Below are 288358 nucleotides of genomic sequence, written 5' to 3'. Positions count from 1 at the left end.
AGCCATGCATTTGTATTTACCTCCCATATTTTTCAAGTTAGCTTGCACCTTCTGCCATACCGATGAAAGAGATGACGAAAACCGTTCCTCTTCGGGAACCCCAGAAGACCCCCCCTCTTTGAAAGTACAGAATTGGGGATAAAAACCATATGCACCAAGAAATGGTGACTTGCCAGTGGATTCCTGACAACGATTATTTATGGCAAACTCAGCCAACGGTAAATATGATGACCACAACTCTTGGTTTTCAGACACAAAACATCTTAGATATGTCTCAAGGTTTTGGTTGGTACGCTCAGTCTGTCCATTCGACTGAGGATGGAAAGCTGAGGAAAACGACAAGTGTACCCCCAAACGGGAACAAAAAGCTTTCCAAAATTTAGAAATAAACTGGGTACCCCGATCCGAAACATCGGAAGGGACCCCGTGAAGCTTCACGATTTCACTGATGAATACCTGAGCAAGAGAGTCTTAGCATTAGGTAGTGCGGGTAACGCAATGAAGTGTACCATTTTGCTAAACCTGTCCACTACTACCAAAATAACTGTTTTACCCGCAGACAAAAGGTAAGTCAGTGATAAAATCCATTGACAGATGTGTCCATGGCCTATTGGGAATGACAAGTGGCAATAAAGACCCTGCAGGACGTGTATGAGAGACTTTCGCGCACGCACAAGTAGAACAAGAAGACACAAAATCCATTACATCCTGACGCATCCTTGGCCACCAAAAACAACGAGACAATAGCTCCAAGGTTGCTTTACTACCCGGGTGCCCAGCAAGTGCCGAATTATGATGTTCCTTTAATAATTCGAAACGCAGGTTCAACGGTACAAACAATTTCTCTGAGGGGCAAGAGACCGGGGCGTCCCCCTGGGCCTCTAACACCTTCCCCTCCAGAGCAGAGTGTACCGCAGAGACAACCACTCCTCTTGGTAGAATAGGTACCGGATCACTAACATTACCCCCTCCAGGGAAACAACGAGATAATGCATCAGCCTTGGTGTTTTTTGCCCCAGGACGATAGGTAATAACAAAGTTAAACCTGGTAAAAAATAGCGACCACCTAGCTTGTCTAGGGGTGAGATGCTTAGCTGATTCGAGGTACAGAAGGTTTTTGTGATCCGTAATCACAGTGACGGGGTGGATTGCCCCCTCTAAAAAGTGATGCCATTCTTCAAACGCTAGTTTAATAGCTAATAGTTCCCTAGTGCCAATATCATAGTTCTTTTCTGCTGCAGATAGTTTTTTAGAAAAGAAAGCACAAGGACGCCATTTGCCAGGAGACGGACCCTGAGACAGCACAGCCCCCACTCCCACCTCTGACGCATCGACTTCAACAATAAAAGGCTGGGAGACATCAGGTTGGACTAGTACAGGTGCCGAGGTAAACCTCTCTTTTAGAGAGGAAAAAGCTATTTTAGCGGCGTCAGACCATTTAGAAAAATCAGTCCCCTTCCTAGTCATGTCAGTAAGGGGTTTTACAATAACTGAATAATTTTTAATGAATTTTCTATAGAAATTTGCGAAGCCCAAGAACCGTTGCAGTGCTTTGAGGTTCTCAGGAAGATCCCAATCTAAAATTGCCTGGACCTTCCTAGGATCCATACGGAAACCTGAAGCAGATAATAAATAACCTAGGAATTGTATTTCCTGAACGGCGAAGACACACTTTTCAATTTTAGCATATAATTTATTCGTCCGTAGGACCTGCAGTACTTGTCTGACATGCACCTCATGTGTTTTCAGATCCGACGAATAAATTAAAATATCATCTAGGTATATTACCACAAACCTGCCGATAAGAGGACTAAAAATGTAATTAATGAAATGTTGGAAGACAGCATTGGTCAGACCGAAAGGCATGACTAGATTTTCATAATGCCCCTCAGGGGTGTTAAAAGCTGTCTTCCACTCATCCCCCTCCTTGATACGAATCAGATTGTAGGCCCCCCTAAGATCAAGTTTGGAGAACCACCTAGCACCCGCAATCTGATTAAACAGGTCAGGAAGGAGAGGAAGAGGGTATGGGTCTCGGATGGTTATCCGGTTTAATTCGCAAAAATCTAGGCAAGGACGCAGACCCCCATCTTTCTTTTTAACGAAGAAAAACCCTGCAGCCACGGGTGAAGAAGAGGGTCTGATGTGTCCCTTAGCCAAGCTCTCGGAGATATAATCTTTCATGGCTTGTCTCTCCGGACCCGAAAGATTATATAACCTGGTCTTGGGTAATTTTGCGCCAGGAATAAGGTTAACCGGGCAATCATAAGGACGGTGAGGTGGCAACTTCTGACAACCCTTTTCAGAAAAAACGTCCTCAAAGTCCGACACAAATGTAGGTAGGGTAGCTATGGAGGAGACTAAGCAATTGCTATTTAAGCAATTTTCTCTACAATGCTCACTCCACTCCAATATCTCCCTGGCCTGCCAATCCACCACTGGATTGTGCGCTACCAACCAGGGAAGGCCCAGCACCACTGGAGTGGGAAGCCTCTCCAGAACATAACATGACAGCATCTCGTTATGGTGGTCCCCTACCCGAAGGTGTAAGTTATGGACAATGTGAGTGAGGTTTCTCTGAGACAGAGGAGCAGAGTCAATAGCGAAAATGGGAATAGGTCTCTGTAGCGTACAGAGAGACAAACCCATAGTGTGGGCAAAATGGGCATCAATCAAATTTACTCCTGCTCCACTGTCTAGAAAAAAAGAAATAGTCTCCGTCTTAACGCCAAAAACAACAACAGCTGGCAACACAAATTGCGATGTTCGTATGGAGGAAACATATACCCCCCGGCTGACATCCTCCACACAGCCTGGGGTTAGTAGTTTTCCGCCAGTCTTTTGTTTTTTGAGGAAAGAAGGACAGACATTAATGAAATGACCCCTCTCCCCACAGAAAAAAAAAAAAACACGCCTACGGCGAACCTCAGGAGGGTGGACCTGACGAGTAATTCCTCCTAGCTGCATAGGCTCGTCTAAGTCCGTACAGACTAACTGCTGCTTGGGAGGGGTTACCAATTGCTTCGGGTTTTTCAATCTGTCCCTAAGACGTCTATCTATTCGGATAGAAAGTGACATAACCGCATCAAGGGAAAAGGGGGTCTCATACAGCGCAAGCGCATCCTTAACCCTTTCGGATAACCCAGAGCAGAACTGACTCCTGAGAGCCGGGTCGTTCCACTGGGTATCCGTAGCCCACCTACGGAACTCAGAGCAATACTCCTCTACGGACCGCTCTCCCTGTAGGAGTCTCCGTAATTTTGATTCAGCCAGTGCGACTCGGTTAGGGTCGTCATATATGAGACCCAAGGCCCCAAAAAATTCATCCACTCACTGGAGAGCCTGGGAATCAGAGGGTAAAGAGAACGCCCAGGATTGCGGGTCCCCCTGCAGCAGGGAAATAACAACCCCCACCCGCTGTTCTTCCTTACCAGAGTAAGGGCGCAGCTTAAAATATAATTTACAGGCCTCACGGAATGTCACAAACTTGTCCCTTCCCCCAGAAAATCTGTCAGGAAGAGCAACCTTGGGTTCCGCAACAACCTGGTTACCTGTAGCAACCGCTGGGCTTGCAGTCTGTTGCAATTGCTGCTGGAGGACCGACGCCTTCAATCCTGCAACCTCCAAAGACAGGCCATGAAATTGGTTTGACAAAGCAGCAATTGGATCCATACTGGATTCTAAATAGGTAAAAAAAAAATATATATTTTTTTTTTTACCTACACAAAATAAGGGCCAGATATAATGTAATGACCGGCGTCACGCAAAGGGAGGGAAAAGGGAAGGCCCTGCCCAAGGGAGAGGGAAAGGTGGTGACCCCTGACTCACCTTGAGGCTGGCACCTGACTGCCCTGACGTCCCTAGACGGGTTCCTCACCCGTACGCCGATCACGTGCCTAAACCCTGGCTTTCCCTAAGATGAGCCCTAGGTAGTGAACGGGGCGGTGGGATCACTAGTCCGCACCACTGACACTAAAAGGAAAACACCAAGGAGAGGACAGATAATACAAACATATAATCCCAGGTGGGCGACAACAGCAGACCACAAAGGCCCAACAGGGATCCGGAGGGTAACGTTCTGGAACAACAACCAGGGAGCGCAGCAACACAGCTCCAGTGGGTCAGTATAGCAGTCCAGGCAGGAAGCTCTATATCTGGCAACCAGAGAAGTGGGAGAGGGGAATATAAGGAGGTTGGGAGTGCTGGACAAGGAACAGCTGAGGAGAAGGAGCTACGAATCCCTGAGTGAGCCAAAAGGGTTGCAAAGCAAACCCAGAAAGCTACCATAAAGAAACAGCCCTATCTTACTACATAGAGCGAGCAGCCAACCGCTGCGACTTCCTGACCCCAGGTATAACGGAGTCAGGCGTGGTTCTTGACACCCTCGTGACACATATGTTGGCACTATATGAATAAAGATTATTATTATAGTGCTTGCCCGATAGATATTGTAGATATTAGATATGTGATTTAGGCTACTTTCACACTAGCCTTCTCCGGCAGTGGGTAAACAGCCTGCCAGATCCATGCTGCCGCTAGTGCACATGTGCCGCCGGAAGTCCGCTCCGGCCCTATTCACTATAACGGGGGCGGGACGGAGGTCCGGCCGCAGCACGGCAAACCTGCTGCTAGTTTGAGAGTAGCCTTAGTTTTGATAACAGCACTGTTATTTTCTAATTATTCATCCTTTTTATTAAAGGACAGTATATTAAACTGTAAAATAAAATGGCATGGGTACAAAAAGATGTAAAGTGGAGAGTTTCAGTTAGTATGTATCATCGGTTACATGAGATATTGTTTGCAAGAGAGTGAAATAAGGAGAGACTTCGACAAGGTGTATTTTTGTGGACTGAAATAAATGACATTACAAAAATTTTATTTCTTTTGGATGTATTTTGCTACAAATGCAGCCAGTAGGTCTTTATAAGGGTTGTCAGAATCCGACTTTGTGCGTGGAATCCGGAAGAGGCGGCGTACCGCTGGAGAACGGAGGAACAGATTATGGACTAGACCCACAAAACTGGACGAAACCCAATAGAGTGCCATGCTCTGCAAAAAAATAAAAATACAATAAAAGCCTTTGTCTAAGAGAAATTTGCTGCTAAAATCCTTGATAAATCTTATATCCACATTAATTGCTTATTTACAAATGTTAGAGTAGCTTCCTCTGATAAAAATTAAGTTGTCGAGGATCAACTGATTCAGCAGCCGGGGGATGTAAGACCACACTGACTGGGTGTACAGTATAGTCCAGGTTTCCCCTTTCTCATTGTTTTTTTTATGCATAAAGAAGAAAACACACAGCAAATCAGATGATTATGGTATAAGACACTGATCCAATCAGATTACAGTTCACGTCAGGATAGTGCAAGCTATAATAAAATGTGTGGACAGGGTCTGTCTGGCCTTAGGCCCTGGCAATCTAAACAAGTCTTGTAGCCCACCACCCCCTTCCCACACCCTGTACTGGAATGTCCTTAAGACGTTTGGAAAAGTTTGTTCAAATACAAGATGGAGTCTGTAACATTAAAGGGGATTTCTGTAATTTTAATACTGATGACCTATCTTCTGAATACGTCATCCGTATCTGATCAGTGGGGCTCCCGGGACCCCTGCAAGTCAGCTGTTTGATGAAAGAGCAGCGCTCGTATGATGAGCACTGCCTTCTCTTCGCCGCTGCAATGTTGACAGCGAGCAGGTATAATTACAGCTCCTCCGTCCCTATTCACTTCAATGGGAAGGAGCTGTTTCATTCCATCTGCTATGTCCCATTGAAGTGAGTGGGGACGGAGGAGCTGTAATTACACCTGCTCGCAGGTAAACAGTGAAGAGAAGGCAGCACCCACACTAGTGCTGCATTCTCTTAAAACAGCTGATGGGCGGGGGTGCCAGGCGTCAGACACCCTGATCTGAGGATAGGTCATCAATATAGGAAACAACTGTATGTATTGTCTGCAAGACACGGATCCCCCCAAAATGCAGATGACGTCTGTGTGCAGCCAGTATTTGGCAGAACGGAACAGCTGGCCCCTAACAGAACAGTACAATCTTTGCCCGTAATGCGGACAATGATAGAACATATTCTATTTTTTTGCAGAACAGACATATGGTAACGGAATGCACACGGAGTAACTTCCGTTTTTTTGCGGACCCATTGAAATAAATGGTTCCGTATACAGTCAGCAAAAAAACAGGACGGACACGGAAAGAAAATACGTTCGTGTGCATGAGCCCTAATACTGTACATTGTTTATATTACACCCTGGCATCTCTATATAGGTTCATACTAAGGGAAGAGGCTGTTTGCCTATGATGCTCTCCTGAGGTGGCAGATTTCAAGCATAATACTGGTCGGAGGTAATATCAACGTTAAACACTAAGGCCCCTTTCACACAAGCGAGTTTTCCATGCGGGCGCAATGCCTGACGTGAATGCATAGCACCCACACTGAATTCTGACCCATTCATTTCAATGTGTCTGTGTACGTGAGCATTTTTTCTTTTTTCATGCATCAGTTATACGTTGTGTGAAAAACGCGCCATGTTCTTTATTCTCACAGCCCTGACCCCATAGAAACGAATGGGGCTTCAGTGAAAAACGGACTGCATCCGCAAGCAAGTGCGAATGCAATGCGTATTTCACTGATGGTTGCTAAGAGATGTTATTTGTAAACCTTCAGTTTTTTTATCATGCGCGTGAAAAACGCATCAAAACACATTGCACCCGCGTGGAAAAAAACTGAATGCAACCGCAGACAAATCTGACTGAACTTGCTTGCAAAATTGTGCGACTTTCACCAAACGCACCCTGAACGCATCCGGAGTCAAACCGTCACGCTCGTGTGAAAGAGGCCTAAGACAGAAAGTACAGTGGATATAAAAAGTCTACACACCCCTGTTAAAATGTCAGGTTTCCGTGATAAATCATTTCAGAACTTTCTCCATCTTTAATGTGACCTATAAACTGTACAACTCAATTGAAAAACCAAACTGAAATCTTTTAGGTAGAGGGAAGAAAAAATATAAAAATAAAATAATATGGTTGCATAAGTGTGCACACCCTTAAACTAATACTTTGTTGAAGCACCTCTTGATTTTATTACAGCACTCAGTCTTTTTGGGTATGGATCTATCAGCATGGCACATTTTCACTTGGCAAGATTTGCCCACTCTTCTTTGCAAAAACACTCCAAATCTGTCAGATTGCGAGGGCATCTCCTGTGCACAGCCCTCTTCAGATCACCCCAGAGATTTTCAATCGGATGCAGGTCTGGGCTCTGGCTGGGCCATTTCAAAACTTTAACCTTCTTCTGGTGAAGCCATTCCTTTGTTGATTTGGATGTATGCTTTGGGTCGTTGTCATGCTGAAAGATGAAGTTCCTCTTCATGTTCAGCTTTCTAGCAGAAGCCTGAAGGTTTTGTGCCAATATTGACTGGTATTTGGAATTGTTCATAATTCCCTCTAGCTTAACTAAGGCCCCAGTTCCAGCTGAAGAAAAACAGCCCCAAAGCATGATGCTGCCACCACCATGCTTCACTCTGGGTATGGTGTTCTTTTGGCGATGTGCAGTGTTGTTTTAGAATTATGGCCAAAAGGTTCAACCTTGGTTTCATCAGACCATAACACCTTTTCCCACATGCTTTTGGGAGACTTCAGATGTGTTTTTGCTAAATGTAGCCTGGCTTGGATGTTTTTCTTCGTAAGAAAATGCTTTCGTCTTGCCACTCTACCCCATAGCCCAGACATATGAAGAATACGGGAGATTGTTGTCACATGTACCACACAGCCAGTACTTGCCAGATATTCCTGGTGCTCCTTTAATGTTGCTGTAGGCCTCTTGGCAGCCTCCCAGACCAGTTTTCTTCTCGTCTTTTCATAAATTTTGGAGGGAAGTCCAGTTCTTGGTAATGTCGCTGTTGTGCCATATTTTCTCCACTTGATGATGACTGTCTTTACTGTGTTCCATGGTATATCTAATGCCTTGGAAATTCTTTTGTACCCTTCTCCTCACTGATCCCTCTGATGCTTTGGAAGCTCTCTGTGGACCATGGCTTTTGCTGTGGGATGAGACTAAGAAAATTTCAGGAAAGACCAACTAGAGCAGCTGAACTTTATTTGGGGTTAATCAGAGGCACTTTAAATGATGGCCGACTCCTATTTAACATGATTTTGAATGTGATTGCTTAATTCTGAACACAGCTACATCCCCAGTTATTAGAGGGTGTGCACACTTATGCATCCACATTATTTTAGCTTTTTTTTTTCTTCCCTCCACCTTAAAGATTTCAGTTTGTTTTTCAATTGAGTGGTACAGTTTATAGGTCACATTAAAAGGTGGAAAAAGTTCTGAAATAATTTATCTTTGTCTCATTTTTGTTACAGCACAGAAACCTGACATTTTAACAGGTGTAGACTTTTTATATCCACTGCAATTCTCCACTCTCTTTTGAGATGGTAATTCTGAGTGAATTGAGCGATTTAGCAGTCACAGGTGAAAAGAGAGCACTCATCCTTATGGCAAAGATTGTAATTATTAGGATTTTGGGCTCCAAGAAAATCCCTTATATAAGTGATTTGGAAGAACTAGTCGAAAGAATAAAAAATTAGAATTTTTATTTTAATATTTTTTTTTTTTTTTTTTTTTTTTTAAAGAGAACTTGTCACTGCCCCTGACATGTCTGTTTTAGTAGCTACTTGCATTCGACATGCAATAATACTGGAGCATCTATTCTTAGGACTATATTGTGCTATACTTCTACTATTCTTGCTAGATGTTTATGGATAAAGGTACAGATGGGTGTTACTAGTTGGGGGGGGGGGGTCATTGCACTATCCAATCAGTGCTGCCAGTAACCAACTTGGCAGGAACACACCCCCAGCTGGTAACTCCCACATGTACCTTTATCTATAAACTTCTAGCAGGAATAAGAATGGCACTGAATAGAGTCATAAGAAACAAATCTCCAGATTTGTTATTTCATGGGAAATGCAAGTAGTTACCAATACAGACATATCAGGAGAAGTAACAGGTCCTTTTTAACTAAGAACCAACTTAAAGTTGTGGCCCAGAATTTGGACGCCATTGGGATTGAAAGGGTTCACTTTCTTTTTTCCTTCTCTCTCCCTCACAGAGTGGGTTGTTGTGGCTTTTGGGGCAATAAAAAATTATTATTTTTTACTGATCAGCAGGACTCCCACTAATCTATTGGCCTATTCTTAAGATGGCCAACAATTTTACATTTGCTGATCAGCAGGAGCCCTACTAATCTATTGACCTATTCTTAGGATAGGCCATCAATTTTAGATTAGTGGGGAACCTGCTGGTCAGGTCATTTGGAACCCACACCTATCGCACATTGAGTGAATCTGCCACCATTCGCTGCAGCCCAAAAAAAAAGGGCCCCATTCTCGAGATTGTTGGACCAACACCTATCGGACATTAATTGAATGGTGCAGCCACCACTATGCTCACTGCCAAAAGACAGGGCCCCATTCTTGAGACCCACAACTATCGGACAGTTTTAGCATATATAATCTGTCATAAATGCCCTTTAAGTGCAACAATTCTGTTAAACAGCTGATTTAGCGAGGGTGCCGGAAGTTGGCCATCAATTTCAAATTCCTAGATAATCCCTTGGGATATGACTCCTCTGAGACTGCTACATGTTCTGAACACATTGCTCTCTTCAGAGACTAAAACAATGTATCGGGAACCTCTGTCCAACGATTCCCGTGCATTCTTGCAAGAGAGAAACTTGCTGTATAGGAGAAATTAAATAGCGAACAGCTTTGAACAGATCCACTTTAAGAGAAATAAAAAAGAGCGAGGGAAAAACACATAGGCCAATCATAATGGATGCTTTCTATAAAGACACTCATTTTAATCAAGATGCACAAATCTGCAGGAAAGTCAGTTACTTACTGAGGGAACACTGGCAGCAACAGGAATCATTATAATAGAAATTCCTCGAATAATGTTGGTTAGGTATTTCTGAAATCTAGACAGCTCCATCGTCCGCAAGGCAAACATCTGTTTGGAGGTGAAGCAAATGGGACTGTTTAGAAATGGCACACTGATTCATTATGCAATATAAATTGGCATAATCTGCATGGCTTTTAGGGCTCATGAGCCTGCAGATACGGAGATGAAAAGTACCACAGAAAAGCAGTACAGAACTACACAGATTGGATCAAAAATGCCCATCAAATGCAGCTTCACTTAGTTCATGCCATTTGGTCCAGACAGCCTAACCATCTCTCTCCCCAAGTTATCTGTCTACCCAAACCAAACAAGTTTCCATTGTTTTAACCTTTATCATTTAAGCCAGGTTTCACACCTTCCCCAGCTCTCATATGTTCTTTATATTGAAGTGCTGCATTACAGTTTTGAATTTATTCATGCGATTTATAGGGTGTGTGTCAGCAGTTTTTACCTTGCTGAACTGCTGAGAACACTGGGTAGGGGGTGAGGATATAGCAGGACAAATATGCCTTTTGTGAAGCTTTTATTATCAGGAGAAGTGTGAATATGAACTTTTATTCTGACAGGTACAGCTAGCGGTGCCCTGGATTGAGGCTACAGCTGCCACTCAGAAGAGAGAGGAGGGGCTGTGGTGCTGCTCAAAATAGAGAGCACTTCACAGTGAAGCTTCACCTCCAGAGGTTGTGCCACGAAACACATTCTACATTTTTTAAACCAGTACCTGGACCTGTATAGTTTTTTTTTTTACTAATTGCATGTCATTAAAAATTCGTATACCCAATGAGCTATTCAATAAAATGTATCTGTACTGCGCCACCTACTGTTCTTTTCCTTATATCTTGTCCCCCTCACTGAGGAGGTCGCACACACACAGTTTATATCTTGAACTGGTACCAGCCATATGTTCAGCTTGAAGCTGTAACAGTTACAGGGAGAGAGCTGCAGTAGTAACGACACTCCCCCTGAGCGGCCAGCTTGATATAAATCTAGCAGAGCAATGAATGGGGAGATCTCTGGATCCATGTGAGGTACAGGGCTGGTTCTAGCTTTCCTAGAAGACTATTGTCATGTACTATATGATGTCCGATTTTCATTTTTTACATCATTCATGGCATATTGGCATAACCCCTTTAAAATAAACCAATCACATGCTCTTTGCCGTCCAAACAGCCCCAGTATATACAATAAAATTACTTCCAGTCCGTTACTAGATGGAACGTGCAGAGAGTCTCCAGAGTGATGTGGGTCCAGTTCACATGTAGCGCAAATAAACAGATGAGACCACACGTTTTTCTCCTCTCAGAATCCAGGTGTATTCACTCTTACCACCATACAGGAAGACCGGGGTCCTCAGACGTATTTTTCAAATTACAACCTGTGCAACACCAAAATGCACTAATAGTGTGAATACCGCTAGATCGATTTAACACTCATGCGATAATTATAATCACAAGCTCCAGCAGGTTTAAGGCACATCAATTAAAGTCAGGCTTTCTCTCCCTCTGTATCCAGTCTGTGTCCCGTCATGCAAACAATGCTCAAGAATTTCGATAAAACTAGCGAATAATCACTGATAAAAGTCCAATATCCTCAAGCCGCCCGACGCGGGTTTCGCTCCTATGGCTTCATCAGGGGTGTACTCCTCTTCCTTACTCATGACCTTTTAACCCTAGTTACCACTCCCCCTTCAGACATCGAAATTCCATAAAACTATTTATAAAATAATTATAATCCATAAAATACTTCATAAAACAATTATACTAAAACACACAGTTTCATTTTTCCACCTTATATCAGCATTTATCTTCTATCCCACCTTTTATACGCCTACCTCTCACAGTGCAAATCTAATATATGGAGGATGTCCGAAGGGGGAGGGGTAACTAGGGTTAAAAGGTCATGAGTAAGGAAGAGGATTACGCCCCTGATGAAGCCATAGGAGCAAAAGCCGCGTCGGGCGGCTTGAGGATATTGGACTTTTATCAGTGATTATTCGCTAGTTTTATCGAAATTCTTGAGCACTGTTTGCATGACGGGACACAGACTGGATACAGAGGGAGAGAAAGCCTGACTTTAATTGATGTGCCTTAAACCTGCTTGCGAGTATAATTATCGCATGAGTGCTAAATCGATCTAGCGGTATTCACACTATTAACTCATTTTGGTGTTGCACAGGGCATAATTTGGAAAATACGTCGGTGGACCCCGGCCAAACAGCCCCAGTACCTGATGAAGTTCTTGATGCTGTCTTCATTGGTCCCTTTCTTATGCATATTTCATAGATAGCAATAAGCCTGGAATATTTAAAATGTAATCAAGGAGACCAACGTGCATATTGGAACATCTCTGGAGGCAAAATCCTGGTGAGACAATCTCTTTAACTTGTGTGGTAAGCTGCCCATATCCTTGACTTGAATCGGCTCATTTACATATACATTAAAAAAGTTTTTTTGTTTTTTTACATGAATGACATAATGATGGGACATAAAAAGAGGACCACTGGAGACAGGACCAAGACCTCCATCAGATACTGGAGGCCGTTTGGGGGTGGTTGCATGCAACATGTTCCCTTTAAGGAATAGAACCTAGCAGAAAAGAAGTCCATATTCACACTACTCCTGATAATGAAAGCTCCAAAAAAATGTTCTATATTTCCAGCCCCTGCCTAGAGCCCTCAGCAGCTTAGCATAGGCACAACTACTATAACCAGTAAGTAGTTTGCACCAACAAGGTATGAAAACTTGTGAGTTAAAACCATCCCTCATAAAGAGGCCTTTTTGCCCACAGCAACCAGGGATCAGCTGCTCATTTATTATACAACAGTGTAAAAATAAAACAAAGGGGCTCTCTACTTTGGACACTCTGGGGGAGATTTATCAAACTGGTGTAAAGTAGAACTGGCTTAGTTGCCCATAGCAGCCAAACAGATGACACCTTTTATTTTGGACAGCTCCTCTGGAAAATGAAAGGTGGAATCTGATTGGTACTATCGACAACTAAGGCTACTTTCACACTACCATTTAAGTTTTCCGGTATTAAGTTCCGTCATAGGGGCTCAATACCGGAGAAAAAGGCTTTCATTTTGTCCCCATTCATTGTCAATGGGGACAAAACTGAAGTGAACGGGATGCTCCAAAATGCATTCCGTTCTGTTTAGTTGTGTTCCCAGACCGGAGAGCAAACCGCAACATGTTGTATTTTGCTTTCCGTCCTGGGAAACTGTTTAAGAGGATTTGTTTTATCTGCCACAATAGAAAACTGATCCGTCCCCCATTGACTTTCAATGGAGTTCATGACAGATCCGTCTTCATAATGTTAGAGAGAATACAACCGGATCCGTTCAGAACGGATGCAGATGGTTGTATTATCAGTAACGGAAGAGTTTTTGCTGGACCCTGCAGGATCCAGTAAAAACACTGGTGTGAAAGTAGCCTTAGTTAGTTCTACTTTACACCAGTTTGATAAATCTGCCCCTCAGTACTTGTTAGAAGCAACCCTTGATAAAAAGCAGCTCATTAAGTATGACTCTGCTGGGGCACCCAGGAGTGTGCCGTTATCTGTTGGGAAACTGATACGTTGGTCGCTTTGGACAATCCCTAGTCATTATGAATTGTCCCTTGACTATATGAAGATCATAAAGTGACCCCTTACTGGGACCCCCAATGATCAGCTGTTGTATGTGGAGAAACTTGCAGAAAGTGCTTACCGGTAATTTTTCTGCAGTGCCACCACAGGAGAAAGTGAGCATTACATAATGCTCATTAAAATCAATGAGTTACCGGGTTCTCCAGAGCGAGGGACTCTCTTCGTAACCACTCTGGCCAAGAGATGAAGATCCTAAACATGTGACCTTCCCCCTCTATGAACATCCGAATTCTAGTTTATATGCGTTTTCTAAACTAGATAACCCTTAGTAATGCCTTATTCACACGTCAGTGATTCACGGAGGTGTGCTGTACGCGTTCTCCACGGAGAGCTCATGTACCCATTCATTTTAATGTGTATTCACACATCAGTGTTTTAGCACGGTCTGTAGCTCTGTGGTTTTAGCACAGAAGCAAGCCCTATTTTGTCTGTGTTCACGGATCCATCACACACATTATAGTCTATGGTTCCGTGAAAAACCCGGACGCAACACGGATGTCATCCGTGCTTCGCAGACCATTAGGAGGAGATGCTGTGAAAATCAATTTTCAGCTCTGCTGTGTCCATGAAACATGGTTATCACATGGAGAGCAAAAAACGGATCTTACACGGACATCTTTACGAATGCATCGCTGACCATCTTATCGCGGATTTCATCACGTGAATGAGGAATAAAAAGGCCACTTCTGTGAAACAGGTCAAGAATATTTATTGTGATGCGCATGAATCTGTAACACAGTTATAAAAATACACTATACGATCATACATGTGTTCATGAGTACAGCTTCACATGTGCAATACTTTTGGCGAAGAAAGGTAAAACTTGTCACAATACTTTTTTGACACACATATTGGGGGAGATTTATCAAAACTGGTGTGGAAAATCTGGTTTAGTTGTCCATAGCAAAATGAAAGGTGGAATCTGATTGGTTGCTATGGGCAACTAAGCCAGTTCTACTTTACACCAGTTTTGAAAAATCACCTTAGGTTTGTATATGAGCCTCTTCATTGGGCTCCATTCAGATGTCCGTAACGTGTTTTGCGGATCTGCAAAACACGGACAACAGCAGTGTGCGTTCCGCATTTTGTGGACCGCACATTGCCGGCACTAATAGAATAGGACATGTTCTATTTTTTTCGGGAACGGAATTGCGGACCCGGAAGTGTGGGTCGCAAGTCCGTATCCAGGCAGCACATTGTGCTGCCCCATAGAAATTAACGGGTCCGCAATTCCGTTCTGCAAAATGCGGAACGAAATTGCGGACGTGTGAATGGGGCCTTACTTGTACAGAGGATGATTACTACAAATACTGAGGAGTGGATTGACAACTCCAATAATATGCTATAGGGGTGCACAACCTTTTTTGGGGTCCGCACTGTCACATTGCTCTGTTTCAAGCTGGGCGCAAAAAAAAAAAAGTTGATCGGTGCTCGTTTGCATCGGCCTATTACACAGGAATGATCACTACTAGAGTCATTCCAACCTCATTCAGTTCTACTGATTATGGGCAGCACAGTCCTGATTACAAGGAGAGACGTTCTGTCGATAACTATCTTTCATCCTGATAAAATATGCAGATCAGCTGACAAACAAGTGATTGCTCGATTATCGGCTGATCAGCGGCACAATTTCACGGACCAGAATGAGCACTTGTTCCCAGTAATTGCCCGAATATTGTGCAGCGTAAGGGCTTATGCACAGGACCGTATGTATTTTGCAGTCCGCAAAAAATACGGATGACGTTCCTGTGACATCCGTATTGTATCCCTTTTTTTTGCAGAACCATTGTAACAATGCCTGTCCGCAAAATGGACAAGAATAGGAAATGTTCTATCTTTTTTGCGCAACAGTCATGTGGACATACAGAAACAGAATGCCCACAGTCATGTCGTTTTTTTTTTGGAGACCCATTGAAGTGAATGGTTCCGCATACAGGCCGCAAAAAACAAACAGAATGGACACAAAAAAAAATAATACGTTTGTGTACATGAGCCCTAATAGAGGCTTACAGGGATTTCCCAGTAAAAAATTTTTTAACACTCATGGTCCTTGAAACAGTACATTTATACTTACCTGCTTCCCACTGTTCTGGTCCTCTGCGCTACCCCCGCTCTCTCCATCTTCTAGTCCTAGCACCGTTTACATCTGGCGTGCTGTCACATACACCTCTCCAGCCAATAACTGTCTTCAGCGCTGATATGTCTTCTGTTTTAGGGGGTCATGCTGAAGGAACTGGTTAAAAAGATAGCTTAGGTCTGAGTGCATATTATTAGGTGAATGGCACTCAGACTACACGAATACAGTACAATCGCCATGGAGCCAAAGTCTTTCACATAGGCTTTTGTTATCTGAATGGGCTCCATGGCATACTGTAGCTATCTGGGGTATCACTGCTCACATAGGGCAAGTACCAAACGACCAGGCTTTCATGTCTCTGCAGGGGAAAATCAAGCGTTTCAACATGGGGCCATAGTCTAAGGCTGGGTTCACACTTGAGCGTTGCGCAAACGCGCGTTTTACGCGCGTTTTTGACGCGCATTTTTATGCGCGTTTTTGTAATAGTAAACGCGCGTTTGACGCGCGTTTGTGTGATTCACTACAGTGTCCTATGGCCACAAACGCCCCAAAAGTCGCTCATGTACTTTTTGGAGCGTCGGGCGTTTTACAGCGCGATCGTACGCGCTGTAAAACGCCCAAGTGCGAACCATTCCCATAGGGAATCATTGGTTTCTCCTTGTTGAGCGTTTTACAGCGCGTAGGAACGCGCTGTAAAACGCTCAGGTGTGAACCCAGCCTAAAGGAAGAAGGCGGGCAACCAGGCTTCTCCAATGCAATGTGGCAAGATTGGTCTCGCCACATCTCTCCCCTTTTCCAAACAGACTAACAGGGTATCTGACTTCCTGCCAGTCAGTGCCTTTGTTAGTCCAGCAGCCCACCCACAAAACAGAAACAGCAGTACATCCCACCCACAATAAATGGGTACTACACCTGAGCAAGGGAGAAACCTGTTCATATCCAGGTGCCTCACCACAGCTGTGTGGGGGACTGGTAGACTGCCTTGGTGGGTTGCTGAGTGGGCAGAGACCAGCAGTACTTTGCCCTGGTGCCAGCGCTACCACGGAAGAAGCCTGGTTGTTGGAGGGGGAGACCGACTGTCTCCCCTTTAGATAAACCACCACGCTGCTTTGGGGGGAGACCGACTGTCTCCCCTTTGGCTAAACAGCCCTGTTGCTGGGGGACAGGACCGACTCTCCCTACCCCCCTGTGCTGTGAGTGCAGAGACCACAGTCCCATCTGCACGGTTGTGGGGCTTACTGTCTCCCCCTGGTATGTGAAGGTGCCGCTGGGGAATGGAGACTGGGCTCCCAATTCCCAACAAATCCTTCTGTTGCTGTGTGATGGAGACTGGGCTCCCAATTCCAAACAACTCAATCTTCTGCTGGGGGGACAGGACCGACTGTCTCTGCCCCCTGTAACTCAGCCTGCCGCTGGGAGATGGAGACTGTGCTCCCAATTCCCTGCAAATCACACTGCCAATGGGGAGAGGGGGGTAACAAGCTCCTCTCCCATACATACTTCCAGCCTCTGGGGAAGAAGACCGACTGTCTCCGCTCCCAATACAGTGTCCTATTGCTGGGGCAAGGAGACTGTGCTCTCTATTCCCTGTAGGACACTCTGCCGCTGGGGGACAGGACCGACTGTCTCTGCCCCCTGTAACTCAGCCTGCTGCTGGGGAATGGAGATTGGGCTCCCAATTCCCTGCAGGACCAGTGGAGAGACCTCTGTCCCACTTCCACCGGCCACCTGGGGTTCTTCCCAGTAAACCTCCACAATATCCTCCCAGCTGAAGGGCTCTGGACCTGGGTCTGACACTCTGCTCTCTCGCTGAGCCCTCTCACTAGAGTGGAACAGCTGCTGGTAGTCCTGTTCCAGCTCCCGGGTCACCAAGTCTTGCTCACTTTTGTGAGTGTCGTCCCAGTCATACCTGCTCTCCCGCCACTCAAAGAGGTCCCTGAACCGGGCTTGTGTAGGGCTCCCAAACTCCAGCTCTGAGAAAGTCTCCCATAACAAGCCAGGGCCATCCAACTCCTCTCCCTCTGGCTTGTCATGCTCGGCTGTCCAGGGCAGGTACTGTGCCCCATACCACCAGAGCTCCTGGTAGGCATCTTCCAGCCACATCCCCTGCCATTCTAAGTGTTCCAGTTCCATCACCCATTCCTCCAGGGGCTGCTCTCCCAGGAAGTGCATCCACAGGGCTACTCGCTTCCGCAACTGCTGGTACTCCTCCATACCCAGTGCCTGGTACCAGATGACTTTCCTTATTGCATCTCGGTCATCCATGACACCCTCATTGTACTCCACTGCTGGTTCCATTCTGGTGCCTTCAGGGTCGCTGTACTAGGACTTGCGTTGCCCTCAAATTGTAAAATCCATGGAATGGTGTCTCCTGTAGCTGTCCTTCTGGCTGTGGGAACGATCCCGCCGCTTGCCACCAATTGTTACGGCACCCCGGGCATAAAAGGGGTTAAAATCGTTTAGGTGATCTTCCCCTTCCAGAGCTACAGGCACAGCTACTTACAGAACACCAAACTCCTGAACGGCAGAGAAGGGAATGCTCCAAACTCCCGAACGGAATACAGCATAGCACTCCAAACTCCCGAACGGAACCTCACAAATAGCTGCTAGCAGACGAAAAGGAAACGCACCCAAGCGGCTTACACTACTAGCGATCAGTCTCTAAGAGCATACAGTGAATCCCCCCAAGAACGAGATGAGGCTCTGTGTTGAGGGTCAAGCAGTGGACAGCCAGAGCTGTGTGTTTATTGTTCTTGTATAACAATTCTTACACATTAGTACCACCCACAGGGCTTTGTAAAGCAACCAGTAACCACATACAATACACTCAGACACTCCCACACAAAATCCTCCCCTCTGCCTGTGATACAATTACCTTACACAATGGGTTAATGTAATTATCACAGGCAGGAGAATACACAGTTTTACACAATGACTTCTGTCCTGGAGACAATTGGGAAGTAATCCAATTTATCTCCAAGGGCAGAGGCAAAACTCCATTAAGGACACGGTAGCAAAAGGCAATAAGAGACATAAAAATATTTAACTGTGCAGCTATTGCATAAAACATAGACATTTGACATATCCCCAGATAGCTCAGGTCTGAGTGCATATTATTAGGTGAATGGCACTCAGACTACACGAATACAGGAGAATCGCCATGGAGCCAAAGTCTTTCACATAGTCTTGTTATCCGAATGGGCTCCATGGCATAGCTATCTGGGGTATCACTGTTCACATAGGGCAAGTACCAAACTACCAGGCTTTCATGTCTTTGCAGGGGAAAATCAAGCGTTTCAACATGGGGCCATAGTCTAAAGGAAGCAGGCGGGCAACCAGGCTTATCCAATGCAATGTGGCGAGATTGGTCTCGTCAGTCACAGAAACCCCACATAAATGAGCCCATTGTAGAAACTACTACCCTCTAGTTACTCAAAACTGATTTTACTAATTTTGTTAACCCTTTAGGTGTTCCTCAAGAATTAAAGGAAAATGGAGATGACATGACATTTCTAAATTTAACTTTTTGGGTAGATTTTCCATTTTAATTCATTTTTTTTCACACATCGAGGGTTAACAGCAAAACAAAGCTCAATATTTATTACCCCGATTCTGCGGTTTACAGAAACACCCCACATGTGTTTGTAAACTTATGTAAGGGCACACGGCAGGGAGCAGAAGAAAAGGAGCACCATATGGTTTTTGGAAGGCATATTTTGCTGAACTGGTTTTTAGATGCCATGTCCCATTTGAAGCCCCCCTGATGCACCCTTACAGTAGCAACTCCAAAAAAGTGACACCATTTTGGAAACTAAGAGATAAGGTGACCAGTTTTTATTGGTCCTATTTTGGAGCATATATGATTTTTAATTGCTCTATATTGCATTTTTTGTGAGGCAAGGTAACCCAAAAAATTGCTGTTTTGGCACGGTTTTTATTTTTTTCAACATTCATCTGACAGTAGATCCTGTGCTATTTTTATAGAGCAGGTTAGTATGGACGCAATGATATCAAATATGTTTACTTTCTTTTTTTCAGTTTTACATAATAAAGCATTTAAAAAAAAAAAATTATGTTTGTGATTCTATTTTCTGAACGCTCGTTTTTTGCAGGAAGAGTTGACGTTTTTATTGGTACCATTTTTGGGTATATATGATTTTTTGATCATTCATTATAACACTTTATGGGGCAAGGTGACCAAAAAATTGGTTGCTTTAGCAAAGTTTTTATTTATTTATTTTTACAGCGTTCACCTGAGGGGTTAGGTGAAGTGGCAATACCTAATATGTATACTTATTATTTATTTAAGTTTTACACAATAATAGCATTTTTAAAACAAAAAAAAAATGATTTCTTAGTGTCTCCATAGTCTGAGAGCCATAGCTTTTTTATTTTTTGATTTGATTTGAGGTGACGGTTTGATTGGCACTCTTTTGGGGGGCATACGCCTTTTTGATCGCTTGGTGTTGCATTTTATGTGATGTTAGGTGACAAAAAAATGGCTTTTTTGGCACATTAATTTTATTTTTAACGGTATTCACCTGGGGGGTTAGGTCATGTGATATTTTTATATAGCTGGTTGTTACGGACGCGGCAATACCTAATATGTATACTTTTTTAATTTATTTCACTTTAACACAATAATAGCATTTTTGAAACCATGTCTCCATGTTCTGAGAGCTATAGTTTTTTTGTTTGTTTGTTTTTTTGAGCGATTTTCTTATGTAGGGGCTCATTTTTTGCGGGATGAGGCGACAGTTTTATTGGTATCATTTTGTGGGACATACGCCTTTTTGATCACTTACAGTTGCACTTTTTGTGATGTAAGGTGACAAAAATGTTTTTTTTGACACCGTTTTTTTTTGTTATGGTGTTTATCGGACGAGGTGGATCATGTGATATTTTTATATAGCCAGTCGTTACAGACGCTGCAATACCAAATATGTCTATTTTATTTATTTATTTTCTATTTTTAACATTTTTTTTTTATTACTTAATTGGGGATTTTTTTTTTTACATGTAAAACCTTTATCTATTTATTTTTTAAACACTTCATTTATTTATTTTTATTTTACACTTTGCGTCCCCTATACAAGTTCATACAAGACCTCTGGGGGACATATAACTTCACATTTTATTTTTTAACTATTGATTTCTCGTGTAACTGGGGCTGACATAGTAGCCCCAGTTACAGGGGAAATACAGCCCCCAGAGAGGCTGTACAGCAGCATACAGCGCTGTACAGCCTCAGTGCAGGGCTGATCGAGGTCTGTGGAAGACACGACAGCTCCTGCACTCCGGCGGTCACATGACCACCGGGCCAGGACATGAAGCGCATAGCGCTTCCTGATCAATATACAGAGCGCTCACTGAGCGCTGTGTATGCAGCGATTTAGAAGGCACGTACACCTGGGAACTCTCTGGGTTGCCCTGCTGTCACTGAAAGCGGGCCCCCCCGCTTGGCAGCTGCTCAATTAGCGTGCAGTTGCCATCTCTGAATGGACATTCTAGAACATCCATTCAAAGATAAACATCCACACATAGGACGTTTATATCCTATGGGCAGATGTGAATTGGTTAATGACCGGGCCGGAAAAAAAGGCCTTAATAAACAGTCGCTTTATTTGTGATTTAATGTATGCGGTGATTCATACGGTTGTAAAAAAAAATTTGTTGGACTAGCAAAATAATGTTTGCATTATTTTTTTATGTGGCACATAGGCCTTTTTAATATATTTTCAGAATTTTTTTTCTTTTTAATATATTTTTTTTATATATTTCTGCCACATATGTTTCCCAATAGGTCACAAAAAGACTGTTGGGGGACACCGACACTTTTTTTTATTTTTTTTTATTTTCACGTTTTCGGAAAAAAAATTGCTGCATAATTTGGGGGACACAGGCATATATATTTTTTTTGTATTTTGCACTATTTCCACTTGAATGGGGCATCAACAGGAGCCCCAGGTACAAGGGAAACCAGCCCCCTGTGAGGCTTTGTACAAGGCAGAGCTGATCAAGGTCTACTGACCCTGAAGCTCTGCACTGCCTCAGAGACACGGTAATAAACTGCTTCTGTCTTCTTCTCCAGTCCCCCACTGTCACTAGGCGCTGGGGACCTGACCTGCTCCTGCTAGATTACAGTAGCGGAAACTGTAATCCAGTGCCGTGCGGAGCTCAAGGAAAAAAATACCGCTGATTGCACAATCGGCTGTGTTTCTGTCCAGCGAGACGGGGGCCGCAACAGGAGGTTGTGCACCCCTGCTATAGATGGAGACGGACATACCTAATTATGAACAACTTTCCCTCTGTTCACCACTTTGAAAGGAGTTCTGTACTTTAAATGGACTGTCCCGTTTCAAGAGGAAACTGTATAACTCAGGGTATTCACCTGTAATAAAGAAAAGATGGTCACTTACCTGACAGATCCAATGTCACTGCTCCAGTTCTCCCAGCTGCAGCGCTGACATCACATCTACAACACTTGGCAGCTGCAATCAATCACCAAAGGCCAGTGATTGGCTGCAGCAGACAGAGGCGCAGTATCTGTCAGATAAGCAATTATCTATTGTTTATTACATGTCAATCCCGAGTTTTTCCAGTTTCCTGTTCCATCCATATAACCCATTTAACATGTTAAGCAATCGTATGATTTATACTACATGCAGTCCTCCGGCTGAAATCTTATGAGATGTGAACAAACAGAGATGTGTATTGTTTGTATGATCGAAATCCAGGGGTGACCAAGAATGGTCTTGACTCCAGGCCACAACTCAACAGCCAGGATACACCTGACAAATTGCTTCTGAGAAACACATTGTTCACATTTTCTTGCCTGCTGTAATGAGGTATAAAAAGAATAGTTGGTCTACCCAAGCTGAAGTGCATGAACAAGCTGTGCATTTCCAAGTCTACGTACCAAGAACAATACACAGCATCCACAGCAGCAGTCGGCTCAGGGAGACCAGATGTGTAGTGTGAAATGTAACATTTCACACTGAAAATGTCATCACAACCCTAAAGGGGGTGTCTCACTTCAGAAAATGGCATTTATCATATAGAGAAAGTTAAAGGGAACCCGTCATCACCTTTATGCTGTCCAAACTAACGGCAGTATAAAGTAGAGACAGGCGAGTTGATATCAGCGGTCTGTCATTTATAAGGTAAAAGTAAGTGGTTGCCGAGAACCAACATCACAATCATTGCAGACTGGGCCTGGAAAAGAGTCCCGGCCACCTGAGAGTCCTGGTTATTCATGAATTCTTGCTCTCCCTGCCCACCTGCTGATGATTGACAGTCTTCTACCTAGTTTTCTCTCTATATCTCTAGGAAAGAGCTGCCAATCATCCGCAGATGGGCGGGGAGAGCAGGAGATTAGGAATAACCATGACTCTTCTCAGGTAGATGTGACTCTTATCCAGGCCCAGTCTGCAATGATTATGATGATGGTTCTCAGCAACCACTTACTTTTAGCTCATGACTGACACACTGCCGAAATCAGCATTTCTGTCACCATTTTATGCTGCCCTCAGTGAGTTCAGCATAAAGTTGATGACAGGTTCCCTTTAATACAAGGCTCTTACTAATGTATTGTGATTGTCCATATCGCCTTCTTTGCTGGCCTGATGAATTTTTTTTTTATCACATTATACTCTGCTTGTATCCAGGGGTTATGACCACCCTGCCCATAGACAAGAGTGGTGCTAGTTGTGGGAAAACACAGACTTTTTAAATCCTGGACAAATGTTTTAAAAGTACAGAAGCCATTTATTATTAAAGGGGCTGTGCACTAATAACACTTATTCCCTAACCAAATGATAAATGTTTGATTGCTGGGGATCTAACCGCTGGAACCTCCAGTGATCATGAGAATGGTTGTCTGCAAATGCCGCTAAACTGCCCCACGACACTGAAGGGGTGTCCATCGCTCCATCCACTTCTATGGGACTGCCAAGTACAGTGCTAGAAGCAATTCCAAAAAAGTGAATGGAGCGGTGGACGTACAGGTGCACCACCGCTCAATTCTCATGGGGCAGCTCAACAGCACTTGCAAACCTCCTTTCTCGTGATCACCGGGTGTTACAGTAGTCGGACCCCCCCAGTGATTAAACACTTATTCACCATCCCGTGGACTACAAATAGTAGAATAGTGTAAAAATGAAAGAACAATTCCTCTAACTCCGGTATGCTCAACCTGCGGCCCTCCAGCTGTTGTAAAACTACAACTCCCACGATGCCCTTCTGTAGGATGATAGCTGTCGGCTGTTAGGGAATGATGGGAGTTGTAGTTTTGCAACAGCTGGAGGGGCGCAGGTTGAGCATGCCTGCTCTAACTGAAAAAACCCACCTCAAACACTGAATGGGTTGTTATTCATACCTCTACTAGCAGCAAGTTGATAGAGCCCAAAAGTACAGGAAGAATCCAAGTGGAATCGGGCATGGTGAGGTCCGGGAACCACAGTGCTCCCCCATTCTGTAGTTGCTTGTGAACTAGCTCATCTGAAATGAACACGTGATAATTGAATGAATGTAACAATGAACAAAACTGAACTTGGAGAAAAAAAAGAGGAAAGGTTTCAGAATATCAACATAAGGGCTCATTCAGACGACAGTAGAGTTTTGTGGTGAGCAAATTGCAGATCTGCAAAACCCGGATACCAGCCTGTGTGCGTTCCGCAATTTACAGACCGCAAATGGCCGGCACTATGATAGAAAATGCCTATTCTTGTCCCCAATTGCAGTAGCGGAAACTTTAATCCAGTGCTGTGTGGAGCTCCAGGAAAACACATAGCTGATTGCACGGATGCGGACACCACACGGTGTGCTGTCTGCATCTTTTGCAGTCCCATTAAAATGAATGGGTCCACACCCATTCCGCAAAATTGCAGAATGGATGCAGACTCATTCATACGGTCATCTGAACAAGCCCTTAGTATGGCAGTCAGCATCCCTATTATTGAAAGTGGAACCTAATTCTCCACCTGGAAGCAGGGGAACAGGGATTGCCGGACCCTTATTCTCGACATGGATGTGGGTCCTAGAGGTGTGACCTGCATTTATCAGACATTTATGGCATATCCTGCCAATGAGTCACAAGTGTCTGAGATGTGAATACCCCTTTAAGAAATGCATTATTTTTTATTTTTTTTACTGTGGTCTTGATGCTGGAGATGAATGCATAGAATTCAAAGCAGTTTCATGATGACGTGTCACTGATCAATTATTAATTTCCTTTTAATTAGGATTTTCGGTGGACGGATATGTGTGTTGACATGCAGTGTAGCATGATGGCTCAGTGGGGAGCATATCACTTGGGTCCTTGGTTTCAATCCAAGCATGCACCTGCATGGGAGTTTCTATGTTCTCCCTGTGTTTGTGTGGGTTTCCAACAAGTACTCCAGTTTCCATTTTAATTGGAGTTATATAAAATTGGCTCAGTGTATATGAAATAGGAAAACTGAGGAAATAAACTGATGTGAATGGTTACTATGTCTGTACAGAGCTAAGGAATACGCTGGCACATATATATAAATGTCTACATACAGTAGTGTATAGATATATGGGTGTATTCAAAAGGTCACACAACGATGTCTGAGACAAACTGGCTACTGAATGTAATGTCAGCTCTACAAGTGCGAAAAAAAATCATTTCTGCTTTTTACCAATACAAAAATAATAAACACAATGAGATATAACCACAAGAGGCAGAAGGTACCTGCACTGAGATAAGAAGAGTATGGGCCTTACAGAAACGCTGGGAAACCAGAGCAGAAAGTAAAAACTCCACCTAGTGGCTGAAACCTTACATTGCAATAAACCACATATATTTTCTAACATTACTTGTGGCCCCTGTACAAACAGGTGTAGTGCATGAGATATACAGGCATCTACGGGTTCCAAAGAGAACATTTATGCATAGTTTTGTAGCACTAAAAAGTTACCTACAAGTCATGAGTACTGTTCATAATCCCATAATTTACAAGGCGATTCAAAAAGCATGGTGCAAAATTATGGCCTCGAGACAACATACTGTACATTTATTAACATGAAAAGACACACTATCTTATCCAACATTTTTTTATATATACTATAAGTGTTCGTTGGTGACACGGCAGTTGTCTACACAGAAGTCCAGTTCTGTCCAGATGTGTGCCAGCATATCCTCAGATGTGGACTCCACTTTTTCAGGGATACGTCGTCTCAGGTCATCTAGATCCTGTGGCTGGAGGGCAAATACACTGAGTTCTTGATGTAGCCCCATAGAAAGAAGTCACAGGGTATGAGATCTGGCGACCATGGAGGCCAGTGCAACAATGGTGAATCATTTATTCTGGCACTGCCGATCCATCTTTCTGGCAGGGTTTAGTTCAGGTATTGGCAAACATCCAACTGGAAATGAGGAGCGCCATCCTGCTGACAGACTACGTTTAGCAGATCTTTATCTGTCGCATAAGCCATTCCCTTAACATTTCCAAGTAGGTGCGGCCAGTGACCGTATCCTCTGCAAAAAAGAAGGGACTGTAGACTTTGCCCAAATTTACTTTGGCCGAGTTCCTCATGTGCTCCATAAGGGCACATGGGTTTTCTGAGCCCCAGATTCTAACATTGTGGGGATTGACCTTACCACTGAGGTGAAAGGTAGCTTCATCTCTGAACACCAGCCTGTCAGAGAATTCATCCTCCTCCAATCGACCCTGCAAGTCAATGCATAAGTCACAGCGTTTCAGTTTGTCTTCCAGTTTCAGCTCCCGAAGAATTTGTAATCTTACACCATACAGTGGTTTGTGCCACTTGTAGTTCCATCCTAGTCAGCCTGGATGACTTTCTAGAACAATGCTTGTCCAAGGCTTGACTCCTGTTCACTCTCTCTTCCAAAGTCTCAAAGTTTCTGGTGGCCCAGACTTTTCCCATGACATAAAAAGGCAGTGTTTCAAATTGCTTCACCTGAAATGCAGTTTCTATGTGGAGCACACTTACCAAATTTATTCAGAAAATGTCTCACAGCAGACAATGTTCCTGTAAATTCCAACACCAAAAAGCTTTTTCCTGCAATGTCATCATCTTAAACCTGCCCCTTTGTGTACAGGTTTAAAGGGGTTGTCCGGGTTCCTATATTTTCACCCAGGCTGCCCCGCTGATGCTAGAATCGGAGATCTCATGCTCTGATGCGCTCCCTTGTGCTGCGCTAGATCACGCAGGGCAAGGACTCTTGTTTACAATAACACACTACCGGGCGGAAGCTTCCGCCCGGCAGTGTGTTCAGTGACATCACCGGCTCTGATGGGCATGCTTTACCGCTGCCCTAGCTATTTTACTGGCTAGGGAAGCACTAAAGCCCGCCCATCAGTGCCAGTGACATCACTGGGCTTCCTGGCAGCCCCATGGAGCAGCCGGTTCATCACCGGAACTCCTGAAAATGCCTTTGCCCTGCGCGATTTAGTATGAATTGCTCCGATGCTCAAGTCAGGGGTGCTGCCTGGGTGAAAATGGAGGTATGTCCGGGTTCAGCTCTTTAAACTAACCTAAGGAGCAGATTAATGAAAACTGTCTAAAAGAAAACCATAGCAACCAATCACAGCACACTTTTCATTTCTTAAGAGCAGAATTGGTTTACTTTAAAAAGAGTTTAATACTGATGACCTATCCTCAGGATAGGCCATCAGTAGTGATGAGCGAAGTGAGCTTTGCATCCAAGATTCTTATTACATCTTCCACAGTTAACCCTTTCGCTACCAGCACCGTACATGTACAGTGCCTTGCAAAAGTAGTCACCCCCCTTGGCTTTTTTCGGTTTTGTTACATTACAGCCTAAGGCCTCATGCACACGGCCGTTGTTTTGGTCTGCATCAGAGCCACAGTTTTGGCATTTTGCGGACAAGAATAGACAGTTATATTAATGGCTGTCCGTGCCGTTCCGTGATTGTGTGCATGAGGCCTTAAGTTCAATGTTTTGTTCATCTGAATTTTATGTGATGGATCAGAACACAATAGTCTAAGTTGGTGAAGTGAAATGAGAAAAATATATAAATGAAAATATTGTTTGGAAATAGAAAACAGAAAATTGGCATGTGTGTATTGTGGGATTTTGCTCTGGTAGATAGGGCAAGCGGGCGCAGTACAGAGGCAAAATACAAGTTCTTAACTCAAAACGTCAGTGTTTATTTATACTTGAGGCAATTGCACAAAACGGCACGTAACTTTGCAGTCTAGGTGTTAATTCACACACAATGGAAATTTCATATAACACAAGTCACCTCGCTGGCAGTTCTGCCTCCAGTACTCCACAGCAGGCTTTAGAGGGCCTGTTTCCCCAGCATGTGGCACTCAGCCCTTCAGCAAGGCACAAAGCCTCAGATCCCAAAAACAGAGACATCTCTGCTGAGCCCAGCTGCCTATTTAAGGACAGCCAGGTACTGCCAAAACCCGGACCGGCACTTAAACTCCGGTCCGGTACTTGACCTCACCTGGCTGGAAACTAGCCCAGCCGCACATTCTGGGAAGAAAATACCTGCCTTGGCAGACACAACCCCTCACCGTGTCACAGTATGTATTCACCCCCTTTTTTAGGAAGCCCATAAAAAGCTCTGGTGCAACCAATTACCTTCAGAAGTCACATAATTACTGAAATGATGTCCATCTGTGTGCAATCTAAGTGTCATGTGATTTGTCATTACATATACACACCTTTTTTGAAAGGCCCCAGAGGCTGCAACACCTAAGCAAGAGACATCACTAACCAAACACTGCCATGAAGACCAAGGAACTCTTCAAACAAGTAAGGGACAATGTTGTTGAGAGGTGCAAGTCAGGGTTAGGTTATAAAATAATATCCAAATCTTTGATGATCCCCAGGAGCACCATCAAATCTATCATAACCAAACTTTTCGACCATCAAAGATAACGCTATGTTTGGCTGAAACCCAACACATTACATCACCCAAAGAACACCATCTCCACAGTGAAACACGGTGGTGGCAGCATCATGCTGTGAGGATCTTTTTCAGCAGCCGAGAGTGGGAAACGGGTCAGAGTTGAGCGAAAGATGAATGGTGCTAAATACAGGGATATTCTTGAGCAAAACCTGTGCGCGATTTGAGGCTAGGACGGAGGTTCACCTTCCAACAGGACAATGACCCCAAACACACTGCTAAAGCAACACTTGACTGGTTTAAGAGGAAACATGTAAATGTGTTGGAATGGCCTAGTCAAAGCCCAGATCTCAATCCAATAGAAAATCTGTGGTCAGACTTAGAGTTTGCTGTTCACAAGCGCAAACCATCCAACTTGAAGGAGCTGGATCAGTTTTGCAAGGAGAAATGGGCAAAAATCCCAGTGGTAATATGTGGCAAGCTCATAAAGACTTATCCAAATCGACTTGGAGCTGTGATTGCCGCAAAAGGTGGCTCTACAAGTTATTGACTTTAGGGGGGTAAATAGTTATGCACATTGACTTTTTCTGCTATTTTGTCCTATTTGATGTTTGCTTCACGTTCATGGTTAACGTCCATGTTAATTCTAGGTTCTGAGGTAGCAAAACACGAAAAAAGTCAAGGGGGGGTGAATACTTTTGCAAGGTACTGTACGTACATTAGCTGTGCAAGGACATAATAAGAAAAAAGAAATACATTAAAAACACTCCACACCTCCTACCCCAACCCTGTTGAACATAAACTATATATACTGTGAGAGGTAGCTTTCTTTCAGGGGATCATCCTCACAAATACCTTTGCAGGCAACAGGTTTTAATGTCCCAACTCGTGCTTTATTGCGACACAAGCACAAACAAACGATACAAAACTAAATGAAAGCCTGCCCGGCTGGGCTCCACCTGAACAGAGTATATCCCTGACTCGCCTAAGTCACCGTTTAAACACACATGAACCCATGCAGTTTTCCCAGCCTAACGTTCATCAGCCTTGCAGCTGTTACCACACCGGTGTCTTTTGTGGGATTTGTTGTCTAGTCGCCCGCCCGATGCTGACCATGCGACCCTTATCCCTATGAGTCGCGGGACCCCCCCAAACCTCAGGCTTATCCCAGCCTCGTGGTCTCTAAAAAATGGAAAATGTGCTTGGTCTAGGAGGGGGTTTAATGGACCACTCTTGAACTTGTTAGAGGAAATGTGTCACTAAAACTTTTATCTGCCAGTTATCTTACCAGATAGTAGCACATATTTTTTCTGATGTTTTTATTTTCTGATTGGATTTTTTTATCTATTTCCTGAACATGATTATGGGGGGAGGCCACCTTGCCTGAGCTTTTCTGAACAGCATTTAGAAAATTTCTTTATGGCAGCCCCATGGTCAAGACACAATGGTCAGGAGGGGACCTATTGGGATAGTTTTCTAGGCATGCTCTGTGCAGAAGTCATTGTACAAGGAAAGAATAGGCAAACTTTGACAATCCTCTATTGTGAATGGCGGATCCTGTCTTATCTATACACAGCGCTGGTATTACAGATAGGATTAGAATGACAGATAAGCAGATAACTGCAGTGAAGTGATCTGTACAGACAAAAAAGTGGCATCTATTATTAGTCTTAGTGGCAAGTGGGAAAACAATAAGATTTTAATGTTTTTGTTTAAATATAGATATTGACATGGAAAATTAAAAATAAAATCTTTAAAATAATTTTTGAACATAAAAATATTATTTAAACAATAGATCATTTTCTGACGACACATTCCCTTTAAATTATCATGAAAACGGCCTCAAGTTCTAATAAAGATGAGTTAGTGACAGGTCGTCCAAGGTAAAGTTCCCAGGTATAAAACTGAAATAGCTACGGTAACCATGCAGTGCAGCTGTCTCAGGCTGCAGGCATTACATGGGCATTGAATAATCCTGTCATCAGGCATTTCTTTAACAGGACTATCAAACATAAAGGACACTGATGGGACATCATGCTATATGCAAGCAAACAGCAGATCAAAATTACCTGCATTGGATCCACTTGTATTAAAGCTGAAATTCCTTAGAGCCAGAGAAACAAAGATCCACAAGGGTATTTGGATCCACATGATCAGGCTGGCTTTAAAGGGATGACAATTATCTCGTACATAGAGCTCTGTTATTAACCTTTTCAAGTTTTTACGGAAATGAAACCTGTATTGCAAATAGGGAAAACATACATATTATCAGGCTGCAAGGATTATTTAAAGGGATTCAATATGAGAGAGAATCTAAATCGCACATCCTCATTACTATGCTTTTGATATAACAAACGTTTTAAATATCAGCATGATAAGACATGGCTATACAGCACTATTATCAATCTATTGCTGTGCACTATTAGGAGGCATTAGTATACAGTTTGATCAAAGAGCATAGGCCCACTTACCATGACAAGGTTGCCTCTTCAAGCGGGGACCCACTCTAACTTTGGCGCGGCACTGTGCAGCGACTATCTCGCCCCCACACCACTCCAGCAGGCAATGGGACCCAGAAGCCACACAGCGCCTTCACTGTGCAGCAAAGCCACCTAGGCCCTGGGCCCCATCACTCCACCAGCACAGCACAAAAGCAGCGACAGCCACCGTCCAGCACTGCATAATGTGAACAGGTGCAAAGAGCTAATGCCTCCTAATAGTGCACAGCAATAGATTGATAATAGTGCTGTATAGCCATGTCTTATCATGCTGATATTTAAAACGTTTGTTATATCAAAAGCATAGTAATGAGGATGTGCGATTAAGATTCTCTCTCATATTGAATATATTATTTAAAGGGATATTCCCAGCACAGACAATGGGACCTGCACCTACACTGAAAATGGAGCGGGGAAAGTGGTGGAGGGCGCACTGCGCATGCAGAGCCATCCTCCATTTATTTATATGGGGCCACTGAAAATAGCAAAGTGCTGACTTGGCTATTTCCATCAGCCCCATATATGCCCCCGATTGTCTGTGATGGGAATACCCCTTTAATGACCTTGTTATTCAATGACTCAAAAATGCTTAACATATACACAAGCATATAATCCATAACTAAGGTGCAAAACAGTTGCAATTTATGTCCAAGAGACCGCTATACAGCAAGTTAATTGGAGAAGCATGTCATTTGTTTGTCCAATTTTCAATGGAAGTGTGAGATCTGCAGCAAAATCATATCTGCACCAAAAGCTGCAAGTAACACATGCAGATCTTTATGCAGATTTGGTGCAGAAATGCACAGAAAACCATATAGCAATTCATGCAGAATTTCTGCAAGTCTACCTGTACCACTTTGCATGTAGTCTAAAAGAAAATGTAGCCCTAATAAAGCCACCTAAAATTCAGCCACTTCAGCCCTGTACCTCACATGGATCCAGAGATCTCCCCATTCATTGCTCTGCTAGATTTATATCAAGCTGACAGCTCAAGGGGAGTGTATTTTCTGCTGCAGCTCAGGGGGCGTGTCCATGCTCTCCCTATCACAGCTCAGGAGACAGTCTACGGATGAAACTGAGCATGTGCGACCATCTCAGTGAGCAGGACAAAGACATAAGAAAAAGAACAAACACCAGGCGGTGCTATAGAGATACATTCTATTGAATGACTCAGTGGCTATGCAAACTTTTTAATTCCATGGAATAACAAAAGTGTTCGGATCAAGGTGCTGGCTTGAAAACTGTAGAATATTTTTTAATTAAAGACATATGTTGGCTGTTGTGTGCGGTCTGCAAAAACTGGGCCATTAGTTCCCGGACTGACTATGGCTTGTCTGACCCAAACTCACAGCATCATAGTGATTTATGATGTTATGAGTTCCTTCTCAGAGGCAGATCAATCGTACTGTACTCACACGACACTGTGTGTACTGTACGGTAAACTTTGAGGTCAACCAGGTACTGAAAGCATCATCCCCAAGATGCTGTGAGGTCAGGTCTGATGCGCCACAGTTGACCTGGGAAATGTAGCCAAGACACAGACTATTTTTCCCGGACCACACATAGCCATCTGAAAAAAAGCCATAGCCAGTAATCTGTATTGCATTGAGATTTTGATGCAGATTTCAACCTTTGCATTATAATTGGCAAAATCCAAAGCAAATATGTGCTAAATAACACATTCTACTGCATGCTCGCAAAACCTCAGATTGTGAATGAGGTTTTGTAGAACACCATATACATGAAGTGTATTGAGTAACGTTGCAGATTTGTGGTGTTGAATCTGCATTAGGCCTCATGCACACGGCCGTTGTTTTGGTCCGCATCCGAGCAGCAGTTTTTGCGGCTTAGATGCGGACCCATTTACTTCAATGGGGCTGCAAAAGAAGCGGACAGCACTCCGTGTGCTGTCCGCATCTGTTGCTCCGTTCTGTGGTCCGCAAAAAAATATAACCTGTCCTATTCTTGTCCGTTTTGCGGACAAGGATAGGCAGTTATATCAATGGCTGTCTGTGCCGTTCGGCAAATTGCAGAACGCACACGGACGCCATCCGTGTTTTGCGGATCTGCAATTTGCCGCAAAACACACGATGGTCATGTGCATGTAGCCTTATATATACACACATCACAAATTAGTATAGTCCAATATATACAGTGCATTTGAAAAGTCTTCAGACCCTTTTACTTTTTTCACATTTTGTTATGTTGCCGCCTTGTGCTAAAATAAAAAAAATAAAAAAATAAAAATCTAGTTATCCACCATCATTCTGCACTCAATCCCCCATAATGACAAACTGAAAACAGAATATTAGAAATGTTGATAATGTATTAAAAGGGAAGACATTTCATATAGGCATAAGTATTCAGACATTCAAACCCTTTGCTATGACAATTGAAATTTAGTTCTGGGGGCCTCCTATTTATCTTGATCATTTATTGACTGGAGTCCACCTGTGGTAAATTCAGTAGACAAGATTTGGAAAGACACAGCCCTATCTATAAGGTCTCACAGCTGACAGCGTATCAGAGTAAAACCAGGCCATGAGGAGGAAAGAACTGCCTTTAACGTCCAGAGACAGGATTGTGTGGAGAAGGATACAAAAAAATTCAGCTGCACTGAAAGTTCCCAAGAACTCCATAATTCTTAAATAAAATAAGTTTGGAGCAACCAGGACTCTTCCTACAGCTGGCCACCCAACCAACTTAAATAAGCAGGTGAGAGATAACCAAGGACCGAATGGTCATTCTGGAGGAGCTCCAAACATCCTGTGTGAAGATAGGATAAACTTCCAGAAGGTCAAACATCACTGCAGCACTCCATCAATCTGGGCTTTAATGGCAGAGTGACAAGAAAGAAGCCTCTCTTCAACAAAAGATACATGAATGCCCCCATCTGGAGTTTGCAAAAAATAAAAAAATAAAAAAGCACCTAAATGACTCCCAGGCTGTGAGAAACAAGATTCTCTGGACTGATGAAACAAAGATTGAACTTTTTAGCCTCAATTCTAAGCGTCAAGTCTGGAGAAAACCAGGTACTGCTCATCACCAGTCCAATACCATCCCTACAGTGGAGCATGGTGGTGGTAGCATCATGCAGTGGATGTCTTTTTCAGAAGGTGGGACAAGGAGACTGGGTAGGAAAGCTGAATGGAGCAAAGTACAGATATTCTTTTTTTTTTCTTTTAAACTTTTTTATTAAAGACATTTTAAACAATAGTAAGAACTAAATAATTCTTACAGGCATCAAATGACCAATTTAGCTTGCATCAATTATGTTTCTAGCTATACAAGTTAGGTTTTGCAACCATTTTAAAAGTATTCTTAATAAAAACCTTATCCAGAGTGCTCAAGACAATAATCCTGAGCACACAGCCAAGAAAACACAGGAGTGGCTTAGGGACAAGTCTGTCAATGTCCTTGAGTGGCCCAGCTAAAGCCTTGACTTAAACCCATTGGCGTGAGGGGGGGGGTGGGGGGGGGCAGTTGCCACGGGCACCAAATTGCAGGGGTGCACCAGGCAGCAGGCATTTTAATGAGGGCCACGGGAGCCTATGGCTCCCATCTCCTCTGTTATGCGACGAAGGAGGTCACGATTACCTCAATGTGACCTCCTGCGTCAGGTCTCGTGAGACGACGTGGAGCCGGAAGGCACAGTGAGGCGTTTGTGACAGTCTGTGCCTGGATGCCACAAGCTGTGATGAAGAGAGGTAAGTATTTTTTTTTTTTTTTTTTATGTATGTACTCTACCCTAATTGCGAAGGTACTGGGGCACTATGGGGTGGGGGAGGAGCAGAGAGAGGAGGACGGAGGACATTATACTAATAAGAGTGGCCGTTATAATAATAATAATAATGTCCATCCAAATATCTGTTTCATGGTAGGGTTGGGGGGAGGAGATTGAGAATTTTGCCCACACTGCCAAAGACCGGCCCCAGACTTCAGGTCACACTGTATGCTTTCTGAATTCTGGGTCCTCACACCCATCTACCACATTATAACCAGTTATCACTGTGTTATCTGTTGAGTTACATAGGACTGCAAGTCATCTACTACATTATCTGCCCACAGGCTCAGGGAGGGGGGGGGGAATTTTTGGATTGCGCAAGGTGCTGGCAACCCACGCTACGCCACTGCTTAAACCCAATTGAACATCTCTGGAAATACATGAAAATGACTGTCTACTGATGGTCCCCATCCAGCCTGACAAGGCGTGAAGTGAACTGCAGAGAAGAATAGCAAAAAAATCCCCAAATGTAGGTGTGCAAACCTTGTGGCATCATATCCAAGAAGACTGGATGCTACAACTAAAGCCTGAGTAAAGGGTCTGAATACTTATGTCCTTTACAATAAATCAGCATTCCTTATCACTTTCTCCTCATGAATGATGTTGAGATTGTTGGGTAAAACTAGATTTTTTTTTATTTTGGTACAAGGCCGCAACATAACAAAATGTGAAAAAGTGAAAGGGTTTTTAGACTTTCCTAAAGCATTAATGTTCGATATGTGAATATCATTTTCTACATAGTGTTCTGATGTGAACAGCAACTAGTTTTATAAATCTTTTGGCAGGTATATGATTATAGTAATAGGTCGATGTAAGATAGTGACTTGTCAGCAACTGGAAAGTGAAATGATGTGTACTGCGTCTTCAGGATCCTGCAAATAGCAGCAAAGATCTTAGGGTATGTTCATCATCACTGATCTGATAAGGATTTAGGTACAGAATCGGCACTTAAAGGGGTTATCCGAGGCGGAAAATGCCCCTCCATACGTCCGGGCCCCTCGCACTGATTCTACTTACCAAGCTCCCTGCGCCGCCGCCACTGCTTTTCCCTGTGCGCGGATGAAAACATCTGGTGTCAGGCAGTCAATGGCAGGTGGTCGCGGGGGATGAGCCTCCCTAGCGTCACCCGCCATGATAGGGAGGCTCCTCCCCGACACCGGCTGTTTTCATCCGCATACGGGGAGAAGCAGCGACGGCAGTGCGGGAACCAGGAGCGTCTCAGGAAGCGGGAAGCCAGGTAAGTAGAATCAGTGCAAGGGGTCCGGGCGTATAGGGGAGCATTTCCAACCTCAGATAACCCCTTTAAATCTGCCATGCAAACAAATACTCTGCAGAAAATAATGACCATGTTCACTATTTCAGTAGATTCTGCATAGAAAAGCTGCAGACTAGCCCCACTGAATGACCCATAGGCACATCCTCACAGGGAACCTGAATGTGAAGATCACATCTCCGCTATATAATATACACGTCACATTTTCATAAACTTCCTTGACCAGTGTGAGAATGGAATGAGGGCTAGTGGGTTAATTGGTTGGAGCACAGTCATGTACAGATAAGTCCCTCATATACAGAGTAATCTTGCACGTCACTACCTTCTGCTCTATTTAAAAGTCACAGTAAGGCGCTGTGTGTCTGGGGACAAGATACATGCAAGCAGATGATCAGATTAAGCTACTTTTCTTCTCATTCCAAAGCTCTAACAGCTTAGATTAAAATGCTCCACAATCCAAAAATGGCTGCCGAATGTAAAGGAGAAGTAACGTGTGGCAAATTAGGGCTGCCATAAAATGTGCTCACCAAATACGGCTACACCCTCACACCACCCAATATACAAAAATATAACCATTAGAAGCTACAAACAACTTACTTTGCAACTTTGTCGCTCCAGCCATGCTGCTTCCCATAAACAGCCACCTCATACCGAAGTTCCTTTGCTAAATTTTGAATTTCTGACTGTAATTTTTCCACCTAGCTGAAGAGAAAGCAAAGGTTTTTAAAACAACTCATGGGCTGGCGATATGGGTGACAGTAGAGAATTCTATCCAAAGGTTTTTGGGAAAGGCTATCCTCATTACAGAGGAGTAATGGATGAGCGCACTTGTAAGGCCTGGTTTGGATCCGCTTTTTTTTTCCATTCACTTCAACGCAAAAAAAAACAAAAAACAGAACATGCCCCACTCTTGTCTGTATCACAGACAACAATAGAACTGCTCTATTGAGCTCAGGAAGTTCAGTTCAGATGCGGAATGCACACTGCCGGCATCTGTGTTTTGCGGATCCACAGTTTGGGGACCACAAAACGAACATTGTCGTGTGAATGAGGCCTAACAAGTAGGGATCGACCGATATTGATTTTTTTAGGGCCGATACCGATAATCTGTGAACTTTAAGGCCGATAGCCGATAATTTATACAGATATTCTGTGAATTTTTTTTTTTTTTTTAAATAAATAAAAATTCCTACACAAATCTGCTGAAAATGAATGTTTATTGTTAATAACGTGTATTTTTTTTTTTGGGGGGGGGGGGGGTAAATCTTTATTTTTCATTTATAATTAATATTTTGGTGTGTCTGTGAAGGTTCTCATTTATCCAGGTCAGGGTATATATCTGTAAAGAATAAATCAAGGCAACTGGACGTACTGTAGATTTCTTGAAAACGTTTCACTCGTTCTTCCAACGAGCTTTCTCAATTCTGAGTGATCGTACAAAAAATTCTGGGAATAAATATGTAACTGAATCCACATCTGGTAATTATACCCAGCATTGGGTCAAAGGTGTTGATCCCATTATCCTAATTGGAGTCAGTAGGTGATAAAGACTTCCCAGAAAAAGGTGTCAAGACAGCATTATACGTGGCAGACAATAGATGTCTAACCCCTCCAACCAGTGGCTACAAGAGGAAGGTTATAGAACTACTACAACAACTAGAAAAGGACAAAATCATTGATCGGGCCATGTATCATCGCCTCTACCCTGGGGAAGGCCCTCCATGTACCGTATTTTTCGCCCTATAGGACGCACCGGCCCATAAGACGCACCTAGGTTTTTGGGGAGGAAAATAAGAAAAAAATTATTTTTGACCAAAAGGTGTGCTTTTGGTGGGTTTGGAACTAATGGTGGTCTGTGGGTGGCACTATTACTGGGGATCTGTAAAGGACACTGTTATGGGGGGGGATCTGTGGATGCCGTGTACTTACATCTAAAAGGAACAGGTCACACCTTTGAAGACAGTCAAGTACGTGTTTTGGATAAGGAGGCCGATTGGTACAAACGAGGCGTGAAGGAGGCCATCTACGTAAAAATGGAGAAGCCAAGCTTGAATAGAGGTGGGGGGGGGGGGGGGGGTTAGACATATATTGTCTGCCACGTATAATGCTGTCTTGACACCTTTTTCTGGGAAGTATTTATCACCTACTGACTCCAAATAGGATAATGAAATCAACACCTTTGACCCAATGCTGGGTATAATTACCAGATGTGGATTCAGTTACATATTTATTCCCAGAATTTTTGTACAATCACTCAGAATTGAGAAAGCTCATTGGAAGAACGAGTGAAACGTTTTCAAGAAATCTACAGTACGTCCAGTTGCCTTGATTTATTCTTTACAGAAATATTTTGGTGTGTTTTTTTTTTTTAACTATTAGCCCCCTTAGGGACTAGAACCCTTGTCCTATTCACCGTGATAGGACCTCACACTGTCCCTGCTACTCTGTGCACACAGCAGCAGAGAGCCGACTATGGCAGCCAGGGCTTCAGCAGCGTCCTCGCTGCCATTGTAACAGATCGGAGCCCCAGCATTACACTGCTGGGGCTCCGATCAGAACTGCCAGTGAGGAGGAGGGGACCCTGTGGCCACTGCCACCAATGATTAATACTGGGGGGGCGCACTGCACCACCAATGAAGATAACTCATTAATTCATATACAGGAGGCGGGAGCTGGCTGCAGAATCACATAGCCGGCTCCCGACCTCTATACTTTGCTCCTGATGAAGGGGACTATTTGTTCTCCCCAAAACGCATTGAGCCATTTTATATTTGAATAAAAAAAGATTGATGAAGAGCCGCTGTTCCACGTGCCGTGTAATTCCATCTTGGTACAATCGGAGCGCTGACGTCATATCTTCTATATACTACAGGCGATCTTGGCTGGGGAATTCTGCTCCAGGTGTCTTGAGCTTTATCCTGGTGGCACACCCCCCGTGAAGTGAGTGCATCAGGGTGTCTCCCTGCCTTGATTTTAATTTAACACTTATTTAGTGTATATTTTAATTCAACACGTTATTCAGGGTATATTTGCCTTTCTCATGCTATCTCTTCTCCTAAAATACCGTTAATACATAGCACAAAGAGTACGCTAGTTTTATTGGTATTCACTTGGGTGTTAATTATTTACCCTGAGGCTCGTTCAGGGGCCACTAATATTACCTATTTATTGCTGAGAGTGGCGTTGTTATTTGTTTGTTTGTCTATTGTTTGTTTTTAGATGATGGCAGGGCCACCTTGAGATGTCCTCTTTGACGTTTCAGGTGTTCACAGCCCATCCTTTATCTATCTTTTCACTTGACCTCTATGAGCGTTAGCTGCGATCCGCGGCACCTGAGGGGTTAACTACCGCAGATCGCAGCTACCGCTCATAGAGTTTGGGAGCCGGCTATGTGATTCTGCAGCCAGCTCCCGCCTCCTGTATATGAATTAATGAGAGAGTTATCTCCATTGGTGGCGCAGTGGACACAGACCCTCCCCTCCTCTAGTCCTCCCTCCTCTCATTGGTGGCAGCGGCAGCGGCAGCAGCAGCAAAGGGGGAGGGAGACACTGCTTCCTTCTCCCCTGTGCTGCTGAGGGAACACGGAGAGCGCTGTCAGCAGCGCAATCCTTGACCCCATATGTTATCAGAATATCGGAAAAATAGATGCCGATAACGATAACGTTCAAAATCCTGAATATCGGCCGATAATATCGGTAAAACCGATAATCGGTCGATCCCTACTAACAAGCACCAACTTATTGCCTCCCAAAGGCAAGATCTAGGGCTAAAAGAAGGTTGAGCTGTTTGCAAACCAGTGCAGGATGGGATGTGTTATATACGGCACGTACTTCAATTTAACCCCATTGTCAGCGGTTTATGGTATATTCACATCCGGAAGATTTGTTCCACAAATTTCTGCGGCTGAAAATGAGTGACATTCATCTGAATGGATTTCTTCCATTTTGATTAGTGCAATAATCCAGCCAGTCTGATTATACCCTGATATGATGGGAGGGGGGAGTTAAGTGGGTGCTACTGTAAGCAGGTAGGTTAGTATTAATAGGACTTGTAGCCAGAGGGGGAATTCTGGCCGGCTAAGAGCTGCTCACCCTTCTTATGGCATATCCTAGAAGTAACTTCCTCAACAGCATAGAGAATACATCAAGTAGAAGGCAGCAGAATACGCACCTTGCCAAGAATGTGCATCTGATATATTGACAGAGGGAGGGTGACCACTGTTCTCAGCGCTACTGTTGTGCACATTATATTCGCCCACCATGGTAGCCCTGTAACTTCCTGAATAGATGTTAGCACGTTCTCCGCCAAATGAACAGGTGCAGAGTCGGCCATTTTTGCAAAGATGCCATAATCGCTGTTCGCTTGCCCTGTAGAAGCAGCAGCCAGGGGGGCGGCCGAGGCAATAGTCCTGGGCCGGGGTGAGAGAGACACGTATGATGCAAACAAAGGACTCCTGCCATTAACATCTAAACGTCTGTGACTATGAGCTAAGAGTCGTACTGGATTTATTAGTCCTTCCTGGTGTTTTTTTATACCGCTGGTTCCAAAGGACTGCGCGTGAGGACATCTTATCGATAATAAGATTTGGAAAGAATGACGTTTAGCAGTTCTGGTCCAAATTGTCTTTACATTTGTAAAAAACATTGCTCCACATCTAAAAAAAGAAAAAAAAATTGATACAGTACAGAATTAAAGTCAATCACACAGGAATCTGATTAAACAAGAGATGAGCGAATCGATTCTAAACAATTCTGTCATGAATTTCACAAAAATTCTTCTTCCAAACGTGGTTTTGGCGATTCGTTTTTCAAAACAGAACTCACTGTTTTACTTTTAAAAATCAGTACACTAGAGAGGAAACAGGACAGGAAAGATGAAGGTGGAGGATCATATGACCTCGAGTAAGGCCCTGGCCAGGGCGCTTGCCCAGAATGCTTTGCAGTCAGCCAATCAGGAGGGAGGATACTGGCTGCTCTGTCAGGCTCTATCATAGCTCTGAAGCACAGACGTCAGTGAGAGCTCAGCCTATCTGCAATGGATACACAAGAAGACAGCCACTTTAGGATCTTGCAGGGACAGTGTTGGGGTTATGAAGAAGATATATTGAGTAAGGTAGAAAGTCAGGTTTTATCAATAGGGACAACACAGGGGCAGATGAACAGAGATCCTTAAAGAGACAGTACCCTATTTGTTTTCTGTGCAGGAGCCAGCCTATTTTTTCAAAGACCTGTTGCAAAGCTTCTACAGTTCATAAATATTTTGTAGGCATATTTCCCATCATCACCAGCAGCATATAATTATTTCGGAACATGCATTCTGCGGACAATAACACAACCTCTGCTACATCTGTTGTGTTACATTTGCGCATCCTAAATATCTGTGACATTAAGCGCAATTGTTTGGCCGCTGCTGACAGCGACATTACCTGCGGTACATCTCCTGTATAACGTTTGCCCATCCTAAATATCAGCGACATTCAGCTTAATTTATTTGCGCATACACTTACAAAACCTGCACTAGTGTACGTGTGACATACTTGCAAGCATATATACCATTTAACATGCTCAAGGCGAGCAGTAAGGGACGGGTAAGTGGCCATGCTGCTGATGGTGCACGCAGAGGCCTTGGCCCTGAATGCGGTGAAACTGTGCCTGCTGCCAGAGCACAAGAAACACATTCATCCACGATACCTAGCTTCATGTCCCAGTTTGCAGGACACCACTCTCGAAGTCACACCAGTGCGACCAGGTGGTCAGTTGGATTGCAGAAGATAATGCTTCCAGTCGGTTAAGCACCACCCTGTCTTCCACAAAGTCCAGTCTCAGTAGCCAAGAGTCTGGTCAACAGAATCCTCACCCTGTTCCTCCTTCCTCCCACCATGGAGAGTCTTGGGAAACAAGTGATCCCACACTCTGATATTCCGAGGAGCTCTTTTCATCGTCATTCCTTGATTTGGACATGAGATCTTGTGCACCGATTCCCAAAACGCGAGCATCCACAGTCAGAAAAAGAGGACGGTGAGGAACGGCAATTAGTGTTTCACGAGGTGGATGATGATGATGATGATGATGAGACACAGTTGCCAATAAGTCAACCGATATTTGTGTCTCACAGAGGCTTTCCGCAGCCTGATGGCTTTGGGCGTCCCTCGTTACTTAGTCCCTAGCCGCCACTATTTTTCCCGGTGTGCCATCCCCGCTTTACACCAGCATGTGTCCCATAACATCACCCGTGCCCTGAACGACGCAGTTATTGGAAAGGTCCACTTAACGACACATGGAAAGTGCTTTTGGCCAGGGATGCTACATTTCCCTGACGATACACTGGGTGAAAGTTGTGAAGGCCGGGAGCAAGTCGCACCCTGGGATGGCACAGGTGCTACCAACACCAAGGATTGCAGGCCCTACTTCCATCAGGATTTCTGCCACCACCTACATAAGTGGCTACAACCCCCCTTCTCCTCCTCCACTTCCACCTCTTAATTCTCATCTTGCAGCACCAGTCAGACATCAGTCAGAAGCTGGAAGCAGTGTAGTACTGCAGTGGGGAAGCGGCAACAGGCCGAGCTGAAGCTGATCTGTCTAGGGGACAAACAGCACACTGCTGCTGAGACTAGTAACGGCAAGATGAGACAACCCCTTTAGGGCCGTTTCACACGAGCAGATGCCGTGCGTGACATCCGCTCCGTGAAAGAGTGCCAAGACCCGATGCAGACTGCAGAGGCACGGAGCAGTAACATGATTGATAATGCTCCGTGCCTCTCTGTGATCTCTTTACTACGAAATCACGGTGACAACTTTATCTCGCTGTGATTTCGTAGTAAAGAGATCACAGAGAGGCACGGAGCATTATCAGTCATGTTACTGCTCCGTGCCTCTGCAGTCTGCATCGGGTCTTGGCACTCTTTCACGGAGCGGATGTCACGCACGGCATCCGCTCGTGTGAAACAGCCCTTAAGGTTTTATTCATTGTTGCATTCTGAAAGCAATACCTGTTTAGTTTCCCCCCCCCCCATCACTGAAGCTAAATGTGAGCTGATTTTTGGGGGGATGATTTGCATTTTTCAATGGCATCATTTTGGGGCACGTGTAACTTATTAACTAAACTTTATTAAAGGGGTATTCCCATCACAGACAAAGGTGGCATATCGTTAGGATATGCCCCCATTATCTGATAGGTGTGGGTCCCATTTCTGGAACCTGCACCTACGCCGAGAACAGGGCCGGGAGAGTGGTGGCTGGAGGACCCTGGGTTTCCGGGGTCCAGCCACCGCCAAATGCTCTCCCCATACAAGTAAATGGTAGCGCACTGCGCTAGTGCGGCTACTGCTCCCATTCATTTCTATGGAGCCGACGCAAATAGCTGAGCCAGCGCTTGGCTATTTTCGCCGGCCCCGTAGAAATGAATAGAGAGAGGCTGCGCATGAGCAGTGCACCCTCCGCCACCTTCCCCGCTCTGTTCTCGGTGTAGGTGCGGTTCCCAGAGGTGGGACCCGCATCTATCAGACAATGGGGGTATATCATAGCGATATTTCCCCCATTGTCTGTGATGGGAATACCTCAAATTTTTTCTACAGCAGGAGTAGGCAACCTCCGACACTCCAGCTGTTGTGAAACTACAACTCCCAGCATACATACGTGCTCTGCTATTCTCTGAACTCTCATAGAAATGAACGGAGCATGCTGGGAAGTGCTGAAGGTTGCTGACCCCTGTTCTAGCGCTTTCAAAAAACACCAATATGAGGGTTTTTTTCCTCCCCATTTTTTCAATATTACACCATTCACCCGGCGGCTGGTTAAGGGACTGTGGGTGAGGATACCATTACCTTTACTGAAAAGTGGCTCATAGGGGAAGTGGTGGGATCAGCAAAACCAATGGAGCAGGTCCCTATTAGGACTGGCCCAGGCAGTCATGAAGGATGACCTCGGTGATCAATGGCTACCTTTTGTCTTGGAGCAGATGAGAACAACTGATCCATAGCTGTGGGCAGCTGGATATAGTAGTGGCAGCGCCAGGCTTGCCAGTGTGGTGTTGTGAACATTTGGGCTCCCCAACTTTATAACGTTGAGGGCTCATTCACACAAACAGATTTTCTTTCTGTTTTTTTTTTTGTGGACCGCATGCGGAACCTTTCATTTCAATATGTACGGAAAAAGACTGCGCTGCAAGAGGAAAATCTTCTCTGTGTATAAAGTTCACTTTTTAAATCTTCAACTAGTAGAATCACAAGCCACCTCACAATCCAACATTAGTGTGCAAACCTGTGGATGATGAAAACGCACTATGGTGTAGCAGGTTCCAAACAACTAACGCTCCATGTGAACAAATTTATACTCACAAGATCCCTTGTAAGTGAAGGCGTGTATAGATATCGATGGTATCAAGATAGAGCTCTGTAGAAAAGAGGACTATAGCGTAGTATATCACAACACTTAAAATGCCTGCAAACAGATTATACTTACAGGGCTTCACTTGTCAGGTGCGCATATACGATTTTCTGTAGGTCGCTCAGATCCTGGATTACAACCATACTCGATGTCCAAAAACTCTCAAGGGAATAGGTCACAAGAGAAGTATGTGCGTACCAGAGGTCAGATTGAAAACAATTTAATATTGGTAAAAAATTACAGCTAAAACATATAAAAATCAGGAATATAGCCCGACCCGGGTTTCGCGTTGATGCTTCGTCTGGACATTTTTGGACATCGAGTATGGTTGTAATCCAGGATCTGAGCGACCTACAGAAAATCGTATATGCGCACCTGACAAGTGAAGCCCTGTAAGTATAATCTGTTTGCAGGCATTTTAAGTGTTGTGATATACTACGCTATAGTCCTCTTTTCTACAGAGCTCTATCTTGATACCATCGATATCTTTACACGCCTTCACTTACAAGGGATCTTGTGAGTATAAATTTGTTCACATGGAGCGTTAGTTGTTTGGAACCTGCTACACCATAGTGCGTTTTCATCATCCACAGGTTTGCACACTAATGTTGGATTGTGAGGTGGCTTGTGATTCTACTAGTTGAAGATTTAAAAAGTGAACTTTATACACAGAGAAGATTTTCCTCTTGCAGCGCAGTCTTTTTCCGTACATTTTCGCCAAGTAATAGACTTTTCCCACATTGTCTTCAGACTTGCAGCGCTCGAGGATATTGGTGTATTTAACAGAGACTCTATCTTTTTTTGCTTTCATTTCAATATGTCCGCAAAAGAAAAAAAAGGGAAGTTACTCCGTGCTTATTCCGTTTCCGTATTTCAGCTCCACAAAAATATAGAACAATAGAACAGTCCTTTTATTGTCCACATTACGCACAAGGATAGTAATGTTCTATTAGAGGTCAGCAGTTCTGTTCCGCAAAATATGGAACACACACGGACGTCATTCATATTTTTTGCAGACCGCAAAATACATACGGTCGCGTGCATGAGCCCTTGTAACCATATGCAGAGTGTTTTGTGCATTTATTGGAGGTTTGATGTCCGGGAGGAGGGGGCTTGTGCCCATCTTCTACACTGTGGTATGCCTAGTGCAGGACTTCAGGGGGCAGAACGTGAGAACTATGTGCCCTAGATCACATTGCCTTATAGCTAACAAATGGGGGCCCTATAGGCTGCTCTTGCCCAGGGCCCCCCTGCTGTTCACCAAGGAGGTAATGAGGCCACTTCTACATTTTAATACCTAGAGCTCAGTGTGTATGGAGATGTATGACAATTCATGGTTCTGCCTCCACTCACAATACACTCCTGTCAGTTACCTCACGCTATCCCAGCAATGTCAGCCGGCTGGACCCCTCCACAGTGCTGCAGTCTTGTGTAATCCCAACCTTCTGTTTCTATTCTAAAAAGCGAGCAAATGTATGGAAAAAAAAATGTCACTTACAGGAAGCACGTCCATTCAGACTCCTGCGCTACCACTGCACAGCCAGCAGATGGCGCCGGAGTTAAGCATAAAGACCCATAGAGTTGACCTTGCCTGGCGTACAAGAAGAGCGTCGCCTTTGCTTTCCAACTCTATGACCACTGGAGGTTGCTGCTTGCAGAAGACGTCATGGGCGCTCTTTAGTGACGACGCCATAATCTGAGCGTGAAGTGACTGAACGAATCAGAATCTCCCGTGTATCTCCATGGAGACGGGTTTCCTTCTAGTGCTGAAAGTTCTTGCAGATATCCAATATACTAGGTCGAGGAAGCTTTATTAAAGGAAGTCTTTTGCCCCCCTTGCCATGCACATTGCTCTGTCATAGCTGTATTTGGGGTTGTTCCTTTTGCAGGACGAGTTTTCCTTCCCCTACATTTTTGCATTTTCATTTTTTCCTTTCTGCCTTTTTGAAGCCATAATATTTTTATTTTTACATAGCCATATGAGGATTTGTTTTTTGTGGGACAAATTGTACTTTTTAATGCTACCATTTACTATTCCATACAACACTGTGGGAAGTGGGGAAAAATACCCAAATGGGGTGGAATTGGACCCCCAAAAATGCAGTTCTGCCACAGTTTTTTTTTTTAAGTTTTTCATCTCTAAGGCAATCCCTTTGCAGTAAAACTGGCCTGTTCCCTTCATTCTCTGGGTCAGTGCGATTACAACAATACTACATTTATATAGTTTTTGTTGTTTTTTTATACTGGAAAAAATAACTTTTTTTATAGTTATGTCTACAGTGCTGCGTGGGGGCTCATTTTTGCAGGGCAATCTGTCGTTTTTATTGATACCAGTTTGGAGTGTGTGTATTACTTTTGCATCACAATTTATTCATGATATATATATATATTTATTTCCGTGTAAGTGAAAAAATTGCTAATTGTTTTTCTTCCGTTAAGCCATTCGCTGTATTGGATAAACATTTTTATATTGTAATGGTTGAGGCATTTTGGGACATGGCAATGCCCATAATCTTTTTTTATTTTTTTATTGTTTATTTTAACTCTGCGGAAAGACGAAGTGCATCACAGCAAAGGAACCACTTAGGCTACTTTCACACTAGCGTTCGATCGGATCCGTTCTGAACGGATCCGATCATAATAATGCAGACGGAGGCTCCGTTCAGAACGGATCTGTCTGCATTATTTTGGCATATAAAAGCTAAGTGTGAAAATAGCCTCGGACGGATCCGTCCAGACTTTCAATGTAAAGTCAATGGGGGACGGATCCGCTTGAAGATTGAGCCATATTGTGGCATCTTCAAACGGATCCGTCCCCATTGACTTACATTGTAAGTCTGGACGGATCCGCACGGCCAGGCGGACACCCGAACGCTGCAAGCAGCGTTCAGCTGTCCGCGCGGAGGCGAGCGGAGCGGAGGCTGAACGCCGCCAGACTGATGCAGTCTGAGCGGATCCGCATCCATTCAGACTGCATCAGGGCTGGACGGAAGCGTTCGGGTCCGCTCGTGAGCCCCTTCAAACGGAGCTCACGAGCGGACAGCCGAACGCTAGTGTGAAAGTAGCCTTAGATATGGAGGTCATCATTGACAACCGCATCTAAGAGGCTAAACTGCTTGCATCTGAATTGTGAGCCAAAACCAGGATTTGAGCCTCCACAGACATAGGGTATAAGGCAAAGGTCTGCACCTGTTCTGTGTTTAGAGCCGCACCTGGTTTTGGCTCAAAATCAGTGATAGAAATCACTGACTGTGTGAATGAGGCTTAAAGGGAGTCTGTCATCACAGTTTCACCTTTTTAACCCTTCCCATAGCTTTCTAGCAGCATTACAGTTGATAAAAACGTTACCTTTATAAGCAATCGTGGACTTATAAAACTGGCAAAAATCATCTTAGTAGGATATGCAAATGAGGGCTCGCAAGTGCCCAGGGGCCGCGTCAACCTCATAGGTGCCCAGGCAGCTCTGCCTTATCATCCCTTCCCCCAGCGCAGTAGAAACTAAGATTTAGTCTTACTGGTAAATGGTTTTTCAGGAGTCCGACATGACAGCACAACTGGAGGATGTCCTATTGATCTCTGTAGGGACAGGAAGCGAGAGAGATTAAAAGGCCCCTCCCCGCCCCCATTCTCCAATGTTTTCTAAATTACTACACCGGATAGAGTCATAGTAACATAGTATATAAGGCCGAAAAAAGACATTTGTCCATCCAGTTCGGCCTGTTAACCTGCAAGTTGATCCAGAGGAAGGCAAAAAAAACACCTGTGAGGTAGAAGCCAATTTTCCTCACTTTAGGGGAATAAAAAATTCCTTCCCGACTCCAATCAGGCAATCAGAATAAATCCCTGGATCAACGACCCCTCTCTAGTAGCTATAGCCTGTAATATTATTACACTCCAGAAATACATCCAGGCCCCTCTTGAATTCCTTTATTGTACTCACCATCACTACCTCCTCAGGCAGAGAGTTCCATAGTCTCACTGCTCTTACCGTAAAGAATCCTCTTCTATGTTTGTGTACAAACCTTCTTTCCTCCAGGCGCAGAGGATGTCCCCTCGTCACAGTCCTGGGGATAAATTAGATGATGGGATAGATCTCTGTACTGACCCCTGATATATTTATACATAGTTATTAGATCCCCCCTCAGTCGTCTTCTAAAGTGAATAACCCTAATTTTGATAATCTTTCAGGGTACTGTAGTTGCCCCATTCCAGTTATTACTTTAGTTGCCCTCCTCTGGACCCTCTCCAGCTCTGCTATGTCTGCTTTGTTCACTGGAGCCCAGAACTGTACACAGTACTCCATGTGTGGTCTTGACTAATGATTTGTAAAGTGGTAGGACTATGTTCTCATCACGGGCATCTATGCCCTTTTTGATGCAACCCATTATCTATTGGCCTTGGCAGCAGCTACCTAACCTTTTTGCAGCTTAGTTTGCTGTTTATTAAAATTCCTAGATCCTTTTCCATGTCAGTGTTACCCAGCGTTTTACCATTTAGTATGTATGAGTGATTTGCATTATTCCTTCCCATGTGCATAACTTTACATTTGTCAGTGTTAAACCTCATCTGCCACTTATCTGCCCAAGCCTCCAATCTATCCAGATCCATCTGTAGTAGTATACTGTCCTCTTCAGTGTTAATTATTTTACACAGTTTAGTGTAATCTGCAAAAAGTTATATTTTACTGTGCAAGCCTTCTACAAGATCATTAATAAATATATTGAAGAGAATAGGGCCCAATACTGACCCCTGAGGTACCCACTAGTGACAGTGACCCAATCTGAGTATGTACCACTAATAACCACCCTCTGTTTTCTATCACTGAGCCAGTTAGTTACCCACATACAGACGTTTTCTCCCAGTCCGAGCATTCTTATTTTATATACTAACCTTTTATGTGGTACAGTGTCAAATTCTTTGGAGAAGTCCAGATATACGACATCCATTGATTCACCACTGTCAAGTATAGAACTTAACTCCTCATAGAAACGGATTAAATTAGTTTGACATGACTGATCCCTCATGAAGCCATGCTGATATCCAACTTATTTATTTGAACTCACAATGTTTAACATCACATTGATTCATAAAGTCAGAACAAAAGAAACAAAGGGGGGTAATACCGGGTGCTGTCATGTCGGACTCCTGGAAAACCATTTACCTATAAGACTAAATCTTAGTTTCTAGGACGTAATTAGACAGAAACAGGGGGGGACCACTGCCTGGAGGACTTTCCGTCAAAATGCCAGGTCTTGGTTGGCTAGTATGTCTAGCCTATAATGTTTAGTGAATGCAAAAAAAACTAGACCAAGTAGCTGCCTTGCAAATTTGGTCAACAGAGGCCTCAGCTTTCTCTGCCCACGAGGCGGCCATGGCCCTGACTGAATGGGCTCTCACAGTCAAAGTGCAGGATACACCCTGAAGTCTGTAGGATTCCATGATTATCCATCTAGCCAAGGTCTGTTTTGAGGCCTTGCTGCCTCTGTTCCTTCCACCAAACTGAATAAAAAGATTAGCCGATTTTCTCCAGGATTCTGTTCTCTGAAGATATGCCAGGATTATTCTTCTGATGTCTAGACAATAGAAATGCTCCACCTGCACCTTTTTGGGGGAGGCACAAAAGGAAGGAAGAATTATTTCCTATTCTCTATGAAAAGGAGAGACCACCTTTAGTAAGAAAGACGGATCCAGCCTTAGTATTATACAGTTGTCCAAGATCTTTAAGTATGGTTTGCAATCGACAAGGCCTGAATCTCTCCTATTCTACGGGCCGTAGTTATAGCTACCAAGAACGAGGCTTTGAGGCACAAAAGCTTATCAGATATATGTTTACTGGTTTAACTGGTGTATTACAAAGGGCATTTAGGACTACATTTAAATCCCACACTGAAACCGTCTGTCTGAATGTAGGTCTCATCCTAGACACTGCCTTTACAAATCATTTTATTCATCTATGTTCCGCCAACGGAGTGTCCAGAAAACAGGCTAATGCCGAAATCTGAACATATAGCGTACTAGGTTATAGCCCCATATCAAATACCATCTGAATAAAATCCAGAATGTTACCTATTGAGCGGAAAGCATTACCTGGATGATTAAGAGACAACCATGATTTAAACTTCTTCCATATCTTGTATATGGCCAAAGTTACTGGTTTATGACTGTTCTGTAAAGTCAATATTACCTTGTCTGAGAGACTCTGCCTTTTTAAGGCCTGCCTCTCAGGATCCAGGCTTTCAGATTCAGATTCTCGAGGTCCGGGTGTTTTAAAGGACCTTGTAAAAGGAGATCCTGTCTCTTTGGAAGGGATATTGGATCTGCAATAGACATGTCCTTCAGAATTGGACTGGAGCTATCAAAATGAGAGTTGTTGAACTCGCTCTAAATTTCCTCAATACTGCAGGGATTAGTGTTAATGGTGGGAACGCATATCCCAGATCTATATTCCAATCCTGAGAAAGTGCATCCACTCCCACCGGAATGGCCCTTGGGTTTAGAGTAGGAATAATCCACTTGAGAATTCTCCCTTGATGCAAACCGGTCTATTTGGGCACTACCCCACTTGAGACAAATCAGTTGGAATACTTCCTTGTTGAGCATCCACTCTCCTGGGTTGAATTTGTGCCGACTCAGGAAATCTGCTATTGTGTTGTATACTCCGTTTAGGTGAATAGCTGAAATGGATAGAACGTTTTTTTATGCCCATGTTAATATCTGGTCTGCTAGACCCTGAAGAAGAGGGCTTCTTGTTCCTCCCTGACGTTTGAGAAAGGTCCTGAAATAAATTCCCTGCCGACTTCAAAGTTTCCAGAACTGCTTTCAGTTCTCTGAAATTTGATGATCTTTGACTGCCCCTGAAAGAAGCAGTCTTTCTAATGGGCACTCCAACCTTTCTGACTTGCGTCCGTGGTGATTACCTCTGCTGGAGACATATTCCAGGGAACCCCCCTCTGTAGATTTTTCAGATCCAACCACCAGGATAACGAGTTCCTTACTTTCTCTGGAAGGATCATTTGGAATTGAGGGAGCAGTGGTCTCTGTCCCATCTTGATAGCACTGTCTCCTGTAAAATCCTTGAATGGAATTGTGCCCAAGGGACCATTGGGATGCAAGATGTCATTAGTCCCAGTATTGGGATGCAAATGAGCTCTTAACAAGCTCTGCCTGTAATGCCACTAGATGTAAGGCAGGTATCCTATAAGTCAATGTTCAGCTCTTAAAATAAGTCTTGAGACATGACTTGGATATTAAATAAGCCAGCACCTCACCTGCAGACAGCTGTTTCGGGGTGATTGCCCCTCATCAGTGTAGAAAGTACTGGTTTAATCGGGTGAGAGTCCTGTGTCCAGGTCAGGAGGGAACTAACTATGCTTAGGGAGAGAGCACCTTAATCAGTGTGAGGAGACTTATAGGCCATACATGCTCCTCTGGAACTCTGTGAGGGAAGGGATGCAAATGAGCTCTTAACAAGCTCTGCCTCTAATGCCACCATATGTAAGGCAGCTATCCTATAAGTCAATGTCCAGCTCTTAAAATAACCCTTGAGACATGATTAAGGTTTCAACATAACTTTATTAACGAAAAAAACAAATACAAAAAAGTGAAACCAATTTTTATAAAATAATAAATAAAGAGAACACAATATATAATTTGAAAAAACACATAATATAACTTTCCAAACAAAAAAGTTATCATCCACAGAATATTATTATCATCAATACAATATTAATCATCCTTAGGAATCATAACAAACTTATTTATCTTTAACAAACATATCACCCTTGAGACATGATTTGGATATTAAATAAGCCAGCAACTCATCTGCAGACAGCTGTTTTGAGTGTGATTGCCCCTCATCAGTGCAGAGAAGAGAGTACTGGTTTAACTGGGTGAGAGGCCTGTGTCCAGATAGCTGCCTTACATCTGGTGGCATTAGAGGCAGAGCTTGTTAAGCGCTCATTTGCATCCCATCCCTCCCAGAATTCCCGAGGAGCATGTATGGCCTATAAGTATAGCTGGCCTTGCGGTTCGCCCGGCGGTCATTTCTCTGCGAACTTTGCGCGTTTGTAATTTGCCGAACATGGGAACATATGGCGATATTCGTACCCGCCATATTCTTTTACATTGTGAAGAACTTTGAGCCATGACACATCCATCAGGTGGTACAGGGCAGTCAATTGAGACGTTTCAGCACAACCCCCTACCTTGTAAATAAACCTGATCTGGGTGCCATTTTACATTCAGTCTTTTACCATTGTAGGGAGAGGTTGCTGTGTGGAGCAGGGACAGACTGTTAGGGACACAAATCGCTAGCTAATAGGGCCACTAAGGGGTATGATATACTTATAATATACTTTCTAACATAGAAAGTATATTATAGTGCAATTGTATTGTGCAGCAGTTGTGTGCGGGTCTGCTGTGATACTGTACCACACAGAGTGCCAAACGCTATTGGAACAAATAATTTGGTGTGATTTAACAGTTGCCCCCCAAATACCTGATTGAGGCAGGGGTGTTATTTACCAATAATATACTTTCTCTATAGTGCAAAAAAGATGATGACGCCGGATAACCCTCTTGCCCAACGGGTGACGGCTGGCTTGTCAGAACTCCTAGCCCGCCAACTACTGCCATATAAATATAAACTGGTGGACTCGGAGGCCTTTAGAAAATTTGTGGCCATTGGAACACTGCAATGGAAGGTCCCCAAAAGGAAATATTTCTCCCAGAAGGGCATCCCAGAGCTATATGGCCACCTTCAGCGGCAAGTGAATGTATCTCTGGCACACAGTGTTGGTGCCAAGATACATCTGACCACAGATACGTGGTCTAGCAAACACGGGCAGGGAAGGTACATAACTTTTACTGCCCACTAGGTGAACCTTCTGACGGCTGTCAAGCATGCAACCTGTGGCACCCGTGTAGATTTGGTGTTACCGCCACGGATTGCATGCAGGCATGCCTCTTCTTCTCCTACTCCATCCTCCCTCTCTTCCTCGGCTGACTCCTCCTTTTCCTCTGCTGGTATAAATCATCCTCTGATGATTTATACCAGTGTATTACTGTACTGCGGCGGCAGCAGGAAGCGCACGGCGTCAGAGCAACCAATGACGCCGTGCGCTCCTGCACTCAGAAGAAATCCAGGCCGGTATCACACGGTCCGTGTTTCACGGACGTGTCCGTGAGGCTTAATTCTTTGCTGGTGAATGCCTATTGGCTAATTTTTGGGGTCTGTACTAGCCTACAGTTACATATTTATCCTGTGAACGCCTAATGAACCTCCATCCACAGACTTCAAAGTTCTTTGCTGTCAGGTAATGCCTATTGGCTAATTTTTGGGACTTGTACTGGCCGACAGTTAAATTTTTATCCTGTGACCGCCTAATGTCCTTCCAGCCAGAGAATCCTACAAAGTTGTGTGCTGTCAGGTGAATGCCTATTGGCTAATTTTTGGGGCCTGTACTGGAGTGGCAAGTTCTCACAACAATACTTAGTGCACCAATACCTAATATCTCATGAGACCTTATAAAATGTGAAGTTGTGTGTACCACGAAAAAATTTATCGCATCATTAGGGATTTTCACAATGGCGCTTTTTTTAAACACTCGATCTGCATATACAGCGATTGTTATAACATGCATGTGAAATGTAATTAAATACACTGCTTTAATGTCAAATTACTTACTTAATATCCAAGTCATGTCTCAAGGCTTATTTTAAGAGCTAAACATGGACTTGTGGGATAGCTGCCATACATCTGGTGGTATTAGAGGCAGAGCTTGTTAAGAGCTCATTTGCATCCCTTCCCAGAATTCCAGAGGAGCATGTATGACCTATAAGTCTCCTCACACTGATTAAGGTGCTCTCTCCCTGAGGAGAGTTAGTTCCCCCCTGACCTAATCGCAGTATTTGCATGGATTCCCTTAAGGTACAACTTCTCTTTCTTCTGAAGGAGTCGATCTTTCTCTTATCTTTTCTTGTTCCAAACGAGGGCGATAAGAACGCTGCTCCTCTAGAAGAGTTCCCAGAAATATTTTCCTGGTATCTGGGTGCAGGTCTGGTTTCTTGTAATTTACTATCCATCCCAATTCTTTTAATAGGGATAAGGTCTGTTGAAGATGATCCTCCAGAAGCTGTTCTGATTTTGCTATGAGTAGAAAATCATCGAGGTATGGCACTATCATCATGTGACTTTGGCTCACATAGGCCATTATCTCTGCCATCAATTTTGTTAATATACGTGGGGCTGATGATATTCCAAACGGAACACATTGGAACTGGTAGTGGTAGATTCTTCCTTTGATTCTGCAAATCTCAGGTATTGTTGGTGCTGTTAATGAATGGGGATGTGATAGTATGCATCTTTTAGGTCTATGGTGCACAAGAATGCTCCCAGAGTTATAAGTGAAGTTGTAGATCTTATTGAGTCCATCTTAAATTTGTGGTATATAATCCATTTGTTCAGGATTATATATATATATATATATATATATATATATACACACACAATGCTGCCCATAATTATTCATACCCCTGCTAAATTGTGACTTAAAGTTACTTTTATTCAAACAGCAAGTATTTTTTTTTTACGGGGAATCACATAGGTGTCTCCCAATAGATTTTTGCATGTCTCCACAGGTATTTTTGCCCATTCATCTTTAGCAATAAGCTCCAAATCTTTCAGGTTGGAAGGTCTTCTTGCCATCACCCTGATCTTTAGCTCCCTCCACAGATTCTCAATTGGATTCAAGTCTGGACTCTGGCTGGGCCACTCCAAAACGTTAATGTTGTTGTCTGCTAACCATTTCTTCACCACTTTTGCTGTGTGTTTTTTTGTCATGCTGAAATGTCCACTCGTGCCCAAGGCCAAGTTTCTCTGCAGACTGCCTGATGTTGTGGTTGAGGATCCTCATGTACTGCTCTTTTTTATGGTGCCGTTTACTGTAATTAGGTTCCCTGGTCCATTGGCTTAAAAACACCTCCAAAGCATTAGGTTCCCACCACCATGTTTGACAGTAGGGATGCTGTTCTTTGGGTTGAAGGCTTCTTCTTTTTTTACGCCAAATGAAGGAAACATCATTGTGACCAAACAATTACATTTTTGTTTCATCTGACCATAACACAGAAGTCTTCTTCTTTGTCCAGATGAGCTTTTGCAAAGGCCAAGCGAGCTTTTTTGTGCCTTATCTGAAGAAGTGGAACCCAGCAGTGTGCAGTGTCCGTTGGATTGTCTGCCTTGAGATATTGCCACCAGCAGAGCCCAGATTCACCAGAATGGCCTTGGTGGTGATCCTTGGATTCTCTTTCAGCCCTCTATCCTCCTGGCCAGCTCAGGTGTCACTTTTGGCTTCCGACCACGTCCTCTGAGATTTTCCACAGTGCGGAACATCTTGTATTTTTTACTCAAATGTAAATAAAAGCTGAGACATTTTTTTCAGCAATAATGCCTCTTGTTCATCGTCTTATTATCTTTTGGGAAACACCTATGTCATTTCCCGTCAAAAAATTACTTGCTGGTTAAATAAAAGTAACTTTAAGTAAAAATTTGCCAGGGGTATGAATAATTATGGGCAGCACTGTGTGTGTATATATATATATATATATATATATATATATATATATATATATAGTACAGACCAAAAGTTTGGACACACCTTCTCATTCAAAGAGTTTTCTTTATTTTCATGACTATGAAAATTGTAGATTCACACTGAAGGCATCAAAACTACAAAACTATGAATTAACACATGTGGAATTATATACATAACAAAAAAGTGTGAAACAACTGAAAATATGTCATATTCTAGGTTCTTCAAAGTAGCCACCTTTTGCTTTGATTACTGCTTTGCACACTCCTGGCATTCTCTTGATGAGCTTCAAGAGGTAGTCACCTGAAATGGTCTTCCAACAGTCTTGAAGGAGTTCCCAGAGATGCTTAGAACTTGTTGGCACTTTACCTTCACTCTGCGGTCCAGCTCACCCCAAACCATGTCAATTAGGTTCAGGTCCGGTGACTGTGGAGGCCAGGTCATCTGGCGCAGCACCCCATCACTCTCCTTCATAGTCAAATAGCCCTTACACAGCCTAGAGGTGTGTTTGGGGTAATTGTCCTGTTGAAAAATAAATGATGGTCCAACTAAACGCAAACCGGATGGAATAGCATGCCGCTGCAAGATGCTGTGGTAGCCATGCTGGTTCAGTATGCCTTCAATTTTGAATAAATCCCCAACAGTGTCACCAGAAAAGCACCCCCACACCATCACACCTCCTCCTCCATGCTTCACGGTGGAAACCAGGCATGTAGAGTCCATCCGTTCCCCTTTTCTGCTTCGCACAAAGACATGGTGGTTGGAACCAAAGATCTCAAATTTGGACTCATCAGACCAAAGCACAGATTTCCACTGGTCTAATGTCCATTCCTTGTGTTCTTTAGCCCAAACAAGTCTCTTCTGCTTGTTGCCTGTCCTTAGCAGTGGTTTCCTAGCAGATATTCTACCATGAAGGCCTGATTCACACAGTCTCCTCTTAACAGTTGTTCTAGAGATGTGTCTGCTGCTAGAACTCTGTGTGGCATTGACCTGGTCTCTAATCTGAGCTGCTGTTAACCTGCGATTTCTGAGGCTGGTGACTCGGATAAACTTATCCTTCGCAGCAGAGGTGACTCTTGATCTTCCTTTCCTGGGGCGGTCCGCATGTGAGCTAGTTTCTTTGTAGTGCTTGATGGTTTTTGTGACTGCACTTGGGGACACTTTCAAAGTTTTCCCAATTTTTCGGACTGACTGACCTTCATTTCTTAAAGTAATGATGGCCACTCGTTTTTCTTTACTTAGCTGCTTTTTTCTTGCCATAATACAAATTTGAACAGTCTATTCAGTAGGACTATCAGCTGTGTATCCACCTGACTTCTCCACAACGCAACTGATGGTCCCAACCCCATTTATAAGGCAAGAAATCCCACTTACTAAACCTGAAAGGGCACACCTATGAAGTGAAAACCATTTCAGGTGACCACCTCTTGAAGCTCAACAAGAGAATGCCAAGAGTGTGCAAAGCAGTAATCAAAGCAAAAGGTGGCTACTTTGAAGAACCTAGAATATGACATATTTTCAGTTGTTTCACATGTTTTTGTTATGTATATAATTCCACATGTGTTAATTCATAGTTTTGATGCCTTCAGTGTGAATCTACAATTTTCATAGTCATGAAAATAAAGAAAACTCTTTGAATGAGAAGGTGTGTCCAAACTTTTGGTCTGTACTGTCAGATTCGGTGACACTTCCTTCCTGACAATCACTTGTTAAATTGTGCTTTTTAATACAGCCTTAAATGTTGCATAGCATCTATTGGTGTATTTAGGAACATAAGCTCTTGTTGATGTATATACTTGTGGTATATATGAGCTTTACACACCTCCATATATTATTACGCGTAATCCTTTGCTTGGATGTATGTTTTAGATGCAAGTGTTTTGATTAGAGTTGAGCGAACACCTGGATGTTCGGGTTCGAGAAGTTCGGCCGAACTTCCCGAAAATGTTCGGGTTCGGGATCCGAACCCGATCCGAACTTCGTCCCGAACCCGAACCCCATTGAAGTCAATGGGGACCCGAACTTTTCGGCACTAAAAAGGCTGTAAAACAGCCCAGGAAAGGGCTAGAGGGCTGCAAAGGGCAGCAACATGTAGGCAAATCCCCTGCAAACAAAGGTGGATAGGGAAATGAATTAAAATAAAAATTAAATAAATAAAAATTAACCAAAATCAATTGGAGAGAGGTCCCATAGCAGAGAATCTGGCTTCCCGTCACCCACCACTGGAACAGTCCATTCTCAGATATTTAGGCCCCGGAACCCAGGCAGAGGAGAGAGGTCCCGTAACAGAGAATCTGGCTTCATGTCAGCAGAGAATTAGTCTGCATGTCATAGCAGAGAATCAGGCTTCACGTCACCCAACATTGGAACAGTCCATTGGCATATATTTAGGCCCAGCACCCAGGCAGAGGAGAGAGGTCCCGTAACAGACAATCTGGCTTCATGTCAGCAGAGAATCAGTCTTCATGTCATAGCAGAGAATCAGGCTTCACGTCACCCACCACTGTAAGAGTCCATTTTCATAAATTTAGGCCCAGCACCCAGGCAGAGGAGAGAGGTCCCGTAACAGAGGATCTGGCTTCATGTCAGCAGAGAATTAGTCTGCATGTCATAGCAGAGAATGAGGCTTCACGTCAGCCACCACTGCAACAGTCCATTGGCATATATTTAGGCCCAGCACACAGGCAGAGGAGAGAGGTCCCGTAACAGACAATCTGGCTTCATGTCAGCAGAGAATCAGTCTGCATGTCATAGCAGAGAATCAGGCTTCACGTCACCCACCACTGCAACAGTCCATTGTCATAAATTTAGGCCCAGCACCCAGGCAGAGGAGAGAGGTCCCGTAACAGACAATCTGGCTTCATGTCAGCAGAGAATTAGTCTGCATGTCATAGCAGAGAATGAGGCTTCATGTCACCCACCACAGTAAGAGTCCATTTTCATAAGTTTAGGCCCAGCACCCAGGCAGAGGAGAGAGATCCCGTAACAGAGGATCTGGCTTCATGTCAGCAGAGAATCAGTCTTCATGTCATAGCAGAGAATCAGGCTTCACGTCAGCCACCACTGTAAGAGTCCATTTTCATAAGTTTAGGCCCAGCACCCAGGCAGAGGAGAGAGGTCCCGTAACAGACAATCTGGCTTCATGTCAGCAGAGAATTAGTCTGCATGTCATAGCAGAGAATGAGGCTTCACGTCACCCACCACTGCAACAGTCCATTGGCATATATTTAGGCCCAGCACCCAGGCAGAGGAGAGAGGTCCCGTAACAGACAATCTGGCTTCATGTCAGCAGAGAATCAGTCTGCATGTCATAGCAGAGAATGAGGCTTTACGTCAGCCACCACTGCAACAGTCCATTGGCATATATTTAGGCCCAGCACACAGGCAGAGGAGAGAGGTCCCGTAACAGACAATTTGGCTTCATGTCAGCAGAGAATCAGTCTTCATGTCATAGCAGAGAATCAGGCTTCACGTCACCCACCACTGTAAGAGTCCATTTTCATAAATTTAGGCCCAGCACCCAGGCAGAGGAGAGAGGTCCCGTAACAGAGGATCTGGCTTCATGTCAGCAGAGAATTAGTCTGCATGTCATAGCAGAGAATGAGGCTTCACGTCAGCCACCACTGCAACAGTCCATTGGCATATATTTAGGCCCAGCACACAGGCAGAGGAGAGAGGTCCCGTAACAGACAATCTGGCTTCATGTCAGCAGAGAATCAGTCTGCATGTCATAGCAGAGAATCAGGCTTCACGTCACCCACCACTGCAACAGTCCATTGTCATAAATTTAGGGCCAGCACCCAGGCAGAGGAGAGAGGTCCCGTAACAGACAATCTGGCTTCATGTCAGCAGAGAATTAGTCTGCATGTCATAGCAGAGAATGAGGCTTCACGTTACCCACCACTGTAAGAGTCCATTTTCATAAGTTTAGGCCCAGCACCCAGGCAGAGGAGAGAGGTCCCGTAACAGAGGATCTGGCTTCATGTCAGCAGAGAATCAGTCTTCATGTCATAGCAGAGAATCAGGCTTCACGTCAGCCACCACTGTAAGAGTCCATTTTCATAAGTTTAGGCCCAGCACCCAGGCAGAGGAGAGAGGTCCCGTAACAGACAATCTGGCTTCATGTCAGCAGAGAATTAGTCTGCATGTCATAGCAGAGAATGAGGCTTCACTTCACCCACCACTGCAACAGTCCATTGGCATATATTTAGGCCCAGCACCCAGGCAGAGGAGAGAGGTACCGTAACAGACAATCTGGCTTCATGTCAGCAGAGAATCAGTCTGCATGTCATAGCAGAGAATGAGGCTTCACGTCAGCCACAACTGCAACAGTCCATTGGCATATATTTAGGCCCAGCACCCAGGCAGAGGAGAGAGGTCCCGTAACAGACAATCTGGCTTCATGTCAGCAGAGAATCAGTCTTCATATCATAGCAGAGAATCAGGCTTCACGTCACCCACCACTGTAAGAGTCCATTTTCATAAATTTAGGCCCAGCACCCAGGCAGAGGAGAGAGGTCCCGTAACAGAGGATCTGGCTTCATGTCAGCAGAGAATCATTCTGCATGTCATAGCAGAGAATCAGGCTTCACGTCACCCAACATTGGAACAGTCCATTGGCATATATTTAGGCCCCGGCACCCAGACAGAGGAGAGGTTCATTCAACTTTGGGTAGCCTCGCAATATAATGGTAAAATGAAAATAAAAATAGGATTGAATGAGGAAGTGCCCTGGAGTCCAATAATATATGGTTAAGGGGAGGTAGTTAATGTCTAATCTGGACAAGGGACGGACAGATCCTGTGGGATCCATGCCTGGTTCATTTTTATGAACGTCAGCTTGTCCACATTGGCTGTAGACAGGCGGCTGCGTTTGTCTGTAATGACGCCCCCTGCCGTGCTGAATACACGTTCAGACAAAACGCTGGCCGCCGGGCAGGCCAGCACCTCCAAGGCATAAAAGGCTAGCTCTGGCCACGTGGACAATTTAGAGACCCAGAAGTTGAATGGGGCCGAACCATCAGTCAGTACGTGGAGGGGTGTGCACATGTACTGTTCCACCATGTTAGTGAAATGTTGCCTCCTGCTAACACGTTGCGTATCAGGTGGTGGTGCAGTTAGCTGTGGCGTGTTGACAAAAGTTTTCCACATCTCTGCCATGCTAACCCTGCCCTCAAAGGAGCTGGCATTGACACAGCTGCCTTGGGGACCTCTTGCTCCTCCTCTGCCTTGGCCTTGGGCTTCCACTTGTTCCCCTGTGACATTTGGGAATGCTCTCAGTAGCGCGTCTACCAACGTGCGCTTGTACTCGCGCATCTTCCTATCACGCTCCAGTGCAGGAAGTAAGGTGGGCACATTGTCTTTGTAGCGTGGATCCAGCAGGGTGGCAACCCAGTAGTCCGCACAGGTTAAAATGTGGGCAACTCTGCTGTCGTTGCGCAGGCACTGCAGCATGTAGTCGCTCATGTGTGCCAGGCTGCCCAGGGGTAAGGACAAGCTGTCCTCTGTGGGAGGCGTATCGTCATCGTCCTGCCTTTCCCCCCAGCCACGCACCAGTGATGGACCCGAGCTGCGTTGGGTGCCACCCCGCTGTGACCATGCTTCATCCTCATCCTCCTCCACCTCCTCATCCTCGTCCTCCTCGTCCTCCAGTAGTGGGCCCTGGCTGGCCACATTTGTACCTGGCCTCTGCTGTTGCCAAAAACCTCCCTCTGAGTCACTTCGAAGAGACTGGCCTGAAAGTGCTAAAAATGACCCCTCTTCCTCCTCCTCCTCCTCCTCCTCCTGGGCCACCTCCTCTTCCATCATCGCCCTAAGTGTTTTCTCAAGGAGACATAGAAGTGGTATTGTAACGCTGATAACGGCGTCATCGCCACTGGCCATGTTGGTGGAGTACTCGAAACAGAGCAACAGGGCACACAGGTCTCGCATGGAGGCCCAGTCATTGGTGGTGAAGTGGTGCTGTTCTGTAGTGCGACTGACCCGTGCGTGCTGCAGCTGAAACTCCACTATGGCCTGCTGCTGCTCGCACAGTCTGTCCAGCATGTGCAAGGTGGAGTTCCACCTGGTGGGCACGTCGCATATGAGGCGGTGAGCGGGAAGGCCGAAGTTACGCTGTAGCGCAGACAGGCGAGCAGCAGCAGGATGTGAACGCCGGAAGCGCGAACAGACGGACCGCACTTTATGCAGCAGCTCTGACATGTCGGGGTAGTTGTGTATGAACTTCTGCACCACCAAATTCAGCACATGCGCCAAGCAAGGGATGTGCGTCAAATTGGCTAGTCCCAGAGCTGCAACGAGATTTCGCCCATTATCACACACCACCAGGCCGGGCTTGAGGCTCATCGGCAGCAACCACTCGTCGGTCTGTTGTTCTATACCCCGCCACAACTCCTGTGCGGTGTGGGGCCTGTCCCCCAAACATATGAGTTTCAGAATGGCCTGCTGACGTTTACCCCGGGCTGTGCTGAAGTTGGTGGTGAAGGTGTGTGGCTGACTGGATGAGCAGGTGGAAGAAGAGGAGGAGGAAGCCGAGAAGGAGGAGGTGGCAACAGGAGGCAAAGAATGTTGCCCTGCGATCCTTGGCGGCGGAAGGACGTGCGCCAAACAGCTCTCCGCCTGGGGCCCAGCTGCCACTACATTTACCCAGTGTGCAGTTAGGGAGATATAGCGTCCCTGGCCGTGCTTACTGGTCCACGTATCTGTGGTTAGGTGGACCTTGCTACAGATGGCGTTGCGCAGTGCACACTTGATTTTATCGGATACTTGGTTGTGCAGGGAAGGCACGGCTCTCTTGGAGAAGTAGTGGCGGCTGGGAACAACATACTGTGGGACAGCAAGCGACATGAGCTGTTTGAAGCTGTCTGTGTCCACCAGCCTAAATGACAGCATTTCATAGGCCAGTAGTTTAGAAATGCTGGCATTCAGGGCCAGGGATCGAGGGTGGCTAGGTGGGAATTTACGCTTTCTCTCAAATGTTTGTGAGATGGAGAGCTGAACGCTGCCGTGTGACATGGTTGAGACGCTTGGTGACGGAGGTGGTGGTGTTGGTGGTACATCCCCTGTTTGCTGGGCGGCAGGTGCCAACGTTCCTCCAGAGGCGGAGGAAGAGGCCGAGGCGGCAGCAGCAGAAGAGGTAGCAGGGGGAGCCTGAGTGACTTCCTTGGTTTTAAGGTGTTTACTCCACTGCAGTTCATGCTTTGCATGCAGGTGCCTGGTCATGCAGGTTGTGCTCAGGTTCAGAACGTTAATGCCTCGCTTCAGGCTCTGATGGCACAGCGTGCAAACCACTCGGGTCTTATCGTCAGCACATTGTTTGAAGAAGTGCCATGCCAGGGAACTCCTTGAAGCTGCCTTTGGGGTGCTCGGTCCCAGATGGCGGCGGTCAGTAGCAGGCGGAGTCTCTTGGCGGCGGGTGTTCTGCTTTTGCCCACTGCTCCCTCTTTTGCTACGCTGTTGGCTCGGTCTCACCACTGCCTCTTCCTCCGAACTGTGAAAGTCAGTGGCACGACCTTCATTCCATGTGGGGTCTAGGACCTCATCGTCCCCTGCATCGTCTTCCACCCAGTCTTGATCCCTGACCTCCTGTTCAGTCTGCACACTGCAGAAAGACGCAGCAGTTGGCACCTGTGTTTCGTCATCATCAGAGACATGCTGAGGTGGTATTCCCATGTCCTCATCATCAGGAAACATAAGTGGTTGTGCGTCAGTGCATTCTATGTCTTTCACCGCTGGGGAAGGGCTAGGTGGATGCCCTTGGGAAACCCTGCCAGCGGAGTCTTCAAACAGCATAAGAGACTGCTGCATAACTTGAGGCTGAGACAGTTTCCCTGGTATGCATGGGGGTGATGTGACAGACTGATGGGGTTGGTTTTCAGGCGCCATCTGTGCGCTTTCTGCAGAAGACTGGGTGGGAGATAATGTGAACGTGCTGGATCCACTGTCGGCCACCCAATTGACTAATGCCTGTACCTGCTCAGGCCTTACCATCCTTAGAACGGCATTGGGCTCCACCATATATCGCTGTAAATTCTGGCGGCTACTGGGACCTGAGGTAGTTGGTACACTAGGACGTGTGGATGTGGCAGAACGGCCACGTCCTCTCCCAGCACCAGAGGGTCCACTAACATCACCACGACCATGTCCACGTCCGCGTCCCTTACTAGATGTTTTCCTCATTGTTATGGTTCACCACAACAACAAAAATATTATTTGGCCCAATGTATTGTATTCAAATTCAGCGGGATATAAATTTGAGGCCTAGTATTTAGGCGCTGGGTGACCGGTATGGATTTACTAACAGAATTGGACTTGGAAATGCACAGTAGCGTGTGTGTGAAGTTATTCTGAATGACCCTATGTGTACCTTGAATATTATATACCCTTTTAGGGATAGATTTCAAATAGCTCTGATATAGCAGAAACCACTAAATTATGAAATTGCTAAATTGGGAATTGTATTTCAACCCAGAACAAAAAATGTGCTTTGACGGACACTAAATAACTTTCCCAGCCACAACAGGACAGCGGTAACGAGAGATTTAGCGGGATATAAATTTGAGGCCTAGTATTTAGGCGCTGGGTGACCGGTATGGATTTAGTGACAGAATTAGACTTGGAAATGCACAGTAGCGTGTGTGTGAAGTTATTCTGAATGACCCTATGTGCACCTTGAATATTATATACCCTTTTAGGGATAGATTTCAAATAGCTCTGATATAGCAGAAACCACTAAATTATGAAATTGCTAAATTGGGAATTGTATTTCAACCTAGAACAAAAAATGTGCTTTGACGGACACTAAATAACTTTCCCAGCCACAACAGGACAGCGGTAACGAGAGATTTAGCGGGATATAAATTTGAGGACTAGTATTTAGGCGCTGGGTGACCGGTATGGATTTAGTGACAGAATTAGACTTGGAAATGCACAGTAGCGTGTGTGTGTGAAGTTATTCTGAATGACCCTATGTGCACCTTGAATATTATATACCCTTTTAGGGATAGATTTCAAATAGCTCTGATATAGCAGAAACCACTAAATTATGAAATTGCTAAATTGGGAATTGTATTTCAACCCTGAACAAAAAATGTGCTTTGACGGACACTAAATAACTTTCCCAGCCACAACAGGGCAGCGGTAACGAGAGATTAAGCGGGATATAAATTTGAGGCCTAGTATATAGGCGCTGGGTGACCGGTATGGATTTAGTGACAGAATTAGACTTGGAAATGCACAGTAGCGTGTGTGTGAAGTTATTCTGAATGACCCTATGTGCACCTTGAATATTATATACCCTTTTAGGGATAGATTTCAAATAGCTCTGATATAGCAGAAACCACTAAATTATGAAATTGCTAAACTGGGAATTGTATTTCAACCCAGAACAAAAAATGTGCTTTGACGGACACTAAATAACTTTCCCAGCCACAACAGGACAGCGGTAACGAGAGATTTAGCGGGATATAAATTTGAGGCCTAGTATTTAGGCACTGGGTGACCGGTATGGATTTAGTGACAGAATTAGACTTGGAAATGCACAGTAGCGTGTGTGTGAAGTTATTCTGAATGACCCTATGTGCACCTTGAATATTATATACCCTTTTAGGGATAGATTTCAAATAGCTCTGATATAGCAGAAACCACTAAATTATGAAATTGCTAAATTGGGAATTGTATTTCAACCCCGAACAAAAAATGTGCTTTGACGGACACTAAATAACTTTCCCAGCCACAACAGGGCAGCGGTAACGAGAGATTTAGCGGGATATAAATTTGAGGCCTAGTATTTAGGCGCTGGGTGACCGGTATGGATTTAGTGACAGAATTAGACTTGGAAATGCACAGTAGCGTGTGTGTGAAGTTATTCTGAATGACCCTATGTGCACCTTGAATATTATATACCCTTTTAGGGATAGATTTCAAATAGCTCTGATATAGCAGAAACCACTAAATTATGAAATTGCTAAATTGGGAATTGTATTTCAACCCTGAACAAAAAATGTGCTTTGACGGACACTAAATAACTTTCCCAGCCACAACAGGACAGCGGTAACGAGAGATTTAGCGGGATATAAATTTGAGGCCTAGTATTTGGGCGCTGGGTGACCGGTATGGATTTACTAACAGAATTGGACTTGGAAATGCACAGTAGCGTGTGTGTGAAGTTATTCTGAATGACCCTATGTGCACCTTGAATATTATATACCCTTTTAGGGATAGATTTCAAATAGCTCTGATATAGCAGAAACCACTAAATTATGAAATTGCTAAATTGGGAATTGTATTTCAACCCTGAACAAAAAATGTGCTTTGACGGACACTAAATAACTTGCCCAGCCACAACAGTACAGCGGTAACGACAGATTTAGCGGGATATAAATTTGAGGCCTAGTATTTAGGCGCTGGGTGACCGGTATGGATTTAGTGACAGAATTAGACTGGGATATGGCCAAAAAATAACCACACTATTGCTGGTTAAATGCACTTGGTGACGGGCGCAGCTTGCCCCTGATGTAGTATATGGCCAAAAAATGAACAGACTATTGCTGGTTAAATGCACTTGGTGTCACAGCTTGACCAACCACACTACTGAGGGTTAAATGCACTTGGTGACGGGCGCAGCTTGCCCCTGATGTAGTATATGGCCAAAAAATGAACAGACTATTGCTGGTTAAATGCACTTGGTGTGATAGCTTGACCAACCACACTACTGAGGGTTAAATGCACTTGGTGACGGGCGCAGCTTGCCCCTGATGTAGTATATGGCCAAAAAATGAACAGACTATTGCTGGTTAAATGCACTTGGTGACGGGCGCAGCTTGCCCCTGATTTAGTATATGGCCAAAAAATGAACAGACTATTGCTGGTTAAATGCACTTGGTGTGATAGCTTGACCAACCACACTACTGAGGGTTAAATGCACTTGGTGACGGGCGCAGCTTGCCCCTGATGTAGTATATGGCCAAAAAATGAACAGACTATTGCTGGTTAAATGCACTTGGTGTCACAGCTTGACCAACCACACTACTGAGGGTTAAATGCACTTGGTGACGGGCGCAGCTTGCCCCTGATGTAGTATATGGCCAAAAAATGAACAGACTATTGCTGGTTAAATGCACTTGGTGTGATAGCTTGACCAACCACACTACTGAGGGTTAAATGCACTTGGTGACGGGCGCAGCTTGCCCCTGATGTAGTATATGGCCAAAAAACAACCACACCATTGAGGGTTAAATGCACTTGGTGACAGGCGCAGCTTGCCCCTGATGTAGTATATGGCCAAAAAATGAACAGACTATTGCTGGTTAAATGCACTTGGTGTGACAGCTTGACCAACCACACTACTGAGGGTTAAATGCACTTGGTGACGGGCGCAGCTTGCCCCTGATGTAGTATATGGCCAAAAAATGAACAGACTATTGCTGGTTAAATGCACTTGGTGACAGGCGCAGCTTGCCCCTGATTTAGTATATGGCCAAAAAATGAACAGACTATTGCTGGTTAAATGCACTTGGTGTGATAGCTTGACCAACCACACTACTGAGGGTTAAACGCACTTGGTGACGGGCGCAGCTTGCCCCTGATGTAGTATATGGCCAAAAAATGAACAGACTATTGCTGGTTAAATGCACTTGGTGACGGGCGCAGCTTGCCCCTGATTTAGTATATGGCCAAAAAATGAACAGACTATTGCTGGTTAAATGCACTTGGTGTGATAGCTTGACCAACCACACTACTGAGGGTTAAATGCACTTGGTGACGGGCGCAGCTTGCCCCTGATGTAGTATATGGCCAAAAAATGAACAGACTATTGCTGGTTAAATGCACTTGGTGTCACAGCTTGACCAACCACACTACTGAGGGTTAAATGCACTTGGTGACGGGCGCAGCTTGCCCCTGATGTAGTATATGGCCAAAAAATGAACAGACTATTGCTGGTTAAATGCACTTGGTGACGGGCGCAGCTTGCCCCTGATTTAGTATATGGCCAAAAAATGAACAGACTATTTCTGGTTAAATGCACTTGGTGTGATAGCTTGACCAACCACACTACTGAGGGTTAAATGCACTTGGTGACGGGCGCAGCTTGCCCCTGATGTAGTATATGGCCAAAAAATAAACAGACTATTGCTGGTTAAATGCACTTGGTGTGACAGCTTCACCCTGATGTAGGCATTAGCCAAAAAACAACCACACCATTGAGGGTTAAATGCACTTGGTGACAGGCGCAGCTTGCCCCTGATGTAGTATATGGCCAAAAAATAAACAGACTATTGCTGGTTAAATGCACTTGGTGTGACAGCTTCACCCTGATGTAGGCTTTAGCCAAAAAACAACCACACCATTGAGGGTTAAATGCACTTGGTCGCAGCTTGTGCTGGCGCACCACAAGACACAAAATGGCCGCCGATCACCCCAGAAAAAAGTGACTGACAAACGGTCTGGGCAGCCTAAAAACAGTGAGCAATTGAGTATCAGCAGCTCACTGATGCACAGCTGCAGATCGATCAATAATCAAGTACTTTGGAGGAGTTAATCTGCCTAATATCGCCCTACTGTCGCAGCCGCAACCTCTCCCTATGCTGATCAGAGCAGAGTGACGGGCGGCGCTATGTGACTCCAGCTTAAATAGAGGCTGGGTCACATGGTGCTCTGGCCAATCACAGCCATGCCAATAGTAGGCTTGGCTGTGATGGTCTCTTGGGGCAAGTAGTATGACGCTTGTTGATTGGCTGCTTTGCAGCCTTTCAAAAAGCGCCAAGAAAGCGTCACAAAAGCGCCAAGAAAGCGACGAACACCGAACCCGAACCCGGACTTTTATGAAAATGTCCGGGTTCGGGTCCGTGTCACGGACACCCCAAAATTCGGTACGAACCCGAACTATACAGTTCGAGTTCGCTCATCCCTAGTTTTGATTCTTAAAGAATTCCTGTTTTTTACACTGTTACCTGAAGGGGGATATACACTCACCTAAAGAATTATTAGGAACAGCATACTAATACGGTGTTGGACCCCCTTTTGCCTTCAGAACTGCCTTAATTCTACGTGACATTGATTCAACAAGGTGCTGATAGCATTCTTTAGAAATGTTGGCCCATATTGATAGGATAGCATCTTGCAGTTGATGGAGATTTGAGGGATGCACATCCAGGGCACGAAGCTCCCGTTCCACCACATCCCAAAGATGCTCTATTGGGTTGAGATCTGGTGACTGTGGGGGCCATTTTAGTACAGTGAACTCATTGTCATGTTCAAGAAACCAATTTGAAATTATTCGAGCTTTGTGACATGGTGCATTATCCTGCTGGAAGTAGCCATCAGAGGATGGGTACATGGTGGTCATGAAGGGATGGACATGGTCAGAAACAATGCTCAGGTAGCCCGTGGAATTTAAACGATGGCCAATTGGCACTAAGGGGCCTAAAGTGTGCCCAGAAAACATCCCCCACACCATTACACCACCACCACCAGCCTGCACAGTGGTAACAAGGCATGATGGATACATGTTCTCATTCTGTTTACGCCGAATTCGGACTCTAACATTTGAATGTCTCAACATAAATCGAGACTCATCAGACCAGGCAATATTTTTCCAGTCTTTAACAGTCCAACACTTCAACAGCTTGTGCAAATTGTAGCCTCTTTTTCCTATTTGTAGTGGAGATGAGTGGTACCCGGTGGAGTCTTCTGCTGTTGTAGCCCATCCGAGTGGTTATTTCAGTCAGGGGCGTAACTAGATGTGACTGGGCCCCACAGCAAATATTTGTAAGGGCCCCACTCAGCGCACTTCGCACCTCCCTCCTCCTGTGTAAACCCCACTCCTTTGGCACAGTGTAGCGGTATACTGTACATTGTGGGGCACAGTGTAGGCTATATGTGTATAACATAAACATATTTTACATGAAAACTTACAGTTACTTGGCCCTTGGGGATCTCGGACGCCACTTCCACACTTTGGCCGGGGGCTCGGTGGAGCTGGTGATGTGTTTTATCCTAATGAGAAAGATTTCATAATAAGGATTTGGAGAAGGGGCAGAGGGATAGCAGAACAGGGAGAGGCTGGTGCTGCTACTAGGGGGTCATACCATGAGGGAGTAATAAAGCCCACCATAATGCCCCCCCCCCCTAGTAATAATTCTTCTTATAATGTGCAAAAATACCCCCTTGTAATGCCCCCAGTTGAGCTAATGTCCCCATAGTGCCCCCATAATGTGCCAGTATAAAATACCCCTATATAGTGCCCCCAGTAAATTCCCCCATAGTGCTCCTCTCCCCCCTTCCTGCTAGTGCCCCCCATAATGTACCAGTATAAAATGCCCCATATATAGTGCCCCAGTAGATGCCCCTCAGTGTCCGGCCTCTGATAGGCTGCCGGCCTAGTGTCCCCCATAATGCCCCCCAATAATGTGCCAGTAAGTGTCCCCATAGATGCCCCCTATCATGTGCCAGTATCAAGTGCCTCTCTCCCCCCCCCACATATCCCAGTATCATAGTGACATCTCCCCCCGTGTGCCAGTATCAAGTGCCTCTCTCCTTCCCAGCCCCATGTGCCAGTATCATAGTGCCAAACCCCCCCATGTGCCAGTATCAAGTGCCTCTCTCTCCCCCCCATGTCCCAGTATCAGTGCCATCTCCCCCCCAAAAAAGTGGCAGTATCAAGTGCCTCCCCCCCATGTGCCAGTATCATAGTGCCAAACCCACCCATGTGCAAGTATCAAGTGCCAAACCCCCCCCCCCCCCACATGCCAGTATCAAGTGCCTCTCTCTCCCCCCCCATGTCCCAGTATCATAGTGCCATCTCCCCCCCAAAAAAGTGCCAGTATCAAGTGCCTCCCCCCCATGTGCCAGTATCATAGTGCCAAACCCACCATGTGCCAGTATCAAGTGCCAACCCCCCCACATGCCAGTATCAAGTGCCTCTCTCCTCCCCCCCCATATCCCAGTATCATAGTGCCATCTCCCTCCCCCCACAAAAAAGTGCCAGTATCAAGTGCCTCTCTCCCTCCCCCCTATGTGCCAGTATCAGGTGCCAACCCCTCTCCCCCCCATGTGCCTGCCAGTATCAGGTGCCTCTCTCCCCCCCATGAGCCAGTATCAGGTGCCAACCCCCCCCCCCCCTCCCCAGGTGCCAGTATCAGGTGCCTCTCCCCCCCCCATGTCCCAGTATCATAGTGCCATCTCCCCCTCCCACAAAAAAAGTGCCAGTATCAAGTGCCTCTCTCCCTCCCCCCCCATGTGCCAGTATCAGGTGCCAACCCCCCCTCCCCCCCAGGTGCCAGTATCAGGTGCCAGTATCAGGTGCCTCCCGCTCCCCCATGGCAGTAACAGTCGGGTATTAAAAAAATAATAATAAACACTTCTACTTACCTCCATGTCAGCCTCTTCCTGTGTCCCGCCCTGTATGTCCATATATGGAGTCAGTGCTTGTATTTCAGAAAAGTTTCTGCTGGGATTCGAACCCACGACCTTCTGCTTCAGAGGCAAAACATTTAACCACAAGACCATACCAGCTGCCTTGCTGCTGACTGAAAAAAATATGAGACTTCTACTGTTATAGCTGGCTAACTGTACATCTATACACATGACAGCTGCTCATATATAGAGATATATCAGAGCTGAGTGTGCTGGGACAGCTGTCATATACAGATATAGCAGTGCTAGGTGTGTTGGGGCAGCTGTCATGTGTATAGATGTACACTTAGCCAGCTATAACAGTAGAAGTCTCATATTTTTTTCAATCAGTTCCAATGCAGCCTTTATGGCTGTGTGGGTTAATGCTTTGCCTCTGATACATTGGAGGTTGTGGGTTCGAATCCCAGAAACACTAGGAGACAGTAAGATTAGATCACATTAGCGAGAGGGCCTGGTCAGCCGTGGCTGCTGCAGTGAAGGGGCCCTGAACACTATATTTAACTAACTTGAAAATAAACTGTCACACACGCTGCCGGGCCCCGGTAGTTACGCCGCTGATTTCAGTCAACGTTGCTCTTCTATCAGCTTGAATCAGTCGGCCCATTCTCCTCTGACCTCTAGCATCAACAAGGCATTTTCGCCCACAGGACTGCCGCATACTGGATGTTTTTCCCTTTTCACACCATTCTTTGTAAACCCTAGAAATGGCTGTGCGTGAAAATCCCAGTAACTGAGCAGATTGTGAAATACTCAGACCGGCCCGTCTGGCACCAACAACCATGCCACGCTCAAAATTGCTTTAATCACCTTTCTTTCCCATTCTGACATTCAGTTTGGAGTTCAGGAGATTGTCTTGACCAGGACCACAACCCTACATGCATTGAAGCAACTGCCATGTGATTGGTTTACTAGATAATCGCATTAATGAGAAATAGAACAGAATAGAATAATTCTTTAGGTGAGTGTAGTTGTCAACACTGTCAAGACAACTGCAATCATCAGGTTGTCTGCTTTGAGGAAGTATATCGATTTTGGGGGTTTGTTTACTCCCAGTATCTTATAGAATATATATATTTTTTATTCCCACCTTAAAACCATATTTTGGTGTTTTCCAGTTCTGGTGATTTTACAAAGGATATGTGCATGTAACTTTAATGCCAAGTGATCTGTATTAACTCTGCACAGGTCGATTCTTTTAAACAGGTGTGGTGCATAAAACTCAGCTTGAGTCACACTTTTATCCATTAATAATAAACTTTTGTTATGCAAATTTGCATGAAGATGCCCGAGTATAAATTGCTAAGTGGCATTTTCACAATGTGTTCAGTATCTACTTTCAGAAAATGTTGTTGTTTTTTGTTTCATTTTAGAATTTAGGTTTTATCTGTACACATCAAAACTGTGGAAAAAAGCTGTGCAAGAACCTGAGAGCTAATGAAGGTAGCAGCATGATGGACACACAGAACCCACATCCACTGCCAATGCCCACAGCAGGTTATTAGTGTTGATCGAGCACCATAGTGCTCGGGCCGAACACATCGGGATGCTTGAGTGCTCTACCAAGCACCATGGAAGTTAATAGGAGAACCCGAGCATTAAACCAGACACCCCCTGCTCTGAAGAGGGGAGGGTGCCTGGTTCATAGGAAAAGGTCAGAAATTGATGGCAACACCACCGAAATGGTTCGGGAACAGCATGTGGAGGATGTCTGGATGCATCTTGGACTCCCAGGTCGCTGCTGGGAACGATGTTGTCTGAGTAATACGCCACTTTTACAGACTGACAATAATACACAGAAAACTGAAAAGAAAATCGCTTTTAGAGGAAAAATCGTTAGGAAACATTCTTTCCTGTATATTTACTTGTATATAAAGTGCAAGTGCTGCCAAAAATTACATGGAAGAGGCACTCCGATACAACCTGTATATCACATAAAGGAGGGCCTCATTCACATTGTTCAGGTAGTGGGACGCCTATACTCATAAAGCCTATGCACTAAGTGAAAGAGCTGCCAAAAATTACAAGGAACCCGCACTCAAATACACCCTTTGTTACATATAAAGGAGGGCATCATACACAGCCTTGAAAAATTATGATTGATGGCCTGCTGGTGACCCTCAAAAATATTTGGAAAAAGGGCCTGCAGATCTGACCATCTAAAACATTTTGGGCGAGGGCCTGCAGCCACTTTGGTGACTCTAGCTCACCTGGGCCCGATCGCACGTCCCTGTGACGATCAACTTTCGATGTTATTTTCAGAGCGAACCACGGTGACCATAGGTAACGGGGAATTAGGGTTTGATTCCGGAGAGGGAGCCTGAGAAACAGCTAAGGCTACCACAGCCAAGCAAGGCAGCATGCGCGCAAATTACCTATTAGGTATAATTAGGTGAGGGCCCGCAGGTGAGCTGACCCTGTAAAAGATTGTAGGCGAGGGCCTGCTGGTGAGCTGACCCTCTAAAACAGGTATCCTCAAACTGTGGCCCTCCAGCTGTTCCAAAACTACAACTCCCAGCATGCCCGAACAGCCTACAGGTATCAGCCTACTGCAGGGCATTGTGGGAGTTTTAGTTTTACAACAGCTGGAGGGCCGCAGTTTGAGGATGCCTTCTCTAAAACATAATATGCAAAGGTATACAGGTGATCTGACCATCTAAAACATTATGGTTGAGGGCCTGCTGCTGCGCTGACCATTTAAAAAAATTATGGGAGAGTGTCTACTGCTTAGCTGACCATTGAAAAAATGTACAGTGTTCAAAGCAGGCCGGGTCGTCTGAATACTTCCGCTAGGAATAATGGAATAGGACTGTGGTTCTATTTTGTAGGTTTTCCGAACTGGGGCCATGATGGATATGAAATTCTTGGACCGGCGCAAGACAAACCAAAGCAAAAGCATTTGCCAAAAATATTTTCATTAATCAAAAATGAAAGTCGGAGGTTCGAAGACAATCAGATACCATCGTAGTTCCGACCATAAACGATGAACACCGGTGATCAGGCGGCATTATTCACACGACCCGCCGAGCAGCTTCCAGGAAACCAAAGTCTTTGGGTTCTGGGGGGAGTATGGTTGCAAAGTTGAAACTTAAAGGAATTGACAGAAGGGCACCACCAGAAGTGGATCCTGCGACTTAATTTGACTCAACACGGGAAATCTTACCTGGCCCTGACACGGAAAGGATTGACAGCTCTTTCTCGATTCTGTGGGTGGTGGTGTATGGACGTTCTTATTTGGTGGAGCGATTGGTCTGGTTAATTCTGATAACGAACAAGACTACTCTGATAACTAGTTATGCGACCCCCGGCGGTGAGGATTGTGTTAACCAGACTCTTGGATAGTGAGAGTGGACTTGTAGGTGAGCGCCTGATGGTGAGCTGACCCTCTAAAAAATTATATGCGAGGGTCTGCAGGTGAGCTGACCATGTAAAAGATTGTAAGTGAAGGCCTGCTGGTGAGCTGACCTTGTAAAACATTATATGCAAGGGCCTGCTGGTGAATTGACTATCTAAAAAATGATATGCAAGGGCCCGCTGGTGAGCTGACCCTGTAAAACATTGTAGGTGAGGGCCTGCTGGTGAGCTGACCCTCCCAAAAATGATATATGAGGGCCAGCAGCTGAGCTGACCATGTAAAACATTCTATGCGAAGGGCATATATGCGAGGGTATTATATGCGATGAATAAGCATGTTGATATGATGTAAGAGGAGAAGGAGCATGAGAAAAGGAAGATTCAACCATTTACCCTTGTTTGTGGTGGAAGGGGTGCATGGGAATATGGTATATTCAGTACATTATAAACAACACATTTAAAGTGCCTTTATGTTAATAAGCTTTCTGGTGGAATCGAGAAGTCATGGTCAATCCATGCCTTGTTCATCTTTATAAGAGTCAATCTGTCAGCATTTTCAGTTCACAGGCGGATACGCTTATCTGTTATAATGCCACCAGCAGCGCTAAATACCTGCTCAGACAAAACGCTGGCGGCAGGCTTTGGAGAGGGTTTCCCTGCCTCTGTTGGAAGTGCTGTGTTCCCCTTGTCCCTCCTCCTCGGTTGGCCGTACTCTGCTGACAGAGTTGTTGGATAGAAATTTTTGGAGCATTTTTTCAACAAGGATCTTCTGGTATTGCACTGTTTTGCTCGTCCTCTACACCACAGGAATGAGAGAGGTTCTCTTGGTAGTGGGGGTCAAGAAGGGTGAACAACCAGTAATCAGTGTTGTTTAAAATGCGTATAACATGCGGTTCGTGGAAAAGGCAGCCCAACATGAAGTCAGCCATGTGTGTACCAACAGGCAAGACTTCGCTGCTGTCATCAGGAGGATAACTCTCAATCTCCTCATCTGCCCACCCACGCTGAACAGATGGAATTAAACTTCTATGGGTACTACCTTCTGTAGCGGAGGCAACAGTCTCCTGCTCTTCCTCTTCATTGTCCAATTTGAGCCGAGAAGACGAACTGAGGGTGGTCTGGCTATCACCCTGTGTAATGTCGTCCCCCATTTCCACATGCAAAGCGTCATCCTTAATTGTGAGCAGCGAGCGTTTGAGTAGACACAGAAGTGTGATGGTTAGGCCGAATGCACACGGCCGTGTTCCGCGGCCGAGTGCGGGCCGTGAAAACCCTGCCGGGATTCCTGCTGACTGCTGGAGCGCACGGCGTCATGGGTTGCTATGACGCCGTGCGCTTCATGCAGCCGCTGCTGGACAGTAATACACTAGTATAGTGTATTACTGTACAGGAGCGCCTGCATGAAGCGCACGGCGTCATAGCAACCCATGACGCCGTGCGCTCCAGCAGTCAGCAGGAATCCCGGCAGGGTTTTCACGGCCCGCTCTCGGCCGCGTGCATTCGGCCTTACGCTGATAATAGCGTTATCGCCGCTCACCATCTGTGTTGATTCCTCAAAGTTTCTTAAAATCTCACAGAGGTCAGACATCTATGCCCAATCCTTGCTTGTGAATAGTGGAAGCTGACTGGAAAGGCAACGACCATGTTGCAGCTGGTATTCCACTACTGCCCTCTGCTGCTCACAAAACCTGGGCAACATGTGGAACGACGAGTTCCAGCGCGTGCTCACGTCACACAGCCGGCGAGCTTGCAATTTCAAGCGCTGCTGCATCGTTGACAGACTGGCTGAAGCTGTTGATGACTTGCAGAAATGTGCACACATACAGCGCACCTTCACCAGTAGCTCAGGCAAATTGGGGTAGGTTTTGAGAAACTGCTGAACCACTCACTAAGTTTAAGACGTGGGCTAGGTATGGGATGTGTGTGAGCTTGCCGAGCTCCAAAGCCGCCACCAAGTTACGGCCATTATCAGACACAACCATGCCTGGTTCTAGGTTGAGTGGAGAGAGCCACAGTTCTGCGGTGGTGTGCTGTTTGTCCCCTAAGCATAAGCTTCAACACAGCCTGTTGCCGCTTCCCCACTGCAGTGCTACACTGCTTCCAGCTATCGACTCATGACTGACTGGTGCTGCACACGGATAATTCGGAGGTGGAAGTGGTGAAGTGGGGGTTGGAGCCACTAACGTAGGTGCTGGCGGAAGCCCTGATCAACGTAGGGCCCGCAATCCTTGGCGTCGGTAGCACCTGTGCCATCCCAGGGTACGACTCACTCCCAGCCTCCACAACATTCACCCAGTGTGCTGTCAGGGAAATGTAGCGTCCCTGGCTAAATGCACTTGTCCATGTGTCCGTGGTTAGGCGGACCTTCCTAGTAACTGCGTTGGTCAGGGCACGTGTGATGTTACGGGACACGTGTTGGTGTAAGGCGGGCAAGGAACACCTTGAAAGATAGTGGCGGCTGGGGACTGCATAACGCAGGACGACCGCCGACATCAGGCTGCGGAAGGCCTGTGTCCACAAGCCTAAATGGCAACATTTCCAGGGCCAGTAATTTGGAAAGCTGCGCATTTAGTGCTAAGGACTGTAGGTGGGTGGCTGGGTATTTGCGCTTTCGTTCAAATGCCTGGGGCAAGGACAGTTGTATGCTGCACTGGGACACGGAAGTGGATGTGGTCGCTGATGGTGCTTGCGAAGGTACAGGCGCAGGGCGGGAGGCATCCAGGCCTGCGCCTTTGACAGGGGATTGGCTAGCATGTAACACAGGGGAAGAGGAGGCAGTGGTGTGACCCGCAGACACAGATTGTGGACCCAGGTGTTCGGCCCACATATTACGGTGCTTTGATGCCATGTGGCGGATCATGCTGGTGAGGTTGCTAGTGTTCACGCCCCTGCTCATTTTTGTATGGCACAGGTTGCAAATTACAATTCTTTTGTCGACCGCACTTTCCTCAATAAAGCGCCAGACTGCGGAACACCTACCCCTTGGCAAGGAAGATTTCCACAAAGGGGTGCTCTGGGGAAAAGTTGTGGGCCTGTTTGGTGTGGCCCACATTCTCCCTTTTGCCACCCCATGTCCTCTTCCAGCCTGTTGCTGTGCAGTAGATCCCTCCCCCTCTGTACTGCTGTCCTCGCTCGGCTTTCCACCTTCCCAGGTTGGGTCAGTGACTTCATTGTCCACCACCTCCTCTTCCACATCCTCACGCTGCTCATACTCTTGACTTGTTGACCTAGCCACTACCTCAGCGATTGCCAACTGCGTCTCATCCTCTTGATACCGTAATTGCCGTTGAGTTATTGCCAACTGTGCCTCATCATCATCAGCCACCTCATTAAACAGTAATTGTCGTTCCCCACAGTCACCTTCTTGTGATTGTGGATGCTCAAGAGTTTGGGAATCAGGGCACAAGATCTGTCCCTCTTCAAGCATGCTCGGCGAGAGGGCCAAATCAAGGAATGGCACTGAAAAGGGCTCCTCTGAATATCCCGAGTGTGGGATCACTTGTTTGCCCAGACTCTCCATGGTGGGAGGAAGGAGAATAAGGGTAATGATTGGGTTGAGCAGACTCTTGGCTACTGAGACTGGACTTTGTGGAAGACAGGGTGGTGCTTAACCGACTGGAAGCATTATCTGCTGTAATCCAACCGACCACCTGGTCGCACTGGTCTGACTTAAAAAGTGGTGTCCTGCGCTGCCCTGCAAACTGGGACATGAAGCTAGGTATCGTGGATGATTTGTTTTTCTTGTGCTCTGGCATCAGGCAGTTTCTCCGTGCCGAGGGCCACAGCCTCTGCATGCACCATCACAGCCACTGCCCTGTCCCTTACTGCTCGCCTTCTTCATATTAAATTTTATATATAATTGAAAGTCTGTCACACATACAGTAGTGTAGGATTTGGAAGTATATGCGCAAACAAATGTAAGGTATTTGGGATGTGGAAATGTGACAGGAGATATCCCGCAGATAATGTCAATGCTGTCACCAGCGGCTAATGAAAAATTACAGGGAAAGTCACAGGTATTTGGGATGAGGAAACATACAGGAAAGGTACCACCGGTAATGTCACTGTACGCAGCGTCTTCGGAAAAAAAAGTACACTGTATATCAGATACATTTTTGAAGCACACACGTTACACTGGAGATGTGGTGAAGCGAATGTCACTGTCAGAAGTGGACACAATCTATTGAAAAAGTACACCGAATGTCGTATTTTTTTGGGATGCGCACACTTTACACTGGAGCTAATGTCGCTGTCGGCAGCGGCCTAACTATTGTACGCTATTTAGAGCAGGATGCGCTAAAAATAGATATTGCTGCCACACACAATAGTCCTTAGAAGGACTTGGGTCTCTGAAAAGTTTTGGTGGTAATATTCTTAAATCACTCCCTACACTGTCTGTCCCTTCCTCAGCACAGCTCTCCCTAAGAATGAGCCGAAAATGCGTCATCAGGTGAGCTTTCAGGCCAGCCAATCACTCTAATGCCATCAGCCAACATGGCTATGGCATTATAGTGAGGGCAGTACTTACCTGCATGTTTATTGGCTGACTCGAGCACATGCGGTACTCGGCCGAATACCGCCATGTGCCGAGCATCAAGATGCTCGAGCCGAACAGGTGTTCGGCCGAACATGCTCGATCACTACATCTTATGAAAACACCAGAGCACAGATGGGTTAACCCAAAGCTTTGGTAAAGGGAAGATGTTTGTTGTGGACTTTTGCAGGACCTTCTGGCTTACGTTTGGTGGAAAGCAGTTTTGATGGCGTTTTATTTTTCATATGGTGAATGAATTTTCAAAGTCACTGCATACCTTATTGCATGGTGTATTCCCGACCTTTCCTCCAGATTGAAATTAATCAGATGAGTGTGAAATACACATCGCTGATAAAATACTGATCACATAATGACCAGCACAAATCTATATATGGACAAGTGGTACTTAATTTCCATGTACACAGTTACTAATCTGTATTTCCATTTGTTTGTCTGAATGAGCCCTAACTACGATAAAAATTGCAAGTACAAGTATAGAGAAAAAGTTCTAATATTCAGTATATGTACTGTAGATTTGTTTTTATCTGTGTAGTCTCGCTTAAGTCAGCTGTTTGTGCCCCAGAACCTCCAATGTCTATGTCAGGAATTAGCTGTTTGAAAACTACTATTATCCATCATTTTGTTTTTAAACTCCTTCTAGGGCTATTTTACCTGATGGCAAATATAGTTCAATACAGCAGGAAAACAGTAGTAACCTTTTAACGAAAACAATTTAAAAAGTTGCCCAATTTTGAAGAGGAAGCCCTATAAAAAGTAAAGTAAAAAAGGTAGTAGCCAAAGTGTGGTGAAGTTACAGATGCTGGCATTTTTCTGTTATGTTGGAGAAGCCATATTCGTTGTCAACAATAGATTAGCTGCTCTGTAAATTTTTGTTTATTGATTGAACATTGACAAAATGACAGGTTCCTAACGCCACAACGGAAAAATATCTGACCATCACAATAACATCTTAATTTCTACATTGTGTGTGTTTTTTTCCTGTCCGGGTATGGCCAAAATGTAAAACAGACTGCACCCAGACAGAATACCGACCTATTCAATTGAGTGGGTATTCTCACAGGAGCAATTCTCTGTATGGACCATCGGTCTGTGGGGGCAAAAAACATCAGAAACTCAATCCATGTTTATGGTCCTGAACACAGTTTCTGTTCATCCACCTGGAAGAGATATGATCCCGCCCCCTTTGCATTAATTATAACTAAATAAAAATCAGCAGTGTATAGAAATTTCTTGGAGAAGTCCATGATGATCCTCATTGACCCAATAAAGCGTGTTGCTGAAGCCAGATCGCACTGTTGCTATGCCCCAACGTGGAGGATCAGATATCTAATGATAGAAGCAAGTTGTACGAGACTGACACATGAAACGCCTTAATAGAAAAGGACAGGAAATTCGGTTTTTTAATGAGTTTCCTGGAGACAACTGCTAGCAAGGCAATTACCAATGTGATGGATACGTATTAAACCATGCCACTTTAAATGAAACCAGTAGAAAATGTATGCTTATTAATAGTTTAATGTATGAAGGAAACATCCAGATTTCTGAATATGAAGGTACATCTCACATTAATTTAAGTCTACGTAATGTAGAGCCTCTATACTGACATACTGAATTCTCTGCTTAGCCATTTCTCTTATGTAAACAATTGTACATTTATTTGCCATTCTAAAACTTCAGAATCAGTTACATAATTTTGCTAATTTTTTTTCTGTGTTTGCTCAGAAGCAGTTTACAGTACTAAAACCAACCAGCCAAACAGCTTCAAGGAAAATAACGTTATGTCCATAAACAAAGAAAAGGGGGGGGGGGGGGGGGGGGGGAGTAAAAGAAAAAAAGGAAAATAAAATAAAGGTGGGAGAGGGCTAACTATAGTGAAATTTGTGGTAATGAGAACTGGGTGGTCACAACAGTCACAGAAAAAGGTCAGTTAGTAAGTTCATCTGCAAAAAGCCTACACTTCAGTCAAGCACATCAGTAGAATGATCTGGGAGTATGTCGTCTCTTTTTGCCTCTGTGGTATGAAGGTATTGGGCTTTATTGTCCCTACTCGCTGAAGGATTTTCCATGCTAACAAGGGCGTTCAGATCAACCCATCTGGTTCATGTGTACACTGTTCATGTGGGGATTCCAGGTTCCAGTCCATACCTGCAAAAACAAAAATGAATCAGTCAATACACTTTTCTAAGCACCGGGTTTATCATGCATTTTAGACACACTTGCCTCACTACTGAAAAAGACCTAAGCAAAACAATAGGTGGTGTAAAGTTACACAAAATCTTAAATGGAACCTGTCATCACATTTCTTGCCTTTAGAGCAAATTGCATTTTGCTGCTTGGCACATAAGTCTTTTTAAACTTAATTTTATTAAAAGTGTCCATAGAGCCAACATATAAAATCAGGCCTAAGCTGTGCTCAGTGCAGGACCTGGAGTTACCAGGGCATGCAGCTGGATTCACCACGTCACAGGGTCACCACCACAAGCCTGTCCATCTCTGAGTTACATCCCAGTACTGACCTCAGCACTAAGGGTACTTTCACACTTGTGGCATAGGATTCTGGCAGGCAATCCAGATGCAAACGGATGCATTTGTGAGACTGATCCGGATAAGGATCAGTCTCACAAAAGCATTGCAATACCAGATCAGTCTTTCCGGTTGTAATCCGGAAAAAAGGATCCGGTATTTTTTCTTCTCATTTTTTTTTTTTTGAATCAAATCGTTTTTATTGAACCAATAGAAGCAGGACATCATAAAAACAACACATTCTTTCCTTACTGTATCCACCTTGTGGAATCGATATACAGCAGTTTCCATAGAGATACTAACACACATTTATACCAGGCATCTGTATACAGCGTGTACACTTGTAGAATCAAATATTGAGACAAATATTTGTATAAGTCCTAACAATCCCAAAACCCCTCCCATCCAATCCGCAAAAGCGGATCCTTTTTGCCAGAACATTCTGGCATTAATGCATTTCAATGGAAATTTAATGCCAGCATATGTTCAGGATTTTTGGCCAAAGAGAAAACTGCAGCATGCTGTAGTATTTTCTCCGGCCAAAAACGTAAGAGGGACTGAACGGATTCATCCTGAACGGAATGCTCTCCATTCAGAATGCATTAGGATAAAACTGTGCCCTGTGATGGAACTCAATACCGCTAGTGTGAAAGTACCCTAACACAACTGAAATCTTGCCTCTGCACATTACACAGAATTTCCTCCTTGCTCCTGACATGTTTTACCTTCAATAGCTCAATGCTTAAAGAGGACCGTTCATCGGTCCAAACATCGCAAGATAATTATCAGGCTACATAGAGCTGCGACCAGGGATCTCACTGCACTTATTATCCCTGGGCGCTGCTCAGTTTGCCCGCTGTGTCCTCTGGTATCTTCACTGAATTGATTCTACTAGGCGGAGTCTGCCCTGTTTCACCCTGTGCGTTGTCCTTGTCCTGTGGGCGATTCCTTCTCCTAGGCTGCAGCGCTGTCCAATCGCAGCGCAGAGCTCACAGCCTGGGAGTTTTTTTTTTCTCCCAGGCTGTGAGATCTGCGCTGCGATTGGACAGCGCTACAGCCTGGGAGAAGGAATACCCAGGTTAAAACAGGGCAGGCTACGCCTAGTAGAACCAATTCAATGAAGATACCGGAGGACACAGCGGGCAAACGGAGCGGCGCCCAGGGATAATAGTAAGTGCAGTGCAATCCCTGGGCGCCGCTTATATAGCCTGATAATTATCTTACAATGTTTGGACCGATGAAAGGTCCTCTAAACTAATCACAGGACCCGGTCCACTTTTATCAGGAAAACTGTATAATAGCTAAGGGGAATATAGCCAAAGAAATCTCAGAAAAGATAGAAAAATCCTCAAAAAATTAAAAGGGTCATTTAAACCAGATATACACCACTTTTGTGGCGAAAATCTGGGGCAGATTCTGTCGCATGCCATGGTGCGGCAGAATCTGTAACTTCTCAATCAACCGCAAGCTATAGGGCTTATTAAGACCAGCTTCTAAAATGCCAGTCTAAGGCTGGGTTCACATTGCGTTTTTTCCCATCCGTTTAACGTATACAAAAATCGTATACGTTAAAAACAGAGTTCCACTAAAAGTAATTTTTTTTATTTTATTCTGGACTGTGCAGGATACAAGAACGTGCTGCGTTTTAATATATATAATTTTTTTTTTTTTTTACGTATACGTCAAACTGAGTCATAAAACGTAATGTGAACCCTTAACTTTTAGTAATACGATTAAAAGGATCAAAAACTGATCCTCCCTAATAAATCCCTGAAAAACTGATTCCTACCTAGGGGTGGAACGGCCATCCTGACAAGAGCGATGCCACTTTCTTCAAAGCTATCTCCTAACAGATTAGGGTGATAATAGGGACAGCTTTGAAGAAAGGGAGATCGCTCTCGTCAGGGCGACTAGTCCAGTGGCCATAATCTGTAGGTTCCCAAAAGAAGCACTTGTGAAATACCCACTGAGGTAGCAGTCACCATCTTGGTCACTACTTTAAAGAAGAACTCCTGCACAAATTTACATTCTCTGACCTGTTAGAAAGGTGCATGATGTAATCTGTAGTGAATGTAATCTTCTCATCAGTAACTGTATTTGTGAGTTATCCCCTCTTTTCTAATTGTAGCTGTGTCATGTGACCAACTCTCTGATCTCCAACTGATACAGGACAGGAAGTCAGTTACTTCTCTATTCATTCCTATGAGACAGAGTGAGGCTCCCATAGGAACACAGAGAAACAGACTTCCTGTCCACACATAAGATGCTGTGTCAGTTGGAGAGTCTGATTGCAGGTCACATGATACAGATGAGAAGCAGAGGGGAGGGTATAACTCACAAATACAGACACTGGTAAGAAGATTACATTCACTACAGATTACATCATGTACCTTTCTAGCAGGTCAGAGAATAACATTTTTTTGCAGGAGTTCTTCTTTAACAAGGCTTTATATAGGGATTATTGAGTGTTATATACACCCTTATTTCTTGTACGCAGGTTGCCCGTCTATGTACCTACCCTTTGTTGCTATATGTAAATATTAGTATCTGTAGTAGTGTGTTTATAACTGCAATATATGTCATTTGGACCTTCTGAATTTTGATGTACTACTTTTTAGGATTTGTGAGGGTCTCAATAGTTATTTGCATGTTAATATTTTTGGGTCTGTGTGACAATTTTTGCAGATTATACCAGGCAGTGTAAGCAAAACTAGTCTGAATAAGCAAATCGGAAATAAAAAATAATCCAGTTTCTAACTTTACATAGCTCAATACTTCCACTAGAGAACCCCAATTCACAGCTTCTCTTTTCTTTAAATAAACTTACTGTTTGAGGCCCATTCTCTGTGGAGTTTGAAACCATCTTGATCAGTGAGTTCCAAGAGGGGTCAGCAGCATGAGGTCCATTGAAAATCGGTCCCCCAGTGCCATCTGGCATTGGAGCCACAGAAGGAATCATTGCATTTCCGTACATGGAGAATGGCATGCCCTGTAAGGAATCAATAACATTTCATCTTTACCCTGTAATTTCACCTGAGATATTCTATAAATTGAATTGCAAGAAAAAAAAACTAAGTATGACTTTTACCCCAACTTTTGGAAAGTCCATGTAGCCGGCAGGCACATGTTGATGGAATGCTCCTGAAGCAGTTACAATGCCAGATGTATCTCGCTCTATTCCTTGATGCTGTGAAAACACTCCAGGGTCAGACATGGGCCTGTGCATCATGTGATTTCCCATGCCCGTGTGGCACCAGTCTGATGCTTTATCTAAAACAAAAAAATTACGGTTATCACTCGCACTGGTTGCAGACATCTACGATAAAGGAGGTAGCGGGACAGAAATTAAAAAGTGTATCTGACGTCGATATGGGGTGGGCAGCAATGTATACTTACCTTACCCATTCTATTTTGGTTCCCCATATGCACTGATGTGGCATCGATCATGACTGGCAAAGACTGGTTGTCGCTATGACTAGTGTGCCAGCATACAACAAAAGCAGCAAGAGCCTGGTGGCAGGGGACTTAAAGGGATGTTCCGATTATATTAACTATTAGATTACTGGGACCCCCACCTATCACAAGAACCACGTAACCCAGGGAGCCCACCACTCATTTCTATGAAAGTACCACACTACTGCTAAGAGCCCCACCGATCTAATAGTTATTGCCTATCCTGTGAAAAAGGGATAATACAACCAGAACACCCCTTTAAGTGGAATTTGTGAGATCAGTATACGGCAATTTGCAGCTTTTTCGTCTAGATATTTTGAGGCTATATACAGATATTTTAAAATCCTGAAACACACCACTTTAAGAAAGCCTTAAGTGTTCAAAATCTATTAAGACAGGGGCCTTGGACAAGAGTTTTTTTTTTTTTCAGGTCTATTACATTATTTCATAGCAACTTTAAGAATGGGGTTTCGGGTGTAAAAGTTAGTTGGCATTTGCTTTATCTCTGCATGCTGACAGATGGAAAATTTGAGATATGAAAAAATATTTGCATCAAGACTCTAAATTGAATATGTTTAATCGCACTTACCTTGACTGCCTCCCATTCCTTCAAAAGACCATATTCCACTGTGCCCAACGGACGTTGCCAAGTTACTCCCAATTACAGATGGTGTAGAAGTCCCAGTCTGCCGTATACGGGCTGATCGCTCTGTTCCAATTGGCACAGGGACCTTATGAGGCACACAATTGGGTTTCTCAGACACCATAGGGACTCCCGAAGGTGAAGGAGACTGTGCTCGAACGCCAGTAGACACAGCCTGAGCTGAAGAATCTAGACAAATGAAAAAAGGAAAAGCACAACACTTTTACAGGAGCAGTTTATATACAATCCCCGCTCTTGTGATCAGTTGGGGTCTCAGTTGTAGGAACCCCACCAATCTAATATTCTATCCACTATCCTGTGGATAAGATAACTTATGTGAGATCAGGACTGGTTGCCTCCACTTGTCTAGGCCAGTTAAGAGGGGGGACTCGCTACACATTGTGTTCTGGTACTTGCATATACTACATATTGGTGAGTTTTCCTGTCAGGCTGCTCAGCCATGGTGGCATATCATAGGCAGAATAATATCATTACCATCTATTACAGAGCAGTGTAATGTGTAGTGAGAGCCCCCATCCCCTAGTCAGCTCTGCAAGGGGCCCAACGAGTCCTACTCGCATTTCAGGACAGGGTGCTGGCAGCCATTTTCAGTTATTCCCAGAGAACCCTTTGAAAAGGACAGGGCAAATTTTTATTTTTGCATTATTGTTTTCTCCAGCCTTAAGCCATAACTTTTACATTTTTCATTTACAAAGCAGCATAAGGGCCTTTTTTTGTTGGGCAAGTTGTATTTTTTAATGCCTGCGTGTTTTTTGTTGTTGTTTTTTTTAGTGTTTTTTTGGGGGGGCAGAGACACTTTGTGAGGTTAAACAATTCTGCCATGTCAATGTTTTGTTTTGATATTTAATGGAGTACTAAAATGACATGTTTAACCCCCAATGACTTCAATAGGAAACGCAACTAAAATCTGCTACAAAGATGTTACAAGCCACTTCTGAAGCGGATTTCAATTCAGCGGCAGAGTGTATCCAACCATAAAGGCGTTTTCCCCATTGAACTCAATGGGATGCTGCAGTTAGCGTTTTGATCAGATTACGCTGTGGTTTTTACTATGGAATAAGTGGTGGATTTTTGCCATGTGAATACACCCTAGTAGTTTGAGAATTTTTTAACTTTTTTTTTATTATTATTTTTATGTGCTCAATTGGGAAAGGGGGGCTATGAATACATTCATTTATCATTGCATTTTACTCAATTGGGGCTAAAATCATTTTTAAAATTTTCAACAGTATTTGTTAAACAGCCAGCATTTTCACTATCTGCAGACTAATGCTGCTCAGACAGCTTAACATGGTCTTCATGTCTGAACTCTCGACGGCTCAAACACTCAAAATGATATTATAGCTTAAATAAATGCATAGGAGCTGTCAAAGAGTTCAGAGATGAAGGCTACACATTAAGCTGTCAGAGCAGCTCCTTGATTGATTCATTCTAACCACTGAAAGTGAAGGCAGTAGAGCAAAAACTCATTTGAAAAAAAAAAAAAAAGTTTAGCCCATATGAGTAAACTGCAATGCAAATAATTGCCACAAAAGGTGTCCATAGCCTTTAATTATTAGTCTACTATTGCAGTCTACGGGATTTTAACTGGCTTCCAATTAAAAGAGGTTGACTAGTTTCCTATATTAATCCTAAGCTCCAGATAAGTCAGCAATATTCGATCAGCAGGGGAGCCATACAAGGTCTCGGGCTGCCATAGCAGCTGTTTGGAACCCTGCAAACTCACCACTGTGGGTCCGATCGGAGGAAAGAGGAAGCCCCTTCCTCTGTGTAACCTCCCAGGTACCATAGTCACTATTGACAGATGCATCTGAGGGTTAAGTGACCAGGATCAGAGGTGTCTATGACCCTGGTCATTGCAGTCGCTTGTAAACTGTATTACACAGCAAGCACGTGCCGCTTACGAAGTCTGCTCCTTACTTGCCTTAGACGCAAATGATGTACAGTTACATCATTTTGCATTACGTAGTTAATCTCTAAACAAAGTCACTTAAGGATGTGCTTAAACGGTATTAAACATGAATTCTGGATTCACACTTATACTGCAAAAGTAAATAAAGACTGCAGGTGTGAACCAAGCCTAAGGGCTGTTTCACACGAGCGGATGCAGTGCGTGAATGAGAGCCAAGACCCGTTGCGGACAGCATTAGCACAGAGCATTAACATGATTGATACTGCTCCGTGCCACTCTGATCTTTTTACTACAAAATCACATTGACAACTTTCTCACTGTGATTTTGTAGTAAAAAGGTCACAGAGAGGCACGGAGCATTATCATGTTAATGCTCAGTGCTTCTTCCGTCCGCAGTGGGTCTTGGCTCTCATTCACGCAGCTGATGTCACGCATGGCATCCGCTCATGTGAAAGAGCCCTAAGGGCTAGTACAGGGATGGCCAACCTGCGGCTCTCCAGCTGTTGTAAAACTACGATTCCCACCATGCCCTGCTGTAGGCTGATAGCTGTAGGCAGTCTAGGCATGCTGGGAGTAGTAGTTTTGCAGCAGCTGGAGAGCCGGAGGTTGGCCATCGCTGGGCTAGTAGACTGACTTATGCAAGTTCTATTGTGAGTACTTGTCTCCTTTGCTTACCACTAGATGCTGATGAACAGGGGGTCAATAAACTAAGAGGAGAAAAATGTTGTCTGTTGAAATTAGCAGCGGTGGGTGTTCCTCCAGGTACATACATCTGACTTCCAGAGATGTTAGTAGCAAAGGTACACAAATGAGTAGTGGATGATGCCACGGAAGTGTAAGAGGAATCCATGTTCACAATACCTTAACAGGGGGAGAAATACTTTAATACACTGATGGAACCACAGCTTGTTAAGAAGCACTTTTTTTCCAAAAGTTTCTCTATACATTTTTCTCTTGCGATTAAAACATGTGTAAAGCACATAAGTCTTACCTGACTGACTTAGAGCTGGCCTTTGCATTGGTGGCCTGAAACCTGGGGCTTTGGAAGTATCAGATGGAAGCATAGACTCTGGATTTGGCAAATATGAAGACTGTGTGGAAAGAATGGAATCTGAAGCAGACTGTGAGGAGACCATAGATCCACCCCAGAAAGGATGAGTGGGATTTGGATTGTTTTCAAATAGGGTGCTAAAGGGGCTATAGGGTAGAGGAGAATTGTAATTGGGAGCCAGAGGCTTAGCTGAAGGATGACTGGAACTCTGAGCAGCACTTTGTGTACTTAGATTGGAAGGATGTGGACCTGAAGGTACACTTTGGGGTCGCTTGAGATTTGGATGAGGAACAATGCCTGGCACAGGAGAATTTTGAACTGGGACTTGGTTCTTATGTGCAGAGTTTGTTCCATGTAGGTGAGATCTAACTGCAGGGGATTCGATTTTAGCAGCAGAAGGCGTAGACACTATAGAGGACTGGGTCAGGGAGTAAGATGCAGGGATATTAGCAGGCTGGTGAGTGGAACCACTGACTGACATGTTGAGAGATGATGCCATTCTTGGGTCTGGAGGAGGAGGAGGAACTTGTGTAGTCTGGATTAGTGAAGGTCGGGAATCCTGTGAAACAGACACTGGAGGGTGTGGGTGAGCAGAGTGCATCGTGGTACTCCCAGAGGTAGAGCTCGCTTGCTTACTGTTGCCTGAGCTAGTTATCTCCATGACAGGTTGGATAACCAAATCCTGGTCAGTGGAAAGTGAGGTCCCTTTGTTTGGAGAACATGTCAGGCAATCAGAGGGGCTGCTTCTAGACCCCCCTCCAGGCAAGGATGGTGGGGAGGGTGATGAAGGTGATGACATAGGATGATGTTCTTTGGCAGTGGGAACAGGGCAGGTTGAGGCTGTTGGTGTGGTGATGTGATTGCTTGCAGTTGTCGTAACTGTGGTTGTAGTAGCATTCGAGGTCTTGACCACTGTGACAAAAAGCTGTCTCCTGACTGAAGGTGAACTGAGGCTTCCATTTGTAGATGAAACAGGCACTGAAGCCGCAGAGTTTGTGGTAGCTGACGGGCTAGATGATGAAGGAACTCCTGGGATCACCTGAGGGCTACTGATATTCTGGTTTATATGGCGAGGCATCACGTGAGATTTAGGAGAGTTGATAGCTCGTGCAGGACTTAGAGGCCTGACAGGAAAGGGGCCCCAGGTAGACTGGGCTGGGGGAAATGGTCCTCCAAAGTGTGTCATAGGTAACCGTGGAGGACGGATCTGCTGGAAAGTCTGAGCAGCAAGTAAAGCATGAGCAAACTGTGGAGGAGGGTAAGCCAAAGGTAGAGAGACTGGAAATCCTGGCCGCACATTATTCACTGGATTTTTCAGGGGTTTGTGAGCAGACGCTGAAGTAATAGCTGGCACCGTGAGGGCAGAGGCAGCTTGTGATGAAGAAACTGTGACAGCTGTAACTTTGATTCCCATAACTGAACTGTTAGAGGATACAGTGGTATAAGATTTTGAATTTGTCAGGGAGCTTTTTAGGCGATTCTTTGGGATCAGTTCATCTATTTCTTTATCGGGATCTTTAATAAGTGCATTAATCAGATGTGTTGCTTGTCTGGTGGATTCTGTTCCTCCCCTATGTATACAACAATAAGAAAAATAAAACATTAAGGACTTTAAAATGTCTACAGATAATCAGACAAATATTCTGTTCATAGCAAGCCAAATAAACGCTTGAATGTCCACAGCAAAAATTCACCTTTTAAGGCTACATGCACACGAACATTGTTTGTTTCCGTGTCCATTCCATTTTATTTTTTTTTATTTTTTTTGCGGATAGGATGCAGACCCATTCATTTCAATGGGTCCGCACAAAATGCGGACAGCACACTGTGTGCTCTCCGCATCCGTATGTCCGTTCTGTAGCGCAAAAAAAAAAAAAAAAAAAAGGTATACGTTTCTGCAGATCTGTAATAGTCTAAATGGAATATTCCAAGGGTGAATATTGCTTTATAACATAAGCCCCAAACACAACCTTTTTTAGTATAAACAATTGAGGTAATGTATAGTGAATAAGATGAGGTATCTGTTAATTTCTACGGGGCTGACGGAAATATCCGAGCCAGCGCTCAGCTGTTTTTGCCGGCCCCATAGAAAATAAATAGAAGGCTGCTGTGCATGCGCAGTCCTTCACTTGCGGGTCTCTGTTTTCGATATAGGTGCAGATCCCAGCGGTGGGACCCACACCTATAAGACAATGGGGGATTATCCTACTGATATGCCCCCACTGTCCATGATGAGACAACCTCTTTAAACAGACAACTATTTAATACTATATTAAAGTGACTTCTCTAAATTCTACTACAAAAAGTTGGAGTTTCTTGTAGTAATTTCAGTTTTGGTTGCTATAAGCTCAATACTTTGAAAACCCATATGCTCAATGTATCTTACAACCAAGGGCCACAGAAAAACCAAAGCCATTTAGAATAACTTTCCTGAGCAGACATCCCATTTCTTATGATTTCACATTACTTTTATTTCAAATCAATTAAAAAGGCATGTCACCTGATCGTTATGATTCGATCACCAGTTTTGTCCTTCTGCTTGTCTATATCAATGTGGGCTCCGGTGAACTCTCTGATGGCATTGATATTACAGCCACCCCTGCCAATCACTCTTGAAATTACTGTTGATGGTACAGAGACTTTCTTTGACCTGGAAGCAACAAGGAACCAATTCAGATTACATTACATTGTTCATAAATTAAGCTGTGGTTAGGATACTTTGCAATAAACAACTTTCTAATGGAAAAAAGTTTGATGTATTAGCTTAAAGGGGTTGTCCCACCCTAACAATGTATCAGCTATACACAGGATGGGTGAAAGGTGTTTGATCTTTAGGGGTTCCACAACTGGGACCCTCACTCACCAGGAGAATAAGGTTCCAGGGTGCTGTACTTGGCCAACCCCAGAAGTCCAATATAGAATTTATGGAGTGCCAGAGCTCATGTGTGACCGCTACTCCAATTAAACTGGGACTCCCATTCCTGTGATCCATGGAGGTCCCAGTGATCAAACACTAATCACCTGTCATGTGGATACTTCATAAATTGTTATGGTGGGACAAGGGTATATATGTATTACAGCATTACGTGTCATCACCTGAGCTTCCCTTGCAAAATCTTTGCAGTGCAAATCTAAGATATATGTGTTACTCCTAAAAGGTGTCTACATTTTGGTCCTCTGCTAAGAGGGGTTATGCTATAACTGCATAGATTGAAATACTTACAGGTCACCAGTTATGAGAAGTACCAAATCTAGCAATGATAACTTAGGGGTATTAATTGCTACATTTTAGAGTTTATCAATGGAAGAAATCTGACAAACGCTTGATCGACATTTAGACAGTCTTCAGAAAAAAAAAAAAAAAAAAGGCTTCATACACTAAAGTTTCTGGTCACAACTAAAATCTGTGTGAAACAGTAGCATGTGTGGTTCCAATAGCACCGAAACATACCTTCTGACCACTTCTTTCCACCCTTCTTCCCTCTTCTGTCCTCTTTTTGGACTGGCGATAGTTAATTTACCATTAGGAGATGATAGTGGAGAAGGCCCTGTCTTACTGCTTGTGGACAACGAATTGCTTGTTTCGACTGTAGATTCGGATAACCTTCAAAACAATGAAAACAATATACATATGGGTACCAGCAACAATGAGACAAGACCGATATTATAAGACAGATTTAACCCTTTCCCTGCCCCAGGCAAATGCAATATTTCATGACTCAAAACTTGTGACTACAACATTAGAGCCAGGTACTGGTTCCATACTGAATCCCAAATGCAAAGTATGAAATGATCAAAGCACTAACGGCAATATTCCTGATGCAGGATTATTTGCCTCAGGATTGAAGGGGAAGCTTCAAGTGACTCCAGGAAGAAAGATCACAGCCTGTTCCGGTCATCTCTTACCCTGAATAGCCTCCAGTAACAAGACCATTCCCTTCATGTTAAGGGGAAAGTGTTTTCAGTAAATGACCTATGTTTTATGTTAAACATTTTTTAAGAATCTTTGGTGGTCATAAAAAAGGAGATTTTTGTATAACTTACCAGTTAAATCTCTTTCTCGCTCTTCCTTGGGGGACACAGACCTTGGGTATAGCTCAGCTCCCTAGGAGGCGTGACACTAAGTAAAACTGTTAAGCCCCTCCTCCATCAGCTATACCCTCAGCCTGGAGATGGAGGCTACCAGTTGCGTGTCCAAGTAGTGAAAGGATAACAACCAATAACGGAAACAACCAGCCAGCAACCCAACGGGGCGCCAGACCATAACCCTGTAACCAAACACAGAAGGGTGGGTGCTGTGTCCCCCAAGGAAGAGCGAGAAAGAGATTTAACTGGTAAGTTATACAAAAATCTCCTTTTCTCGCCCATTTTCCTTGGGGGACACAGACCTTGGGACGTTCAAGAGCAGTCCAAGAAGGGAGGGACCACAAACCCAAGGCGGAACACCACCAGAGCATCAGGAAACCGCTGCCTGCAAAACCAGGCGGCCCAACGCAGCATCCGCTGATGCATGCGTATGCACCCTATAGAACTTTGTGAAAGTGTGCAGAGAGGACCAAGTGGCTGCTTTGCACAACTGTTCAGCCGAGGCCCGATGCCTCTGCGCCCAGGAAGCTCTGACTGCTCTGGTGGAATGAGCAGTGACGCCAAAAGGCGGAGGTCTGCCCTTGGCTCGATAAGCCTCAGACACCGCCAGTTTAATGAAACGGGCAATAGCCACCTTGGAGACCGCCAACACTTTGCGCGAACCCTCCGGAACCACAAACAGGGAGTCCGTGCGCCGAAAGGACCCGGTGACCTCCAAGTAAATCCTCAACGCCCTGACCACATCCAGACGGTGCAGTTCCCGTTCTCTGGGGTGGGAAGGAGAGGGACAGAGCGACGGAAGGACGATGTCCTCATTGATGTGAAAGGCGGAGACCACCTTTGGCAGGAAAGTCGGGACAGGCCGAAGCACAACCTTATCCTGGTGGAAGATCAGGAAAGGTTCGGAGCAAGAAAGAGCCGCTAACTCCGACACCCGTCGGAGAGACGTGACGGCCACAAGAAAGATGACCTTGCAGGACAGAAGGCGAAGGGAGACCTCCCGTAAAGGCTCGAAGGGGGCTGATTGGAGCGCCGAGAGCACCACATTCAGGTCCCAGGAAGGAACTGGAGGGCGGTACGGCGGAACAGAGTGAGCCACCCCTTGTAAAAAGGTCTTAATTGGCCCTAGAGGGGCCAGGGGACGCTGGAGAAGAATAGACAGCGCCGAAATCTGACCCTTCAGAGAACTGAGGCACAGCCCCAGGTCCAGACCCGACTGGAGGAAGGACAGGATTGTGGGAAGAGAAAACCGGAGAGGTGGGATGCTCCGGGACTCACAGAACCCCAGATAGGACCTCCAAACCCGATAGTAGATCCTAGAGGATACGGGCTTACGAGCCCGGATCATGGTGCGGACTACGTCCGCGGAGAAACCCCGTCGCGTTAAGACGGCGGTCTCAATAGCCACGCCGTCAAACGTAGCGAGCCTAAATGCTCGTGGAAGATCGGTCCCTGAGAGAGAAGGTCTTCCCTGGAGGGCAGTGGCCACGGTGCGTCTGCCAACAGCAACATTAGGTCGGCGTACCAAGACCGGCGGGGCCAATCCGGGGCGATTAGAATCGCGGGGACGCCCTCTGCCGCGATCCTCCGAAGAACCCGTGGCAGGAGGGGAAAAGGAGGAAAGACGTACAGAAGGGAGAATTCGCGCCACGGAAGGACGAGCGCGTTGGCGCCGTATGCCTTCGGGTCCCGTGCCCTGGCCAGGTATAGGGGGACCTTGTGGTTGAATTTGGAGGCCATGAGGTCCACGTCGGGGCGACCCCAGCGAAGACAAAGGGCTTCGAACACCTCTGGGTGCAGGGACCATTCTCCCGGGTCGATGGTGGACCGGCTGAGGAAATCCGCCGCCCAGTTGTCCACCCCCGGGATGTAAATCGCAGATAAGGCCGGCACGTGCGTCTCCGCCCAGAGGAGAATGAGGGTCACCTCTTGCATCGCTGCGAGTGCCTCCCTGATGGTTTATGTATGCCACAGCCGTGGCATTGTCCGATTGGATCCGAACAGGGTGGCCCTCAGCAGATGGGTCCAGTGTCTGAGGGACAGAAGAATCGCCCTCAGTTCCAGAATATTGATTGGAAGTCTGGACTCCGATAGAGACCAAACGCCCTGGACGGACCGGGGAGGGAAAACCCCCCCCCACCCCCGTAAGCTGGCATCTGTGGTAATCACCAGCCAGTTCAGTGGAAGGAAGGACTTCCCCCTTAGAGGGATATGCAACCACCAGCCGAGGGAAGCTCGAGCCAGGGGAGGCAGAAGAAAGGTCCTGTCCAGACTCCTCAGTGATTTGTCCCAGGCCGACAGAATTGCCCTCTGAAAGGTGCGGGATCGGAATTGTGCGAACGGCACCGCTTCGAAACAGGCAACCATCTTTCCCAACAACCGCATGCTGGATCTGAGGGAAGGGCGGTGATGACGGAGGAGACTGCGAACCGACCCGTGAAGGGCCAGACGCTTGTCCGACGGAAGGCGGACCTCCGCCAACTCTGTATCCAGGAGCATCCCCAGGAAGATCAGCCGTCTGGAGGGGGTAAGGGAAGATTTGGGGTGGTTGATAATCCAACCGAACCGCGTCAGGGTCTCCAGAGTGAGTTCCACACTGCGGGATGTCTGAGAGAAGGAGGGTGCCTTGACCAGGATGTCGTCCAAGTATGGGAGAAGAAAAACACTTCTTGAACGTAGAAGGGCCAAGACAGGGGCCAGGACCTTGGTGAACACTCGAGGAGCAGTCGCCAGACCAAAGGGAAGGGCGACGAATTGGAAGTGATAGTCCCCCACCGCAAAGCGCAGGAAGCGGTGATGACATGGAGCAACCGGAACGTGGAGGTATGCATCCTGAATGTCGATTGAGGCCATGAAATCCCCTCTTTCCAGGGAGGCCACTGCGGACCTGAGAGACTCCATCCGGAATCTCTGCAGTCGGAGAAAACGGTTCAGGCGTTTTAGGTCCAAGATCGGACGCACTGAGCCTTCCTTCTTGGGAACCACAAAGAGGTTTGAGTAGAACCCCCTGAACCTTTCCGTCGGAGGCACGGGGGCGACGACACCCTTGTCCATTAGAGAGTGAATGGCCGCGAAGAAGGCAGCCACTCGTACGGGATCTCGCGGAGGACGGGATCGGAAGAAACGGTCTGGCGGAATGGACGCAAATTCGATTTTGTATCCGCAAGATACAATCTCGAGCGCCCATGCGTCTGAGATGTGGGCCCGCCATACGTTCCTGAATAGGAGAAGGCGGCCCCCCACCCGGGTGGGTGGGGGCGCACCTTCAGGCAGAGGGCTGCTGGCCTGTGGGAGCCCGTGCAGGCTGGGACTTGCGCCAGGTAGGTTGCGTCCGAAAAAACGGCTTCTTGCGTCTATCCTGGGCTGGGCCAGAGGAAGAAGAACTGGCCGCGGGTCTAGACCCGGTGGGCTTGCGAAAGGACCGAAAACGGGACGAACCAGCGCGACCACGGGGGGCGCCCATTGGCCTGGACTGGGGGAGGTGAGTACTCTTCCCACCCGTGGCCTCTGATATAAGTTCGTCCAGACGGGTTCCGAACAGGCGGGAACCCGTGAATGGTAGGCCGGCCAAAGAGCGTTTGGAAGCGGCGTCCGCCGCCCAAACCTTCAGCCAGAGTTCCCTCCTGACAGAAACTGCCAGGGCAGAGGAACGGGCAATGAGGGCACCCGCATCAAGGGAGGCCTCACAGACGAATTTTCCGGCCTGAACAATTAGTTGGGCTAAGGAACGGAGGTCCTGAACAGGGACGTCCGACCCTAACTCCCGTTCCAGTTGCAAACCCCATTCAGAGACCGCTTTGCCAACCCAGGCGGAGGCAAAGACCGGTCTAAGGGCCGAACCAGAGGCAGTAAATATGGCCTTGGAGAGGGATTCCGTACGATGGTCCTCAACAGACTGGAGGGAAGATCCGTCCTGTACAGGAATAGTAGTGCTTTTGGACAGGCGAGCCACGGGAGGATCAACCTTAGGCGGGGATGTCCACGTGGTCACAGAATCCGCTGGAAAGGGATAACAAATGTCCAGCTTTTTGGGTGTAATAAAGCGGACGTTAGGCCGAGTCCAAGCCTTGGATACCACAGAAGAAAAATCAGCGTGTATGGGAAAAACCTTGGAGGCCTGTTTGGGGCGGAGAAAGGACACGCCGGCCTGTTCAGAGCTGGGGGGGTCATCGTGTAGCTGAAAGGTATCACGGATGCTAGTGACAAGATGCCCCACCGCGGACGCCAATTTGGACGGAAGCTCTGAGTCCATGTCCACGTCCGAATCCGCCAGTTCTCCCTCAGAAAGCGTATCCCTTTGAGAGGATAGACTTGACTGAGCTCGCACGCATGGCGGAGAGAGCGAAGCATCTGGAGAAGATGTGCGCTCAACCCTTGAACGTTTCTGAGTATGCCGGGCCCTGGAAGATTCGCTGGGAGGCAGGGAACCAGTGGGGGCGGCAGAAACGGTAGTCCCAGCGGGTGCGACAGGGATTGTGGCAGCCTGCGGGAGAGGCGGTCTATCCACGAGACGGCCCACTACGTGTGTAAGGCTTTCCACCGCCTGAGACAGAGACCTAGCCCAGTCAGGGGGTTCAGAGGCACCGGGGGGCGCAGCGGGAAGCGGGCCCTGCACCGGGGCCTGACATGCAAGGCAATGCGGCTCAGATTGCCCACGCGGAAAAAGTTCCTTACAGGCGGTACAGGCATGGTACCAGGGTTTGGGGGCACTTGTGGGATCTGACATGCTGAAGTGTGGTTGTACTCTAATATAGAGACCACAAAGGGTTATAGCAGCTATGACCAGGAGGGTTAGGAGAGGGTTAACTGTCCTACCAGTGCCTCAGAAGAACGTCAGGAGATGGCCCAGATCAGCAGCAGCAGAGAAGCAGTGAACAGCAGTGAGCAGCAGAGAGCGCCCACAGAAGCCGAGCGATGTACACAGGAGGTTAGAGTCCCCCACCGTGTCCCAGCTTCCTGTCAGGAGTGAGGAAGCGCGGGAAACCTCAGCAGAAAGCGCGGGGAACAAGCTCCGCCCCCTCCAGCGCTTGAAATGTCTCCTGTGAAGGAGAACGTAGCTCCGCCCCCAAAATGACGCGCGGAAGCCCCGCCCCCTGCCGGGACCGCTAAGCCCCGCCCCCCGTTCTCGGCGGGAAGGGGGAGAGAGAGAAGAGAAAAATGGAGTCAGCCCCGATGAGGGGGAGGGAGAAAGATAGCAGCGTGGGGGTGCTGAGGATGCTGCTGTGCTGCATTGTCCTGCAGATGAGCGCTCAGAATGAGCGACCACGGGTGCCCCCCTTACCCAGAGGGGTAGATGCTGCAGATAGGGACGGGGTATGGGCTGGAATAGCCATCTCACCGTGCGACGTCTTCACCCTCAGTCCTTTCCAGCAGGGTCGCCCCTTCAGCCACTGGCACCGCAGTGGCAGGAAGCTGGAAGAGGGGCTTGGCGTGCGGGCGACCCCCTAGCTGGCGGGATGTAGGGGAGCCATTGCTGCCCAGATCCTCCTATTGCTTCTGTGGGGGAGGCAGCAGTGCAGATAAGTTGGCACTGGCGCAGCTCAACCCCGGGAGAGCAGAGAGGTCAAATGCGTCTCTGGTATCCCTAGGAAAAAATAAAATAACAAAATTAGAAGAAAAAGTAAAAATAACAAGGAGAAAACAGCCCTGCAGTAGCAGGGAGTGTCTTGCCTCCTTGGACACTAAGCTAAAACTGGTAGCCTCTATCTCCAGGCTGAGGGTATAGCTGATGGAGGAGGGGCTTAACAGTTTTACTTAGTGTCACGCCTCCTAGGGAGCTGAGCTATACCCAAGGTCTGTGTCCCCCAAGGAAAATAGGCGAGAAAATTAAATTAAAATCCTAGTTTTCATGAATTCTGGCCACTAGGCCTAAAATATGTTAAGACTTCCTGTCTTTTAGGAATGGCTACTTGGGCCATAGACACTATAGCCAGGAGCTGATCCCATTGACTTATCAATGCTCTGTGTAGAGGTCAGGAGGGAGCTTATCTTCAGTGATATACATTATAAAAAATGTAGATAGCGACATGGAAAACTCAAAAATAAAAAAACTATTTAACACAAAAATGTGACATGAACAATAGGTTATATTCTGATGACACATTCCCTTTAACATCCCTCTTACCAATGACGAGCAGATTGTCTTTTATGCTGCAATTTTATACGAGTATATAGTATAGCCGTATTATGTTACAGTAAAAAGGGAACAAAGTGTAAAATGTTAAAGGGCTTAACTTAATATATATCCTGCCTATGACCTTTTCAACTTTATTTAGGCTACATGCACATGACTAGTTTTGGTTTGCGTCCAATTGCAATTTTTTTGCGGATTGCACCCATTCAGTTTTATTGGTCCCCAAAAAATGTGCACAGAACACGGATGTCGTCCTTTAAAGGGGTTTTGTCACTTCAGCAATTGGCATTTATCATGTAGAGAAAGGTAATACAAGGCACTTACTAATTTATTGTGATTGTCCATATTGTCTCTTTTGCTGGCCTGATTCATTCTCCATCACATTAGACACTGCTTGTATTCAGGGGTTATGACCACCCTGCAGTGGTGGTCATGCTTGCACACTATAGTAAAAAATGCCGGGCTATGTGCACTCAAGCGGGTCCTGGCCACAAGCTTGCAAACTAGGAAAAAGCTTGCAAGCATGGCCACTTCTGCTTGATTGCACGGTGGTCATAACCCCTGGATATGAGTAGTGTATAATTTAATGGAAAAAATGAATCACGGTAGGAAATCAGGCAATATGGATAACAATACATTATTAAGCAAATTAGTGAGAAAACCCTTGAAGCCACGAGCAGACTCTGCTTCCATCCTGTTTCCTAAAGAATTATGTAATAGAGTTTACTTAAAGGGGGGAACCTGTCATCAACTTTATGCTGACCTCACTGAGGGCAGCATAAAATGGTGACAGAAATGCTGATTTCAGCGGTGTGTCACTCATGGGCTAAAAGTAAGTGGTTGCTGAGAACCAGCATCATAATCATTACAGCCCAGGCCTTGGAAAGAAAGAAAAATAAAAAAGTCAAATCTACTTTAGAAAAGTCATGGTTATTCCTAATCTCCTGCGCACTAACCCATCTGCTGATGACTGGCAGTTCTCTCCTAGAGATAGAGAAAACTAGGTAGAAGCCTGTCAGTCATCAGCAGGTGGGCAGGGAGAGCAAGAATTCATGAATAACCAGGACTCTTAGGTGGCCGTGACTCTTTTCCAGACCCAGTCTGCAATGATTGTGATGTTGGTTCTCGGCAGACAGACAGCTGCAATCAACTCACCTGTCTCTACTTTATTCTGCCGTTAGTATGGACAGCATAAAGGTGATGACAGGTTCCCTTTAAAAAGGAACCTTTACTGGAGAAACTGACATCAAATATATAAAACTCTTGCTATAAGAACCACGCTGAGTTAAAAATATCGGGCAATACAGCCCTCGGTTGAAGAGGCCTTTTTTTTGTATTTACTGAAAGCAGACAAAATCTAACATCCTGAAACTTACTTTACTGAAGTTTTAGAAGGTAATTTTCTTTCTTCCTTTGGGGAGGACACTAGGACAGACGGCTTCTTCTTGCTCTGCAGACTTCCGTCATTAGTAGAAGAATGATTGTCGCTTTTATTGCTGCTGTTACTGCTTTCGTCGCTGCAGCTTGAGATCCTCATATTGTCGCTGTCTCCACTTTCAGAAGTGCTGCTACTTTTGGACTCTCCATTTAACTTTTCCTGTTGTCCATATGATATGGGGAGCTGGTCATCAAAGATTATCTGCACATTTTCAGCAATTTTATTCTTTCGGCTTTTCCTTTTCGTGCTGTTTGTGGTTATAGTATTATTCCTTTTTCCATGTGAGCCTGCCAGCGTGGTCCATGTAGCAGAGATCCCAATAGTGGTGGTGGTTGTTGCGCTAGGTGGTTCTGTTAACACTTGGGGCTCATCTTTTAGAAACAAAGACAAATAATGAGCATTAATTGTTAATTTGGGCGACGCACTTCAGTATTTATATGTCACAGAACATATTTATGATAATGTACTTATTAATTGTATGAGGTGAAAAACAAACTAGATTTGCAAACTAGTATGACAGCAAACTGCTATGCCTACTGGTCTGTAATGCCAACTTACAATGACAGTATATATAAAATATGCCAGGCTTGCCAACTTACTACTTGCATCACTAAAGAATGGCTACATTTGTGGTCTCCGTAGCAGATTCCGCTACACAAAAAAACCTAGGTCTTAGTAGCACTTGCCATCTGTCACAAGACAGATTAACGGTTTAAATTTATCTATCTAAATTTTGATATGTCTTCCTTGTTGTGCCAAACCGCATCTCATGTCTTTTACACCAAGGTGATATGGTGGCTCCCAAACTTTTACTTTTTAGAATATGAACTGGTGTATACCCGTCCAACCTGTTATAAATCCTTTTTCACTGTACCATCGCCCCTCAGGACTGTGGTTCAAGTGTGGCGAATTGCTCACAGGGTCTCTGAATTGTATAAATAGCCATCTGGTTTCATTTGCTGGTTATGCACATTAAAGCATAAATAACACCTTTAAAAATTGGACAGAATAACACAACTTCCCGTGTTATTTTTGCCTGGTAAAAATGGCTGCCTCCCTGAAAGGTGACAGACCACATTATAGTAAATGGGGTCCATCGAGTGGCATTCGTTTCAGTAATCTGACAAAAACAGCACTTCTGTTTATTTCTATAATGCAGCAGAACAAACAAAAAAGACGATGAGAACATAGCAATATTGTGTAGATGTGCTGTAACACCGACACTACACGCACCACACTGTCAATCATTATTAACAGCCAGAATACACAGTCGAGTCACATTATTATGACCACTTCCTACTTTCAATGTTGGCAGAGCGTAGCTCGTGAGGAAGTCATGTGAGCTGGCTCAGTGGTTATATAAAGGTGTGCGATAGGCTGTCTGCACACATACCCCTTATTGCTGTCATGTGCAAAAGGGGAGATTTATCACCTGCAAAATGGACTAGAAGCTACCAGAAGTGTGTCAAACAGTTTGGTGAACCCTACTGTGTATAGCGCTCCAAAGCAGATGGATGTCACTGCACTCCTATCTACCAAGTTGTATCATCAGACAAGACTCCTATCTTCACAGCTGTATCAGAAGTGGACCTTTACTGATTGGTAAAGAGTTGCCTTCTCCGATGAGTTGCATTTTCTGCTTCATCGAATGGGTGGATATTGATGTGTCAGGTAAGAAACATCAGATACACTCCATGCAACCATTGCTGGAAGAACACAACCTGTAGGTGGCAGCATTATGGTCTGGGGAATGTTTTGGTGGTCCACTCACCCACGTGGAAGGCACTCCACTTATTTGGGTACAAATCAATCCTTGCAGATCACGTACACCCATACATGCTGATTGTCTTCCATGGGGAGGACAGGATCTTCCAGCAAGACAATATGACATGTCCCATGTCTAGAAATGTCCGACACTGGTTGGAAGAGCACGACCAAGACTTCCAAGTACTACCCTGGCCCCATAATTCCCTAGCACATTGACTGAGCATCTGAGGGGGGGGGGGGGAAGGAAGAATCCATAGTGTTTGCTGTATGGATTCTCCCCCATGCACCCCCCCCCCCCCAGCATCTGGCTCCAGATACCCGTCACAGCCTATCAGGACCTTACTGCGTTACTCCCAGCCTGTCTAGCTGCTGTCCGTTTGCACACGACTGTTACTCTGGATATTAGCTGGTGGTCATAATAACATGACTTGACTGTGTTGTTCTCACTATAGTGCCATTTCCGCATACAAATCGCGTCATGTGGTGGTTTTCTACTAGCTTAAAGGGGACAAGTCAACTCAGTGGCAGACACAGTCTGTTACTTATGAGCCAATTTTAAGTGGTTGCTTAGAACTTACTGTATAATCATCACAGACTGTGCCAGAGAAGAGTCAGACTGCATGACAAGAGTCACAGTTATTGCCACCCTCCTGCTCCCTGTCCATCTGCTGAAGATTGGCAGGGAGAGCAGGAATAAATTGATAAATTTAGGTGATTTTTGCTACACACTGTTCCAATCAGTGCTGACACTACCAGGCTGGGGTCAGTCCTAAATTTCTAGGAGGAATAAGGCCTAGAAATGGAGGCTACACAAAGATGAGGTATAATGGAAAGATTTACACCTGTTCTGAATTTCTTAGTCACAATCGCTGATGAAAATCACTGACCAAATCACAGATGTGTGAACTAGGCCTAATAAAAAGGAACCATACAACAGTTCTAAGGAAAAGATCACCAGAACTGTTTGATGCATGTCCTCTTTAAATGTAATACTCAAAATACCGTCCTAAAATCATACATATGTATACTTGTGAACATCATAACTATTGGCCAAAATGACCTTAATTACCTTCAACCTTTTGCTTTTCTCTCTCAAGCGCGGCTTGGAGCTCAAAGTTTTCTTTATTTTTAGCCTCAATTTCTTCAAGTTTCCTTCTTTGCTCTTCTTTCTTCTTCCTCCGCTTTTCCTTGCGTTTCTCTCGCTTTGCTGCCAAAGCTAATCTTCTGCTTTCCTCTCTTAGCTATAATTTTAATAAACAAGTGTGAATACAGTCCTGACAGGTGTCATCTAAGTCTAAATATTTTCTGCATAAATGAACAGGAAAACTATTTAACACACTATAGCCTACAGAGAACTTTACATTAAAAGGCAAAAAGTTTGTAATAAATTTACGTAAAAAAATAAAAAATAAAAAATAAACCTGCCACAGTGAAAATGTCGTCCAACGTAGGTAGCGAGGAAGCTAAACAGACATTTATACTGTAGTTTTGTGAGAAAACAATCAGTTTAACTTGCCATTTATTGAGCTGGACAACTGCTAATATTGGGCTTAGTAGTCCAGAGCGCAGTTCTAATCAGTGACTGACATTACCTCTCCATGCACAGTAATACAGTGAAAACTAGGAGGACTGCCCACTGGTCTCCTAAGCACAGAAAGAGCAGAGATTGAAATGTGAAAAAAAGGTTACATCTTTATCATAAAACAATATATAAATCTGCTCAGCTACTCAAGCTCTACAACACACTGCCTGCAATTTGGACTGTATTGTTAATGAGACATGTTCCTATTGGGGTCCCTACTTACGAATTATCTCTGGCGCTTGTCGTCACTACTAAAACTTTTTCCCCTGCCATGTGTAATTTTATTAAATTCCCTACAGAAGCCAACAAGCCACCCACACACACACAAAAAAAGCTTCAACATGCAGTGTTTAAAGGGAAGTGGGGAGAAGGCACCCAAGATACAAGAAAGCCGCCCAATTAACAAAAAAACACCAGTAGCAAGAACTACTTGTCTCCATTTATGGAAAAAAGAAATGCAGGGGATACAAGACTGAAAAGTCTTGCCACAATTTGGAAACTCATGGTTGCTCCTATCTGGACCCCTTAAAGGGGACCTGTCACCACACCCGACATGCCTATTTTAATAGCTTCATGCATTCCCTGTGTAATAATTCTGGAGCATCTATTCTTAGGTCTCTATGTTGTCCTATTCCTCCATGTCTACAAGAAGTTATGAATAATTATTGCTAGCAGTCTGCAGTAAGGGTACAGAGGGGGGGGGGGGGGGGGGGGGGGTGTGTACCTGCACAGTCTGAAAATGGCAGCACTGATTGATAGTGTCAGACTGTGCAAGTACACACCTCCAACTGGTTAGCTCCCCTCTGTAACCTTACTGAAGGCTAATAGCAATTCATTCATAACTTCTAGTAGAAATAATGCAGGAATAGCACAACGTAGAGTCATAAGAATAGATACTCCAGAGTTGTTATTACATTGGGAATGCATGAAGCTATTAAAACAGGCATGTCAGGAGTAGTGAAAGGTCCTCTAAGATAGTTCCTTGGCTTGTTTCTTTTTGTTGGTGATGTGTTTTCCCATAGATTTCTCTATCGAAAGAGTCTGGAAAAAAGGCAAGTTAAAAAAATAAAAAATTAAAGTTAGTGTAGTTGGCATCCTTAAAGGGGCAGTCCCATCTGGACGTTTACAGTGAGATGTAAGCTTAGTTCCCATAGTAGTGAAGGGAAAAAGCCACGCATGTGGCGCTTGCTCTTCATCCAAATCAGGGCCATATTCATATGATAGATGCCAAAAAATATCCAGATGGGAATACTCCTTTAAGGAAATGTGTTCTTGAAACATCTGTAGAATATCTACCTTCTCTAGATCCAGCTCCTCCAAGAGGATACTTGCATTCTTGTTAGCTTCAGCAGCTTGCCTGTCTTTGGCTTGTACAATTGATTCCATACAGAGGTGGCACTTCTTTAACATCTCCTGAAATCACATCATACAGAAGATTAATTGTCCTCCAAGAAACACAATGGGTCCTGTTCATAAAAGCTGTTCTAAGAACCAGTCAGTCCTAGGAAATCGGATGTCATTTTTCCCAGCAGTACAGAAAATTAATCTGATTGGTAGCTTTGGGGAATCTTGGTATTTTCTTTAAACAGCAGGATAAGGTGTATATATTGTAATAGCATTGCTTAAATGGGAATATTTAGACCTAAAATGTAGTCCCAAATACTGATCCACACTGAGTGCTTACAACCTTACCAGCTACGCAGATGTACACCGGTTATTGAGGTCTGACCTTTCTAAATAAGCCTACAAGACAGAAATGCAAGTAGCAGAATTCTAAATATTAACTTGCTATAATATCCCTTACATTCACTTCACAAATCAGATAAGAATGCAGAAACCTTAAGTGCCAAAGGAATCATTAGGAAATTAAAGATTCCATGTTCAACTGAAAAAAGTAAGTTGGTACACCATAAATACATCTTACTTGCAGTGTGTGCTTCTGCGCTAACCAATCTGCTAAGGCTGACTTACCTTATCTGTAATCGTTGCTATATATCTCATGCACTCGGAATCTGATGGGAACTGGTTTACTTCTTTGACAAGGTAACGCACCACTTTAACGTGACCCTGCAATAAAAGAAAGAATCGGCATTAACTGCTAAACGCTTCTACAACACCAGATCCAAAAACATAAAATATACAGGGGTAATGGCAGCAGGGCATATTCAAAATTCGATTCAACTGGACCAAGAAAATACCTTTCTAAAAGCCGCCATTAATGGGGTTATTTTTCTGTTGTCTGCTGCATCAACATCTGCTCCCGCTTGGACAAGCAGCTGTACAACATCCAAATGACCTCCATTTGCTGCCAGCCAGAGCGGAGTATTCCCCTTCTTGTTCCGCACATCAATGTGAGCTCCCCTGGAAAAAGAAAAAAACGTTTCAGGCTACCTTCACGGGCATCAGTGATGCCTGGCCAGTTATTTCATGCTGGAGCCGGACACAACTGATATATGTACTACACTTCTGAGCACAGATCCGGCGTCTGTACACAGATGGCTCCGCATGCAGCAGTTTTCTGTCTGGAACTATTTGACATCCAGCATCACAACTGATGTGCTGGATATACGAGAACGATCCAATACAAAAACTATAGGATCAGTTCTGGCTAAGTTTCCACAATTTATTTTTTCTTCTTCACACCGCAGGGGAACTGAGCCAGATATATATGTATAGGGGCTCTAACGCATATGCTCACAATTACTAATGTGAGGGCACTTAACTTTCGGAGTAAACTGCACCAAAATATTGGAAATGTGTGACATCTAGGTTTAGTGAAAGCTCTGTGCCTATGGCGAAAAAGGGGCCTGTTTTACTGGGAAAAGGGCCTGGTTTCATGAGGAAAAGGTGCATTGCCCAACGGGGGACATTCTGTGCCAACATTTAGCCTAATTTCTGCCTCTAAGTAAGCCAATCAATAACAGATAGCCTGATCCCTGTGATAAATAGTGCCTTATCCTTCAAGCAAGAGTAAGTCTCGGACAATGCACATGACAGCGAAGAGTATAACCACAATGGTCTGGTCAAATGCGTGGGGTACAAATGGTGTTAAATTATTAGGTGTCTGATAAGCTGCTAATACTTAGTAGATGTATAAGGGGAAATCTTTGAACGTTGCATACTAAACAGCCGCATCTACTGATAATGGTTTCTGGATGTACCTGCTGATAAGTAGCTCACAAAACTTGTAATGGCCCTTGTCCGCAGCAATGGTCAAAGCCGTATCCCTTGACGATGGCACAGGGGGGGCATTAACATCTGCACCTTTGTCGAGAAGAACCCGGCCTACTTCTGCATAACCGCCAGATGCAGCTTCCATTAATGGCGTTAGGCCAGTCTGTAAGACAAACCAATTACTTATATACCTGAAAGAAGTCAGGATTTCAAAGCCAAGACATCTGTGAAGATTTCTAGTAAAGATGACTGTACTTCTACTATTAAATTGACATTTTGAATCACCACATTTAGACCTGTTCATCTCAGTGTTTGGTCAGCAATTTCCATCAGTGATTGGGCGTCAAAACCAGAAGTGTCTCTAAACAGAACAGGGGCAGATCTTTCCCTTATACCTTATCTCTGTGTAGCCTGGTTTTGGTTCACAATCACTGACCAAAACACTGCCATATGGAGAAGGCCTTACAAGCTCAAGTAGAACGGTGTCCCCACACAAACTTGTAAAAATGTGCACGTCAGTAGACTCCTCACATCCATTCAAGACTTCTTAGTGCATGTTGTAGGGATGTCAAACAAATGGCTATTCTGGTTGTGCACAGGATAGGGGATAACTATTTAGATTAAAGAGGGTCCACCTGCTGGGACCCCCATCGATCATAAGAATGGGCCCTAAAGGATAGGAGATAACTTGTCACGTCCAAAATACCCATTTTACCAACTTTATTATTCACAGATGTTAATGAGCACAGACTAGAGAACAGTACCAATAGATAATACTACAGGAAATGCAAAGGTAAAAAATGAATTTTGGTTATAAAATTTAGCAATCTGTCCAACTCAGACAGAGAATAAAATGGGGACAAATGTTTATATAGTGGGTAAAAAAGGGAACCATCCCAACATTTTTTATGTATTCCCTGTGGCCATGTAAGACAAAGAAGGGCACGGTATTAGTACTGCTGAGCTGCTTTCCATCTCAGTCTAAGTCTAATCTGGGTCAAAAGCAGTGTGTCATTTGAGAAAAGACGTGTGAAGGACATGCCACCACAAAGCCAGCAGTGTAGAACACTAAAGGCTAGCTAAATGGCACCATGCATGTGAAGTCTACCTAAATTTGCTGTGCAGTTAATTCTATAAACTGCCGTTGACTGTAAGCAGCTATCGCAGCATGGGAGAAGCTGACTAAGCAGATCTTCACTGGGATTCATCACTACTTCATGCTTCATATTTTAAAGGGCTGTCTCACTTCAGCAAATAGCATTTATCATGATGTTGAGAAAGTTAATACAAGGCACTTAATATATTGTTATTGTCCATATAGCCTCCTTTTCTGGCTGGAGTTATTTTTCAATCATATTTTACACTCCTCGTTTCCATGGTTACAACCACCCTACAATTCAGCCTGGACCATGGGAGTGTGCATAGGCTAGTGCTCTTCCTATAATGTGCAAGTATGACCACCACTGATGGATTGCAGGGTGGTCTTTAACCATTGAAACAAGCAGCAAATAATGTGATGGAAAAATAAATCCAGCCAGCAAAGGAGGCAACATGGAAAATACATTAGTAAGTGGCTTGTGTTAACTCTCTCACACTGGCAAACAGATTTATGAAAATTCGCATGAAAAGTCGTAATTTTTGTAATATTCCTCTGGTTTCATTTACCTTAGCTCGATGCTCCACATTCGCTTTCCTGTCGAGCAGCAAGCTGACCACTTCAGTTCTTCCCTGGAAGCAGGCCAGAGTAAGTGCTGTGTTTCGATTGGTTTCTATCTGTGCGTTGATGTCTGAACCCATATCCAAGAGCAACTTAACAGCAGCAGTGTGCCCATTCATGGCTGCCAACATCAAGGGAGATATTCCCAACTTGCTACCAGTTCTAGGAAAGTAAAAACTCATTTTACAACACTAATTTAATCACAAAATGACCTGCAGATTAACATTCTGTCTTCCTTTACTGTGACCATTAGTTTGTGAAAATGACAAAAATAAATCATGTAAAACTGAAAGAAAATTAAAGCAATCCTAAGTGAGGATTTTTCCAGGAAGTTAGATGAAAACAGATGCTTCAACCTGTGCACCGGGGACAGAAATAAAAAATCTGGTATCCAAACACTGAAGCAAAATGGCCGACTGAGCCACAGCCCATGGGTGAATACATGACATTTCTGCAACTTAAAAAACAGGAACACATTAGCCCCATGAATAAATTGTGACCAAGGACAAACACCAGTGAGGCTACTTTCACACTAGCGTTTGATCGGATCCGTTCTGAACGGATCCGATCATAATAATGCAGACGGAGGCTCCGTTCAGAACGGATCCGTCTGCATTATTTTAGCATATAACAGCTAAGTGTGAAAATAGCCTCGTACGGATCCGTCCAGACTTTCAATGTAAAGTCAATGGGGGACGGATCCGCCTGAAGATTGAGCCATATTGTGGCATCTTCAAACGGATCCGTCCCCATTGACTTACATTGTAAGTCTGGACGGATCCGCACGCCTCCGCACGGCCAGGCGGACACCCGAACGCTGCAAGCAGCGTTCAGCTGTCCGCCTGTCCGTGCGGAGGCGAGCGGAGCGGAGGCTGAACGCCGCCAGACTGATGCAGTCTGAGCGGATCCGCTCCATTCAGACTGCATCAGGGCTGGACGGCTGCGTTCGGGTCCGCTCGTGAGCCCCTTCAAACGGAGCTCACGAGCGGACCGACGAACGCTAGTGTGAAAGTAGCCTAAACTATATCCACAAGAGACCTTCCCCCATTCATGGAAGAAAAGAAAAAGATAAAAACTATTACACGCTCGACCACTAGAATGGTTTCTTTGCTGGATACATATCCACTCAATCATTAAAAGGGGTTCTCCAGGCTTTCGTGAAAACCTTGCTGTGTACTGACATGTGGAGGGAAGACAGTCTGCTCAGTACTAACCCCTCCGTCACACTGTGGATACTACAGTGCTTACATGACCGCCGGGACTGGATGCAGGCTCTTCCATTAACACCATAAGGATCCAGGATGAGAGCGTTCCGGCAATCAGCAGCACGGATCCAGCGGTTACTGACAGCCGGATCCCTGCTGAATCCACCAGCATCAGTGATAACGTAGATGCTGGTGGATTAACCCCTCATACGCCGCTGTCATATGGGAGGTTTGCGCTCCCTCTCAGCCACCGGGTCCCCGCACTGCGGTGGCGTGGACCCAATGGTTGCCATGGCAGCCCCAAGCCATTCCAAGGCCTTGGGGCCTGGCATGTACGGAGGCCTATGAGCCCTAGCCCCCAGGCTGGGTCTCATAGGCAAACTATCAGTGTATTACATTGATGGTTAACGTCGTACAATACTGTATGGTGCTGCATTGAAACAGGGATCAGACCCTGTAATGTTGAAGTCCCATAGTGGGACAAAAATAAAAAAAAATATTAAAAGTGAAATAAGTGTTTAAAAAAAAAAAAAAAAAGCTTCAATTAAAAGAAAAAAAGCCCCTTTCCCATAAAGGGAAAAAATTGTAAAAGAAAAAAAATTAAAAAAATAATCATAAAAAAAAAAAGAAAAAAAAAAAAAAAAAGGCATATTATGTATCACCGTGTGCGTAACAACCTGCTGTATAAAAATATAACATGATCCACCCAGTCTGGTCAACACCGTAAAAAAGAAATAAAAACATAAAATGTGTAAAAAGCTTATTTTTGACACCTTACATAACAAAAGGTGTAATACCAAGCGATTAAAAAGTCATATGGACCCCAAAAAGGAGATTTTTTTTTTGTAAAACTGCCCTGTAAAATCTTTATATAGTCTTTTCCATTTGGGGACACAGACCATGGGTATAGCCTAGGTTTGTGATAGCTAATCTCCAGCACTCCAGCTGTGGTAAAACTACAACTCCCAAGAGAGCTCCTCCTCCCCGGGCTATACCCCCATGCTCCACCAGGAGGACCCCAGTGCGTGCAAAAGCAGTAGGAGAAGGAGACCAAAGCAATAGAGACCAGAACAAAGGAACACCGCCATCGTACAGACAACCTTCAGGTCCCGAAGAACTAAACCAACCCTTCCTACAACAGGCAAGAATGGGAGGGAGCTGTGTCCCCCAATGGAAAAGTCAAGAAAAAGATTTTACAGGTGAGTTTCACAAAAAAAAAAAAAAAAAAAGAATAAAAGTAACTCCTTTTCTCGCACATTCCATTGGAGGACACAGACCATGGGACGTCCCAGAGCAGTCTATGGGGTGGGAAAAATCTGCACCTCCAGTGGGAAACGCCCAGCAGTCAAACAGGAACCACCACCTGCAATACCTTGCGCCCAAGGACAGCATCAGCTGATGCCAAAGATTGCAGTTGGTAAAACTTTGTAAAGGTATGCAAGGAGGACCAGGTGGCCGCCTTACAAAGTTGAGATGCCGAGGCGCGATAACGCCTCGCCCAGGAGGAGTGCGCGGTTTTAAGAGGCAGCCCTGAATCAACCAGCAGTATTTCCAGCACTTCTATCTATGCAGACTGTCATGTTTCCCTCCGGCCACCAGAGGCCACTGTGACTAAACAGGAACCCGAGTTGTGCTGGCCAAAGGCTAAGAAAGAGTTAAGAAGTTTTTCCCGGGCTGTTCCAGAAGTTGCTGGGGCCTTGCTGAGATGACAGGGAGAGATGGACTGCAGAGAGACAACAGTAAAGGACTGGAGCAGCAGGAGGCTATATTAGCTGAGATTTTCCTGACAGCTGTGGAGCTGCACACAGAGGATTTCACGGTGTGTTTCAGAGGAGTGGGACCCCGTATAGAGACTAGTACCAGCTGGATCCTTCCTGCCAGAGCTGGAACTAGGTGGAGATCTGCATCTGTTGTGACCAGAGAGAAAGACAGCCAAGCAAGCGACCGGACCTGGATCCAGACTGCATCTTATTGTACCCAGGAGAATCTGCAGAACTGTGAGTGGCATCGGTGCTTTCCTGTGATAGGTTATAGAGTCAGGGACTTAGTCAGGGCGCTGTAGAAGCGTCCTCTGGGTAGCAGGGCTAGATAGGCAATTGGTAGTGAGAATAGCTTGCAAGCTGACTGCTTACTGTTTAGTTTATTCTGTGTATATGCAAAACTCCATTGCCATTGTTGTTGATTTATGTTCACCTGTTCATACCATTCCTGTCTTTAACTCATTGTGCCTCTGGTGTGGTGGTACTGTATTGTTGTTCAGGTTTTCCGGCAGTTTCCTTTTGCTCCTTAATAAAGCCGGTTTATCTTCAGTCTCCTTGTCCGCTGTACTGTACTTGAATCCTGCTTTGCGGTCTCTCCTTCCTCTGACCGCTACACGGTAACCCCAGCTGGGAGAACCCTGCCAGGGGCACGATAGGCCGAGGCAATATGCATCGGGCTACCGAGACCTGGGAAGCCACCAGACCTTTATGAAGCCCTTCATGAATCACGAAAAGGGAATCCGTACGGCAGAAAGAGGCAGTAACCGACAGGTACACTCGCAGAGCACATACAACGTCCAGGGAATGGAAAGCGCGCTCCTTGCTGTTCGCCAGGAATGGACAAAAAGAGGGCAGGACTATATCCTCATTAAGGTGGAAGGCGGAGACCACCTTGGGCAAAAATGAAGGGACCAGGCGAAGCACCACCTTATCCTGGTGGAAGACCAAAAAGTGCTCCCTAGAGGAAAGAGCAGCCAGCTCCGATACCCTCCAGATCGGGGTGATGGCCACCAAATAGACCACCTTCCATGTGAGAAGATTCAAAGAAACCTCCCTCAGAGGCTCAAAGGGAGCCGCCTGGAGAGAAGACAGAACCAAATTGAGATCCCAGGGGGGCAGGGGAGGAACATACGGAGGGACCGAATGAGTCACCCTTTGTAGGAAGGTCCTCACTGGACCGAGCAGAGCCAGGGCTCGCTGAAAGAAAATGGCCAGAGCAGAGACCTGACCCTTCAGAGAGCTCAACGACATCCCCATCTCAAGACCCGACTGGAGAAAGGAGGAGAGGACCACCGGAACCGAGAAACGAAGGGGAAAAACGCCCAGTTTCTCACAAAAGGCAAGAAAGGCCTTCCAGGTACGATAGTACATCCGGGAGGAAACTGGTTTTCTGGCCTTGATCATGGTCTTCACCACAGAGTCTGAGAAGCCCCTCTTCAGGATGGCGGACTCAACAGCCACGCCGTTAAACGAAGAGACCGTAAATTCTGGTGGAAGAGCGGTCCTTGATACAGTAGGTCCTCCCTGAGAGGAAGAGGCCACGGAACATCCGAGAACCAGGCGCGGCGAGGCCAATCAGGGGCGATGAGAATGGTCGGAATCCCTTCCGACGTGATTTTGCGAAGAACCTTCGGTAGTAGAGGTAGGGTTGGGCAATATACCGGTATCACGATATACCGCGGTATTAAAAAAACGGCGATATGGCGATATCGCCGTTTCCTAAATACCGCGGTATTTTGTGACGTCATCAAAGAGGTCAGCGCACATTGTGCGCTGACCTCTTCTAAACGTGCGTCCGCCCGCTTCTAACAACTCGCCTTCAGGAACTGACTGATCACTTACCGCCCGCCCCTGCACCTTGCTCTTCCTCTCGCTCCTGGCCTGCCTCCTTCTTGCTCCGCCTCCCTTAGTCAAGTCTCCACCCACCATCTGACATAATCACCGTCGTCACCCACCAGTGTCGGGCGCCTTGTGAGTACTGTCTCTGGAGAGACTTTTCCTGCTGTCTGATGACAAAGTTATAAACTTACTACTTCCCGCAGCGGCCGCCCCGGCTCTCCCTCCTCCTCGCTCCCATAAGACCTTATTATAACGCTCCTTGTGGCCCCCCCCATACAGTGCAACGCCTCCTTGTGTGGCCCCCCATACAGTGTAACGCCTCCTTGTGTGGCCCCCCATACAGTGTAACGCCTCCTTGTGTGGCCCCCCATACAGTGTAACGCCTCCTTGTGTGGCCCCCCATACAGTGTAACGCCTCCTTGTGTGGCCCCCCATACAGTGTAACGCCTCCTTGTGTGGCCCCCCATACAGTGTAACGCCTCCTTGTGTGGCCCCCCATACAGTGTAACGCCTCCTTGTGTGGCCCCCCATACAGTGTAACGCCTCCTTGTGTGGCCCCCCATACAGTGTAACGCCTCCTTGTGTGGCCCCCCATACAGTGTAACGCCTCCTTGTGTGGCCCCCCATACAGTGTAACGCCTCCTTGTGTGGCCCCCCATACAGTGTAACGCCTCCTTGTGTGGCCCCCCATACAGTGTAACGCCTCCTTGTGTGGCCCCCCATACAGTGTAACGCCTCCTTGTGTGGCCCCCCATACAGTGTAACGCCTCCTTGTGTGGCCCCCCATACAGTGTAACGCCTCCTTGTGTGGCCCCCCATACAGTGTAACGCCTCCTTGTGTGGCCCCCCATACAGTGTAACGCCTCCTTGTGTGGCCCCCCATACAGTGTAACGCCTCCTTGTGTGGCCCCCCATACAGTGTAACGCCTCCTTGTGTGGCCCCCCATACAGTGTAACGCCTCCTTGTGTGGCCCCCCATACAGTGTAACGCCTCCTTGTGTGGCCCCCCATACAGTGTAACGCCTCCTTGTGTGGCCCCCCATACAGTGTAACGCCTCCTTGTGTGGCCCCCCATACAGTGTAACGCCTCCTTGTGTGGCCCCCCATACAGTGTAACGCCTCCTTGTGTGGCCCCCCATACAGTGTAACGCCTCCTTGTGTGGCCCCCCATACAGTGTAACGCCTCCTTGTGTGGCCCCCCATACAGTGTAACGCCTCCTTGTGTGGCCCCCCATACAGTGTAACGCCTCCTTGTGTGGCCCCCCATACAGTGTAACGCCTCCTTGTGTGGCCCCCCATACAGTGTAACGCCTCCTTGTGTGGCCCCCCATACAGTGTAACGCCTCCTTGTGTGGCCCCCCATACAGTGTAACGCCTCCTTGTGTGGCCCCCCATACAGTGTAACGCCTCCTTGTGTGGCCCCCCATACAGTGTAACGCCTCCTTGTGTGGCCCCCCATACAGTGTAACGCCTCCTTGTGTGGCCCCCCATACAGTGTAACGCCTCCTTGTGTGGCCCCCCATACAGTGTAACGCCTCCTTGTGTGGCCCCCCATACAGTGTAACGCCTCCTTGTGTGGCCCCCCATACAGTGTAACGCCTCCTTGTGTGGCCCCCCATACAGTGTAACGCCTCCTTGTGTGGCCCCCCATACAGTGTAACGCCTCCTTGTGTGGCCCCCCATACAGTGTAACGCCTCCTTGTGTGGCCCCCCATACAGTGTAACGCCTCCTTGTGTGGCCCCCCATACTGTGTAACGCCTCCTTGTGTGGCCCCCCATACTGTGTAACGCCTCCTTGTGTGGCCCCCCATACTGTGTAACGCCTCCTTGTGTGGCCCCCCATACTGTGTAACGCCTCCTTGTGTGGCCCCCCATACTGTGTAACGCCTCCTTGTGTGGCCCCCCATACTGTGTAACGCCTCCTTGTGTGGCCCCCCATACTGTGTAACGCCTCCTTGTGTGGCCCCCCATACTGTGTAACGCCTCCTTGTGTGGCCCCCATACAGTGTAACGCCTCCTTGTGTGGCCCCCCATACAGTGTAACGCCTCCTTGTGTGGCCCCCCATACAGTGTAACGCCTCCTTGTGTGGCCCCCCATACAGTGTAACGCCTCCTTGTGTGGCCCCCCATACAGTGTAACGCCTCCTTGTGTGGCCCCCCATACAGTGTAACGCCTCCTTGTGTGGCCCCCCATACAGTGTAACGCCTCCTTGTGTGGCCCCCCATACAGTGTAACGCCTCCTTGTGTGGCCCCCCCATACAGTGTAACGCCTCCTTGTGTGGCCCCCCCATACAGTGTAACGCCTCCTTGTGTGGCCCCCCATACAGTGTAACGCCTCCATGTGTGGCCCCCCATACAGTGTAACGCCTCCTTGTGTGGCCCCCCATACTGTGTAACGCCTCCTTGTGTGGCCCCCCATACAGTGTAACGCCTCCTTGTGTGGCCCCCCATACAGTGTAACGCCTCCTTGTGTGGCCCCCCATACAGTGTAACGCCTCCTTGTGTGGCCCCCCATACAGTGTAACGCCTCCTTGTGTGGCCCCCCATACAGTGTAACGCCTCCTTGTGTGGCCCCCCATACAGTGTAACGCCTCCTTGTGTGGCCCCCCATACAGTGTAACGCCTCCTTGTGTGGCCCCCCATACAGTGTAACGGCTCCTTGTGTGGCCCCCCATACAGTGTAACGCCTGCTTGTGGCTTTTTTCTTTTAAACGGGTATTTATCGCGATATATATCGTTATCGCGATAAATTTTTTAATATCGTTATCGTCTGAATATTTTTGATATCGTCCAACCCTAAGTAGAGGCAGAGGTGGAAAGACAAAAGAGGGGGAAGCCTTGCCACAGAGACGCCAGCGCGTCCACCCCGTACGCCTCCGGGTCCCGAGCACGGGCCAGGAACGTGGGAACCTTGTTGTTGAGCCTGGGAGAAAGATGTCCTCAAAAACTTCCGGATTTAAGGACCACTCTCCTGGATCCACTGTGTTGCAGCTGAAAAAGTCCACCTTCCAACTGTCGACCCCTGGGATGTACACTGCCGACAGTACTGGAACATGAGTCTCCGCCCACTGGAGGATCTTTTCCGCCTTCTGCGGGTCCCACCCTGGTGGGTTGACATAAGCCACGGCTGTAGCATTGTCCGACTGGACCCTTACCGGGTGACCTGCCAGGAGAGGAGTCCAATGAGAAAGGGAGAGGAAAATTGATCTCAGCTCCAGCACGTTGATCGGAAGGCGGTGGACCAAACACCCTGCACCGTCCGGGCCTGGAGAACACCACCCCAACCAAGGAGGCTGGCATCGGTGGTGACGAACCCGAGGGAGGCAGACGGACCGGAAAGTCCAGACCGCGCAATGTCCTGTCCCAAAAAGGACAGAATCGCCCGCTGTAGAGGCAGATTGTGAAACTGGGCAAAGGGGACAGCCTCGAAGGAGGCCACCATCAGCTCCAGAACCCTCACGCACTCCTGGATGGAGAGGTGTCAGAAGCACAGTAGGAGAGACGCCAACTCCTGAATTCAAGAGGACTTTGAATCCGGAAGGAATATCCGAGCTACCGTGGTGTCCAGGACCATCCCTAGGAAGGTCACCCTCTGTGAGGGGTGAAGAGATGACTTTTTGGACATTGATCAGCCAGCCGAACTGCTCCAGAGTCTGAACAGCGATTCGGACGCTGTCCTTGGCCTGGGGAAGGGAGGAAGCCTTTATCAGTAGGTCGTCCAGGTAGGGCAACATAAATATGCCCCTGGTACAGAGGAGCGCCAAGATCTTCGCGAATACCCGAGGGGCCGTAGCCAGCCCAAAGGGAAGGGCGACAAACTGGTAATGCTGCCCGCGACAGCGAAGCACAGAAACCTGTGGTGAGAGTCTGCTATAGGGACATGCAAATAGGCGTCTTGTATGTCCGCCGACGCGAGGAATTCCCCTGGAAGAAGAGAAGCAAAAACGGATCGGAGGGATTCCATCTGGAACCTCCGGACCCGCAGAGACCTGTTTAATAGCACCGATCCCTCCTTCTTTGGCACCACGAATAGGTTGGAATAGAAACCTGCGCCTTGCTCCTCCAGGGGGACTGGAACAATCACTCCCCTGTCCAAAAGGGAAGAGACAGCCTGCAAAAGAGCCGAGGCCCGGACCACGAGAAGGGAAGAAAACGCTCCGGAGGTCTGGAAGCTAATTCAATTTTGTAACCAGAGGTTACAATTTCCCCGCCATAAGAGGTGGGGGTGTCCCTTAAGGCTTGTTAGCCGCAGGCCGGGCTGATTGTGGCCGCAGGCGCCAGGAAGGCTGGGGCTTAAAGGCAGGCTTCTTAGGAGAGTCCTGAGAGCCACCCGGGAAGGGGGCCGCCACAGATCTGGAAGAGGAGAAGCGACGAAAGGACTGGTTCCTAGAAAGGTGCGCTTGGATCTAGATTGGGATAGGTTGGTACTCTTGCCCCCCATCGCGTCCGAGATGATCTCATCCAGCTTAGCACCAAAAAGCCTGGAACCACTGGGAAGCGGATTGGTGTTAGCCGCAGGATCCGTGGAAGCCATGCGTTCCATGAAGGCCATGGCAGCCCGAGAGACTTGGGCTAAATCAGCAGCCGCCCTAGAAAGCTGGTTCCGCGGGCGCCAATGAAGCGGAGGGAGAACTGGGACGATTATCCTGTCCAGACGCAAGGCAAGAGTCACAGGATCCTGTGACCAAAAGTGGCAAGCAGCAAACCTTACATGAGGGGCCGACTTGGATTTTTGGGAGGCCCCAGGTTTCGGCATGATGGCAGCAATCCCTGCAAAGGAAAGGGTCAGGGTCTCCTACCGTTCCTGCAGCACAAGAGCAATAACTATCCTACCGCGACAGTGTGGAGCCGGGAGCAGCCGCGTATGGAGAGCGCTCAGCCGGAAGTGCAGAGCTGAAGAATAGGGCTCCGCCCACAATAGTGTCAAGAGGCGCGAAACCCCCATGCTCGGGAAATATGAAAAAATAGGACGCGGCCGCCGAAAGGGTAGGAGGGCCCGCCCCCTAGAGTACCGCCGAGGGAGTGGCCACTTCTGATAGCGAATGCCCCAGACAGGAATCCTTCCCCCCTTCAAATCACCTTCTAAGCGGCCCTAAGTGTCACACCAGGAGACAGGGGGAGGCAGTGTACTTATCTGCATCCTGCAGTCTTCGCCCTCTGATCCACACCAGCGGAGGTCACCTCTTCAGTCAGCTGGCACAAGGAGTGGCAGTGATCTGGAGGAGGGCAGGAAGGTGACCACGAATCTGGCACAAGGAGTGGCAGTGATCTGGAGGAGGGCAGGAAGGTGATCATGAATCTGTTAGGCCACCGGAGCTGCAGGTCAAGCCCGGTTCCACTTAACTTCTGAGGGAGGGTGGGAGGTAGCCAGGGACGTCAGTTCGTCCCCAGCGCTCGCTCCACCGAGAGACCAGGGAAGCAGAATTGCGACCCTGCGTCCTCTGCTGAAAAAAAAATTAAATAAAAATTTGAGTAGAGTCTAAAATGTCACCTCCTTATCAGACACTAAGACTGAGGTCCCCCCGGTGGAGCATGGGGGTATAGCCCGGGGAGGAGGAGCTCTCTTATTTGCATAGTGTCTCCTCCTAGTAATGACCTAGGCTATACCCATGGTCTGTGTCCCCCATTGGAATGTGCGAGAAATAGTACTAAACAGTCATCTCATACTGAAAAAAAACTAGCCCCTACATAAGACTTTTTTGGGAGTTTCTACTCTAGGCATGCATCAGGGGGTATTCAAATGTGACATGGCAACTTAAAATTATCCCAGTGAAATCTGCCTTCAAAAAACCATATGGGGTTCCTTTCCTTCTGCGCCCTGCCATGTGCCCGTACAGCAGTTTACGACCAGATATGGGGCGTTTCTGTAAACTACAGAATCAGGGTAACAAATATTGAGTTTTATTTGGCTGTTAACCCTTGGTTTGCTACTGGAAAAAAATTGATTAAAATGGAAAATCTGCCAAAAGTGAGAAATTCTGGAATTTCATCTCCATTTTCCTTAAATTCTTGTGGAACATCTGAAGGGTTAACAACATTTGTAAAAATCAGTTTTGAATACCTTGAGGGGTGTAGTTTCTAAAATGGGAACATTTATGGGTGGTTTCTTTTTTACAGTCAGGTCCATAAATATTGGGACATCAACACAATTCTAACATTTTTGGCTCTATACACCACCACACAGACTGCAGACTGTCAGCTTTAATTTGAGGGTATTTACATCCAAATCAGGTGAACGGTGTAGGAATTACAACAGTTTGCATATGTGGGTCATGACTGATCAGTCTTGCTCTGCATCCCAGGTCAGAAAGCAAGCCGCAGCATGCAGTATTGCTCTTCTGTTACGTTTTGTCCCCAAGCACATGAAGCCCCAAGCCGCATCAAGCACATGAAGATGTCACTTTTTACCAATCCAATCTCCATTTCAATATCGACTCAAAATTGAAAACTCACTGCAGGTTTCTTCTTTTTGATATTTTATCTACAATTTTGTGCATTTCAATGACTTCATATCTTAAGCACATAATTCAAATAATTGTCCATACTTTACATATAGTTCAATGTGTAAATTGGGTTACATTAGGATTCAGCGCATATAGTGCCCAGTAAGCATGTTATGGCTACGTCTCGGTGGTCCGCCCTCTTTTTTATAGCATGTTTAACAAAGGGGGCGGATCCCCAAGCTGCTACACGAGCTGAAACCAGATGTAACCCAATTTGGACTATGTAATGTATGAACAATTCATTTAATTATGTGTTTATGATATGAAATCATTGATATAGGTACAACATTTTTGTTAAAATATCAAAAAGAAAACCTGCAGTGTTGGGGCGTTTTCTCTATCGAGTCTGAACTGGGGTCGAGTCTGAACTGGGGTCGAGTAGAGATAACGACATTGAAGAACTTCTTGTCCGATTGTGCTAAAAAACTGATTTATTGAAGACTGTCCAATTTAATATCAACATCTTAGTAAAGCACATACCTGGAGTTGATTTCGGCACCAGCATTCAACAAGATTTTGATGATGTTAACATATCCACCGGAAGCAGCCAGGCTCAGAGGGGTATAGTCTGAAACATTTCTATGCTCTTTATTCGCTCCACGAGCCAACAGCAGCTCAACCACCTAAATGTGAAGGACAACAATTTTACTGATTAGTAACTCTAGAAAAGGAGATTTTTGTGAAACTCACCTGTAAAATCTTTTTCTCGTCTTTTCCATTGGGGGACACAGACCATGGGTATAGCTTGAGGTATTAGTAGGAGGGACACTATGCAAATGAAAGAGCTCCTCCTCCTCGGGCTATACCCCCCGACTCCACCAGGAGGAACTCAGGCGTTGCACAAGCAGTAGGAGAAGGAGCAAGAAAAAATTATGGAAACCATCGGACCAAGCCATAAGGTCCAACCATAAGCAAAAACTGAATTGAAGACCCCTCCTGCAACAGACCGAATGGGTGGGAGCTGTGTCCCCCAATGGAAAAGACGAGAAAAAGATTTTACAGGTGAGTTTCACAAAAATCTCCTTTTCTCGTGCTTTTTACCATTGGGGGACACAGACCATGGGACGTCCTAAAGCAGTCCATGGGGTGGGAAAAAAAATCTCAGCACCGCCAGGAGGAACGTCCTGCGGCCAAAGACAGCATCAGTCGAGGCCACAGAATGTAACTGATAAAAACTTCGTAAAGAATGTAAGGACGACCCGGTGGCCGCCTTACACAGTCGAGACGCAAAAGGCACGATTGTGCCTTGCCCAGGAAGCTCCCACCGCCTTAGTGAAGTGAGCGGTAATCCGAGCTGAGGGAACCCTACCACGAGCGCGATAAGCCGTGGAAATAGAGAGGATCCATCGCGCCACGATGACCCTGGAAGCCGCCAGAGGTTCTTCGGGAACCACAAGAGGAAATCCGAACGACGGACGGAAGCCGTGAGATACACTTTCAAGGCCCGGACGACATCCAGGGTATGCAGAGTGAGTTCATTGGGGTTTGCCGGAGAAGGGCAAAAGGAGGACAGGACAAGCTCCTCATTCAGGTGGAAGGGAGAGATCACCTTGGGTAAACAGGAGGGAACCGGACAGAGCACAACCTCATCCTGGAGAAAAACCAGTAAAAGGCTCCTGGTAGGAAAGAGCGGCCAGCCCCGACACCCGTCTAATGGAAGATCTGGCCACAAGGAAGACCACTTCCCAGGAAGAAAGTCAGGGAGACCTCTCTCAGGGGCTTGAAGGGGGCCGCCTGCAGAGCGCACAGGACTAAATTGAGAACTCAGAGGCAAAGGGGGAACATACGGGAGAACCGAATGTGCCACCCCCTGAAGAAGGTCTTCCCAGGACCCATAGGAGCAAGGGACTACTGAAAAAATACGGCCAGCGTAGAAACCAGACCTGTCAGGGAACCCAGCGTCAGTCCCATCATAAGCCCGGACTGAAGAAAAAAACAACACCCTCGGGATGGAAAAGCGAAGGGGAGTAAACCCCGAGCTCACACGAAAAATCAGGAAGGTCAGCCAGGTACGATAATAAATCCGGGAGGAAGCAGGCTTCCTTGCACTGATTATGAATCTAATCACTGAATCCGAGAACCCCCTGTTCTTCAGGATGGCGGTTTCAACAGCCACGCCGTGAAATGAGACAGTAGGTCCTTTCTGTCGGGAAGGGGCCATCCGCCATGGGCCATCCGCCATGGGCCATCCGCCATGGGCCATCCGCCATGGGCCATCCGCCATGGGCCATCCGCCATGGGCCATCCGCCATGGGCCATCCGCCATGGGCCATCCGCCATGGGCCATCCGCCATGGGCCATCCGCCATGGGCCATCCGCCATGGGCCATCCGCCATGGGCCATCCGCCATGGGCCATCCGCCATGGGCCATCCGCCATGGGCCATCCGCCATGGGCCATCCGCCATGGGCCATCCGCCATGGGCCATCCGCCATGGGCCATCCGCCATGGGCCATCCGCCATGGGCCATCCGCCATGGGCCATCCGCCATGGGCCATCCGCCATGGGCCATCCGCCATGGGCCATCGTCTGAGAGCCACGCGCGGCGAGGCCACTTTGGGGCTACGAGAATGGTCGGAATCCCTTCCGCCGCGATCCTGCGCAGAACCTTTGGTAGCAGAGGAAGTGGAGGGAAGACATAGAGGAGGCTGCAGTCCTTCAACGGAGACACAAGCGCGTCCACCCCGTGCGCCTTCGGATCCCGAGAGTGAGCCAGGAACACCGGAACCTTGTCGTTGAACCTGGACACCATCATGTCCACGTCCGGACGGCCCCACCGGAGACCGGCGTCTGCGAATACGACTGGATGCAGAGACCATTTGCCCGGATCCACTTTGTTGCGGCTCAGGAAGACCGCCGCCCAGTTGTCAACCCACGGGAGGCACACCGCGGACAACATCGGAACTTGAGACTCTGCCCACTGCAGGATCCTCCACATGGCCTGCATCACCGGCCAGCTGCGGGTCCCACCTTGGTGATTGATGTAAGCCACCGCCGTGGTATTGTCTGACTGAAACCGCACCGGTAGGGGTAAGGGTACGGAGAACGCCGCACCAACCCAGGAGACTGGCACTGGTGGTGACAGTCGTCCAAGAGATCGGGAGAAAAGACCCCCCCCCCCCCCCGCATCAGATTCGGAAGGGACGGCCACCCAGGAAGAGATGCCCGAAAGCGCAAAGACAGGCGGACACGAGCGTCCGGACCCCGAGAGGTCATGTCTCCGAGGGAAGGATCTCTTGTTGCAGCGAAAACGGGTGTGAAGTCAGGCATATGGCACGGCCCCGAAGGAGGCTACCATGAGACCCAGGGCCCGCATGCATTCCCGGATGGTGAGACACAGGGATCGCGGCAGGTGCGACACCGCCCCCTGAATCAGACTGGAAGACCCCCCTTGAATCAGGATGTCGTCCAGGAGGACGGCAGAGAAACAAAAACCCGGTACGGAGAAGCGCCGGAAACGGTGCTAGGATCTTGGTAAAGACCCGAGGGGCGGTCGCTAACCAGAAGGCATGGCGACAAGCTGGTAATGATGCCCACCAATGGTGAGGGGCAGGGCTGAAAGGGGCTTTGAACTCAGAAAGCCTGGACATGGGGCAACAGCATTACCACTGAGCTACCAGCTTGCCTGGCTCGATGAGATTCTGTAATAGGAACATGCAGGCAGACCTTGGAGGCCACCAGCGTCCTGTATGTCCACGGATGCGAGGATCTACCCTGGAAGAAGGAACTCCATTCGGAACCTCCATAACCGCAGAAAAACTCGATGCGCGGCTGCAAGGCTAGGATCGGACACACCCACCCCTCCCATTGTGGGAACACGAGCAAGTTTGAGCAGAAACCTGTGCCCTGTGCCTCAGAGGGAACTGGGGTAATGACACCCTGGCCTAGAAGGAAGAGGGAAGAAACTGCCATCAAGAGGTCCGAGGCTCTGACCAGATCCCTCGGAACGCGTGAAGAGGAAAAAACGTTCCGGTGGTCTGGACGCAAATCCAAACCTGTAACTGGGAGTTACCCTATCTAGAGCCCAAGCGACCTGAACATGGGCCCTCCAACTTGAAGAGTGGAGAGCAGACTTAGCTTGGGACATCTGGAGAACCAAAGCCAGTGTGTCAGCAGACGCATCATATTCCGCCAGGCCTTGGTGGTGGCGCTGAAGCCACACCTATAGAGCTCTGGCAACCCATGCCAGAACAAGGGCAAGCCGCCAGGTGCCTATCCACGGCTCCTGCAGAGAGGAACCGACCAAGACAGGGAGGGTCATGGATATGACCTCAGAAATTTCCACATGGGAAGGGAAAACAGTCAGTCCCCGGCTTCCTGGGCGGAAAAAAGGGGCAAACTCCAAACTAGTGAGGAGAATCCCTTTGGAGATTAAAGGTGTCACGGACAGCCGCCACTAAGTCAGCCACATGGTGGAGAGCTCAGGCGGGAGGTCCCGCTCCATGACCTCTTCCGCGCCGGACAAGTCCCCTTGCGCCACAGGCGACGGAGGGGAGAGACTGAGTCATCCATGGGGGGATGCTGCCGCTCACTCTACCTCTTAACTGCCAAGCGTCCTCTGTGGAAACCACCGAGAGGAGATGGAGTGGATGACGCCACATTGACTGCCATGGTGACTAAGGCCAAATCAGTGGCCGCTGTAGAATTTTTTATTTATTTTTTTATGCCCAAGCGGGTACCACAGGCCGTGCAGGGACATGGGCCAGAAAAGGGGGTGAAGAGCGAAACTGTCCAGGGGCAGAGCAGGAGACACACATACCAGCGACAAAAAAAAACAAAAAACTACCAGCCGTGCAAGGGTTAATCACGTTCTACCCAGCAGCAACAGGAGAATCCACAGAGAATGCGCAGTGCCGCTGCGAGAGCTTCCAGCAGGGAGGAGGAGTCGGCAGAGCGGAGAACAGAGGCTCCGCCCCCAGGACGCGTCATCAAGGCGCGAAAAAAGAATGCGCGCGCGCTTTATGTAAAAATGTGCCGCGGTGCCGAACGCAGCATAGCGGGGATTAAAGTGCCAGAAAATGCTCGGGGGGATCCAGAATGAAGAGGGGGGGGCCCGTCACTTGCGACAACCCTGCGCCTTGTCTAGACGCAGAGGCACTTGTCCAGGAGATGTAAGGCAGGAGTGGCGCTGTTAATGACAAAAGCCCGAGGAGGAGGAGCTCTTTCATTTGCATAGTGTCCCTCCTACTAATACCTCAAGCTATACCCATGGTCTGTGTCCCCCAATGGTAAAAAGCACGAGAAATATGTGTCACACATGGATGCCCTGGTTAGAAAACAAAATGAATACGTTTTCACTGATATACCAGCGCTGCAGAATATGTCAGCACAACCCAATAAGCCAAAGGGTGATGAAAGGGAGAAACAGAAAAGGTGTAAACATATATGGAATTCAAAAACTGGAAGAGGAACCAAAAAGGTGATTGGAAACATACAGTCAAATCACTCTAATAATGGAAAATAACCATTCTGATCCTTCCACTTGCTGGAATTGTCACTTTGTAATCATTTACTGTAGAAAAAGCAACAATCTGAACCGACAACACTGTAAATGCCTTGTCACATCTCTTGAAAAGTGTAGTTTTCTTTAAAGAGGACCTATCACCACTCCTGACATGCCTGTTTTAATTGCTTCAAGCATTTCCCATGAAACAATTCTGGAGCATCTATTCTTATGTCTCTATGTTGACCTATTCCTCTATTTGTACAAGAAGTTATGAATAATTGCTAGCAGTCTGCAGTAAGGGTACAGAGGGGAGGTAACCAGTTGGAGGTGTCCCTGCAGTCTGACTATCAAATCAGTGCTGCCACTCTCAGACTGCAGGTACACCACCCAAAAACTGGTTACCAGTTTTTGGTTACCACCCCTCTGCACCCTTACTGCAGACTGCTAGCAATTCATTCATAACTTCTAGCAGCAATAAAGGAATGGCACAACGTAGAGTCATAAGAATAGATGCTCCAGAATTATTACATGGGAAATGCATGAAGCCATTAAACAGGCAGGTCAGGAGAGGTGACAGGTCCTCTACAGTCTGTGCTGTATGTAAGTGCCCCTCCAGTGTCTTGCCAGGGTTAAATCTAACTCATGCAAAAGGGCATGTTAGCAATCTTTATTTCCTGGCTAAGACAACAACAAGTCTTGTAAAAGAAAAAATGTGTGTAGAAAATACAGACTTGCAGATGTGCACGTTATATAACAGAACCTTCTAAGTATATGGGGATCCCAAATTTATTTGTTAGATGGTTGGGGACATTTTAAACTTTGCAAAACCAAAAGGAAAGTTACAGAAAATATGAGATGCCATTTTCTCTGTTCAGTACACACATATATCCAGAACACGAAGAAAATGCTGATAAGAGGAAACCTATTGCCTGGCACAATGTCTTTTACCATTAAAATAGATGAAATCTGATTTTGATACCTCTTGTCTGCCACCAGAGCATGCCAATGATAATGGGGTGTCCTTGGTCCTTTCAGACTGAGCTTCTATGTCAGCACCATTGTCCAGCAAAATTTCAACCACACCAACATGACCAGCAGTTGCTGCCAAGATAAGTGGTGTAAAACCTGGAAAAGAAAGTTTAATTACAGAACATACACGCAGAGTTCCTTAAAATACATTCACACTCCCATACAGTTTGTAAGGAGAAAATTAGGATCATGTCATCATTTAAAGGGTTTCTGTCATCAGAAAAATAGTCATGTAGCTGGCTGACATTAGCGATGTGCTAATGTCAGCAGTACATAACTGTATGACATATCTCCCTGCCTGCCGCCAAATAATGACTTCTATTATGCAAATGAGCCTAGGTGCTAGTGGGGCATTGCTACAGCACCTGGAGGCTCCATCCTCTCAGTTTGGCACGCCCTTGTAAAGGTGATTGACATCCTCAGTCTCCTCTGTGCCCCTAAAATCCCGAGCCTGCGCTGTTCATTTTAGTATTAGGCGCAGCGAGTCAAGGACACTCGCCGTCATTATTTACCGTGAACGGCAGCAGGCAGGGAGATATACACTCACCTAAAGAAATTATTAGGAACACCTGTTCTATTTCTCATTAATGCGATTATCTAGTCAACCAATCACATGGCAGTTGCTTCAATGCATGTAGGGTTGTGGTCCTGGTCAAGACAATCTCCTGAACTCCAAACTGAATGTCAGAATGGGAAAGAAAGGTGATTTAAGCAATTTTGAGCGTGGCATGGTTGTTGGTGCCAGACGGGACAGTCTGAGTACTTCACAATCTGCTCTGTTACTGGGATTTTCACGCACAACCATTTCTAGGGTTTACAAAGAATGGTGTGAAAAGGGAAAAACATCCAGTATGCGGCAGTCCTGTGGGCGGAAATGCCTTGATGATAGAGGTCAGAGGAGAATGGGCCGACTGATTCAAGTTGATAGAAGAGCAACGTTGACTGAAATAACCACTCGTTACAACCGAGGTATGCAGCAAAGCATTTGTGAAGCCACAACACGCACAACCTTGAGGCGGATGGGCTACAACAGCAGAAGACCCCACTGGGTACCACTCATCTCCACTACAAATAGGAAAAAGAGGCTACAATTTGCACAAGCTCACCAAAATTGGACTGTTGAAGACTGGAAAAATGTTGCCTGGTCTGATGAGTCTCGATTTCTGTTGAGACATCCAAATGGTAGAGTCCGAATTTGGCCATCCCTCATGACCACCATGTACCCATCCTCTGATGGCTACTTCCAGCAGGATAATGCACCATGTCACAAAGCTCGAATCATTTCAAATTGGTTTCTTGAACATGACAATTAGTTCACTGTACTAAAATGGCCCCCACAGTCACCAGATCTCAACCCAATAGAGCATCTTTGGGATGTGGTGGAACGGGAGCTTCGTGCCCTGGATGTGCGTCCCTCAAATCTCCATCAACTGCAAGATGCTATCCTATCAATATGGGCCAACATTTCTAAAGAATGCTATCAGCACCTTGTTGAATCAATGCCATGTAGAATTAAGGCAGTTCTGAAGGCAAAAGGGGGTCCAACACCGTATTAGTATGGTGTTCCTAATAATTCTTTAGGTGAGTAAGTCATACAGTTATGTTCTGCCTACTTTAGCACATTGCTAATGTCAGCCAGCTACATAACGATTTTTCTGATGACAAACCCTTTAAAAGCCTTCATTTTAGGTAAGGTCCTTGCTGCCAATATGCCACAAAAGTGAGCTTGCTCTGTTATCAATGTGGAGAACTTTTACCTTTTTTATCTCTGTGTTCAATGTTTGCTCCTCTTTCCAGAAGCGTCTGCACAAGCTCTTCATGTCCACCAGCACAGGCAAGTGTTAAAGCAGTATCATGATTACTTTCAGTCTGTTACAAGAGAGAACCACTGCAGTTAGGACACCAAGAAATATTCTAATACCATACCACCGTTTCAGCCACTGCTTGATGTATGGATTGGGAAAAGCTCCCAACTTTTACCTCCAGAAGCAAAGCGATGATGTACCCACTGAATAAGCATACTGAGGGATACCAACATCCTCATTTTATTGATTGTGATCTCTGCACAGACCCGCGAGGTCTACAGTGCTTCTTAATCCCCATTCAAACGACTTTAAAGGCTCTGTGCTCATATTGCGGACTGCAAACAGCAAGTCCACAATATACGGGCACTGGCCATGTACACGCCATGGTGCAGATGCGGACCCATTGACTTGAATGGGTCCATGATACACAACAGACAACCGAAGATAGGATATATCCTAACTTTTGTGGAACAGAGGCAAGGATCGTAAGACAATGGAAGCACTGCAAAGTGCTTCTGTGGGCTTTCAGGTCCGTGCCTCTGCACTGCAAAAGACAGGACAAGTCCTATCTACAACCACATCTTGCAGATCATGGACCCAATCACATCAATGGGTAGGCATCCGCACCACAGAGTGCACATATCTGGTGTCCATGCATTGTGGAACGCTATTTGCGGTCCACGGCACGGGCATGGATCCCTTACATTCGTGTAAATGAGCCATAAGGGACACTCAATTAACCTATGTCAAGTGAATGGAGCCCTATGGATATTCCTGGCATATATAGGTCAAGCTTAGGGCAATAACGTGCTATGAAAGACCCTTAAAGACAAAGATCAGGCAGCCATGAACTAAAACATTTCTAAAAAGCAAGCATCATCAAAAATTAACTTTTCCTGTCCAGCTAAACATGGGCACTCAATTCCATCTCATTTATTCACCTCCTGATATTACATGCAGAACAGTCAAAAAGTAACCCTTTACCCAAGGAGCACTAATAGCAGAAGTATGGGAGATTTCATATCAATAAGATCATGTTTGTGGACCGTAGTAACAACCCATGATAACCCACACACAAATGGACTGGAAGCATTAAAGAGAACCTGTCATGGAGATTTATGCCGTCTGAACCATGGGCAGCATGAAATCCTGACAGCCGTCATCATTAAAGGCTATGTACACCTTCAGGGGGGCATTTTTTTATTTTTTTATTGGATTTTACTCATTTTGGGCTAAAAATCATCTTCTCAGTTGGTCTCAGCCGTTCTGTCACAAGGGATTAACTGTCTAATTGTGTTAATGGTACTGGTAATCTAATGAACCTTTGGGGTCATTTATAATACTGGTGTAAAGTAGAACTGGCTTAGTTGCCCACAGCTAACAATCAAAGTCCACCTTTTATTTTTGACAGCACCTTTAGAAAATGAAAGGTTGTATCCGATTGGTTGCTATGGGCAACTAAGCCAGATGTACTTTACACTAGCTTGATAAATGACCCCATTTATCTCTAAATTACTAAACCACTATTAAACACTTAGGCTACTTTCACACTAGCGTTCGGCTGTCCGCTTGTGAGCTCCGTTTGAAGGGGCTCACAAGCGGACCCGAACGCTTCCGTCCAGCCCTAATGCATTCTGAGTGGACGTCGATCCGCTCAGAATGCATCAGTCTGGCGGCGTTCAGCCTCCGCTCCGCTCAGCAGGCGGACACCTGAAGGCTGCTTGCAGCGTTTGGGTGTCCGCCTGGCCGTGCGGAGGCAAACTGATCCATCCAGACTTACAATGTAAGTCAATGGGGACGGATCCGTTTGAATATGACACAATATGGCTCAATCTTCAAACGGATCCGTCCCCCATTGACTTTCAATGTAAAAGTTTGGACGGATCCGTTCAGGCTAATTTCACACTTAGACATTTTTTGACAATATAATGCAGACGGATCCGTTCTGAACGGAGCCACCGTCTGCATTATATGAGCGGATCCGCTCTGAACGCTAGTGTGAAAGTAGCCTTACTTAAGCCACATTCTTATCAGTGAGATAAGTCAGAGATAAGGAGCCCTGAGCGGCATGACAGAACACAGTACAAATACAGGACAAGCATGCTACTAGAGAATCTCAAGGCTGTACAGAGAAAGGGGCTTAAAATGTTTAAGACCAATTAAAAAAATAAATAAAATAAAAAAGACTGCTCAAAATGCTCTAAATGTGTACATCGCCTTTAAAAAAAAAAAAAAAGACAGCTTTGTTCGCAATTTAAAGAACATTCTATAATTGAAGGGGGTATCCCCAATTAATCATTTTTCAACATAGCGTCCAAACGTCAAAAGTCTCATATGCAGTTCCCATCTCTGGGAACTACACCTATGTAGAGAAGGTGGTCTCAAACAATCTGGTGAGGTGGTCACCAACTGCAGGTGGAGCATGTGTGGAGCTCTCTCCAGTCATTTGGAAACAGCCAAGCAGCTTGTACACATCTTACCTGTGCATCAATATCTATGGAAGGGTAGATTGGTAGCATGGCTGAAGGAGATATAATGGGACTTGGAGTTGGCGTCTGAGGTTGGGATATGGAAGTTGCAATGCTGTGGGTAGGAGTGTTTGAGATTGCAGACGTTCTTCCACTCACTGCTGTTGAATAAAATATCTAAACTTAGTAGGGCTAGAAAAAAAAAGCACCTGGCGGCATTAACAGTTATATAGCATGTCTGATGTGATGCTGACTAAACGTACTGCTATTACATTAGGCCTTGTTCACATCTGCATTGTGGCTTCCTATTATAACAGAACCCACAATGCTCTTACCAACAATTGCATGATAGATCCAAATGAGTTATAAGAAGTTTCATTGGGTTCTGCTAAGGTGTTGACATGAAAAACACTGCTGCGATGGAACCCATGATGCAGATATGAAAACAGCCTAATATATCTAAGCATACATAAAAATACTTTCTAGTTGAAGCAATACGATCAGCTACTCATGAAGATCCATTTCTTTATGGACCCTCTGCATGAAATGCTGATGACGACCCTGGAGCTCTGCAGCTCCAGAACAGGCACCACAGTTTGCAAGCCAGTGTTGGCAACAAGGTGTTCATTTTTGTGCCTTCTAAATCAATTCACATTTAGTGAATGATTTGTTTCATATACCCTTTTTATTTGTAGATCTAACTACAGTATAACCAGATTCTACTCATTGTGGCAATTTGATCCTAAACTGAGCAGCCTACATTACCAACACAGCCATACATGATACCACACCAGCTAAATGTCCCAATACAATCTAATGCAGAACACTGCACAATATCAGAAGACAAAGTCAGTCCTATAAAGCTGCTATAAAGTGGCACGTTTAACTATAAAATCTTTAGGAAGTGAAAAAAAGTTAAGAGAACTTTTCACCATGAAATGAATTGTAATCTACAGGCAGCATATTGTAGAGCAGGAAGAGCTGAGCAGATTGCTGTGAAAAGATTCAGTAAAGCCTGTAATTTATACATTTATATCTCCGCTCTGAGTTTAGTTCTACACAGGTGAGGTGCTATGAGTGATTTGTAGCATTCTCTACGCAAGTCTGTATACATAGCTGTCAGTCACTGATAGTTGTACACAGGGGAGGGGGTTATCAGTGCTTGAGCGTACTCTGTGTAAGTGTGTATACATAGACAGCTGTCAGTCAATAATTCTGGGGGGGGGGGGGGGGGAGAGAGAAGAGGTGTTATCAGTGATTGATAGTATTCTCTGTGTAAGTCTGTACAAGGAGATAGCTGGAGACAGGGTTGGTCTTAAAGGGTTTCTACCACTTAGGTGTCACATATTTAGCTGTCAGACACTAGCGATCCGCTAGTGTCTGCTCTGCCCAACCATCCTAATATAATTGCTTTTGGGGCGGTGGTTTGGCAAAAAAAACTACTTTTATTAATATGCTAATGAGCCTCTAGGTGCTATGGGGGCGTCATTAGCACCTAGAGGCTCCGTCTACCTTCAGAAACTGCCGCCGCCCAGCGCGTCCCTCCAGCCCGCCCATCTCCTCCTGAATGCGATCCTCCTTGTGAGCGCCTGTATTCGGCGCATGCGCAGTAAATGTCTGACAGCTTCCCTGCTCAGACATCTCCACTGCGCCTGTTCCTCAGAGCACTAAGGCGTCATAGCGCAGGCGCAGTGGAGATGTCTGAGCAAGGAAGCGGTCAGACATTCACTGCGCATGCGCAGAATACATACGCTCACAAGGAGGATCGCATTCAGTAGGAGATGGGCGGGCTGGAGGGACGCGCTGGGCGGCGGCAGTTTCTGAAGGTAGACGGAGCCTCTAGGTGCTAATGACGCCCCCATAGCACCTAGAGGCTCATTAGCATATTAATAAAAGTAGTTTTTTTAGCCAAACCACCGCCCCAAAAGCAATTATATTAGGATGGTTGGGCAGAGCAGACACTAGCGGATCGCTAGTGTCTGACAGCTAAATATGTGACACCTAAGTGGTAGAAACCCTTTAAGTCCAGAAAGAGCAGAGGTTTGAATATGTAAATAACAAGTTTTGCTCAATCTTTTATATGATGCCCACAGATTGCACGGCATTTTACAATGGCAGGTTCTCTTTAGGGGGTTACTTTAAAAAAAAAAAAAAAAAAAAAGGTATGATCCATGTTCCGCAGAATGAAAGGGTTGTTAAAGAAGTGTTATGCTTTCAACAAACCATGCTTTGTATAATGAAAAGTTACAGAATCAATGCACTGTTTTCAGGATTTCTGCTTGAAGGCATTCAATGGGAATTTCCAGTGATTAAAAATCTGCCCTGGTCAATTGACAATCACTCAGCAGCAGGGGTCGTGACAGATTTAGAACAGTTATCATACCTGTGTCTTGTGTCCAGATCATGTAATATGGAATTAACATTATACGTTTCTATTGAGTGACAGCAAGCAGAGATGTGAAAACCCATTAGGAATTGATGGTCTAGCTTTTTGACAATTAATAAGCAAGTGTGTGTGTGAATTAGGGATCGACCGATATTGATTTTTTTAGGGCAGATACCGATAATTTATACCGATATTCTGGGAATTTTCACTTTTGAAAAAAAATAAAATAAAATCCTACACAAATCTGCTGAAAATTAATGTTTATTGTTAATGTGTATTTTTTTTGTATATCTTTCTTTTTCATTTATACTTAATATTTTGGCGTTTTATTTTTTTTTAAACTATTTTTTGTTTGTATTTTTTTTTTTTTTACTAACTTTTAGCCCCCTTAGGGACTAGAACCCTTGTCCTATTCACCCTGATAGATCTCTATCAGGGTGAATAGGAGCTCACACTGTCCCTGCTGCTCTGTGCTTTATGCACACAGCAGCAGGGAGATTACCATGGCAGCCAGGGCTTTAGTAGCGTCCTGGCTGCCATGGTAACCAATCAGAGCCCCAGGATTACACTGCTGGGACTCCGATCGGAGGAGCAGGTGAGAGGGGATCCTGTGGCCACTGCCACCAATGATTAATACTGGGGGGCGGGGGAGCGCACTGCGCTACCAATGATTATTACTGGGGTGGCTGGGGGGCGCACTGCACCACCAATGAAGATAAATCTCATTTATTCATATAGAGGAGGCAGGAGCTGGCTGCAGAATGACATAGCCGGCTCTCGACCTCTATGAGCGGTAGCTGCAATCTGCGGCACCTGAGGGGTTAACTACCGCAGATCGCAGGTATTGCTCATAGAGGTCGGGAGCTGGCTATGTGATTCTGCAGCCAGCTCCTGCCTCCTGTATATGAATAAATTAGAGATTTATCTTAATTGGTGGCGCAGTGGCCACAGCCCCTCCCCTCGTCTTGTCCTCCTTCCTCTCATTGGCAGCAGCAGCAGCACAGGGGAGAGGGAGACACTGCTGCCTTCTCCCCTGTGCTGCTGAGGGAACACAGAGCGCTGTCAGCAGCGCGATCTGTGTTCCCCATAAGCTATCGGAATATCGGCAAAATAGATGCAGATACTGATGAAAATCCTGAATATCGGCCAAAAATATCGGTAAAACCGATAATCGGTCGATCCCTAGTGTGAATACGCCCAAGTCACTATTTTGATTCAGAAAGAGGAAAGGATAAAGTAATAGAAGTTTCAGGTATGACATTTATTAAGAGAATGGCCGTCTCTCATGACAGCTACACTAATAATGACATACCTCTAGGAAACATTCCATTAAATAGTTTCCCTTCATTTTGTTAACAGGGTGGGTAGTAAGTAGCTCCAATTTTCTTTACGTAGTAAAAGTGATTTATGCCACCAACTAAAGCCAATACTGTCAACACAGACTGGACTGTCTTTTAGTGAGACATTAGATGGTATAGTGGAACGTCACACATATTCCAGTTTCAGACAAGTGCATGCAGCCTACGAAACATGGTCCCGTGTGACATCCCCATTTCATGGACCAACTGTGGCTCGCACCCTACCTAAGCTCACACTGCATAATAGTTCACTTTGATGTTGTGAGTACCAAGAGATCTCCTGTCCGCATACATTCGGGCTTCAACTCAAGACACCATCGTAGACCACCAGGATGCTGTGAGCTCAGGTCAGTAAAGCCACAGTCAACCCAGGAAATAAAGCCATCAAGGACCGCACACCCACTTATGAAATCAGCTTAAGGGACAAATTCCTGAAGAATTGTCTCCTTAGGAGATTCCCAAATTCTTTGTGGTACTGCACACCTTCTTCCCATACATTAATAGGTCCTTATCCCAATAGTTCAATAAAATAGTTGGATTTCTCATGGCAGTACAACATATTCTGCCATTGTGTTATAGCTGTCAAAGGGTAAACAATGCATCTAAATGTAGCGAGAATAAAGCTAATGTGTCTTCTTGGAGGTTGCAATCTACAGGTAGGGTGACACCATTCACAAAATCGTTCACATTTAGGGAACAATCAAGTTGAACAGCAGCTGACGTGGAGTCTGTAAGCTATTTCCATCTTGGGCTTTCAAGGCTGAGATTGGAATGAGGTCTGTAAGCAGTGGCTAGCAGATCAGAAAACAGCCAGGCGGGCTGTGCTACACAGTTTCCACAGCTCCAATAGAAGTAAATATCACTGCTATGGTAGTTACGGAAGCAGTGCAGCACAACCCGCTTGGCTGATTCTGGGACTCCAAGCCATCACTGGTTGTCACTTACCAGGGCCTTTCATGGCAGAGAATGGAATAACTCTTTAGAGAGTACCAGTCCTGACATGTTTGTTATTCCTCCAACAAATTTCTCAATCTCAACGAGGTATCAACAATGTTAGCAAGGGGAGAGGGTGCCGGGCTCACACTGCGTGATCGATTTGGCGAGTCTTGAAGGACACCCAATCTCCCGATACCTTCTATTGGTTGCCTAACTTACCAATGTATTGAGGTAAAATGCTGGCTAAATTTGGCACATTTTGGACAACAGGGTCTAAAACAAACAAACAATCCGGCACACAGCACATGCCAGTTTTATTATGCAAATTGAGCCAGAATTCCGGGTAATTTTGATTAGTAAGTGTCCCTCATTGTTACTTCATAAGAAATAGAATGTAGTAAAACAAACAAGCCAGGAGGGGTGAAACGTCCACTAAATTAAAGTGGGATCTGGTTACAACAGGTTTATTTACGTAACCCCTTTTAAATTTGGCCAATACTGCAATTTTTACCTTCACTATGTTCCAGCATGAAGGGTACAATCCGTACTCTTCCTGACCTGTAAACATCTGGATGGGGTCAGTCACTAAGGCCAGTCACTGATCACAGCTGCACAAGTGATCCACTCCAGAAGTTTACAGGCCGGGAGGAGAGTGAGTAGGACCCTTATTGCTGGAACAGAGCGGCGGAAACAGGCTGGTGTAGTTTATTTATTTATTACATTGCAGAACTAACATCATTTTAAAAGGTTATAAAAGCTGGGAAACCCCTCTAAGAAGCCTACTTGTGTTCTCATATGCATATATATTTGATGCATGTCATTAAATAACTGCAGTCAAGAGGCTGAAAGTGAAAATACATTATTGTGAAGATCTTAACTATGGTCACAGTAAACACAAGTGTTATTGCACACATGTCAATAAAACCACATGGTGAACCATCATACCCACCTGCCATGATGTCGTCCAGGGTGTCAGTGAGGGTCTGAGCAGGACTGGCTATCATTAACCCTTCTTGTGTTTCTGCCAGGACACTTTGCCCAAGCCCTGTCAGCTGTGCTTGACCCAATTCTTGCTGTCCCACAATAACTCCTTGGAGGTCTGCAAGATTTGCAATGGGCCCTGGGGATAATGTACCTGCTGGCAATGGCAGAGTTTGAGGCATTGCCAACGGCTGCATGGGGGTAAAGCCCATAGGTACTGCATTCTGCTGGGAGTCCTGTTTGAGCAGAATGGTGTCAACCTGCTGTAAGTGAGCATAGTCTACCTCTGTGATCTCTTCCCCATCCCCTACTGGAGTTAGCAGCCCTAGATGTTGGCAGGACTGCTGCTGTTGCTGCTGCTGAAGTTGGATTCTCTGGGCTTTCACTTCCAGGTACTGCTTTTTAAGCTGCTGTTGCGTTTTTAATTGCAGCTCTCTTTCTACTTTTTGTAGCTCCTCCAGAATTTTTTGCTTCTTTTGTATCTGCTCCTCTCGGGTTTTGTTCAACTCCTCAATTTTTTCCTTCGTCAACTGATCGGCATGGGCGAGCTCCAGAGATTGTAATTGTGCATTCTTTTCAATGGCTTCTTTGATCCGCTGCTCCAGTTCAGTCAGCTTCCCCTGAGCTTCTTCCACAATGCTTTCTGGAGACTGACTGCTGATGTATCCCTGTGCATCTTGGACGTTGTCTGGCACATGGCCACTGGACTTCTGCTTAGATGCAGCTGTGTGAAAAAGAAACCCCCTCAGAACCAAATGGAAGCGCAAAAAGAATGGCAACCTCATGCCTGGTACTGCCAGACATGGGGAGAGTTGAAAGGACAGGCACATGAACGACATCCACACAACTAAGAAACCATTACAAATGGAAAACCCACAGGCAACCACACAATACAAATGCATCCCCACAGAAGAAAGAAACCCAAGATTTAACATGTTGGAAAAAAAAAGGTCTACTATGGGGTAGATTTACAGATGTGGGTCTTATGCTCCATGCTTTTGTAGTTATGTCAAAAATGAGAAACCTGCACCTGACAAGTTCTGTCAGATTGGTGAAGGGCGATGGCTGAACAAGTCATGGGGCAGAGATACTGCAGCTGCTCTTAGCTATGTAAAAACGGCCAACAGAAGACCCTGGAAGTCAAGTCCTACAATCTCCATATATATAGCGGTCTAATCAATAACTTTCCAAGGAGGAAAATGGTTTTGTGGAGAACTTGGGCTACCACTGACACAGTGGTGGGTGAGAGTAACCCCAAAAAAAATAAAAAAAAAATACGTAGGGAGAAGACGGATGGGGGGAGACTTCTAGCAAAATGGCATTCCGCAAGTCTACTTAAAAAAAAAAAAAATCAGGGCATTACTCCTACAAAGATGCTGAAATCGCAGACATATTCCTTCTCTAATCCGCATCACCAGCTTTATGCAAAAATACTAAAATATACAATGCAGCAATTAAAGAAGAATATCCTACAAAACACATTCCAGGTAACTGGCTTTACTGCGAGTCCCATCAAATCTCCAATGTCTACAAGTTTACATCCACTCTGGAGATCCTCCGTGTACTCAACTGAATCCCCGGCTTGTTACATGGAAATAGGCACTTTGAAGAGAAGAACTTGAGTCACCCAAATAATCCTCAAGCCATGCACTCTTTACAGGTCTGCCCAACCCAAACATGCAAAATGGTGCAAAGCCTTTGAAATGCAGGGGGGAGAACGGGTGCTAATTGTTCCACACTGTATCATTTGAAAAGATAATTATTTTAAAAAGGCCCTTTAATGTAAGGGTAAATTAATGTGACAGGCTCAATGGAGCTCCTGCATCCTCATGACAACACTTTGAAGAAGCTTATCCACCACAGAACAAAGGGGCACTGTATGGATCCGAATCACTGTTCACATAAAACTGGGACTACTCAAGGCACATTGGATAGGAAATTGTTCTGGATGGTAGACTGGATCCACACCTCATCTAAGGGTACTTTATTCTCCCGCCGCAGCCATTGTTCTTTTTTAACTCCCTGCCTTCCAAAAGACATAACTGTTAATTTTCCCTTCACATAGCTGTATATGGGCTTGTTTTTCCTGAACAAGTTGTACTTTCTAATGGCACCATTTAGTATTCCATATGATGTATTGGGAAATTGGAAAATATGAATGGGGAGGAGTTAGCCAAAAAGCAATGGTGCAGTCTAATGGGTTTTGTAACCAAGTGCTAACACGTTTTTCTTTAACTACAGTTGCATAGTTTTTGGCAAATTTATTTGCGTTGCATTAAATCGACACTAATACCTTTTTTACATTTCCGGCTACGGAGCTATGGCCCTTTTTGGTGGGGCAACCTGTATTTTATTTTATTTTTTTATTGATACCATTTTTGTACCATTATGTGACTTTTTGATAACTTCTCAGTGAATTTTTTGGGAGGCAAAGAAACCAGAAAATATGATAAAGCCATTTATTTTTTTTATTTTTTTTTGTTGCAAAATAGGAATTCATTCTTAATATATTTTTTTACTTATTAGGTGCCCATACACTGTGCAATCCACTCCTGGGGTCCACATGCAGATTACTGCTAACTGTAGGTAGCACTTGTACTTGCTATCATTTCAAATATGAAGTACAGGAACAGCCGAGCAATTGGCTGTAATAAGCAGCCAGACCGCACTGTGAACTGGCACCCCTTACACTGGCAACTGTCAGTGTTGAATGGCCACAAGAACGATGGTTCGTAATGTCCGATAGCTGGTGCAGCAGCACACATCCTGCTTACACAGGGCCAGGTACTGCCGACAAATGATCATTTTTAGTTGGCTTATGTCAGAGTTTTACTAAGAACAACGATCAAAACAAAAGTTTGTTCAGTGGACTGGTTCCTGTAAAGGGGGCTTAAGCAAAGCAACCAGAGCAAGTAGTGTGCATGAGAACTCAGGAGCTGCAGCCATCAGTCTGTTAATTCAGGCAGAACTAGAACTAGGTGGAGATCTGAGTCACGCCACCCACACTAACTGAAATGGCTCCAGCGAGTGCCATGTCCCCTTCACATTTTGTACAGGCTGTGCCTTTTAATGAAGCTCCCTGCAACTTGAAGTCATACTGGGTAAATAAAGGGCCACTTCAATCAAACTGATCAGTGAGGATGCCAAGAGTTAGTTCCCGACGGATCCACCGATATTGAAGGCCTATCACAAGTATAGGCCATCACTATCAAAAGTACTGGAAAACACCTTTAAATGGGTTGTCCAAGCTCATAAAAAATCCTCCCCTAATTGCTTTAAAAAAAAAAAAAAAAAAAAAAAAAAAAAAAAAAATCGAATACCGCTCTCTCCAGCACCATCATCTCTACCGCTGGCCTGGTCCTGCTTGTTTACAAAATATAGTGGTGATGTGCAGCACACCAGAGCGTCACCGTCATTGTGACATGCAGAAACCTCCTTCAATGACTGAGCTGATTAATATTTTACAATATAATTGCTCTATGGAGGACATGATAGCAATTAAGCTAAACAGATATGAGGCATTTAAAGCTTTGTGGCACCTACGGAAAAAGCACACCCACCCAAAAAACATCTCCGACATGGCTAGATGTAGTTTTATGCCAAGACTACAAAAGGAACGAGGATGATGAAAATAGAAGAGCAGTCTTAGGCCTCATGCAAAATGCCGTTGTTTGGGTTCGTATCCGAGCCGCCGTTTTGGTGGCTCGGATGCGGACCCATTCACTTCAATGGGGCCGCAAAAGATGCAGACAGCACTCGTGTGCTGTCTGCATCCGTTGCTCCGTTTTGTGGCCCCGCTAAAAAAAAATAACATGTCCTATTCTTGTCCGTGCTTTGCGGACAAGAATAGGCATTTATATTGAATGCTGTTCGTGCCGTTCCGCAAATTGCGGAATGCGCACGGATGCCATCCGCGATTTGCGGACCGCAAAACACACCACGGTAGTGTGCATGAGGCCTAAGTTTGGGGAAATCTCAGATACTCCCTCCTACTCTTGATCTTTGACTGTTGTCGGAATTAGGTGAGATTTAGCATTCTCCCTACAAACTCGGACCATACCTGATATTAGAAAAGTTTATTACTTTAATTTTTGGTTTTATCCTCTTATGTGATTCTATGTGGCAGTTTAAATATGTAATGTGAAGATAATCATGAAAATGGAAGATTTTATATATTCATTTCTGCTGTAACAAATGTCAAGCTGCTACATATTTGTTGGATGTAAAACTTCAATAATATAAAAGGGGGGGGGGGGGGGGGGGGGGAAGACTGGAAGGAATACAGCACCAGACCACTGCAATTTTCTAACAAGCAGCAACAGGAGGACCAGACCAGCAGTGTGGAGAATGGTGCTGGAGAAAGGGATGACTAACTTATTTTTTTACAATTTGGGAGCTTGTCAAAGATTTTGAAATAACTCAGACAACCCCTTTAACAGTTCAGATGGTATTGGATGGGAAAAGTGCTACACACTTCCAAAACCAGTTTGCTAGTTAATAAATAATTAAAACTACAAAAAAAAAAAAAGGGCAAGAACCAAATAGGAAGATTAAAACATTTCAATAGGATCGCTTCACACATCTACTCTGCAAAGAAGCTGCAAACCATGAACAAGCAAAAGGCGCCGAGTACAGAGATGAAAATTAAAGATAGGAGGACCAACCCTCATATTAAAAGAAGGGTCGTTAAGCTAGCAAAGGCAAGTTTCCCTCACTGACGTGACAAGATATCTGGCTAAAGCTTTTCACAGGATCAAAAGCTTATGTTTCATGCACACTGGTGTTCAAGAGATCTGCTCCGTTCATCATTAGGCTACATGCACATGAATGATGTTTGTTTCCGTGTCCGTTCAGTTTTTATTTTATTTTTGCAGATAGGATACGGACCCATTCCTTTCAATGGGTCCGCAAAAAATGTGTACAGCACAGTGTGCTGTTCGCATCGGTATGTCTGTTCCATAGCACCGGAAAAAAACACGGATGGCATCCGTTTTTTTGCTGATCCGCAATTTGCATACAGCAAAACACATACGGTCCTGTGCATGTAGCCTTAAAGAGAACCAGTCACCCAAAAATGTAATGCAATCTGAAACCACTAGGTTATAGAGGAGGAGGAGCTGACCAGGTTGACATTTTTGTGGGGAAAGATTCAGTAAAGCCCTGTGTAGTGCTATCGGAACAGGGAGGAGATGTTATCAGTGACTGACCGCTATGTACACAATGCCATCAATCACTGATAAAAACCTCCTCCTCGTACTGATGCCGTTCACTGAAGGTAGAGAAAGCAGAGCTATAAATGTAGAAAATACAGGTTATACTGAATCCTTTCCCATAAGACTATACATCAATCTGCTCAGCTCCTCCTGCTCTATAGCATGCTGTCAGATTGCATTGCATTTTTTGGTGAAAGTCCTCTTTAACCAAGAAGGGAAACGCGCCAAAGAACTTCCTTTGGGAATGTTTCCTTGGTGCCTTGTGCTTGGATCGATTTCCAGCAAATAACTGATGGGAAGATGTCCCTCTTAAATGTTGTGTGCACGCATGATTGTCTGAAATGTAAAAGGAGGCACAATTTACAGTGGTGATGACATCTGGAATATATCTAATATCAGGCCTTCATTAGTCAGGGTACAAGCTTGAGGAACATTTCTCATTCACAATGTGGTTCCCACTGACCTAACAATCCACCATGTAAAAAATGCAATCTCGGGGCGGAACTGGTTTAGACTGTAGCTGGTACAAAGCCCACGAGGAGCTCTTGGTTTCTGCAGTTACTCAGCACTTTTGCATGACATAAAATAGGAAATGCAATATTCCTAAATGCACGTAAAATCAAGCTGCCTTATCTTTAAAATTTAGGTCCAATGTCTGAAAAATGATTTACTTGGATGCTGTAAGGGAAAAAAAAAAAAAAAAAAAAAAAAGGGGAGGTTTCCAAACCTTCCAAATTTGATTAGGATAGTGGAATAGGAAGGCCAAAGGCAGCTAAGAAGCTGGACTACACACAGAGTATTAAACTAAAAATTAGCTCTGCAACATGAATAGGATTTTTATAAATAAAAATTACCAGAAAGTTATTTAACCACATCATCCTCACTCTTCTGCAGTAGTATGAAGCCATCAAAGAGTTCTTTAAAGGGGCAGTCTTGCTTCAAATGGCATTCATCATGTAGAGAAAGTTAATACAAGGCACTTACTAATGTATTATTATTCATATTGCCTCCTTTGCTGGCTGGTTCAATTTTTCCATCACATTATACACTGCTCATTCCTATGGTTATGTCCACCCTGCAATCCAGCAGCGATGGCCGTGCTTGTATGCTATAGGAAAAAGAGCCTGTCTGGTGGCTGGGACAGCAGAAGCACACAGGCAAATTTCCTATAGTGAACAAGCACAGCCACTGCTGTTTGATTACAGGGTGGTGGTAACACCTGAATACGAACAGTGTATGATGTCATGTAAAAATGATTCAGGCCAGCAAAGGAGACAATATGGACAATCACAATACATTAGGATGTGGCTTGTATTAACTTTCTCTACATGATAAATGCCATTTGCAGAAGTGAGACAGCCCCTTTAAGTCTGCTTAAGTTGCAAAGGAGCATATTATGACAATTATTAACCTTCTGTTAAACCAGTGTATGTAAGCTCTAATGTAACAGCATAAGAAGATAAGACTGGTGGGGTGAAGAAACTAACCTTTATTTCGGATAGGAAGGTTTGTAGCAACGTTTGCAGGAGGCTTGTCTGGCTCCTGAGGTGGTACAACCATTGGCAGTGCCTGCATTGGAACACGGGGAGCCTAGAAGATTTGTAATTATGGATTTAAGATGGTTATTCCTTTACTGAAAGCTTAAAAAAAAAAATGTTTAAAAAAACATATGCAGGGAATTAGGAAAGTCAGAAAATAATAGGTTACCCGATTCAAGTCATGGGAGGGAGGGGTGAACTGTGTAACATCGGGTGGGGGAGCAGAGAGAAGGTTATTAGGATAATCCAATAGGTAGCAAACTACACTGGTGTGACCTCCTTTGGCGGCTTCAATTAGCATTGTGGAACCATCCTAAAGAAAGAAAGAAAAAAAAAATAATAAACACATTTAGTACGAATGTGCAAATTAGATATACTAAACATTTTTTTTTTTTAAAAGTCAGACTTCCAATCGAAATATTAAATCGTGTGGCAAATACTTGCGGTTGCATTCACGCTTCCACATAAATGATTCATAAAAATAACATACAAGATACTGGACCACTCGGAGGAAAGCAGGATGGTCTTTTACTTCTCAGTACTAGATCATTTCATTAAAAACATGGTCATCTGGGGGGGGAAATTACATCATGGCGATAGTCATATGTGCACCATATTTAGCAACTTTTTAAGGCTTCTTTCAACTTTTCTAAAGTGACAAAAAGGGGGTGGGGCTTCACACAGCCTGCCAGCTTTACTGTAACTTACTTCAGTTTCTGGTGTACGTTATAGCTGAAATCTGCACCAGCTACTTGCTGGAATACAGGGAGTGCAGAATTATTAGGCAAATGAGTATTTTGACCACATCATCCTCTTTATGCATGTTGTCTTACTCCAAGCTGTATAGGCTCGAAAGCCTACTACCAATTAAGCATATTAGGTGATGTGCATCCCTGTAATGAGAAGGGGTGTGGTCTAATGACATCAACACCCTATATCAGGTGTGCATAATTATTAGGCAACTTCCTTTCCTTTGGCAAAATGGGTCAAAAGAAGGACTTGACAGGCTCAGAAAAGTCAAAAATAGTGAGATATCTTGCAGAGGGATGCAGCACTCTTAAAATTGCAAAGCTTCTGAAGCGTGATCATCGAACAATCAAGTGTTTCATTCAAAATAGTCAACAGGGTCGCAAGAAGCGTGTGGAAAAACCAAGGCGCAAAATAACTGCCCATGAACTGAGAAAAGTCAAGCGTGCAGCTGCCAAGATGCCTCTTGCCACCAGTTTGGCCATATTTCAGAGCTGCAACATCACTGGAGTGCCCAAAAGCACAAGGTGTGCAATACTCAGAGACATGGCCAAGGTAAGAAAGGCTGAAAGACGACCACCACTGAACAAGACACACAAGCTGAAACGTCAAGACTGGGCCAAGAAATATCTCAAGACTGATTTTTCTAAGGTTTTATGGACTGATGAAATGAGAGTGAGTCTTGATGGGCCAGATGGCTGGATTGGTAAAGGGCAGAGAGCTCCAGTCCGACTCAGACGCCAGCAAGGTGGAGGTGGAGTACTGGTTTGGGCTGGTATCAAAGATGATCTTGTGGGGCCTTTTCGGGTTGAGGATGGAGTCAAGCTCAACTCCCAGTCCTACTGCCAGTTTCTGGAAGACACCTTCTTCAAGCAGTGGTACAGGAAGAAGTCTGCATCCTTCAAGAAAAACATGATTTTCATGCAGGACAATGCTCCATCACACGTGTCCAAGTACTCCACAGCGTGGCTGGCAAGAAAGGGTATAAAAGAAGAAAATCTAATGACATGGCCTCCTTGTTCACCTGATCTGAACCCCATTGAGAACCTGTGGTCCATCATCAAATGTGAGATTTACAAGGAGGGAAAACAGTACACCTCTCTGAACAGTGTCTGGGAGGCTGTGGTTGCTGCTGCACGCAATGTTGATGGTGAACAGATCAAAACACTGACAGAATCCATGGATGGCAGGCTTTTGAGTGTCCTTGCAAAGAAAGTTGGCTATACTGGTCACTGATTTGCTTTTTAATGTCAGAAATGTATATTTGTGAATGTTGAGATGTTATATTGGTTACACTGGTAAAAATAAATAATTGAAATGGGTATATATATTTGTTTTTTGTTAAGTTGCCTAATAATTATGCACAGTAATAGTCACCTGCACACACAGATATCCCCCTAAAATAGCTAAAACTAAAAACAAACTAAAAACTACTTCCAAAAATATTCAGCTTTGATATTAATGAGTTTGTTGGGTTAATTGAGAACATGGTTGTTCAATAATAAAATTAATCCTCAAAAATACAACTTGCCTAATAATTCTGCACTCCCTGCAGACTTGAGTTTCTGGTGCATGGCAGGGCAGCAATGCGCCTATTTTATAATGAGGCATCTACCTCTTAATAAATTATGCACATCTCAGGGCAGTGCAGGGAGGTGAAGACTGGTATTCGGGTATGACAGGCTTGATAAATCTCACCCCATATTCAGAAATGCTTGCGTCTGTTCCATATATTTGCAAGGGAGTGCTTCTTCAGAATGGATGGATGGGCTTTACAGACTCCATTCAGATGCATGAAAAACTGTACCATAAATTTCCGCATTAAGGAAACACATTTCTATGTGAATGTGTGAGTAAAAACAAAAAGTAAAGCAACTCACACAAAAAATATTCAACTTTATATGCAGAGTTGAACAGAAAAGTGATCACCCATGGCAGAGTGTCCTGCGTATCATATGCCAAAGACAGAATCTATCAAAGCACAAGAGAGCTTCTTGAAGACTTGCTTGGTGATAATGAATGCCAGTGTGAATACAGCCCAATATAAATCTATTACATTAAAGTGGTTTTACCCTAAGGAATAGTATATATAATTAAATCTAGCCCATAATTACAACAATGTTTGAATTTATCATTTATTTAAAAAAACGGTTCTCTCCAGATATGCAGAAATAAATGACAGCAGAGTGCCAGGTTCTCTGTGTCCACCTCAGTAAATGTGTGGAGGTGGACACACATGCTCAGTCTTGCGTCTCTCTGCTCCTCTAGGTATGCGGAGAGATCCCTCTCAGAAGCGGAGAAGACACTGTAGCTTCCGAAGCAGCCAGCTCACCACACCAAGGATTACGTGAACATCTGCAGGAGCAGAGAGAAAGCCAAGACTGAACATGTTTTCAGCCTCTACACATTGACTGAGGTGGACATGGTAGGGCTGTTCAATTGAAACAGCAGGTGGCGCTATACCAACGTTATTCAAGAGATGTCTGGAGATGTAAACTTTTTAAATGTGTGTAAATACAAAAATGTTTAGAATGGGATGGATTTAATTAGAAATATTTACTTGGGGGACAACCCCCTTTAAAACACTCACTTGTATTTTCAGCAAGGTTTTAAAATGGAGGTTTATACACTAGTGCATGTAGTTCATTATGCAAAGAGATAACGTCAGAAGATCTCTTGCCATAAATCCCTACAAATGCATGTTCACTCAATACAAAATAATAAAAACGTGGTCTTTTGGAACCAAATGTTAGAACCATTTTACCTTTAACCTGTGCGTTGGATCAGCCCCATGAGCTAAAAGCAACTCAACCACTGCTAGATGTCCTCCAGCACACGCAAGAGACAGGACAGTATGGTCATTATTCAACGTTGTGCGATTCACATTTGCGCCTAAAACAAAAAGTATAGTTACAGCGAGGCTAACCATACACAACCTGACATCTAATACTCTAACCCATTACCCATTTTCTCATAGCTACACAACTGCTGAAGATTTACTGTACAAAGGACTATAACAGGGAAAGTAAAACAACCAGTTCCTTTTTTTTTTCTTAATTAACCAAATACAATGATTTTCCGTCATCTGTATGCTTCTCTCCCTGTTGCCAAGTCTGAGAAAGCACAACTCATTGTAATGGGCTATAATACAGATCAACTGGACAGCTGATTAATATTTAGAACCTGCACCAAGTGCTGGAATGGGGATTTCTGTCCCCCTAACCCAAACTCCTTTCCCGTGTGATCGTGGGTAACTGGTACCACCTGCCTTCTAGAGACGTGTCAGGTCCCAAGGAGGAAACCCACCCTCTGATTAAAACTAATCACAAGTCCATGTTTGCAAAAATTTGGAACTAGAAATGCAATTTTTGGTGCAAGGAGACACATAAATCTTTTTTTTTTTATTCCCATTCCTTTTGAACTTCATCAATTGCACCAAAAGCTGCATGTGCGATTCCAGCTTAAGGGTATGTTCATACATATCTCCCACGGTTTTCAATAGGAAGCTATGCTATCTCACATGCAAGCCATGGAGGCAAAAAGCTGGCAATTTGTGAGACGGAAAGTGTGGCATTTAGCCACACAGAGATTAGCTTCATTGAAATAGAGCTAATCTGTGTACAAACTTTAAATCTGCCATGTGGACATACCCTTATTAGGGTAAAGGATCTAATCGCACTACAAACCTCTCCTGAACATTCACATTTTCAAGGATAGATTCCTAGAAGAAGGTGCCTAACAAACAGCTCTGGGGTAGCGCAAAAACCAAACCAAAGTCAATTCATGGTGGATGTGGTCAAAGGTTATTTGACGCCATAGCATGCAGACTTGTTCACTATGCAAAAGTACCTTTGCTAATGAGAAACTGGACAGTACAGACATGACCAGCTCTTGCAGCCTTCATCAGCGGGGTCCGACCTCCTTCAGATTCATGCTCCTGAAATATAGAAACCATGAATGTCTGGGATATCGGAACTTTTCTTATTTAATACAGGCAAAAAGAATAAAATGCAAAAGCTTACCAAATCTGCACCAGCCTGAAGCAGCACATCTGCCACATCAGTATGCCCATTTTCACAAGCATACGTTAGAGCTGTATCACCCGTTGCAGTTGTTGCGTGTACATTCGCTCCTACAGAACCAAATGCAAAAACATTTTAGAACGTCAGGACATTGTTGTAAATGCTGCCTACCGTCACCAACGCAAACACAACAGCTCTCAATAGGCATCGCAAAAATGTAGCGAGTACATACCAGCAGCAAGTAGGTATTTGACCAGCTCTAGGTGACCTTCTTGTGCAGCTTCCATCAAAGGAGTAGAACACCCAAGCTCTATATCTGCACCCGCTTTAATGAGGAAGTCTGCCACTTCTAGAAAGCCTCCACAACAGGCCAGAGTTAGGGCAGTTTCTTGAGTCTCTTCAGTCTGAGCATTGATGTTTGCTCCTATAGAAGAGAACAGTGATTGAACCAAAGGCATGTTCCGCATGTTATTTTACAATGTTTAGTACAAGGTATATCAAGTGCTACCAGCTAGCAGAAAATGTAGAGTTGATTCACAATGTATGTATGCTATATCTTTCAAAACCGCACATTCAGAACTATCATTTTAATTTTGTTTGTTTTTTCTCCGAGAGGTAGGGGTGTTCTTGTGTTCCATTAAGGGCTCATTGAAACGACAGTTTGCATTTTCCAATCCGCAAAACACGGATGCCTAAATAGAGCAGTCTGATCCTTGTCCGTGATATGGACAGGAAAAGGACACATTCTACTTTTTTTTTTTTGTTCTGCGGGGCTGCAGCACAGACATACGGATGCAGCTCTTTTGCAGACCCACTGAAGTGAATGGGTCAGCATCAGACCCGAGCAAAAGAACTATAAAATAAAGGAATCTCAGATGTGTACCCAAACCACGGTCTTAACCCTTTAGTGACCAGCCTGTTTTGGGCCTTACTGACCAAGCGTTTTTTCTTCTTTTTCATCATCGTATTCCAAGAGCTAAAACTTTATTTTTCCATCTATATAGCTTTCTGAGGGCTTGTTTTTTTTTTCCCCCGGGACAAGTTGTAGTTTTTAACGACGCCATTTTGGGGTACACATAACTTTCTGATTAACTTTTATTAACACTTTCTGGGAGGGAGATGGGAAAAACAGCAATACTGCCACTGCATTTTTAGGTTATAAAGTTGATTGCATTCATTTTTCGGTATAAATAACATGTTTATTCTCTGGGTCAGTACGATTACAGTGACAGCAACTACATTTTTTTTTTTTTACATTTTACTACTTTTACTGCAATAAATTCCTTTTTAAAAGGAAAATTTTTTTTTGCATTGCCGCTTTCCAAGACCCATAACTTTTTTATTTTTCTTTCTATGGAGTTCTGTGATTTTTACGGGACGACTTGTATTTTTCATTGGTATCATTTTGGAGTAAATGGCGCTTTTTAATCGCTTATTTAGTTTTGCAATTCTGTCTTTTTTTTTTACGGCGTTCACCGTAGGGAATAATTTACATGATATTTATGTAGTCTGGGTCATTACGGACATGGCAATACCAAACATATGGGGAGGATTTCTTTTATTGAATAAATTAGTTTTTTTTTTTACCAATTAATAGTCCCACAAGGGGATTATAACACACAGCTTTTTGATTGCTTTTAAAATGCAATGCACTATCCCTATAGTGCAGTGATGGCTAACCTTGGCACTCCAGCTGTGGTAAAACTACAACTCCCAAGATGCCCCCCTTGCTTGGTTGCTCTCAGAACTCTATAGAAATAAATGGAGCATTCTGGGAGTCGTAGTTTCACCACAGCTGGAGTGACCAGGTTAGCCATCACTGCTATAGTGCATTGCATTTTAATGGCAATGCTATTCCGACATTGACCAGAGAGGCACAGCCTGCTGGAAATTACTGAAGGCTGATCTGGGGCCTAAATCAGACCCAAGGCAGCCTTCACACACATTGGCACCCCGGCAATCACATTTGCAGGGTGTAGATAGGAGACAGAGGGAGTCCACTTTCAGACCAGGAAATTCAGACCTGCGGTTTTCTGCATTTCCAGTCCATTCGGGTGTCCTGTGGCCCGATGAACCGGAAAAAGACTGCGATCGGTGGCGTGATTACACACCACCAATCGCAGTACGAAGATTTGGAGAGGCGGTGCTGGCCCTGGTGCTGAACACTGCTGTCCAGGGTGCTGATTGGTGCAGGGGAGAGAAGCGCGAGATTCAAACTCCCTGCGTTCCTCTCTCCCCTCCTCTTCCTGTCCAGCACCCTCACCGTGCAGCATCGTCCAGCACCAGCACCTGCGTCCCCCTAAAATCGGCATCCATCACCCTCCTGCACCCATCGCCATCCAAGTAGGTTAGGGTCAGTGAAGGAGAGGCACAGTTAGGCCTCATGCACACGACCGTTTTTTTTTTAAGGTCCGCAAAAACAGGGTCCGTAGGTCCGTGATCCGTGACCGTTTTTTAGTCCGTGGGTCTTCCTTGATTTTTGGAGGATCCACGGACATGAAAAAAAAAATCTAAGTCAAGTTTGCCATTGAAATGATAGGAAAAAACGGACACGGATCACGGACACGGATGACAATCTTGTGTGCATCCGTGATTTTTCACGGACCCATTGACTTGAATGGGTCCGTGAACCGTTGGCCGTGAAAAAAAAAATAGGACAGGTCATATTTTTTTCACGGCCAGGAAACACGGATCACGGATGCGGCTGCAAAACGGTGCACTTTCAGATTTTTCCACGGACCCATTGAAAGTCAATGGGTCCGCAAAAAAAAAAAAAAACGGAAAACGGCACAACGGCCACGGATGCACACAACGGTCGTGTGCATGAGGCCTTAGGCAGGGAAAGGAGGGAAAAGTTAGTTAGGAGGGAAAAAAATAAATTTTTTTATCTAAATCTTTCTTTGTTCCATCTCTCACGTCCCCGGTTTGAGGCCACCCGGAAATGTCTGCATTATTCCGATAATGCAGAATGTCGTCGACTACAATCGGTATATGGGAGGAGTTGATCTCTCTGATCAAGTCCTCAAGTATTATAACGCCATGCGCAAAACCCAGGTATGGTACAAAAAAAGTTGCGGTCTACTTGGTGCAGGTTGCCATGTACAACTCTTTTGTACTATCCCGAAGCGCTGGCAGCACAGGGACATTCCTCCAGTTCTATGAGGCAGTCCTCAAGGCCCTGATCTTTTCGGACCGGGAAAGAGCAGGCCGGAGTACCTCGGGAACTGGAGGCGCCCGGATCGTCCCTGGCCAACACTTTCCAGGTGTGGTCCCCCATACTGGAAAGAAGGGACGAACCCAAAAAAAGTGCAGAGTGTGTCGCAGGAGGGGGATACGGAAGGACACCACCACTCAGTGCAACACGTGCCCCGATCATCCGGGCCTCTGCGTTATCGATTGCTTCAGGGAGTATCACACTTCCATGGAGTACAACATTTTCCCCCAAAAAATATTAGTTTTAGTGCAGGCATCCTCAAACTGCGGTCCTCCAGATGTTGTAAAACTATAACTCCCAGCATGCCCAGACAACCTACAGCCATCAGCAAGGCATGGTGGGAATTGTAGTTTTACAACATCTGGAGGGCTGCAGTTTTAGGATGCCTGCTTAGTGTCTCCAAAGTCTGAGAGCCATACATATTGGGCATCGTCGTGTGCGTAAAAGTCGTCGCTATAAAAATAACTTTTGACCAAACGCCTCGGATGAACGGTGTTAATATAAAATAAAAACTGTGCCAAAACACCCATTTTCGGGCAAAAATTCCATTTGAATCCTTTTTTCCGGTAATAAAGCAAGGGTTAACAGCCAAACAAAACTAAATATTTATGGCCCTGATTCTGTAGTTTGCAGAAACACCTCATATGTGGTCGTAAATGGCTATATAGCCGCACGGCAGGGCATAGAACGAAGGGAACGCCATACGGTTTCTGGAAGGCAGATTTTGATGGACAGTTTTTTTTTTTTTGACACCGTGTCCCATTAGAAGCCCCCCCTGATGTAGACTAGAAACTCCAAAAAAGTGACCCCATGTAAGAAACTACACCCCTCAAGGTATTCAAAAGTTACTTTACAAACTATGTTAACCCTTTAGGTGTTCCACAAAACTAAATAGCGAATGTAGAAACAATTTTAGAATTTAAATTGTTACATTGCTCTATATTACTCTTTTTTGAGGCAACCAAAAATCATTTACCCCTAAAATAGTCCCAAAACAACAACCACCTTATCCCGTAGTTTCCTAGGTGAGGTCACTTTTATGGAGTTTCTATTCTAGGGGTGCATCGGGGGCTTGAAAGGGTACATGGTGTAAATAAACCAGTCCAGCAAAATCTGCCTTCCAAAAACCATATGACGTTCCCCTTCTTTTATGTCCTGCCGTTTACTTTCTTAGATGGAGTCAATTTTTTGAAATTTCTATTCTAGGGGTGCAACAGGGGGCTTCAAATAGGACATGGTATAAACAAAACCAGTCCTGCAAAATCTGCCTTCCAAAACTCATATGGTATTCCCCTCCTTCTATGTGCTCCTGTTCGGCCAAACAGTAGTTTACGACCACATATGGGGTGTTTCTGCAAACTACAGAATCAGGGCAACCCATATTGAGTTTTGTTTGGCAGTTAACCCTTATTTTACTCCTGGAAAAAATTGATTATATTGGAAAATTTTCAAAAAAATAGAAATTTCGAAATTGTTTCTCAATCTGCCATTAACTCTTGTGGAAGACCTAAAGGGTTAACAAAGTTTGAAAAAACTGTTTTGAATACCTTGAGGGGTGTAGTTTCTAAAATGGAGTCATTTTTGGGAGGTTTCTATTATCTAAGCCTCACAATATGACTTCAAACCTGAACTGGTTCTGAAAAATTTCTAAATTTGCTTCTAAACTTCTAAGCCCTGTAACATCCCAAAAAATAAAATATCATTCCCAAAATGCTACAAACATGAAGTAGACATATGGGGAATGTAAAGTCATCACAATTTTCTTAATTTTTTTTGTAAATATGGTATTTTTTTATGCAAATTTTTTTTTTTTACTTTTTGGACCCAATTTTGTCATGAAGTACAATGTGTGATGAAAAAAACTCAGAACGGCCTGTCAGATTTGCCCCTTAAGGGGTTAAAAAAAATATAAATAAAGCGACGGGCCAGCCTAAGACCCCTTAATGACCGCTGTAAAAACACGCATTGGTGGTCACTACAGGGGTAAGCAGTACTATGAAAACTTCAGAGTTGTTTCTTTAATAACATCAATAAAGACAAAGCACCACGCAAACACTATAATTTGGAAGTATGGAATTTTTCACTGTACCACAATGCTTGGCTATAAGGAAAACACATTCAAAACATGTCACATTTTTTCCAAACTTTTATGAAGGCAAACTGCTCTGGTAACATAATGTCTCCAATGCCACTTTCACACTGAGTATTTGATCAGTATTTATCAGTACTTGTATGCCAAAACCAGGAGTGGATTTAAAAAACACAGAAGAAGTACAAATCTTCCCTTTATATTTTATCTCCACACATCAACTTTCACATCTGCGGCAGGGTTAATCAGCCACCAGTTCCAGCAGAGAATGACGGAAATTGGCCGAACACAAACTGCAGCATGCAGCAGTCTGGACAATTCTCCGTACTTTTGCTAGATTGCGACCAGTTGCATCCAGCAGTACCGGATATGGAGAGGACCAGCAGGGTGCTCCTCTACCAGAACTGGTGCTGCATATGTGAAATTAGCCTAATGTAGTCACTAATCAACACTATGCAAGAGAAACATTTTACAGGGGAGAAGACCACATTGCCAAGGCGTGTTTGCATATCCTTTGTAATTTAGGATATTCAAATGCAGAAATATGACTACTCAAACTTATTCTGAAACACAGGCATATAAAAAGGGAGCTTACCCTGCCCGAGTAATAATGCCACCATTTCTTCATGTCCTTCCCGTGCAGCTTCCATGAGAGGTGTATAGCCTTCATCATTTACCTCCTCTAGATTGGCACCTCGCTCTATAAGTAAAGCTGCCAGCTCCACATGGCCACCACAAGCCGCCAGCGTTAGTGGAGACTCAAACGAATCTGCTGGCATATTCACCTGAGCTCCACTATCTAGCAGCAGTCGAGCCACCTCTACATGGCCATCCTGTATGTGACAGAGACGATTATTAATGTATGCAGAATCCCATCCCAGAAATCACCAGCGAGGCTACGCTGCAGAATGTGACTGCTATCTAAAAGGTCTGATTACCATGCAAGCTTCCATTAAGGCAGTGTGCATCTCATCTGTTTTATGTTCTTGGTCAGCCCCAGCCTCCAATAAAAATCTCACCATTTCCAAGTGTCCTACAAGAAAGATGATACAGAAGACATAAGACACACACTATGTATATTTCATAAATGGATACAGACCAACAATCAATATATGGCCCCGGGGGGGTGGGGTATAAAAAAAAAACAAAAAAAAAAAAACAACTATTCAATCAATGTGCAAGTCACAATGCTTGAATATCAGGACAATAAGCCAATTAAGGGGCATTCGTATGGCAATGGATTTCTAAACACTGAAATAATATCCTACCTTTATAGCATGCTAAAGTAAGTGCACTCTCTTTAAATTCATTGGAATGAGTATTAATTCCAGCTCCATTCTCCAGAAGGACTCTGGCCACTTCCACATGCCCAGCACTCCCTGCCTCCATGAGAGGAGTGTGACCATTTTCATTGTGGTCCTCAATGCTAGCACCCGATTCCAGCAGCACCTTTACAACATCTACATAGCCGCCGGCACATGCATAGGTAAGTGCTGTGTTTCCTGGTTCAGGAAGAACATGGAAAATTACAAAAAAGCAACAAGAAGAAGAATACTAAGCAAACGTATTATCACAAGTAAAGCAAACCTGTGGATGACTGGGAATTCACATCAGCATCATGAGCTAGGAGCAGCTTCACAATTTCCACATGTCCCCCATTAGCAGCAGCCATTAAAGGCGTAATGTCTCCTTTTATACCCCGATCTTCTACATTAGCATGCATAGCCAAAAGAACCTTTAAAAGAGAAGAAAAATGAGTACAGCAGGTTTTCAGCATTTTCACCAATAATGGGAAGGATCGTTGCAATGGCTTTCCAAAACTAGAAGTCACTCATTTTTGGTTTCCCAGTTTTGTGCACTTTTGAAAGTGAACAGAAAAATGACTATTTATCATGAAGAAGTCGATATTTCTTAGATGAAGCTTTGGTTGTAACTATAGTCCTGATTGAGGCCGGTTTCAGATGACAAATCACAAAAGTGTGTGTTCTGGCCAGAAATTCAGACTTTTTTTTTAAATGGACTGCACACACAGCTGGATGCCTTGTGAAGCCCATTTTTCCCGCAGAACCATTCAATTAAGTCCTGCGAGGAAAATCGGACAAGGAAAGAACATGTGATTTTCTATGAACGATCACTGGTGAAAAGAATAAATGTGAATATGCTAATTCAAGTTACTGGGTCAGTGAGCAGTCAGTGCTGTCCGTTCTACAAACACCGCCTCTCTGAAAAGCATACCAGAAATATACAAAATTATAAAGGAGGAAAATATATGTAAAAGTCTAACCTGTGCAAGTTCATAATATCCAGCGGAACAGGCAAGGCAAAGGAGGGACTCCCCTTCCTCTGTGTGCTCATTAACACTGCGGCCTTCAATTAGCAATTTCCTCACAGCATTAACATCTCCTTCAGAGCAAGCTTCTGCTAAACTGCGGCTGTCAGAGCAAGAGAAACATTAAATGTCTACAGCAAATGGCAATGCAGTTATATTACCTAGACTCCAAAATGTCACCTAGCAGTGATGTGCCGCTTGGGGACTTGTCATTGCCTTCCGTTTTGGAAGTTTAGGAGTCGCAGATCACTGATCGGAGCTAGGAAGCAGAAAAAGAGGAGTACATACACGCGGCTGCCCACAGTTAATGTCCCCAATGGGTGGACAACCCCTTTAAGGACTGGGCCACTATTTATTTTGCAACTTCATTTTTTCCCTCCCACGTTTTGAGAGCCATAACTTTTTCAAAGGATAAGTTATATTTTTAAAGGACAATTTAATTCACCATATCTTGTTTTGGGAAGCTGGTAAGCTTTTGTGGGAATCAAACTGCAAAAAAAAAAAAAAAGAAAAAACGCAATTCCACCATGAATGTTAGTTTTGCTTTTACTACAAGTGATGAAATGATTGTAAGTTCAAGTCCCCTAAGTGAATAAAAAAAAAAAAAAAAAAAAAAAAAATCTGTCTCAATTCAGTCCCCTGCAGCAGGGAGAGTGTACCAATTATTGCATTCTATGGGAGAAGCTATCAGAGGATCGAATGTTCAAGTCCTCTAGTGGGACTTTAAAAATAAAGATCAATAATAAATAGTGAAAAGAAAAAAAAAAAAAAAAAGTTTAACACATTTTTAGATTAAAATCACCTTTCCCTAGTTTACATGTAAAAAAAAAAAAAAAAAAAAAAAAAAAAAGAAAAAAAAAAAAAAAAAATTATGTACCCACAAACCGTACCAAAAACAAAATAAAAAAATACTTTTTTGTCTCGGATAACCCCTTTAAAGAGGACCTTTCACTTGTATAAACTATGTGAACCGAGTATGCTGCCATATAGAGCGGCGCCCGGGGATCTCACTGCACTTACTATTATCCCCGGGCGCCGCTCCGTTCTCCCGTTATAGGCTCCGGTACCTTTGCTCTGTAAGTTATAGTAGGCGGTGTCTGCCCTTGTCCTGTGGGCGTCTCCTTCTCCTAGGCTGCAGCGCTGGCGAACCGCAGCGCACAGCTCACAGCCTGGGAGAAAAAAAAACCTCCCAGGCTGTGAGCTGTGCGCTGCGATTGGCCAGCGCTGCAGCCTAGGAGAAGGAGACGCCCACAGGACAAGGGCAGACACCGCCTACTATAACTTACAGAGCAAAGGTACCGGAGCCTATAACGGGAGAACGGAGCGGTGCCCGGGGATAATAGTAAGTGCAGTGAGATCCCCGGGCGCATACTCAGTTCACATAGTTTATACAAGTGAAAGGTCCTCTTTAAGCTGAATTTGTATCAAGTTCAATAAGAAATCTGTTTAAATGAGTGCAGAGATAAGGGCTAGAGAACAAGCTGACTGCCTATTTTTGGGCAAGTGTCGGAAACTATTCAGTGGATGGAAGGCTCCATCTGCTGGGTAGGTTTCAGCACCAGCTCAGAATCATTTGAATGGGAGCCAAGCTGTAGTACGCCAGTATAGCCACCACACAGAACCTTGGTGCTTCTAGTATATCGTTTACAGCACTAGCGGCTGCCCAGAACAGCTGATAGGAAAGGTTGCTGGGGGTCGGATCCCCACCAATGTGGACCAGAAAACCCTTTTAACAAAGGCCCATTGAAAATGAAGGTTCTTCTAAGACTTCAAAATGTAAAAGGAACACTCTGGACAAAACGGATACAACACAGTAATGCCTAGTGCATGATGGGAGAAAGGTGGGGTATGGCAAAGAGGATTCTATCTTTTGCATTCTTTGACTACCCGTACCAGGCGCCACATTTCAGGGTGTTCCCTAGCCATAACGTAGTGATGCATTCGTTTTGCTTGGTGTGTTCCTTTATGCCGGATTCAGACAAGGCAGATATGCACAAAAAAAATCTGAAAAATAACAATACAACATTTGTCTGCGCTTTATTTTTCCATTGTAAAATAGCGGGCAGAACCTGCCTGTTGTCCTTTATAGAATTTTCACTGCAGAATTCACCCTTTGCAATTTCCAGGGTGAATTCCATGGCAAAATGTGTATGTAACACATGCAGGTGTACCATCACATCTGAACTCACCCTTAAGTTACATCCAGACAACATGTATTACAAGCATTACTGTGGTACTGACTTGTGTGGCACATCCGCACCTTAACTGGGTTGTCTCATCTCAGACAATGGGGGTATATCGCTGGTATATGCCCCCATTGTCCAATAGATGTGGGTCCCGTCTGTAACGAGAACGTGTTGGCACAGCCACCCTCCATTCATTTCTATGGGGCCGCCGAAAACAGCCAAGCGCTGGCTAGGCTACTTCCGTCTGGCCGATAGAAGTGAATGGGAGAGGTGGCCAGTCATGTGGTCTATTGAGCGCTTGGTGGTGGCAGGACCGTAGTCCTCCAGCCACCACTTTGCGGGGCTTCCTTTAGGAGATTAAATCTTACCAACTAGGTCGATTTTCAAAATCAAATTTAAATGGTGAGGAAGTTTTGTGTGTGAATTGATCTGCGGTGCAGATTTTGAAATCCACAGTGTAATCTGGGGTAAATACACACTTGCCTGCATGTGGTCATAAGGTCTGTACAAGTACAAGCATTAGTATCAGATAATACATAAACTTACTTGTCCGTCTGCCCTGCATTTGAGGTGCTCTCAGCTCTCATTCTTGTAAGTGCAGCAGCAGCTTCATCCAACGCACAGCTGACCGAGGACGTCAATCTGCGAAGCACCTCAGGATCTGCGAACGCTTTACCATCAGCAGTGGATAATTTACCAATTCCTTGTTAGCACAAGTCGCCAAGCCAGTTAGTAGGTAAATGTAAGAAACCAAATAAAAATAGGGAAAAGCCTACTGTTAGTCCAGTCATGCAAAACTACCGTACAGCTGAGCTGAAAGCTTACTGGCCAGTAATACGTCTGCCATGCTGCAGAGACGCCTGCTTGGCACACAGAAAGCCCAGCTAGTGATGGAAAAGGTATATTCCCCAGGGGAAAAACAATGGATGGTGTTCCAATCAGCTCAAGCTATTTCTGACTTAAAAGGGCATGTCTACATTTGAACACCAATTTACACTAGATATAAATCTGCAGAAAACATTGAGTAACTTTGTAAATGCATTTGTTATCTTGCGCTGATTTGGAGTTGCAGTCTGCATTCATACGTATTGACAACTTGTTGTCAGACACACTCCCAACAGCTCGACTGAGCGCCTATAAAGGCTGGGTTTCCACGATGAAGCCGCTCAGCCAACAAAACTACAGCAGTTTACTGCAAATTGTCTTCTACAGGTGAAACACACAGAAAAAGGTGCTTCCAGCAAAACAGCAGCAAGCCACGGTACGGGTCCAGCTACTCAGTGACACGTGTCGCACAACATTTATGTCGCAGTAATGTTGCACAACATTTTGTGTAATGATAGTCAATGGTGGCACAACGTGAGGCACATAATATCCATCCAAGCTAGACTTTTTTTGCCGCAGTCGCAGCATGCCACGTTGCGTCACCATACCGTCAATTCAGAACAAAAAAAAGCTGTGCAGCTTTTCTACGACAAGTCACGGTACACAAGTTGCCATGCAGCCGGACACTACAGACCCTTGGCTGCAATGATGAAACCCAGCATATTCACACGTCAGATTTTTGGTCAGTGATTTCTATCATTAAGGGCCCATGCACACGACCGTTGGCTGTTTTGCGGTCTGCAAATTGCGGATTCACAAAACAGATACCAGCCGCGTGCATTCAGCATTTTGCGGAACGGAAGGCCACTGGGTACAACAGTCCTATCCTATCCTTGTCTGTAAAGTAAACCGTAACAGATGAACACCGTCATTTCCGTTTTTTTTCCAGCTCCATAAAAGTTAATGGTTCCACATACGGGCTGCAAAGAAAACAGGACGGACATTGGGGAAAAAATAAAATAAAAATACGTTTGTGTGCATGAGTACTAATTGGGAGCTAAAATTAGGAATGGAGGCTACAGAGAGATCAGGTATAAGGACTCATGTACGCAAACGTCGTTTTGGTCCGCATCTGAGCCGCAGTTTTTGCGGCTTGGATACGGACCGATTCACTTCAATGGGACCGCAAAAGATGCAGACAGCACTCCGCTTGCTGTCCGCATCCGTTGCTCCATTATATGGTCCGCAAAAAAAAAAAAAAAATATATATATATCTGCACCTGTTCTGTGTTTAGACCCTCACCTGGTTTTCGCTCAAAATCACTGATGGCAATCACTGACCGAACACTGAGGCATTAGGATGTGTTCACACAATGTGGTTAAATGGCATGTTTTGCGAGTGATTTTCTTAACAATCGAGCTTTTTTTTTTTTTTTTTAACTGCAGCAAACACACAATTTGACAGTTTCTTATTTTCAGAATACTGTGTGATGAATGGTTTGAAGACTACTTTCCAGAATTACATCCAGGTGGATTGGGTGAGAAAGGAATACGACAGAATACAGGCAAAGATCAGCACAAGGTAGCTTTACAAAGTTACTCCAAGGTTTACAGAATATTTCCACATATAAAGCATTAGATTGTGTCCAAATAACTCCTGAAAAACGACAAGAAAACTAAGATCAGAGAGTGAGTTTCTGAAGCCTTGGAGCACAGTCCATAAAGGCAATAATGGCCGACCTCTCTATAATCACAAATATGAAGGTTTAGAAGACATGAATGGGTAAGTCCACCCGATGCAGAAGAAATGGGGTCGTTTATCAAACTGGTGTAAAGTAGAACTGGCTTAGTTGCCCATAGCAACCAATCAGATTCCAGATTTCATTTTTCACAGTTCCTTTGGAATCTGATTGATTGCCATGGACAACTTAGGGTACTTTCACACTAGCGTTGTTAGAATCCGGCAGGCAGTTCTGGCAACGGTGATATGCCGGATCTGTCTCATCCAGAACAGATCTGGTATTTAGATTTTTACAAAAGATCAAAAGCGAAACTAGCTCCTCCTATATCCCGGCACATAAGCAGACCGAAAAACCGGATCCAGCGACGCAGCAATTTCTGGAACACTTGTACCGGATCCGGCTTTAATACATCTCTATGGAAATTAATGCCGGATCCGGCAAGTGCGGTAATGTTCCGGGATTTTGTCCGGAAAAAATATACAGTACAAGGGACGGGACGGAACACATCCTGATGCATACTGAACGGATTGCTTTCCATTCAGAATGCATTAGGACAAAACTGATTATGTTTTTTTTCCCCCGGTATTGAGACCCTTTACTGGATTTCAATACCGGAAAAGAATAACACTAGTGTGAAAGTACCCCAAGCTAGCTCTGCTTTAAACTAGTTTGATAAATCTCTCCCCAAGTGCATTTTTCTCATGTACACTTTGCAGATATTTTCCGTGTGGACTTCTGAAATCTACAGCATGGCAATTGTTAGTGGGGGTTTATGGGCCTTTTTATGCAGTTTTAGTGCAGATTTTAGGCGAATTTTCTGCATACAAATAAGCAACGTGCGCAGGTAACCAAGGAGCATTAACCATCCCTGGATTCCCCCTGCTTTATCAGAAGGTAAAAGGTTAAACCATAAAACATCAAAATGAAGTCAGACCGCACATTGAAAACGTAATGATGACTAGACACTACTATGTCCATTGACATGAAGAGAGAAGGCCATAACAAACCTAAAATAGAGCTTGAAAGATGAAACGAACCGGCTGTGTGTGAACTTACTTGGGAGTAGCAGAATCTAGCAACAGCTGCATTAGGTATTTTACAAGAAAGAAAATACTGGATCTGGCTCAAAGGGGTGGCCCTATGACTGAATATTGCATTTCTCAGACTACACAGAACATACACGTTCATTCAGGATAAAAGAAGCCCTCCTGTGCCTACATATAATGCTATTAAATGCTTGGTATGGTGAACCTTGGGGTTCTTCTGGCTTCAGCTCAGAAGGTCTACCTCATGTCAGTACTGTTGGTCACAAGGCTCAGCAGCTTTAAAGGGGTTGTCTCATCATAGACAATGGGGGCATATCACTAGCATATGCTCCCATTGTCTTATAGGTGCGGGTCCCAACTATATCGGGAACGGAGCCCCGCAAGGTGGTGGCTGGAGGACTCCGGTGTAGCCACCAAGCTGGCTCCCCATAGACTTAAGTGGGAGCGTACAGTGCATGCGCTAAGCTATTTTCGCCAGCCCCATAGAAAATGAATGGAGTGCGGCTGCGCATGCGCCCCCCTTCACTTGCGGGGCTCCGTTCTAGATAAAGGTGTTGGTCCCACACCTATAAAAAGACAATGGGCGCATATCCTAGTGATATGCCCCCACTGACCATGATGAAACAACCCCTTTAAAGCCACCTCTCAGATCCTCATGTACACAGGGAGCCGAGCGATTGCTGCTATTGTGCTGGCCAACCAATAAGAATCCGTGTACTAGAAGCAGCTTCTTCTCAGCACTGGACACAACAGGTGGACGTTCTGAGGCAGGGGGTGCCATAACAGGCATGTAAGCCATATTTAAAGACAGAATCATCATTTTAAATGACAACCTGAAAATGTGAAAGATCTAACCGAAAAATGTAATATTCAGTAGCAAAACACCCCCTTTATGTGAAGGGAAAAAAACATGTGCCGACCTTAAGTCTAATAAATCATTTCTGCTGCAGCGGGCAAATATCAATGCAGAAAGTCTGTGTGAATAGGAACTTAAGAATGCCAATTCCTACAGATACTTGCACAGCGCTCACAAGGCATTAGACTTAGAGAATTCTGCCCTCTACAATCACACTTAACGCCAGTCTGAAACCTCAAAAATTTTACAAAGATTCCTGTGTACTCAAAGTACAAAGCATTGAGCAGTTTATAAATGTAGACCTTCCTGCTGACCATACCTGCAGCTTCCAAGAGGGCCTCTAATCTAGCCTGCGTCTCAGGATCTACTGTTCTTAAATCTGTTCCATCGGCTGTGCCGGACAAAAGGAGCTTGGATGCGGTCTCCAGCATAGGGTTCTCCAAATCATCTTGGTCCAAAATGAAAGACTCCACCTGTATAAAGTACAAGAACAAATCACAGTAAATTAAAATAAATAAAATAAAAAACACTGAAAAAGTAGACCTATAGCGACTCTCCAATATGTGACAGGGAATAATGGAAACCAGCTGAGAGTACCTGTCTGTACTGCTGGATGGATAAACACTGACGAGGTATGTGCTGTACTCATCCTCCATGTTGTCCTACAGCATCTACTCAGCATTGGTTCTGGCAGAAGCTGCAGAAGTGAAGGAGCAACAGCAACCCAAAACCAACAGGACCTTACAGAGGAACACAACGGATGGTCATCAATGCCGATCCATCTCGGAGAGACTGCCTCAGACTACCAGCAGTCATCCTGTAACTGCACAGAGGGGGCACATAGGAAGGCACCAGGTAACATTAAACTATTTCACATCACATCAGATGTAGGCTTCATTCACATGTCGGTGAGATACCGGACAGGCATCCTGCTTAGTTCCGCAGCAGTACAGTAATACACTTATAGATCTATACAGCAGTGGCATGCACTAAGCAGGATGCCTGTCCGGTATATCTCACGGATGTGTGAATGAAGCCTTAGACCGTAGCATGACTTTAAGCAGAGGTTCCGATGGCTATATATATATATATATATATATATATATATATATATATATATATATATATATATATATATATATATATATATATATTATTTTTTAAACTAAATGAAGACTAATTATGCAAAACTCATGTTCCAGATGCACGTGGATGACTTCTACATCACTGGTAAGCTAAAGGACCTCTAAACCCAGAGAACGCAGCGTACATAAAGCACTCTGTCATCTTCTCCCCCCCCCCCCCCCCCCCCACACACATGTCAACAGTACAAATCCTAGAACCAGTGCGTACAAGGAGACGCAAGCATCCCCCCAATAAGGCCACTTTAACACTAGCGTTTTAGTCTTTCGGTATAGAGATCCATCATAGGGGCTCAATACCGGAACAAAAAACGCTTCCATTTTGTCCCCATTCATTGTCGGAATGCTCCAACATGCATTCTGTTCCGTTCTGAGACCGGAGAGAGAACCGCAGCATGCTACGTTTTTTTCTGTCCTGGGATGTGGAGCAAAACCAATCAATGCTAGTCAATGGAGACTGATCAGTTTTCTCTGCCACAATAGAAAACTGATCTGCCCCCCCTCCATTGACTTTCAATGGAGTTCAAAACTGATCCATTTTGGCCATTTTAAAAATGTTACAGATAATGCAACCGGATCCGTTCATAACGGATGCAGATGGTTGTATTATCAGTAACGGAAGCGCTTTGGCTAAGCCCTGCCGGACCCAGTAAAAATGCTGGTGTGAAAGTAGCCTAAGGCAATTCTTTACTAATAAACCCTAAATCATTCTTCAGAACTCGTGAGATCAGCACACAAGTTACAAGATTTTGCACAAAAGGATGCTGCTTGAGCAAAAAAAAAAAATATAAAATATATATATAACCTATGTACACCAGTAAACCGCTTTTTCATACACACCCATAAATGAAAACCCATTAACTATGAATGCTGTCATCACATTATAGAACCAGCAGTGGCTGCCGTACAAGGCTGGTGTGTGCCAGTCTCTGCCCACAGGGCTGTAATGCCACTTTACCCACTAGAAGGGCAATGAGAAGCAGATGCAAGGAGTAAATAATTAGCCATCCTGCTCACGAGCGCGTCCAGTCTGTAGGAGCAGGACAGGGTCCAAGCGGTGTGTGCCAGGGGCATGTTCCACGCTGCCTGACCTGACACTCCAGCCACAGTCGGATGCATGGGTTGTTTTTTCAACAATTTATAGCAGGGTGGGCTTGAAATGTAAAGAAGTGCACAACGGTGCACAAACATACTGAGGTCCCAGCAGCTTAGGCTGCAGTGAAGAGCAGACTTGTGTCCAGACCCGCGCACGGTCCACATGCGCAAGTCTGTTTCACAACCCCACTAAAAACACGGACAAGGCTAGGCACCGTAACAATGGAGCCCGCACACAGTGCCAGATGCACAAGGACAGCACCCAGATTTTGTGGCTGCAAAATTTGCAGACAGCAAAACGGATACGGACATGTGACTGGTCTGAACAGTGCACTATTCTTCCACAGAGGTTCCTGTACAGAGTCCTATATACAGTCACAATCACCAATAGATCGCTGACCAAACAATGACTGCGTGAAAGCAGCCTAAGGCCTCATTTACATTCACGTGTCGACATCTGTCACAAATCAGCGTTTCGTCTGTGAACATGTACCTAAAGGGTCTGCGTAGTCTCCTTTTGTCTGTTTTCTGTCTCCATTGTTTGTCCACTGACCCACAGTCTGTGGAAAGATCAATGCTGCGTGAACATTAAAGTCCCATCCATGATTCACTAAAGGGTGAACGAGGCCTATGGCCACTTTTCACACCTCAGTGTTTGATCAGTGATTTCCATCAGGTGCGGCTCTAAACACAGAGCAGGTGCAGATCTTCATCTCTGTGTAGGATCCACTGCTGGTTTTGGCTCACAATCACTGATGGAAATCACTGACCAAACACTGACTCTGAAGGAAGCCTTATAAAAAATACTTCTCCCATAAACCTATATATCAATCTGGATGTTACGTTGCATTTGTTGGTGAGACTGTATGGGAAGTTCCTGCAGGGAAGAAAAGGATCAGGAAGCACTGAATGTTGTTCTCCTGGTAGGGGAGTCCAGCAGCAGCTTCCTCCGCTCACACAGTGGGGTCCGGCATGTATGGGGGAGTCGGAGAGAAGCCATCAAACACTCAGCCAGTGAAGGCATATCCATTTCCAGCAAACGACAGGACCCTCATTAGCTAAACAGCATAATTTAGGGCTAAGCAAGGTTGGACAATTCCTAGGAACCAGATGGCGAGTGAAAGGGGATGAGCTTCAACACCATTGTATAGCGGCTGTGGTATGGAACCCCCGCCAATCTGATATTGATAACCTAGCCATCTCAGAAAACCCCTCTAACCTTTTAGACTTTCTGGGTGTTCTTGTGGCCCCTTTAAAGAGGTTGTCCAGGCTGTTCATACTGATGACCTGGTCAATATCAGAATGGCGGGGATCTTGAGGATAGGTCATCAATAAAAATTACTACCCCTTTTAACTAGTCAGAGTTTCATACCATTTAGATAGCTAGCTGCTCATTCAGTGAAGGAGATCTCTGTATTGTACATGCAGTGATCTCCTTCACAGTACGAGGGGATTTATCACGTGACTGATGGTACGTTTAGATCACCAGATTATTGGGTACAAGCATTTGCAGGAATGGTTGTTCCCGATAATCTGGACAATTATTGGTTCATCTAAATCCACCTTTACTGTAGACTTAAGTCTACAGAAAAGTAACCCAAATTGTTACGTTTACACCAACAACAAATTTTGGGACACCTTGGCCATCAGGTCCCTGGGAACCCTGCTTAATATTCTGCCAAACGGGCACCAAATGGTATTCCAGTGCACTGATGCAGAGGCAAAGTGACCAAAAGTGATGCAACCGTCTGAGGCATTCGCATATGTCCCAATAACACTGCTCACATTTCCTCCTAATATGTAATGCAGTCTAAAGTTCAGGGCCTCGTATAAAAGACAGCACAATACTAAAGGGATTATCAGCGCGCAAAAAAAAAAAAAAAAAAAAAAAAAAAAAAGCTATGCAATCAATAGGTCATTTTCAATAAAGTATTATAGTAGTCAAACAATAAAAATATTGTTCAAAGGTTGTTTTTTTTTTTTACATTTACGTCTCTGGTAGGGCCCCCTGCTGATTATCCATGTGGTCCATCTTCTACTTCATTCAGAGGTGGACTAACATGCTCAGTAGCTACCCTGCTCCCTATGTTGGCATAGAAAAGCGGGCTAGATGCCCATCATCCATCGCTACTTCTAAATCCATAGAAATATAAACCTATAGCTAATAGAAAATTGTGTGGGCATTATATACCAGTGATGGCGAACCTATGGCACGAACCTATGGCTCGGCACTCCGAGCCCCCTCTGTGGGCACCCGCGCCTTGGAAAAAGTCTATGGCATACTAATATGCTTTAGACTTTTCCTGCTGTTCATCAGCACAGGACGCACTATGAACAGCACACTGAATGTAGGCTATTAAGCTATTATAGCTAAATGATAAAGTACATGGAAGATATACTATACTGGTATTCAGGTTAAATTGCTGTGTTGGCACTTTGCGATAAATAAGTGGGTATTTAGTTGCAGTTTGGGCACTCGGTCTCTAAAAGGTTCACCATCACTGTTATATATACCATATGAACCTCTATATGAGGGACTATTTTCTATGAAGCATAGGAAGGGGGTTAAATGGGTTGTCCGGGCTTTTACTATTGATGACCTATCCTCAGGAGTCCGACACCCCCGCCGATCAGCTGTATGGGGAAACTGCATGCACAGTGCGCCCGTGCCTTTGCTCTTGCCGTTTGCCACAGACCACAGCAGCAGACAGGGAGATGGCACGTGGGCACTCTCTCCTCATACAGCTGATCAGCAGGGGTGCCAGGTTTCGGACCTCCACCGATCTGATATAGATGACCTATTCTGAGGATTGGTCATCAATAGTAAAAGCCCGAATAACCCCTTTAACAGCACCCATGTGTTATGCAAAGCTTTCAGCGGAGCAGGAATAGCTATGGGTGCTGATGCCAGTATGGTTCAAAATCCGTACATCACATACATGGCTATGGTGTACAGATTCCGTATGTGCTAGAGAAAGGCTCGGACTTCAGGGGTTTGTTTTGCAGCAAACCTATAAAAATCAAATTAATAAAATATACTACAAAAATATTTTTAGACAATTTATAACTTCAGAAAAGGGTTTTCCGAAACGTTAATACTATGGCGCTCCTTCTCAGCCAGCTGATTGGTAGGAGTCCCAGGTGTCACTCCCACAGGATAGGTCATCAGTATTGAAGTCTCAGAAAACCCCTTTAAAGACGTTTTCCCAGGTGTTTTAAAGGGAGTCTTTCACCTAATTTGAGCGTTTTATACCGCTCAGATCAGGTTATAGGCTCTTTAACCCTCATTACGATCATACCTGTCTCTTATGTGTCCCTCGTCCAGATAATGAAAATAACACTTTTTAAACTTATGCAAATTACCTTCTGAAGGTGCCCAGGGGCGGCGTTCCTGGCGATGTGCCCAGAAAAACACACCTCCAGCCGGCGGACATCACGAGCGGCACCAGAGGACGGCGGGCTGGGAACTGGCCCGCACCTGCGCACTGCTCTGCCCATTATGGGCAGATGAACAGCTTTTCATATTGCGCATGCGCCGGCCAACTAAAGACCGCCGGCCGGCGCATGCTCAATATGAAAGGATGTTCCTCTGCCCATAATGGGCAGAGCAGTGCGCAGGTGCGGGCCAGTTCCCAGCCCGCCGTCCTCTGGTGCCGCTCGTGACGTCCGCCGGCTGGAGGTGTGTTTTTCTGGGCACATCGCCAGGAACGCCGCCCCTGGGCACCTTCAGAAGGTAATTTGCATAAGTTCAAAAAGTGTTATTTTCATTATCTGGGCAAGGGACACATAAGAGACAGGTATGATCGTAATGAGGGTTAAAGAGTCTATAACCTGATCTGAGCGGTCTAAAACGCTCAGATTAGGTGAAAGACTCCCTTTAATACGGATGACCTAACCTCAGGAAGATCATTGGGGGGGGTCCAACTTGAGGAAAAGAGCCAGCCTCTGTGGTGGCCGTGGGAGAAGGCTCAGCAGTGTACAACACCCTGCTGATGTGGGTATGATGGGGGTTATCCTGGTAATGACCTTTCATGTGTCCATTCAGACAGTGGGTAAGTATCAGTCACTACTTAGCTCCATGAGGCAGACCAAGCATGTCCATTGCAGTCTATGGCAGTGTTTCCCAACCAGTGTGCGTCCAGCTGTTGCAAAACTACAACTGCCAGCATGCCTGCACAACCAAAGGCTGACAGGCATGCTGGGAGTTCTAGTTTTGCAACAGCTGGAGGCACACTGGTTGGGAAACACTGGTCTATGGGACAGATTTATTAAAACTGCTGCAGAGGAAAAACGGATCAAGGCTACTTTCACACTAGCATTTCTATTTTCTGGTATTGAGATCAGTCATAGGGTCTCAATACCAGAGAAGAAAAAACACTTCCATTTTGTCCCTATTCATTGTCAATGGGGACAAAACGTAACTGAACAGAATGGACCAGAATGCAATCCGTTCCGTTTGGTTGCGTTCTCATACCAGAGAACAAACCGCAGCATGCTGCCATTTTCTTTCCATCATGGGATGCGGAGCAAGATAATGCAAGTCAATGGGGACGGATCAGTTTTCTCTGACAATAGAAAACGGATACGTCCCCCAATGACTTTCAATGGAGATCACGACGGATCAGTCTTGGCTAGGTTAAAGATAATACAACCGGATCCGTACACAAGATGCAGACGGTTGTATTATCCGTAACAGAAGCATTTTTGCTGAGCCCTGCCGGGTTCAGTAAAAACGCTGGTGTCAAAGTAGCCTATGTTGCCACAAGCAACTAGATTGTTTCTTTATTTATTTTTTATAGCAGACCTGAAAAATGAAAGGTGGAATCTGATTGGCTGCTATGGGCAATTTTTCTTTTGCACCAGTTTTGATAAATCTTCCCAATGTGCCAAAGAATCACTGAACATGGATGGCATCAGTGTTCTGTCAGTGGAGGAGGTGCTCTCCCTTTTCCAGCCTACCAATGCACATTGAATACAGATGTAACAACCGGACCGACGACGAAAACTTCACAGATGAAACACTGACCATTCGTCACAGACATTTAAAAAAGGCTTATGTCAACAGAATCCAGCAGACATCAGTGATATCCATGGTAAGCAAAAACCATGACCCAAATGTGAACAGGGCCTTATGTTTTATGGTCACTTTCTGACCATACCCTTACATTACTAAATGACGAAAAGTGGAAGATGGCTCCATTCACACCGGTGTTAAGAGTCTACCCAGAGTGTTCTGTCAGTGGGGGGATTTCCACATTTCATTTTCCAAAGGTGGAATCTGACAGGTTGCTAGGGGCAACTAAGCCTACTTTCTTTTACACCATAGTAACATAGTACATAAGGCCGAAAAAAGACATTTGTCCATCCAGTTCGGCCTGTTATCCTGCAAGTTGATCCAGAGGAAGGCAAAAGAACCTGGGGACTGGGGGACAGTTTGGACAAATGTCCCCCAGTAACTTCTACAGAATGCAGCGCCATTCTTATTATAAGTACATGGGATACGTAGTTCCATGGACCGGTGGACAATGCAGGTGAAATAGACCAGTGGCTCTGGAGAAGACCACCACCTGTTCACACAGACAGTGTTGCCCACGTGTGCAGCAGTCAGGCTGGCAGGTTTTGCGTTAAAGGGAACCTGTCACCAGGATTTTGTGTATAGAGCTGAGGACATGGGTTGCTAGCACATCCGAAATACCCAGTCCCCATAGCTCTGTGTGCTTTTCTGTAAAAAACAAAACGATTTGATACATATGCAAATTACCTGAGAAGTCCTGTCCCTGAGATGAGCCCAGCACCGCCCCGCATCCTCAATCTCCTCCTTGCTCCTCAATGTCAGAAAGCTACAGCGCTGTAATCTCGAGAGGCATGAGCTAGCGCATGCACAGTGTCGTCATAGCGTTCCTTCCCTGTGCTGGCGCATCGCGAGATTACAGCGCTCTAGCTTTCCGAAGTCCGGGAGCAAGGAGGAGATTGAGGATGTGGGCGGTGCTGGGCTCAGTCACACCAGACTCATCTCAGGTTAATTTGCATATGTATCAAATCATTGTTTCTCCCCCCCCACCCCACAATAAAAGCACACAGGGCTATGGGGACTGGGTATTGCGGATGTGCCAGCGGCCATCTAGCAACCCATGTCCTCAGCTCTATACACAAAATCCTGGTGACAGGTTCCTTTTAAAATTATGGGGGAGATTTATCAACTTTGGCACAATTTGCACCAAAACTAACTTTTAGAGCTGGGATGAAAGTTGAGGCCAAATTCATAAATGAGACCTAGTGCAGATTTGCAATATTCTGATGGAAGAACTGATTATAGCCAGCTCTGAAGTAGCCTGACACTTTAAAAATAAAATAAAAAATAAAGTCACAATTTTACTTATTTAGTGTGCAACTTTTCATGAGTTTATGCTTGCCTGCTTTTCCTCTGACGGTCCTAACGTCACTATTAATCAAGCCCACTTCTCGGCCACAGACTGAAATCTCCCCTATGTGTATAAGCAATCGTTACGCCTATTACTCTAAGGGCCCACGTACACGGCCATAGTAGTTTTTGTGGTCCGGAAAGCATGAATATCGGCCATGTGTGTGTTCCGCATTTTGTAGAACAGAAAGTCCAGCACATAATAGAACAGTCCAATCCTTGTTTGTAATAAGGACAAGAATAGGACATTGTATTTTTTTGCGGATATTACACGGTGTGCTGTACGCATCTTTTGCAATCCTATTGAAGTGAACAGGTCGGCATGTGACCCGCAAAAAATTCATATCTGATGCGGACAAAAACAGAGGTCATGTGCATGACCTTTCATTTAGGGTGGGAGCACATAGCGCGGCAAAGCTACGCCCACCCACTGCAGCTAGTGAACGCAAGACCGTGGTAAAATCGTGTGGCCTAGCCCGCACCCTGGGGTCCCACCATGTGGTGTCCACCTAACACCAACTTACTTCCAGAACATGAATCTGTAGCAAGAACTCAAGCAGGGACACCTGGCCATATGCCACCCTGTATTCTGTGGTGGCAGGAGGCCTATACATATGTAGGGGAAGCTGTATACAACAGTCACCCAACTTAATATTTTCAATTGTCTTCTATAAAGAATTCTGCCGAATTCAGAAATGACAATGATGAAGATTAAGGCGGGGTTCACATCTGCCTTTGTATCCGGCACATATACCAGCTTTTAGCTGGACACACCATTTTATGGCCGTCCGAAAGCCAGCATAGATGCTGGAATGCTGCCGGATACGCCTAATGGGGAGCCGGCAGTGTGCGGTGGGATGCAGCTATGCCAGATACTGTGGACTCCAGCGGAGGAACGGACTGACATTTCACAGTGCAGATGTGAACCCGGCTTATTAAAATAAGACTAATGCCAATATGAAGGGGCAGAGTTTAGTCACAGGCACCACGGGCATTAGACTGCAGGCATGTGCATCTAGTGTACTGCCCCCAGTAAGCAGCCCTGTCGGGCTGGGAAGAGGATGCGAGTAGCAGGGCCGGACTGGCCATAGACCCTACAGGGAAATTTCAAGGTGGGACAATCCCAGGGGGCTGTGTGAGCCCTCATGTCTGCTGGCTGGGTACATAATCTGATGCTGTCAGCATTAATTATAGGAGCATCAGGTAGTTCTGCACCTGACCAATAGTTGGAGGTGCCATCCTGAACCTAACCGTCCTCAGTACAGTGATAGGGCAGTACTGTCCGCTGCACTGTGGTATCGCTGGCACTGCCTACAACATGGCGCCACTTTAAGTTTCCAGTCTGCCCCTGGCAGGTAGCGTCACAGTGCACCTGCCTGGTCATGGCATGGCTTCTCCCCTTAGGTTGTCTTGCAGTTCCCCTTGTGACACAAGCCACAACAGATGTGAGGTAAATCTGTGTGCAGAAGGCTGTGCAGGCATCAGCTGGATCAGACAAATATATAGACCCGCCACATGTCATCTGCTGAACGTTCCTTTAGTCTGCTGGCGACTGTTCACACACCCTCCCAGGATTACCTTACATAAGCCATAATGCCCCTGGGAGGAGGTGACCGACATCAGGTGACTCACAACTAAAAGCAATCAGCTCCGGGCTCAGCAGAGGACTCCATGATCTGCTCATTGATCAGACCTGAGAAGGGTCACAGCATTCCCCCATAAAACCACCGCTGGCCACCTGCGCAAGGTTCACCCCTTAATATTTCCTCAAGTGTCAAAAGAGGGCAGGTGACCCCTACCCATAGGGCACCCCAGGGTGGTACAACCAGTAGGACCCCGGCTAGAGGGCGGGTGACTTGCCATCCTGCAGAAATCTCTGGCGAGTCTGGTCAGAGAGGTACAACCCAAGAAGATATGATCTTTATGACAAGAAGGGCAACCTGCACAGTGTGGGCACACTCCTGGCACTGTAGTGTGGTGCAGGCCAGAAGTGAGCTGGAAACTTCCACACTGCCGGGCTGCGGAGACAGGCAGGGCACTAGGCCTCCAGACGAATTGTGCAAGACATCTGATACTGGGAGAAAGCCCCCACCTTCTAATGAGTTAATGTAAAGGTCACAGGCACGCAGGCGGTTTATGTAACGCAAGGCCCCTCGCTGGCCCGGACCGGTACCGGGCGAGGACGTAGCAGAGGAGAAGGCACAAGGTCTGGCGAGCCGCCGGCCAGTCTCCCCCTCCCCTCATGTCCCGCACCCGACGCCGTACCTCCAGGATGTCTTCTAGAACATATGCTTCCATGTCGGCCGCCGTCTCCACCATGTTTCCTCACACAGCCATAGCTCTTGCTGCACTAGGATTAGCTCTGTGCCAGCAGGAACCCTCCTCTGTCAGCCAGGGAACAGGAAATGGAACGTTCTATTCTGGCCCGGAGCGGCTCTGCAGTTCCAGCGCAGGCCTCTACCAACACACACAGGGGTGACTCACGCAGGCTGCTCTTAAAGTCACACGCTTGTTTTTTCCACCCACCATTTTCTGTGCTGTGGAGAGGTGGCCGAATACAGGCTGCACGTGCATTATCCACTAGCGGCATCCACACGGTATGAGGGGGATAGTGTCCTCTGGAACCTCCCCTGGTTTTGGCTGACCAAGCCTTGAGAAAGTGGCCTGAAGGCTTCCTTCACACGCGCGCCCCCCCCCCAAAAAAAAAAATTGTGAAACGCCTGAAAAAAGGTCTACTAGATAAGCATTTCTGCCCATGCAGCATTATAGCACCTGGCATCCTTAGCCTTTTTAAAGTATGTGAGGTCACCAAAAATCCTAAGCAAACACACACTGCACCAAATGAGAGAAAACCAGCACTCGGTGGGTGCTGCATTTTGGGAAAAGGAAAAAGGAAAAAAAAAAAACATTGCCCCCAAAACCGCCATTACAGAAATACACCTATATGTCCTGCGTTTATTTCCCCTAGACTTCCATGTAAGGCTACTTTCACACAGACGAGTTTGGTGCGGATCTGCAAAAACGGATCCGTTACAATAATACAACCACATGAACGGATCCGTATGTATTATTTTTAACATAGCCAAGACGGATCAGTCTTGACCACCATTGGAAGTCAATGGGAGATGGATCCGTTTTCTATTGTGTCAGTGAAAACGGATCCGTCCCTATTGACTTACATTGTGTGCCAGGACGGATCCGTTTGCTTGCAGCGTTTTGCTGTCCGCTTGTCAAAACTGAGCCAGTGTTCTGGTGTCCGCCTCCAGAGCGGAATGGAGACTGATCGGAGGCAAACTGATGCATTCTGAGCGGATCCTTTTCCATTCAGAATGCATTAGGGCAAAACTGATCCGTTTTGGACGCTTGTGAGAGCCCTGAACGGATCTCAGAAAAGGAAACCAAAACCCCAGTGTGAAAGTAGCCCAACATCCGGAACTGCGTTTTGCCTAAAAACTGACATAAAACACAAACCAAAACCCATAAAAAAAAATAAAAAATAAGAAAAGACTACAAAAATCCTGTGCAACCCCCTGCCTGACAGTAGTGTAAAATCACGGGAGCTCCAGTGCTACATCGAAACTTGGAGGGCAATTTAGGCTTCTTTTACTCGTCTGTGTCGGTGATGACATCCATAAAGAACCCATGTTTGGTCCATGTCTCATCTGCATTCCATGGACACTGCTAGGTTTAAAATTAATTTCCAGAGCATATCCTACCAATGGTCTATGAAAACTGCACTTCCAACATCGATGGCATCCGTGCGGTCCACAGTTTTCACAGACCCATAGACTTCAATGGGCATGAGGGACCCGTAATCAGACAAAAATAGGACAAGCTTCTGTGGTTTGACCATGGAACACCACTAATGTGTGAATACACATTAAAGTCAATGGATACGTGAGTTGTCTGTGGAGACCAGGGAACGCACACATTGCCCATTCACCGACTTGTTAAAGGGTTTCTATCACCAGAAATACTGTTATGTAGCTGACTGACATTAGCGATGCGGCCATGTCAGCACTACATAACAGTATGTTTCTAACGTTAGTCCCTGCAGCACTTATTATATGCTAATGAGCCTCTAGGTGCTATGTGGGCGTAAAATCAGCACCTAGAAGCTCCATCCACTCACTCTGTATTCCGCCCAGGTCCAGTGTTGTGCCCGCCCAGCTCCTCTTGATTGATGCCACTGTTCCCTGCATCGTTGGCGAAATCCTGCGGCCACTCTCCTGATGCCAGCTTCCTCACTGACGTAGTCAGCGCAGGCGCAGTGAGGAAGCTGGCACCAGGATCGCATCATTCACTCACTGCGCCGAAGACAGACGTGAACATAACAGTATTTCTGGTGATAGAAACTCTTTAAAGAGGCATGTGGGCTTGAAATCCACATCGGATATGTGCAGAAGGGGGGTTGCACAAAACTTTAGAACTGGAATAGAAGTTTTACCCCCCCAATAAAAAATAAATAAAAATATTGCTGCCCACAGGAATTCACAAGGCGTTTACAGGGCTGCAGACAAGTCAGGCTACTTTCACACTAGCGTTCGTCGGTCCGCTCGTGAGCTCCGTTTGAAGGAGCTCACGAGCGGACCCGAACGCAGCCGTCCAGCCCTGATGCAGTCTGAATGGAGCGGATCCGCTCAGACTGCATCAGTCGAGTGTCCGCCTGGCCGTGCGGATCCGTCCAGACTTACAATGTAAGTCAATGGGGACGGATCCGTTTGAAGATGCCACAATATGGCTCAATCTTCAGGCGGATCCGTCCCCCATTGACTTTACATTGAAAGTCTGGACGGATCCGTACGAGGCTATTTTCACACTTAGCTGTTATATGCTAAAAATAATGCAGACGGATCCGTTCTGAACGGAGCCTCCGTCTGCATTATTATGATCGGATCCGTTCAGAACGGATCCGATCGAACGCTAGTGTGAAAGTAGCCTCACTTGTGACTTTCTGCTCTATGAAAGAATTCATGAAGGATTTCCCGACATAGCCTGGGATACTTGTGTACTGCAGCGTATTATGCCTGGCACTTCTACACATAGCCTGTTAGGCCCTGGCTTTAGCCATCAAGTACTGCAGAAGGGCATAACAAGAGAACACTGCCTTCACTATTCTCGCTCAGCTCCTATTAGCCACATGACACAGTTTTGCCATTCAGGTTAAACCAGCATACCAAACCTGCCAACAAAACTTTTTTTTTTTAACCAATTCAAGACCACCCACAGGCTAAACCTCGAAGGGCATTTGTATCTGCAAGGCCACTTCTGAAATTCCTAGCAGAGATAGCAGCTGCAATGGAGATCGCCAGTTGTCACTGACAGCCGGCCTCCCCATAGAGAAGATCCAAAAATGCGGAATGTACCTATATCAGATATATACACACAGGCGTACAAGACCTTACATAGCAGTATAGATTGAACATCACTAATACCTAATAAAGAAACCAGATTGGGGTCACCAGCAGAAAAACAATGCACTACTGTAATATACAATATACAGTGCAGGCTCCAGCAATGAACCATACAGTCCCCCTTTCCATACCTGCATCCATGTCCCTGCTGGGGGCAGGCTCCAGCAATGGACCATACAGTCCCCCTTTCCATACCTGCATCCATGTCCCTGCTGGGGGCAGGCTCCGGCAATGGACCATACAGCCCCCCTTTCCATACCTGCATCCATGTCCCTGCTGGGGGCAGGCTCCGGCAATGGACCATACAGCCCCCCTTTCCATACCTGCATCCATGTCCCTGCTGGGGGCAGGCTCCGGCAATGGACCATACAGTCCCCCTTTCCATACCTGCATCCATGTCCCTGCTGGGGGCAGGCTCCAGCAATGGACCATACAGTCCCCCTTTCCATACCTGCATCCATGCCCCTGCAATGGACCATACAGTCCCCCTTTCCATACCTGCATCCATGCCCCTGCTGGGGGCAGGCTCCAGCAATGGACCATACAGTCCCCCTTTCCATACCTGCATCCATGTCCCTGCTGGGGGCAGGCTACAGCAATGGACCATACAGTCCCCCTTTCCAAGCCTATGAAGCTGGGGTGGTCTACTCTGACACACTGCCATGGGACTGCCGAGGCTCTCCTTCCCACACCAGCACAAGGCCATTTCTACTGCCTACTCTGCGGTGAAGAGGAGACCTGGCTGTGGGGCAGCGACCAAGCATGCATGTCCACCAGCACTCTGTGCCACACAAACTGCCATACAGACATGGCACCGATTCCGGAAATGAGCCAAGTGTCATTACACATGAAAACAAGGAAAAGTGGAAGTTAAAAACTTTAAGGTGCCCCCACCTTAGGGAACAGGAAACAATACCTGGCCCATGGCGCTTTCATTTCTTACAGGCTTTTTGCAAAGTGAATTCAACAACCGATGAACAAGCTGCTTCTTAAAGAGGTATTCCCACCTGAGACAACGGGGGCGTATCCCCATTGTCCGATAGTTGCAGGTCCCACCGCTGGGACCTGCAACTATAATGAAAACGGAGCAGGGAAGGTGGTGGCTGGAGGAACCCTGGTTTTCCCCAAGTCCGGCCACCGCTCCTATTCATTGCTATGGGGCCAACGGAAATAGCCAAGCCAGCACTCTGCTATTTTCAGCAGCCCCATGAAAATTTACATGCAGTTCCAGATATGGGTGTGGGTCCCAGAGATGGGACCAGCCCCTATCACACAATGGGGCATATCCTAATGATATGGCCCCCAATGTCTGAGATGGGAAAACCCATTTAAGGTTTAACAATTAACCTCTTACACCTTCCTGGTACGTGGTCTAAATAACAAACTCTCAAGCCACATAACTGCTATATGAAGGAATCATTAGGCCCCACGCATGTCTGGCTGCCATTCCATAACGTTCCATACAACGGACAGACTTCCAGCACACAGATCACTTAGGCAGGTCAGCAATATATGGGCACCAGCCATTTGTGCACTACATCACACAGATTCAAAAGGTGTGGAGCGAAAGAACCCCTTTAACTGTTTACAACCTATGTCGGGCTACCTGCAGATTTGCTGGTACTGTACGAGACAAATCTCAGGTAAACGGCGCTTCTCCCTCATGCGGAAATTTAACTCACATGAGATTTTGAAACCTGCTACATGTCAACTGTGTGATATCCGATTTCACCCTATTCAATGCAAGGGTGAGATCTGCGGGAAAGTCTGAATCCCGCCCAAAAATTAAAAAATACAATTTTTGGTGCAGATCTGTTGCGGAAATGCACAGAAATCCACATGAAAATATACCATATTCATGTGTGTTACCTTGCACAAGCCTACATCCCTGGGGACTTTCAGGTCTCTTCTCTTTTAAAGGGATTCGGTCACCAGATTTAACCCTATTAAGCTAGCTGACATTAGCGATGTGCTAATGTCAGCTAAACCTAACTAGCCTATTCCCGTTCTCTCCCACCTTTGTCGCCTCCCTTTAAGTCCTGATTGACAGGGCCAGGCAGCGCTCACATCTGTCTGCCAGCCCTGTGCTCTGGTGAAATCTCGGGCCGTTCAGTATTCGGCGCAGGCGCGGTTAGGAAGCTGGCAGCCTGTGAGTGTCTTTCCCTCACCACGCCTGTGCCGAATGGCACGAGATTTCACCAGAGCACAGGGCTGGCAGACAGATGTAAGCGCTGCCTGGCCCCGTCAATCAGGACTTGTCGGGAGGTGACAAAAGTGGAAGAACGGAGCCTCTAGGAGCAGGAGCAACCCCCCCCCCCCCCCCCTTTGCATATTATAAAAGTAAGATTTTTGGCGTAACGGGGGCATAGATAAAAGTAGGAATAGGCTAGTTATGTTTAGCTGACATTAGCACATCGCTAATGTCAGCTAGCTTAATAGGGTTAAATCTGGTGACAGAATCCCTTTAAGCATTCTTCTCATGGCAAGTTACTATTAAACGGGTTATCTGAGATTAACGAATGCCCCCACACCGAGTCTATTTACCTGGCTCCCCACACAGCCGCAGCAGCTTCTCCCCATGCACGTTTTCATTCGAGCACTGGGAGAAGCAGCAGCGGAGGTGCGGGGAGCCAGGTAAGTAGATTCAGTGCGAGGGGCCCGGGCATATGGGGGGCATTTTTTAGTCTCGGATAACCCCTTTAAGAAAAGTTCCTTCGCCTGTGGTGACATATTCCTTTCCCAGAGAGTCAGTGTATTGTTTGTATTCATGGACAAGTGGGAAACAATCAGCACTTTATCCACAACTGATGTCAGCGCTCACCAGTATGCACACTGCTGCACTGGGGTATACTGGGCTATTTGCACAGCTTCACTTTTCTACATACACTTCAAAAAAAAAAAAAAAAGGAAACGTCAAACACACAGCAGCTCAAATGAAGTTACTTTGGGCAGAACTGTGTATGCGTCCAGAAGTCAGAGACCATTACACAGAGGACTACTGGTCTTCACACAGTCAGTGTTTGGTCAGTGACTTCCATCAGTGAGGTCTCTTGCACACAAACATTTTCTTTCCGTGCCCGTTCCATTTATTTTGCGGACCATATGTGGAAAGATTCGTTTGAATGGGTCAGAAAAAAATTAAATAAAAAACACACACACACAAAGGTACTCTGTGTGCATTCCAGTTCCGTTCCACAAAAAAATAAAAAATAAAAAAATAGAACATGTCCTATTATTGTCCGTTAGAGGCATTCAGTTATTCATTTTTTTCATAATAGAAATCAATTGGCTGCAAAACGGATCCGTTCCGTTTCCGTTATGCAGGGGAGTCCATAACGCAATTCACCTTTTACCAGTAAACCAAGAGTGAACGAATTTCACAACCAGAAATTCGCTCATCTCTACTCACAATCACTGACGAAGCATTAGGCTGGGATACAAGGATGGTATCAATAGGCTTCCCAACAGCCAAACGGAATAATAGGAGTACTAAACAAAGAACCGCGACACCCAATATGACATGGCTTAGGGCTCATACACACGAACGTGGTCCACAAACAGCGAATTCACAACACACAGACATCTACCATGTGCAATCTGCCTTTTGGTGAACAGAATGTCCTGCCATCCATAGAACATCTATATCCTTGTCCCTAATGAGACACGTTCTCTTTTTTGTGAGCCCACAGAACGGACATGCGGATGCAGACAGCACGCGGTGTGCAGTCCGCATTTTTGCAGCCGCACTGAAGTGAATGGGCCTGCATCAGACTTGCAAAAAGCGCTAATCAGATGTGGACAAAAAACACGTGCATGAGCCAAAAAGGGTGACGTTTCAAAAGGATAAACTCATGGCCATTTTGCATCCATTTTAAGAGCCTTTAAAAACAGCTCTTTTTAATCTGCAACCCCTGCAGTGCCCTAGGTATGTAAGTAATGCTCCCCTGTAGTGCCCCCATTATCCATTATGCCCCCCAGTAGTGCCTCTAGTGTCTATAATACCACCATATGATGTGCAGGGGGTACAAAATGCTCCACAGTAGGGTTGTCAAGATACCAAAATTTTTATTCGATTTCAAAACCATAAAAAGTATTGAGATACTCAATACCACCCCAAAAAAAAATAAGCCACCAAAAAAGCAGCGTGTTTGGCGTTTTATGGAACCTCTGGCCCATATTAGCACAGTCCTATCCTATTTTTGGGAGGGACAATAAAAGATTTTTTTTTTTTTTTTTTTTACACGTTTTAATAGTTTGGACTTTTCGGACGTGACAATATGCAATATGTTTATTTATTACTAGTAGAAGTACCTGTGTGTGTGTGTGTGTGTGTGTGTGTGTGTGTTAAGACATCAACAGTATCCCCTATAACAGTGTCCTCTACAGCACCCCATACCCCCCCCCCCCAACCGTGCGCCGACAGTTTAAAATGGGACCTCCACAGCAGCCCATCTCGTTAACGTTGAGCATCACAGCACCCCACTCCCTTGACAGTGACCTCCTTAGGGGCCGCCCCCCTAACAGTGATCTCCACAGTACCCCGCTGCCTTAGGCTACTTTCACACTGCCGTTTCAGGGTCCGCCTGTGAGATCCGTTACAAGGCTCTCACAAGCGGCCCCAAACGGATCGGTTTAGCCCCCAATGCATTCTGAATGGATCAGTTTGGCTCCGTTCCGCCTCCATTCTGCTCTGGAGGCGGACACCAAAACGCTGCTTGCAGAGTTTGGGTGTCCACCTGGCAATGAGGAGCCAAACGGATCCGTCTTGACTTACAATGCGGATCAGTTTACATTGACACAATATGGTGCAATTGTAAACGGATCTGTCCCCCATTGACTTTCAATGCGAGTCAGGACAGATCCGTTTGACTTACACTTAGACTTTTAATGCAGACGGAACCGTTCTGAACGGATACCAGTGTTTGCATTATAGGTGCGGATCAGTCTGCAGATACCAGACGGATCTGCACCTAAACACAAAAGATTCATTAGTCGTCTTTCCTAACTGAGGTCCGTCTCCTTCATTTTCCTTTGTAAAAACTGAACAAAAGTATTCATTGAGGCAGTCAGCTAGTTCTTTATCTTCTTCCATATACCTTCCTTTTGTTTTTAATTTAGCAATTCCTTGTTTTAGTTTCATTTATGTATCTGAAGAATGTCTTATCGCCTTTTTTCACTGACTGAGCTAATTTCTCTTCTGCCTGTGCTTTAGAAGCTCTTATAACTTGTTTGGCCTCTGCCTAATCTTATAAATTTGCCTGTCAAACTTTATTTTTTTTTATGATTTTGGCCACTACTGAGTACCACAGAGGACTCTTCCTTTTTTGCTTTTTACTGACAAGCCTAATGCAATTATCTGTTGCCTTCAATAGTGACACTTTTAAATAGTCCCATTTCTCCTGGACTCCATTGAAACTTTTCCACTCTGATAGGGACTCGTATACCACCAATCTAATTTTAGAAAAGTCAGTTTTTCTAAAAACTAAAACTTTTGTTTTTGTGTGGTGTGACTCAGTCACTGCACTTATACTTATCATAAATTGAACTGTACCACTGAAAAATACAATAAAAAAATAAAATAAGTTATGGCTCTTAGTAAGCCAAAATAAATAAATAATGAAATGAGAAAAAAAAGGAAAAAGAAAAAACACAAATTGGTTGGGGTTGAATGACTGCACATCACAAAAGGGTATTCCTAAACACACGTCACGTTTTAAACTGATGTGTCCGAACGTATGGGAAAGCAGTGTACAGCGAACTAGGAAACCCGCAGCAACATGTAGCATAGAACTAGTGCTGCTAGATTTAGAGAGAGGAAAAAATTTTTAGCCCCAAAGAGAACCTCTTAAAGGGGCATTATCATCTTAATGATCACTGTTAAATCTGTTATTGTTAATGATTTAACAGTGATCATTTTTCTAAATCTTTCACAGGGGGACTAGAATAGGGAATATTTTGATGGCTTCTAACATACAATGCACTATGCCTTAAGTGCAGTTATTTGGGTCCACATCCGAGCCACATTTTTGTGGCTTGGATGCGGACTCATTCATTTCAATGTGCCCACATTCATAACTGTTCAGCAGCCCCACAAAAAAAAAAAAAAAAAAAAAAAAAAAAACACGTCCTATCCTTGTCCGTATCATGTACGGTATCCATGTTTTGCAGATCAGCAATATGCAGACCCTAAAACATGGCCATGTGCACGAGGCCTTATTTTAATATCAGTGCTATACTGACATTCACCAGCAGACAGCGCCAGAGGTACGGCCTCCTGGGAAACTCTGGAGGCAGGCCTAAGGCCTGCACCATCGGCAACCCTGCTATCTCATTTGTGGGATGCTGATGGGAGACCGAGCAAGCCCATTCCCCGTTTAACCACTTACATGCCACGGGCACCATTGCCCATGACATGCAAGGGGTTAAACTGCCCAGATTGGCACTGGTGCTAGTTGGGGCTGTAAGAGCAGGAGCACGGCTCTCATGGGAAAGGCGGCGGCCAAGCCCAAGGCCCCTTAGTGACCGCCGTATAAAGGCGTAAGGGTGGAGAGTGGAGCTAAACTGGTAGTAACTACAGAAACAGCTTACAGTGAAAGACACTGTCCATCCCATAGACTAATTGTGGTGCGCTTATTATTCAAGCTACAATTATAGACAAACACAATCTACCTACTAACAACCCACAAACCTTGTACAGTTTGAGGCTTTTATTTACCACACAGGGGGTAATAGTAAGAAAAACCCCTGTAGCTGCAATTAAGCTATCTACAATGCTGAGGAGAAATACTGGAGCGTTCTGCTGTGGGGTGTGCACAGCACAAGGGGTTGTCGGAGTTAAAAATTAACCCCACGTCCATAAATGCTATAAAAGAAATCACCTTAGGCTACATGCAAACGACAGTGGAAAAAAAAAAAACGCAAGAACCGTTTGCATTGTCGTTTGCATGATGCATTCTGAGCAGATCCTTTTCCATTCAGAATGCATTAGGGGAAAACTGATCCATTTTGGACCGCTTGTGAGAGCCCTGAACAGATCTCAAACGGAAAGCCAAAACACGAGTGTGAAAGTAGCCCAGTTTCTCCCCTTTTGTATACAAGATTGTAAGTGCAGGTATTAGCGACCTCTGTTCTGAAACTACAACGCCCAGAATGCTCCATACACTAGAAGAGTTACAGGAACAGCAAAATATGTTTGCATGTCAGGAGTTGCAGTTTCACAGCAGCCGGAGTCCCGTAGGTTGCAGATCCCTGTTGTAGTGTGGGCTAGAGGTATACGGTCTCTGACCACTGTTACCAATCACCAGCATCAGTGGTTTCCCGCTGTACACTACTGAGATCAGTGATTAGCTGCATACCTCTATGTTCCCACTGCAGCCTTTTTCCTTACTTTATACCAGCTACTACAAGCAGAATTTTACACCTTTAGGGCTCATTCACACGACCATATGGTCGGAAGAGCTTCAGAGTGTTTCTGTGGGCTTCCAATCTGTGCCTCCACTTTGCAAAAGATAGGACATGTCCTATCTTTTACCGTATTTTGCAGATTGCCGAGCGATTCAAGTCAACGGGTCCATATCCGCAGCATGGAGTTCACATGCAGGCTGCAACACAGGCTAAACGACCAAAAGGTTGTGTGACTGGGCCCTTAGTGCAAAATGGCCCTATTTAGACCCCATCCCTTTCTTGAGAAACTCCTGCCTGTTATTGACTGTCAGAAGAAAGTGGAGAAACTCTCGATTTACACCACTTTCTAGACAGATTTGTGGCACAGACACATTAGTAAATCAGGGCCAATGTCTGAAACCCCTATAACACAGAGGTTCACTGACTGTTTACCCAAGGTGCTCGATCAGAGACTGGATCAGTACAACTGTCTGTGTGGAATCTGTCCGTCTAATTGGCAGGAAGCCAGGAAACCCCAGAGCGGCCACTCATTTGTGACTGCAGCTGTAATGCAATCACACAGAAAGAAAGCTCAGTGGATGGCAGAATATGTAGTGGCATTAGAGCCCATACAGACTTCACATACCAGTTAAAGGGAAGGTCTGACAACTTCACCAAGGCGAAGTGGGTTAAAATAATAGGGAACAAACACTCCCCGATGAAAGGGATTGTCCAAGATACTTAAAACTGCAGCAGTGTCACAGATCACTGTGACGTGCACAGCACTGGAGAAGAACGAATGTACAACATCCTGTATTTTAGACCATTAGTGGCCTGTCTGAGACGCTGAATTATCTTGGACAACCCTTTTAATCCCGTGGTTTCCTAGTCCTCACTTCCAGTCTTTACAGCATGACTGCTACAGACAATCATTGGCTTCAGCAGTCTCATTCCATTTACCACTGCGACCGGTGACTCCCTGTAAAGGGGCCATCCATCAGCAATTATGACCATGCACAACTGCAGACAGCACTAGATAGAGGCTGAAAAGAGAAAGAGAAATTACCTTTTGTGGAATTTGTACTAACCAGGGTAGGGTGAATATGAAGTTTTATTCTGTCTGGTTCTGCTCCTCCAAAGGTCCTGGAGACAGGGCTTCACTTTACATTGAGCTGCTTCACAACCTTTCCCTCTACTTTAAGTGATAGCTTCTGGGGCCTCCTGTTTGGATGCTACAGTTGCCACTTCAGGCAGAAGGGAGGGACTACAAAACCGATCATTGTACTTCTGGGAGCAGAATCCAGCAGATTAAAACTTTATATTCCGCAAAAACGGGGGTCCGTAGGTCCGTGACCGTTTTTTGTCCGTGGGTCTTCCTTGATTTTTGGAGGATCCACGGACATGAAAAAATGAAGAAAGTTTGCCATTGAAATGATAGGAAAAAACGGAAACGGATCACGGATGCGGATGACAATCTTGTCTGCATCCATGTTTTTTCACGGACCCATTGACTTGAATGGGTCCGTGAAAAAAATAGGACAGGTCGTATTTTTTTCACGGCCAGGAAAAACGGATCACGGATGCGGCTGCCAAACGGTGCATTTTCAGATTTTTCCACGGGCCCATTGAAAGTCAATGGGTCCGCGAAAAAAAACGGAAAACGGCACAACGGCCACGGATGCACACAACGGTCGTGTGCATGAGGCCTAAGGCTGAGTTCACACCAGCGTTCAGCCTTTCCGTTCTCCTGCTCCGTTATAGGAGCAGGAGAACGGAAAGGACGGATTGGGCACATAACTGAGGCGAGCGGAGCCTACGGACCCCATAGACTATAATGGGGTCCGTTAGGTTTACGCTCAGAAAATGATTTTGGAGCGGAGACAAAAGTCCTGCATGCTGAGACAAAAGTCCTGTGTTTTCCAGGGTCCGGCCACCACCAAGCTCTCTCCCCATAGTGGTTAATAGGAGCGCACCACACTTGCGCGGCCACCGCTCCCATTCATTTCTATCAGGCCGACGGAAATAGCCAAGCCAGTGCTCGGCGATTTTCTGCAGCCCCATAGAAATGAATGGAGGGTGACTGCACATGTACAGTGCACCCTCCACAACTTTCGGGACTCAGTTCTCAGTGTACCTCTGGGACCCTATCAAAGAATGGGGGAATATCCTAGCAATATGCCCCACACTGTCTGAGATGGGAAAACACCTTTAACTTCTTAAGGGCCAAGAATTGAACCGATCATCACTAACATGCGTTCAGAAACACTTGTTCATCGGGTAAATGGATTGTTTGTGCAGAACAAAAAAAAATCCTTGTTTCCGGATGGCAGACCGTACTGTGTAAACAAGATCTGCTGCCAGGAAACAACAAGACAGTATGAGGAAGAGCAATGGCATTAGCGATAGCTCCTCCCCATACTGTGGCGGAGATCGCTGCATCTTTGTAAATACAGCCGTCTCCTCCGCTGGCGATCAGCAGATTGTCGGAAAGGAACACTTCCTTCACAGCAATCTGCTTGCACATCGTCCCGTGTAAAGGGAGAGTTTGCTTTAAAAGACTGTATGATCTGCTCACACTTCTATAAAGATTAGTCCAAATGCCATAGGTGAATCCATGACATTTCCATCTTAACTGCCATTCTATTGATTTTTTTTTATAGTAGTAAAAAGATGAGACAGTTTGTGCTTGTGAAGGATAACTTATAGTTATAGTTGTCTAATAGTAGTAGAGATACATACACCCTAAATGTACGGCGCACTGCTCAGGCAGGCACGGAAGCTGTGCTTGTCCATTCAGCGTCAGAGGCCCAGTTTTTTTTCCTGACAGCCTGGTGTAACCACAAGCATGGGAGAATACACAGATGCCAGCAAATTAACCCCTTGGATGCCGGAGTCAATGTTGACCACCACATTAAAAGGGTTTACAGAGAAAGGAAGCTCACTCTCTCCCCCAGCCCCTTAATAGGGGGTTTCCACTGTACGTGTACCTCATGGTCTCTGCAAATATGATGAAGTGCCTCAAAACCATTCCAGCAAAATCCATGCTCCAAAAGCCAAATGGGGCCTCCTGCCCTTCCAAGCCCTGTGTTGTTCCCATACAGCACCTTGCCTTCACATTTATGGCATTTCCGTACCCAGTAGAACCTATCAATTCACGTGGGGTCAGTTTTCAAGGGTTTCAGTTATCTGAGCCCAGAACCCCAACAGTTTTCAGCACATGATGTGTAAATCACTTTCTTTATTTAAACTTTGAGCCTCTGCAGTTGCTGTATCACCAAACTATGCGTCAAATGCACATGGTGCTCTCTCTCTTTTGAACCCTGCAGTGTGCCCAAACAGCATATATGGAGTTACCGTAATCAGGAGAAATGCATAACAAATTGTACGTTTTTGTCTCCTGTTAGCCCCTGTGAAAATAAAATCTGGGACTAAAGAAACATTTTATTGAAAGGAAAAAAAAAAAAAAAAAAAAAAAAAAAAGGACATTTTTCATAGCCACAGTCAAGTGTGTTCCTAAATTGTATGGAACTCCCTACATGGGGTGGTTTCCTAAACTGACTCACTTTTTGGGGGTTTTCACTATAGGAGTTCCTTGGGGCATTTTTAAATCATGCCTGAAAACCATTTTAGCAAAAAAGCCAAATCGCACTCCTTCCTTCTGAGCCCAGAGTGCTCATATGGCAGTCTACGATCTCAGTACGCATGCGCATATGTGCGAGTGTGCATATGTGATATGTCTGTCTCCCTCTCTATCTCTCTCCCTCTATCCATCCCTCCCCCCCTCTCCCTCTCTCTCCCTCTATCCCTCCCTCTCTCTCCCTCTCTCTCCCTCTATCCCTCCCTCTCTCTCCCTCTATCCCTCCCTCTCTCTCCCTCTATCCCTCCCTCTCTCTCCCTCTATCCCTCCCTCTCTCTCCCTCTATCCCTCCCTCTCTCTCCCTCTATCCCTCCCTCTCTCTCCCTCTATCCCTCCCTCTCTCTCCCTCTATCCCTCCCTCTCTCTCCCTCTATCCCTCCCTCTCTCTCCCTCTATCCCTCCCTCTCTCTCCCTCTATCCCTCCCTCTCCCTCTATCCCTCCCTCTCTCTCCCTCTATCCCTCCCTCTCTCTCCCTCTATCCCTCCCTCTCTCTCCCTCTATCCCTCCCTCTCTCTCCCTCTATCCCTCTATCCCTCCCTCCCTCTATCCATCCCTCCCTCTATCCATCCCTCCCTCTCCCTCTATCCATCCCTCCCTCTCCCTCTATCCATCCCTCACTCTCCCTCTATCCATCCCTCGCTCTCCCTCTATCCATCCCTCCCTCTCCCTCTATCCATCCCTCCCTCTCCCTCTATCCATCCCTCCCTCTCCCTCTATCCATCCCTCCCTCTCCATCTCTATAGAGAGATAGATATATTTTGCTGTTAACCCTTGCTGCATTACAAGACAAATGGCTTAAAATTGAAAATCTGCAAGAAAAGTGAAATTTTGACATTTTTATTTTCCTGTAATTCCTGTGGAACACCTAAACAGTAAACAAATGTGGTCATTTATCAAACTGGTGTAAATTAGAACTGGCTTAGTTGCCCATAGCAACCAGATTCCACCTTTTATTATGGACAGCTCCTTTGGAAAATGAAAGGTGGAATCTGATTGGTTGCTATGGGTAACTAAGCCAGTTCTGCTTTACACCAATTTGATAAAAGGACCCCAAAAGTTTCTAAAATCAGTTTTGAATAATTTGAGGGGTATAGTTACTAAAATGTGGTCATTTATGGGTGGTTTCCATTATGCAAGTCCCTCAAAATCACTTCGGTCCTTAAAGTCAGTGTTGAAAATTTTCTTTAAAATTGTGAAAAATTCCTTCTAACATGCTAAAAAATAAAATGGCATTTACAAAATGTCAACATAAATTAGACATACAGGGAATGTTAACATTTATGAGATATCACGATTTTAAAATGAGAGAAATCCACATAAAAAGCAATTTTTTCCAGATTTTCTGTAAATTGTTTTTGTTTTATAAAGGTAAAAAAGTAAAACATATTGATCAAACATTAAGTACTGTTAAATCACGAAAATGTTAAAATCACTGAAAACTCCAGATCGCCCCACATAAAATGAGCGCTCACAACTCCGTAGACTTAAACATCAAAAAACTATGAGGGTCAGAATATGGTAAAGAAACGTTTTTTCTAAACTTTTTTTCTTTACTATACAAAGGTGGTATTGCTATAATCACACATTAAGAATTAAGGACACATAGGGAACGCCATAAAAATGAAACCCATTAAACCATGGCGGTATTCCAGGGTTATTTTTCTATTTCACCCCATTTGGAATTTTTCTGGTCTGCAAACTTGTCCTGTAAAAAACAAGCCCATATACAGCTATGTGAACAGAAAAAAGAGTGTTATAGGCAAGGAGTAAAAAGCAAAAATGCAACAATCACTGCATCATGAAGGGCTTAGGCTAAGGCCTCCTGCATACGAACGGATCCGCAAATAAACAAGAGCCGTTCGTGGGTATTCCGCACCATGGATGCGGACCCATTCACTTCAATGGGTCCACAAATCCGGAGGTGCGGAACGGTGTGTAACGGAAGCACGGAACGGACCCCTACAGAAGCACTAGGGAGTGCTTCTGTGTGGTTCCGTCCCGTACTTCCGCTCCGCAAAAAGATAGAACATGATGTCTTTTTTCGGAACAGGCAAATCGCGGACCCATTAAAGTGAATGGGTCCGCGATTCACTGCGGCTGCCTCGTCGGTGTTTGTGCATTGCGGCCCACAGGACGGCCACGGGGCACACGTGTGCAGGAGGCCTAAAAGGCCTAAATCAGGATTGAGTGCGTATATTCAGCGTGTATTTGTGTGCGGAAAATCAGCACCTTAGGTCATGTATTTTACAGTCTCATGATTTTTCAGTGCGGATTTTAAAATACACATCATATCAATTTACTTTATTTTTCCTGACCGGATTTCCTCCATTCACTTCAATGCATGCAAATCTGCACCAATTGATCCGAATTTGCCACACAGATTTCCTTGCAAACACCTGAGGATTTCAGTGTGGATTGTCCGCACATAAATCCTGAACGTGTGCATTTACCCCAAAAGGGTTTTTCCATGATTGACGGGGGCGAATTAAGTGAATGGGACGCATTCTAGTAATTACATTTGCTCGCTGTGATGTCTATTGAGAGCAGGTAAACAACGAAGGGAAGGCTGCGCTTGCACGGAGTGCAGCCTTCTCTTCAACCAGCTGATCGGCAGGGGTGTTGGACCCTCGCCAGTCTGATACTGAGGATAGGTCAATATTAAACTGATAAGGCCTCTTTCACACTTGCGTTGTCCGGATCTTGTGTACTCCACTTGCCGGAATTACACGCCGGAACCGGAAAAACACAAGTGTACTGAAAGCATTTGAAGACAGATCCGTCTTCAAAATGCTTTCAGTGTTACTATGGCACCCAGGATGCTATTAAAGTCCTGGTTGCCATAGTAGGAGCGGGGGAGCGGTATACTTACCATCCGTGCGGCTCCCGGGGCGCTCCAGAATGACGTCAGAGCGATCCATGCGCATGGATGACGTGCCATGCGATCACGTCATCCATGTGCCTGGGGCGCCCTGACGTCACTCTGGAGCGCCCCGGGAGCCGCACGGATGGTAAGTATGCTGCTCCCCCGCTCCCCGCTACACTTTACCATGGCTGCCAGGACTTTAGCGTCCCGGCAGCCATGGTAACCATTGTAAAAAAAGCTAAACATCGTATCCGGCAATGCGCCGAAACAACGTTTAGCTTAAGGCCGGATCCGGATCAATGCCTTTCAATGGGCATTCATTCCGGATCCGGCCTTGCGGCAAGTCTTCAGTTTTTTTGGCCGGAGCAAAAAGCGCAGCATGCTGCGGTATTTTCTCCGGCCAAAAAACGTTCCGTTCCGGAACTGAAGACATCCTGATGCATCCTGAACGGATTTCACTCCATTCAGAATGCATTAGGATAAAACTGATCAGGATTCTTCTGGCATAGAGCCCCGATGACGCAACTCTATGCCGGAAGACAATAACGCAGGTGTGAAAGAGCCCTAAGAACATATACTACACTTGATCTTAACCAAAAGGCAGAGACATGGAAAAGCGAAGGGGATAATAAACAAGATGGACCTTGTTACAATAAAGCAACACATCCACCATCTATCAGCCTGTCTGTGGGGCCGACTTACTGGATAGATAACCATTTCTTAAAGACAAAGTGGCACATTTACCAAGCCCAGCGTTTTCATGCCGGTCTCTGTTCCCCCTTGCTCTGCTGACGGATTAGCCTAATTTATGAAGTGTGCGCCTCATGATAAATTTGGTTAATCCTCCAGCAGCCGTGTGCCTGGTGGAGAAAGCAGGTGAGAGTACAATTCTACAGTCTCATTCACTTCAACGGGACAGGTCCTTCTTCACTTAAATAGAAGTATCCGTCTCCTTGGCGTGAATGGGTCGGTGGAATTGTATTTACACCTACTTGCCGCTGCAATGCCAACAGAGAGCCTGTAAACAGGGAAGATGACGCCATGTTCTCCACAAACAGCTGATTAGCTGAGGTGCCAGTAATCGGTATAGCCAAGCATGGTATACGTGGTGCGGATTCTCCACAGCAGAATCGAGTGCAGACAATCTACAGCGTTTAAAGTAAAAGCAGAGTGAATCAGATTTCAGAAATAAAAAATTCTGCTGTGCAATCCGACTAGTGCTGTGGGTTTCCAGTCTGCAGAATACTATACCGGTGCATGTTAATAAATCAGAATATCGAATAACCTACTCTCTGGATAGGTCATCAGTATGTGATCGCTGGCTGTAAGACACCTAGGACCACAGGTTGCACTACATTTTTTCCAGAAGAGAAAAAAAAATCCCTAATTTTGAGGAGTATATTTAGCTAAGGAGGAGGAACATATTTTGTGGTAATTCACATATATAATGCATAGGCCCACATAACGTTATGAGGCTGATATTGCTGCAGGGAAACCATTGCTAGTCTCCCATGCAGAAATAAATGTAGACAATTTTACATTTATCCAACATCATACACTAAATATAAGACCACTGCTGCCATACACTGCGCCCACCTGACGCTACTATATACATATTACATACACAGCTCTACCACATGCCCATTACACAGATATTTTACTATACACACATTGCACACAGCTCTGCTACTTGTGCACATTAAACACAGAAAACTGTACAATAGACTGGTTACACTGACATAGCCCTGCTTTAAACACACCTTCCATACATAAAGTACCTCTGCATTCTCCACCAGCACAGTCCTACAAGGAACCTGTGTTCCCCTAACTCCTCCCACACATGGTTGACGACATCACCACATGTCCTGTAACCACAATGTAGTGTTTAGTCCAGACTCAGGAGCTGCCCCTGGTGAGAGAGATGTCTGAGGGGCGGGCTTCATGTGTGCTGGACCTGGCAGCACATGCTTTTTGATCCTGGGGGGGTGCACTGCGCCACCAATGAAGATCATTAACATTTAATACATATACAAGAGGTGGGTGCCAGTGGCAGAATCACATAGCCGGCACCCAACCTCTGTGACAGGGAGCTGCAATCAGCAGCAGTTAACCCCCTGATCACAGCACCTTGTACGTTACTAGGCGCATTCGATACCGGGATTTGCCTTTTACCGTTACTAGGCTGCACAGTAGCACAGCCTAGTATCAGAGAACATGGCGTGCGCTGCTCTCAGTGCACTCAATGTTCCCTCAGCAGCACAGGGGAGATGGAAGCAGTCCCTCCCCTCTCATTGGTGGCAGCAGAAGCGGGGGGGGGGGGGGGGGGGTGGACTGCTTCCTTCTCCCCTGTGCTGCTGAGGGAACATGGAGCGCACGCCATGTTCTGTGATACTAGGCTGCGTTACGGTCTTTGCCTTTCGGTACTTGATTCAACTTTCTATTTTTCTATCTTGTACTGTTCTGTTGTACGATTGTGACCAATAAAATATTTTTATAAAATAAAAAAATACAAAGACCACCTTTTCCCGCTTCCTGCTCTGCAAATGTAGTGAATAAAATTGCTGGCCTAAGTGAAATGTCTGACTGCTGGAATAGTCATGTTGTATGTGTAGGACTAGAGGTCCGTGCTGTATAATGACACTGCTGATACACACAGTGATATTCCCCCTGCCTGTTCTTGTGCAATGCTCTGCAGGACTCCTCTTGTCTGTCGGATCAGTGTTTCAGGGCAAGGAGGGGAGATCCTGTGCCCAGCATGTCTCTTCACTGCCTGCAGCTGCTCAGCAAAGCCTCTAGCCCCGAGTCTGTGCTGCTAGTGGTGAAAGACTTGTGCACAAAACATCAGAGCAGGGGAGAAGCTGACATGACAGGTCAATGCGACCCTCAATGAAATCTGAGAAAGGAGCCACTGCAGATGAAGTGAATTGTAAGCCCCTTACATTTGGTTAGCTAGAAACAAACTTACAAAAAAAAAAATAATAATAATAAACTTGGACAACCCCTTTAATGAAAACCTAAGGGCTCATGCACACAGCCGTTGTGCGGCTGTTACGTGCATTGAGGACCGCAATTGCAGTACCCAATGCACAGGCAACAGCCGTGCAGCAGGCCGGACCCATTCAACTTGAATGGGTCCATGGTCTGTCCACACCGCAAAAAAAATATGACGTCATATTTATTTGCGGTGCGGAACAACGGAAAGAAACACCACGGAAGCACTCCGTAGTGCTTCCGGTGTTCCGTTCTGTGACTCCGTTCCACATCTCCCGAATTGTGGACCCATTCAAGTGAAAGGGTCCGCATCCGTGATGCACACGGCCGGCAGCCATGGATTGCAGACCCGCCGTTTGCGGGCCGCAATACGGCCACGGCCGCCCATGTACATGAGGCCTAATCCGGAGTGCTCTACACCTCTGACTGGACCGAAGGTTTACCTTCCAACAAGACAATGACCCTAAGCACACAGCCAAGACATCACAAGAGTGGCTTAAAGGGCTTCTGTCACCCCACTAAAGTGATATTTTTTTTTTTGGGCTAGTGAAATTAGTTATATTGCGATATATGACAATATAATTGTGTTACTTTGATCCAGCAGTTTCTGCAAAAAACGAAGTTTTATAATATGTAAATTCGGTCTCTACCAGCAAGTAGGGCGTCTACTTGCTGGTAGCTGCTGCAGAAATCCGCCCCCTTGTCGTGTTGATTGACAGGGCCAGCCGGGATCTCCTCCTCCGGCCAGCCCTGTCGGCATTTCAAAAATCGCGCGCCTGTGTGGATTCGGCGCAGGCGCTCCGAGATGAGGAGGCTCGTCTCCTCAGCACTCCCTCAGTGCGCCTGCGCCGATGACGTCTTCTATTTCGGTGAGGGAGTTCTGAGGAGACGAGCCTCCTCATCTCAGAGCGCCTGCGCCGAATCCACACAGGCGCGCGATTTTTGAAATGCCGACAGGGCTGGCCGGAGGAGGAGATCCCGGCTGGCCCTGTCAATCAACACGACGAGGGGGCGGATTTCTGCAGCAGCTACCAGCAAGTAGCCGCCCTACTTGCTGGTAGAGACCAAATTTACATATATTAAAACTTCGTTTTTTGCAGAAACTGCTGGATCAAAGTAACACAATTATATTGCCATATATCGCAATATAACTAATTTCACTAGCCCAAAAAAAAAAATCACTTTAGTGGGGTGACAGAAGCCCTTTAAAGGGTTTCTGTCACCTGAAAAATGGGTATTAAGCTGGCTGACATTAGTGATGTGCCTATGTCAGTTGAACATAACTATATTAGTGCCATCTCATTGCCTGAAGCCTTTATTGAGAAAGCCAAACTTTTATAATATGCTAATTAGCCTCTAGGAGCAGGAACGGGGTGGATTGCACATGCTCCTAGAGGCTCTGTTTGTCTGCTGCTCTCCTTCTGCCAGCAGTGTATGCAGTATAAATCTCGCGCCGTTCAGTATTTGGCGCAGGCAGGGAAGGACACTTGGCGGCTGCTGGCTTCCTCACTGCGCCTGTGCCGAATACTTGACCGGCACGAGATTTACACTGCAGACACGGCCGGCAGGAGGAGAGCAGCGCTGCCCTGGCCCTGTCAATCAAGAGAAGAATGGCATGAAAAGAGGTGGGCAAAGCAGTTGCAACCTCCGCCCTGCTCCTAGAGGCTAATTAGCATATTTGTTTGTTTTTCTCAATAAAGGCTTTAGGCAATGAGATAGCACTAATATAGTTATGTTCAGCCAGCTTAATACCCATTTTTCAGGTGACAGAAACCCTTTTAAAAGGACAACTCTGAATGACTTGAACCCAACTGAACATCTCTGGGAGACCTGAAAATGTCTGTCTGACAGTCCCCATCCAACTAAATACTGAGTAAAGTGTCGGAATACTTCTGTCAATGCAAGATTTTGGTTTTTACTTTAGATTGTTCATCCCAAACCACAGTCATTGTTCGCTGGCAGCAACACCCTCTTTAGACAGGGTAATGTGCTACTGGCAAACAATGGCCCAGATTTACTTAAAGAGGACCTTTCACCAGAATAAAAACATCTAAAACTATACAGACATGTAGAGCGGCGCCCAGGGATCCCCCTGCACTTACTGTTATACCTGGGCGCCGCTCCGTTCTCCCGGTATAGCATCCGGTATCTTCATAGTTAGGCTCCACCCAGGGGAACCTGCCGGCGTCTCCTTCTCCCATGCTGTAGCGCTGGCCAATCGCAGCGCTCAGCTCATAGCCTGAGAGTTGTTTTTTCTCTCTCAGGCTATGAGCTGAGCGTTGCGACTGACCAGCGCTACAGCATGGGAGAAGGAGACGCCGGCAGGTTCCCCTGGGTGGAGCCTAACTATGAAGATACCGGATGCTATACCGGGAGAACGGAGCGGCGCCCAGGTATAACAGTAAGTGCAGGGGGATCCCTGGGCGCCGCTCTACATGTCTGTATAGTTAGTTTAGATGTTTTATTCTGGTGAAAGGTCCTCTTTAAGTGTCAGAGTCTAGAATCTGTCTAAAAAGTAGTACAACATGGTTGTCGATACCTTATTCCAGGGTTTGGCAGGAAGATGCTGTGCTTCATAGGAATGGGAGCTAGGCCAAAGACCCAACTTTTTGCTCCAAAATTGCCCCACGATTTAGGCATAAAATTCTGTCTTGAAGTAAGCAAAGCAGTCAGAGAAGTGTCTATCCCTGCTCCACATTTATCATCCTGCCTGACCCCTGAAATAAATCTGGTGCAGGTCTAGACAGCCTGTAAACTCATCCAAATTGATGGATGTCATCCATTCCAGCTAACCATTTGAGAAACTAGTGTGAACAATCACTGATCACAGATTTAAGTAATATCATGGTGGAATCATTTAGGTAAATCTCATGGGCGTCTAATAGTCTGCAAATCAGGGGTTAGTTCTCTTATGCATTAGGTCATCTGGCCTTGGGAGCAGACTAGCCCCATCATCCAGACCTGAGCCCCTGAACATAACGGGTCCAGACAATACAGGATATCGGCTCCAAGGCTGGTAATTTCGTACATACGGCCCCTAAACTGTACTACGTATATAGCTTATAGCACTCTGCATCGTGACTTTCTGTCCTGTTATGACCTTTGATCAGAGCTGTGTAGATACTGAAGGCTGGAATAATGACATCTACGACCCAGGTGACTGCAGGCCGAGCTGTATGTGTACTTACCTCCAGCAACAAAACCTATAGTCACGTGCATACAGACAAGCCGTCACTACAGATATTTCCACTGCATAACAAAATATACGTGTAAAGATTTATTCAGGATTTACCATAAGTGCGGACAATCCACACTGAAATCTGCAGGTGTTCGCAGGGAAATCCGTGCTGTCAATCCGCATCAACTGGTGCTGATTTGATGCAGATATTACTCTCCCCATTGAAGCGATAGGAGAAAACCAAAATAAATTGACATGCTGCAGATTTCAAACTCCGCACCATAGGTCACAAGCCTCATGGAAAAAAAATCTGCATGGTGTGCAGGAGAATTTCTAATTCTCATACATAAAATACAATGTACATGACCTACAGTGCAGATCTTCCGCACGCAAACCTGATCGCGTGCATTTAGCCTAAGATTTATTCTTCCAAACCTTATTAACTTTTCTAATGGAAAAGTTCTGTTGTTCCATTAGGGCAGAATGGTTGGCAGTGCCCTGACTGTACAGGAGACTGCTGAGCCATCACATACATGGACTAGTGCTGTCAGCTACTGGTGATCCTCCATCCAGTGCATTACCTGTTATGTCAGAGGCAGAGAACGCTCCAGTCAGAGACATGACGCTTGCCTCAGATTTCCTAGAGGTTTATCCTGTCCAATCTTACACTAATCCAACAGAATACAAATTGTGACACGCTCCATCAGATGGTCTTTCGGAATCCTCTATAATACCACGCCCCAGAGAGCACTATATGGCAGCACACACAGCCCCTGCTGCTAGAAGGCTTCAGCAATAAAGGGCTCGGACTGTCAGAAGATGTGGAGAGCTACACTATACCATACCTTCAGTGTTTTCCGTCAGAATATACCTGGGTATTACTCCTATGCACGCCTTCACACATGCCAGATTTAGTTGCAGAAAATCCCTGTGACAGATGAATGGTAGCACACAGATCTCTGGAAAGAGCATTCAGATGGGTGGAAATGATTTCCAGTTACATACATTTTCTTTCACAAGATCTGCAGTCTGTGACAGCACAGCGCAGTAGAGTTGTGGACCCCAGTACCAGACAGTCAGTCGTACATGCCACGGCGAGCTCTAATTAACCACTTCACATCCACCCGTAGGATATAAACGTCCTATGGGTGGATGTTTATCTCTGATCTGACTTTTCTGAACGTCTTTTCAGAGATGGCAGCTGTATGCTAATGGTGCAGCTGCCGAGCGGGGGGCCCGCTGTCAGTGACAGCAGGGCACCTCAGAAAGGAGGCAGGGCCAGTTCCCAGGTGTTCCTGCCTTCTAAATCGCTGCATACACAGCGCTCAGAAAGCGCAATGCAATTCCTGTCCCGGTGATCATGTGACCGCCAGGGCCGTGCAGGAGCTGTCGGGTCTTCTACAGATCTCGATCAGCCCTGCACTGAGGCTGTACAGCGCAGTATACCGCTGTACAGCCTCTCTGGGGGGTCTATTTCCCCTGTAACTGGGGCTACTATGTCAGCCCCAGTTACAGGAGAAATAAACGGTGAGAAGTAAAAGGTAAATGTCCCCCAGAGGTCTTGTATGACCTTATGGTGGACACAAAGTGAAAAATAAAAAAAATAAAGGTTTCACATGAAAAATAAAAAATAATAAGACATATTTGGTATTGCTGCGTCCATAACGGCCAGCTCTATAAATATATCACATAATCCACCCCGTCCAATAAACACCATAAAAAAAATAGTGTCAAACAAAAGCTATATTTGGCACTTTACATCACAAAAAGTACAACTCCAAATGATCAAAAAGGCGTATGTCCCACAAAATGGTACCAACAGTCACCTCACCCCAAAAAAAAAAAAAAAATTATCCCCTACATAAGAAAATCTCTAAAAGAATAAAAATAAAATATAGCTCTCAGAACATGGAGACATTAAAATTTGTTTCAAAAATGCTATTATTGTGTTAAAGTGAAATAAATAAATAAATAGTATACATTAGGGATCGACCGATATTGATTTTTTAGGTCCGATACCGATAATTTGTGAACTTTTAGGCCGATAGCCGATAATTTATACCGATATGTGAATTTTCATTTTTGAAAAAAAATAAAAAATTCCTGCTGAAAATGAATGTTTATTGTTAATGTGTATTTATTTTTTTTGTAAATCTTTCTTTTTCATTTATACTTAATATTTTTTTTTTTTTTTTTTTTTTTTTTTTTTAACTAACTTTTAGCCCCCTTAGGGACTAGAACCCTTGTCCTATTCACCCTGATAGAGATCTATCAGGGTGAATAGGAGCTCACACTGTCCCTGCTGCTCTGTGCTTTGTGCACAGAGCAGCATGGAGCTTACTATGGCAGCCAGGGCTTCAATAGCGTCCTGGCTGCCATGGTAACCGATCGGAGCCCCAGCATTACACTGCTGGGACTCCGATCGGAGAAGGAGGGGATCCTGTGGCCACTGCCACCAACGATCAATAGAGGGTGGGGGGGGGGGGGGGCACACTGCGCCACCAATGTTAGTTAATAGTGGGGTGGGGGGGCCGCGGGCGCACTGCGCCACCAATGTGGTTAATACTGGGGTGGGGGCCGCACTGCACCACCAATGTTAGTTAATACTGGGGTTGGGGGGCCGCGGGCGCACTGCGCCACCAATGTTGTTAATACTGGGGTGGGGGCCGCGGGCGTACTGCGCCACCAATGAAAATAAATCTCATTCATTCATATACAGGAGGCGGGAGCTGGCTGCAGAATCACATAGCCGGCTCCCGACCTCTATGAGCTGTAGCTGCGATCCGCGGCACCTGAGGGGTTAACTACCGTAGATCGCAGCTACAGCTCAGAGGTCGGGAGCCGGCTATGTGATTCTGCAGCTCCCGCCTCCTGTTCAATTTGAATAAATGAGTAAGTTAACATCATTGGTGGCGCAGTGGCCATAGCTCCTCCCCTCCTTTTGTTCCCTGTTCTCCCATTGGCTGCAGCGGCAGCAGCAGCACAAGGAGACACTGCTTCCTTCTCCCCTGTGCTGCAGAGGGAACACGGAGAGCGATGTCAGCAGCACGATCTGTGCTCCCGATTTGTTATCGGAATATCGGCAAAATAAATGCCGATACCGATAACAGTTAAAATCCTCAATATCGGCAAAACCGATAATCGGTCGATCCCTAGTATACATATTAGATATCGCCGCGTCCGTAACAAGCAGCTCTATAAAAATATCACATGACCTAACCCCTCAAGTGAACATCGTAATTTTTTTTACAAATTTAAAGTGCCAAAAAAAGCCATTTTTTGTCACCTTACATCACAAAAACTGCAACACCAAGCGATCAATAAGGCGTATGCCACTTAAATAGTACCAAACAGTCAACTCATCCCACAAAAAAAAAATTAGACTTTGCCTAAGAATCAGTCAAACAAATTTAAAAGCTATGGCCTTCAGACTATGGAGACACTAAAAAATATTTTTTTGTTTCAAAAATGTTATTGCGCAAGACTTAAATAAGTAAAAGTATACATATTCGGTATTGGCACATCCGTAAATTTGATCTATAAAAATTTCACATGACCTAATCCTTTAGGTGAACGCTGTAAAACTAAAATAAGCCCCTGCACCAGACTATCGGCAGAAAAATATATATATATATATATATATATTAATCTGGTGTTCGGAAAATGGAGACAAACATTTTTTTTCCCCAAAAATGCTTTATTATGTAAAACTGAAACATAGAAAGTAGACATATTTGATATCATTGCATCCGTAACTACTTGGTCTATAAAAATAGCACATGATCTACCCTGTGAGATGCTGTAAAAAATAAAAAAAACTGTGCCAAAACAGCCATTTTTTGGTTACTTTGCCCCACAAAAAAAAAAAATGTACCGTAATATAGAGCAATTAAAAATGATATGTACCCCAAAATAGTACCAATAAAACTGGAACCTTATCCCCTAGTTTCCAAAATGGGTTAACTTTTTGTGAGTTTCTACTGTAAGGGTGCATCAGGGGGGCTTCAAAACCAGTCCAGCAAAATCTGCCTTCCAAAAACCATACAGCGCTTCTTTTCTTCTGCGCCCTGCCATGTGCCCTCACATCAGTTTACGACCACATGTGGGGCGTTTCTGTAAACCACAGAATCAGGGTAATAAATATTGAGTTTTGTTTGACTGTTAACACTCGATGTGTTAAAGTAAAAAATCTGCCAAAAATGTGAAGTTTAGAAATGTCATCTCCATTTTCCTTTAAAGGGAACCTGTCACCGGGATTTTGTGCATAGAGCTCAGCACATGGGTTGCTAGATGGCCGCTAGCACATCTGCAATACGTAGTCCCCATAGCTGTGTGCTTTTATTGTGTAAAAAAAATAAAATATTATTCATTCAAAAAAAATGGGGGACAGATCCGTTTTCAATTGCACCATATAGTGTCAGTGAAAAACGGATCCGTCCTGGCATACAATGTAAGTCAATAGGGACGGATCCGTTTTTCACTGACACTATATGGTGCAATTGAAAACGGATCTGTCCCCCATTTTTTTTGAATGAATAATGTAAACGGATCCATTTTGAACAGATACAAGTGTTTGCATTATCGGTTCGGATCCGTCTGTGCAGATACAAGATGGATCTTCACCGAACGCCAGTGTGAAAGTATCCGTAGACTTGTGTGCAGTATTGTATGCCTCTGATCTCCTCCAGATTCATATGTAGGATTATCTCGTCAGATCCTGAATGAATGCTACCATCAAGTGCTTTTCTAGAATAAGCCCTGTAACCCAGCACCCCAGAGAGCACTATTGTTTGTTCCTAAAGCCATGTGGAGGTTTTGGATCCTCAGTAGTGCTGCTCTATACCATAGCTGTTGTGCTTTTAGTCAGAGTATACCTGTAGTTGCCTCGGTATTACTTCTACATCTTGACCAGAACCAGGCTTGGGTTGTTGAGGATTTTCAGTGCAGAATTTATGTAGAAGAACCCCAAATGAAGTTCATTGTAATGCACCAAATCCCTTAGGCCTCTTTCACAGGTGCTTTCCTTCCGGATGTGATGCAAGTAGCAAACGCATAGAATTCTGACCCATTCATTCCAATGCATCTCTGCGTTCAGGAAAAGTTGCAGCTTGTTCTCTATTGTGTTTTTCATGCAGCCCTGGCTCCATGCAAGACGATGGGGTTTGCATGAAAAAGTAATGCGTTCGCAGACAAAACTGATTGAACTTTCTTGCAGGACTATCTGTTTTTTCAGAACAGATCCTGACACAATCCGTATCACTTGTGTTAGAGGCCTTAGGCCGGGTTAACGTCACTGTTTAGTTTTCTGATCTGTGGTATAGAGCAGCACTACTGAGGATCCAAAACCTCCACATGGCTTTAGGAACAAACAATAGTGCTCTCTGGGGTGCTGGGTTACAGGGCTTATTCTAGAAAAGCACTTGATGGTAGCATTCATTCAGGATCTGACGAGATAATCCTACATATGAATCTGGAGGAGATCAGAGGCATACAATACTGCACACAAGTCTACGGATACTTTCACACTGGCGTTCGGTGAAGATCCATCTTGTATCTGCACAGACGGATCCGAACCGATAATGCAAACACTTGTATCTGTTCAAAACGGATCCGTTTACATTATTCATTCAAAAAAAAAAATGGGGGACAGATCCGTTTTCAATTGCACCATATAGTGTCAGTGAAAAACGGATCCGTCCCTATTGACTTACATTGTATGCCAGGACGGATCCGTTGGGCTCCACATCGCCAGGCGGACACCAAAACGCTGCAAGCTGCGTTTTAGTGACCGCCTAAAAAACGCAACGGAGACCAAACGCAGCCAAATTGATGCATTCTGAACAGAACCTTATCCATTCAGAATGCATTGGGGCTGAAACGGATCTCACAAGCGGACCCAGAAACGCCAGTGTGAAAGTAGCCTGTCCCCTTAGCAAGCACTCCTTGCTCTCTCACCTAATAGCTGCGGCCAAACTACTTATCCATCTTAAATGGCTTTCTGTTCAGGCCCCTACCGTACAAATGTGGAGAGATAAAGTGCAAGAAATCTGCAGATTTGAGGAATTGTCCAGTTGGGAGTCTTTGTCCCATGACAGATACATAACTACCTGGGCAAAATGGATCGATCACTCACAAGGGTGTTCTTCGGTCCTCTCCTCAGACCCTTAAAGGGAACCTGTCACCCACAAATCGCCTATTAAGCTGTTTACAGTACCTTATAGTGCTGTATAGTCGTTTCCTGATGCACTTTTTGTTAGTTTTGCAGCATGTATGCTCAGTCAGAAATCGATGTTATATTCAGCTGCTGCCCCGTGCTTCAAGTCAGGCTTGAAGTCACGGGGGCAGCGGCCTCGGCGTCTTACATGGCCCTCTCCCCGCCCCCTGCCTCTGTGACTGACAGCCGAAATCCGATTCCGGGACCGCGCTCAACGGCCGCATGCGCAGTAAAGGGCGGCAGGAGCGCGGTCCCGGCTGCCGCGCGTACTACGCGCCGTCTTACTTTCGCTGCACTGCGCATGCGCCCGACATCCTGTATCAAACGCGCCCGCGCCCAGATGCCGGGCGCGTTTGATACAGGATGTCGGGCGCATGCGCAGTGCGGCGAAAGTAAGACGGCGCGTAGTACGCGCGGCAGCCGGGACCGCGCTCCTGCCGCCCTTTACTGCGCATGCGGCCGTTGAGCGCGGTCCCGGAATCGGATTTCGGCTGTCAGTCACAGAGGCAGGGGGCGGGGAGAGGGCCATGTAAGACGCCGAGGCCGCTGCCCCCGTGACTTCAAGCCTGACTTGAAGCACGGGGCAGCAGCTGAATATAACATCGATTTCTGACTGAGCATACATGCTGCAAAACTAACAAAAAGTGCATCAGGAAACGACTATACAGCACTATAAGGTACTGTAAACAGCTTAATAGGCGATTTTTGGGTGACAGGTTCCCTTTAATTAGGTTCCCCTGATTGCTCCGCTGGTTGGTAGTACCGACACATCACAGCACTTTTTTAGGCAGCTCTGCTTTATTACATATGTAGATCACTCATTCATGTGGGGTAGGTATGGTTATCTCTTTTCATTTGATATGTCAAAGGTCATCTGTAATTGATCATGTATGCGTACACATGGCTTTATATTGCTATTCTATATAATGTCTACTGCTTTATGATCCAGGGGTATGTTGCCCCTTTTTGTATTTGATTCTGTTTTTATTTGATTCTGTTACCTCAATAAACAGAAACTTGAAAGAAAGTAGCCTAAGGCTACTTTCACACTCGCGGTTTGGGCAGATCAGTCATGGATCTGCAAAAAAGCTTCCGTTACAATAATGCAACCACATGCATCAGTCATGAACGGATCCGGTTGCATTATTTCTTCACTAGCCATAACGGATCCGTCTTGAACACCACTAAAAGTCAATGGAGGACGGATCAGTTTTCTATTGTGCCAGATTGTGTCATAGAAAACGGATCCATCCCCATTAACTTACATTGAGTGTCAGAACGGATCCGTTTGGCTCAGTTTCATCAGGCAGACAGCAAAACGCTGCAAGCAGTGTTCTAGTGTGCGCCTCCAGAGCGGAATGGAGACAAAACGGAGGCAAACTGATGCGTTCTGAGCGGATCCTTTTCCATTCAGAATGCATTAGGGCAAAACTGATAAGTTTGAACCGCTTGTGAGAGCCCTGAACGGATCTCAGAAACGGAAAGCCAAAACGTCAGTGTGAAAGTAGCCTAAGGGAGCACAATTAGCGCTCTGTTCAGTTTGGAGGTTGCATGGAGCCATCACACAACCATGTGCATGATATTTTTAAAGGGAATCTGTCACCATGAAAATGCAATGTAATCTGCAGGCAGCAACTTATAGAGCAGGATGAGCTGAGCAGGGTGATATATAGTCTTATGGGAACATCAGTATAATTTGTCATTTATTCGTGTACATTCCTGCTCATCCTGGGCTGTGAAGTCAGTGAGGAGTCCTATCAGTGACTGACCGCTATCTCTGTATACACAGTCATAGAGGGAAGGTTGTCAGTCACTGATAGGACCTCCTCCTTGTCTTCAGTCAGTGACTGACAGCTATCTCTGTATACATAGTCATAGAGTAGGACATCCTCCTTGTCATCAGTCAGTGACTGACAGCTATCTCTGTATACACAGTCATAGAGGGAAGGCTGTCAGTCACTGATAGGACCGTCTCCTTGTCTTCAGTCAGTGACTGACAGCTATCTCTGTATACATAGTCATAGAGTAGGACATCCTCCTTGTCATCAGTCAGTGACTGACAGCTATCTCTGTATACACAGTCATAGAGGGAAGGCTGTCAGTCACTGATAGGACCGTCTCCTTGTCTTCAGTCAGTGACTGACAGCTATCTCTGTATACATAGTCATAGAGTAGGACATCCTCCTTGTCATCAGTCAGTGACTGACAGCTATCTCTGTATACACAGTCATAGAGGGAAGGCTGTCAGTCACTGATAGGACCGTCTCCTTGTCTTCAGTCAGTGACTGACAGCTATCTCTGTATACACAGCCATAGAGGGAAGACTGTCAATCACTGATAGGACCTCCTCCTTGTCTTCAGTCAGTGATTGATAGCTATCTCTGTATACACAGTCATAGAGGGAAGGCTGTCAGTCACTGATAGGACCGTCTCCTTGTCTTCAGTCAGTGACTGACAGCTATCTCTGTATACACAGCCATAGAGGGAAGACTGTCAATCACTGATAGGACCTCCTCCTTGTCTTCAGTCAGTGATTGACAGCTATCTCTGTATACACAGTCATAGAGGGAAGGTTGTCAGTCACTGATAGGACCTCCTCCTTGTCTTCAGTCAGTGACTGACAGCTATCTCTGTATACATAGTCATAGAGTAGGACATCCTCCTTGTCATCAGTCAGTGACTGACAGCTATCTCTGTATACACAGTCATAGAGGGAAGGCTGTCAGTCACTGATAGGACCGTCTCCTTGTCTTCAGTCAGTGATTGATAGCTATCTTTGTATACACAGTCATAGAGGGAAGACTGTCAATCACTGATAGGATCTCCTCCTTGTCTTCAGTCAGTGACTGACAGCTATCTCTGTATACACAGCCATAGAGGGAAGGTTGTCAGTCACTGATAGGACCTCCTCCTTGTCTTCAGTCAGTGACTGACAGCTATCTCTGTATACACAGTCATAGAGGGGAGGCTGTCATCACTGATAGGACCGTCTCCTTGTCTTCAGTCAGTGACTGACAGCTATCTCTGTATACACAGTCATAGAGGGAAGGCTGTCAGTCACTGAGATGATCTCCTCCTTGTCTTCAGTCAGTGACTGACAGCTATCTCTGTATACACAGTCATAGAGGGAAGGCTGCCATCACTGATAGGACAACCTCCTTGTCTTCAGTCAGTGACTGACAGCTATCTCTGTACATATAGTCATAGAGGGAAGACTGTCAGTCACCAATAGGACCGCCTCCTTGTATTCAGTTAGTGATTGTGTATACAGGGATAGCTGTCAGTCATAGAGGGAAGACTGTCAGTCACTGATAGGACCAGCTTCTTGTCTTCACAGCCCAGAATGAGCAGGAATTAATTACATTTTAGGTTTTACTTAATCTTTTCCCAGCTCAGCTCCTCCTGTTCTATAGTAGGCTCCCTTTAAACTGACCAGTTGTTCCTATTGCCAACAGCTTTGCACACATTTACAACCATATACAGTCAGAAATCAGCAAAAGGGGTAGGGAACACAAGAGAAAAGCCCCTGGGAGAGACCCAGTTTGCCATATGCATCACTTAATGGTGGACTATGGCTGACTTGATCATTCGCACAAAGAACTGTACCAGCTATTGGCTAAAAACTGCCAAAAATCACCCGTTTAGACAGACCTACGCCATCTCTCTGCCCGGCTTAGGCTGGAGCGTTATGCCTAATTCCTGTTGGCTCTACGCTCCTCTTATTTCACTAGCTATGGTGCTGGATGGAGGACAGCATCAGTCCGTGTATGTGACGGCTCAGCACTTTCAGGAGGTTGCGTGCTCATCCAGTCTCCTGTACAGGAGAGAAGTCGGAGGGGGCGCAGGCAGAAATGGCAGCATGAGGCTGGGTTAAAATAAAATAACCTATTTTTAGCCCACAGGGACTTTTTCTTCACCTGGCCTACCGCTTTAAGCTGGCCATACATACTAGAGCTATGTCAGTCGAACCCACCATCTAAAGTGCGTGCTGTCATTCCGCCCCACTCCTGGCAGGTAATGTAGATAGGGGATAAGTAGTATTGAGCGAACTTGTGTTTTAGGTTCAGCGTCTAAAGTTCGGATTATCGAAGAATCGCGTAATGGATTCCGCTACCACAGACCATAAGGGAATTTAGAATCCATAACGAGATTCTTCGATAACCCGAACTTTAGACGCCGAACTTAAAACACAAGTTCGCTCAACACATTCTGGATTTTGATGCCCGATCCTTTGTGTCACGGGGAGATACGCCACTGCCAGGGGTGTCTGGGCCTTCTCCCCTTTCACTACATATGCATGCAGGGCCAAGTATGAACATGTATGAGAGTAGGGATGGGCGAATCAACCAGAGTTCTTCACCTGCTAGGGGCCGTCCCCGCTGCAGGACTGACAGGGCCAGACATCTCGCCCAGCACTGACAATGCTCCAAGTAGGCTTCAGGAGTAGTGTTCAGCGAACTTGTGTTTTAAGTTCGGCGTCTAAAGTTCGGGTTATCGAAGTATCCCGTTATGGATTCCGCTACCACAGACCATAGCGGGATACTTTGATAACCCGAACCCAAACTTTAGACGCCGAACTTAAAACACAAGTTCGCTCAATGCTATTCAGGAGCATCGCTGTTCACGCGCCACTAACCTGAAGCGGGGGGGGGGGGGGGGGAGGAGTCAGCCTTTTCTAGGTGAAGAACTCCGGTTGATGAGATTGATCCATACAACTGGCTCATCCCTACATAGGCGGAGGGAATCAAAAGAAATCGCCGTCGACCAAATGGTCATCTGCCCAACAGTTATCTCACGTATGGCCAGCTTTGGAGTCTGTTCACACTGATGTCAGTTTCTATTTTATCAGCTCCCAGTCCTGCTGTCCTGTAACATATTATATACACACACACAGGTCTATACGTCACAGGCGTATAGTGTCCCATGCCGCTACCCGTACACCTACGATAACCCCTGAATACTAGAAAGCAGCTTGTATACAATACGCAGAATGTAAGACCGCTACCGTCTCCGAGTCAGGAACAGCCCAACCCAGAAAGACCACCAAGTGAGTCATGCCCTGACAACGCTATGCAGATCTACTACACTTCTATGGCCACATGAACCCCTGAAGCCACATGGCAGCCCCCCTTTATCAGCCAGGCTAGCTACTGACAGGAAGTGTAGAAGCAAACATGTCAGGTGTCCAGCCCTGAGTGACCGAGCCGGCCTCACGTGTGCCCCAGGTACTGGCTGCCCCTCCCTCCCTGCAGCCCAGGACTCCCACCTCGGACACCTCTTCCTCCTCCTCGTCGTCGTCGTCCTCTTGGCTGCTGCTGCCGCCGCTCTCGCTGCTCTTGTCGGTGTCGCTGCTGCTGGCCGTGCGGCTGCTCCGGCTCCGCTTCTGCCTGCGGCTTCTCCCCGGAGGCCCGGCCCCAGTGGGTGAGGCCGGCAAGGCCCCAGCTCCCTGCTGTCTCCGCTGGCGCTGTTGCTTCTTCTTCAGCAGCAGGTCGCACATCCTGACCAAGCCCCTGGCAGATTTGCTTAGCTCCGCGGGTGCCTCGCTGGCTGCCCCGTGACTCCCGCTGCTGGTCCGGCTCGGACTTTTCTCTTGGTCGTCCTCACGGATTCCGCTCGTCTGCTGCGGCTCCTGGGCTGGCGGTAACGGCGGCTCCATCATCATCATGTCTCTCTGGCCTCCTCCTCCTCCTCCTCTCAGACACTGCGTTGCCTCTCCAGGCAGGATCTCGCGAGAGTTCTGACGTCACCGAGTTCTCACGAACCGGACCTGCAAAAAGAGAGGGGGTGGGGTGACTATGTGGGCGCACGCAGATAAGGCGCTGCTTACAGTCAATACTCTGCTTTATTCATTGCTGCCACTAGCGGCGGCGGCTGCTTTTATTTCACGTCCCTCAACCACATTTACTCAGCGCGCTCTACGTATACATATATTTACACGGATACGGCTCGAGCTCAGCTCCTCATTCGTCAGGCACACGGTCCCTGCGTATTCTGCGTGTCCCGTACAGTGTCCTCTGCGTCCCGCTTTAGCACTTCACACCCCGCCTCTTGCGTTCACGTGACGGCGCGGTGCACGCGCATGGCTGGTGGGGGGCAGTGTGGGGCGCGCGCTTCACTGGGGTCAGGTGAGGAGAAGATCCGGGACGTGCCGTGCGGCATCTTTCTCCTCATGTTATTCCCCACACAGGTGTATAACGTGAGGCAGTCAGCCTCCGCCTCATACCCTAATAACACACACAGGGTCGTGTCATAAAAAGGCTCTCAGACAGCTAGTGTGGGGAAAAGGGGCTGTTCACACATGGCAGACCAAAAGTTATCTGCGCCTATTATGTGAACTAAAATACAACTTTTTGCACCACCGTTCTGGTTTAGTATTTACCAATAGTTGGTATAGAATCACACAAAACTGCCCCCCCAGAAGCAGAGAAGTGGGCTCTAATGGGGGTACTATTACTTTGTGGCACACTAATGAGGGCATTACTATTACTGGGAGGGGCACTAATGAGGGCATTTCTATTACTGGGAGCCACAGTATGATAGCAACTTAACCTGTTGGGGACATAGGGCGTACCATTTCGGCATGATGTCCTAGTACTTAAGGACACATGACGTACCGGTACGTCATGTGTAGTTCCGATCACCGCTGCGCGGCTGGTGGTGATCGGAACAAGGTGCCTGCTCAAATCATTGAGCAGGCACCCTGGGATAATGCGCAGGGGCGTCCTGTGACCTCCCACCGTATCGGCGAAAACCGCAGGTCAATTCATACCTACATATTAGGTATCGCCGCGTCTGTATCGACCGACTCTATAAACATATCACATGACCTAACCGCTCAGATGAACACTGTAAAAAATAAAAACTGTGCTAAATAAACCATTTTTTTGTCACCTTACATCACTAAAAGTACAACAGCAAGCGATCAAAAAGGCGTATGCCCACCAAAATAGTACCAATCTAACCGTCACCTCATCCCGCAAAAATAAGCCCCTACCTAAGGCAATCGCCCCCCCCAAAAAAAAACTATGGCTCAGAATATTGAGACAATAAAACATCATATTTTTTGTTTTAAAAAAGCTGTTTTTGTGTAAAACAAGTAAATTAAAAAAAAAGTATACATATTAGGTATCGCCACGTCCGTAATAACCTGCTCTATAAAAATATTAAATGACCTAACCCCTCAGGTGAATACCGTATAAAAATAAAAAAAGCGGTGTAAAAAAAAGTCACCTTACATCACAAAAAGTGTAATAGCAAGCGATCAAAAAGTCATACGCACCCCAAAATAGTGCCAATCAAAACGTCATCTCATCCCGCAAAAATCATATCCTACCCAAGATAATTGCCCAAAAACTGAAAAACCTATGGCTCTCAGACTATGGAGACATTAAACATGATTTGTTTTTTGTTTCAAAAATTAAATCATTGAGTAAAACTTACATAAATAAAAAAAAGTATACATATTAGGTATCGCCGCATCCGTGACAACCTGGCCTATAAAAAATCACATGATCTAACCTGTCAGATGAATGCTGTAAAAAACAAAAAATAAAACCAGTGCCAAAACAGCTATTTCTTGTTACCTTGCCTCACAAAAAGTGTAATATAGAGCTACCAAAAATCATATGTACCCTAAACTGGTACCAACAAAACTTCCACCCTATCCCGTAGTTTCTAAAATGGGGTCACTTTTTTGGAGTTTCTACTCTAGGGGTGCATCAGGGGGGCTTCAAATGGGACATGGTGTAAAAAAAAACTGCCTTCCAAAAACCGTATGGCATTCCTTTCCTTCTGTGCCCTGCCGTGTGCCCGTACAGCAGTTTACGACCACATATGGGGTGTTTCTGTAAACTAAAGAATCAGGGCCATAAATATTGAGTTTTGTTTGGCTGTTAACCCTTGCTTTGTAACTGGAAAAAAATTCTTAAAATGGAAAATCTGCCAAAAAAGTGAAATTTTGAAATTTTATTTCTATTTTCCATTAATTCTTGTGGAACACCTAAAGGATTAACAAAGTTTGTAAAATCAATTTTGAATACCGTACTTTGAGGGGTGCAGTTTCTAGAATGGGGTCATTTTTGGGTGGTTTCTATTATGTAAGCCTCACAAAGTAACTTCAGACCTGAACTGGTCCTTAAAAAGTGGGTTTTTGAACATTTCGGAAAAATTTCAAGATTTACTTCTAAGCCTTGTAACATCCCCAAAAAATAAAATGTCATTCCCAAAATGATCCAAACATGAAGTAGACATGTGGGGAATGTAAAGTAATAGCTATTTTTGGAGGTATTACTATTATCACCACATAAAGTGACACTGGTCAGATTTGCAAAAAATGGCCTGTTCTTTAAGGTGAAAATGAGCCCTGTCCCTAAGGGGTTAAAAGGGTTGTCTCACTTCAGCAAATGGCATATATCATGTAGAGAAAGTTAATACAAGACACTTACTAATGTATTGTTATTACCAATTTTGCTTCCTTTGCTGGCTTCATTCATTTTCCCTTCACATTATCCACTGCTTGTTTCTATGGTTACAACCACCTTGCAATTCAGCAGTGGTGGCCGTGCTTGCACACTGTAGGAAAAAGTGCCAGTCACGAGAGAGGCCTGCTTTTTGTTATAGTGTGCAAGCACGTCCACCGCTGCTGGATTACACGGTGATCGTAACCATGGAAACAGGGGCGTAACTAGAGGTGAGTGGGCCCCACAGCAAATTTTTGTATGGGCCCCCCCCCCCCCCCCACACACCCTATCTGTCATGTAGTGTCATTCTATCATACTGTTGTGGGGGCCGTGTCAAAGTCTTAGGCCCCTTTCACACGGGCGAGTTTTCCGCGCGGGTGCAATGCATGATGTGAACACATTGCATCCAAACTGAATCCGGACCCATTCACTTCAATGGGGCTGTGTACATGATCAGTGATTTCCACGCATGACTTGTGCGTTGCATAAAAATCGCAGCATGCTCTATATTCTGCGTTTTTCATGTAGCGCAGGCACCACAGAAGTGAATGGGGCTGCTTGAAAATTGCATTGTATCCGCAAGCATTGCGGATGCAATGCGATTTTCACGGATGGTTGCTAGGAGATGATAGGGACCCGAACTTTATTATTTTCCCTTATAACATGGTTATAAGGGAAAATAATAGCATTCTTAATACAGAATGCTAAGTAACATGTGGCTTGAGGGGTTAAAAAATAATAAAATAATTAATTATTCACCTCATCCACTTGATCGCGCAGCCCGGCTCGTCTTCTTTCAGGACCTGGCAGGAAAAGTACCTTTGGTGACGTCACCGCGCTCACAACGTGGTGAGCGTGGTGACGTCGGAGCAGGTCCTGGTGAATAAGGATAGAAATCTTATATCTTCTTTCCGCAGGACCTGCGCCGACGTCACCACCCTCACCACCAGGTTGCAAGGAGATATTGTTTGTAAACTTTTAGTTTTTTATCATGTGCATGAAAAACGCATCAAAACACATTGCACCTGCACAGAAAAAACTGAACGCAATCTTAGACAAAACTGACTGAACTTGCTTGAAAAATGGTGCGAGTTTCACTGAATGCACCCTGAACGCATCTGGAGCCAACCCGTATCGTTTGTGTGAAAGGGGCCAGCCATTCCCGTATTGATGACCGCATATGCGGATCAGCAATAAATGGGCACCCTTCCGTGTGCATTCCGCATCACGGATGCGGACCTATTCACTTTAATGGGTCCGCAAATCCAGAGATGCAGAAGGGTGCGAAACGGAATCACGGAACGGAACACTATGTAAGCACTACGCAGGGCTTCCGTGGGGTTCCATTCCGCACTTCCGTTCCACCAAAAGATAGAACATGTCCTTTTTGCAGAATTGTGCTTTCCTGGGTAATATACCCGGAGAGGTGAACATGACATCACACTACACTGTATGTACAGTATGACCCCTGCTGTAGCATAGGCGCCCATTCTATGTATTGCTGCAGGGCTGACATCGACTGTAGTCTGTCCCCATTGTCTGAGCCCCTGGTAACCAGAGTAGCTAGAAATGACTGGGCCCCACAGCAAATTTTTAAACGGGCAGGCAGGCGTCATACAGTGGCATTTGATTCTTTAACATACATGTGTTTTTACTGGACTATGATGTACACAATACAAAAATGCAGTACTCAACGTTCTTGTATTCTGCACAATCCGGTAAAAAAAAAAAATTATATATATATATTTTTTTTTTATACAATGAAACTCTATGGTGAACGGATGTCACTGTCATGGCATCAGTATGAGGCATCCGAATATGTTTTTTTGTATACGTTAAACGGATGGGAAAAAACGTGATGTGAACCCAGCCTTAAAGGGGTTGTCTGGGTTCAGAGCTGAACCCGGACATCCCTCCATTTTCACCCCGGCAGCCCCCCTGACATGAGCATCGCAGCAGTTCATGCTCTGATGCTCTCCTTTGCCCTGCGCTAAATTGTGCAGGGCAAAGGCATTTTTTGGAGATCTGGTGACGTACCGGGGCTCTCCATGGGGCTGCCAGGAACCCCGGTGACGTCACTGGCACTGATGGGCTGGACTTAGCTCTGCCCTAGCCAGTAAAACGGCTAGGGCAGAGCGAAAGCCCGCCCCTCAGAGCCGGTGACGTCACCGAACACACTGCCGGGCGGAAACAAAAGAGCCCGTGCCCTGCGCGATTTAGCACAGAGCAAAGGAGTGCATCGGAGCATAAGATGCTCCGATGCTAGCCTCAGGGGGGCTGTCTGGGTGAAAATAAGGATATCTCCGGGTTCAGCTCTGAACCCGGACAACCCCTTTAAATGTTGGACACGCCGCTGGAAAATGACTTCCTGTATATTGACGTGATAGTACATCATACTGATCGAGCCGGTACAGTAGCTCTGTGCGCCTGATCACTCAAATGCCAGTGGATCAATGCTGACCACAGCAGACAGGAAGTTCGCAGAGGGAGGGGTCTCCCTCTGTCTCTCCATCAGCCCTCTGCGCTGCGATAACAGGGGACTGATGGCTGCCATGGCAACCCCAGGCCTTGCAAAGGCCTTGGGGTCTGCCATGTACGGAAACCTATGAGGCACTAATTAAAAAATGAGCTCCTACACAAGACGATCTGCAGATAAATAAATAGAAAAATTATGGGTTTCACAAAATGGTGAAACAAAAACATGATTTATTTTTTTCAAAAATGTTTTTATTGTGTAAAACTTGAAAAAAAAAATAGACATATTTGGTATCACTGCATCTGTAATGACCTGCTCTGTAAAAATATTGCATGATATATCCTATCAGGTGAACACCGTAAAAAAGATATACAAAAAATTTGCCCAAACTATTTTTTTGTCACCTTGGCTCACAAAAAGTGTAATATCGAGCGACCCAAAAATAATATTTACGCCAAAATGGTACCAATAAATCTGTCAACTCTTCCTGCAAAAAACTAACCCTCACACCAGAAAAACATGATTTTGAAATGCTTTTATTGTGTAAAACTGAAATAAATGAATAAAAATATACATATTTTGTATCACTGCATCCGTAAAGTCTGGCTCTATAAAAATATCACATGATCTATCCTGTCAGGGGAACACCGTAAAAAAATAAAAACAGTGCCAGAAAAGCCATTTTTTGGTTACCTTGCCTCACAAAAAGCATAATACTGCTCCAAAATAGTACCAATAAAACCATCACCTTATCCCACAAAAATTGAGCCCTCACACAAGACCATCGTCAGAAAAAAATAAAAATAAAAATATATATATATATATATGGCTTTCAGAAAATAGCAACTCAAAAACATGTTTTTTTTTCAAAAATACATTGAATAAAAGTTTGAAAACGTAGAAAGAAATTATATAAAATTGGTATCTCTTTAATCATACAGGCCAACAGAATAAAGGCAACATGTCATTTTTCCCGCACGATATATGCCTCAGTAGCAAACCCAAAAATCAATGGCAGAGTTGCTGCTTTGTCTTTATCCCACTTCGCAAAAGCTAAAATACCAGTAAATAGCAATCAAAAAGTCGTACATACCCCAAAAGAGGACCAATGATAATGGCAACTCATTCCGCAAAAATACAAGCCCTCACACAGCTCCATCGAGAGAAAAATAAAGGTATAGTTCCAGGGCCGTCTTTAATATTGATTGGACCCTGGGCAAAAATTTACTTGGGCCCCCTGGATCCCGCCTTCCCACACCTTAGCAGGCAATCACGCCCTCCACCACAACACACACACAAAAAATCCACACATCTGGTAGAGTCCAGTGAATGACTGTAAATACTTCCAGTTCTGAAGACTCCAGCAGCTCAGGATCAGTGCTCTGGACAGCTGGGCTCAGGCTGGAAGTGGGCATCGCTCTGCAGGAAGGAGACCAGGGCTCGGCTCACCCTAGTGTTACAGTGCACCCCAGCACCCCACAGTATGCAGTATAGCACCCTATAGTATGCAGTATAGCACCCCACACTATACCTATACAGTACCCCACAGTATATAGCACCCCACAGTATACAACACCTCACAGTATACAGCACCCCAAACAATACATGATACAGCCTCCCACACTATACAGTACAGCAGTATAGCACCCCACACTATACAGTACCCCACAGTATATAGTAGAGCAGTATAGCAGCCCACAGTATACAGCACCCTACAGTATACAACACCTCACATTATACAACACCTCACTGTATACAGCACCCCCAAACTATAAACGATACAGCCCCCCACACTATACAGTATAGCACTCCACACTATACCGCACCCACAGTATGCAGTATAGCACTCCACAATATACAGCCCCCCACACTATACAGGCCCCCCACACTATACAGGCCCCCCCACACTATACAGGCCCCCTACACTATGCAGGCCCCCCCACACTATACAGCCCCCCACTATACAGGCCCCCCACACTATACAGGCCCCCCCACAGTATACAGGCCCCCCCCCCCACAGTATACAGGCCCCCCCACAGTATACAGGCCCCCACAGTATACAGGCCCCCACACAGTATACAGGCCCCCACACAGTAAACAGCCCCCACAGAGTATACAGCCCCCACAGAGTATACAGCCCCCCACACAGTATACAGCCCCCCCACACAGTACACAGCCCCCCCCACACAGTATACAACCCACCACACAGTATAAGTCCCCCCCACAGTATACAGGCCCCCACACAGTATACAGCCCACCACACAGTATACAGGCCCCCACACAGTATACAGCCCCCCACACAGTATACAGCCCCCCCACACAGTATACAGCCCACCACACAGTATACAGCCCACCACACAGTATAAGGCCCCCCACAGTATACAGGCCCCCACACAGTATACAGCCCCCTACACAGTATACAGCCCCCCCACACAGTATACAGCCCACCACACAGTATACAGCCCACCACACAGTATAAGGCCCCCCACAGTATACAGGCCCCCACACAGTATACAGCCCACCACACAGTATACAGCCCCCCACAGTATACAGGCCCCCACACAGTATACAGCCCCCCACACAGTATACAGCCCCCCCACACAGTATACAGCCCACCACACAGTATACAGCCCACCACACAGTATAAGGCCCCCCCACAGTATACAGGCCCCCACACAGTATACAGGCCCCCACACAGTATACAGCTCCCCCACACAGTATACAGCCCCCCCACACAGTATACAGCCCACCACACAGTATAAGGCCCCCCCACAATATACAGCCCACCACACAGTATACAGTCCCACACAATATACAGCCCCCCACACAATATACAGCACCCCACTATACAGTAGTTTACAGTATATTAACATAACAGCCCCTGTCACCTTTTTCTGATGTAATCTTCACACAAAAAAGCTCCACAGTTAACTTCTGCAACACTCCTGCTAGGACCTGTGATGACCTCATAGCCATGTGACCAGTAATTGCTAGGTTACTGGTCACATGGTGATGATGTCATCTAAGGTCCTAGATCACAACGTTAAAGTACACAGACAGCTTGACAACCGGGGCAGTAGCTAGCAGGGCTCAAGAGGCAGCTGCCTTGGGGCCCCCAGGAGCAACTGGGCCCGGGGCAGCTGCCCCTTTTGCCCCTTGGTAAAGACGGCCCTGTATAGTTCGCAGAAAATAGTTGTATCCCAGAGGCTTTTCAAAAGCAACATGGAACCTGTAAACCAATCCATCAAAATCTCAGCTGCAAAAGCCAAACGGTGGTCTCTCCGTTTTGAACCCTGCAGTGTAAACAGCAGTTTATGTCCACATTTATGGTATATCAGTAACCAATCTTCCTGTGTATTTTCACAGATTTTGACCCTACGTTCACTATGGACTACAAGGCCAGAGAACTCTCCTGGCTCACACAACTGGATGCCGTCTTCAAAGATGATGGAGCGGTGGGTGGTTCCAGTGGTTGCATGGGTAGGGAGATCCAAAATTCTCTAATGGTATTACTGCACAAACGGGCACGCATCTGGTGGAACAAGGCCTTTCTTGAGAAATATCTTCAGAGAGGCCTTATCCCCCGAGGCTTAAGAATTCAGGTATTTCCCTCCTTTCCCATCGAGGACGATCTCTTTGTGTCGAAGTGGGAGGAAACCTGTAATCAAAGCTCTTTTACATTCATGGAGCTCCTGATTGGCCACAATAAAAAGAGTCTAGAACAGCTTGACACAGAGATCGATCAGTTACAGACACGGCTGTCAACTGTTTGCAGTACTGAACTGCTGAAAACTTTTCAAGAGCAACTGGACACTAAATATCCCATTTGGGAGAAAGAAATCCAAGAGATAGAAATCGAAAAATTCGCCAGAGATAACAACGATGCACAGTCGAACCGTATATACAAATGGAAAAATAGAGACTCTAATAGGAATAGATCCCGTAGTAGATCTTCATCCATTTCTTCTGTGTCATCCATTGGCGACTCTCAACCACGAGGCGGCTATTCGACTCGACAGACCCGTAATAATAAAAACAACAAAGGAAAAGTAGAACAAGAGTCCGGCCCGGGAAAGAAGAAACAGTCAGAGACAGCTTCAAACTCAAAACATCCGGACAATACACCAAAGGTAATTAATTTATCTGGCCATACCCTCTCCAGCACGGATAACTCCCTGCTGGAGAGAGGCCTATCTTATGTACCCAGTAGCAGGTTCGATTGTTTCACTGCCATTAAGGACCTGCACCTTTTTGGGCGATCCTTGATGATGAGGAGATGGCATGCTAGAGGTCACTCACCCGATTCCCTCAATTCTGAGGATGAACAGAGAGCATTGAAGATCTTGGAGGATTTGCTGTTAGAACAGGAGAGACCGGATTTTAGTGTGGTCGATGAAATACCATCGGCCATAAAAAAGAGGTCTAAGAAATTTCCCCCCCTGTCACTATGTCCGGCAATTGACCTGTTCGTGAAGACGGTCAGCAGAGATTTTGAACAGATTTCTACATCCGTTCCAAATGACAACCTAAATAAGGCACAAAGACTGAGTCTTTTTAGACTTAAAAATATTCCGGACGTGGTTTATAAACCCGCTGACAAGGGGGGAAATCTGGTGGTGTGGCCCCGAGACATGTACTTGGCGGAAGCGTACCGACAACTTCGAGATCCCATATGTTATCGAAAGCTAACCTTTAACCCTTTGATCTCCTTTAGAGGTGAACTCATGAAAATACTGGATACCGCATTGGAAGAAAATCTTATTTCCAAACAGATACATGAGGCTCTCATCGTTCAGGAACCATCTATCCCTACCCTGTACCTACTACCCAAGGTGCATAAGAATGCCATCCACACCACCAGGTAGGCCTATTATCTCTGGGTGTAATAGTATGGTGGAGAATATCTGTAAATTACTAGATTTCCACCTAAAACCCATTGTGGAAACTCTACCATCATATGTTAGAGATACATCAGATTTTTTACAAAGGATACAGGGTATCATCTTAGAGGAGGATAACATCATGGTGACCTGCGATGTAGAGTCCCTCTACACGAGCATCCAACATAATGAGGGTCTACGAGCAGTTGAATTTTTCCTGACTGCCAGCAATCTTCCGAGGGAATTTTCCCATTTTCTATTACAGTTGCTAAAATTTGTACTCACAAGGAATTTCTTTTCCTTCAATGGGTCCTTCTTCCTACAGCTCCAGGGGACAGCGATGGGGGCGGCATGTGCGCCTGCATATGCCAACCTGTTCCTGGGGCTGTGGGAGAGGGACCTTCTCCTGTCAGACGGGCACGTCATCATGGACCGCGCCATTTTATGGGCGCGGTACATTGATGATGTTTTCTTGATCTGGCAGGGCACGGAGGAGGAACTCCATGGTTTCTTTCGGGTACTGAATGCGAACTCCATTAACATCAAGCTGACCTATAGCTACAGCAGACAAAGAGTGGACTTCCTGGATGTCTCGGTGTTCAGGGATGATGGCGGTCGCCTCAGGACGGATGTTTTCCGGAAAGAGACGGCCGTCAATGCATATTTGCATGCAACATCTTTGCATCCCAAAAGTACGATTTCTGCTATCCCTGTCGGTCAATTTTTACGTATTCGGCGAATCTGTTCCGATAATGTAACATTTGAAAAACAGGCTAGTGAATTGAAGGATCGCTTTCTCCAAAGGGGGTACAGTCATCGGTCTATAAAAAAAGCCTATTGGCGTGCAAAAATTCAGGACCAATCCCAGCTGCTACAAACCAGAAAAAATAAAATCACGGATGATAAGATCAGGTTTGTGAGTACATACCATTCACAGTGGAATAAAATGCGAGAGGTTCTAGCCTCACATTGGTCTATTTTACTCACAGATCCAGTTTTGGAAAGACTGTTACCCACACGGCCTCTAGTCACGGCACGTAGGGCCAGCACCCTACGGGACAATTTAGTTCGAGGTTATTTACAACCAACAGTACCTCAACTGAATGCCGGACAAGGTGGCCCAAAGATCGGTTTTAGACCGTGCGGCAGTTGTGCCGCTTGTCCCAATATGGAACGCTCCTTTGATTTTGCAGACTCTTCTGGAATTAGATCTTTTAAAATACATCAATCCCTCACATGCTCCAGCACACGGGTGGTGTATTATGCCACATGCCCATGCCCCAAGATATATGTAGGCCTCACAACTCGTGAGTTGAGGGTCCGTGTGCGGGAGCATGTGAGGGATATTCTTAAAGCGCAGGATACAGGAGGTTGAGACCCTTAAACCAATCCCAAGACACTTCAGGGAATTCCACTCCTGTAATCCTAGAGGTCTAAAAGTCAGGGGTATCGACTGTATACAAGTCGACCTACGTGCAGGTAATACATCCAAACGGCTAGCTCAAAAAGAGAGCCGCTGGATTTGGACCCTTGGGACTCTCCGTCCAAAGGCTCTCAATGAGAATTTGGGTTTTTCTTCCTTTCTGTAGTCACTGGATCCACAACTGTGGATTTTTATCCGTATTTCTTTTAACAGATTGTTTACATAGTTTATTCTAATTCTATTTTTCGTCTTCTTATTTTTTCCCCAGCCTTCATTATTTATTATTTTTTGGGACTCTGAGCCATGCTTCTTCCCTCTCTTGATTCCTCATGAAGGGACCTTTTTCCACATATTTCGACTCAACGGATGCGCAATTGTTGTGTACATCATTAGTGCACATTTTTTGTATATACAGTGTATATGACCTTTAGTACACATGAATTGTCTATATATTTATTTACCCCTTTGTTTTTTTCCCCCTCCCCCCTCTCCCTGTGTTTCCTTCCCCCCCCCCTTTCCTTCCCCCCTTGTCTTTGTTCATATACCCCTTTCCATTGTTTCGCACTTTGCACTTTTGCACTTTATGGCTTCTAAGTATCAATGCTTTAAAAATATACACTGTAGCATTTAACTTTTCTTGTATATAAAAAATGCAAAATATTACACACATTCCAGTTTGCATTACTCACCATGTGTACACATATGCACATGTATATATGCACATGTATATGTGCAGATATATCCATGTGCATGTATATATTCATTAATAATTTTTTTCACCATTATATGAATTGTTGTTTTATGTATTTATTGAGGGATTCGTTATCCCCTCGTCTATTGGGCATTTTTCACTTCACTATTTTATATGCACATATATATTTCGTTTATTGTGAGTCTAGTCCCGGATTCTTTTCCCACCATTATTCTATTCATCTTTTTTTCACTTCTTTATTTCTGGATTCTCTCATTCATTTATCTTTTACTTTTCAGTATTATTACCAGTATTCCTTATGATTATGTATGAATACGTTTATTGTATGTATACTTATCTGATATAATTATTTATTTATTTATTTATATATGACTATGTATACATTATTTATTTATTTATGTATGACTATGTATGAATACGTTTACTGTATGTATACTCATCTGATATAATTATTCATCTATTTATTCATTCATACTCATACTACTGCTTTCTATAAATTCCTCTCATTATGTTATTGATTATTGTGATTCTTTATATTGTGCTTAAATTGCATTCCGGTGGTTTTAATCATGTACGCATATTTCCCCTCCCTCTGATTCCCCTCTTCTCTTTCATTCATCTATTTTACCCAACTTTGGGTATACGGTATGCATGATATGATATGCACTACGGCTCTTTGCAAAGTGTATCACACTCATGTATTTGGATGTACTTTTGATGCTGTAACATTCGTTTTTCGTTGCGCTTGTATCCCCATGGTGATCTCCTGACTCCTCTCCCCTAGTGTGATGTGTGCGCGCGTTACCCGGGGCCGCCTCCGGCGCCTCACGCCCGTGCGTCCTGACGTCGGAACCGCCCGATCATGTGATTTCATCACGTGATGTGGGCGTGCCGACGGGACGCCGGCCGTGGGGTGGCTGGACTCGGTATCGATCGGGTTTGCGCGCGCCGGCACTCATACACACCTGGGAACAAGTGAGTTACTGGCTCCCCGATTGGCTGGGGGAATCTTTTTATGCTCAATTCACAGTGACGGCGCTACCCCCTGACGAAGGTACGCCGAAACGCGCGTTGGGGTAGCGCCACCCTGGTCGTTCTGGCACACGGCTCCTATCTTTGGTGAGTTCCTGTCTCCTGCTGTTTCCCTCTGGCTATTGCTATTACCGTTATTTCTCTTTTTGCTTCATTGGTCTGCAGTACAACGCTTAATTGCACTGGCTGCCTGCACACCAATGACTAGATTCCATGATACATACAGAGGTGTTTTTGCGCTAGACAGGTGGCTCACCAGGTACTGTACATCAGCTGCACACCGTACATGACCTTGAGCATTGACTCCTTATTTGATGTTCATGTACCTTATATATACTTTTTTGTACCATGTATTTTGGATCCGTGTGCTTTTGCCCCCAGGGTGGCGTCTCTTCTTTTTTCTGTCCTCCGCTTCTAATCTTGTCTATGGCATCATTCATTTATGTGTTTTACCTATGTTATTTTATCATGCTTCAATAAATTATACATTACTTTTTTGGTATCATGAGCTCCGTTTTCCTTTGTTTCTGTCTATATCAGTAACCAGTAGAACCCGCCAAACAATGTAAAGGGTGTGGTGTGTATCAGATGGCACGAGCTGGGCACAGCATACTGGGCACTGAAATGCTATATCGGTGGAAAACTTGCAATTTTAATTCCACACAGTCCTTAATTCATTAATTTCTGCAAAACACCTATGGGGTCAAATTGCTCACCTTACCCCTTAATAAATACCTTGAGGAGTGTAGTTTCTGATATAGGATCACTTCTCAAGGGTTCCATTTATTACAGTGATCCCTCAAGATAAAATGGCCTCAGGATACAATATTTTCAACATACAATGGTCTTCTCTGAGCCAGCTAGTGTGTTTTATCTATCTTAGTTATCTGATTATTTTTCTTAAATCGTCATTTTCTCTGATCTTGGATGACATTTTGGGGCTTTGGAACCAACTTACAATGGTTGTCCTCGAACCAACTAATATTGTATCTTGAGAGATCACTGTATTTCACCCTAGAGCCTCTATAATTTTGAGCCCAAAATGCATAAATCACTGTAATTGGCCTCAAATGCGCATGGGGCTCTTTTACTCCTAAACGATTAGGGCCACATGTAGGGTTCACAACATATTTGGCACTGAAATGGCACATGTGTGTAAAAATTCCAAGATTTTAGCAAAACACCTGTGGAGTCAAATTGCTGACTATACCCATTGGTAAATTCTGTGAGGGGTATGGTTTCTAAAATCGGGTCACTTCTTGGGGGTTTCTTTTTTTAATTAACCTCAGAGCCTCAGTAATTGTTAGCCAGTGCTTGTATAAATCACCAAACTAGGCCTCAAATGTGCATGGTGCTATTTCTCTTCTAAACCCTGTTGTGTGTCTATGCAGTAGTTTATGACCACATGTGGAGATTTGCTATAACGAGGAAACAATTTAACACAAATTGTGGGGTGATTTTCTCCTGTTACCCCTTGTAAAAATGAAAAACATGGGCCTAAAGCGACATTTTCTTGTAAAAAATTTAATTTTTCATTTTCACAGTCAAGGGTTTCTAAATTCTATAAAATGCACTGCCCCCTTTTACAAATTCCTTGGGAAGTGTAGTTTCCAAAGTGTTTTTTTGGGGGGTTTCCATTGTAGGAGGTACCTAAGGGTGTCTTCAAATGCAACATGGTGCCTGAAAATTATTTAAGTGAAATCTGCCTAAAAGCTATATGGAGCTCCTTCCCTTCTACGGCCTGCACTGTGTCCATACAGCAGTTTACATCCACATGTGGGTCGTTGCCGCTTTCTGGAGAAAATGGGTAATAAATTGTCAGGTGCATTTTCTCCTAAAGCAACATTTTCTTGTAAAAAGAAATGTATTTTTCACAGCCAAGTGTTTCTAAATTCTATAAAATGGTTGTTGGTTTCAAGGGCTTAACCCCTTAAGGACACATGACGTATCGGTACGGCATGTTTCCCGAGTCCTTAAGGACACATGACGTACCGGTACGTCATGTGTTGTTCCGATCACTGCCGTGCGGCCGGCTGTGATCGGAACAAGGTGCCTGCTCAAATCATTGAGCAGGCACCTCGGCTAAATGCGCGGGGGGGTCCCGTGACCCCCCCATGTCCGCGATCGCAACAAACCGCAGGTCAATTCAGACCTGCGGTTTGTTGCGCTTTCTGCAGTTTCTGATCGCTGCGGTCCCTGACCGCGGCGATCAGAAACTTTAGTGTGGCGAAAATATATATTTGTCACCCCCCCTGCACCTCTGAATGATTTTAGCCCGGTGGGAGGTGCAGGGGGGGTGTTGCGGGCGGTGGGGGCGGTGCGGGAGGCGGGCGGTGCGGCAGGCGGGATCGCGATCCCCCGCCCGCCTCCTATTGCGTAATCGTTGGTGTACAGTGGGTATACCAGGGTGCCAGCACATTGCTGGCACCCTGGTATAAACGGCTGACATCGGTGATGCGATGTCAGCCGTTTAACCCTTTCCATACAGCGGTCCGTACGGACCGCTGTATGGAAAAAGTTAACAGTAAGAGGGAGCTCCCTCCCTCTCCGATCGGGGGGCTGCAGTGCCTTTGCAGCCCCCCGATGGAGAGGGAGAGAGCCCCCAGACAGCCCCCCCAGAGCCCCGTCCTTACCCTTCCCCGTCTGCGCAGTTCTGACCATAACTGAGCAGACGGGGAAGGTTCCCATGGCAACAGGACGCCTCTCAGGCGTCCTGCTGTCCATGGTGCTGAACAGATCTGTGCTGAAAGCATAGATCTGTTCAGTGTAAGTAAAATATAGTACAGTGCAAAATCATTGTGTAAAACTTACATAAATAAAAAAAAGTATACATATTAGGTATCGCCGCGTCCGTATCGACCGGCTCTATAAAAATATCACATGACCTAACCCCTCAGGTGACCACCGTAAAAAAATAAAAATAAAAACGGTGTAAAAAAAGCCATTTTTTGTCATCTTACGTCACAAAAAGTGTAATAGCAAGCGATCAAAAAGTCATATGCACCCCAAAATAGTGCCAATCAAACCGTCATCTCATCCCGCAAAAAATGAGACCCTACTTAAGATAATCACCCAAAAACTAAAAAAACAATGGCTCTTAGACTATGGAGACACTAAAACATTTTTTTTGTTTTAAAAATGAAATCATTGTGTAAAACGTACATAAATAAAAAAAATTGTATACATATTAGGTATCGCCGCGTCCGTGACAACCTGCTCTATAAAATTACCACGTGATCTAACCTGTCAGATGAATGTTGTAAATAAAAAAATAAAAAACGCTGCCAAAAAAGCTATTTCTTGTTACCTTGCCGCACAAAAAGTGTAATATAGAGCAACCAAAAATCATATGTACCCTAAACTAGTACCAACAAAACTGCCACCCTATCCCGTAGTTTCTAAAATGGGGTCACTTTTTTGGAGTTTCTACTCTAGGGGTGCATCAGGGGGGCTTCAAATGGGACATGGTGTAAAAAAAAACAGTCCAGCAAAACCTGCCTTCCAAAAACCGTATGGCATTCCTTTCCTTCTGCGCCCTGCCGTGTGCCCGTACAGCGGTTTACGACCACATATGGGGTGTTTCTGTAAACTACAGAATCAGGGCCATAAATAATGAGTTTTGTTTGGCTGTTAACCCTTGCTTTGTAACTGGAAAAAAAAAATTTAAATGGAAAATCTGCCAAAAAAGTGAAATTTTGAAATTGTATCTCTATTTTCCATTAAATCTTGTGCAACACCTAAAGGGTTAACAAAGTTTGTAAAATCCGTTTTGAATACCTTGATGGGTGTAGTTTCTTAGATGGGGTCACTTTTATGGAGTTTATAATCTGGGGGTGCATCAGGGGGGCTTCAAATGGGACTTGGTGTCAAAAAACCGGTCCATAAAAATCAGCCCTCCAAAAAACAAACGGCGCACCTTTCCCTCTACGCCCCGCTGTGTGGCCGTACAGTAGTTTACGGCCACATATGGGGTGTTTCTGTAAACAGCAGAGTCAGGGCAATAAAGATACAGTCTTGTTTGGCTGTTAACCCTTGCTTTGTTAGTGGAAAAAATGGGTTAAAATGGAAAATTAGGCAAAAAAATGAAATTCTCAAATTTCATCGCCATTTGCCAATAACTCTTGTGCAACACCTAAAGGGTTAACGACGTATGTAAAATCAGTTTTGAATACCTTGAGGGGTGTAGTTTCTTAGATGGGGTCACTTTTAGGGAGTTTCTCCTCTAGGGGTGCATCAGGGGGCTTCAAATGGGACATGGTGTAAATAAACCAGTCCATAAAAATCAGCCTTCCAAAAACCAAACGGTGCACCTTTCACTCTACGCCCCGCTGTGTGGCCGTACAGTAGTTTACGGCCACATATTGGGTGTTTCTGTAAACGGCAGAGTCAGGGCAATAAAGATACCGTCTTGTTTGGCTGTTAACCCTTGCTTTGTTAGTGGAAAAAATGGGTTAAAATGAAAAATTAGACAAAAAAATAAAATTCTCAAATTTCCTCCCCATTTGCCAATAACTCTTGTGCAACACCTAAAGGGTTAACAACGTATTCAAAATCAGTTTTGAATACCTTGAGGGGTGTAGTTTCTTAGATGGGGTCCTTTTTGGGTGGTTTCTATTATGTAAGCCTCGCAAAGTGACTTGAGACCTGAACTGGTCCCTAAAAATTGAGTTTTTGTAAATTTCAGAAAAATTTCAAGATTTGCTTCTAAACTTCTAAGCCTTATAACATCCCCAAAAAATAAAATATCATTCCCAAAATAATTCAAACATGAAGTAGACATATGGGGAATGTAAAGTCATCCAAATTTTTGGGGGTATTACTATGTATTACAGAAGTAGAGAAACTGGAACTTTGAAATTTGCTAATTTTTCCAAATTTTTGTTAAATTTGGTATTTTTTGGTGCAAAAAAAATAATTTTTTTTACTTCATTTTACCAGTGTCATGAAGTACAATATGTGACGAAAAAACAATCTCAGAATGGCCTGGATAAGTCAAAGCGTTTTAAAGTTATCAGCACTTAAAGTGACTCTGGTCAGATTTGCAAAAAATGGCCTGGTCCTTAAGGTGAAATAGGGCTGTGTCCTTAAGGGGTTAAGACACCCCTTGAAAAATTTCATGGGGGTGTAGCTTCCAAAATGGGGTCACTTTTTGTGGGTTTCCACTGTAGGGGTGGATCAGGGGGTCGTCAAAAGCAATCTGTCACCTGAGAATTAACCCAGTAAAATCTGTCCTCCAAAATCCATATGGTGCTCCTTCCCTTTCGAGCCCTGCTGTGTGCCCATGCAGCAGTTTACGTCTACATATGGGGTGTTTCTGTAAACTGCAGAATCAGGGTAATAAATATATAGTTTTTACTGTTAACTGTTGCTATATTACAGTAAAATGAATTAGAATGGAAAATCTGGCAACAAAAAGTGAAATTTCTCCTCTATTTTCCTTTAAGTCTTGTGGAACACCTAAAGGTTTAGCAATGTTTGTAAAATCATATTTGAATAACTTGAGGGGTGTAGATTCTAACATGGGGTAATTTATAGGTAGTTTATATTATGTAAGGCCCACAAAATGACTTCATAACTAAAATTGTTATCATATAAAGTCACACATGTCAGATTTGCAAACAAAATCCACATTTTTATCGAAAACTACCAACACAGCAATTTAACCTGAATACTACAGCACAATATAGTATATCTTCCATGTACTTTATCATTTAGCTATAATAGTCGGCCTATTCAATGCGCTTCATGTGCTGTTCATAGCGCGACTGAAAAGTTTAAGGCATATTGGTATGCCTTAGAGTTTTTCCAGGGCATGCATGCCCAAAGAGAGGGCTCTGAGTGCCACCTCTGGCACCCATGCCATAGGTTCGCCACCACTGTGATAGGTGAACATGTAAAGGGACTCTTTTTGGCACTAAACTTAATCTATGTACAATTATTGTCCCTAATTCTGGTCAACTTTCTATTCTATCCTCATTACTTTATAATATTGTTCTCTTACCAAGATGCACCCTGGAGACCTCAACATTCCCTTCTCAGATATTTGTGGTAGGTTTACAGTTTCTCCTACCTCCACCTCTTGGCAGTCCACTATTCTAAACTTGTCCACACCTGGATTTTAAGGAGGATAGATAACTCTTTGGCGCTTAGTTACATTTTCTACATTTAAACCCTCATCACATACACCCTGATTATTTTTTGGGAATATTCTGAGACTTTGATCGCTAATATTTGCTGACATATAACCCATTTCTTGGTCTGACCATGCTCCTATTTTAGTGGAGATAGATTTCTATGCTGCTTTCCTACGACATACTCATTAGTAACTTGATGAATCCCTCCTTTTGAATACTTTAAGGAGAATGCTTACACAGTTTTGTCAGCTGCAATTTTGTGAGACAATCATAAAGTGTTGTTCAGAGGTCAATCTTTCAGAGAGATGGGATGCATTTTTGCATGTATCTGGACATTGATAGAGCAGGCGTTGACTAACCAACCCTCAAAGTGTCTCTTAAAAAAAGTTATTGATTTATTAAACCAATTAAAAACGTTGGCGTTAGCCAAGATGGAAAGATTGCTTCATAACTCTATACAGCTTTTTTTTTTTTCAAATTCTGTAATAAAGCTTACACACCATCCTCATTATGACCTGTCTAGAATAGGCCAATTATTTCACAATTATTATTTATTAGTGTTGGGTGAGCATGCTCGGTAGAACACTAGTTCGGCTTGAGCATGTTCAGCCGAATACCGAGTGTGCTCGAGCGCGGTGCTCGAGTCTCCTCCCCGCACATTTGTTGGCTGCTACGCAGCCAATAAACGTGCAGGTAATTGCTGCCATTTACTGTAGTGCCGTAGCCACGTTAGCTGCTGGCATTTCAGTGATTGGCTAGCCGGAATGGGTCATCGGGTGCTAAAGGTCAACTAAGGAACTTCCTCCTTTTATAATCCCGTCACATCCAATTACAATAAAATAATTACCAATAGCTGATTCCGGGGGGCGGGTGCTGTATCAAACATAATATGCGCACAGGACATCGGGCGCCACTCCCACTGAAGTAATATCCGGTCACGATCATGTGACTTGTATAGCCCATATCCATAAACTATGCATGTGCCAGACATGTCTGATCACTGCAAACTCCAGCTTCACGTGACAGAAGTGGCGTAGTCATCACATGACCGCCACATCCCCACGTATCGCGTTGCTATGGAGTCTGATCCAAACAAAGAACAACCAATTCTAGAAACACAATACCAAAGTGTAACGGGGTGCCGAAGGCGCACTTGGTCTCCCATCAGCCGCAGACCTGCTGCTTAGCTTTGGGAGCGAGGATCTGTGTTTGACCTCGTTCCCAGGGTGGCTTTGCTAGCTGGGAGGCTCCCTGCTCCTAGGTCTGCCTTAAGCGCCGAGCTGATCACTCGGTGCTCGAGTGGTCGGTCTGTCGGTCATGTGATGCTGGCCACGTCACATGACCCTCACTCCCCACTATAAATACAGGCAGCCTGCTGGCCACAGGTTGCCTGTTAATTCTAGGTTCCTGGCATTTTGTTGGACTACTGAATACTACCTGACCCTGTTCCCTGACGATCCTTTGCCTGCTCCTCCTGTACTGCGCGTCTCTCCTGGTATCCTGACCCCGGCTTCCACCTGGCGATTCTTTGCGGACTCCTGTTGTACTTCGTTTCTATCCTGGTATTTGACCTCGGCTTTTCCTGACTATTCTCTACTCATTCCTTAGTACTGCGTAGCTCTCTAGGTATTGACCCGGTCCGTTCACGTTCCATTATTTGTCTTGTCTGTCTTCCCAGCACGTATACTAAGTTAGAGTCTGCCGTCTAGTTGTCCCCTGTCATTAGGACTTGCGAGGCAAGTAGGCAGGGCCAGGGGTGAGGGTGGAGCGCAGTGGTCACTATCCTCCCCCCTGTGTGTAGTGTACGTGACCGTCACACAAAGGGAAAGGAAAGGTATTCAATCTTTTCTAAACTACAGATAAGATGACATAAGGAGGATACCTCGTCTCCATTTATAATATGTAGTCGCCATATATTAATAAAGTGCAAAAAAATCTAAAAAGCTAGTAACTAATCCATATCCTTCAATTGAGTACCATAATTCCTATTTGCATTTGTATTAAAGTAACCAATAAAAAAATAAATATATATATATATATATATATATATATATCACAAAGTATGATTCGAAATATGACACATTTTTTAAGATAAATCACAAAGAAAATAATCACATAATTATGATAGAAAAAGTGCTATAAAAGAATACATGCATTGTGGGTGCATAAAGTGATAAAGTGCAAATAAAAGTGCCAAAATTAAAGGTGATGTGATTTACATACAGTGATGGACAAAAAAACTAATATTGCTATAGACACAATATTGATCAATTCATATAGTTGTAATCCTCATGCATATAATATCAATCCACCTATCAGGATCTAAAAATACAATTCCTATTTTTTTTATTTTCTCTTTTCTTTTCCTTCTCTAGACCTTGGACCAGATGCAGCAGAAGGACATCACCCAAAGTCCAGTAATCCTACATCCAACAGTGAAAATGTCCCAAATGGTCAACATGCAGAAGACTCCGTTATGGCCACCAACATCGTCCCCCACCCTCAGCACAGGCATACGGTAAGTAACCTAAATTGACAAAATAGAAAAGAAAAAATGAATAAAAACAGGAAAAACAACAAAAGGTGTTAAAAACAATTGAAAACTAAAGACAGCCGGAGACCAGAGACTCATCAAATTGAAAAATCCACATCATAATATTACAAGTATGATGCGAATGACATTTCCTCATTTAGTCCTTTAGGTATCATAGATTCCAGTTCATAGATCCACCTTACCTCTTTCTGGGCCAACATCTTTCTCCAATTTCCACCCCGCATCGAGATGAATACCTGATCGATGCCTCTGAAACGTAAACTAGTACTATCGCACTTGTGAAATTCTTTAAAGTGCCTGGGAATAGATTTCAGATGGGTTAAATCCTCCTCATCCTGTACAGCTTCTATACCCAGAACATGTTTACGCACTCGTCTCCGTAATTCTCTTGAGGTCATTCCAATATAAATATTTGGGCATGGACACATTGCCAAATATATGACCCCTTGTGTGTTGCATGTTATGTTAAAAGTAATCGTATACTTTTTACCATCCGCCGCAGGGTTTGAAAAATCTGAGGCTCTATCAACGTTAACACGTGCCACACATTTCCCACATGGTGCACAACCCCATTTGGGACCTCTAGAGCCAAAACTTTTTATAGGATGGTCACCTGGGTGGTAGCTCTTTACAAGAATATCCTTAAGGTTACGAGATCTCCGGTATGTAATAGATGGAATACCCGGAAGAACTTTATCCAACACCGGGTCAAGTCGCAATATTTCCCAATATTTCAATAGAGCCAACTTTATCTTTTTCCATGAATCGTACCTTGTCCTCTCGAACAATGTCTTGTTTGTGACGAGGTTAGAAAAGATCATCTCTTTTTATCATCTTTGCTCTATTGTATCCTTATCCTTGGCGTGTACATGACTTGGAGTAGCCTCTTGATTGAAATCGATTGCAGAGATCCGCAGATCATACTTCAAATGCTTTTTCTATGGAGCAAATTTGTTTTAGTCGCAAAAAATTACTATATGGTATATTGGAAAAGAGATTATGTGGGTGACATGAATTAGCAAGTAATAACGCATTAGTGCACGTTTCCTTCCTATATAAATCGGTGGAGACTCTTCCCTCATCATCAACCGAGATCCCAACATCGAGAAAGTCTAACCTAGATTTTTCAACCCTATGGGGTAATTTGATGTTAAATTCATTCCTATTCAGCGACTCTATTAACTGGCCCAGCCCAGCCTGTGGGCCCTGCTGTCGGAGTATTTATGCTGTCTCCGATTGACAGTCTATATTATTTATGTGAATAAATTAAAATCTGTAATGAAGGAGATTCTAATTTATTATCATAAATATCAAGCTAAAACAAGCTCGTGATCTGCGTTGAATTGAAGACAAAACCCAGTTACAGACATAATATATATGTAATTTATGAATACAATTTATAGTGCAAAATAATATATAATAAAATTGGTGATATTAAAATTCAGTCAATGATATGCAAAATAGTGAGAAAGTAAAAAATAATTGAGAATATATATATATACACAATTATGCCTTATTATAATGATACCCCTCAATTATACTTGATTTCTCTCAGCCGAAAAATGTCTGATTAAACCCAAATCTGGTTTATCTTTTATCTATACAGATATTTTTTTATATATATATATATATATATATATATAAAATCAACTATACCGGTCTAGAACTGAATTCAATTCCTTGGAGATAATACCGTGTTTTAACCAGTATATTTTCAATCTCCCTGTATTGGATTCATTTAGAAACATAGAAACATAGAATGTGTCGGCAGATAAGAACCATTTGGCCCATCTAGTCTGCCCAATATATCTGAATCCTATGAATAGTCCCTGGCCCTATCTTATATGAAGGATAGCCTTATGCCTATCCCATGCATGCTTAAACTCCTTCACTGTATTTGCAGCTACCACTTCTGCAGGAAGGCTATTCCATGCATCCACTACTCTCTCAGTAAAGTAATACTTCCTTATATTACTTTTAAACCTTTGCCCCTCTAATTTAAAACTGTGTCCTCTTGTGGTAGTTTTTCTTCTTTTAAATATGCTCTCCTCCTTTACCGAGTTGATTCCCTTTATGTATTTAAAAGTTTCTATCATATCCCCTCTGTCTCTTCTTTCTTCCAAGCTATACATATTAAGGTCTTTTAACCTTTCCTGGTAAGTTTTATCCTGCAATCCATGTACTAGTTTAGTAGCTCTTCTCTGAACTCTCTCTAGAGTATCTATATCCTTCTGGAGATATGGCCTCCAGTACTGCGCACAATACTCCAAGTGAGGTCTCACCAGTGTTCTGTACAGCGGCATAAGCACTTCACTCTTTCTACTGCTTATACCTCTCCCTATACATCCAGGCATTTCGTGCTGCTCTATTACATTGTCTTCGCACCTTTAAGTCTTCTGAAATAATTACTCCTAAATCCCTTTCCTCAGATACTGAGGTCAGGACTGTGTTAAATATTCTATATTCTGCCCTTGGGTTTTTACGCCCCAGGTGCATTATCTTGCACTTATCCACATTAAATTTCAGTTGCCAGAGTTCTGACCATTCTTCTAGTTTTCCTAAATCCTTTTCCATTTGGCGTTTCCCTCCAGGAACATCAACCCTGTTACATATCTTTGTGTCATCAGCAAAAAGACAAACCTTACCATCGAGGCCTTTTGCAATATCACTTATGAAGATATTAAACAAAATTGGTCCCAGTACAGATCCCTGTGGAATCCCACTGGTAACATGACCTTGTTTTGAATGTTCTCCATTGACTACAACCCTCTGTTGTCTGTCACTCAGCCATTGCCTAATCCACTCAACAATATGGGAGTCCATGTTCAATGACTGCAGTTTATTGATAAGTCTTCTATGTGGGACAGTGTCAAAAGCCTTACTAAAATCTAGATATGCGATGTCTACTGCACCTCCACCGTCTATTATTTTAGTCACCCAGTCAAAAAAATCTATAAGATTTGTTTGACATGATCTCCCTGAAGTAAACCCATGTTGTTTTTCATCTTGCAATCCATGGGATTTTAGATGTTCCACAATCCTATCCTTTAATAGGGTTTCCATTAATTTGCCTACTATTGATTTCAGACTCACTGGTCTATAGTTGCTCGATTCCTCCCTACTACCTTTCTTGTGAATGGGCACGACATTTGCCAATTTCCAATCTTCCGGGACGACTCCTGTTACTAATGATTGGTTAAATAAATCTGTTGGGGCGTGGCCTGGACGTCTGCAGAGATGGCAGCGTGATCCCTGAGCTCCGCTGCTCTTGCCGCTAAAGCAGGCCGATTCAGCTAACAGCGGTGCGTCACATGGGGAAAACGTTACCCCTAAAGAAGCCCACTACCCACCCGTCCTCCCGAGGGGAAGGAACACTGGACAAGTACCTTACTCGTGGCTCCCAACTTCAGTCCTCCCAGGGCGGCCTTCTCCAGCGGTCAGCAGCAGGCGCCATTACAGTGCAGACGGCCCCTGAATCTTCGGCCGCAACAGGTGAGCGCAGCAGCAGGGAACTCTCCCTTTGCCCACTGGCTGTGGAGTTTATACCGGAGCGGCCCACAGGCACCCCTGACCTAGGCCTGAGGCCCCCTAGCTGGCTACAGGGCTCCCAGGACATATACGTTACCATGCCGCCTAAAATGGCGCCTAAGCAAGCTAAACAGCCTGCGGCTACGCCGGCACGCCGGCGTGAGTGGGGAGACAGTCCTGAAGTTGAAGCAGACACAGCTTCTGCTACTTTGCACCCCCCTGATGAAATAAATATGTGGAGCCAACGCTCAGTGTCTGGGGATGAGAATGGGAATGAGCCCCCTTGTGCCTCCCAAGATATGAAGTCTTTACAGCAAGCAATACAGCAGATGCCCACAAAAGAGGACTTTAAAGTAATGGTAGCTGGGGTACATGATGCCTTTAAAGCTGAAATTTCCTGCTTGAGAGTGGACTTTCAACAAATGTCTGCCCGAGTGGATCAGATTGAAACGGAGCATGATGACACCAGAAGATACGTGTCCAAATTACAGTCTATTATAGCCACTCAATCCCAAGCTATTAGAGAAAATACTAATCATCTGGAAGATTTAGACAACAGAGGACGCCGTAATAATATACGGGTTAGGGGTCTGCTGGAATCGGAGTCTGATGAAGATTTGGACATTATATTGAACGAATTGTTTAATTTGATTTTGGCGCCTCAAACACCACTAACCATCAAACTGGATAGGGCCCATAGAGCGCTTAGGCCGAAAAATACTGCGTCACAACCACGAGACGTGATTTGTTGTCTGCATGATTTCCGCCTGAAAGAATCCATCATGGCCAAGGCGCGTACCTTACGTACGATTTCTTTTAAAGGCTCAAGCGTTCACCTGTATCAGGACTTATCTTGGATGACCCTGCAGAAAAGGAGAAGCCTTCAACCTCTATTAGCATGTTTGAAGGATCTCAAAATCCCATATCGTTGGGGCTTCCCCTTTGCTTTGATTGCTACGAAAAATGGCAAGACCTCTATATTACGCACACATGCGGACTTATCCCGTTTTTGTTCCTCTTTGGGTCCCTTGAGAATTGGGAGATCCCAGACCCTCCTTTAGCTCCAGCTCCACTATGGCACACAGTCCAGCGGAAAAGAAACCGACCTCCGTCTCAACCGGGAGTATATGGATCTCCCCTACGTGACGCGCCTCCTTGAAAGCTTATATTTAAGGGATTGAATCCCTCTGAGGCCTTCAGCTAACTGATTTTTTGAGCAGCAGCTCTTACAATTGGTGCAATTGTTTTCATTGCATTGTTTTTCTCTTTTTGTTTGATCTTTCTTATCTCAGATATTCTCTGAGTTATCATTCTGGCCTTGCCTGCTATGGCGTTCAGTCAGGTCCCTACCAACAGGACTCTATTTGTTGCCCTCTCTCTATCCCTCACTCTAGATTTTGAGGTGGGACAGACGTGGGCTTTACTGTTCGTTTTTGCTCACATCATATTGAGTCTTGACTGGGTGGTCACACCCATTGTTCAGAATTGTATACCATGTTCTTTGTTGTATATGTTGTCTTTTGTCTCCCCCTTTTCCCCAATGTTTTTTCCTTTCAGGATCCTTATTGCTGGTATATTGGGACGGATTTCAGTATATGGAGATGGATGTTCGTTAGGGGATGTCACTCTGGTCATTGGCAAGTACTGTTACACCACATACACTCATGATTAAGTGCATTTCCTTGAACGTTAAGGGACTCAACTCTAATGCAAAGCGACGCCTAGCTCTCATTGAGTGTAAATCCCACAGAGCAGACGTTGTTTTCCTGCAGGAGACACATTTTGATAGAGAGGGCTCCTTTAAGTTTGCGGCTAGATCCTACCCGCGAATATATTCAGCTAATGCTGATACAAAAACTGCTGGAGTTGCTATCCTTTTATCCACTACATGTCCTGTACAAGTGGAAACTGCACAGATTGATGATCATGGTAGATATGTAATACTTCAGGCCTCTCTCCATGGTGCTCCATTTATTTTATGCAATATTTATGCCCCAAATTCAAACCAGATTCCATTCCTGAGGAAGGTGTTTCGAGAATTGGAAAAATATCTGCCGGCAACACTTGTTATAGGCGGAGATTTTAATGTCGCTTTTTCAGAGCATTGGGATAGACTGACACTAGGAGAGGCGACACCATCTAGAGCCCAGCGAAAATTATCACGTCTCTTTAGAAAACTCATTAGACAATATGCCCTATATGATTTGTGGAGGGTCAATAATCCTTCGGCTAGGACGTATTCGTTTTATTCTCACCCTCACAGAACTCATACTCGAATAGATTGTTTCTTTGGGAATGCACCTGCCCTTAGGATGCTAACAGATGCGGAATTGGGAAATATCACGTGGTCAGATCACGCGCCAATCTCGGTCACGTTTAACCCAAAGAATGCTCGTACTAGGATATGCCACTGGCGGCTTAATGAATCTTTATTAACTAAATTGCCGACCAGACAGGAACTGGGAAGTTCCTTAGAGGAATATTTTACTTTTAATCAATCCACGGCCCCGTCTGTAGCTATATTGTGGGAGGCACATAAAGCCGTTTTCGGAGGCAAATGTATTAGTGTAAGCACTAGATTGAAAAGAGACTATAATCTCCGATATAATAACACCCTTGGCCAATTAAAACAGTTAGAAAGCCGTTTGGGGACTCATCGCTCTTGTCACTTATTACGGCGTATAGTACTTCTCCGTGCTCGTTTGCGTGAAATGGCTTTTGAAAAAACTGGCAAACTCCTATTATATTCACGCCAACGGTTTTATATGTGGGGGAATAAATCACATACTATCTTAGCTCGCCAGTTGCGAGAGTCAACCACGACTAATGCTCCAATGTCTCTGAGAGCGAACAGTGGAGACATGGTATATGACCCTAAAGCGATACTTGATCAATTTCAGCAATACTATGCTTCCTTATATTCTCTTACACCACAGGCGCCCTCTGACCCAGTCGACCGCCAAGCACTATTTGACTCTTTTTTGGCTCAAAGTAATATACCCAAATTATCACCAGAGGCAGGGTCTGCACTTAATGCTCAGATCACGGCTGAGGAGATTCAGAGTGTGATTTCCAAATTACCTAATGGCAAGTCGCCTGGACCAGATGGGTTGCCCTATTCTTATTATAAGACTTTCTCATCTCTCCTTACACCTCATCTATATACACTTTTTAACTCATTTCTACAAGGCTCAGCCATACCAGAGACCATGCTGCATTCCCATATAACGCTCATCCCAAAACCGGGAAGAGATCCTCTAGAGTGCGCAAACTACCGCCCTATTGCTCTTCTAAACTCGGATTTAAAAATATTCACCAAGATATTGGCAGATAGGTTGGCATATTGGCTCCCGCGACTGATACACTCGGATCAAGTTGGCTTTGTGAGGGGCCGGCAGGGTGGAGACAACACGAGAAGACTTATTAATCTGATAGATATTGTCAATAGGAAACATCAACAGGCACTATTATTGAGTTTAGACGCTGAAAAAGCGTTTGATCGCTTAAGCTGGCCGTTTATGTTTTCCACCTTGCGGGCCTTTGGATTCTCTGGTCCTTTTATCTCAGCCCTCAACTCGTTATATAGTCATCCTACAGCGACAATTAAATTACCATATGCAAATTCAGCTCCTTTCCCGATAAAAAACGGCACCAGGCAGGGATGCCCGCTCTCTCCTCTCCTGTTTGTGCTTTGCATTGAACCCTTAGCCGCAGCAATTAGGTCCCACCCAGATATTCATGGAATTATGGTTAACCGAGTAGAATACAAGATATCATTATTTGCGGATGATGTTTTGCTTACCTTATCAGACCCACATATTACTCTGCCCAACTTATTTAACATGTTGACACTGTATAGTCGACTCTCCGGATATAAGATTAATTCCTCGAAAACAGAAGCCCTTCCCCTAAACTTACCGGTAGATGTATTAGCTCCGTTACGATCTAACTACCGCTTTCATTGGCAAGATGCTACCCTGCGTTATCTAGGAGTGAATCTAGCAGCAACATATTCTTCTACATATTCCCATAATTTCCCTGCCCTTTTTAGAGAGCTTAAACGTTTGATGGCTAAATGGATGTCTCTTCCCATATCCATGTTTGGTCGCATAGCGGCAGTTAAAATGTCCATTCTGCCAAAATTACTCTATTTATTTGAGACCCTCCCGGTACATGTACCAAGGACGGAACTACGAGCATTACAGGCTGGTATATTTAAATTCATATGGAATGGGAAGAGACATAGGATAGCAAGTAGTACCCTTATGGCCCTGAAATCTCAAGGAGGGTTAGCAGTTCCAGACATTACCAAATATTACTGGGCCACACATCTTAGACGGATACCAGCATGGTCTAAACTTTATGCCTATTCCAGGTGGATGGAAATTGAAAAATTGTGGATTGCTCCGTTACATCCTAACTCTTTGTTATGGTCCCCAATATCACACGCTCAATTACCGGAGCTATTAGGACCAATGTTGCATACATACAAAATATGGCAGCATTGTAAACACCGCTTCTCCTTGGTTTCTGAGAAGTCCTCCATGACATCTTTTCTGTTTACACCGCTTTTTGATGCGGGAACTCAAATCTCTTTTTTTAAACCTTGGTTTTCAAAGAAGATATTTAGGTTTGCGGATATGATCGACTATAGAACGTTACAATTACTTTCACTAGATGAGCTTAGAAGTTCTAGGTCACTTACGGAAGTCACTGAATATCAATACATGCAGATACAACATTTGTTCACTACATTGTTTCATTCAAAACAGGTATCTATCCCTACGTCTTTTGAGAAGACATGTAAACTTTCGGAGTCTACTAGGGGTCTTATATCTGAGATATATGTGCTCCTTTCCTCCCCGGCCTCTCCAGCTTCTGTGCGTCATCTATATATGTCTAAGTGGGAATTGCTCTTGCACCGTTCTATTTCAGTAGAGGAATGGAGGATAATTTGGCAAAGAGCTGCGATGACATCAACATGTACTATACATAGAGAAAATACTTACAAAATAATGATGTTTTGGTACCACACCCCCCAGTTATTGCATAAGTTTAACCCTGATATTTCGGACCGTTGCTGGAGATGTAACGCGGAGGTGGGATCACATATCCATATTTTTTGGGAATGCCAGATTTTAAATCCATTCTGGAGTATGGTACAGGAAATTCTACACAGCTTGTTTGAAATAAGATTTCCATTGGACCCTTACATATACTTATTAAATGTTCCGCACATACCTTTGAAGAAACATTTATTAAAGCTAATGTTATATGTCCTGACTGCGGCTAGACGTTTGTTGGCAAGATTCTGGAAAAGAGTAGATTGCCCATCACGGGTTGAACTCATAAATAGTATACTGGAAGTGAGACGTCTCGAACATATGTCGGCTACGGTGCTTGCTTCAGTTGACCAGTTTGACCGGGTCTGGAAGCAGTGGGACCTGGTGTTTGACGTCTCATGTTGATCTAATCCATACCTTACCTTACCCATCCCAACCCTAGTGTGTCGAGTCTTGTCATTCCCCTATGTGTGTCTGAATCCTTCATACAGTATACTGTATATAGCTGTGCATGGTTAAACACCATGTATGTACTTCTTTAAAACTACTCAATGTGGAAATATGCATACACGAAAATAGGATATATGCTAATTTTCTCTTTCCTGTTAAAATGACTTCAATTGTATCTTTATATGAGAAATAATGTACACCAAAGTCATGTTTTCTTTTGTGTATGTACATATTTATTCTTGGAAAAATCGTCAATAAAAAGACAATTGATAAATAAATCTGTTAATGGTTTTGCCAGCTCACCACTAAGCTCTTTTAATAATTTTGGGTGTATCTCATCAGGCCCCCGTGACTTATTTGTCTTCACTTTAGACAGCAAACTTAGAACATCTTCCTCTGTAAAGACACATGCATCAAACGATTTATTAGTCATCCTTTCTAGTGGAGGTCCTTCTCCTTCTTTTTCTTTTGTAAAAACTTTATCCACCACTCTAAGTCTTCCAGAACCTACAGTAACCCATCTGCCATTTCTGGGGGTCCTCTGTGGCAGTGGCATTGCAGCAGTCCTAGCTGGAGTTTGTTTAACAGATAATTTAAATATCTCAGATTTCAAAAATGCAATTTCCTGCTGCAGTAAGGAGAACTGTCTACAGATCTGACAGCATCCGAATCTCCAAAGAGTGGAACATGAAATAAATGCACAACAATTCCTGCACTGAACGAAGTCTGCCATTTTAAAGAGGAGAGAAAAAAAATAAATAAAAAAAATTGTCAATTTAAATCAAAGAAATCTTACCTTTTTTTTTGTATTGTTTCCACCTTCCAGCCTACCTCCTGACTATCTCCTGCAATATCTCTTCACTGTACTTAATGTAGTACTTGAAGGTAGAACTTGCAGCTAATGAATTAGGCCAGCTAATGAGTCTGTCTCTACAGGGAGTGCAGAATTATTAGGCAAGTTGTATTTTTGAGGATTAATTTTTATTATTGAACAACAACCATGTTCTCAATGAACCCAAAAAACTCATTAATATCAAAGCTGAATATTTTTGGAAGTAGTTTTTAGTTTGTTTTTAGTTCTAGCTATTTTAGGGGGATATCTGTGTGTGCAGGTGACTATTACTGTGCATAATTATTAGGCAACTTAACAAAAAACTAATATATACCCATTTCAATTATTTATTTTTACCAGTGAAACCAATATAACATCTCAACATTCACAAATATACATTTCTGACATTCAAAAACAAAACAAAAACAAATCAGTGACCAATATAGCCACCTTTCTTTGCAAGGACACTCAAAAGCCTGCCATCTATGGATTCTGTCAGTGTTTTGATCTGTTCACCATCAACATTGCATGCAGCAGCAACCACAGCCTCCCAGACACTGTTTAGAGAGGTGTACTGTTTTCCCTCCTTGTAAATCTCACATTTGATGATGGACCACAGGTTCTCAATGGGGTTCAGATCAGGTGAACAAGGAGGCCATGTCATTAGTTTTTCTTCTTTTATACCCTTTCTTGCCAGCCACGCTGTGGAGTACTTGGACGTGTGTGATGGAGCATTGTCCTGCATGAAAATCATGTTTTTCTTGAAGGATGCAGACTTCTTCCTGTACCACTGCTTGAAGAAGGTGTCTTCCAGAAACTGGCAGTAGGACTGGGAGTTGAGCTTGACTCCATCCTCAACCTGAAAAGGCCCCACAAGCTCATCTTTGATGATACCAGCCCAAACCAGTACTCCACCTCCATCTTGCTGGCGTCTGAGTCGGACTGGAGCTCTCTGCCCTTTACCAATCCAGCCACGGGCCCATCCATCTGGCCCATCAAGACTCACTCTCATTTCATCAGTCCATAAAACCTTAGATATTTCTTGGCCCAGTCTTGACGTTTCAGCTTGTGTGTCTTGTTCAGTGGTGGTCGTCTTTCAGCCTTTCTTACCTTGGCCATGTCTCTGAGTATTGCACACCTTGTGCTTTTGGGCACTCCAGTGATGTTGCAGCTCTGAAATATGGCCAAACTGGTGGCAATTGGCATCTTGGCAGCTGCACGCTTGACTTTTCTCAGTTCATGGGCAGTTATTTTGCGCCTTGGTTTTTCCACACGCTTCTTGCGACCCTGTTGACTATTTTGAATGAAACGCTTGATTGTTCGATGATCACGCTTCAGAAGCTTTGCAATTTTAAGAGTGCTGCATCCCTCTGCAAGATATCTCACTATTTTTGACTTTTCTGAGCCTGTCAAGTCCTTCTTTTGACCCATTTTGCCAAAGGAAAGGAAGTTGCCTAATAATTATGCACACCTGATATAGGGTGTTGATGTCATTAGACCACACCCCTTCTCATTACAGAGATGCACATCACCTAATATGCTTAATTGGTAGTAGGCTTTCGAGCCTATGCAGCTTGGAGTAAGACAACATGCATAAAGAGGATGATGTGGTCAAAATACTCATTTGCCTAATAATTCTGCACTCCCTGTATATATACACACACTCCTTCACAAGCTCCTCCCCCAGCAACAAATGTAACACCTCAATGAGCTAGGCTCATTAGCAAACGCACAATAGCAAACACCAGACCAAATTCCTTACCTCTTCTCAAGCAATGGTCAGCAAAAGAAACACAGATGAGCCAGTTGCAAACTCCAAGCCAATCTCTTGCAGTATCTCTTCAGTCTCCTGCAATAACTCTTCACTGTACTTAATGTAGTACTTGAAGGTAGAACTTGCAGCTAATGAATTAGGCCAGCTAATGAGTCTGTCTCTATATATACACACACTCCTTCACAAGCTCCTCCCCCAGCAACAAATGTAACACCTCAATGAGCTAGGCTCATTAGCAAACGCACAATAGCAAACACCAGACCAAATTCCTTACCTCTTCTCAAGCAATGGTCAGCAAAAGAAACACAGATGAGCCAGTTGCAAACTCCAAGCCAATCTCTTGCAGTTTCTCTTCAGTCTCTTCAGGATGATGCTGCAGGTACACCCCAATCTTATTCCAAAACAGATACTATACACAAGGTATGGTTAATTGAATATATATAGATATGTATTATATTTATTAATTATCCTATAAAATATAGGTAAGGTTATACTATACCAAAATGTCAGCTAGCAGAAATCAGTTTCAATGGTTCTAAGATGGCTGCCTCCAATGACTGAAAAGGTGGTCAGGGCTGGATCTGGTCTTTTCCCTTGATGATCGTCCCTTGAGGATGGTCTTTCTGAAGATGGTCTTTTGAAGATGGTCAGAGAGAGCTAGAAAGATCCTTTCTGTCAGCCCATACCATCTTTTTATCCTATCTTAGAAAGGGCTTGGCCAAGTTTTATCATTAACTAGTGACCTCACTTTATGATTAATAGAACCTCCCTCTAGGGAAAATAAACCCTAAACCTTTATGTTGCCCTAACACTAGATGGCACTAGTACTCCTTACAAAAGTCGAGGCACTTATTTAAGTTTTCTATAAATTCCCTTATTCGTTCACTAGCAATACATTTTAACTAAGGTTTCAGACAAAACCTTGAGGAGATCTTGAATAGACAATGACTTTTGTATTTAGTCAAACACCTTGTTCATCCCTAATCTTTTGACCAGACCTAATTAAATCAAGATACACATGACTATTCTTAGGTCATTGTTCTGGGGAAAAGACAGGGTTTGTTTATGATCACCTGTGTCCACATTTCTTCCTTCAAGAAAAACCTTAAGGAAAGAAATAATTAACTTGCTTCTGGGAGAGATTCTAAAAATGACAGAGGAATTTGTACCTAATTTCTAACCTTAAAACTGAATATATCTATAAGGACCACACTCTTATATATACTATATATACAGCACACGTATTTAAATTGATGATATAAAAATCAATCTACTTATACATTGCTTAATATAAAAACCCCAAAGAAAGATTAGAGGCTTTCTATTCATTGAAAATCATCAAAACTCAGCACATTTCTAATACATTGTCTTATCTAGGCAATTACATTTCATTAGACCTTGGGACATCTCCTTCTCACAAAAACAGACTTGGGTAAACACTTTGGTACATATCGTAAATCTTAGGTTAGTAATTCAGAGTTAAAATCCTGAACTCACCCTGCACTTTTAAAATAAGACAAAATGGTTGTCCTTTAGGCTCATGTCCATACATCTTATATAGGCCTTATACTTATGGACTTTATTTATACCCAATAGTTCTGACACTGCAACACAATGAAAATATCATCTATTAATTCAGTGTAATTTTTTATTAGGCGGTGGTGACAGCAACATTACTCGCGCTATAACTCCTGTATAACGTTTGTTCAACCTAAATATCTGTGACATTCGTTCAGTGTAATTTTTTATTGGGCAGTGGTGACAATGATATTGCTTGTGCTATACCTTCTGTTTAACATGTGCGCATCCTAAATATCAGTGACATTAATTCAGTGTAATTTTTTATTAGGCGGTGGTGACAGTGACATTACTTGCGCTATACCTCCTGTTTAACATGTGTGCATCCTAAATATCAGTGACATTCATTCAGTGTAATTTTTTATTAGGCGGTGGTGACAACGACATTACTTGCGCTATACCTTGTTGTGCATTTTCATATGTATACAATATTATCTAATGACATTATGATCAAAATGTATGCTCATCTCATTGCCTTTAAGAATAAAATCAGCCTGAACCAAAGTTCTATTATGTGGCTGAGGAAGCCAAGATGAGTTCATGGCATGAGTTCATGGCAAGTTCAATTTATAAAAAATAATTGTGAACATAAACGGAGGTTGTGTTTAAAAGTTATTGCTAAAGATATGGGACCATCTGTAAGGAGTAAGTCAACTCCCTAAAACATATATGTCTGAAGGGAACAAGGTTATTTGATAAGGTTTCATGTCCTTGAGGCACACCTGCTATATAAAGTTCAATTTATATATTCATAATTATATTGTATATATCTCTGCATGGTATATTTAGTTTACAACATATGTTAATCAATAATTCATATAATGTATTATCTATGTGTAACAATGTATCGATTTATATATATATATGTTATACCATGTATTTATCATTTAGAAGGTATTGTAGAAGGTATAGAAAAAAGTAAGTTTATGTTAGTTGGATTTTCTGAGAAGAGAAAATGTTATTTCAAAACAATAGTTATTCATGGATGTAGATAAGTGAAATGTACAAGTTCCGATGCCAAGCATCAAAGCCGCTATATAAAATTTTCATCAAGTCAAACTATATTTCAAAAAGATAGGAGAAGACAGTCAACTCCAACAAGTCCAGGATATAGGTAATTAAAAGTGTCAGGGAAAGACCTTCCTCAATGATTTATATAGAAAGGTCAACAAGGTCCTGAAAACATATTATTAGATATTTAATTTTAAATGCTTAAAAGTTGTGATGTTCATTTACAATACCGCAGTGCCATCTGGAGGCAGATGGACAATATTATATTATTTCATTATTTGTTCTTGACCATATTAGGAGTTGATATGACATCATGGTATTATTTGCATGCAAGTACACCCACCTTACCTGATTGGGAATCCCTAATCTAAAGGGGATGATTCTTAGATAAGGGGGGGAATAATTACTCGTGTGCGGGGTAGCAAGAGAGAACTAGAGAAAGAGGAAAAGGATCCATATATCCATTGATCCATTCATTCAAAAAGAAAAACTTTATCAGAAGAAACTTGGATTATTCTTTTTGGATTACTTGGAAAGTTCTTCAGAACTGGTCCCATCTGAACTCTGTCTACCTTTGACCCGGTAACGTATATTTTGTTTACTACTCATGATATTAATAAGATATTTCTCTCGGTATATAGCCAAGAGTTCCCATACTGTGGGAATATATAGTCTTAGGTGCCTCCATAATGCTGATTATTCTCTTAGCAAAGATGCATATTGTTAATGGAAGATCTGACATTATTTGAAAAGAGGACTAAACCCTTGGAAAGTTATTTTCCTTAGTCTGATTGCCGAGTTGAATATTTTATCATATTAATATCATATATTTTTGATTGGTCATAGGAAAACAGAGTCAAGGCATAACAGTTATTTTCCTGTAAATCCGTGTTTTATTGTTATAGCCTGTTTGATAACAGAAGATCCTAAGTTTCTTGTGGTATACGAGTCCATTTGTTAAAAGTATGACACGCGTGGTACATTTTGGGTGTTACTTTATAACTTCATCATTTGTTTTGAAGTTGTATTGTTTTTATATTCTTGGTTTTTATAATAAATGATTATATATTTTTGCACATACAACTGACCCTTTGTTTCACTGCTTGCACAAATCAAATTAAGATACTTGATAAAAGAACTTAGAGGCGTTTTTTTTATGTCCGCCTGGAGGATAATATAATTTTTATATATTTTTTTTATCCTCTCTTTTATATGACAACCTCCTGTATAACGTTTGTGCAACCTAAATTTTAGTGACATTAATTTAGTGTAATTTTTGATTAGGCGGTGGTGACAGCGATATTACTTGCTCTATACCTCCTGTATAACGTGTGCACATCCTAAATATCAGTGACATTCATTCATTGTAATTTTAGTACCATTTAATATGCGAAAGGCGCGCAGTAAGGGACGGGGAAGTGGCTGTGCTGTTGATGGTGCAAGCAGAGGCCGTGGCCCTGGGCGTGGTGAAACTGTGCCTGCTGCTACAGCACAAGAAACACACTCATCCATGATACCTACCTTCATGTCCCAGTTTGCAGGGCGACGCAGGACACCACTCTCGAAGTCAGACCAGTGCGACCATGTGGTCGGTTGGATTGCAGCAAATAATGCTTCTAGTCAGTTAAGCACCACCCTGTCTTCCACAAAGTCCAGTCTCAGTAGCCAAGAGTCTGGTCAACAGAATCCTCACCCTGATACTCCTTCCACCCACCATGGAGAGTCTTGGCAAACAAGTGATCCCACACTCGGATATTCCGAGGAGCTCTTTTCAGCGCCATTCCTTAATTTGGGCCTCTCGCCAAGCCCGTTTGAAGAGTGACATGAGGAGATCTTGTGCCCTGATTCCAAAACTCTGGAGCATCCACAGTCAGAAGAAGATGACGGTGGGGGACGGCAATTAGTGTTTTACAAGGTGGATTATGATGATGAGACACAGTTGCCAATAAGTCAACCGCAATTAGTGTCTCAAGAGGTTCACAGTTGTCAATAACTGAGGTTGTTAGGTGAACAAGTGAGGATGATGACCAGTCAGGAAGTGGAAGAGGAGGTGCTGGACGATGAAGTCACTGACCCAACCTGGGAAGGTGGCAAGCCGATCGAGGACAGCAGTACAGAGGAAGAGGGATCCGCAGCACCACAACAGACTCAACAGGCAGTGGGGTGGCAAAAGGGAGAAGACGGGCCACACCAAACAGGCTCACAACTGTTCCCCGGGGGGAAGGTGTTCCGCAGTCTGGCGCTTTTTTTTAGGAAATTGCGGACAATAAAAGAATTGTCATTTGCAACCTGTGCCGTACCAAAATGAGCAGGGGCGTGAACACTAGCAACCTCACCACCACCAGCATGATCCGCCACATGGCATCAAAGCACCCTAATAGGTGGGCCGATCGCCTGGGTCCACAACCAGTGTCTGCGGGTCGCACCACTGCCTTCTCTGTGTTACTGGCTGGCCAATCCCCTGTCCTGGACCTTTGCAAGCACCATCAGTTAGCACATCCACTTCTGTGTCCCAGCGCAGCGTACAGATGTCTATACCCTAGGCCTTTTTACGAAAGCGCAAATTCCCAGCCACCCACCCACAGTCCATAGCACTAAATGCGCATCTTTCCAAATTGCTGGCCCTGGAAATGTTGCCATTTAGGCTTGTGGACACTGAGGCTTTTCGCAGCCTGATGGTGGCGGCTGTCCTGCGGTACTCTGTCCCCAGCCGCCAATATTTTTCACGGTGTGCAGTCCCAGCCTTACACCAGCATGTGCCCCGTAATATCACCCATGCCCTGACCAACGCAGTTATTGGGAAGGTCCACTTAGCAACTGACATATGGACAAGTGCTTTTGGCCAGGGATGCTACATGTCCCTGACGTCACACTGGGTGAACGTTGTGGAGGCCGGGAGTGAGTCGTACCCTGGGATGGCACAAGTGCTACCGACGCCAAAGATTGCAGGCCCTACTTCCATCTGGGTTTCCGCCTGCTACCTACATTAGTGGCTGCAACTTCTCATCCTCCGCCTCCCCTTCTCCTCCTCCGCCTCAACCTCCACTTCCACCTCTGAATTATAATTTTTCAGCACCAGTCAGCCATCAGTCAGTAGCTGGAAGCAGTGTAGCACTGCAGTGGGGAAGCGGCAACAGGCTGTGCTTAAACTTATTTTCATAGGTGACAAACAGCACACCGCCACAGAGCTGTGGCAGGGGATAAGGGACCAGACTGAGCTGTGGCTCTTGCCACTCAACCTACAACCAGGCATGGTTGTGTCTAATAATGGCCGTAACTTGGTGGCGGCTTTGGAGCTAGTCAAGCCCACACACATATCATGCCTAGCCCACGTGCTCAACCTAGTGGTGCAGCGTTTTCTCAAAATCTACCCCAATTTGCCTGAGCTACTGGTGAATGTGTCCCGCATGTGTGCCCATTTCCGCAAGTCATCGACAGCTTGCGCTGGTCTGGCAACGCTGCAGCAGCGTTTGGAATTGCCATCTCACCGACTGTTGTGAGACGTGAGCACGCTCTGGAACTCCACATTCCACATGTTGGCCAGGCTTTGTGAGCAGCAGAGGGCCGTAGTGGAATTCCAGCTGCAACATGGTCTTCGCCTTTCCAGTCAGCTTCCGTTCTTCACAAGCGATGAGTGGGCATTGATGTCTGACCTCTGTGAGGTTTTACGCAACTTTGAGGAATCAGCACAGATGGTGAGCGGCGATAACGCTATTATCAGCGTAACTTCTGTGTCTACTCAAACCCTCGCTGCTCACAATGAAGGCGGACGCTTTGCATGTGGAAGACTGTACACAGGGTGATAGCCAGACCACTCTCAGTTCGTCTTCTCAGCGCAAATTGGATGATGAGGAGGAGGAGGAGGAGGAGGAGCAGGAGACAGTTGCCTCCGCTACAGAGGGTAGTAACCATAGAAGTTTTATTCCATCTGTTCAGCGTGGATGGGTAGAAGAGGATGAGGAGATTGAGAGTCATCCTCCTGATGAGGACAGCGAACTCTTGTCTTTTGGGACTCTGGCACACATGGCTGACTTTATGTTAGGCTGCCTTTTCCGTGACCATCGCGTTGAACGCATTTTGGCCAACACCGATTACTGGTTGTTCACTCTTCTTGACCCCCGCTACAAAAAGTAATTCTCATCTCTCATTCCTGTGGTGGAGAGGATGAGCTAAATGGTGCAATACCAGAAGGTCCTTGTGGAAAAATTGCTCCAAAAATTCCCAGCTGACAACGGTGGCGGCAGAGTACGTAGTTCCTTGGCCAACCGAGGAGAGAAGACAAGGGGAACACACAGCAGTTCCAACAAAGGCAGGGCAACACTCTCCAAGGCCTAGGAAAGTTTTATGACACCCCGCCAGCACCCTCAACCTGATGCGCCGCCTAGAAGATGGTGAAGGAGTACGTAGCAGACCGTGTCAGCGTCCTCAGTGATCCCTCTGTGCCTTACAACTATAGGGTGTCCAAACTGGACACGGCTCACGAATTGGTGCTCTATGCCTTGAAGATGCTGGCCTGCCCAGCCGCCAGCGTTTTGTTAGAGCGTGTATTTAGTGCTGCTGGGGGCATAATAACTGATAAGCGCATCCGCCTGTCAACTGAAAATGCTGACCGGTTGACTCTTATAAAAATGAACAAGGCCTGGATTGCCCTGACTTCTCTACTCTACCAGAGGAAAGCTGCTGAACATAAAGGCACTCTAAATTTGGCTTTATGGTGTATTTAATACACTGTATTCCCATGCACCCCTTCTACCACTATAAAGGGTATATGGTTCAATCTCCCTTTTCTTGTCCTCCTCCTCCTCCATCATATCAACATACTTATTATGCTGCCCTCGCTCCTAATGTTTTAGAGGGTCAGCTCGGCAGCAGGCCCTCGCCCACAAAATTCTTTAGATGGTCAGCTCGGCAGCAGGCCCTCGTCCACAATTATTTTTAGATGGTCAGATCAGCAACAGGCCATTGCTCCTAATGTTTTTGAGGTTCACCAGCAGTCCATCAATCATAATTTTTCAAGGGTGTGTATGATGCCCTCTTTTATGTGTAATAAAGGGTGTATTGGAGTGCCGGTTCCTTATAATTTTTGGCAGCCCTTAGTGCATAGGCTTTATGAGTGTAGGAGTCTCAGTAGCTGAACAATTGTACCACAATGTGAATGAAGCCCTCCTTTATGTGATATACAGGTAGTATCAGAGTGCCTCTTCCTTGTAATTTTTGGCAGCACTTGCACTTTGTATACAAGTAAATATACAGGAAGAATTTTTCCTCTAAAATCGATTTTATCTTTGGTTTTGTGCGTATTATTGTCAGTCTGTAAAAGTTGCGTACTACTCAGATAATATTGTTCCCAGCAGTGACCTGAGAGTCCAAGATGCATCCAGACATCCTCCCCATGCTGTTCCCGAACCATTTTAGTGGTGTTTCCATCAATTTCTGACCTTTTTATGTGAACCAGACACTTTCCCCTCTTCAGAACAGGGGGTGCCTGGTTTAATGCTCGGGTTCTCCCATTGACTTCCATGGTGCTCGGGTGCTCGGTAGCCGAGCACCCGACCAAATTGGTGCTCAACCAACACTATTATTTATCATTATATTCTCTTTCTTCTGCTCTTTCATCAGATGAATGCAGGGGATGTAGACTGCTTGACGAATACCTATTCAAATGCTCTCTCCCTACTCTATTGAAAGAAGCAATAGCAAGAAATAGTAAATCTAAAGACAGCTCAACTGCTCAATAAATGGCAGAAACTGCTGGTTTAACTCACCTTGTCAAAGGAAGTACAGTATTTGGTAAGAAAGGTAGCAGGCACACTCGTAGATTCATATAGTTTTATTTTAAATACTTATATAAAATCTTGTATATTTGGTTGACAGTAGGCGTGAAATATATAGGTGAGGGCTCCAGACACTGGATGTGTGTACCGAATGGGGTAAAGAAGTTGATGTATGGTATAGTAGCTGGTACCAGACTTTGGTGAAAAAATGTGTGAGTAAAATCCATGTAAAAATAGATGGTTAAAATAGGAAATAAAAAAGGATAAAAAGGTGGTAAAAATGATGATGAATGGCTGTCTTAGCCGTACAACCGGTAGTGCTTCTAAGCAATCTCTATTGTATAGCGCTTTTCAATAAATGCAGTGGAGTAGTCTCCCTTCCCAACGACTAGTAGTAGTGGAGTATTCCTTTTAGAAAATGAAATGTCTCGCTTCGTGGTAGTGTCTAATTGTTTATACAGTCCCGTATATAATATTATAAAGGGTCTTAACAAGGAAGTATATGCTGTGGGGGAATTGGTGTTCTGACCTGAGTGTGGCGTCCCATACTGTCTTAGGTTCAGACTTCACTTACCCACCACACAGGGATGTCCTCCATCGGTGTTACGGGCAGGTCCTTCTCATAGCTCGGCTCTCTGGCTGACGGCGTCCCTTGTGGTATCCAAGCGCTTCTCGCGCGTCAGTTATGTGACGTAATGGAGGTTCTTAGTTGTAGAATATTTCTAGTCATCTGCATGATATTTATTGAGTAGACAATCAGGATTTCAATCGATTAATTAGAGTTGATTTAGAAATTGCATTGGTCTGTGGCTTGTTAGGGAAAAATGTCCCAATGCAGTAACAGGAATAAAAGTAGAGGCACGATCAAAGGATCTTGGAAGGTGAAATGTAAAGATATAAAAGTGTATATGTGTGTGTACATTTCTATGTGACAAATAAATAAAGAAATATACACTCACCTAAAGAATTATTAGGAACACCATACTAATGCCTTCAGAACTGCCTTAATTCTATGTGGCATTGATTCAACAAGGTGCTGATAGCATTCTTTAGAAATGTTGGCCCATATTGATAGAATAGCATCTTGCAGTTGATGGAGATTTGAGGGATGCACATCCAGGGCACGAAGCTCCCGTTCCACCACATCCCAAAGATGCTCTATTGGGTTGAGATCTGGTGACTGTGGGGGCCATTTTAGTACAGTGAACTCATTGTCATGTTCAAGAAACCAATTTGAAATTATTTGAGCTTTCTGACATGGTGCATTATCCTGCTGGAAGTAGCCATCAGAGGATGGGTACATGGTGGTCATGAAGGGATGGACATGGTCAGAAACAATGCTCAGGTAGCCCGTGGCATTTAAACGATGGCCAATTGGCACTAAGGGGCCTAAAGTGTGCCCAGAAATCATCCCCCACACCATTACACCACCACCACCAGCCTGCACAGTGGTAACAAGGCATGATGGATACATGTTCTCTGTTTACGCCAAATTCGGACTCTACCATTTGAATGTCTCAACAGAAATCGAGACTCATCAGACCAAGCAACATTTTTCCAGTCTTCAACAGTCCAATTTTGGTGAGCTCGTGCAAATTGTAGACTCTTTTTCCTATTTGTAGTGGAGATGATTGGTACCCGGTGGGGTCTTCTGCTGTTGTAGCCCATCCGCCTCAAGGTTGTGCATGTTGTGGCTTCACAAATGCTTAGCTGCATACCTCGGTTGTAACGAGTGGTTATTTCAGTCAACGTTGCTCTTCTATCAGCTTGAATCAGTCGGCCCATTCTCCTCTGACCTCTAGCAAGGCATTTTCGCCCACAGGACTGCCGCATACTGGATGTTTTTCCCTTTTCACGCCATTCTTTGTAAACCCTAGAAATGGTTGTGCGTGAAAATCCAAGTAACTGAGCAGATTGTGAAATACTCAGACCGGCCTGTCTGGCACCAACAACCATGCCACACTCAAAATTGCTTAAATCACCTTTCTTTCCCATTCTGACATTCAGTTTGGAGTTCAGGAGATTGTCTTGACCAGGACCACAACCCTACATGCATTGAAGCAACTGCCATGTGATTGGTTGACTAGATAATCGCATTAATGAGAAATTGAACAGGTGTTCCTAATAATTCTTTAGGTGAGTGTGTATATACAGTACAGACCAAAAGTTTGGACACACCTTCTCATTCAAAGAGTTTTCTTTATTTTCATGACTATGAAGGCATCAAAACTATGAATTAACACATGTGGAATTATATACATAACAAACAAGTGCGAAACAACTGAAAATATGTCATATTCTAGGTTCTTCAAAGTAGCCACCTTTTGCTTTGATTACTGTTTTGCACACTCTTGGCATTCTCTTGATTGAGCTTCAAGAGGTAGTCACCTGAAATGGTCTTCCAACAGTCTTGAAGGAGTTCCCAGAGATGCTTAGCACTTGTTGGCCCTTTTGCCTTCACTCTGCGGTCCAGCTCACCACAAACCATCTCGATTGGGTTCAGGTCCGGTGACTGTGAAGGCCAGGTCATCTGGCGCAGCACCCCATCACTCTCCTTCATGGTCAAATAGCCCTTACTTTCAAAGTTTTCCCAATTTTTCGGCTGACTGACTGACCTTCATTTCTTAAAGTAATGATGGCCACTCATTTTTCTTTACTTAGCTGCTTTTTTCTTGCCATAATACAAATTCTAACAGTCTATTCAGTAGGACTATCAGCTGTGTATCCACCTGACTTCTCCTCAACGCAACTGATGGTCCCAACCCCATTTATAAGGCAAGAAATCCCACTTAGTAAACCTGACAGGGCACGCCTGTGAAGTGAAAACCATTTCAGGTGACTACCTCTTTAAGCTCACCAAGAGAATGCCAAGAGTGTGCAAAGCAGTAATCAAAGCAAAAGATGGCTACTTTGAAGAACCTAGAATATGACATATTTTCAGTTGTTTCACACTTGTTTGTTATGTATATAATTCCACATGTGTTAATTCATAGTTTTGATGCCTTCAGTGTGAATCTACAATTTTCATAGTCATGAAAATAAAGAAAACTCTTTGAATGATAAGGTGTGTCCAAACTTTTGGTCTGTACTATATATATATATATATATATATATATATATATATATAAAAGGGCATAGAGAATGTGGCCATTTTGTAAGAAAGGGTTCCAAATATTAGGCAAGCTATTGGTCTTGTATCTACAGTTGCAAGAAAAAGTATGTGAACCCTTTGGAATGATATGGATTTCTGCACAAATTGGTCATAAAATGTGATCTGATCTTCATCTAAGTCACAATAGACAACCACAGTCTGCTTAAACTAATAACACACAAATAATTAAATGTTACCATGTTTTTATTGAACACACCATGTAAACTTTCACAGAGCAGGTGGAAAAAGTATGTGAACCATTGGATTTAATAACTGGTTGAACCACCTTTGGCAGCAATAACTTCAACCAAACGTTTCCTGTAGTTGCAGATCAGACGTGCACAACGGTCAGGAGTAATTCTTGACCATTCTTCTTTACAGAACTGTTTCAGTTCAGCAATATTCTTGGGATGTCTGGTGTGAATCGCTTTCTTGAGGTCATGCCACAGCATCTCAATCGGGTTGAGGTCAGGACTCTGACTGGGCCACTCCAGAAGGCGTATTTTCTTCTGTTTAAGCCATTCTGTTGTTTTTTTACTTCTATGCTTTGTGTCGTTGTCCTGTTGCAACACCCATCTTCTGTTGAGCTTCAGCTGGTGGAGCTTAGTGGCCTTAAGTTCTCCTGCAAAATCTCTTGTTAAACTTGGGAATTCATTTTTCCTTTGATGATAGCAATCTGTCCAGGCCCTGATGCAGCAAAGCAGCCCTAAACCAGGATGTCCCCACCACCATACTTCACAGTTGGGATGAGGTTTTGATGTTGGTGTGCTGTGCCTCTATTTCTCCACACATAGTGTTGTGTGTTTATTCCAAACAACTCAACTTTGGTTTCATCTGTCCACAGAATATTTTGCCAGTACTGCTGTGGAACATCCAGGTGCTCTTATGCAAACTGTAAAAGTGCAGCAATGTTTTTTTTGGACAGCAGTGGCTTCCTCTGTGGTATCCTCCCATGAAATCCATTCTTGTTTAGTGCTTTACGTATCGTAGATTCGCTAACAGGGATGTTAGCATATGCCAGAGACCTTTGTAAGTCTTTAGCTGACACTCTAGGATTCTTCTTCACCTCATTGAGCAGTCTGCGCTGTGCTCTTGCAGTCATCTTTACAGGATAGCCACTCCAAGTGAGAGTAGCAGCAGTGCTGAACTTTCTCAATTTATAGACAATTTGTCTTACCGTGGACTGATGAACAGCAAAGCTTTTGGAGATACTTTTATAACCCTTTCCAGCTTTATGCAAGTCAACAATTCTTAATCGTAGGTCTTCTGAGAGCTCTTTTGTGCGAGGCATCATTCACATCTGGCAATGCTTCTTGTGAAAAGCAAACCCAGAACTAGTGTGTGTTTTTTATAGGGCAGGGCAGCTGTAACCAACACCTCCAATCTCATATCATTGATTAGGCTCCAGTTGGCTGACACCTCACTCCAATTAGCTCTTGGAGATGTCATTAGTCTAGGGGTTCACATACTTTTTCCACCTGCACTGTGAACGTTTACATGGTGTGTTCAATAAAAACATGGTAACATTAATTCTTTGTGTGTTATTAGTTTAAGCAGACTGTGATTGTCTATTGTTGTGACTTAGATGAAGATCAGATCACATTTTATGACCAATTTGTGCAGAAATCCATATCATTCCAAAGGGTTCACATAATTTTTCTTGCAACTGTATATGGGTTTGATAAATATCAATACTAGTCCGTATAGCAAAAGACCCAGTGGTGATAGATATACCATTTTGTTTATAGGCTAGGTTGGGTATGTTTGGAACTTATATATGTTTCTTCTTTCTTTTTCTTTCTTCTTTATTATGACATTTGGCAATATGGCTATTTCATAGAGGAGGGTTCCAAACCTTGGGAGGGCTGTTGGCTTTATGTCCATGTAGGTTTATTAAATATCAACACTGGTCCGTATAGTAAAAGACCCAGTGGTGATAAAATAACCAATTTGCTTATAACGCTGAGGTGTATTACTGAAATATGGCATTTGGCGATCTGGCTGTTTCATAATAAAGGGTTTCAAATCTTAGGAGGGCTGTTGGCCTTATGTCAATGTAGGTTTATTGAGTATCGACACTGGTCCATATAGCAAAACACCCAGTGGTAAAATAATAACAAATCTGCTTATAAGGCTAAAGTGTATTACTGGAATATAAGGTTTATTAATTCAATATGTTATAACTTAGTTATATGTATTTTAGTTTAGGTTGTGGCAGGTATAAGATCCTGTAGTGATCTCATTATGGGGCGTAATTTATGGAATTAGATATGTGTTTTAATGTAGGGGACCAGTAATGGATGATGTTCCTATGTGGTAAACAAAACTGGGTTGGACTTGTTTGTATCTTCTATAATATTCCCAAGCTGATGGTAGAGTAGTTGGGGATCTTCGGGTGGCTCCGAGCATCAATGTTGTTGTGATGTAGATGGGCGGCAGCTACCCACTAAGGGGGGGCCAGAGCACACATAAATAGTCGCACCGGTCTCCCATTGGCGGGCAGCAGCCACCCATGTCCGACTTCTCAGAGGAAGCCGAAAATCTCAATTTCTGCGTTTAACCCATTTGGTAGAATTGAGTCGAATTCAAAGATCCTTCTGGATTCTAATCTTGACATCCTGTGTATGTGATTGCCGCCCCTCCAATCTTTTGTTACTTTCTCTAATGCTTTGTATTTTAGTCCTGTGGGATCTCTTTGTTATGGACAAGTTTGAAATGGTTTGATACTGTGTGTTTCTCAAATCCTTTTTTTATATTGGAAATATGTTCAGATATCCGTTTTTTTTTTTTGTCCTTTTGGTTTATCCTATATATATATTTTTTTACATGGACATTCCAGGGCATATATGATGTCGGTTGAACTGCACGTTAAGAATTATTTTATTTAATGTTTATGTGAGTTTGTCTTAGATGTAACGTGTGGTTTTTGTGGGGAACGATGTTATGTTGCAGTTGTTGCATTTTCCACACCTGTAAAAACCTGTAATGTCCATCCATTCTAGAATGGATGGATTCTTCTGTGAGGTCTATTGAGAAGCAATAGCACATTTGAGTCAGTCAATTACAATTAAAGAACTGAAGAAGGTGTTCGGGAAGTTGCTGAGAGGTAAATTACCGTGTCCTGATGGACTGACCTACTTATAAAACATAAGGAGATAGTCTGTTCCCATTTATAATGTTATTGATCAATACATTTTTGGGAGGTAAAGCCATCCCGGATTCTATGCTATGTTGTTTCCACGGACGTTCCTGCGACAGGTGGCAGGAGATCTGTGAGACTGGCAACACGTGGTTTGCTCTGACATATTTTCCTTTTGGATCAAAATGATGTCTGTGTGGTTTCTAGTGCTTGCCACACCTGCTTTCCCCAGGTGTGGCTATTGTGGTCATTTAACCTTCTCTGTTCATTGTTGTTTCTCCCACTATGCTATGCGGTTTATAGCTTCTATTGGACTTGTGGTTGGCTTTTGTTTGGTTTTTGGCTGAGTTCCTGGTGCTACCAAAGCTTCATTGAAATTAGTTCCAGGGTCCTATAGGGTGAGATAGCATTCTAGGTATCCGGTGTATGAACTTGCCTACCTTTGGGGCCTGTTCATATTGGTAGTCTGTTAGGACTGGAGTAAGGGTTTTCTCTAGATGTCCATCTTCCTTTCCCTAGTTTCCAGGCCTTATTCAGGTGTCCGCTTTCCCTCCTATGCCCGGTGTGGTGTTTTCCTCCCACACACGAGCGTGACAGGTGTTTTATCAAAGTTATCTCCAAACCAGGGAAAGACCCCTCCAAGTGCTCAAGCTCCTGTCCTATTAGTCTTTACTCCCCACTCTCTGTTCATTCTTCTAGATCTCTCTGCAGCACTTGACACTGTAGACCACCATCTCCTTCTGATTATGCTCCTATCTCAAGGACACTGCTTTTTCTTAGTTTTATTCCTCTGTCTCTTGTCTTCAGTGTATTACTCACTGGCTGTCAGAAACCATCCTGATATAGTTTACTTTGCCCTCAAGTTTGCCCTCAGTCAAGATGGTGGATTATGTGTTTCCTGGTTGCCATCTCACTTCCTGTTCCTGTTCCTTTTTAAACTGGCCAGACCTTCCTGTCTTTGCTGGAGTATTGTGTTTGGCTTTTAGTCCGCAATCCTCTTGCTGGAACTCACTCCTCCGTGTGTTCTGTGCCCTAGCGGTTCTCCCTGCTACCTCCTGTTGCTGACCCGGACTGTTCTTGGACCTTCGTACCTGCTTGCGGCCTGCCCTGACCTTCTGCTCGTCTACTTTCCTGCCAGCTTGCCGCCTGCCCTGACTTCTGCTATCCTGACCTCGGTTCTCGTCTATAGACTCTGTCTCACCTGTGCGGAGCACAACAACGTGGGTTCTGCTACATCCGTGTTATATATACTCTGCTCCCAAGTCCTGGCCATCGGATTCCAGTTCTGTTGCACCAGTATCGTGACACTGGCTTTACTTCTTCAGGGTTCAGTCCTAGGGCTTCTCCTCTTTTCTCTCAACACAGCCCATATCAGACAAACTATCAGTAGATTTGATTTTCTGTATCATCTATGCTGATGACGCCCAGCTATACACGTCATTCTCTGAACTCACCCCTGCTGTACTTTACAACACCACTGATTATCTGTTCACTGTCTCTAACATAATTTCCTTTCTCTGTCTTAAAGAGGACCTTTCATTGGTTCAAACATTGCAAGATAATTATCAGGCTACATAGAGCAGTGCCCAGGGATCTCACTGCACTTACTATTATCCCTGGGCGCCGCTCCGTTTCGCCCGCTGTGCCCTTCGTTATCTTCACTGAATTGGTTAGACTAGGCGGTAGGGCTGCAACGATTAATTGATGTAATCGATAATAATCGATAACTGGATTAGTTGTCGACGAATCCAATTATCGAATAATCGCCGATTCGTTGCTATGCGGGCGGGCGCCGGGCGGGCGGTTTACTTTAAGTCACTGCATCTTTATTTTACCTTACAATCGTGACGCTCCAGTAACAACTAACAGGCAGAGCGGAGGGCGGCGTAACGTCACTTACTCATGTGACGCGCCTGCTCCGCCTCCTTCATTCATAAAGTGGGCGGAGCAGGTGCGTCACATGAGTAAGTGGCGTTACGCCGCCCTCCGCTCTGCCTGTTTGTTGTTACTGGAGCGTCACGATTGTAAGGTAAAATAAAGATACAGTGAGTGATTAGTCTGCTGTGAGCAGCAGGGCCGGGGCTGCTATGTGGAGGGAGAAATCTGTCTATGGCACTGCTATGGGGAGGGGGAAATCTGTCTATGGCACTTGAATATGGCCTTTGAACATAATTTTTCAAGTAAAATCATATAAACCGCTTTGTTTTTTTATTTTGTCGTTTTTCCCGATTAATCGTAGAAATTAATCGGCAACTAATCGATTATTCAAATAATCGTTAGCTGCTGCGCAGAGCTCACACCCTGGGAGTTTCTATTTCTCCCAGGCTGTGAGCTCTGCGCTGCGATTGGACAGTGCTACACCCTGGGAGAAGGAACGCCCAGGGTGAAACAGGGCAGACTCCGCCTAGTCGAACCAATTCAGTGAAGATACCGGAGGGCACAGCGGACGAACAGAGCGGCGCCCAGGGATAATAGTAAGTGCAGTGAGATTCCTGGGCGCCACTCTATGTAGCCTGATAATTATCTTGCAATGTTTGGACCGATGAAAGGTCCTCTTTAAACTGAATCTTTCAAAAACTGAACTACTTCTGTTTTCTCCATCTACTAACCTACCTAAACTTGATATCTCCCTCTCAGTATGTGGCACCACCATAACACCTAGGCAGCACACCCGCTTTTTTAGTGTTATGTTTGACATTGATCACTGATCTCTCTTTAACTTCCCATACTGAAGGTCCCCAACCTTTTGTATGTTGTTAGCAACATTCAACTTTCAGTGATGGTCGGGAACAACAGGCAATTCAAAAATAGAATAGAGAAATTTGCTGATATTTTAGTGTGAACTTTAACTCTACTAATATACCATCCAAATTGGCACTGTTTGGTGGTAAATGTAAGATAGGTCAATTTCCAGTACATATGGTCATACCTCGGAGACTCCCATGGTGAGCCACACAGCAGAGGGTCTCAAGCCACAAGTGGCTCCCAAACCAGGACCACTGCCCTTTATTCAGTCACTTGCCCACTCATGCCACCTACACCTCTAGAATCTGCCTCTTTCTTACTGTGCAAACAACTAAAACTCTTTTTCTCGTCTTGATTACTGTAACTCTTTATTGATTGTTCTGCCCATCACTAAACTTTCCTCTCTCCAACCTGTCCTAAAGCTGTGTTTAGGCTGTGTGAGGAGCAGCCGAATGTTGGGTAGAAAGCATTCCTTCCCGACAGTCTGCTGCTTGTTAAGTGGATGTCAAGCACTGCATTTACATGTAGCGATCACCTCACGGTATGAGGATAATAAATTTTAAATAGATGGTCATATCTTGGATCATTTTGTGGTGGGCATTGTGCATTATTATTATAGTGTAAAAAATTCAAAATAGCTTCAAATCGTGTGCTGGTCATGACCATGCAGTAAATTTGAGTCTGGTACAAGACATCTACACTTCAGTACATTCTAATTTTATTTTATTTTTTACAAGGCGCATAAGTAGCATGAGCCCCCAAAACATCATTATCTCTGCTGAATTTACTGGGGTCTGCACTAAACTCGCTCCCTACGCAGTGGCTGCCAACTGTATAACAATGACCGGTATCAGTGATGACACTGAACCTGGTCATTTAAGCCCTCAGATTCTGCTGTCAATAGTGATTGCAACATCTGAGGGTTTAGGCAGCCCTTGCAGCAAAATTGCTTGCTCCAATAGGTTTCCATGATAGCCTAGGGCAGGCATGTCCAAACTGCAGCCCTCCAGCTGTTGCAAAACTTCAACTCCCAGCATGCCTGGATAGCTTACAACTATTATAGCATCCTGGGAGTTGTAGTTTTGCAACAGCTGGAGGGCCGCAGTTTGGACATGCCTGGCCTAGGTTCTTCTGAAAGTTCCCAGCGCTGTGATTGTTAGCTGCCATGGGCAAAGCATGGCTTGGCAGGCAGTGTCTCAGAATCCTATAGACCTCAATAGCGTACACATCAATAGTATTTTATTGTGGTGTTTGGGACAAGCGATCAGAAGATTGCAGTCCTCTAAGGCAGGCATGTCCAAACTGCGGCCCTCCAGCTGTTCCAAAACTACAACTCCCAGCATGCCTGGATAGCTTACAGCTATTAGGGCATGCTGGGAGTTGTAGTTTTGCAACATCTGGAGGGCCGCAGTTTGGACATGCCTGCTCTAAGGAGATTAAAAGTTACTCTGGAGAAAATGAAAAAAAAAAGTATTAAAAATTCAAATCACCCCCCCTTTTCCCAATTTTACATATAAAAATAAATAAAAAATAAATCATCGCATCGCGAAATGCCTGAACTATTACAATACAAAAATATTTTTCCTGCACGGTCAATGGTGTAATGAAACAAATCTCCGATTCGCCATTTTTTGTTCACCTTGTCCCCACCAAAAAATTGAATAGATTGATCAAAAAGCCATACATATGAATAAAAACTGTTTGCCTCACAAAAAACAAGCTCTCAGATTGAAATATGAAAAAAGTTATGGTTGTCAGAAAATGGCAATGCAAAGAAAATTATTTCAAAGGTTTTTATTTTTATTTTTAGTAAAACATAAACTATACATATTTGGTATCACTGTAATCGTATTGACCCGCAGAATAAGGATGTCATGTCATTTTTTGTGCACAGTGAACATCATAATATCAAAAAAACCAAATCTTCGGCGGCATTGTGTTGTTTTTTTTTTTTCATTCTCACTAGGGATGAGCGAATCGACCTTGGAACCGAACCCGAGTTCTGCAAATGTTTTTTTACAGTAGAAATTGATTTATGAAGTTATTATGCGAAGTCTCGTGAGACTTCACAAAGTAATAACTTCGGCTTATAGGAGCCAATACATTCTAATACTGTACAGAGCACTCGCTCCGTACAGTATTTAAACAAAGTATTATGCAAATCGACTTCAGATGTTTCATCCGAAGTCAATTTGCTTATCCCTAATTCTCACCCCACAGAGAATTTGTTTTCACATTTTCCAATGCAAGACAAGGTAAACTAAATGGTGCCATTAGAACATACAACTTGTCCCACAAAGCCATCTACGAAAAATTAAAAAAGTTACGGCTCTTGAAAATGTGTTTGCAAAAAAAAAAATGCAAAAAAAAAAATGGGCCCAGTCTTTTAGTGTTTAAAATGATTTTCCACTTTCATAATAAATTTTCAAACAATGCATTTTTTTACTCCATTTCCTTTTATGTCAGCACTTCCTGTTTCTTTTTCAGGGTCACTGCATCCTGGCAGGATGTTTATTTGCAAAACTTCCTGTTTTCATCTGCTTCCTGCTGGGTTTTCTAACCAATCTCAGCATGCTTTGCTCTGTATTGCTTCTCAGGGCTTACTCCGCCTGCCACACTTTTCTCTCTGTAGTAGTCATACCTCCTAAAACTCCCCTCTCCATGTTCATCTCAGGGCATTGCTACTATAAAGAAGGCACAGAGAGTATTACTACTATAAAGGGTGCACAGAGGGCATTACTACTATAAAGGTGGTGCAAAGGGTATTACTACTATAAAGGGGGCACAGGTGGCATTACTACTATAAAGGCCATACTCTTCTCTTTGTAGTAGTCATACCTCCTTAAGCTCCCCTCTCCATGTTCATCTCAGGCCATTGCTACTATAAAGACGGCACAAAGAGTATTACTACTATAAAGGGTGCACAGAGGGCATTACTACTATAAAGGGGGCACAAAGGGTATTACTATAAAGGGTGCACAGAGGGCATTACTACTACAAAGGGGGCACAAAGGGTATTGCTACTATAAATGGGGCAAAGAGGGCATTACTACCATCAAGGGGGCACAGAGGGCATTACTACTATAAATTGGAAACAGAGGGCTTTACTACTATAAAGGGGGCACAGAGGGCATTTCTACTATACAGAGTGCACAGAGAGCATTACTACTATAAAGGGGGTGCAGAGGGCATTGCTACTACAAAGAGGGCACAGAGGGCATTACTACTATAAAGGGGGCACAAAGGGTATTACTATAAAGGGTGCACAGAGGGCATTACTACTACAAAGGGGGCACAAAGGGTATTACTACTATAAATGGGGCACAGAGGGCATTACTACCATAAAGGTGCACATAGGGCATTACTACTATAAAGGAGAAAAGAGGGATTTACTGCTATAAAAGGGGCACAGTGGACATTTCTAATATAAAGAGTGCACTGAGAGCATTATTACTATAAAGGGGGTGCAGAGGGCATTGCTACTACAAAGGGGGCACAGAGGTCATTACTACTACATAGGGGGCACAGTGGGCATTACAACCATAAAGGGGGCACAGAGGGCATTACTACTACAAAGGGGGCACAGAGGGCCTTGCTACCATAAAGGGTGCACAGAGGGTATTACTACTATAAACGGGGCACAGAGGGCATTACTACTACAAATGGGGCACAGAGGGCCTTGCTACCATAAAGGGTGCACAGAGGGTATTAATACTATAAAGGGTGCACAGAGGGCATTACTACTATAAAGGGGACACAGAGGGCTTCACTACTATAAAGGGGGCACAGAGGGCATTACTACTATAAAGGCGTACAGTGGGCATTACTACTATAAAGTGGGCACAGAGGGCATTACTACAATAAGGGGGCACAGAGGGCTTTACTACTGTGAAGTGGGTACGGTGGGCATTACTACTATGAAGGGGGCATAATGGGCATTATTACTATAAAGGGGCACAATGGGCATTACTACTGTGAAGGGGCACAATCGGTATTACTACTGTGAAGGGGCACAGAGGGCATTACGGCTGTGAATGAGCATAACTGTTAAGGGACACAGAGTGGTCATTACTACTATGAAGGGGGCACACTGAGAGCAATGCTATTGTGAGGTGGCACCATTTTTTAAGGTATTAGGGGGGGGGGGTGCCAGAGAAAGAACCCAACCCAGGTGCCAAACACCCTAGGCACGCCACTGCTTCAGACATTTGGAAACTGTTCCCAGTTCTGATGCCTTGGCTGATTTCTTTTGGTTTTCCCATCATGTCATCAAAGATGCAAGTAGGGCTTGAAGGTAGGCCACAGGTACACCTCAAGTTAACTCCAGAAGCTTCTAAAGCCATGACATTGTTTTCTGGAATTTTCCAAGCTAGTTAAGGGCACAATCAGCCTAGTGTATTCAAACTTCTGAGCCACTGAGAATGTGATGAAAGAAATAAAAGATGAAATAAATCATTGTCTCTAGTATTATTCTGACATTTCATATTCTTGATATATAGCAGTGATCCTAACTGACCTAAGAAGGAATGTGTAATAGGATTAAATATCAGATATTTTGAAAATTTTAGTTTTAATGAATGTGGCTAAGGTGTATGTAAACGTATGACTTTAACTATATTTATTTATTTTATGCACTTATATAGCGCTACTATATTCCACAGCACGTTACAGACATTAGCATCAAGCTGATCCAATGGGGCTCACAATCCAAGTTCCCAATCAGTATGTCTTTAGAGCTGTATAATGTATAGCTTTATTATCCAAAATTCTGCAACTCTCACATTCGGGTGTGGGAGGGAAACACCACAGCGAACATAGAAGGGAAAGGGGTGAGGGAATAAGGCCGGGAAAGAAGATGGACACCTCCTAGTAATTGTAATGACCGGCGTCACGCACAGGGAGGGAAAAGGGAAAGCCCTGCCCAAGGGAGAGGGAAAGGTGGTGACCCCTGACTCACCTTGCGGCTGGCACCTGACTGCCCTGACGTCCCTAGACGGGTTCCTCATCCGTGCGGCGATCACGTGCCTAAACCCTGGCTTTCCCTAAAATTAGCCCTAGATAGTGAACGGGCCGGTGGGATCGCTAGTCCGCACCACTGACACTAAGAGGGAAACACCAGGGAGAGGACAGACAATACAGACAAACACATAGACCCAGGTGGGCGACCACAGCAGACCACAAAGGTCCAACAGGGATCGTTCTGGACCAACAACCAGAGAATGCAGCAACACAGCTCCAGTGGGTCAGTATAGAAGTCCAGGCAGGAAGCTCTATATCTGGCAACCAGAGAAGTGTGAGAGGGGAATATAAGGAGGTTGGGAGTGCTGGACAAGGAACAGCTGAGGAGAAGGAGCTACGGATCCCTGAGTGAGCCAAAAAGGGTTGCAAAGCAAACCCAGAAAGCTACCATAAGGAAACAGCCCTATCTTACATAGAGCGCGCAGCCAACCGCTGCGACTTCCTGACCCCGGGTATAACGGAGTCAGGCGTGGTTCTTGACACCCTCGTGACAGTAATACTATAATCATAGTCCTGATTAACTACCAGTATGAACAGACCCCAGGGTAGGTGAGCTTATACACAGGAATATCTAATGTCCTAACTCACCCTATAGGACCATGGTACTAATGTCAGGACTGAGACAACCTGTTCCTCCAAAAGTAAGGACGAACAGTAGTCTCCCTCAGGCCTTAATGCAAATGATAGTGAAATTCAACAGAAAAAATAACCCAAACAAAATACAAAAGGGAAAGAAAACACTTAACTTTAAGTGGCTATGGCAGCACCAGGAACTCAGCCGAGATCCACACACCAGCTATCCACAACTCAAACTGAAGCTATAAACTGCATAGGATAGTGGGAGAAACAACAATAAATAGAGAAGGATAAATTAATCCTTAATAGCCACACCTGGCCACACCTGGGGAAAGAAGGTGTGACAAGCACCAGAAACAACACAGACGTCATTTGATGTAAAAGGAAAACATGTCAGATCAAAACATGTGTTGGCAGTCTCGCCAATCTCCTGCCAGATGTGGTGGGAGTGTTTGTGACAGTGACAGATTCATAATACTATGAAACCTATTTGAGACGACCACCCGAAACTGAAGCAAAAAGTGGTTTTATAAGGGTGTGGTCCTAATATATACATAATACAGAATAACTTGTCTCAGAAACATTTCCGTTTACAGATGCAGCAAACATTAGTTTATCACTTAAAGGGGTTTTCCACTTTTTTATATTGATGACCTAGCCTCAAGATAACGTGCAATGTGAAACAGTTAAAGGGACAGAGCACCATGCCAGTGCTGCAGGATCGGAGGGGGTCCGAAAGGTTATGTGGTCATTTTTTTGCCAAAATATTTGTTTCTCTGACTGAAGTTGGCTAGAGGTTCTTAGCAGTATTTCCCCCTCTGTAGACATAAGCATGCATATTCAGCTGAGCTAGACATAGTAATAAAAAGACTGGGTCACGAATTGATAGTGCTTTTACTTATTTGCGGGTCTTGCTCATGTTGAAATAAATGGTTCCCACATGGTAGTAGGTATAGGTGGTGCCAAGATACCTGTGCCCTGGTACCTGAAGGGATCCAAAAGCTTGTATAAGACACAAATATTATAGATGGCTCATAGTAAGGGAGGATCCTGTTAAAGATTGCATCAGGCCCGGAGCTTCAAGTAACATCTCTGTGTACCCATGTGATCTCAGAGCATGCAGGTATTTTCTTTTGCGGGTGAGCACATGTTATGTCTGTTTGTAGGAAGGGGTTAAAGACAGAAGTTATAAGGGAACATTTCACTGAGTAAAGAAAGCTATATTTTATGGGTGTGTAAGAAAGGAATATATGAAAGCATGAGAACAGGACAGCAGGTAGAGATGAAAGAAGGGAAGCATAACACTTATTATGTCTACGAGTCTTATATAATCTTGTCATCTTTAAAATAAGGAATAATAAATAAAACATGCATGTGATATATATGAAATATATGTACACTATACGACCAAAAGGTAAGAACAGACGGTTTGCTACTGCACATGGCCTAAACACCATCTGCTTGCAGGGGCCAATGGCCACACGATTTTGGCCAAAAAGGCAAGTTTACCAGAAAGTACCGTAGGTCAGGAGGACACCCCTCCTAATTATCGAGTACAAACTCATAGAAAACTGTAGTAGTTTATGGCTCTGAGCTCAACTTGGTACTATCATAGGATGGCAACTTACAATTTGAAGTGCAAAAAATAATAATAATAAAGAATAATACTAGCAGACTGCAGATGGTCAGTGATTCATTTGACCATACTATTGAAAAAAACAACCTACCCTCTATAATATAGTACATGTGCGAGCCATAAACAAGCTAAACCATAACCAGAGTACCACTAGCCAAGCTGCCACACATATAGTAGATAATCCAACACAGAACTAAGCACTGACTACCTGATTGGAGTGGCTAGGTCCCTTAGTTAGCTAGCTTGCAGGTTCTTTGCTCAAATTCTTGATACTCCTTGCAGATGAGGTACTGTACCATTTGCTTGTTTAAAATTCCCTTAGTGGTGTCCATTTTTGTGTGCTCCCTGTTGTATCATGCAAACTCAGGACATCCCTGATTGTGACAAAACAAATCAGCCCTGATCTCAACCCCATCAAATGATTTAAATTGTACACATATAAGATCTACTTCAAATTTTGGCTACTAATTCCCACAGACACAATCCAAAACCTTGTTCCAAGCCTTCCAAGTAGAGTTGAGGCTATTACAGCTGCAAAAGGGGTCTAAGGGTACTTTCACACTAGCGGCAGGATGGATCCGACAGGCTGTTCACCATGTCGGATCTGTCCTGCCGCTATTTCGCCGCTATTGACTATAATGGGGATGGGGCGGAGCTCCGGTGCAGCACTGTAGTGCGCAGTGAGAGGCCGCCGTGCTAAAAAGTCGGACATGCAGTACTTTTAGTCCGGCGGTCTCAATGGGGACGATGCGGCAGTCCGGTGGCATGGCGAAATAGCGGCAGAACGGATCCGACAGGGTGAACAGCCTGTCGGATCCGTCCTGCAGCTAGTGTGAAAATAGCCTAATTCAATTCAATTGTTTTGAAATGGGGTTTCCTACAAGTGTCCACTTACTTTTGTGTATTTTTTACTTTGTTAGCTATCTTTTACCTTTATGCCTTAAGTTAAGCATCTAGTTTACATATGAGATCAAAATTCTAGATTTTTTTTTTCACATAACACGTTTCTTCCACGTTAGTTATATAATTTCTGGAACACTGTTACTCATAAAGGATATTGAGCAGTTTGGATTATTATGTCAATGGTTGTTACGACTGATACACTCACATTATGTCTAATAGTTTGTATTTACTGTACTGCACCTTGATGTATCATCACATCATATAGAAGGAATGACTCTACTTAATTTATTGTGAACTCTTGAATTCTTTACTCTTGTTTTTTTGCTTAATAAAGACATAATGCAATTGTGACAAAGATGAAGTACCCAGGACCAGTGATGGTCAGTTCGCAGTGTTCGCCAGCGAACACATGCGGGCTGCCATCTTTCGTAAGGTAGACTCACCCGTCCGGCGATGCACAGGTAAGCTCTTACCTGTGCCTGTGTCTGGAATTAAATGCAGTCACCGGGAGCAGGCAGTTCCGAGAACAGCCAGATGAAGGCCCCCGGCAGCTGTTCTCGGAACTGCCTGCTCCTGGTGATTTTAGACCAGCTCCCGGCACAGGCACAGGTAAGGGGTTACTTGTGCATCGCCGGACGGGTGAGTCTACCTTGCTAAAGATGGCAGCCCGCATGTGTCCGCTGGCGAACACTGCAAACTGACCATCACTACCCAGGACTTCCCCCAAGGGCAAAAAGAGTGTCTCCCATTCTGGCGGATGCTCATTAATTTCAATGATCAATAATTCATGTAATTCTATCATGTGTAGCCCCTGTATCTGGAAACGTCTATACGTGAATTAAATACCTAGTCATGGTGATGTTTTGTTTTTTCCCTATAATAAATGTCACAAACCTGGCGAGTTACCAATATAATCTCTTTCTTCTATTATTTGAATTTCTTGATTTGATTGGGGAATGAATACATTTGACCTGAAATGAAAGTGCTCACATTGTCCTAAAAAAGTCATATGACACTCTGGGGTCTCCAAGGATTGTATACAACCCCGTTCAAGCTCTGTAACACCAAGACAGCATTAGTAATGACCAAGTGACAGTGACATATATGCCTATGGGTAACTGCAGGGTTGCCATTGATAACAAACCACTTATGTAATAACACACTGAACTGTTGGATTTTATATTGACAGGATGTCTGAGTTCTGACAAAGTGAAAAACAGATGACTGTTTTTACAAAAGCTGTGAAAAAAATGTCCCCTTTTTGAAGGCAGCAGAAACAGGAGTACAGTATAGAACCTGTGGCCTGGGGCGTAGCTATAGGGGGTGCAGAGGTAGCATTCGCTACAAGGCCCAGGAGCCTGAGGGAAACTAAAGACCCTTGTGCTGCAAAAGAAGGAACCTAGCCACTCCAATCAGGTGCTTAGTTCTGTGTTGTATATGAACCATTTTGAGAACTGTATCGTGTACACCAACAAGATATTCTGCCAATATGTCAAATGCTGGTATAGATATATCGATGGCATCTTCTGTATTTGGCAGGGTCCATTAGAAGATCTGCACACATTGCACAAAACCATTAACTCGGCCACAGACTCCATCTCTCTCTCCTTGGATTGCAGCAATACTGAAATTTCCTTTTTGGATGTCCTCTTCAAGGTAAGAGACAACACCCTACATACAGACAGGAATAGTCTTTTAAGGCACAACTCATTTCACTCTCCGGGGTTAATTCGCTCTCTCCCACGTTCACAACTTATGAGAGTTAAATTGTGTCAGATCCTGATATTTACAATTCTCAACTATCAGAAATGTCAAATAAATTCCTTACCAGAGGTTTTCCACAACATGTCTTCGAGGACAACATCCAGAAAACGGCCCATCTCTCCAGAACTGATTTACTCAGACCTAGAGCTCCTAAGATTGACTGCAAACATACACGTATCCCATGCGTTACCACATTTTCCCACCTGAGCCATGAAATCAAACGGATCATATATAAACAGTGGCGGATTACAATAGGGACGTTCGGGTCGGCAGCCTCGGGCCCAGCACCGCTGGGGGGCCCAACGCTGACCCGAACGCCCACATACTGCGGCGGGGCACGGGAGCGCATAGCTCCCTGTCCCGTCGCCGATCACCGGCATTCACCGCATAGGCCTCAGGCCTGACTCATCCCGCCCGCCTTCCTCTGCGAGCAAGCGCCTGGCCCTGGACATAGGTGAGTATTTATTTTTTCATTTTTTGTTAATTTTTTATTTCATTTGCCTACTTGGGGGGGACACAGGAGGACCTATTAGGGAAGATAAATCGATTACATGGGGGGGAATGTGGGGGCTGTATGGGGCCAAAGTATTATGGGAGGGAATACTATGTGGGGGCAAATTACTAGATGGGGCAGTGTGGGGGCAAATTATTATGAGGGAATTCTATGTGGGGGCAAATTACTATGTGGGGGCAAATTACTAAATGGGGCAGTGTGGGGGAAACTATTGTGTGGGGGCAAATTGTTATGGGAGGGACTACTATGTGGGGGCAAATTTCTATCTGGGGGTAGTGTGGGGGAAACTATTGTGTGGGGGTAATTGCTATGTGGGGGCAAATTACTATGTGGGGGAAACTATTGTGTGGGGGCAGTGTGGGGGAAATTGCCATGTGGGGACAGTGTGGGGTAATTGCTATGTGGGGACAGTGTGGGGTAATTTCTATGTGGGGACAGTGTGGGGTAATTTCTATGTGGGGACAGTGTGGGGTAATTGCTATGTGGGGGCAAATTACTATGTGGAGGCAGTGTGGGGAAAACTATTGTGTGGGGGCAAATTATTATGAGAGGGAATACTATGTGGGGACAAATTACTATGTGGGGGCAAATTATTATGAGAGGGACTACTATGTGGGGGCAAATTACTAGATGGGGCAGTGTGGGGGCAAATTACTAGATGGGGCAGTGTGGGGGCAAATTTCTATGTGGGGGCAGTGTGGGGAAATTGCTATGTGGGGACAAATTACTATATGGGGCAGTGTGGGGGCAACTATTGTGTGGGGGAAATTGCAATGTATGGACAGTGTGGGGTAATTTCTGTGTGGGGTAATTTCTATGTGGGGACAGTGTGGGGTAATTGCTATGTGGGAAAATTGCTATGTGGGGGCAAAATACTATGTGGGGGCAGTGTGGTGGAAATTACTATGTGGGGGCAGTGTGGTGGAAATTACTATGTGGGGGCAGTGTGGTGGAAATTACTATGTGGGGGCAGTGTGGTGGAAATTACTATGTGGAGGCAGTGTGGAGGAAATTACTATGTGGGGGCAGTGTGGAGGAAATTACTATGTGGGGGCAGTGTGGAGGAAATTACTATGTGGGGGCAGTGTGGGGCAAATTACTATGTGGGGGCAGTGTGGGGACAAATTACTATATGGGGCAGTGTGGGGGCAACTATTGTGTGGGGGAAATTGCAATGTATGGACAGTGTGGGGTAATTTCTGTGTGGGGTAATTTCTATGTGGGGACAGTGTGGGGTAATTGCTATGTGGGGAAATTGCAATGTGGTGGAAATTACTATGTGGGGGCAGTGTGGTGGAAATTACTATGTGGGGGCAGTGTGGTGGAAATTACTATGTGGGGGCAGTGTGGAGGAAATTACTATGTGGGGGCAGTGTGGAGGAAATTACTATGTGGGGGCAGTGTGGAGGAAATTACTATGTGGCGGCAGTGTGGGGCAAATTACTATGTGGGGGCAGTGTGGGGCAAATTACTATGTGGGGGCAGTGTGGGGAAAATTACTATGTGGGGGCAGTGTGGGGAAAATTACTGTGTGGGGGCAAACTACTATATGGGGGCTGTGTGGGGGCAAATTACTATATGGGGGCAGTTTGGGGGAAATTACTGTGTGGGGGCAAATTACTATGGGGGGATTACTATGTGGGGGCAGTGTGGTGGAAATTACTATATGGGGGTGTTGCTATTGGGGAGGCACTATAGGGGCAATTCTATTATTTCTGGGGACACTATACAGGGATTATTGCCTGGAGCACAATAGAGGGTGGTATTATTACTGGGGGTCTCTAGGGGACATTATAGCTGCTGTGGACACTATAGGGACATTTGGGGTAATTTATCAAACTGGTGTAATGCAGAACTGGCTTAGTTGCCCATAGCAGCCAATCAGATTCCACCTTTCATATTTGACAGCTCTTTTGGAAATCCAGTTCTACTTTAAACCAGTTTGATAAATTACCCCAATTATATCTATCAGGGTCACTATTTTTTCAGCAGTATAGTTCCTGGGGCATTGGGGAGCACAACGGGCACAGTATTGGGGGTGGCAGGATGACACTGTGGGGACACCAGGATGAGGAGGTTGATGGAAAAATTGAGAAATCTAACGTGTCTGTGTTACAAACTGTAGAGACGAGATGCGGCTAAAAGAATTTGCCATGGTGGTCTGGGTCAAATGGAGGAGAAGAGGAAATAGAAGGTCTACATGACAGGACATGTCACTGGATGTAACAGGTATGTGGTGCTGTATTCTCCTCCATGTCTTTTTTATTACAATTATATGTATTTTAAATTTGACAACCAATTTTTTCAGTTTAGGACCCAATTTGGGGTATTTTTTTTTTGTCTGAAGATGTCATATGGCCTAAGAAGAGACTGTGGCGCTCCTAAAGCACCGCAGCCTCTTCATACAAAAAAAACAAAAACTAAACTAAAATGGAGGGGGGGGGGCCCAAGTTGGGTAGACAGCCCCGGGCCTATCATGCACTTAATCCGCCCCTGTATATAAACATTGGTCCACATTATCAGGTAACTTTCCTAATATCTTTTATGAGAAGCCCCTGATGTCCTATAAGAGGGCAAAAACATAAAGGACAAAATTGCTCTAACAAGGGACATAGTATCCAAAGCACAATTACTGGTACTATCAACAAGGGAACATACCCCTGTTTATCTTGTGCACAATGTGGCAATGTCACTAAAGGTCCCACCTTTACACACCCGTCCACCGGTAAGACATACAATATCCAGGGACATTACACTTGCCTTTCCAGCTATGTAGTTTATTTAATCAAATGTCCCTGTGGCCTTGGATACGTTGGCGAAACAATTAAAAAAAATTAAGGAGCGTACATCCCAACATAAATCCAACATACGCACCAAAAAAATAGAGGACCCCCCGATACAACATTTTATAACACACAATCATGCAGTCAGCCAACTTCGCTTCCAGGTCATCGACTGGACACCCCCTCTAAGCCGAGGTGGTAATCGTGAGCTGCAACTACAGGAGAGAGAGATGCTGTGGATCCGACGTCTCAATACCCTCCAACCTCATGGACTTAACAAAGATTATGTTTTAGATTATTGAAATGTTATCGTCTTCTTCTCTTTCTAATTTTCCCTTACATTTCATTCCAGGGCCAGAGCCGTCTAATAACGGGTGGCGACACCCGCCAAGTACGTCTTAGCCTGATGGGTTTGTGTGCCCTGTCCTGATGTTGGTATATACTCTCTATTAGTGTCTGTTTCAAGATTTAAATAATTATACATAAGCAGAGCGATTGTACTATCGAGGTTCTGTAATTCCTCCTGTATATGCCCATTAGGATACTTTATCCCTTCACGTATCTTCCATGCTCTTGCTTACCAATAATCTCTTAGGACGCTCGTGCACACTCACGCATACATGTTGCATGCAGGATGCCCTCCCGCGCCCCTTATGTTACGCGGTCACACATTATTGCTTCTATCACATTGCCCTATTCTAATAGTGCCACCCCTTGTTTATGCCAAGTGCGCACTTCTTTATGCCATACACTCACTTCTTTATGCCACGCGATTTTTAGCGCATATACGCACCTCCTTATGCCATGTGATTACACATAATTGGCTTCTTCATACATATGTTTTCTCCCTATTCCAATATGGCCACTTCCCTCCTCCCATCCCCTGTGCGCATGCACACAGACGCGCGTCATCCCATACGTCACCTGACCGGGCCGGCACCTCTCAGGGACACACTCGCGATATCGCAAGATTTAGAGCGCACGGCTCTCCCGCCCACAACATGGTGCGAATCCGCCTATTTAAACAGCAGGCACGAGCGCCACTGTCATGCCGGCCGTTCGCACCCCCATGTGTACCAACTAGGTAAGCAACTCGCATGTATCTCTCATGATGTCTGTTCTGATTTCCTCCCCGGTTTCCCCTTTGCCCATATCACGTGGCTACCCCCTCATCTAGACAGTGTCTCACCTGACTTTCACATTATGTGAATACTCAGTGTGGCGAAACCAACCTCGCCACTGGGTTTTGGAGGGGCCTGGCTACTAGCCTCTTGGCCCAGGATTATCGGCCCTCTCATCAGCCAGGCCTCCGTTGTTCACAAAGGACTTGGACTAACTTGAACCCCTGGTCTAATTCGTGCCTGTTTTATCCTTCATCATGTTGAGGCTGGTGTTTGAGTAACTGATCAACACTGGGGGATTGCTATATGCTGAAGATTTGCTATAATCCCCTGGCATAACTACTAGCTCTTGTAAGAACTGTTCCTGCTCTCTGGCTGTGGGAGAGGTTCACCCACTGGAGCCTGGAGCCTTGTCGTAGGTCCAGGGTGGGTAGGAGACGGTGAGGCCTCAACCAAGCTTCGGCGGTTCGTGGGGTCTGCAGCGCTTACGGTGTCAAGTGGAGTGCTTGGAGTCCTCGGGAAGCACTAGGAGCATCTATCGACGGAGGTACCCGGTCGGGGTGCTAGGAGATCCGTTACACTCAGATATCCTTTTCTGCCTGTATACATGACGCAACTCAGCGTATACATTTAGTGCCCTTGCTTCTGTACCAATTCCTTTGCTCCATTTGTTGTACACACTATGCATATTGTTTGCCACCTGGTGGTCCCCCTGTTCTGATGTTTAACCACTTCAGCCCCGCTAGGTGAAACCCCCTTCATGACCAGAGCACTTTTTACACTTCGGCACTACACTCCTTTCACCGTTTATCGCTCGGTCATGCAACTTACCACCCAAATGAATTTTACCTCCTTTTCTTCTCACTAATGGAGCTTTCATTTGGTGGTATTTTATTGCTGCTGACATTTTTACTTTTTTTGTTATTAATCAAAATGTAACGATTTTTTGCAAAAAAATGACATTTTTCAGTTTCAGCTGTAAAATTTTGCCAAAAAATGACATCCATATATAAATTTTTCGCCAAATTTATTGTTCTACATGTCTTTGATAAAAAAAAAATGTTTGGGCAAAAAAAAATGGTTTGGGTAAAAGTTAGCATTTACAAACTATGGTACAGATAGCATTTACAAACTATGGTACAAAAATGTGAATTTCCGCTTTTTGAAACAGCTCTGACTTTCTGAGCACCTGTCATGATTCCTGAGGTTCTACAATGCCCAAACAGTAGAAAACCCCCACAAATGACCCCATTTCGGAAAGTAGACACCCTAAGGTATTCGCTGATGGGCATAGTGAGTTCATAGAACTTTTTATTTTTTGTCACAAGTTAGCGGAAAATGATGATGATTTTATTTTTTTATTTTTTTCTTACAAAGTCTCATATTCCACTAGCTTGCGACAAAAAATAAAAAATTCTAGGAACTCGCCATGCCCCTCACGGAATACCTTGGGGTGTCTTCTTTCCAAAATGGGGTCACTTGTGGCGTAGTTATACTGCCCTGGCAATTTAGGGGCCCAAATGTGTGAGAAGAACTTTGCAATCAAAATGTGTAAAAAATGACCGGTGAAATCCAAAAGATGCACTTTGGAATATGTGGCCCTTTGCCCACCTTGGCAGCAAAAAAGTGTCACACATCTGGTATCGCCGTACTCAGGAGAAGTTGGGGAATGTGTTTTGGGGTGTCATTTTACATATACCCATGCTGGGTGAGAAAAATATCTTGGTCAAATGCCAACTTTGTATAAAAAAATGGGAAAAGTTGTCTTTTGCCAAGATATTTCTCTCACCCAGCATGGTTATATGTAAAATGGCACCCCAAAACACATTCCCCAACTTCTCCTGAGTACGGCGATACCAGATGTGTGACACTTTTTTGCTGCCAAGGTGGGCAAAGGGGCACATATTCCAAAGTGCACCTTTCAGATTTTGCAGGCCATTTTTTACACATTTTGATTGCAAGGTACTTCTCACACATTTGGGCCCCTAAATTGCCAGGGCAGTATAACTACGCCACAAGTGACCCCATTTTGGAAAGAAGACACCCCAAGGTATTCCGTGAGGGGCATGGCGAGTTCCTAGAATTTTTTATTTTTTGTCACAAGTTAGCGGAAAATGATGATTTTTTTTTTTCTCTTTTTTCCTTACAAAGTCTCATATTCCACTAACTTGCGACAAAAAATAAAAAATTCTAGGAACTCGCCATGCCCCTCACGGAATACCTTGGGGTGTCTTCTTTCCAAAATGGGGTCACTTGTGGCGTAGTTATACTGCCCTGGCAATTTAGGGGCCCAAATGTGTGAGAAGTACTTTGCAATCAAAATCTGTAAAAAAATGACCGGTGAAATCCGAAAGGTGCACTTTGGAATATGTGCCCCTTTGCCCACCTTGGCATCAAAAAAGTGTCACACATCTGGTATCGCCGTACTCAGGAGAAGTTGGGGAATGTGTTTTGGGGTGTCATTTTACATATACCCATGCTGGGTGAGAGAAATATCTTGGCAAAAGACAACTTTTCCCATTTTTTTATACAAAGTTGGCATTTGACCAAGATATTTTTCTCACACTTTCGGGCCCCTAAAAAGCCAGGGCAGTATAAATACCCCACATGTGACCCCACTTTGGAAAGAAGACACCCCAAGGTATTCAATGAGGGGCATGGCGAGTTCCTAGAATTTTTTTTTTTTTGCATAAGTTAGCGGATATTGATTTTTTTTTTGTTTTTTTCTCACAAAGTCTCACTTTCCGCTAACTTAGGACAAAAATTTCAATCTTTCATGGACTCAATATGCCCCTCACGGAATACCTTGGGGTGTCTTCTTTCCGAAATGGGGTCACATGTGGGGTATTTATACTGCCCTGGCTTTTTAGGGGCCCTAAAGCGTGAGAAGAAGTCTGGAATATAAATGTCTAAAAATGTTTACGCATTTGGATTCCGTGAGGGGTATGGTGCGTCCATGTGAGATTTTATTTTTTGACACAAGTTAGTGGAATATGAGACTTAGTAAGAAAAAACATGGGTGATCACCCATATAGACTCCCTGATCACCCCCCTGTCATTGATCACCCCCCCTGTAAGGCTCCATTCAGACATCCGCATGATTTTTTACGGATCCATGGATACATGGATCGGATCCACAAAACGCATGCGGACGTCTGAATGGAGCCTTACAGGGGGGTTATCAATGACAGGGGGTGATCAGGGTAATCAGGGTGATCACCCCCCTGTCACTGATCACCCCCCCTGTAAGGCTCCATTCAGACATCCGCATGATTTTTTACGGATCCATGGATACATGGATCGGATCCACAAAACGCATGCGGACGTCTGAATGGAGCCTTACAGGGGGGTTATCAATGACAGGGGGTGATCAGGGTAATCAGGGTGATCACCCCCCTGTCACTGATCACCCCCCCTGTAAGGCTCCATTCAGACATCCGCATGATTTTTTACGGATCCATGGATACATGGATCGGATCCACAAAACGCATGCGGACGTCTGAATGGAGCCTTACAGGGGGGTTATCAATGACAGGGGGTGATCAGGGTAATCAGGGTGATCACCCCCCTGTCACTGATCACCCCCCCTGTAAGGCTCCATTCAGACATCCGCATGATTTTTTACGGATCCCTGGATACATGGATCGGATCCACAAAACGCATGCGGACGTCTGAATGGAGCCTTACAGGGGGGTTATCAATGACAGGGGGGTGATCAGGGAGTGTATATGGGTGATCACCCGCCTGTCATTGATCACCCCCTGTAAGGCTCCATTCAGACGTCCGCATGTGTTTTGCGGATCCGATCCATGTATCCATGGATCCGTAAAAATCATGCGGACGTCTGAATGGAGCCTTACAGGGGGTGATCAATGACAGGGGGGTGATCAATGACAGGGGGGTGATCAATGACAGGGGGTGATCAGGGAGTGTATATGGGTGATCACCCGCCTGTCATTGATCACCCCCCTGTAAGGCTCCATTCAGACGTCCGTATGCTTTTTGCGGATCCGATCCATGTATCCGTGGATCCGTAAAAATCATACGGACGTCTGAACGGAGCCTGACAGGGGGGTGATCAATGACAGGGCGGTGATCAATGACAGGGGGGTGATCAGGGAGTTTATATGGGGTGATCATGGGTGATCAGGGGTTTATAAGGGGTTAATAAGTGACGGGGGGGGGTGTAGTGTAGTGTAGTGTGGTGTTTTGTGCTACTGTACTGACCTACCTGAGTCCTCTGGTGGTCGATCCTAACAAAAGGGACCACCAGAGGACCAGGTAGGAGGTATATTAGACGCTGTTATGAAAACAGCGTCTAATATACCTGTTAGGGGTTAAAAAATTCGGATCTTCAGCCTGCCAGCGAACGATCGCCGCTGGCATGCTGGAGATCCACTCGCTTACCTTCCCTTCCTGTGAGCGCGCGCGCCTTCACAGGAAATCTCGCGTCTCGCGAGATGACGCATATATGCGTGACTGTGCGCCAGCCTGCCACCTCCGGAACGCACATGTGCGTTAGGCGGTCCGGAGGTGGTTAATGTACTATGTTACAGTATACCACATTTAAGTTATATTATGTATTTTTGGATATGCATTTGTCTGTATTATGAATTTATTAGTCATACTGTAATGGGTCAGTATCAATGCTGGTGGAAGAGAGAAACTGATGTAGCAGATGTAACGGGGTGCCGAAGGCGCACTCGGTCTCCCATCAGCCGCAGACCTGCTGCTTAGCTTCGGGAGCGAGGATCTGTGTTTGACCTCGTTCCCAGGGCGGCTTTGCTAGCTGGGAGGCTCCCTGCTCCTTGGTCTGCCTTGAACGCCGAGCTGATCACTCGGTGCTCGACTGGTAGGTCTGTCGGTCATATGACGCTGGCCACGTCACATTACCCTTACTCCCCACTATAAATACAGGCAGCCTGCTGGCCACAGGTTGCCTGTTAATTTAGGTTCCTGGCAATTGTTGGATACCTGTGTACTTACCTGATCCTGTTCCCTGACGATCCTTTGCCTGCTCCTCCTGTACTGCGCATCCTTCCTGGCATATTGACCTCGGCTTCCACCTGACTATTCTTTGCTGACTCCTTTGGTACTTCTCGACTCTCCTGGTATTTATGACCCCGGCTTCTCCTGACCTTTCTTTGCTTATCCCTCTGTACTGCGTTGTCCTCTTGGTTTTGACCTGGTCCGTTCACTATCCGTTATTTGTCTTGTTTGTCCATCCCGCACGTATCCTAAGTTAGGGACTGCCATCCAGTTGTCCCCTGTCATCAGGACTCGTGAGGCAAGTAGGCAGGGCCAGGGGTGAGGGTGGAGCGCAGTGGTCACTATCCTCCCCCCTGTGTGTGTGTGTACAAGACCGTTACAGATTAACAGGACCAATAACCACTGTATAATGAATCCTCTGGTGACCCTGACTGACCATGTCTCTAATCTGACGCAGATGGTGCAGGAGCTAGGGGAAAAACTCAGTTCTTTTGAGTGAGGGCAAGGTTCTTCCACTCCTCAGGCCTCCAGTCCGCATTTTGAGCCCCAGATTAAGCTCACAGAACCCTTTTCTGGAGACTGGAAGAAGTTTCTCTCTTTTAAGGAGAGTTGCAGACTTTACTTCCGTTTGCGCCCTGTATCCTCTGGCCCCAAGAGTCAACGCGTGGGCATTATAATTTACCGACTACAGGGTAATCCGCAGGACTGGGCATTCTCTTTACCTGATGGTGCCAGTTGTTTAACTTCTGTGGAGGGGTTCTTTCAGACCCTGGGTACCCTCTATGATGAACCATACAGGGCTCTAGTAGCCGAGATGGCTCTAAAGGCACTGGTTCAGGGCAATCTACCTGCGGAGGATTACTGCACCCAATTCAGAAGGTGGTGTGTCCCCTCAGGATGGAACGAACCAGCCCTGAAGAGTCAGTTCAGGTCAGGTCTGTATGATAATTTAAAGGATCTTCTGGTCAGTTATCAACTTCCAGAGACCTTAGAGGAGATGATGACTGTCGAGTGGTAATAATTCAATTAAGAATTATTAATTATGGTCATAAAAATAATTAATCATAAAAAAATAAAATTTATAAAATTTGTCATAAATTCTTAAAATCATGACCTGGTGAATTGTAGACAACCTAATTGATACAATTCACATCTGAGTCCGACTATTTCCTCAGATAAATAAGTTCTTTTTGACGTGAGATGACGTTAATGATAAAACATGTAGTTCTGCATTATACAATAATACACAGGTTTTATAAAAATATTCAGATTTATTGGTTACAAGGTTATAAACATATATAAGTAAATAAACACAATGATACATGCAAATGAATATATATAGCGTTAATATAAAGCATTACAAGCTTAACAATACATGTGAGTGGAAATAACTTGTCACATTATAACCAAGCTATTATTAGGTTAGGATATCAAAATATAAACATAATTTATATACATTACTACTGTTCAGAGAAAACCTCATGATATCAGGACGGGCATGTCTAATCCTAGACATCAATATGGAATGCTAAATACATTCCACCCCCCTCTAACTAACTACACATCACATGACTTCAGGCATGGGCAAATCCATTCAAGGATATAACTTAGAAGAGATAACTGTATCCTTCCGCCCCATCCTGGACTATTTTCACACATATAACTTTGGTAAGACTATTAAGACAAATAACAGGGATCTAGGATCTAGCTAGACCATATCTTAAATGGGAAGGACTTGAAACAAGTCTTTCCTGTGGGAATCCATCACTTAGCTTGGCAAAGAATATTCTATCAATATATATATATATATATATATATATATATATATATAAATATATATATATATATGCAATTATTTTATGCTTTACTAGATTATGAGTCTAGATTCTTCTGCAGGTAGAATGAAGCCTCACAATATCCTAAGACTACATCTCAATATGGAGATGATCAATTAATTAATGTATTTCTTCGCCAATCTAGATGGTATAATTTCACCCACACTATCAAATTAGTCTTAATAAAATGAAATATCATTTTCTGTGTCTCTTACCAAGTCCTAGTAGAAATCTCACTCCTGCTCCTAGGAAAGCTGGGTGGTCCATCATAGCGCATCTCAACATGGCTTTCATCTTAATAGACCCCTCTAAAGAGCTTAACTTCTCTTTCCTCTTTTTTTTGTGTCTGTGTTTTCTCCCCCCTGTGTATGGTTTATGATCACAAACTTATCAGTTAGACACACCTTCCTAGTTTAGAACTTTCCAATCACTGCCGGATGGGTGTGACTATTGATACGAAATATGACATCATAACCTTACCCAGAATGCACTTTTGCTACTGTTGTAATGTCACCTACTCATACCTAGGTGGCACTGCCATGTAAGCTATTTACATCATAGTATAAAGGGTTAACTTATGGAAGTCTGAATAAAATGTATTCTATACATTTTGACCTTAAAAGCTTTAATTCAAAGCTATAGGGATTAATTCTGACACTTGTAGCAATTAGAGACAGACCTCTAGGCATCTCTCTGAATGTTTCTCACACTGTTTATTTAGGGATCATAAATAACTTCAATGGCTTTGTTTTCTCAGAGATATCAGTACCTCCTCTTGTCACACCAAAAGATGTGATTCATGGTTACAAAACACACATCTTCACAGACACTCTTTTAGAGACAAAGATTCTCCTAATGAGAAGTATATATAATATACTGGATACATGTTGTCTTCATCACATATAACAGTATAATATATATTATATGTTCTACTGATTGTCTTATGCTAAGGACTAAGGCTCATTAAATGAATACATACATATATATATATATATTTTGCTTCATTAATAAATGCCTAATTGTATAGGTAATTATCACCAGCTGCATAGAGCTTATCTTTATCTCTTGTCATAAATTTAAAAGTAGACAAGGAGTATTCTTCTCAGACTGGTACATTCATGAGAAGAATAACACTGAAGAGTAGAAACCTTTTGTGTGACCTTACTTAAGACATATAAAATTGTAACTATAGTCGAACATGGCTCTTAAAGGTAATGAACATTCATCTTGACTAGAATGAATTGGATATCATTGCATTTACCTATGAAAAGGCACAACATGACCCTTGTTGTCTGACTTGACCGACGGGTTAGAGAGAGACGACAGGAACAACAGTTCTCTTCCTAGATGGTGGTCCAGCCAGAGGCCTATCCCAGAGACAATGCTGAGGTCTCCACCGAAGAACCCATGCAGGTTGGCATGACCCGAGGGAATCTTTGCCGCAGACGTGGAGAATGCTTTTACTGTGGAGATCCTGACCATTGGATCAACCAGTATCCTAATAAGGTCCTCTCTGTCCAGTCTCCTAAGGCATAGCAACCTAAAGACCAGGTACACCCTGATTTTTCTAAATGTAAGCTTTTGGTACCCATTACAATTTCCCTGGGGATAGATAAATGGCCGGGTAAGGCCTTTATTGATTCTGGCTCAGCAGCCAGCTTTATTGACTCTAAGTACGCTGAAAGGTTGGGTATTCCAATGTTTGCTTTACCAACTCCTATCCATGTCATGGCTATTGATGCTACTCTTCTTATTGGTGGTACAGTGAGCTCATGTACCTCAGAGATTTCTCTAACCGTGGGTGTGTGCCACTCAGAGAGATGTTCCCTCTTAGTCCAGGAGAACCTACCGGCTTAGGTGGTACTAGGGTTGGCTTGACTCCGACTACATAACCCCACTATAGATTGGTCCAAGGGGGAGTTGGTGAGATGGGGGCCTAAGTGTGACTCGTGCTTGTCCGTGGTACAGGCTGGGGTCTCAGTAAAGTCTGATACTTTACCCACTGTTGTTAGGGAATATTCTGATGTATTCTCATCACCAACCCCGGAGGTTCTACCCCCCCATAGACCTTATGATTGTACTATAGAGCTAGTAGAGGGGGCCAAGTTTCCTAAGGGGCGAATTTATAATCTTTCTAAGCCCGAACGCAAGGCCATGGAAGATTATATTAAGGAGAGCCTTGGTAAAGGGCATATTAGACCTTCTGTCTCTCCTATAGGGGCGGGTTTTTTCTTCGTTAAGAAAAAAGATGGTGGTCTTAGGCCATGTATCGATTACCGGAGATTAAGTAAAATCACTGTCCAGAATAGATACTCCCTCCAATTGATTCCGGATTTATTTAACCAGGTTCTGGGGGCAACCTGGTTTTCCAAGATTGACCTGAAAGGGGCATACAATCTAATCCGAATCAAGGAGGGAGATGAATGGAAGACGGCGTTCAATACTCCGGCAGGACACTTTGAATATCAGGTGATGCCTTTTGGACTCAGCAATGCCCCTTTTGGACTCATGTGTTCCAAAACGACATGAATGACATTCTTAGGGAGTTCTTAGGTAAATTTGTTATTGTCTATCTTGACGACATTTTGATATTCTCTCCTGACTTCGAATCCCATGTGTCTCATGTTAAACAAGTATTAGAGGTGTTGAGGGAGAATCAGCTATCCGCTAAGCAAGAGAAATGTGTCTTTGGTGTACAGGAGATTCTGTTTCTAGGGCATGTTCTGACTCCTCACGCCTTCAAGATGGATCCTGGTAAGGTACTAGCAATTAAGGAATGGGTAAGACCTTCATCCTTAAAGGCCTTACAATGGTTCTTAGGTTTCGCCAATTACTATCGTAAATTTATTATGAATTTTTCCTTAATTGCTAAACCGTTGACTGACCTTACTAAGAAAGGGGCAGATTTGGAGAATTGGTCTACTGAGGCCATTTCTTTATTTGAAAAATTAAAAAAGGCATTCAGTAGTGCTCCCATTCTGATCCAGCCTGATCAGGAGAGACCTTTTATTGTGGAGGTGGATGCGTCCGAGGACGGCGCAGGAGCAGTACTTTCACAAGGTCCTGCTAGCCTCACTAACCTGAGACCATGTGCCTTCTTCTCCAGGAAATTCTCTCCCACGGAGAGTAACTACAACATAGGGAATAGGGAGCTGCTGGCTATTAAATGGGCCTTTGAGGAGTGGAGGCATTTTCTGGAGGGGGCAAGGCATTGTGTTGTCACTGACCATAAAAATCTTATGTTTCTCGAGTCTGCTAAGAGGTTGAATCCCCGTCAAGCCAGATGGGCTCTGTTTTTTACTCGTTTTGATTTTTCCATTACGTTCAGGCCAGGAAGTAAAAATGTGAAGGCGGACGCATTATCTCGGAGCTTCCATGCTTTTCAACCTACTGAGGTACCACCTGAATCCATCCTACCAGCAAAAATCTTCATAGCAGCTCTAACCCAGGATATCTCGGCTCGCATTAGGTGTGAAAAACATCTGGCACCGGTATCCACCCCAACAGATAATTTGTTTGTTCCCGTACAATTTCGTCTCCAGCTGTTGGGTGAGTGTCACAATTCTGCCTTTTGTAGACATCCGGGTGTTGAGGGCACTAAGGATCTGGTTTCTAGATCTTATTGATGGCCCACTCTAACTAGGGATGTCAAGTCCTACGTGTCAGCCTGTGAGGTTTGTGCCAGGTCCAAGACACCTAGGACTCGCCCGGCTGGTAACCTACGACCCCTACCCATTCCCAGTAGAGCCTGGTCCTATATCTCGATAGACTTTATAACTGACCTACCGCCGGCGGAGGGTAAGACTGTCGTTTGGGTAGTGGTCGATAGGTTTAGCAAGATGGTCCATTTCATTCCCCTGTCTAAACTCCTGAATGCCAAAACCCTGGCTTCTATTTTTGTGAAAGAAATTGTTCGATTGCATGGTATCCCGGAAAATATTGTTTCTGACAGGGGTGTGCAGTTTGTGTCCAAATTCTGGAGGGCCTTCTGTCAAAAATGTGAAATTTCATTGTCTTTTTCCTCTGCCTACCACCCTGAGAGTAATGGGCAGACTGAACGCCTTAATCAGTCTGTGGAACAATTCTTGAGGTTGTATGTTGCTGATGACCAGCAATTATGGGTGAAATTTCTTCCATTGGCTGAATTTGCTTTGAATAACCGTGTCAATTCTTCTGCTGGGGTTTCACCTTTCTTTTGTAACCATGGTTTCCATCCCCGTTTTCATTCTGGGTCATCCGTCTCCTCCTCTAACCCTGAGGCGGATAGGCTCTCCTCTGAACTGTGCACAGTTTGGGCCCGGGTTCAATCGAACTTAGAAAAGGCTCAAAGTTCTCATAAACTCAAGGCCGATAGGAGACGTTCAAGGAGGGTGAATTTTCAGGTTGGGGATAAGGTATGGTTGTCCTCCAAGAATCTCTCTCTTAAGGTAGATTCTAAAAAGTTTGCTCCTCGTTTTATTGGACCATATACGATAACGGAGGTGATTAAAGGAAATCTGTCACTAGCAATTTACCTTTTTTTTTTCTTCAGGAATCCATGTTTAGCAGAGTACCTGTTTTCCATCTGTGTTGTTCTTTTGATTGTGAGTCTTGTCATTTCTTCAAAAAATCGAATCTTATGATATGTAAATGACGCTGTAAGGAGCCCAGAGGGGCGTTATTCTTTCTCCACGGTGCCCAGGAACGCCCCTCTGAAGTGCCGTGCCCGCCTAAGTTTTGAAAACTAATAACGCCTCCAAGTTCATCTAAATCGCCTCCCAGAGGCGCGGCTAAGTGCTCAACCCCCCCCCCCCCCCCCCCCCCCCCCCCCCGGGGCCGCGCTTTGCAGCAAACACCCCGATCCTCCTCTCGCCGGCATCCCAAATCCCGCGCAGGCGCAGGGCCGGCGATTGCCTGCGCTATGATAAGATGACTGACGGCACTGCGCCTGCGCGGGATTTGGGATGCCGGCGAGAGGAGGATCGGGGTGTTTGCTGCAGAGCGCGGTGCTGGGGGGGGTGTTGAGCACTTAGCCGCGCCTCTGGGAGGCGATTTAGATGAACTTGGAGGCGTTATTAGTTTTCAAACTTAGGCGGGCACGGCACTTCAGAGGGGCGTTCCTGGGCACCGTGGAGAAAGAATAACGCCCCTCTGGGCTCCTTACAGCGTCATTTACATATCATAAGAATTGATTTTTTGAAGAAATGACAAGACTCACAATCAAAAGAACAACACAGATGGAAAACAGGTACTCTGTTAAACATGGATTCATGAAAAAAAAATTTGGGTAAATTGCTAGTGACAGAATTCCCTTTAACCCGGTATCATTTAGGTTGGAGCTGCCCGAGTCATTCCACATTCATAATGTGTTCCATAAATCTCTACTTAAAAAATATTTTGAACCGGTAGTACCATCGAAAGCCTCGTCTCTGCCGGTTCTTGTTAATGATGCTGTCGAGTATGTGGTGTCTAAAATAGTGGATGTCAGGAAGGTGCGTAATTCCTTGCAGTACCTGATTCACTGGAAGGGGTATGGGCCTGAAGAGAGATCTTGGGTACCTGCCAGGGAGGTTCATGCTCCTAGACTTGTTCGAAAATTTCATTTAGAACACCCTGAAAGGCCATTGCCTGAAGTCTTGGGTTCGGTGGCCCCTCGTAAAAGGGGGTCTCCCATCAGCCGCAGACCTGCTGCTTAGCTTCAGGAGCGAGGATCTGTGTTTGACCTCGTTCCCAGGGCGGCTTTGCTAGCTGGGAGGCTCCCTGCTCCTTGGTCTGCCTTGAACGCCGAGCTGATCACTCGGTGCTCGACTGGTAGGTCTGTCGGTCATATGACGCTGGCCACGTCACATTACCCTTACTCCCCACTATAAATACAGGCAGCCTGCTGGCCACAGGTTGCCTGTTAACCACCTCCCGTCTGCCCATTGACTATAAACGTCCAGAAGGTGGATCTCTATTTCTGACAGCACGTTTTAAAACGTCCTGCAGCTTTCCCCCCTGTGCTCTGCCCCTGTACATAGAAACGCCGTGACTAAGCTCCCTCCTGACAGCCAAGAACATGGAGCTTTACCCTGAGACCTTTTTTGCTGGTCTCCGGGCTTTTGATCGCTCTGACAAGCAGTCAGAGCGATCACAAATGCATCTACCATCTCCCTCTTATTACTGCCAGTCAGAGAGGGAGATCGGTATTTAAACTAGGCATCGCGATCGTAATTCTTAACTGTAAGCTCTGGAGACCGATCAGCATGGTCTCCAGGGCATGTGAGCGCTGTAATTTCCAGTTACAGCGCTCTGAAATGCTTGTACCGTCTCCCTCTCTGTAGCGCTGGCAGGAGAGGGAGATCGGTACATTCATACTCCAGCAGCGATCCCCCAGCAGCTGTTTACACTGGAGACAAATCCGCAGCATTGTCTCCAGAGCATGTGTTGTGAGCGCTGTAATCTGCAGTTACAGCGCTCAGAAAGGCTTGTACTGTCTCCCTCTCATTAGTGCTGGCAGGAGAGGGAGATCGGAACATTTACACTCACCCAGCAGCTGTTTTCACTGGAGTCCAATCAGCACGATCTCCAGGACATGTGACTGTCTGAGCCGGGTGAGTGCAGGAGCTGTCAGGTCTCCAGAGACCTCGATCAGCCCTGCAATGAGGCTGTACAGCAAAGTATACTGCTGTACAGCCTCTCTGTCTGGGGGGTGCATTTCTCCTGTAACTGGGGCTACTATGTCAGCCCCAGGTACAGGAGAAATCAACAGTGAAAAGAAAAAAAAAAAAGTGAAGTTAAATGTCCCCCAGAGGTCTTGTATGACCTTATGGGGGATGCAAAGTGTAAAAAAAAAAAAAAAAAAAAAAAATGTAAAAATAAAATAAAAATTAAGTTTTCAAAAAATTCCCCAAGTAAGGAATAAAAAAAATAATAAAAAATAAAATAGACATATTTGGTATTGCCGCGTCCGTGACAGTCGGCTCTATAAATATATCACATAATCGACCCAGTCCAATAAACACCATAAAAAATAAAAATAAATAACTGTCAAAAAAAGCCATTTTTGTCACCTTACATCACAAAAAGTGCAACACCAAGTGATCAAAAAGGCGTTTGTCCCACAAAATGGTACCAATAAAACAGTCACCTCATCCTGCAAAAAATAAGCCCCTACATAAGAAAATCTCTCAACAAATAAAAAAAACTATAGCTATTAGAACATGGAGACACTAAAACATATTTTTTTTGGTTTCGAAAATGCTATTATTGTGTTAAAGTGAAATAAATAAAAAAATTTATACATATTAGATATTGCCGCATCCGTAAAAACCAGCTCTATAAAAATATCACATGAACTAAACCCTCGGGTGAACACCGTAAAAATAAAAAAATAAAAACTGTGTCAAAACAAGCAATTTTTGTCACCTTACATCACAAAAAGTGCAACACCAAGTGATCAAAAAAGGCGTATGTCCCACAAAATGGTACCAATAAAACAGTCACCTCATCCCGCAAGAAATAAGCCCCTACATAAGAAAATCTCTCAAAAAATAAAAAAAACTATAGCTCTCAGAACATGGACACATTAAAACATAATTTTTTTGTTTCAAAAAGGCTATTATTGGGTAAAACTTTAATAAATAAGAAAAAGTATACATATTAGGTATCGCCACGTCCATAACAATCTGCTCTATAAAAATGTCACTTGACTGAACCCCTCAGGTAAACGCTGTAAAAATAAATAAATAAAAACTGTG

General features: G+C 44.8%; 2 protein-coding genes and 1 non-coding gene across 7 annotated transcripts; all 3 read right to left on the bottom strand.

Moving 5' to 3' along the window:
- Window positions 1-4852: 4852 nt before the first annotated feature.
- Window positions 4853-46046, bottom strand: LOC122925641 (cytochrome c oxidase assembly protein COX18, mitochondrial). Its single transcript, XM_044276990.1, has 7 exons — window positions 46014-46046; window positions 40299-40782; window positions 36726-36826; window positions 30643-30809; window positions 24082-24203; window positions 9923-10030; window positions 4853-5049 (listed from the first exon to the last, which is right to left on the bottom strand). The coding sequence occupies exons 2-7, from the start codon at window positions 40770-40772 to the stop codon at window positions 4876-4878; spliced, it is 1146 nt and encodes a 381-aa protein (XP_044132925.1). The 5' UTR covers window positions 40773-40782; window positions 46014-46046; the 3' UTR covers window positions 4853-4875.
- Window positions 46047-81233: 35187 nt separating this feature from the next.
- ANKRD17 (ankyrin repeat domain 17) lies at window positions 81234-208853 on the bottom strand. 5 transcript variants are annotated; one of them, XM_044302961.1, is made up of 35 exons: window positions 208721-208853; window positions 208052-208552; window positions 162766-162919; window positions 158524-158680; window positions 155747-155894; window positions 155050-155197; window positions 154731-154964; window positions 154401-154495; window positions 154058-154295; window positions 148392-148583; window positions 148160-148269; window positions 147987-148074; window positions 146902-147029; window positions 143560-143703; window positions 143340-143442; window positions 136608-137363; window positions 130991-131139; window positions 128463-128574; window positions 126656-126801; window positions 120712-120854; window positions 108872-109085; window positions 107194-107369; window positions 106231-106393; window positions 106004-106099; window positions 105329-105445; window positions 103520-103691; window positions 100622-101054; window positions 92478-92630; window positions 91527-91676; window positions 88967-90597; window positions 88651-88836; window positions 85989-86231; window positions 85035-85216; window positions 84774-84935; window positions 81234-81568 (listed from the first exon to the last, which is right to left on the bottom strand). In XM_044302961.1, the coding sequence occupies exons 2-35, from the start codon at window positions 208448-208450 to the stop codon at window positions 81509-81511; spliced, it is 7782 nt and encodes a 2593-aa protein (XP_044158896.1). In that variant the 5' UTR covers window positions 208451-208552; window positions 208721-208853; the 3' UTR covers window positions 81234-81508. The 5 variants fall into 5 exon arrangements, with proteins under 5 accessions (XP_044158896.1, XP_044158901.1, XP_044158910.1 ...); XM_044302966.1 differs by having other exon boundaries at window positions 130991-131136; XM_044302975.1 differs by having other exon boundaries at window positions 158524-158638.
- On the bottom strand, window positions 190821-191016 carry LOC122925236. The gene has a single exon (XR_006387558.1). It is a non-coding gene; the product is annotated as a U2 spliceosomal RNA (small nuclear RNA).
- Window positions 208854-288358: the final 79505 nt, after the last annotated feature.

The sequence above is a fragment of the Bufo gargarizans genome, chromosome 1, assembly GCF_014858855.1.
Source record: "Bufo gargarizans isolate SCDJY-AF-19 chromosome 1, ASM1485885v1, whole genome shotgun sequence".
Classification (NCBI taxonomy): Eukaryota; Metazoa; Chordata; class Amphibia; order Anura; family Bufonidae; genus Bufo; species Bufo gargarizans.
Note: the sequence above shows the minus strand (reverse complement) of the source record. Positions and strands in the feature narration are given on the sequence as shown.

What these genes read in the sequence shown, in the direction of transcription:
- LOC122925641 (XM_044276990.1), bottom strand. Translation starts at nt 40,772, where the DNA reads ATGTTTTTTACAAATGTAAAGACAATTTGGACCAGAACTGCTAAACGT. An exon ending in AGATGCACATTCTTGGCAAG is followed by an intron (nt 36,827 to 40,298) that starts GTGCGTATTCTG and finishes CTCTTCAGCTAG; the next exon opens with GTGGAAAAATTACAGTCAGA. An exon ending in TACAAGTGGATCCAATGCAG is followed by an intron (nt 24,204 to 30,642) that starts GTAATTTTGATC and finishes TGTTCATTTCAG; the next exon opens with ATGAGCTAGTTCACAAGCAA.
- ANKRD17 (XM_044302961.1), bottom strand. Translation starts at nt 208,450, where the DNA reads ATGATGATGATGGAGCCGCCGTTACCGCCAGCCCAGGAGCCGCAGCAG. An exon ending in TGAACACAGAGATAAAAAAG is followed by an intron (nt 126,802 to 128,462) that starts GTAAAAGTTCTC and finishes TTTCTTTTCCAG; the next exon opens with GTTTTACACCACTTATCTTG. An exon ending in CCTTCTAAAACTTCAGTAAA is followed by an intron (nt 92,631 to 100,621) that starts GTAAGTTTCAGG and finishes ATTGTTTTGAAG; the next exon opens with GTTATCCGAATCTACAGTCG.